Source organism: Manis pentadactyla, chromosome 13 (genome assembly GCF_030020395.1).
Source record: "Manis pentadactyla isolate mManPen7 chromosome 13, mManPen7.hap1, whole genome shotgun sequence".
NCBI classification, from domain to species: Eukaryota; Metazoa; Chordata; class Mammalia; order Pholidota; family Manidae; genus Manis; species Manis pentadactyla.
The window spans coordinates 67,042,710-67,331,067 of NC_080031.1; the positions used below are offsets into that span (position 1 = coordinate 67,042,710).

A 288,358-nucleotide genomic window follows, 5' to 3' on the forward strand; every position below is an offset into this window, starting at 1 on the left:
TCTCCGCCTGGCTTGTTTCACTGAGCATAATACCCTCTAGCTCCATCCATGTTGTTGCAAATGGTAGGATTTGTTTCTTTCTTATGGCTGAATAGTATTCCCTTGTGTATATGTACCACATCTTCTTTATCCATTCATCTACTGATGGACACTTAGGTTGCTTCCATAACTTAGCTATTGTAAATAGTGCTGTGATAAACATAGGGGCGCATATTTCTTTTTGAATCTGAGAAATTATATTCTTTGGGCAAATTCCAAGGAGTGGGATTCCCAGGTCAAATGGTATTTCTATTTTTAGTTTTCTGGGGAACCTCCATACTGCTTTCCACAATGGCTGAACTAGCTTACATTCCCACTAGCAGTGTAGGAGGGTTCCCCTTTCTCCATATCGTTGCCAGCATTTGTTGTTAGTCTTTTCGATACTGGCCATCCTAACTGGTGTGAGGTGATATCTCATGTGGTTTTTATTTGCATTTCCCTGATAATTACTGATGTGGAGCATCTTTTCACGTGCCTGTTGGCCATCTGAATTTCTTCTTTGGAGAATTGTCTCTTCATATTCTCCACCCATTTTTTAATTGGGTTATTTGCTTTTTGGGTGTTGAGGCATGTGAGTTCTTTATATATTTCGGATGTTAACCCCTTGTCGGATATGTGGTTTACAAATATATTCTCCCATACTGTAGGATGCCTTTTTGTTCTGTTGATGGTGTCCTTTGCTGTTCAGCTCTCTGCCCATTTTTTAATTGGATTTTTTTTTGCTATATGAGTTCTTTATGTACTTAAAATATTAACCCCTTATCAGATATATCATTTGCAAATATCTTCTCCTACTCAATAGGTTGCCTTTTCATTTTGTAATGGTTTATTTTGCTGTGCAAAAGCTTTTTAGTTTGGTGTATTCCCACTTGTTTCTGTTTGCTTTTGTTTCCCTTGCCTGAGAAGATGTATCCCGAAAAAAATTACAAATGCTGATGTTCAAGAGTTTACTACCTGTGTTTTCTTATAGGGGTTTTATGGTTTTGGGTTTTATATTTAGGTCTTTAATCTGTGATGAGTTTATTTTTTGTGTGTGGTGTAAGACTGTAATCCAGTTTCATTTTTTTTGCATGTAGTCATACAATTATCCCAACACCATTTTTTGAAGAGACTGTCTTTTCCCCACTGTATATTCTTGTCTCCTTTCTCATATATAACTTGATCATATAAGCATAGGCTTATTTCTGGGTTCTTTATTCTGTACCATTGAGCCATGTGTCTATTTCTATGCTAATACCATACTGTTTTGACTACTGTAGCTTTGCAGTACAGTTTGTGATCAGGGAGCATGATCTGCCCAGCTTTGTTCCATGCAGCTTTGTTCTTCTATCTCAAAATTACTTTGGCTATTTGGAGTCTTTTTGTTCCCTACAAATTTTAGGATTATTTGTTCTAGTTCTGTGAAAAATATTATTGGTATTTTGATAGGGATTGCAGTGAATCTTTAGATTGCTTTGGTTAGTATGGACATTTTAACAAATAAATTCTTCCAACCCATGAACATGATATATCTTTCCATTTATTTTTGTTTTCTTCAATTTTTTAAAAAAGCAATATTTCTTACAGTTTTCAGAGTACAGATCTTTTACCTCTTTGGTTAGATTTATTCCTGGGTATTTTATTCATTTTGATGTAATTGTAAATGAGATGTTCTTAATTTCTCTTTCTGCTACTTCATTTTTAGTGTATAGAAATACAATAGATTTCTGTATATTAATTTTGTATCCTGCCACTTATTTCATTTATTCTAATAGTGTTTTTTGGGGGGGGGTATTTAGGGTTTTCTATTTAGGTTTTTCTATATATGCAGTGTCATGTCATCTACAAGAATTGTCAGTTTTACTTCTTTCTTACCAATATGAATACCTTTTCTTTCTCTTGTCTGATTGTTGTGGCTAGAACTTCCAATACTATGTTGATTAAAAGTGGTGTGAGTGGGCATCCTTGCCCTATTTGTGATCTTTAAGGAAAAGCTTTTAGCTTTTCACCACTGCATATGAGATTAGCTATGGGTTTGTCACGTATGGCCTTAATTATGTTAAGTATATTCCCTCTCAACTCACTTTGTTGAGACTTTTTATAGTGAATGTACTGTATGTTGAATTAGTCAAATGTTTTTTCTATATCTGTTGAGATTATTATATAATTCTTGTCATTCATTTTGTTTATGTGTTGTATCATATCGATTGATTTGTGGATATGGAACCACCTTTGCATCCCTGGAATAAATCACACTTGATCATGGTGAATGATCCTTTTAAGGTATTGTGGAATTCAGTTTGCTAATATTTTCTTGAGAATTTTTACACCTATGTTCATTGGGGATATTGGCCTGCAATTTACCTTTTTTTTCTTTTATCTTTATCTGTTTCAGTATCTGAGGAAAGCTGGCCTTGTAGAACAAATTTGGAAACATTCCTTCCTCTTCTAGTTTTTGAAATAATTCGAGAAGAATAGGTATTAACTCTTCCTTGAATGTTTCACAGAATTCACTTGTGAAGTTATCTATTCCTTGACTTTTGTTTGTTAGGAGTTTTTTGATTACTGACTCAGTTTTGCTACTAGTGATCAGTGTGTTCAGATTTTCTGTTTCTTCCTGATTCAGCCTGGGAAGATTGTATGTTTCTAGGAATTTATCCATTTCTTCTTGGTTGTGCATTTTTGTTGGTATGTAATTTTTCATAGTAGTCTCATAATCATTTGTATTTCTGTGGTGTTGGTTGTAACTTCTCTTTCATTTCTGGCTTTACTTGAGTCCTCTTTCTCTTTTTCTTGATGAGTCTGGTTAAAGGTTTATCAATATTGTTTATCTTTGCAAAGAATGGGCTCTTACTTTAATCAATCTTTCCTATTGCTTTTTAGACTTTATTTCATTTATTTCCTCTCTGATGTTTATTATTTCCTTCCTTCTACTAACTTTGGGCTTTGTGTGTGTGTGTGTGTAGTTCCTTAGGTATAAGGTTAGATCCTTTGAAATTTTTCTTGTTTCCTGAAGTAGGCATGTATTGCTATAAGTGTTTAAGTAAGCAGTTAGTTAGACATAAGCAGGAGAAAGGGGCCAGCCCATCACCAAGGAAGACTCTGCCCTGACCGACCTCTAAGCCCTCCTTAGTTCCCAGTTCCATAGTCAAGGACACCTAGCTTATCAGGAAGCCCGGAAAGTCAGAGACACCTAGACTGTCAAGAAGCCCAGGACCACTGGGGCTCACCTGGTTACAAAGCATGTTCAAGGTCCAAAGACTTTGTCCAAAAGCAGCCCCACCTTATTAAAATAACATCTAAATTTAATTAGCATTGTAATTTTGGCCCCACTATGAGTTTCTCTTAGGTACTTATGGGTAAGGTGCCTGCACACTGAGAAAAAAGTTATATAACCTAGAGCTGTTAATCAACCTGCCAATCAAATGACATAAGACACAGGGCAGGACTTCTGCCTTCTTAAAAAATAAAAGCCAATCCAGCCTTAATAGCTGGGCTGCTCCTAGTTTCCAAACAGTCTGCTCTCTTGTCTTGAGAGTGTACTTTTCACTTTAACCCAATGAATTCTTCGCTGCTTTTTCTTGCTACCTAGTCTCTCAACTGAATTCTTTCCTTAGAGAAGACAAGAATCAGGGAAACACAACACATTCTACTGATAACATAAACTCCTCTCTTAAAGCTGCTTTTGTTGCATCCTAAAGATTTTGAAGCATTGTGTTTCCATTTCCATTAATCTCAAGGAAATTTTTGATTCCCTTCTTGATGTCATTGACCCATTGGTGGGTTAGTAGCATATTGTTTAATATCTATGTGTTTGTATTTTCACATTTTTCACTGTGTTTGGAAAAGATGCTTCATGATTTCAGTCTCATGAAGACTTTATAGAGTTGTTTTGTGGCTTACCATGTGAATTATCTTGGAGAACGTTCCATGTGCATTAGAAAAGAAAGTGTATTCTGCTGTTTTGGTGCTGAATATTCTGTCTGGATGTTCTATCCATTGATGTAAGTGGGATAGTAAAGTTCCTTAATATTATTTTATTGCTGTGACTTTCTCCCTTATTATCTGTTAGTATTTGGTTTATGTATTTAGGTGCTCCTCTGTTGAGTGCATAGATATTTACAATTTTATACCCTCTTGTTGGATTGTTCCCTTTATCATCATGTAATGCACTTGTCTCTTACAGTCTTTGTTTTAAAATGTATTTTGATACAAGTATTGGTACCCCAGCTTTTTTTTTCCCACTTCCGTTTGCATGGAGTATCTTTTCCCATCCCTTCACTTTCAGTCTGTTTGTGTCTTTAGGTCTGAAGTGAGTCTCTTGCAGGCAGCATAAAATGGATCTTGTTTTTTAATTTGTTCAGTCACCCTATATATTTTGATTGAAGCATTTAACCCATTTACATTTATTTTTTTTTTATTTTTTTATTTTTTTTTTTTTTAATAATAATTATTTTTTATTGAAGGGTAGTTGACACACAGTATTACATTACATGAGTTTCAAGTGTACAACACAGTGGTAGAACATTTATATACATAATTCTAGGTTCCAGCTATCACCCTACCAAGCTGTTACAATATCTTGACTATATTCCTTGTGCTATACCTTACATCCCGGTTACTAATTTATTTTACCATTGGAACTCTGTCCTTTTTTTTTTTTTTGTGAGGGCATCTCTCACATTTATTGATCAAATGGTTGTTAACGACAATAAAATTCTGTATAGGGGAGTCAATGCTCAATGCACAATCATTATTCCACCCCAAGCCTAATTTTTGTCAGTCTCCAATCTTCTGAGGCATAACAAACAAGTTTTTACATGTAGAACAAATTCTTACATAATGAATAAGTTACATAGTGAACAGTACAAGGGCAGTCATCACAGAAACTTTCGGTTTTGCTCATGCATTATGAACTATAAACAGTCAGTTCAAATATGAATACTCATTTGGTCTTTATACTTGATTTATATGTGGATACCACATTTCTCTCTTTATTATTATTATTTTTAATAAAATGCTGAAGTGGTAGGTAGATACAAGATAAAGGTAGAAAACATAGTTTAGTGTTGTAAGAGAGCACATGTAGATGATCAGGTGTGTGCCTGTAGACTATGTGTTAATCCAAGCCAGACCAGGGCAATAAAACATCCACGTATGCAGAAGATTTCTCTCAGAACGGGGGGGTGAGGTTCTAAGCCTCACGTCTGTTGATCCCCAATTTCTCACCTGATGGCCCCCCTGCGACTGTGCCTGTCTTAGGTTGTTCCTCCCTTGAGGAATCTTACCCGTCTCTGGCTAACCAGTCATCTTCCGGGGCCATACAGGGAAATGTGAAGTTGGTAAGTGAGAGAGAAGCCTTATTGTTTGAAAAAGTTAGCTTTTTACTTCTTTGCATATTTATGCCCTATGGCTTCTATGCCCAGCATTTGTCTTGAGGTATCTTTACCACTTGGAAGAATTATGATACTCGGTAAATTTGATATGAGGCACGAATTCTATTTAAGGGTTGTAATTACGAAGGAAGAAGAAAAGCTATAGAAGTAGCAGGCGGAAGAAAACATGGGAAGATTGATTATTTCTTTGATATATCTTCTTGTAGAGTAACTTCAGCATGTATAGGTTTTAAGCTACTACTTAAATTGCACACACACATTAACATAATAGGAGTATAGTTACATAACCAAAGCATATCTGTAATTACTAGCCATCTGCAGTGAAACCAAGAAAACCAGTTAGGCACCTTAGGCATTTGTGAAAACTTATCTATGATATGGTGGATATTGTCCAAATGAACTTGAACAGTCTGAGAGAATCAGACAAATTAAAATAACCCATTCCTGGGGACTGTTCACATGCCATATGTTTTTTTAACAATAAATAGTTTGTAGTTGTAAGACTTTGGAGCGCTACAATTTGCACTTCTCCAAATTCTTGGTTGAGTTCCAACAGTATAGATCCAGTCCAATTTTGTTGTTTTACTGTATGTACAGGCCAGCTTAGATATCTCCTTCATTCCCATGGCAAGTCCAGGAACTGGTGGGATGAGTGCATCTACAGCTGTAGCAGTGCGTGGATCTTTGTTGGGGTTTTTTGATGATCATCTTCTGGCATGAGTCTTCCAGAGAGTGCTGATGTTGGAAGTTCTCTTTCATATCGTATCTTAGTTCATTTTCGGGGTAGCCCAATTAGGCTTTGATCCTCTGTATAAACACAAACAGACCCCTTGCCCACACTTTTATATGCCCTTTATACCCTTGTGTAGAACACGTTGGAGGTTACCACACAGGAACTGCCCTTTTTTTTTTTTTTTTATTTTTTTTTTATTTTTGCTATAACTAATCTACACTTACTTGACGAATATTATGTTTACTAGGCTCTCCCCTATACCAGGTCTCCCCTATAAACCCCTTTACAGTCACTGTCCATCAGCATAGCAAAATGTTGTAGAATCACTACTTGCCTTCTCTGTGTTGTACAGCCCTCCCTTTTCTCCTACCCCCCCATGCATGTTAATCTTAATACCCCCCTACTTCTCCCCCCCTTTTCCCTCCCTACCCACCCATCCTCCCCAGTCCCTTTCCCTTTGGTACCTGTTAGTCCATTCTTGAGTTCTGTGATTCTGCTGCTGTTTTGTTCCTTCAGTTTTTCCTTTGTTCTTATATTCCACAGATAAGTGAAATCATTTGGTATTTCTCTTTCTCCGCTTGGCTTGTTTCACTGAGCATAATACCCTCCAGCTCCATCCATGTTGCTGCAAATGATTGGATTTGCCCTTTTCTTATAGCTGAGTAGTATTCCATTGTGTATATGTACCACATCTTCTTTATCCATTCATCTATTGATGGACATTTAGGTTGCTTCCAATTCTTGGCTATTGTAAATAGTGCTGCAATAAACATAGGGGTGCATCTGTCTTTCTCAAACTTGATTGCTGCATTCTTAGGGTAAATTCCTAGGAGTGCAATTCCTGGGTCAAATGGTAAGTCGGTTTTGAGCATTTTGATATACCTCCATACTGCTTTCCACAATGGTTGAACTAACTTACATTCCCACCAGCAGTGTAGGAGGGTTCCCCTTTCTCCACAGCCTCGCCAACATTTGTTGTTGTTTGTCTTTTGGATGGCAGCCATCCTTACTGGTGTGAGGTGATACCTCATTGTAGTTTTAATTTGCATTTCTCTGATAATTAGTGATGTGGAGCATCTTTTCATGTGTCTGTTGGCCATCTGTATTTCTTTTTTGGAGAACTGTCTGTTCAGTTCCTCTGCCCATTTTTTAATTGGGTTATTTGTTTTTTGTTTGTTGAGGCGTGAGAGCTCCTTATATATTCTGGACGTCAAGCCTTTATCGGATGTGTCATTTTCAAATATATTCTCCCATACTGTAGGGATCCTTCTTGTTCTATTGATGGTGTCTTTTGCTGTACAGAAGCTTTTCAGCTTAATATAGTCCCACTTACTCATTTTTGCTGTTGTTTTCCTTGCCCGGGGAGATATGTTCAAGAAGAGGTCACTCATGTTTATGTCTAAGAGGTTTTCGCCTATGTTTTCTTCCAAGAGTTTAATGGTTTCTTGGCTTACATTCAGGTCTTTGATCCATTTTGAGTTTACTTTTGTATATGGGGTTAGACAATGGTCCAGTTTCATTCTCCTACATGTAGCTGTCCAGTTTTGCCAGCACCACCTGTTGAAGAGACTGTCATTTCGCCATTGTATGTCCATGGCTCCTTTATCAAATATTAATTGACCATATATGTCTGGGTTAATGTCTGGATTCTCTAGTCTGTTCCATTGGTCTGTGGCTCTGCTCTTGTGCCAGTACCAAATTGTCTTGATTACTATGGCTTTATAGTAGAGCTTGAAGTTGGGGAGTGAGATCCCCCCTACTTTATTCTTCTTTCTCAGGATTGCTTTGGCTATTCGGGGTCTTTGGTGTTTCCATATGAATTTTTGAATTATTTGTTCCAGTTCATTGAAGAATGTTGCTGGTAGTTTCATAGGGATTGCATCAAATCTGTATATTGCTTTGGGCAGGATGGCCATTTTGACGATATTAATTCTTCCTAGCCACGAGCATGGGATGAGTTTCCATCTGTTAGTGTCCCCTTTAATTTCTCTTAAGAGTGACTTGTAGTTTTCAGAGTATAAGTCTTTCACTTCTTTGGTTAGGTTTATTCCTAGGTATTTTATTTTTTTTGATGCAATTGTGAATGGAGTTGTTTTCCTGATTTCTCTCTCTGTTGGTTCATTGTTAGTATATAGGAAAGCCACAGATTTCTGTGTGTTGATTTTGTATCCTGCAACTTTGCTGTATTCCGATATCAGTTCTAGTAGTTTTGGGGTGGAGTCTTTAGGGTTTTTTATGTACAGTATCATGTCATCTGCAAATAGTGACAGTTTAACTTCTTCTTTACCAATCTGGATTCCTTGTATTTCTTTATTTTGTCTGATTGCCGTGGCTAGGACCTCCAGTACTATGTTAAATAACAGTGGAGAGAGTGGGCATCCCTGTCTAGTTCCCGATCTCAGAGGAAATGCTTTCAGCTTCTCGCTGTTCAATATAATGTTGGCTGTGGGTTTATCATAGATGGCCTTTATTATGTTGAGGTACTTGCCCTCTATTCCCATTTTGCTGAGAGTTTTTAACATGAATGGATGTTGAACTTTGTCAAATGCTTTTTCAGCATCTATGGAGATGATCATGTGGTTTTTGTCTTTCTTTTTGTTGATGTGGTGGATGATGTTGATGGACTTTCGAATGTTGTACCATCCTTGCATCCCTGGGATGAATCCCACTTGGTCATGGTGTATGATCCTTTTGATGTATTTTTGAATTCGGTTTGCTAATATTTTGTTGAGTATTTTTGCATCTACGTTCATCAGGGATATTGGTCTGTAGTTTTCTTTTTTGGTGGGGTCTTTGCCTGGTTTTGGTATTAGGGTGATGTTAGCTTCATAGAATGAGTTTGGGAGTATCCCCTCCTCCTCTATTTTTTGGAAAACTTTAAGGAGAATGGGTATTATGTCTTCCCTGTATGTCTGATAAAATTCCGAGGTAAATCCATCTGGCCCGGGGGTTTTGTTCTTTGGTAGTTTTTTGATTACCTCTTCAATTTCGTTGCTGGTAATTGGTCTGTTTAGATTTTCTGTTTCTTCCTGGGTCAATCTTGGAAGGTTATATTTTTCTAGGAAGTTGTCCATTTCTCCTAGGTTTCCCAGCTTGTTAGCATATAGGTTTTCATAGTATTCTCCAATAATTCTTTGCATTTCCGTGGGGTCCGTCGTGATTTTTCCTTTCTCGTTTCTGATACTGTTGATTTGTGTTGATTCTCTTTTCTTCTTAATAAGTCTGGCTAGAGGCTTATCTATTTTGTTTATTTTCTCGAAGAACCAGCTCTTGGTTTCATTGATTTTTGCTATTGTTTTATTCTTCTCAATTTTATTTATTTCTTCTCTGATCTTTATTATGTCCCTCCTTCTGCTGACCTTAGGCCTCATCTGTTCTTCTTTTTCCAATTTCGATAATTGTGACATTAGACCCTTCATTTGGGATTGCTCTTCCTTTTTTAAATATGCTTGGATTGCTATATACTTTCCTCTTAAGACTGCTTTTGCTGTGTCCCACAGAAGTTGGGGCTTAGTGTTGTTGTTGTCATTTGTTTCCATATATTGCTGGATCTCCATTTTGATTTGGTCATTGATCCATTGATTATTTAGGAGCGTGTTGTTAAGCCTCCATGTGTTTGTGAGCCTCTTTGCTTTCTTTGTACAGTTTATTTCTAGTTTTATGCCTTTGTGGTCTGAAAAGTTGGTTGGTAGGATTTCAATCTTTTGGAATTTTCTGAGGCTCTTTTTGTGGCCTAGTATGTGGTCTATTCTGGAGAATGTTCCATGTGCACTTGAGAAGAATGTATATCCCGCTGCTTTTGGATGTAGAGTTCTATAGATGTCTATTAGGTCCATCTGCTCTACTGTGTTGTTCAGTGCTTCTGTGTCCTTACTTATTTTCTGCCCAGTGGATCTATCCTTTGGGTTGAGTGGTGTGTTGAAGTCTCCTAGAATGAATGCATTGCAGTCTATATCCCCCTTTAGTTCTGTTAGTATTTGTTTCACATATGCTGGTGCTCCTGTGTTGGGTGCATATATATTTAGAATGGTTATATCCTCTTGTTTGATTGAGCCCTTTATCATTATGTAGTGTCCTTCTTTATCTCTTGTTACTTTCTTTGTTTTGAAGTCTATTTTGTCTGATATTAGTACTGCAACCCCTGCTTTCTTCTCACTGTTGTTTGCTTGAAATATGTTTTTCCATCCCTTGACTTTTAGTCTGTACCTGTCTTTGGGTTTGAGGTGAGTTTCTTGTAAGCAGCATATAGATGGGTCTTGCTTTTTTATCCATTCTGTTACTCTGTGTCTTTTGATTGGTGCATTCAACCCATTAACATTTAGGGTGACTATTGAAAGATATGTACTTATTGCCATTGCAGGCTTTAAATTCGTGGTTACCAAAGGTTCAAGGTTAGCCTCTTTAGTATCTTACTGCCTAACTTAGCTCGCTTATTGAGCTGTTATATACACTGTCTGGAGATTCTTTTCTTCTCTCCCTTCTTGTTCCTCCTCCTCGATTCTTCATATGTTGGGTGTTTTGTGCTGTGCTCTTTCTAGGAGTGCTCCCATCTAGAGCAGTCCCTGTAAGATGTTCTGTAGAGGTGGTTTGTGGAAAGCAAATTCCCTCAGCTTTTGTTTGTCTGGGAATTGTTTAATCCCACCGTCATATTTGAATGATAGTCGTGCTGGATACAGTATCCTTGGTTCAAGGCCCTTCTGTTTCATTGTATTAAATATATCATGCCATTCTCTTCTGGCCTGTAGGGTTTCTGTTGAGAAATCTGACGTTAGCCTGATGGGTTTCCCTTTATAGGTGACCTTTTTCTCTCTAGCTGCCTTTAACACTCTTTCCTTGTCCTTGATCTTTGCCATTTTAATTATTATGTGTCTTGGTGTTGCCCTTCTTGGATCCTTTCTGTTGGGGGTTCTGTGTATTTCCGTGGTCTGTTTGATTACTTCCTCCCCCAGTGTGGGGAAGTTTTCAGCAATTATTTCTTCTAAGATACTTTCCATCTCTTTGCCTCTCTCTTCTTCTTCTGGGACCCCTATAATACGGATATTGCTCCTTTTAGATTGGTCACACAGTTCTCTTAATATTGTTTCATTCCTGGAGATCCTTTTGTCTCTCTCTATGTCAGCTTCTATGCGTTCCTGTTCTCTGATTTCAATTCCATCAATGGCCTCTTGCATTCTATCCATTCTGCTTATAAACCCTTCCAGAGTTTGTTTCATTTCTGCGATCTCCTTTCTGGCATCTGTGATCTCTTTCCGGACTTCATCCCATTTTTCTTGCGTATTTCTCTGCATCTCTGTCAGCATGTTTATGATTCTTATTTTGAATTCTTTGTCAGGAAGACTGGTTAGGTCTGTCTCCTTCTCTGGTGTTGTCTCTGTGATCTTTGTCTGCCTGTAGCTTTGCCTTTTCATGGTGATAGGAATAGTCTGCAGAACTGGGACGAGTGACGGCTGGAAGGACTTCCTTTCTTGTTGGTTTGTGGCCCTCCTCTCCTGGGAGAACAGCGGCCTCTAGTGGCTTGTGCTGCGCAGCTGTGCGCAGACAGGGTTTCTGCTTCCTGCCCGGCTGCTATGGAGTTAATCTCCGCTGTTGCTGTGGGCGTGGCCTGGCTCGGGCAGCTACTCCAAAATGGTGGAGTCGCGTTGGAGCAGGAGCTGCTGGGAGGCTATTTATCTCCGTAAGGGGCCTCCCTGCTCCCTGCAGCCCAGGGGTTAGGGTGCCCAGAGATCCCGGATTCCCTACCTCTGGATTAAGTGACCCGCCCTGCCCCTTTAAGACTTCCAAAAAGCACCCGCCAAAACAAAACAACGACCACAAAAAAAAAAAAACAAGAAAAAAAATTTTTTTAATTAAAAAAAAAAAAAATTTTTTTATTTAAAAAAAAAAAAGGTGGTCGTTCGTTTTTCTTTATTTTCCGGTGCCAGCCTCAGGCCTCTGCTCACCGGTCTTTCTGCCCTGTTTCCCTAATATTGGGGTCCCTGTCCCTTTAAGACTTCCAAAAAGCGCTCGCCAAAACAAAGCAGCAAAAAAGCAAAAAAAAAAAAAAAAAAATGGTCGCGTGCTTTTCTTATGTCCTCTGTCGCCCAGCCTCCAGTGCCTGCTCACTGTTCTTGCTGCACTGTTTTCCCAGTATCGAGGGCCCTGCACTCTGGCCCGGATGGCTGGGGCTGGGCGCTCGGCAGCCCTGGGCTCCGTCTCCCTCCCGCTCCGCCTGCCCTTCTCCTGCGGGGAGCTGGGGGGAGGGGCGCTCGCCTCCCGCGGGGCCGGGGCTTGTATCTTACCCCCTTCGCGAGGCGCTGGGTTCTCTCAGGTGTGGATGTGGTCTGGATATTGTCCTGTGTCCTCTGGTCTTTATTCTAGGAAGGGTTGTCTTTGTTATATTTTCATAGATATATGTTGTTTTGGGAGGAGATTTCCGCTGCTCTACTCACGCCGCCATCTTCCGCCCCCTCTCCCCATTTACATTTAAAGTAGTAATTGACAAGTATGTACCTATTGCCATTGTGTTGATAGTATTCTGGTTGTTTTTGTAGTTCTTCTCTGTTCCTTTCTTCTTCTCTTGCTCTCTTCCCTTGTGCTTTGATGACTTTCTTTAGAGTTATGCTTGGATTCCTTTCTCTTTATTGTGTATCTGTTAGCTTTTGGGTTTGTGGTTATCATAGGTTCATATATAAGCATCTAGGTATGTAGCAGTCTATTAAGTTGATGGGCTCTCATTAAAACACATTCTAAAAGCACTACATTTTCACTCCTCCCCTCCACATTTTATGTATATGATGCCATATTTTACTTCTTTTTGAGTTTCCCTTAACTAATTTTTATATCCTTAACTAATTGATTATACTACTTTTGTCTTTAACCTTCATACTAGCTTTATAAGTGATTGATTTACTACCTGTACTATGTGTTTGCTTCTGACAATGAAATTTTTTCCTTTCACAATTTTCTAGTTATGGCCTTTTTTTTTCAGGTTAAAGAAGTCCCTTTAACATTTTCTGTAAGGCTAATTCAGTGGTGATGAACTTCTTTAACTTGTTTGGCAAACTCTTCCTCTCTCCTTCAATTCTGAATGATAACTTTGCCAGGCAGAGTATTCTTGGCTATAGGTATTTTTTTTCCTTTCATCACTTTGAATATGTCATGTCAGTCCCTTCTGGCCTACAAAATTGCTGCTGAAAAATAAGCTGATAGTCTTATGGAGTTTCCCTTGTATGGAAGTATTTGCTTTCTCTTGGTGCTTTTTAGATTTTCTCATTATCTTTTGTTCTTGACATTTTAATTATTGTGTATGTGGACCTCCTTGGATTCATGCTGTTTGAGGATCTCTGTGCTTTCCTGGATCTGAATGTCTGTTTCTTTCCCTAAATTAGGAAAGAGTCAGTTATTATTTCTTCAAATAAGTTTTCAGCCTCTTTCTCTCTTCTTTTGGGACAACTATAATGTGAATGTTAGTATGCTTGATGCTGTCCTAGAGGACTCTTAACCGATTCTTACCTTTAAAATTCTTTCTTCTTTTTGCTGTTCAGCTTGGGGGTTTTCCACTACTCTGTCTTGCAGATTACTGATTGGTTCTTCTGCATCGTCTAATCTGCTGTGATTCTGTCTAGGGAATTTTTCATTTCATTTATTGTATTCCTCAACTCTGATTGGTTCTTTTTTATACTTTGTTTGTTGAATTTCTGAGTTAATCCATTCTTCTCTCAAGTCTGATAAGCATCTTTATGACCATTAATTTGACCTTTTTATCAGGCAAAATGCTCATCTCTGTTTTAATTCTTCTTCTGAGGTTTAATCTTGTTCTTTCCCTTGGAACATACTGATCCATCTCATTTTGTTTGAATTTCTTAGTTTCTATGAATTAGGCAGAACAGTTACCTCTCCCAGCCTTGAAGGAGTGGCATTATGGAGGAATGTCCCTGTGTTGACTGCTTGTCTGGGGGCTTTGGCTGGCCAGCTGGAGCTGGAGTGGGTGTGGGCCGGGGGTCCTGGGTGCTACGCACTGGGTCGCCATGACGGGATGCATGGAGTTGGAGCAGGCTTGGGCCTGAAGTCCTGTGCACGGGGGCCACCAAGCTAAGACAGTGGGAAGGAGCACAGGTGGGGGATGCCCCATGGGGACTCTGCCAAGGCTGCCTGGCAGCCTGGCAGGACAGCTGGAGTTAGAGTGGGTCTGGGGCTACCTTGTTGGGATGGCTGGGGATGAGGCAGGCATGGGTGGGATCTGCTTTGGGGACATGGCTGGAGTTGGTGGGCGGTGGAAGCCCAAGGCTTCTCTGACAGCCCTAGCATGTGGCTAGAGCACCTGGACTCTGCTCCCATATGTGTAATTGTGGTGGAGGGGGAATGTAAACACTGGTGCACGCCAGCACCAATGAACTGAGAGATCCAGCAGTTTCCCCATTTGATGGATGCTTTGAAGTTAAGTTAGTAAATGCTCTAAGGGTGTCTTTATAGTATACTTATCCTTTAAACGGCTACTTTTTTTGCTATCACTAGTGTGAGCAAATATGTACACAGGCCCCTCAGTGATGTCCTTCCCTTCTGCAGGTTGCAGGGTCTGGGTGGGGTCCCTGATGTTACTGTGCCTGTGTTTCTCGTCATTCTGTGTGGTCCTTCTGTCCTTGTGTAGAAGCTGTTCAAGAAGCCCTCAGGTCTTTGGGAGGAATTGCTTTATGTTGGTATAGATTCAGTGTGTCTGTGGGTGGTGTGAGTATGGCAGTCTTCCTACACTGCCATCTTGGACTGCTTCCCTCCAAAGAATATTCCTGTATATAAATCTTTGACTAATCTCTGCTTATTGCTTTGGGATAAATTCCTAGATAGTGTATTACCAATGCAGTGAAATGTGAACCTTTTAAAGGTTCTTTATACAGTTGTAAAATTTCTCTCCAGAGGCGGCTGACACACTCTTGACTTTCTAATGGGTTTTGACTAGAAAGTATCAATAAAGAACTTTTGTAAAACTGAAGTTCAGACATGAAAACCTTAGGATAATCAGTATGACGCCTGACATGAGATGAGATACTACCTGCCTGCCATGGCAATGCGCTTGAGACACTGTCACATTTGATCCTCAAAATGTCACTTTGCACTGGTACTTTTAGCCTTATCAATGAAATGAGAGAAAATGGCCAAGTATCTTTCTTAAAAGTCACAAACTCACAAAATGTGGGCCCAAAAATTAAGCACTGGTTTTGATTTCAGAACTCATTTTCTTTCCCCTATATCATTACAACCCAAGAACTTAAATCATTTTTGTTTTGAAATGAGTACTTGGGAGGAAGGAAGTATGGATGACTTGGAAGTAGTGGAGAGGAGGTGAGTAGAAGTTAGAAAGCATATTGTCTTAGTAAAGATAATTTACAAACTGATAAAACACAGTGTTAAAGGCATTTTTGTCAAGAAGTTATTTATTAAAAGCCAGGGGTGCACCAGGCACAATTCTTATTCTTGTCCAATAGGCTAATACAAATGATGTAACCAATTCACTTATTAGTTCTCTGATTAAACAAAATACATTTCATAGAAATGATTATAAAATGCATTGCAGATAAAAACAGAATATCTTTTATATTATAGATTTTATGGTACCTAAATAATTAAGGAAAAAAAAGCTAGCTAACCTATATGATAAATAGAAGTTAGCAAACCATGATTTTATTCAGCAATGAGGAAAAGCGTGCTTCCGTCATGCTGAAATGGGTTTCAGCATTTAGTATAGGCATCCTGTTTTCAAAACTAACATAGTCCACCCATAATCTTAAAAATTCAGTGTTTTTATCCTGTATCAAATCACTATTATATTTTTGGTTTAAAGATTAGTTTTGGTTTCAAAGTAAAAATTTGATTTAGTACTTCAGTCCCATGTCTCACAGATCCTTGATATGGGGTGGGTGAGAATCAGTCCAATTAAGTATTAGAGGAATAACACAAAACATAAATGGAAAAGTTTAATCTTCTCTGCTCCATATTCTTGCCAATGTAATTGAGAAGTTAAGATACACAGGTGATTTAAACAGCAGCAGCAGCAGAAGACAGACAAATTGCTGGTGTTACTTGTTTGAAGCATGTCTGTCCATTAGAGCTATTTACTGTCTTTTAGGAGAGTCATGGCTCATTATTTAAAGGAACTTACCAATGTTGTTGGCACACAATAAATCCCTTAGTTTGACGGTTGGTTAAGAGGGGTGGTAAAGGAGAGAAGAGGCGGATGGGAAGGACTCAGAAGGCACGGAGTGGAGTGTGTTTGCTGATACAATCGTGAAAACTGTTGAACCACAATCAGCCAGGGCCTGCCCGAGCCCTCCAGAGATGGGTCTGTTTTCTTCAGGCTTAGCACTGAAAGCTTCCTCTGAGTCAAGTCAACTTTTATGGCACAGGAACCAAAACTACTCCCCTTCCTCCCTTTTCTGAGCTTTAGATCTCCAAGCACAAGCGTGGCCGGGCATCGATGCCGCTCCACTCTCTCCTCTGGCCAGCAGGGAGCACCTTCTTCAAAGGGAAGCACGAGGTATCATGGTGGCTCGAGCAGCCTGGTCAGTCAGTCATCATTCTCAAGCAGCTTTTGCAAGTTGTTTTGTATCTTGAAATAGTAAGAGAGAAGCTTCTGTTATTAACTAGAATGGAGTACATTAAGGGTACACTGGCCATAGCCTATATAATCTTTGAGATTATTCTACCTTGAATGAAAAGCTACACATGGGGTAAATTTAGATCAGGCACACAAATGCTTTTTAATGGAACAGGATGTCGACAATCCACTTTAAAATCAGTGGAGACCAAGAGAAATCAGATAGAAGAAAACTAACAAAAGCACTGACCACATGAAGTGTGACCTAAATGCGTTCAGACACAATGGAAAACTGGTCCTCACAGAGCCTAGTAATGGTTTGAATCAGACAGACACCACAGAATAATGTTTAACACTCCCATTAACAATTCCCAGAAGACTGAATTTCACAGGGATAGGAACCTGTATCTTTGGATCTCAAGTCGTACAGTGTTGGACATTAACAATGTGCTCTGTAAATGTTTGTTGAGCAAATGAACTTAGAGGAATTCAGAGTAAGGAATTCTCAGCAATCAATACTGTGATCAGAGTAGCAAATCCTATAGAACCAAAGGAGAAAATCTTCCTTCAGTCTGTGATGTCCTATAAACATATGGAGGGTAAGTAAAGAGGAAAGGATGTAATATGTACATGCCAGGTACTTCATGCATGCTCACTGTATCCAGATGCCACAATTACACAGAGAGGGTTTTCACAAGAGAGTGAGGGCCAGAGAGGCTATGTAACAGGACCCGTTACACAGGTAATAAGTAGCAGAGTAGGGGGAAGAACAGGTGTGACTCCAACGTTTATGCTTTCTTCAATGCTGCTCTACCATCAATGCCATTTCCAGTTCTAAGAAAATAAGCATTTACTTCTTTACCCACAAAAGGCATTGCCTTCATCCCCCATGTTACCACTTCTTGTCTTCCCTGCCTATCCCACCAGACTGAAGATAAATGGAAAAGCAGGGGTGGGAAGGGAGAAAAAGAAATGAAAGGACTGAATCCAAAATACATTACACACACCCAACAAAACACCCAAAAGTAAAACAAAGGAGAAAAATGGGCAATTTAGAGGAGAAAATCAAAATGGCCAATAAATATATGAAAAGATGTTCCAGTAAAATGCGAAGAAAAACCACAGTGAGATCTGATTTCATATTGTCACACTGATGGTAGAGCGCCGGAATGGACGGGGATGGCACGGGTGGGAAGGGAATTTGAGGGCCCATTTGAAGACAGATTGCATAAGACGTGTCAACTAAGTAGCTGATCAGTGGCAAAAGAAAAAAGAGGAAGGAGTTAAAGATTATTCTTAGATGTTTAATGAGGATGACTGAAGTAGCACTGATACCATACGGATATCCGGACATTGTAAGCAGGACAGATTATGAGGCTTAGGTGTGACTAGTTCCTGGAGGAATCGCTACTATTGAGTAAAAAGAGCTGAGACCAGGCTCATGCAGGACTCTGCTATTTCACCACAGTGCTGTGCTGCACTATCAGCAGACTGCCTCAGAGGAGGGCAGCAGGCCACTCAGTAAGAACCTGGGTAAGGGCCGGGAAATGGTTTTATGCTTGGATTCCTTTGAGTGATGTGTGCAACTTGCAACTTATACCTTTTTAGAACTTCAACATACCCACTTTAACCCTAAATCCACTTCTTACTACATCTGCTTTGGGACACAGATTTCTATTTGTCATACTGGCCTCCCAGCCATGTAGCTGGGCTCCATCTGAAGCCCTATGTAAGACGTGGCCAGGTGTCTGCCTTCTGCAGACAAACTCTCCTCATTATAGAATGTGGTGCCCTTGCCAGGCCCTGCCGAAGAATGGCAAGAAATGCAAAAGATGGCAGCAGGATTCTGTGTGCTTCTGGTCCAAAGCTAACCACTGTGTGCCAGAATAAACAAAAGAGAAAATTAATACCACCCCTTCTCTAGGTCAACACAGTAGCCAAACATTTGGAAGCATTTCAGTAAAAAAGAAAAGAAAAGAAATGGTCTTATATTCTCAGCAACTAACATTTTAGAAAGAACAATGCCGGCTGCTACGCCACACCTTCTCTAGGCGGACTCTGGATTTACAAGAGAAAAAGTTTCCAAGTTTGCCCACAGACACAATGATTCAACAGGAATTATCTGCCATGCCTTGGCTTAGAACAGAAGTTTGGAAAACTCCTTTGCTCTAAATACTTCAGTGGTTACATGCTAGGTAACACTTAGTAGAGCAAACTGTAATTCTGACTCCTTTGTATTCCACGTTTCTTCCTGTAAGTGTAACTGCCCTTTGAGGGAAAGCTAGCAACTACTGGATGTTTGTGGTAGCCGTGTGAACTAAACACTTCCCTCTAAACCTTTCCTTGAAGATCAGGGTAAAAACAAGTATCAGAAGGACAGACATACTGAAAGGAGAAAGTTAATTCAGTTTAATTTTGGGGTATTTCTGGCATGCCTTTTCGTTCATCCTTTTACTGACTACTAAGAATGCCACAGTTGTAGGCCTGCCTTACGGCTGGAGCTAAAGGTTTATCAGTGGCCTTATCAGCAAGGCCTAAGGTTGGATTCTGAGCAACAGTAAAGCAGAGGGTTTATAAGTACAACTCTGGAGTCCAACAGACCTCCTTCAAAAGCTAGGTCTGCCAACTCTCTGTAAGTATCTCCTTGAGCAAATTAATTTGAAACTTTGTTTCTTCCTCTTGTCTGACAGGAACAATGACAGGGCTGTATTAGAGCCTGAATGCAGTATTTTATGTGTGGCAACAGTCAGCCTGGGTGGAGATGGGGCTGCCCTCTCTGGTCCAGACACTCCCTACTATGTCCCTCCACTGAGCCCTGTGTCAACGGTCACTTATCACTGGGCCCTATGTACAGAGAAATATTTCTAACCAAGGAGGAATCCAAAAGATAGATTAAACCCGATTTCTTGGTGGAAATAAAAAATAGTCTTTCACATGTACTATGCTATGCAATCCCCTGGCTGGCTTTGGCCACTCAGGCCACCTGCACAACAGGCTTTTGAGCATGTAACCCCTGATCTGTGGCATCTCATAGGCACTATCACTCCTGCCCCTAACATGGCAAAGAAATCAGTCACCTTTTCTAATTTCATTATGTTAGCTGAAAGCTCTTGGCAGAGGATCTCCACATTTAATTGTACTTGTGACCCCAGACCAGATGGTGATGTCTGTCTGTAAGAACAAAGAGAAAGATTATTGTGGAATGGCAAAGAAAGAAGTGGAATGAAGACATTTTCAATGTAATTGAACAGAAAACTAGGTTATAGTAGAGAGTGAGCATTTAACTTGTTAACATCAGAAAGGAGCGGCAGTAATCCACAACTCCAGACCAGATGTTTAGGGGACTGATTCTTAAAAGCTCAGCTGGAATTCCCTTGAACTATTTTTGTTTATGTGGCTATGCTGTGCGTTGGCTTCCAAATAAAAATCAGACAGTTACTCTCAAGCATGTCGTTTCTTAGGCCCCTTTTATTAACCTCTAATGTCCTCTTTATCCCTACTAGAGTGTAAATTTGAAAAAAGTTAGTGCTCATCTCAACCATATACTTATTTTTTTAATGGGAGAAGGAAGCATTTACATCAGAACTTTCAGAATGTTTAGGAATGTCTTTAATCAAATTTCTGCTGTAGTGTGAGACTTTTGTAGTCCCTTCTTTGAGACTTCCCATAACAAATGTAATTGTCCCTGTCTTTTAATTTACTCATTATTTTTCATTCTTCATTGCTTCCCATTTGACTGTGTATGTCACAGGCTCTTACACTGGGGTCCATTAAGTCCTATACTAGCCAAAATCGTAGGAAATTTTAGAGATATATGTACATTTTCTTAGAGAGGTGTTCTAAAGTTGTTTATCATATCTTCATGTCAAGGTTAAGAGCCATGGTCTGTATCTTCTCTATATTTCTTGGTTGCAATTTATTTCTGGCCATTATATTTTTAGATGGCAATGACTGGTTTAAATTATTTTGCATAGGATCCATTTTGAGCTATAGGAACATGGCAAATTTTTATCTAAATATCAGAAAAGCAATCAGATGTTTTTCTGTTTACTGGTTCTCAAATAGTTTTTTATCCGTGATCCATATTATCAAGATCTTAGATCCTAAGAAGGAAACAGAATCTAGATGAGGGATCTGAGACCCAGAGAACTAATTTATCAACGTGAAATCCTGACAATCTGCAGGCTGTTAGTACACTAACAAAGCTAGTACCACATATGGATTCATAAGGATGGCTCTGCAGTGACTGAGCAACCAGGTTACAAGGGTGGATTTAGTGACCCGGGCAGCATGGCTGGACTACCCTAGGAGGAGGAAGGTAACTGGGGAAGCTCAGGTCCTGCAGAAGGATGTCATTAACACACCTTCCCATCACGGGTGTTCTCTGACCTCACGTCGTATGTGATCTTTGTGACTTTTCCTTTAATTGATTATTTTCAGATTGTATTTCCTCCTGAGTTGATATTTAAATAGCAGAATAAATATTCCATTTACCTTTGTTAGTGTAATTTTCCCCTCTTCATGACCAAATTAGTTAAATGATACTAGGATATGAGGTCCATTCTCCGAAAAAAAAAAAATCAACCCTTTATATGATAATGAAATAATAGCCTGCAGTAATCTCCAGCCACCTCCTGGCTGTAAGTGTTTTAACATTTGGAACAAGAGCGGAGATTCAGAGCAGGGTGTAAATCTATTCCAAATGGTTCTTTAGGCTTCTGGATTATTGGTCCAAGTGTATGTTTATGTTTAGGTAATTGTTAGAATGTAATCAAAGGCCCTAGAATGGTATAGCATAAGAGATCTCAAGGTATAGACCCCAGCCCAGTACCACCGTCATCACCTGGGCACTTGACAGAAATGCAGGTTTTCAGGCCCTACCCCAGATCAACTGCATGAGAACCTCTGGGGATGGGCCATGCAATCTGTCTCACTAAGTCCTCCGGTGTCTGGGAAGCACAATGAAGAGAGCCAGACCCAGTTCTAGGCTTTCTCACAACTGAGGAGCCGCTGTAGGCTGGGAAGCCTGTGATCTTTGTAGTCTTAGAGACGTGCATCTGAATCCCATTTCGGACTGTAAGAGTCAACTAATTAGATCTCTGAGTTTCAATTTCTTCATCTGTAAAATGGGAATAGTTATTTTATAAGGTTATGAGGAAGATAACATGAGAGAAGATCGTTTTTATCTGAGTGTGTACGTATCCATTCTAATACAGTCTCTAGCACAGGTGTGGGCTCTGTAAAGGAATCTGTACTTTTGAAGCTTTTAGGCTAAAAGTATGCTCTCTAATATGGAAAGATGTGTTTTTTTAGGCAAAAAAAAAAGTGTCAAAATCCTCATGATAATGGGTTTAATGGAACTCAGTGTCTAAATCAATTTAATTAGGTCAGGTAAGTTGGGGATGGCTGTAATGGAGAATCTTCCTGGATACAGTCAACTAATTAGTAGCCACAGAGATCTTTATAGTGGTCAAGTTTTGTAAATAAATGAGTTAATATAGAGTTACACATGATGAAACTGCTGAGTTACTTATATTCTTTCTTTCCTATGAACGTCTTGACTCACTGCCATTTTACTGAGATAAATTTGTATATTTTAATAAATGGGCCAAGGTCACGAGAGTCTTAGGATAACAGGATAAGATAATGTAAAGTTAGGCTTGTTTCTTCCCTTCTCATTGGCAACATTACAGCAACTCCAGAACATGCAGAGTCCTGTCATTCATTTCTGGGACCCTCCCACCTTTACTTCCCATATAAATACTTCACACAATGTCTCATGCTGAACGTATCCTCTATTAATGTTTGCTAAGAAGGATGCTGAGTTCAGGTCCCTAAGTATATAAGTTAGTATACTAATCCTGACAGCAAACAGATGATAGCCCTGGGGAACTGTCTTACTCAGTATGATGCGTGTCCACACTGGAGGCGAGTGACCCCAGCCGCTCCTCCAGAGTGTTAATTCTGTATCTCATGTAGAAGGTCGAGATGATTAGTGCGCAGACACTGGAAAGGGATAAAAGAGAAATTCTCATTAGGTTAATAGCCAGGACCTGATGTTCATAATACAATAAACTCAGAGCTGACGTTGTACATTTCAGACAAGGTGTTTTCTAAAATAACTTGCCCAAAGGGACTTTAAAAAGGTCTTTTTTGACCAGGCTGATGCTTGTCCTAAAACTTTACAGCTAGATAGGGATTTAAAATCCTCTAGTTCCAGAGGGAGGGAACCAAGATGGCAGTGTGAGTAGAGCAGCGGAAATCTCCTCCCAAAACCATATATATATTTGAAAATACAACAAATACAACTAATCCTAAAAGAGAGACCAGAAGACACAGGACAACAGCCAGACTACATCCACACCTGCGAGAACCCAGCGCCTCGCGAAGGGGGTAAGATACAAGCCGCGGCCTGACGGGACCCGAGCGCCCCTCACCCCAGCTCCTGGCAGGAGGAGAGGAGTTGGAGCGGGAAAGGAGAGGGAGCCCAGGACTGCTAAACACCCAGCCCCAGCCATCCGCACCGGAGCGCAGACACAGTGCGTGTGTGGGGTGCTGGAAACTAGGGAAACAGGACAGTAAGACCTGTGAGTGGGTCCCCGCAGCCAGTGCCCTGGGGACAAAGAAAAGCGAGTGCTTTTTGAAAGTCTTAAAGGGACAGGGACCCCACAGCTGGACGGAAGCGTCCTGGGACACTTAGCCCAGCAGCTGCAAATCCTGGGGAACTCTGGGCGCCTGAACCCCTGCAACGCAGCTCGGAGGCTCTGCACTGCGATAAACAGCCTCCCACCTGTTCCCCCTCTGACGTGGCTCTGCCATATTGGAGTAGCAGCCCGAGGCAGGCCATGCCCACAGCAACTGCAGAGCTAAATAAACTCCATAGCGGCCGGGCAAGATCAGAAGCCCCATCTGCACACAGCTGCCCAGCACAAGCGGCTAGAGGCCGCTGTTCTCCCAGGAGAGGAAGGCCACAAACTGGCAAGAAGGGGCTTTCTCTTACCCAACACACGCGCCAACTCCCCACAAATGTATCTATCGCCATGAAAAGGCAGAAGAAATTGATACAGACCAAGACCACAGAGGCAAACCCTGAGAAGGAGATACACCTAACCAGTCTTCCTGAAAAAGAATTAAAAATAAAGCTCATATCCATGCAGATGGAGCTGCAGAGAAATATGCAAGAGCTAAGGGATGATGTCTGGAGGGAGATTACAGACGTCCGGAGGAAGATTACAGAAATGAAACAATCTCTGGAAGGATTTATAAACAGAATGGATAAGATGCAAGAGGCCATTGATGGAATAGAAACCAGAGAACAGTAAGGCATAGAAGCTGATGCAGAGAGAGACAAAAGGATCTACAGGAATGAAACAATATTAAAAGAACTGTGTGACCAATCCAAAAGGAACAATATCCGCATTATAGGGGTACTAGAAGAAGAAGAAGAGAGAAAAAGGGATAGAAAGTGTCTGAAGAAATAATTACTGAAAACTTCCCCAAACTGGGGGAGGAAATAATCAGTCAGACCATGGAAGTGTACAGAACTCCCAACAGAGAGGACCCAAGGAGGACAACACCAAGACACATAATAATTAAAATGGCAAAGATCAAGGACAAGGACAGAGTTTTAAAGGCAGCTAGAGAGAGGAAAAAGGTCACCTACAAAGGAAAACCCATCAGGCTACCATCAGACTTCTCAACAGAAACCTTACAGGCCAGAAGAGAATGGCATGATATATTTAATGCAATGAAACAGAAGGGCCTTGAACCAAGGACACTGTATCCAGCACGACTATCATTTAAATATGAAGGAGGGATTAAACAATTCCCAGACAAGCAAAAGTTGAGGGAATTTGCCCTTACAGGGTATTTTAGAGGGACTGCTCTAGATGGGAGCACTCCTAAGCCTAAATAGTTGTCACCAGAGAAAATAAAATCACAGCAAAGAAAGCAGACCAACCAAATACTAACTAAAGGCAAAAAATAAAATCAACTACCCACAAAAGCAGTTAAAGGAAGCACAAAAGAGCACAGAATAAAATAACTAACATATAAAGAACAGAGGAGGAGGAATAAGAAGGGAGAAAAATAAAGAATGACCAGACAGTGTTTAAAATAGCTCAATAAGTGAGTTAAGTTAGACAGTAAGATACTAAAGAAGCTAACCTAAAATCCTCTAGTTCCAAATCCAAGTTCCTCAATGTACAAATAATGGGCATTTTAGTAGGATCTCTCAAGGCCATTCCCAAGGTGGGTTCCCAAGCCAGAACGCCTCCTCCCACATGGTGCTGCTCTTGCTAACAGGGCCTGGCCAGTGAGTGTCCAGTCTTGGTCTCAGGGAGAACAAGAATCCCTACATTTTCTGGAAACCAAACTGGGTGCATTCTCCTTGGTTGTAAAGAATAGCCTAGCACCCGGTCAGTCCCTTTTCAGAACAGCAACTGGTAGCAGACTGAAGCTAAGGGATAAGTTAAAAAAGCCAATGCCTCCGGTTTCAGTAAAGGGGATGACATTTTAAAGTTGTTTTGGTCTCTATCCAGAGGACATGGGATAGATGGAAAAATTAAACCTCGGCAGGGACAAAGATGCTTCATAATTCACAGAATAATTTCTCAACAAATAGTTTTTTCCCCACTGAGAACTTAGTCCTCTGCTGGATTTGACATATTTTGCTTTTCTTTCCTCTCTTCTCACTGTTTATTTAAATAAGATGGGGATAAATATGAAAATGCAACCTAAGCCTAAGAAAAGAAGAAGTATTGAGAGACAAAAATTGTCAAAGAAAAGATTTGGGTCACATTAGAGGCAATTGAGATTTACAGTGACTCTTGGCAACATGAAAAGAAGAGATTATTTCTGTAGAGAACTGAATCATTTTCTTAAATCACTCATAGTAAATTCATTTACTTACACAACAGCATAGAATATAAGAATATGGTGGAGAGTCATATATTTCTGAGACTTTACTTTGTGTAAGATTCCAATGGTTTCTGACTGACCTGCTGGGTAGAAAACAAAAGTTAGTTTTCAAACTGTAAGATCCCTCCTTCATCTGGCGAGAGATTTATTTCTAGGTAATTGAAATTGGAGAAAACAATAATTGAAGCCTTCCAGGTGTCATTTTAACTAGTAGTTACAATTCCTTCTAACATGTGTCACTCAAAACTATTTATTGAGAGCCTTCTCTGTGTCAAGCATTGCACTGGAGTGAATGGTAAATGATTTAGACAGCAGCCTTTCTCTCATGTATAAATGGTAACCAGCTTTAGAATAACTGGTAAATAAGAAATAATCCAAGAATTTGAGTTTTAACAGCAACTATTGAATTATATTCTCAGAGTATTCAGAATAATGATGGGACCTCCATGAGGGCTATTCACCTTTGTAGCCCCCAGAGTAAAACACAGAACAGGGTACTGTTTGTTGAAGGAATAAATGAATTATTATGCAAAGACCTACCACAGGAAGGGGAGCGAATATATAAGGTAGCCATAAAGTGAAACAAGAGGGTCCTTTAAAAGTCACAAGCAGATGTCCCCCCCACCGTAGTATAATTTGTTCCTTACCGTGTGCCGGGAGAGACCTGGCTTTTCCTTCAGGCACTCTATTAACATGGGTGTCGGGCCGAGTGGGTTTTGCTTCCCCCTTGGGGACATTCAGAACTCTCTGGGATTCTGCCACATGGAAATCTATCAAGCGGAAAGAGGGCTGGTTAAGTTTTTCTTTTCTCCCCAAGGTGTTCATAAACATAGGCACAACCACAAAGCAAATCAATCTCTTAACACACGTAATGGCTGAGAATATAGATCCATTTTCTCACAAGTTCGCTGACTGGTTGGGGATGGAAATCCAATGCTCAATAGTAAATGATAGAAGGACACAAGTCCCACTGGCCTATGGGAATGATTCAGCCTGAACAATGAGTAATATTACTAAAAGAAGAGGTAAGAAAACATTTTGTTTCTTTCAACAACCCTAATATTATGCTGATTTAGGAGACATTTAATTAAATGTGTATAAAAGGAAATGGATTTTTACCATACAGGCAATTCCTTTTCCTAGAACTTTCGAACTACCCTTTGTCCAGAGTCCCTTCTCAATTGTTAACTAGGAAGACAATGTGTTTTTTGTTTTTTGTCTTCGGTTTTGTTTCTGTTTTTAAGGGGTAAGATGACAACATTTTGTGGCAAATTAAATTTTGGTCAACATAAAACAATTTCCCAGACCTCGAGAGTTTTCAGATTCAGGAGTCTGAGAACCGGAACTGCTGTATCCTTCCATGTCTTGCCTTCTTTGTTGAACCACTCCATCCAGATCTGAGAATTCATCATTGAAATCCTGAAGGGAAATAACGAGATGAAGAGAGGTCCTCTGTAACCCCTAGCCCTTTCACCTGGGCCTGTCCTATCAAATGTGAAGAAGAAGGACGGATCACCCTATACTGTGGGGGTTTTCCCAACAGACCATAGAGGATCTGGTTACTGAAACAGATATTTCTGGACAGTTAAGAGTTCTATCAACAAACTGGCTAACTTGTTTGAAACAACAAATGCCTAGAAAAAAACTCTAGAATGCTGAGGATTGAAAAGCTTCCAGTGTGAAGCTGGAGAAGATTTATTATTTGCACTTTGTGATGAGAAAAAAATGACTGAAATAGACATTTATAAGAGGAAAAAGGAGACAGAAAGCTCTAAGTGCATGTTCTGAATATAGAGAGAAAGGTACTCTTAAATTATAGTTTAATAAAAAGTGTTGGAAACAGAACAGGGAAAATGGCTTTAGCAAGTTAGTCACTGAAAGGGAAGTGTTAGCTTTTTTTCTTCTCTCAACCAAATCAGAATCAGATAGTACATTTAAATTACAGAAGGATGATAGAGCAATGAGGGGTATGGACAAAGTAGGGCTATTTCATGTTGTACCCCACTTGTTCCCCCAAAGTGGTTAAGAACTAAAGAGACAAAAGGTGTCATTAGAACGTCCTGGTGAAGTACAATTAGGCGGAGCTCTTCACAATTTAGTTAGCTGCCAAATGCAGGAGAGACTACTCTTGGTGGCAAATTACCGACCTTTCACCTTAAACTCGCCATCTTTTAGCCATTTTGACACTCATTTCAGTTTCGTGCAAGAATTTATAAGAGAAGAAAAATTGGAATATTCAAGTCTCTTCAACTTAATGATTATTTACTGAATGCCTATCATGGACCAGGCAGAATGCAAAGCTCTTTACACTTGTGACTGTACTTCACCTTCAGAGCCACACCATGAGGCTGGTATTTTACTGGATGAAGAAACTGAGTCACAGCAGCTACAGAGCAGTTAAAGAACTGGTCTGATGGCATAGCTCAGCTGGGTGGAACCCAGACTTGAAACCTGGTTTGTTGGATTCCAAATAATATGTTTCATTCTATTTTGTACTGCTTCCCACTACCTTTTTAAGCATACAATTGAGTGGTTTTTAGAATAAACATAATGGTGTGCAACCATCACCAATACCTCATTTCCAGAACATTTCCATCACCCCCAAAAAGAAACCCTATGCTCATTAGTAGTCACTTGCAATCTCTCCTTTCTCTCCATCTCTTGGCAACCATTAATCCACTTTCTGGCCATATGGATTTGTCTATTCAGGGCATCTCATATAAATAGGATCATATGATGTGTGCTTTTTGGGTCTGGCTTCTATCACTTTGCATGTTTTCAAGGTTCGTCCATGTTGTAGTATGTAGTATCATTACTTCTTCCTTTATAGGTCAAGTAACATTCCATTGTGTGGATATATTACATATATTTTATTGATCCATCTACCAGTTGATGGACATTTGGGTTATTTCTACTTTTTGGCTATTACAACTATGGTCCTTCTTGAACAGGTTTTTGTATGAACATGTTTTTGTATGAACATGTCAATCCCTCTACATTTTAACAGCTGTCCAACAAGATGTCTAGATGTCAAAACCATGACCTCATACCATTTTACCACACTTATTTCAACATTTAACAATAATCAATTTGGGAATAACCATTTGAATAATATAGCTAGGACTCTCAGTCTAGCATTACACCATCATAGGTACAAATCTCCTACAAAGAGAGGGAGCTACTTCTCACTGGAGTTTTTCTCTGTAGTCAAGAAAGTCTAAAGGAATCAAAGAATCTCTGCCTTTCCCTTGGGCATTATAACATTTTTTCTTCTACAGCTATTACTGGGTATTCTCTATCTTCTCTACTAAGCTGTAAAGTCTTTGTAGGAAAGCACTAGTTTTGACTTTTCCTAGCATCCCCACAGTGACCTTAGCACAGTGCCTTGAACATAGAAGACATTCAGTGGTTTGTGGGATGAATCACACTCTGCCCCAAATAGATTTGTGAATCCCTCTAAAACAACACTGACAAACAGGCAGACCAGGATGTTATGACTACTGCCAAGGACTAGTCACTCGCCAAGATGGCCCACTGTCATGTTTCTTGTCTTTCTGCAGGACAAACCTTTGATTACTTGAAAAAAGGTTATGGCCCCCTATCGCTGTCCTCTTCTTCAGCACAGAAATGCCCTATTTCTTCCTTGTCTCAAATATTAGGGTCCTAAGTTCCTCCCACACCCTGGTTATGGCAAAAAGAAGTGTAACTGTGGGACATATTCCCTGTCTTTTGCATTTAGGTAGTTATGTAGGCGACTCACCAGAGGCAGAGATGAAGGGCGGTCTGCCCGGAAACTGTTTTCAAGAGAAGACGGATTGGGACTGTTACCAACACTTGTATTCTGAAATTATTGAAACAGAATGAAAAAAAGCAGATCAACTACAAAACCATTAGAAATAGAGATGAATGATACCAAACTGACACTCAAGGATGTCATACTTACTTCTAAGTGTCCACATACAGATTTTAGTAGTTTGTAAGTTGAATCTCTGGAGAGGAAGGAGACAAATATGTACTGAAAAACAAAACAGTAATAATTATTAACAGATACTGCCTGGTGAGAAGTGAGAGCTCAGAGTTTAGATATGTATACATATATTTTTCATTTTCATTATTTTTAAAAATTATATACACATATATATTTTTCATTTTTAAATTGATGTAGGCTGTCCTCTGATCTATTTTCATTCTGCTCCTCCACAAATGAAGTTTTTATTTCATGCCTGGAATAATGCAAATATATCTCCCTGCAAATTAACAAACCTCTCAAACCCAGTTTAAGTCATAAATGTAGAGCAAAATGAAGACTCTCAGACCCTGACACCAGTGTCTCAAACAAGCACAGGTAGGGAAAGGCCTGGACATTAAAAAAAGGCTAGTGGTATTTGCTAGAGCCTCTTTAAAGTCCCTCCGTCTCCTCTTTTTTTTTTTTTTTTCTTTTAAGGTATTTAACAGTTCCCAAGGGTCCATTTTCTTGGCTCTGACCTAGATTTCCACTTAAAATTTCCCAGCAGCCCTAACAGGCTCATTCTTTTTTCAGCCATTTCCAGATTCTTCCCTGTACAGATATAGAGATTTTCTAGTGGACATTTATAAGTAAGCTAGGGGAAAGAAGTAACAGCAGAGTGGGACAAGCAATTTAGGGGAAAGTGACGTAAGGAGGAATGATTTCACCCCCAACAGCATGTTGAGAAAATAGAAAAACCCACACTTTCTTCATCTATTTGAGCCATAGAATCTTTTCAGACCCCTTTTCCAGAAGTTTGTGATCATCCCTTTCACTCACCAATGAGAACTTGATATGCTTTTCAAGCACATATCGATTTCCAAAGTAGTTAACATTATGGGTTTCTGGCTCCAAATTTTGGCTCTGGCACTAAGTGGTGACATTGGGCAAATTGCTCAACTCCTTTTAGCCTTTTTCTTATTATCTGCCTCTTACTGGGGGGTAGTGTGGAACAGATGTGAAAACATAAGGTAAACATTTAGTGTATGCCTGGCAGGGGGTATCTGGTGCTTGTTAGCCATTGGTATTAAGAAAAAAGCCACTCAAATATTCATGTTTTCCAGCCCATCAACATAGCCTCTCTTATCTTTCTTCCTCCTTCTTCAAGTTATCCAGTGTGATTAGAAATGGAAAGTAGCTTTTATACTTTCACAGAAATAGTATATAAAATATTAAAAAGTAAGTCCAAGTAAAAAATGAGGAGCCCAACTCTTCCACTTCCTCTCTTGCCAAGCTGAAATAAACACCACTCTCAATGCAAATATTTCTGGTTGCATGTCTGGGGTAGCCCAATAGTCGGCAATCGCTCTAGAATTTCTGGAAGCAAACAGGCTAGGAGCCGGTTCTGGAGGTGCACCTGCATAGCAGGCACAAGTTTTATGTATATGGAATGGCTGTGGAGAGGTCATAGGAAGGTAGGACACCCCACCCCAGGGACTACTAAGAATCACAAGGTGGGGGTGGTGATTGTTTTCTGTATTAAAGAAACTGAATGTGTCACTTTGGACCGATCTGACAGATGTGAGTGAAAGGGAAATTGGAAAAGCCCTTGTATTTCTTTCACCTTGGTCAGGCAAGCATAATTAAGTCAGCAGGCAATTAAAAATCAGCAACAATTACATTAGACTAAATCCCTTGTGAGGGGAAAGAGCACTGCACAAATGTCTAAAATCTGTGCTTGTAAAACCTGGTCTTACAGCACATCTCCTGATTCACCGTGAGAGATGCTGGTCTGATGGTTCAGGGTCTTGGTCCTTGGCAAGAGGCCCCAGGACAGTGGAGCCCAGAGCAGGACAATGCGAAGGTGCCCTCACTCTGCTGCATACTCACCCTGTCTGTGACCGTTGCTATAATTAGGGCATTTGGCACCAGAAGGGCAGTTTTGGTTTTCTTGATGAGGGTCACCGAGAAAGCTGGAATAGAAATCTGAAACAGAATCACTGAGTTAATGCTGGTTTCAAAGAAAAATGCATCACGTTACTTTGACTCATGCAAACAGAGTCACATACATCCATGGTAAAAAGGAGGATGACTTGACCCCCTCAGATTTACACACACTCACCAGAAAATCTATTTTTAAAAAAATGCTTCACTTATTCTGAAAAATATCAACAAGGTCAGTGGGAAAGAGGAGGGCCTTATGTTAGTACTGCCAGCCAGAAGGAAGAAAAATGAGCTTTGACTTCTGAAATTTGCATTCACTTTTAGGTTGATGACATGGAGTGCTGCTCTGTTGCCCCCCACAGTTCTAGGTAAGAAGGCTATGGAAGAACGGGGGGCTGATCTAAATTAGGTATTTTCTTTGATTCAGAAAAGGGGTCTGAAAAGATTCTATGGCTCAAATAGATGAAGAAAGTGTGGGTTTTTCTATTTTCTCAACATGCTGTTGAGGGTGAATACACGTATTGATTTCAAATACGTGACTTAAAAAGTCAAATGGGTCAGAACTTACTTTGCCTCAGTGGTTCCTCAGAGGGGACAATGTCAAACAGCTTGTGACAAACAGCTTTGTCAAAGAACTCTACTCACAAAACTTTTGAAGTGTGGGAAATAATAGAAGTTATACTTTGGGATAAATTTGGAAGAAAAGAATTTAAGATCTTCCAAGATAGATGATGATACAGAAATGAGACTTGTTTTCTGAGTAGCAATATACACATGGTTGCGAGGAGCTATATATATTTGGATTTTTTGGTAATTGAGGCATGGAATACCCTTAAGGAGTTTTCAATCAATTGCTTCATGAGTATAAAATGACAACTAGATAACATTTTAGAAATAAAGAATAAATCACTTTTCAGTTTGAGCCTAGTCAGAATGTGATACATGCATTTAATTTTATTAGCATTTGAAAATACCAATGGGCTAAAAGATCATGATTACATTAAGGCTGCACTTTATTAATATCTTTCCAGGGTAGGGTGCTTAGAAAATGCCCCAAGCGAGCAGGTTGCTTGGTTGCCTTTAGCTCATGTTGGATCATGTTGGACCAAGGTTTGTTGGCATTGAGGAAATTCTGCCCCAGATCTGAAGCCTGAGTTGTCCTTAGAAGGGAGGCAATGTACAAATCACTCTCATGGTTCTTATGTTTCCACCTCCTGATAATTTTTAACATCTCATTCTTTAGATTAGATGCAGTAGAAGAAAAAATAATTACAATGTGTTTTATCTTAAAACACCAGGTTGCTCCTTTTACTTTTTTTAGGGTCAATTCTTTCTTAACTGGACTTTGAAACCATTGCTACAATCCTATTAACTTTAAACTGCACTTACTGGCATTGTGAATCTCCCATCCCTTAACAGCGAGAATTCTCTGTTTACTAATGTCTTCAGCCCCTGTTGCTTTTGGTCAGAGGTGCTGGCTGTCTCTGAATTCCTGAGAATGATCTGTATCACACTGAACTGGACACCAGCGCTACCCAGTCCTCTTCCTCACTCCATGAACGAGTTCTTATAATCCAGAAATCTAGAAACATGGTGGGAAACTGTGTAATTTTGCTTTGCTTATTACTAATTCAGATAATACTATGAATCAAAATATAAAGGCACTGTAGTACAAAAATCACACGTGTGACCCAAAGAGCAGTAAGCTAGTTGGCTGATCAACACCAACAAAATAAAGAATTTCCCATATGTTTGTTAAGTGGTCTTTATCTACAAGGTTGCCAGTGGCTTTAGGGAGAATATTTAAATAAAACCTTACTCCCACTCAAAATAAAAGGAGTTTTTAATCAGCTACTTCACAAGTATAAAAGCTGTTTATTCATCATCGTGAGTCAGAATGATTGAAAGCTCACTGAGGTCACGCACACCCAGGGTGTTTCTCTGACTCTTGTTTTGGTGGCCTGGATGAACTGTGATGTGACATCGCAGCTCAAAGGGAAAGAATTTCAGTGGGTTGGAATGATCTTTTCCCTTCTGATGTCACAGTCCCAAGGTCCTCATTTTAGAAGGCAGGGCCTTGGGAAGACTGCCAATTCCTTCAGGCTATCCTCCTTAATGGCTCAGGTGTCACGGGCTGTGCTCCCTGAAATCACTGTTTAATGAGAATGAAAAGATGTCAGCCAGCATCCTCTGGGGACTGTGGCTATGACTCTTCCAGACTAGGCCTTACATGTTCCAATTCCTGCTCATTTTGTGCTGGTAATAGGACAAAGTAGATCTAATAAGTAGCTTATTTATAGACCTGTTTTTCTAGATATCTCTAATGGTAACTAGTATGAATACAGTGCAATATATCAGTATTTGTTAAAGAGTTTTGGATTTAATGCACATCGAAACAAATAATGGCATGCTCTTGATATGAACAATTTTGAGAGTTCTCTGGTGACAACTGGGCAAAAAGGATTTAGGGTAGGGTTGTGGGAGAGAGATATGTATATAAGGAAGCGAATGAGAGTGTTATTTAGGGAAAAGGGAAGTTAGTGTCATCCAAAGGCATTTAGAACATGTAATTTTTAGAACTATAATAAAGGAAACTTGGAATAAGGGTATAATACTGACCCAAATATTGCCACATTTAAAATGATGAATATTCACCATGTACAACAAAGTGAAGGGCTAGCCTTCTTTTTTAAAAGTTATACCAACCTTAGTGTCTTTTCCAAAGACCTTGGAATGAAAACAAATCCAGTTTTCTGATACAAAGAGCTTCCCTTGGTATAATATTTCTTTCTGTAGGGCACAGGTAAAACCTGGGAAAACAGACAGAGGTTTAACATAATTTAGAATCTCCATTTAAAAGAAAAATTGTGTATATATGTTGGTGACTCAGGGATGAGCAGAGAGAACATATTCCTACTCAAAAATCTACTACTTCTTTGGCAGTTCTCTTTCATGGAGACGAGAGTCTACTGTTTAATTCAAAGTCGTATGCACTGTAGTATAAGAATCAAAATGGAAAGGCAAGTCTGTTATTGCCAATGAGAGTTCAAAAATGGTGTTTCAAAAATCCCCATTTAGGAAGGTGTGTCGCCCCTGTGCTAGTATTAGCCCTCCTGCCCTCCCATCCCTGCAGCTGTCACTAATGATGCCTTTTGAAATAGGTGGTCTCACTGCCTGAAGAGTGTGTGACCCACACCCTCCTGTTGGAGATCAGGGCAGGAATTCAGCATCTCGCCTTATCCCTGGTATACTGAGAGGCTGGAGTGGGACCCCGGGTCTGCCATGAACCACGGTGGAACACAGTAGGTGTGATCACGGGGCCTGCAAAGCAAGGGACCGGCGTGCATGGCCACTGAGGTCTGTGTTACCTTTCAGCCTCTCCTAGGGGCCTCTTGCTTTAGTCCTGTTATCCTAACTCCCAGGACAATCCAGTCACAATGCACTTCAGCAGTGACTACGGAAGGTGAGGACACCACCCTGGAATCATCCTGGATGATTCCACAGCATGTGGAGAGGTCAGGTTTCCCGTTCTGCACTCTGAGCTTTCAGGGTGCCTGGTGAAAGCTGAATGAAGCCAGCATGTTTCTTACGTCATGACTTTTGGAAATGGAAATCTGTTCCCTGTGGTGATTCAATCTCTAGAGTGTGCCGCCTCCCCCCGCCCCCCACAAAGATATTGGCATCATTTCAAATACGTGACTTAAAAAGTCAAATGGGTCAGAACTTACTTTGCCTCAGTGGTTCCTCAGAGGGGACAATGTCAAACAGCTTGTGAAAATGCATGTTTGCCTTGTACTACGAGGAGAACAAACACGAGTTACAGCTCTCATTTTTTTCTTTTTTTTGGTCAAGTATCACAAATGTTAACTTCAATTTAAATTACCTAACACATTATCCCTCCTCTAAGATAAATACAGCATCTCTAGGAATTCCTTCTCTCTGATCTTATCATCTCTAACACAGCCCTTCAGAGAAGGCAGGGCACCCAAAGATACCATTTTCCAAGATTTGTGACTTACTAGGTGGACATACATGGGCCACCACAGTGCTGATGGTGGTCAGCCTTCTGCCCCAGTGGCTACACAGAATGCCCTGTGTAAGAAATGAGATGAAATGCTAAGGAATCTCACCAGGGAAGGTCATGGATTCCAAGGCACAAAAGATATGAGCACCCTAAGAAGAGGGCTGCAGTTAAAAGCCTTGCAATCAGATAAACCTGAGGGGAAGTCTTGGACACCTCTTCTTCGGTATGTGATCCTGGCCTAGTCAACCAACCCTTCTGGGCTTCAGTTCCCTCCTCTGAGCCAGGGGGATGCCACAGGCTTATGTGGGAAAACACATCTCAGACCTACTACCTGGTGTTGGCACCACCACTGTCATGTTGTGAAGGCATCTCTGTAGCCAGCGTCAGGGGCGAGGACCGCCGGGACCAGTAGGGTTTCATGCAGAACGCTTAACCCTCCAGGGCGGCAGAAGGCCCAAGAGTCTGAAGTGCTTCAAATCACTTCATTTTCTAGGCATCTGTTTCCATGGCTGTGGCAAACAGCAAAATGTGTAGACAGTGACTTGCACTTTGCTGAATGCTGTCACAGACAGCACGTCCACAGTGGCCTGGAGCTCCCGTCCCCATCCTGTGGGTCAGGAAAGTGTGCCTCAGGGAGCCTGGGTGCCTCCACTGGCCCCACACAGCTGCGCCAGGCAGAACCATGTCCCCCTCCTGCAGGGCCTCTGCCTGCCAGGATGCTGCTGCTGAAAAGGTCTTACGAGGAGAACAGAGGGAGAGCATGGTGGGCCCTGGTGTTTTATTATCCAAATGAGGAGTGATCTCAATGGCAGAACTGCTGCTTCTGCCATAAAGAAGAGCTTCAGACATGTCATGCAGAAGACAGATGGTCCCCACAAGCCAACCACAGAGACACACCTCATGTAAAGTAGGTCCCCTCGCACTGCCTCCCAGGGGTATATTCTGCATCTAGAAAGTTAGCTTGATCAGAGGTAGGTGTTCTATGGGAGCTTTACTGAGATTTTGTTTTTAATGGCTAGTGAGCACTGGTTGCCCACGTGATCCAAAAATATCCTGGGCTATGGAGTCTTCAGAAACTGTGAATGTAATAAAAGGCCAAAAAAAACAAGTGTGCCTGATCTACATTGAAAGTGACATGAGAAGTAAATGCGATACACGGCTCTTGACTGGACACTGGAGAGGGGAAACAAAAAGCCTTTATAAAAGGCATTCAGTACAGGGACGATCGTGGAAACTCGAAAATGGATTTTATATTAGTAACATTTTTCTGTATTTATGATATAGTTAAATTTCTTGGGTATGTGCACATTTTTTTGTTCTAGATCTTCAGAGACACATATTCAAGTATTTAGAGGCAAAGTGTCAAATAAAACAACCCCAAACTGTTGGTCCCACGTAAGAATGCCGCAGCCAGACCCAGACTCAGAACTGGCTTTACTGCCCATCTGGGTATATTTTAGAGCAGAACCAGAATGGCTTCTGGAGGAGGATCATGACCCTGTTCTCGGGTCTTTCCTTTCTGCATGCAGCTCGGGAGCCTTCTATCCATAAAGGTGCCTCATCAGACTCACTGTGATGCAAGGATGCCGTGCCTTTCCTGGTCTCCACTAATTATTGCATGAGCCCAGGTATGCGTCCCTGCTCTCTGGGCACCTGTCAAGAGTTAGGGGTCACAGCATGAGGCTCACTGCCACTCAGTATGTGTTGAAGAGTCAGAAATACAATATTGATGAAAAACTGCCTGAAGGAACTACAGCCGGTCCTTCTTCTAGATTCCCAACGATCTACACCTACATTAGTCCTGACCAGGATGATTGGGCATTTACATAGAAAAGTCAGGAAGATGCATACTTGGGTTCGTGCTTCCCATCGGCTTTAATGCTTCTGTTACCCTCTGAGATAATACACGTGTCATCCCCAGATTACCTGGCTGGAAGATGAGGACTTTTTCCTTTCAATCTTAGAGTCATTTTTGCTTTCTGTTTTACAGTCGCTCTTCTCACTTGCTAAAGAGGCACCATCAAAACTGGATTTTGACCTGAGGAAAGAGAATCCAGGGAGTCCTAAGGTGAATTTTAAGGTGAATTTTTTATGTGACTCTTTAATTGTGATGTGATAAATCTTGATTATTATGCCATCTCACAGGAAAACCTGACATTCATTTTTCTCTTTCGACATCAATAGCCATTCAAAATATTCTAAGGGCATTTACATAGCATAGTGTTGCATGAGACCAGGATGGTTTTGGGAGGCTGTCACTGCAAACTGCAGAAATGATAACTCATAGACAGGAGCAATATCAGTCCAACTATGAAAATAATTATATCATCTCGAAACATTTTAAGTAGTATACAGAGGACCACTGGAGGCAAATTTTTAAACAAAACTGCAGCTATAGCTCCATTAAAGAATACTTTAATGTTTCAGAATTCTATTAATATTTATCAAGTGTTAATTGCATGGGGCATTGCATTAAATGTCTCGGAGCACACAAGATAGTCTATATCCTTAAGGAGCCTGCGTGCGCACCAAACATCTTTTTAAAAAGGCAGTAGATGATTTAGAACCAAAACAAAAACATATCACAGGTGTTAGGAGGAGGTCTATAGAGAGAGGAGAGAAAGTCAAACAGGCGGTAAGAGGAGATCAACAGGACGATGTGCACTTAATACCCTGGGCCTAACAGGGTGAGCAGGCAGTGGGTATGAGAAAAAGAAAAACAAAACACCTCAGAGTGGGAAAATACAGAAGTGAAATCAGGATAAGAAAGAACATGTTTGAAAGTCAAGTCTTCCTTTGTTTTCATGAGGGCAGAGTTCATGGCTTCAGGATCTCTTTCTAAGATGACTCTAGTCCTGGCTGTCCACTTGAGTGGATGTGTGAATTTGCATGTATCTTCAATGCTAAAGTGAACGGTCATTTCCAAGTGGAATGCATGTGTGACCCTTCAACAACGTGGGTTTGAACTCTGTGGTCTACTTATACATCAACGTTTTCCCCAACCAATATACTAGAGAAATTTTTGGAGATATGTGACAATTTGAAAAACTCCCAGATGAACTGTGTAGCCTAGAAATATTGGATGAATTAAGAAAAAGTCAGGTATGTCATGAATATATGTACATACTAGTCTATCATTTATTGCCACAGTATCAACTGTAGGCTAATTAGTAGTTAGGTTTTGAGGGCTTTGAAAATTATACATGGATTTCGTCAGTGCCCCTGACCCCTGCATTGTTCAAGGGTCAACCATATATGACAAAGTTTTATGATACAATTATGTAGTTTTTTTTAATTGGGGAAAAATGGCACATGAAATCCATGATTCCATATAGAATTCCTTAGAAGGAGGCTCAGTTAAAAACAGTATTTGGTTCAAAGCAGACTAAGAAATCTTCAGTAATTTGGGTGGTATTATGAGGGACAGAAATTACCAAAATGAGACTTTATAGACTGTTTTCCTCAGATGTGAAAAGATGGCCTATGTGAGGGCCTGGGCTCCTGCTGGCCCTAACAGTTTGGGTCTGTGATGCTGAAACCATAGGGGAAATACCTCTCATCAATTCAGGTACACAGATTTGATTTCAGCTGCCAGCCATGGAACCTATTCGCAGATATAAATTTCTTTAGAATTCTAGGGATCAGTTCTTTTGAAATTTTGAGGAAGCATTTATACTTGAAAATAACATCATTTTACAAGTCTCAAATTACCTATTACTTATTCGATCCGCTAATTCGATTCAAATGAACAAGTGTTAATAGAACTGCCAAGACAACGATTAGACCTCTTGAAGAACTACGGACTGTAAGTGAGAGAGGCAGGTGGGGCAGCTGTGCCTTGATGATTTCAAGAGCCACAAGCAGAAGGGACCCATATGCACAGTACTGGCCTCTGTGCTGGGGCGGGAAGGGTGCTAATTTACAAAGTATTGATTTCTTGGCGTCTTCTTTACTGTGTGACTCTCACTTTCTCCAACTGACTATGAGCAGGACCAGGAGCTCAGTGCAAAATTACAATGTGGCACCCCTTATTAAAAAATCAAGAATTTCCAGATAGCCAGAGCACAACATTAAACCAGGCCTGGGGATCTTGGCAACTACAGAATCACACGCCCATGAAGTCTAACAAGCATGCTCTGATGGTGGGTGTATTATTCTCATCTGAAGCCTGGGGAAGGCAGAGTAGAACCAGCGGTGTTCCTGTGCCTGCTGCAACCAGTCAAGAGTGGTGAAAGACAAGAAACAACATGTTTTGTGCCTTTGGGAAGAGACTCACTCATTCGGTGAGAGAGGCAGGGTGCTCTGACGGGAAGCAGTTATGGAAAGAATGGTTAAAAGGGAGATGTGTAAAACAGGCACACAGAAAAGATGAACAGATAATTGGGAGTGACAGAAAAGAAAAATCTGGGGAAGAGTGAAGACTTACACTTGGTCCTGAGTGAAGGGAGCCAGGACGGAGGGGAGAATTGGGAGTTATTTGATCACCCTTTAGCAGAGGGCAAAAGATACAGAAGGCAGCAGTATATAATACTGAATCTATGCTAATACTAGTACCAAATAAGTTAGTTCAAACAGTGATGGAGAGTAATCACTCCACATTTACCTGTAACTGGCTACTGGCTTAACTGTTCTCTGTTAAGGGCCAAGAAGCAACTTCCTATTTCTTCCTCTGTTTGAGAGCAAGCACCTAGTTGGTGCCTCTGAGAATGATGGGGACCATCGCCCCACATCTCAGAACTGCCTGTCCCCTCCCAGCCTCACAACCAAGCTGACCGTGGCTCCCAGCACCAGCCCCAGGAGGCAGGTGCGTGCCCCCCTCCCCATGATGGGCACACCCTACATGGGGATCCCGGGCAGCGTTCCCCACAGCTCTTTTTCGTGGCTTCCAGGAAAGTGAGATGGCACATGTTGCCCTCCAGACTGGGCGGGCCTCACCAGCAGCCTGGCCAGCCTTTCCAGGTGCCTTATAAATCTGTGTCCCAGAGGGAGCCCCCCTGGCTTTATCAGCTAGCCAAACCAGCTCTAAGAGAGGGCAGGTATTATGCAGAAGGCCGGGGCAGGAAGGAGAGAAGGTGCTGCTGGAAAGAGCTGAGAGAGGAAGGCTGGCACCTGGACGTCCAGGAAAAGCAAGCCATTTCCTTCTTAGGCTGGCATTTGCCAATCCTCACTCTTCTAACAATCCCGAAAACCAAACACCACCACCTCCTCCCAGCAACTGCCCCTCCCTCCCCAGAAGGCCCACGAGAACAGCATCAAGGGGAGGACTCACCACAGGGAAATGATTCTCTTCTGGTCTGGGGACTCGGCCTCGCTGGACGGGGCAGGGGACTGTGCCGTCGGTGACCGGCAGGCCTTCTTTTTCTCCTCCACGCCATTCTCAGCCTCTGAGCTGAAGAAGAGAGAAAACCACTTCACCTTAGACATCCGGAGGTGGGGGCTGGGTGGAAAAACGATGACGTGACCTCGCTTCCTGGGGGTGGAATGATCTTCACTCCCCACAACAGGCTGAGGTCAATGTGGACAGTGGGGCCCTTTCAGAGTCTCCATTCTACCGCCTCTCAGCTGGCGCCCCAGGCCATGCCTACTTCAGCAGGTACTCGTCCAACTGACTCTGCAGAGACTTGTCGGCTCCCAGGTCTGCGCCCCAGGCCCTGCACTGCCCAGCTCGGCCCTCCTGGTTGCATGCTGCAAATCACCTGCAGGCTGGGAGGGCCTCGCACACGTGCTCTGATGGCCAGGTGTGAGCCTTCCGGCTGGGAACCCCCACCGGCCTTTGTTTGCACTTCTCTTAGGTCACTTACTGCCCTCTCTTGTAGTTATACAGGTCCTGCTTTGCATTGTTATCTTAACCAAGCACTTCTCCAAGCAGTGGACAGATTCCAATCCACACAATGACCAGGCTAGGTGGGAAATATTACCCCCATCTTTCAGATAGGAGGAATCAGAGGCTCTCAGATATTGAGTATCTTGTTTAAGTTCACAGAACTTGAATCTGCCTGAGGTGGGATTCAACTCCAACTGGCCACCTGGGAGACCTCTGTGTACACACCCACTCTCCCAGTCTCTCTCTATCCTGCCTCATCCATCCATCTCCTTATTAGCTCTTCAGTGTGAGAGCTCCAGGGTGGGCTGAGAATCTTACTGATTTTTATACTGCACAGGGTCTATATACATGCTGTTATATAATCATGGTGAGTAGGTTTTTGGAAAACTAGGTCTGACCTTGGTAAAAGGCAGTAGAGGGGTATGTAAGTCAAGTCAAGCTGGTTTGCATAATGAAACCACTTATCAATGGAGGTTGACCCAGTGTGGTGGACACAGAAGTGAGCTTCCTCAGAATAAGGAACAGGGGATACCATTTCTAATGTGGAAGGAGGAGAGGAAGGAACATGGGAAATGGGAAAAGATGGTCCTAGACATGGAGCCAGCCTGCACAGCATGTGACTCACAAAAGATCGTTCTGAGAATGTGAGAGTCTATGGTGGCTGAGTGTAAAGAATACATATTAAGATAGCATTGCTATGACAGTGTGGCTCATTTTAATACTTATCTAGCACCCACTTGGTATTTTTACCTGCAGATGGCCCACAGACAGGAAATGCTGTTGGTCAGCTGTAGTGACGTGGTTGCCTGCTGACCATGTTGAATAGCATCTGAAGAGTCCAGCCCAACTAGGGGACCGACTGTTGGGTCAAAATCAAGACCACGTATATCTGACAAGGTATCCAATCAATAATCCCTGTGCATGGTTGATGCTTTGTAGTGAGCATTTTTCTTTTCCTAAGTAGATGAATGTTCAAGGACAGAGGCCCAGCCTTCTACTTCTTCAATTCTCAAAAGGTCTGAAAGCACTTATGCATGTGAGAAGGGCTCAGTCCATAGCTCAACTATACATGGAAGGCCCTGAAATATTAATAGAAAAATGCTGTTTTGGTTTAAAATAGAAGATTTTATTTAAATTTAGCATCAAGTTGAGCTTATGGACTCAAAGAATTTTAGAACTGTTAAGGAGCCTTAGAGCATGTCTCTGCCTTTTCTCTCCACCCTCAAGACAAACACATTGGTCCTATTCTTCAGAAGCATCAGACAGAAATCCACTTGAGAGTCCCTCTTTCAGTGCGTGTGGAACTTTAATAAGCCCTCTCAGCATTCATTCAAACATGTACTGAATTTTGTACAGGGTCAGATAATGACACAGAGGCAGAGCCCTCGCTGTACTGCCTGGCACCTCTGTGTGCTTAGGAAGAGCCACTCCCGCTAAGCAGCACTCATAAAAAGGTGCTCCTCTGCATGCAGCCCTCCTGATACGCAGCCTGGCAGAGATAAGGTGCCTCTTGCTGTGGGCACAAAAGCCCAGTACCACGGTCTGGAGAAGCAGAGCTTGGCTGGATTTCAGCCCCTCCTGGCCAGGCTGCATGCAGGGTACTAAGTGCTTCTCCACAGATGGTGGTTCTGTTCCAAGGCCCCTGGCTTAGCCCTGAGTAGATGCAGTGCACGCCTCTGTAGCAACCCACCTAAGCCGTGTCTTCTAATGACAGTACATTCAAGTCATCGCACCTAAAAATGGCTTCTTTCTAGACAGTGTCCACACTTTTCTGTACCCAGATACTTGGTCTCCAGTGCCGGCTCTCCCCTTGAAGGCGCTTCCCTTGGGTATGGGGGTGCGGGGGCACACGCTCCGCAAAGCCTTCCAACCCAGTAGGCTTGGCTCTGCTGCTGTCGCCTTTATCACTCACTAGGCCCCCACTCAATTAATGCCTTGTACTGTTAACTTTTTTCTTCCAATGTCTTACTTTTCTAGCTACTAGACTAAGCTCCTTAAAAGCAGGGAGCTTCTATTTTTTCCCACAGCCCTCAGCTCAGCATTACACTCACTGTGGTCGTTTATGCATCGACTGATGTGGGACTAAGTCTGTGTTGTTTCCAGGAGGAAGTGAAATTCACCTATGGGCCTATTCGATTTCAGAGTTTTATTTATTTAGATAGCTACAGAAGCTCAAGCAAGTTAATTCCTAACACAGGAGCAATTATTCCCAGCAAGTCCTTCACCTCTAAGGTCTTGCCAGCAGCTTATTGAGACTATGTAGAATCCAAACAGCAGACCTGGCTGGCCTGTGTTGGAGGGAACAGTGTGGGAGGGGAAAGGGGGCTTCCTCAAGACCCCTCAGTAACTTGAGAGCGGCCGCAGAGAAGCTGGGCTCCGGCTGACAAGGGAGATAAAACTAATAGGTCTCATTTAAATCATGAAAATAAATCAGGTTTTTCTTTTTCTTTTTTTTTTTTTAAACATGAGGCCAGAGTCCTTTCAAGGACGCTGACTAAAACAGTCAAATAACAAAACAAAACAAACCCCAATCCTCCTCTTTAAACAAATGTTTACTGAAAGGGTCAGTAAAGATAGGCAGGATGCTCTGAGCTGGGTGGGTGAGATAGATATGTGAGAGACAGTTTTAAGTATCCATAGGAGCAGCAGACGATGCTGGGAACATGGGATCAACCCTCACTTGGCCATGGCCATGTCATTCCTTCCTTCATCTCCAGCCCAGTTTAAGCATCAGTTATGGTCTCTGAAAGCTTTTCAGTGGGAATTTCTGAGCAGGGAGACACAGTCATGCTTAGGTTAGCCAAGCCGGACTGCACCTCTTAGGGGACAGCATTTTCCTTACTGACTGGTTTCAGTAAGTCACTGCCACACACTGTTACACAATCTATAAATAAAAAACAGGTTGGACCATCAATAGTGTGGTGCTTGTCAATTCTTAGGCCTTATTAGGGTGATAACCTGACATGGATTTCACAATTCTTCATTACTGAATTCTTACACGGGGTCAATTATCATTCCTCCCGGAGGGAATCTCTCTGAGTGGAAGGTACACTCAGCACCCTTTCCCCTGTCCCATCGATCTTTCAGGCCCTCAGTCGCTCCTGCTCAGAATGCGTTGTCTTCAGCCATCATCACCTGCATGTAGCTACTGGGCAGAATGATAATCAAGGGGCATCTCAGGTGAGCAGTTAAGCTGTAACTCTACAGGTAAATGAAAACAAGTGCCTCTCTGTGGTTCAGGCTAGGAAGCTGTGCTCTTTTCTAATTATAGTTGTAAACCCCTGTGTTGGGCTCTAACTTCAAGCTAAAGTAGTCTAAACTAAGGAATACAAAATATCACTGAACTCCCTTACGGTATGGGTGAGGGTCATTTTTATGCACTGTCATTAAAAAAAATCCCTGATCACCATTTCCTATACCACAATCTTGGCCAACAAACTTTTAGAGTGACTTGAAGATATATTTCCCCAGAGGCTCTCCTCAGTGGGATAAGGTCCTAGAAATGGGACTGTCATGATTCAGGCCAGATCTGGGGCAGGGGAGCACTGGGGAAGTCTTGTACTGACACCTAGGGTGCCCCGGGACTGGCCAAGACCTGGGGCCATACAGACCTTTGGTTTTGGCATTCTGCCTGCTTAGTGGCTATATGGCTTGCTGGCAAAAGTGGCAATACTTGGGAAGCAAAGAGATGGGCTATCGGACAGAGGGAGGCTCTGGGAACGGCTGGGCAGCAGCCACAGTACCAAGGGAGACATCACAGTATCCAGAAGAGGAAGCAGAATGTGTGCAGAAGGGGCCGGAGTTGGCAATAGAGACCAGGACCTCTCCAAGATCCTCCGGTTGCAAAATAAATTCAGAATCTCCCCAGCTAGACCTTTTATCAGTCAGGGAGAATAGTCTCTCATTTATAATTCTGATATAGTATATCTTTGTCTAGAAACTTTACATTGCATTTATCTACCTATATTTTCATTTCTGAATAGGTATGAGAAGCACAAATACACAATTCAAAGGTTACAAATGTCCTTTCTATCCTTGAGTCACAGTGGCCCTGTTGCTCTCCACAGAGGCTCTTACTGTTCCCAGCCCTGCATGTCTTTACAGGGGGTCTGTGTGCATAAGAGTGTGTGCATTTTTTTAAGCACAAACAATAGCATGCTATTCTATACTTTGCTGTTCTTTTTACTTGCTCTATCTTGGTGCTCTTTCCCTGTCAGTACACATACAGCTTCTCCATCCTTTCTGATCGCATAGACTTCCACTGTAATGGATGAATTATAATTTAACCAGTTCCTCATTGATGGACATTTAGCTGGATTGCAGTCTTACTACACACAGCAGTGCAACAGAGGCCCGAGTATATTTATTATATGTGTGAACATATCCATAGGATAATTTCCTAGAATCTGAGCTGCTGTGTCAAAACATACATAATTTAAAAAATTTATACTTATTGCCAAATTGCCCTTGTTAGAGGTTTTGTGACCCACGCCCACCATATACAGCAGTGTTTACACATTCTTGCTAGTAAAGGGTTAAATTAAAAAAAAAAAAAGATTCAAAGTACCTAGTAGAGTACCTGGGGCATAAATAACAATAATTTTAAAGATGACCAGTGTTAAAACTTTTTGATCTTTGCAAAATGTGAGAGGTTAAAAAAAAATCCCATTATAGTTTTTACATTTCTCTTCTAATAAGTAAGGATAAATGCATTTTCAAATATTTAAGAGTGTTTTTTTTTTTAATGTTCTGTTCTAGGAAATCAGCTACTTACACAGTCATTTTGCCAATTTTTCTAATGGGCTGTAGGTTGAAACATTTAGGGAAAATGGTTCTTATAACTGCATCACTGATTCTTGGCAATATTTGAAAAGTGACTTTTTAAATAAGTAATCTTAAAAATTTGAAGAGTTATTATTGTTAAGGGGTCAGCATAATGTGAAAATAAAACATTAATAACAACTTTATTTGCCTTGGTAGGCTTACCGACAGATAGAAAAAAAGGAATACCAAAAAAACCACCATTTTTTGGTTTCAGCAGAACCTTTAATAAAACCTGACAGGCTTCCACTTCAATATGGAAAACAGGAGCACAAATGTTTGCCTCTCCCTTCTGAGGCCTGTTAACATGAGCATTTATAAAAGAAGTAATAATCCTGCTTATCATAATGCAGGGAAACTATCAGAGGAGTGACTTCCCCAAATTTCTGGAAAATGGATAGTAGAAAGTACAATATGAACTCACGCAGCAAAGTAGAGGAAGCTGTAGATCAGAATATGGGCATTGATGGAAGATAAGAGAACAGGGCGTCTGTTTGTCAGAGGCCAGTAAGGTACCATAGGAAGAGGATATAAGAGATGATGATACATGATTCAATTAAAGGTGCATGCGTGTGTGTGTGTGTATGTGTGTCAGAATCCTCTGAACCCCTCCCTTTGCTCCCAGCCTCCAGCTCAGACCCAAATGGCAGGCAGACACACCTTGCTTATGAGGGAAAAACATACAAAATAAAACAACTTAGGTGCAGAAAACCAGGGTACCTGGCATGAGGGGTGGAGCCCCGGAGGAAACCCCTTTTCATCCTTCTATTCTGAACATGGTAGTCCCCAGCTAAGTGCCAACTGCTTCTCTATGTTCCTCCGAAGATCCCAGGACAGGTGCTCGAGTCCCCATTCTCTTTCTTCCCCCTTGTTCCTCATTCTTAAATATGAAATGATGACAAAGGATTGCCAGACCCTTGAAGAAAAGCAGAAGTTTTAAAGAAAAGACCAATCTAAACCAACAAGAAAGTAAAACCCTTAGGAAACTGACTTTTAGAAGAAAACTTAGGCAAACAAGAAAATCAAAACCACAAAACCTTCTTAATATCTTCCAAGAGGAGAAAGGCCCAGAACACAGTATTTCACAATATTGTGGAAAAGGAGACCTTCCTTGACTCCTCAGTTTCCAGAGTCCAAACTCCTAACAGCCCACAAGGCACTTTGTGACCTGCCCTGCACCCCATGAAATCTCACTGGCCCCCTCACCCTCTCCACTGCAGGCATACTCCAAGCTTGCACGAGAAAGCCCGTGCACTGGCTGTTTCCTCTGCCTGGCATGCTGTGCCCTCATATAGTCACGTGGCATTCCACCTCCTCTCCTTCCAGTCTTTATTCAGATGTCACCTCAATGAGACCATATATTTAACCAAAGGATTGAAAGATTACATCAAGATACAGAAATTCAAAAAGAGAAAACTGAGATGGAAAAACAAGACACATTTAAGCTAGACTCTTCTGTATCAAATGAATAGGACTTCTAAATAGAAAAGTTATTTTTAAGAAAAACATAAGCAGAAGGGTAAATGAGGGGTGGAGTTTACTTTTACTCATTTCTTCTAAAAAGGGGACAAATCAAATTGATTTAATGAAGATGTAGGTTGATGTATTATTTAAAGAGATAAATGCAAGAAAATAGGAATTAGATATGCCTATTAAAATTAGGAGTAGCTCAACTGTATTTCAATTTTTAAAATGTATAAAATTAAAAAATAAAATTGGGAGTAGGAACAGGTAGGCAGGGAGTTCATGTGAATTGACTTATGTTCCATCAAAACAAGAAGTTGAGAGGTAACATTTAAATTTAATAAGTAAGAGCAGGATACATACATTTTTAAAGATAATGAAGTCACCATTACAACTAAAATTAGGTGCAGTTAAAAAGAAGCTACCAGGGAGGCATATGGAGAAAGGGAGAGGTGTGATTGAGTTTATTATAAATTTTAATGTGCTATATTATTTTGATAAACATTTAAAAACATTCTAACCTTGTAGAGAAGACATAAAATACAACGTAGATCATAAAAATAGTGAATTTACTGTCTTCAAATTCCTACTCTGTGCAGAACATAATGCCAGATGCTATGCTCTCAAGGGATTGAGCCTTAATGGGAATTAAATTAGTGGGTGAATACAGCATACTGTAGGTTCTAAGGGATGTTTGCCATAAACATAGCACCTTAGGAGTTCAGAAATCTGACTGTAAAGAGGAGAATTCAGGGAAGTTTTGCGGAGGAAATAAACGACACTGTGTGGGGGTGGGACAATATGTCTTTTCTAATTTAGATACATAATAAAACTGACAGAAATACATTTTGGCACAAGAAAACGTAAGTGTAAACTAAATTTCTCTCTGTCGTATAAAACAATAAAAATATTGTTGGAAATCCTCTGGTTGGAAAAAATCGAAACCTTCCATTATTACACTGTGGTCATCTGTGCCATCTCTCTGCCCAAAGAGACTTTATATTTGTGCAAATTTATTGGGGAAGGATTGCCATTTGAGCTGAGTACATAGATACCAAAAGGGCATGAGAAATACAAGGAAAGGCAGAGACAACAATGTGCAGACGAGGAAGAGCCACGCACGCACAAGGAGATGGAGCACTTTTTTTTCTGGAGTACGGGCAGCAGAAAGGTTGTTGTGAAGTTTGACTCCAAAAGAGGGAGAGCAGCTTTTAGACTTCATTTGGTGGCCACTGGGGATTAATGCAAGTTTTTTAAACAGAAAGAATGAAATGATGAGGAATTACGTGCCCACTTTTGCCCACACATACATCATGGGCCTAATGAGATACATGCATCTGGAGGATTGTGCTCATATCAGTGTACAAGAGCATGTGGGTATGTGTGTAGGCCACAGGCGGAGGGAGGTTGTCTGGAGGCAAGAAGCAGACTGTGTTAAAAAGATAATCCAGAGATAATACAAGGACAAGTGCAGACAGCAGGCAAAGAGAAGCGTCCACGATAAACCCAGGCCTACCTAGGGAAGGAGAAGATAGCATTGCCACCAACGGTTACAGGGAACATAGGAAGAAATGTAGCTTGGTGAAAGGAATTGGTTTTGGTGGAAGTCTGGTTTTGCAAACCCAGTTTTAGGGGTAGTAGACATATGTTAGCAGGTGGAAAGCTGTACCTAAAAAACCAAAAGAGCCCCAAATAACAACAAAAAGAGTGCCTGACTTTGCTGAGGAAGGACTCTGCCAATTGGGAACCGTTTCTCTTGAGTCCCAAGCATGCGGCCGTAGCAAAGAATAAAACCTACCACTCGGATGCAGTGTGAGGGCCAGAGTGACAGCTTAGCCCGGCCACCACCAGGCCCAGCATGCCTCTCTAAGCTAGTCTTGCATGGCTTCCCCCTGTTCTCTCTAAAATGAACAAGTCATTGCCCCATGAACAAGCATGTGAGTCACTCCCACCTTTATATTTTCTCCTAATTCTGTTTTTCTATATCACAAAGCCTAAAGCAACTCACGTAAGTCCAAAAAGCATGTAATCGTCAGGATTCTGTTCTGAAGGGACAGAATCCCAGCTCCAACTAGCTTTATTATTATTTTTTAAAAACAACCCACAGGGGCTTTTGTCACTGCCTTAAGATGAAGTCAGCAGTAGAGAACGGCTGCAGCTGCAAACAGTTTCCCGTCCACCTCCGGTGCACAGAGCAGCGATCCCCAGGATCTCCCTCTCTAAGTCTTCTGGGACATCAATGCCCGATTCTCCCTGAGACCCCGCCTCCATTATGTCACCCCACTGCTCCAGAATTGACAATGGCTTTCTATTGAGCATCAGAACGCGGCACCTGGATATGGGCCAAGACACTCCAGAGTGTCACAGTCTCCTACTTTTCAAAAAGAACTCTCCGTTCCAGCCATGTTGGTCCTCCCAGCAAGGCCTTGCTTGCCCTGCGTTCTGTCCGCCCTCTGTGTGGTAGGTAGCTCTTGGTCCTTCTAGCCTGGGCCATCCTCTCTGCTCCTCTGCTCCTTCCTAACTTCCCACAGCTATCCACTGTTCCACCCAGGCATACCCAATTCTATGCCCTTTGGATATTGGCTCCCATCTCTTTACTTCCAATGTCTGAATATAAGAAACCGTGCAATTAATATTTGTTAACTGGACAACTTCATGTCTACTTGTAGTTCAGGCTAATAATCAGCATTTAAAAAGAGCTTGCTTAGGGTTCAGTTTTCTCTCAAAACCTACATAGTAAACTCCTTCCCACTTGTGATCTAAAAGATCTCTTGGAAGAGGTTGTGCTGATGGTGGGAAAGGGGAGAAAAAGGCTGTCATTCCACTTTCTCTTTTTCTGAATCAGGGCCGTGTGCAAACTTGTTTTTCAAACGGATCATTAGTTAGATGAGCAACAGTTTGAAACCATATGGAAACTTGAACAGACTTTCTTCATTGTTAGAAGAAACACGTAAGCAAAATCATAATCAAGCTAAATGAACTCTCAGCAGTGTTATTTTGAGGCCAAGCACAATTGGAAAACAACAAAAGAAAATGACAAGAAAATGCATCAAGGAGGCAGCAATTGACTTTCCCAATTTTCGGAAAGGAAGATCAATGCTGGTGATAGTGAGTTCCTTTTAGTTATTGACACCCTCAGGGTCTAAACAGTGTTTTGTATGTTGTATTGCTCAGTGCTAAAATTTCTTTAAAAATGTATTCAATATGTCTCCTTCAAACTAGAATATAATTCTCAGCGTCGGGGTCTTTCAATATCTTTTGTATTTTTACCTCCAGTCCTTTTTAGAAGTTGTTTTTCCACCAGCAATTGTTCAATGTCAGGATAAGCCACTTTTCCTATGCCTCAGATATGTTAGAAGACAACTTCCTTAATTAAGGCTCTTGGCCTAAAGGATATGTTTGGGAAAGAAAGAGATTTTAAAAGGAGAATGGGAAGCTTACTGAAACAGAAAGATAGCAATGCAAGAGAATAGGGGCATGAAATCCAGGAAAAAATATTTAGAGAAAGCACAGTAGTAACACATCTTTAGCTATTATAGCAAATATTCAAGACATCATCAATATCATGAAAAGTACCTCAGGTGTTTTAGATATAACTATAAATTAAAATTTAGGTTATAGAGAGCAACTGGGTCACTGAGAATATTTCTTTGGGAGGTAATATAGAAAAAGAATGTGCCATGTGATAAGTCAAAATAGCTAAATTCACTGGTCAAGCACACCTGTTGCCCAGAGCAGGAACCCTAGAATTTAAGGATAATCAAGTTCTTTCACTTAGCTTTGGGTAGGGTCACAACCTAAAGTTTCAAATGGGAATCTGGCTTATTTTTAAGCACCTCTACAGCAGAAGAGATCCTATACCCATGATAAATAGCCACACACATAGTTTTGAACCTACCACATCCTGAACGTGGTAAGGAAGAAGGAAAAAGCAAACATCTAAGGACTGTCCCTGTTCTCAAAAGATTTATGGTTGAAATAAGGAGATTCAACACATAAGACACGAAAACCCACTGTCAGAACAACCCATTGAGACCTAGAATAAAAAATGTTCACACCCCTACTTTGGATTTTTCAGAAGTCAGTGGGGGATCCATCAGAGAATGTCATTGTGAGACCCCATTTTAAAGGAACAGAGGACCAAGGATAGCACAAAATTGGTAGGATGGGGACTCTAAGCAAAAGTCAGAACGTCAGGGCATCCAAAGGAGAGAGGACGGGGATGAGCAAGAGGCCTGTGTGTGAGGAGTGCCGAAGAGAAGGTGTCTGGGGTACAGAACCTGAGAGGGGAGCAGAAAACCACGGCACCGCCCAGCACAGGCACGTACCCCCAGGTGGAGGGAAACGGGTGCCACTGAGCGACGGAGGTCTGAGTTCATGAGAGGATTGGGGGGCCCTTTATGAAGACGATACTCATGAGAGAATGTGTGCCTGCCGAGAGATGAGCACTAGAGGACAGTCATGTCCGGGAGATGTGATTTAGAGGAATTCTTCCAGGCTGAGCAGCAGATGGTGGGAGAGCAAGGGGACAGGGAGGAGGCGCCCCTCAGAGCGAGAGCTCCCCAGTCACATTCAGGGGCAGGACACTCCTTTATGTTATTACAAACTCCTCTTGAATTTCATTTCTCTTGTTACCATACATATGATAATAACTTTGATTCAGAGAGAGAGAGAGAAGAGAGAAGGAGGGAGGGACCATGCCAGAAATACATGTATTTAATCAGAAGGGAATATTTTACCTATTAATAGCACAGTAATATTTAAGGTTAAAAAAAAACAACAATGAAACACAGCGCAGGCGCTTTAGAAGCTGCCTTGAGAAGAGAGAAGTGTTTACTCTTGTTCTGTGGACCCCCTGACCCCGTGCCCAGGGAGACAGCTGCGGTTCTGTGGCTCTCCGTTGCTGGAGGAGGAGCTGGGAGCTGAAGCGTCAGACAAAGGAGCTGCCTTCCGCCACCCTGGCTGTCATGTGGTGACTACTTTCCTGCCTCTTATACTCTTCATTTCCTGGAACTCTGTCTCTCTGTTTCTATGTAGGAGTAAAAAAAAAAACCAAACAACAGAACATCAAAGCCAGATGGCTAAAGACTAAGATCCTGGCTATTTGCAGCAGTGTTAAAAGTTGCCACAAGGGTCCAAAATAGCATCAGCGAGTGCTTCAGAAACCTGTCTTTCGTTTGTTTCTCTGGACCCACACTCGGCAGTGCTGGTTCCTCACATCCTGTGCACGGGTCTCACGGTTCAGAACTGCATGTGCCTGAGGACAACTCAGGGTGTTCACTGGGCTGTCCCATAGAGAGGTCCCAGAAGTCAGCCTCAGACCTCTGCCACCATCACCCGCCGTGATGAAAACAGGCACGGACGTTACGGATGTCATTAACACACAAGGAAGTTCTCTTTGCTTAATGGCTATTATTAGTAAAACTCAGGATTCCTTTTTAATGAAAAATTAATGGGACACAACTTCTAGAGAAGAAAAGCACTGTCACTTAAAAAAAAAAGGAATCCTGTATGCTTGAGAAAACAGTTTTCTGTAAAAGGTTTTGGTGTTTTAACCAGAACACTTTGAAACTAGATACACTAACTCAAGGAAACAACAGTTCATGCTATCTTATGACAAAAAATAACGAAGAGTATACATTTTAGTCCAAGTTGTAAGGTTCAAAAGTGTTAATGTAATCTACTTATGAAAGTAAACCTAGTAACTGTCTCTTAGCTGTATTTGGTTCTCACTAGAATCTGTCCCTTTGTTTTGTACATGTATGTTTCAAAGATACAGATTTGATATTTAGATCATAATACATAATATGTTTCATAATATTTATATATCACATCATATGTATGGGTATCATATGACAAATATTATATGTATCAAAAAAAACAACTGTAGAACTAATAGCTCCTCACTGCTGTTGGAAAGAAATGTTTATCCCCGTATTTTAAAGACAGTTGCATGAGACAGAGGAATCAGATTTAATGTAATTTATACATGACAATTAGCACCTCTCTGAAGGAAATAAGCAGTTAAGTCTGAATAGATTTTAATAATAAGTCTTACATCCTTATTTCCTCTCTTTAATTTCTCCCACCACAATAGGCGTTTCCTCTTCACGTGCTGAAAATACATTGCTTTGGAAAACACCTTTTCTCTGCCTCTTCCGTCTACCTTGCCACGCCTTCCTGTGGGATTTTCCAGACGGCTTTACCTCTGCATTGCTGTTCCCGAAGAGCATTCACACCCACAGCACGGTACCACACCGGCCCTCGTGCCAACCTGATGAGGCAAGTGTGTGAGACAGGTGTTACCTGTGTTTCACAAAGGAGGAAACGAGGCCGAGAGCCTCGAGGGGCCACTTGACGCTCTGGGTGGCTGCAGCCTCCGTTGCTCTGAGCCTGCCTGCCTGTCTCCCACCAAACCCAGCCAGACACCAACACCTGTGCATTTTACCTCCTCACGATTTTCTTGTTGGGCCCCCTCCTGTTGTCTCCAGTTCTCTTGGCTTAGGTGGGATCCTGAGTGTCTCCTGTCTGCACTCCTTCCTCCTCCTATCTCACGCCTCCTCCCGTCTATATGGAAAAATCAGTTTGCCCAGTGATCTTTGAAAAGCCCAAATATATTATGATATTCGTACCATCTCCCCACCCCACTTAAAGTCCTTTTGGTTCTCTGCTGCCTACAGCATAAAGCTGACGATGAGAACAGGAGGCCTTCTGCGATCAGGAACCTCCCTCACTGGCTACTGACCTCCTGCCCTGTTTCCCCCAGCCCTTGTCTGGGGCCGCGGGGGCAAGCACTGCTCGCCTTCCCAGATTTAGCTCTGGCCAGGGGTCTCCTCCTACAGGAAGGCTTCTCCAAACCCCTCTGTGCCTGAGGACTGACCCTCTGTTTTTTAATGCTCCTCCCCAGTACCCTGGAAGGTATGACTGCCATGGCAGCTGTATGCTTTCAAGTGGTGTTTGTTTTAAACTTAATGAATAGACTACTGTTTTCTTGTCTCTCTCCGTTTTACACCATAAATCCGTGGAGAGCAGGGTCCATGTCATACCAGTCTCTGTATCCCAAGGGAGGTGGGTGCTCCCCTCATTTCCAGTAAGAACTTTGTGCTTCTCCCACCAGCACTAGAGGTCATTCTGATTTCTAGTTGCAAGCCCTTTCTGGCTACACCAGACAGTATAAATAGCAACAGGAAGGCATGTACTTCACTTGGAATTCCTCGACTTGGGAAGACTGGCACGAGAAAGGCCCTGGAGGCTTAATGCTGAGGATTGGATCGTGTTCTGGCAAGCTCAGACTAAACTAGTCAGGGGCAGGTTTAGGGAGACCATGGCCCACCCTCCCAACTTTTCAGACCACGATCCAACTGAAATCAATCCTGCAACGGCTGTGGGTAAAGAAGAAACATTTCTATGAGGAAAGGAGGCCACTTTACCGTTTCTTCCCATGGAACTGTGTGAAAGGTAGCACAGTTTACTCAGCCACAGGAACTCATCGTTACTGCTGGGAGGGGCCACCACATTTTATTGGCTTTGCTTTTATAAGAGTTTAAAGGGCAGTGCTTAGATATTGCAGATTCCCAGAAACTGGAAGAAAACAGGATTGGTTTTCTTCATTTACACCTCTAAAATGGAACAGCTCACGATTGGTGGCTTCCTACGCACGGCAGCCTAATGCCTGGTTTCGGGAGAGGCATCTTCATGAGGGATGTTTATGGTATCTCAGTGTCCTCATAAGGGCCTGGCTTCCTCGCCTCCACCAGGTCCTCCCACGGCATGTGTTACAAAGCTATCCTGCACACAGCTGCTCTCCATCACATCGAACTTGAATTTAGAAAACACATATTTTTTTTTCATTTAAAAAAACTCTGGGGACGGGTAAGATTCCTCAAGGGAGGAACAACCTAAGACAGGCACAGTCGTAGGGGGCCATCTGGTGAGAAAATGGGGAGCAGCAGAGGTGAGGCTTAGAACCTCCCCCCTCATGTTCTGAGAGAAATCTTCTGCATACATGGATGTTTATTGCCCTCGTCTAGCTCGGATTAACACATAGTCTACAGGCACACACCTGATCATCTACATTTGCTCTCTTACAACACTAAACTCTGTTTTCTACCTTTATCTCGTATCTACCTACCACTTCAGCATTTTATTAAAAATAATAATAATAGAGAAATGTGGTATCCACATATAAATCAGGTTTAAAAATCAAATGAATATTCATATTTGAACTGACTGTGTATAGTTCATAATGCATTAACAAAACCGAAAGCTTCTGTGATGACTGCCCTTGCACTGTTCACCATGTAACTTATTCACTATGTAAGAATTTGTACTCCATGTAAGAATTTGTTCGTTATGCATCAGAAGATTGGAGACTGACGAAAATTGGGCTTGGGGTGGATTAATGATTGTGCATTGAGTATTGACCCCCCTATACAGAGATTTGTTGTGGTTAACAACTATTTGATCAATAAATATGAGAGATGCCCTCACAATATATATATATATATATAAACACACTTCCAATTGTAAAATAAATAAGTAACCGGGATGTAATGTATAGCATAAGGAATATAGTCAAAATATTGTAACAACTATGGTGATACCTGGTACCTAGAAATATCATGTATATAAATGTTGAGTCGCTGTGTTGTACACCTGAAACTAATGTAATGCAATGCTGTTGTCAACTACCCTTCAATAAAAAAAAAAAAAAAAAAAAAAACTCTGGGTAAAGGAGCTTAGGGAAGGGTATGCATTTTCTATCTGACCAATCAAGCTAGATGGTACTGACAACAGGAATAGTGACAATATTTGAAGATCAGTCATAGATTTCATTAGAAGAACTCAGACTGGTTTACTTTTTGGGATTAATACTTAATTTACAACTCAGCTGACTGGATAATTAAAGGTAACCACTTATTTTCATAAACGATTAGAAAAATTTCCAACTACTTACTATGAAAATGCTATGACATATACAAAATAGAAGAATGATTATCTGCTTATGGCCAGTTTGTTTCCTCCAAGTCCCTGCCCACTCCTTCCACCTCCTGTTTATTTTGGAGCAAATCCCCACCTTACCTTTGTATCTGTAACTATTGCAGCACATAGTTCCGGAAGATTAAAAAAAAGATAATCACAATACCAAATCGAAAAAAGATGAACAGTTATAATTCATTGAAAAAATAAGTGAGATCTAGCTATTCTTGAGGGAAGGTATTAGCATTATGCATTATTATTTAAGATTGGCAGGGCATGCCACCCCAAAAGATGCCATTTTGATACGTTGATTATTTTGAGCTGTAGACCCTTGAAGAACAGCAAATGCAGGGAGAAGCTCCCTCTGAACTCCCTTCATCTGTCCTTAAGACAGGGCCATTTAAGGAACTCAGCTGTCCTAAGTCTCCTCCCAGGAGGGAGGAATGACTCTTATCACTGGAGAGGGGACCAGAAGCCCACATCACACCCAGACAAACTTGGTCACAAAACAACCTACCTCCTATCTAATTCTTCTAAGGGCTCATTCATCTTCCTAAAAATCATTTACTTTCCCCTGAGAGGCCTTCCTCCTTGCTCCCCTTTCCCTACTAAGTATTCACTCCCAAATTTTAAAGCCATCTGGGAGTTACCATTCTTCCCTGGGTATCTCCCACATGTACATGAGGTATACAGGTGAATTAACTTCTGTTTTTCTCTGGTTAACCTGTCTTTTATCACAGGAGTCTCAGTTATGAACTCTCAGAAAGGTAGAGGGTAACTTATTTCTCCTCTCCAGTGTTGAGGGTTGGAGTGGACTGAAGCATCTCTAGGCACATTGTTAGGTATTCTGAGTGTCCAGGACGGGCCTTGGGAAGTTCACGTTCCCTGCATTAGTCCACCTGGCTTGGCAATGGGAGGGACCCCCTTTGGTATCTTGGGGACTGAGCTGCTCTGGCTACTCTGGGGAGAGGAAGACACAGAAATGACACTCCCTAATCTCAACACCTGGGCCACATAGGGTTTTCTTGGGGATGAAGGAAAATAGATGGGCAACCACACAGTTCAACAATAAGCTAGTTGTACTTGGAACAATGTACCTAGCTTACACATGAGCTCCCATGACTCCGGGTGGGAGGCTGGGCCTGCACCTGTATCCTGCCTAAGCCTTACCCTGCGGCTGCTCCTCTCTGCTCCCTCCCCTCTACCCCATCACCCAAGGGCCAGTCTAGAGAGAAACCTGAGCAGGAGGTGAGGCTGCAGCTCAGCCACCCATTTCCTCTGGCCCTTCAATACTGTGCGTCACCAGGCGTTTGGGCTATGCCCCCACTTGGGATTGTCTGGGCTTCCCCACAGGCCTGCCTGTCACTGAGAATCTGCAGGGAAAGTGACAATTCTGTACCCACCTCAAAAGCAAGCAAAATGTGGGTTTGAAACAGATAGGGGATCCTAGGTGTAAAGATCAGCTCTTTCACAAGCATTAGATTCTCAGAACTTATCAATCATAAACATGCCACAAATGCTACCTACGCCCTTATCTTTGCAAGAGGTTCTTGCCACTTCCTAGGACAGAATCCTATAGAATTACGTTCATGACAAACAGCTTTTATATAAGAATCATTCCCACCCTTTCCTGGAAGGGCTTCAGTGGCCAGACAGACAGATTACCATAGGAAGAACACTGAGAAACAGCTTTTCTAAGCTGGAAAGCCAGCTTGTTTTTAAGGCACTTACATGCATGGTATGATTTGCTTGATAGTGGGAGATAATGGTAAAGGCCCTATTTTGTGGTGTCCCCGAATCCCCTTACCACCACCCTTGTGTGCCCCCCGAGCCGCCACCCTGTGTGCCACCTATAGTTCTTTGGAATAATCTTCGAAAAGGTAAGCCAGGGCTGGGGAGAGGCAGTGTCGGAAGGCATCTCTTACTCTTGTGGACATAATGACAAGAATGCATTAAATCACTGATGGCGTCTTTCCACCGCACCTGAGAGAAAGCTGGTTTTTAAAGCCGGTTTTACGGAATAGAGACAGCAAAGGCACTGTGCAGGGAAGCCATTAACTGCGTCATCACGTCCCAGGGGACAGAAGTAGGCGACTGGGTGAAAGGTCATCACTGGAGACAGACTGAGAGGGTGTGGGCAGGCCCTGCAGCCTCAAGGTTTTGCCTGGAGGGCCTTTCTCTGAACTAATTATTGGGACCCTGGCTTAGTACACAAACACACAGACCAAAACAATACTTAACCAAAACTGGGCCCAAGAAGACAAATGAGGCTGAAGAGCTTTTCTCTCCTCCGTGACAGGTCATTCATTGTCGGGTGCTTGAACCATATAGTTTCTGTTAAGATCAGTCTATGAACTCCATGAATTACTGGTTCTCACAGTGGGGCTTAAGGACCTTTTATGTAGAACCACCTGGGGGTTGGGGGGGGGCAGGGAGGCTTGTAAAAAATGCATATTCTTAGCCCTCCTTCGCACCCTTTTAAGACTGAAGTCTTATACCCACTAAAATCTTGGAACTACTGAGCTGAGCATGATTATGGGCCAAGCAGCAAGTGAACCAATTGCTTTCCTTTCTTTCACCAACAGTCATATAATGCTCGTTGAGAGAGAGGTGAATTTATCAGCACTGACGCATACTTCTGGAAAAAGAATCTCCATTAATGATGAATATGTAATACCACCCTTGGGAATGAAGTTTCTCTGTTAGTTAAATGCACTATTCAAAAGCAAAATAGGAACTACGTTTGAGTGTTCCTTGGGAGATACAATTACTGGTGTTTTTTTATTTTTTTGGTTATGATCTGTGCTTGTCAAGGTTACTACAATGAGCTGCTTATAATCATAAATGTTAATTCGTTTAGAATTCTTTTAAAAGGAGGAGGAGAAGGAACAATGCCGGATTCTGAGACACCAGTTACGTACAGTATCTTAAACCAGAATGGATTTCTAGTGAATATTTAGAGATGTGTTGGGGGGGATTTTAAGCAGGAGGCTCACAGGAAAATCTGAAAGTTTTATAATGCATACATTTGAATACACTTTGGAAAATGCTTTTTAAATAGAGTTTTGAGTGAGTTTGTTTGAAAATTATGACTGATAAAAATATTCAGATATAGAAGGTGGTTGAAGATGAGATCAGGAGTTAACTGGTGAGATGTGAAAAATTTAAATCCCATAGACTGAGATACATCAGGACAAGCCACAAGTCTATTGTATAGATTTAGCTTGGATATTCTTACATGCTATTCTTTCAGAAGAATTGCAGAATAATTGTCATGTTTTCTTAAGAGAGTCATTGAGATTTTGTCTGGCTGCACGGAACATAAAGTTAAGGAACGCAGTTGTCTTTATAGTTTTAAGTTTTCCTTTTTAAAGAACGTAAACCTCTTCATTTAAATTGTCCCCTTTAGTAGGTGTATTGTTTTAAGTCCTCTTACGCTTGTTTCTGGGTATTTTATATTTTTTGTTGCTTATCTGGATTTTTCCCTGCAAGTTGTTTTAATTTGCTATTGTTGGTAAAATGGTAATTGCTTTAAAACTTTTTTCTGATAATCAGTCAACTTAATTTAATACTTGTTTCTTGAGTTTAAAAAAATAAAATCAATTTTCACCTATATTCAGCCTACAGAAAGTCAGCCCTCTGTGGGTTGACCTAGCTGCATTTAATGTTCCGTACTACCTTCATCGTCTAACCTACTAATCATTTTCCTTTTCTGGAGAACTTTGACATCTGGAGCCTTCAATATCCATGTGGACGGCCTCCAGTCACTTGGCATTAACTCCAATGACCTTTAATTTCACTTCATCTGTATCACAGTTGATGCCTCGCTTGATCATTGCTCAGATTGCTCCACACAGAAATCCTGTGTCCATATAACACCTCTAACCTCCCATCCTCTGCCTGGAATCTGTCCTTCTAATTCCCACCCCGTCACTCCCACCACATGCTTTTCGGCATAGAGACACATAACAATCCTTGATATTTCCATGCTCTCCTAGTCCTATCAAATCTTGTTGTTCAAGAGTTTTAATAGCCCTTAATCTCCATGCCCACTCCCTGCCACGAGGTTAGGGGTAGGACTGAAAGCTCCCATCCTCTAACCACTTATGCTTTCTGGTGCCCAGCCCCACCCTGAGGCTCTCTAGTGGCCCTATCCTAAGTCACCTCATTAGTATAAATTGAGGTGTGATTTATGGGGCTCATTGTGAAAAACACAAGACATGCCTTGATATCACTCAGGAAATTCCATGTTGGAGCTCTGTGCCAGGAACTGGAGACAAAGACCTAATATATTTCTTGTTGTATAAAAGACAAGGACCTCTCCCAATCTTGACTTTTATAAAAGAGAACTCATCGTTTTAATACCCCAAGTCTTCTTTTCCTTCTATGTTCTATGGCTTAACTAATGGCATGACAATCCATGCAGCCTTTCTAGAGAGAGAAACTAAGAATAACTAATCTTGACTTTCTTCCTATATTCATCCAATCCATCACCAGGTCCTTCCATTTTATCCCCTTGACATTTCTCCAACCCAGTCTCCCCATATTCTTCTTACTGAAACAGTCTCACTTGGATCGTTTCACAGCCGGCTAATCCCTGCTTTCTGTTTTGTTCTCTAAAAAATCTATCTTAAGCCTTGTTACTAGACTCAATTCTGAAACACTCAAAACCTGACTGTATCTCATCCCTGGCAAGCCCTTCGGTGGCTCCCATGTCTCAGAGGTCAGTCTGAGCACCTCATGGCACCACCTGCCATGGTGACCTTCCTCCTATCTACTGCTCCTACCACATCTATTGGCACTCATTATGATACATTTCACGTTCTAGAAATATTAGTTCTTCATAGCTGTTTTGCAGCATTGTGTCTTCGTTTGGGCTATCCTTTCCAGATAGGATGACCAACCTTTCTCCCTCTTTTTTTTTGGAGTGGGGGAAGGGATAAGATGGGTGGCTAACTCCTATTCCAAAACTTAGGTAGCATCATTTCCTCCAAAAAGCCTTTACTCCATCCCCACACTAGGTTTGTTTCTTATCCACTATTCTCTTTAAAATGCTCGTATATATTCTTACTTATCACAGTAGGTAGAAATTCATATTTACTGTTACATTAAGATATGGCTCAAACTATAGAGAAACTTGTTCTAATGCCCTTGAGGGCAGGATCCACATCTAATACATCCCAATATCCTTACCACACAGCACTATGAAACTGAATAAAATCGAGTCATTTGAAATGGAGATAGAGGCCAGGTGGGGAGCTCTCCCATGCCACCACTTGTCACACCTCTTTGTGGACCCAGCAGGAGGAAGCCTACTTCACTACCCCAGCAGGAGGAGGGAAGATTTTCTTCTTGCTCAGGAACAGCCCAGCCAGTGAGAGGCTGTCACAGCTCAGCCAGAGAAAAGCCACTACACTCCAAACTCCCAGTTTCCTCAATGGGCTTTTGTTTATAACAGCCCCTCCCAACACCCCGATTTTCACTCCTCTCCTTGGTTTTCCAGACTTGCCTGTGGCTTTTGCTATAGCTTGCTTGTCCCGAACTGCAATTCCTCTATTATTTCCAAATAAACCCATTTTACTGATAAAATGAACTGGCTGTTTTACTCCAAAGGTGAACAGTATGATACCTATCAATAGTAGGTCCTCAAAAAATGTGTGTTAAATTCAACTATGGATGTAAAGAAAGTACTTTAATGATAATGAAGTGCTTTAAAAATGCTGTAATGCTTACTAAGTTTAAGTGGGAAGCTAGTATCCCTGACTTCAGTTCTGCAGAAAAGGGCTTCTTAATCTTAAACTGTACTCTATATTCAAGTGCAAAATATGATTATTTTCAGACGTGATGTACGTAGCAAAGTAACTTGCAATTCTACTGGTCAAGTGAGTTTGGTTCCCATTTGTGTTTACGGGTTTTATACTCAGTTACCTGAACAGATGTTGCTACTATGGCTGGTTCAGAATGCATTGTAACCCGTCTGCTACAGCCAAAGGGCGAAGCAGGATTGTATGAATGCAAGGTGAATGAACATTGAGATGCATCTAGTAATGCATAAGAGGACAGTTTAGGTATGTTCCTGTGGCAGTCCTGCCTTGACCAGGTATAAGTTTTCCTAGGGAGAGAAAATAAATAAATAAATAAAAGAGGCCCAACCATGTGAGAAAGCAAGGATTCTATTTATATTCAAAAAGCTTTCCTCAGTTTGTTCTGTCTGATAGAGTTCTTTACACAAAGACTACAGAAAAGTGCAGAGAAGTAGGGCAGTTTCTTTAAAGACTTGTATCGCGGCCTGAAAGGGCTCTAACAAATCAGGTCAGCTGGCACACTTTCTGTACAGAGAAGGACACAAGACCAGAGAGAACATTCCCCCGAAGTTTCAAAGAGTCAGTGGTACAGCCAGAGCTGGACGTGAAGGAGGAGAACAAAGTGCAAAAGAGAATTCCAGATGGGGACTCCACGTCCATCCTTGTCCTGACCCGAGCCCATCCAGCCGCAGGACACCCCTAAGTGTTCATCCAAAACACGAATGTGAGCTTTCAACTATCCTATCCTTGTTCTTCCTTCTGCTGAGAATAATTTTCTTCCTCCAGCAGAGGCTAAATTCTTTCCCATAAACCTCACTTCAAACATCACTGCTTAGCTCACCTCAAGAAAAACAAACTGCTTACATCTCTGTTCCTACCAGCAGTTAATAACTACGGTGGAATTCTTATCACATGGAATTAGTGTGTGTGCACGCATGCACCCACTCTCCTCTCTCTAGACTGGGAGCTTCTAAAGGACCTTGTATGCATCTCATCTAATCTTGCATTCCCAGCACCAAGTAAGCAACAGGGAAATGCTTGTTGAATTCTATTGGATTGGAGAAGAGTGGAGATGTGTCCCATAAAAGTTATGGAACAGTACAGTATTACAATCAGATCTCAGATAAAAGTGCTATGCTAATATAAATCCATTCTGACCAAAAGTCAAGGACATGGAAGGGGAAAATATACTTTTCCTGAAGTAGGCTCTGGGACTTACCAGGTAGTAGGCCAATCAGCCCAGATATTAGCTAGCAGATTAGACACAAATGGAATGGTTCATGCTGAGACTTGATTGCTATCATGTGGGAGAGTCAGGAGTAAGGCCTTACATACAGTGAAAAAGGCCCATGTGGTAGAAAACTATGAAATGGGGATGGGACCTGAAAAAACATGATTTATGTACAAATTCTAAGAATGTTTAATGAGGTAAAAGTATAAGAAGATTTTGACAGCTAAACCTGCACTTCATTGTCTAAACTTGTGGACACTTACTCAAAAATCTTTCTCATAATACATAGGGTATACTCTTAAAGAAGAAAAACACATGTTATTGCATCCTCAAAGTATTGTTTTATGCTTTTGATATACCCAGCACCTTCCTGGGTATATTATAAACACCGAAAAATGATTTTAGGACTGAATAATAGCATTTTACTGTTTTCATAATGAGGCTACAAAGTAATAAACCTAAATTTGTAAGTGTAGAAATCGGCTTATAAATACCAGAAAGTCAGTCTTACTATTTTTATAGTCATATCTTGTTTTTGGATCCAAAGTGATCCTATGCATAGAGTGGTTTAAAGGTATTTAAATTACTGTTATCCACCTTATTCACCAAATTTGGCTTCGGGCTGTTCCCCAGCATTGAATTCATTCTCAAGGAGGATTTGTCAAGGATTTGCCAACCTTATGACTATTCAAAGAATGGGCTCCAGGCTGTGAAAGTAACTCCACAAGAATTTCTAAAAGATGTGCGATTGCAAGATTTTTGTTCAAAGTTCTTGGGTTCCTTTGGTTACTGCTTTTAAAGAGACAACATTTGCATGGGTTTTAAACAAAGCAGCCACTGCACTTTGCAGAAACACTCTGTACTTGTGCAAAGAAGAACCCAAGTGTAGTTTTTAACAGTTGGAATCTATGAGTGAAAGTGTAAAGCTGCACCTCAAACAGTAAAATTCCCTGTGGCCAGGTCTGAGCAGAGATGAACACAGAAGGATCCCGAGAGGTACCTGTGTCTGGCAGTACACAGAGGAAGTGCCAGTGCCCAGATGCCACCGGCAGGGGCTCTCTCTCCCCTGTGCTTCACAGAACCGTGGAATGGAAATGAGCCTTAGTTTTACAGTTGAGAAAAAGTTAAGAGATCTGCTCAGCGATGCTTGGACACTCACGGGAGGCATCGTGCCTTCTGCATCTTTGCTTTTCATTGAGCCGGTGAGGTTGTGTAAGTCCTGATTTCAGGAGGCTGGTTCAGGTTGGACCGTCTGCATTTGGATTCTGGCCCCAGCACTTCAACGGCTGTTAGGACCTTGCCCAAGTCACTGGATCTCTGTTATGCATAAAATGTGACGATAACTGTACCTCTGTCATTACATGTATATTCAGTGTCTGGTGCATAAGAAGGATGTTACCTCATCTCATCGAAGCTTTGATATATTTTCTGGAGCTATCTCATTTCTTCTTTGAAAAATGAGCAAAATCTCAAGACAAACTACCCCTTTCCTCTACTCTGTTTTCCCGGGGGGCAGAGGCCTTATCTTCACCTCGGTGATCACTGTGACACTCACCGTGAGCCCCACACATGGAACTACCAGGTACATGTCGGGAACACGAGGAAATGTCTTTGGCCAGCTGTTAACGGCTGCCTTTCTCCCAGCTCATACGCCATTGATTATTCTCTCATCTCAGATTCTGAGGAGAGGCCTGACATTTTGTGATTTTAGAATTTGAATTCAGAAAAGGTGCAGTGATTCTTTGCGAAGTTCTCAGAAAAGATTCTGACCAAATCAAGAGCAAGTATAATAAACCTACCTACTTCATGTCAAAATGAGTCCAACTTTGTATATTATGGAACTTTATTATCATGCAAGGAAGGGAGAGATGCAGGGAAAGAAATCTATTCTTGACGGTTCAGAGGCTCTCAGAGGACTATGTCTTATGTTATATAACACAACCAGCGTAATAGGTAAGTTGTTAGGATCAAATAAGGGGCTATTTTCCAGGGAATTACAGAAACAGGACAATGATAATAAAACTTGTCATGATCAATCAGTTTTTCATTACTTTTGACCTTCAGCAACTCAATTCACAATACATCTTTTACAGGACTACATACTAGGAGTTTCAAACTGATTTGTAGGATTACGAGATAACTGTTGGCAGATAACAGCCCTTGATTAGTAGAAGATGCACAAATCAGCATATTTCTGAGGTTCTTCCCAGTTTTTAACTCACTGCACAGGATGGAAGACATAATTTGAAAGCTCTAGAAGATAACATCTAGATGGTGATCATAAACCTAGTATGTATAGATGAAGAAAACACCAACACTTATACACAGATCAGTACCTGCATTTGGAAGAGGCATGTTAGCCGCCTATCTGAGTGCCTGAGGCTTCACAGTGCCTGTGACAGGATTCAGAACAGCAAAGGGGGCAAGGGGAGGCGCACCTGCCAGGATACAAGAGGTACAGCATGCAGAGTGATGGTGAATTAACACCTTTTTTCTCTCTTTTCCTATGACTAACAATCCCCTTCTCTTTTCCCAACTCTCTCCTATATCTCTCATCTCCTTACATTGTCTCCAACTTCATATTGCCATCTCCCCTCTTAGGGTCCCTTCTCTTTTAGAACAGGTCTCATTACTATTGTGACACAGGGTGGCCCCGAGAGTGCTACCTCATCTGTGCCAGGGGCCTGTCTTGAATCCTCCAGTAAGATGAGGGGAACAGAAGAGGTAAGATGATGAATCAGACATTTGAGGATGGCTCAGTCAGAAATCGATCTCTCCATTTAACATAAGTCTACTTTGCTAAGGTCACTTAAGAAGGTTGTATTCTGAAGGATTTCTTTATCTACCAACATTAAAACCATGTCAGTCACTTTATTGGTGGATAACTATTCTTCAAAGAAGTCTGGGAAAAAACTGGCTTCTGCGAATATGTACATCAGTCATTGAGCTCTCCTATGTACAGTCCAGCTATTACGTGATCACACTTAATCCTCTTGACAACTGCATGAAAGACTTCATTTTGCTACGTCCAACACACATGCATTCCGGAAGGTGAACCTTCTATGGTAAAAGAAAACAAATCAACAACAAACTAGATTCTGATGTTAAATGACAGTAGCCTCAGAACAAAAAAAACAAAACCAACACTTTGGCAAGTGATTACCTTTGAGACAAGGAACACAAAGGTGGGAGGCAGGAAGAAGGTTCTCACTTTTCATTTTGTATACTTCTATACTGTTTTCATTTTCTAGCTGTATACATTTATGGCTTTAAAGATATATCAACACAGGGGAGCTTATGGCCCAATTAAAAAAAATTTTTATTAAGGTATTATTGATATACACTCTTATGAATGTTTCACATGAAAAATCAATGTGGTTACTACATTTACCTGTACTATCCAGTCCCCACCCATACCCCAATGCAGTCACTGTCCATCAGTGTAGTAAGATGCCACAGATTCACTATTTATTTGGCCCAATTTTTAAACTTATTTGTATTATTCTGTCATTTAAAGAAAGAACAGTAGTAAACGTTAGATGCAAAATATTTAGATGCTCTTAAAAAAAAACTCCAAGCATGACAACCTGAGTTATCTTTGACATGGTAGTCTGGGGGAGTTTTCAGAATCCTAAGTATGAATGTCACTTAGTTAACAATCAACAGATATTTATTATGTTATAAAGTGTAAGGCCCTGACTACCTTTCAGGTGCTTACAGTCTTGCTTCCCTGCTGTGTGAAAACACTTTCTCTTAAAATGACAGCAGTGGCTCTCATACATTGCTGGTGGCAATGCAGAATGGTGTAGCTCCTTTGGAAAACAGTTTGCCAGTTCCTCAAAAAGTTAAACATAGAATTATGTAAGAACCAGAAATCCCATGTCTATGCATATACTCAAGACAAATGAAAGCAAATGCCCATACAAAGACTTGCACACAGACTTTCAGAGCAGCATTATTCATAATCAACAAGTGGAGGTAACCTAAATCTTCATGAATGCTGAACAGACAAAAGGTGGTATATCCTTATAAAGGAATACTATGCAGCAATAAAAAGAAATGAGCTGCTGACAGATGCTACTTCTGGATGTACTTCAAAAATATGATGTGAAGTAAAAGAAGTCAGATACAAGAGACCACGTATTAGATGATTCCATTGACATGAAATGGCCAGAAAAGGCAAATTTATAGAGATAGAAAGTAGATTAGTGACTACCTGGGCTTAGGGGTAAGAATGGGCATTACGTATAAATGGGCCCAAAGGATCTTACTTGGGGTGAAAATGTTCTAAAACTGGGTATGGTGATCATGCTCCACTTGGAAAGTTACTGACTTGTACACTTGAAATTTTGTGATATGTAAAATCCATCTCTGTAAATCTGTTACTAATAATCTGCCTCTTGGGACATGTCCCATTATGAATGTGGGAAACTCTGGCACACAGGGAGTAACTAACAAGAGCATATAATTTAGTTTACCTTAGGGAATATAGTTTAAGTTGGTTCTGCTTCTCTTCTAGGAAAAATACCATCAAATTTAAGTTTAGATTAAAACAAACAAAAACAAAATCTCTCTTTTCTTAAAGGAGAAAAAATAGCCAATGTGGAGGAGTATCTCTCCAGGACCTTTACTTTATGCCTCTTAAAAATGTGTGAAATGCCTAAAGTTGAGCAACTGAAGGTCAGAAGACGTTGAAGGAGAGTTCTGCTGAAGCTTAGCAAATGGAAAAAACTCAGCAGTTTAAGGAGAAGAAAAGCTCTGCGCCAGGAAGTAGGATGCAGAAGCCCATGGATAATAAATGAGTAGTGGGCAACAGATGTGGTAACACCAAATCAGTAAGTAATAGTTAAATAAGCTGGTAGGTCACTAAATAGTTAGGGTATAAGATCCTTTCAGCATACATTAAAAACCAAGATGCCAAGTTGGATTCATGGAAATGCTCAGGTGCTGACACAGATGTCCGCAGGGTCCAGATGATGGAACAGAGGCTCACTTAACAGACACTAGTACATACCATCAGAAGTGGCCTTTTGATTTTTGATGATTTAGTTTAGTTACATGTTACGTCGTCGTCCCCCCCTCCCCTTTAGCATGTCCCAGACCTTCAACGGTGAGGACTAATATAGCCATGGCTTATGAAGAGGCGAGAATATCAAGCAGGGGAACGTGAATTTCTTACATTTCTCATTTAAAATTTAAAGCAAGCTTATATGAAACAGTTGACTTAAGTATTCTGCTTTACAGATGAGAAAAATGATGAAGTGCTAAGTAACTCTTGCCAGGGTCACACTTCTAGGGGAAAGTCAGATTTCAAATCCTAGTTTTCTAGAACCACTGTTCTAACCTCTTTATGCACTGTCTTGATAAATCAGCAGTTTCCTATGATGTTAACCTCAAGCCATCCAGCTGATTTGGTTTATTCAATTTCTTTTTAAAACATTTAAAACCAGAACACTATTTTTCTCCATCTTCTCCAACTCCTCAATTTAGTTGTTTAACAGAATTTCACTATTTTCTAAGATGTTATAATATTTTCTCCCTATCCCAAAGTTTATATTAAAAAGTGCACCAGGTAATCTGGTCAGATTTGGTGACCTGGAAATTAGAATAAAATGGGGAAAAATAACATGGACATACATGTATGGAAAGATAGATAATATAGAGATAATATAAAGAGATTCTTTTGCCAAATGGGCACTTTCAAAGTTTGGAGTTTAATACAAAGAGATCAGGCTATACTCAGGAACTGTCTCAGCTTCTCTCTCTTCCAACACAAGATATTCCCAACTTCAGTCCTTATTCTGTTTTGTCAAGTACCCCCAGCAAGTCACACACAAAGATAGTATAGTTAGATGACAAATGCTTTCACTGTGGGTAATTTATTTTTACCTGAATTCACTATGTAAAGTCAAAATATGTCCCTAAAATCATTATTGATTGATAACACCAGAGTTTCCTTTTAAGGCAAATGTTTATGCTGCCTACATCCACCTTCTCTTTCTCTCTCTATATGGAGTTGAACACATTTCATAGAACATAGAATTCTTATGGCTCAAGTTATCGAAGTTTAAAATTCAAATTGCATTACAAATATGTTACAAGTGATACAATTCATTACTTGAAATACGAATCAAGATAATTTTTGCCCAGAAATACATCAGCCTTAGCTTTAGTTACTTCTTGACATCCATTAAAAGTAATGTAGCGATTACTAAATCAGATCCACAACAGACTTTAAGTAGTAATTGTGTAGCTCATAAAATGTGTCAAAAAAGTTAGGCTATGTTAGAAATAGCTGTGTACGGGAACATAAAATTCAGAATGAGAAAGGTAATGTACATGGGGACAAACTAGGATCTCAAAAGGAAATATGCAGCTAAATGACCAATTCTTAGTAAGAAAAGGGGGATTTTAAAATCAAGTATGCACTTTGGTGAGGAGTCAATCTGCAGCCTCACTTCTAGCACAAAAATGAATAAATATGCCACAGCTTTTGGGCAAGTAAGGTATCTAAAAATTCTAAATGCTTATAGAAAATTTTATTATGAATTTTTAAAAGGGTAGAATTTCCCCTAAGACAGTCAAGCTGAATGTTCCATAAGCATATTATATAGCTTAATTGGGATGACTGGGATCTGAGCCTCTCCTGCTCACCAACAGATAGACGGTTATTGAAAGTGATTATGTGCTGGGTCTTCTGAGAAATTCCGTAAGAACAAATATGATCCCACTTTGCAATCTATTTACGGGAAGTTGATATACAATGGACTAGAGCGTGAGTTAATACACACGAACTTAAAACAGTATTTTGTACATACTACATGTTCAATAAGCATAACCTGTTACATTGCAGCAGCAGCTAGATTCTCTGGGGCTGATCCCATACACACAAGGTGAGTACTGATAAGGAAGAGATGCTACAGCCAGTGATAAGGGAAGGCTTTAAAGGAAGGAAAACTTGAGTTGACTAAATGGGTATATTAAGAAAAAAAAGAGAAGGGCCTGCTTGAGCAGAGCAATAGAGGTGTGAGAAGGGAAAAATGAAGGGAGCTTTATTCAGCACTACGTTTGGCACAATGTGTTCTTCTGCATTACCGCTTCTGAAGTAGAGGGCTGCCAGCATGACTGTCTGGCTATAAAAGATGTGCATGCTAGCTAGTATTAGGAAATGAGGTTGAAATGGTCTGTGTGTGTCCAGAGCATTAAGGGTCTCAAAGTCTTGGCAGAGGAGCCTGTATGCTGGAATAGGTCATGGAAGGCTGCCATAAACTCTGGAGTAGGGGAGGACAGATCAAGTATTGAAGTGCAGGCTCTAGAGTTGGGAATGCTGGACCTGCCTGTGAGCTGCTCTCTCATGCACTATGTTTCTGCCTAGCTGATGACGGCTCCAATCTTCAAGGTTCTCATTTGTCAAATGGGGATAATGATAATCTGAATGAAAATAAATGTGAAGTGTTGAGCACACTGCCCGTCACATAGCAAACATTCTCAATAAATGCCAGCTATTATGATTTAGGAGGCTATTATTAATTAGAATTAATTAACTCTAGGTGATGAGGCCTATGTGCGTGAAGTTATAGATGCAGGGAAATGGGGAGGAGCAAGCCATCCTAACACTCAGAAGAAAATGGCCATTGGGACACTGGATATCAACAGCTTTGAGCGTAGTGATCGTTAATCTGAGTTACAAAGTTCAAAACAGAGAAGTCAGAGTGGGTTTCTAAGCATAAAAATTTTGCTACTCAAAATGATTTCAAATAAGGATAATGCATCTATACTTACTGTGATAATGTATCTACTTCTATCTTAAAATTATTCATATTCTGTTACTAAAGCAAGAGTTTAGGAGCTCAGAAGAAGAGAGTGTCCAAAATCTTGGAATCAGTCAGAAGTGACCTCAGTAGGCCTGGAAATTACCACTTTGTAGGGAAAAACAAACAAAAAAGCCAATAAACCAAGAGAAATTGACCAAAGACCGCCCAGTGTATAAACATACAAACCGTGGAGAAGTTTGTTATAGGCCAGACTTTTTATTGTATCTTGTTTGTGTGTTCAGTGTGGCCAAGGCCACCAAGGTCCCTCGTGCAGTTAAGTCCCTTAACACTGTTCGTGGAGTTCCAGAAGGACAGATTCAAAATCACATTCATTCTTGTATTCCTTGTCATTACTGAACAAACAGTAGGTACTCCAATACTTGCTGAACTGAAATGAATTTCTGAAGTGGCCATTTCAAATGAAGAGCTGGCTTTTTGGGGCCTTGAGCTTCAGAGTGGTTATCACGTGCTACAAAATTATTTTCCCAACATCTAAGGAGTTTCCAAGTTAACAGAATTAGTCTAAATGCTGTAACAGACATTTTCAATCAATCAAAACATTTCTTTAACTGAGTGTCTAGACTACTGGGAATATGAAGATTTAAAACATAGTAGCTATTCGTTGGACCTGAATCATGCTTCTTTGGGTAACTGGAACTAAATAATGCCTTTGTACAGTTCTGGACTAAAAACGTAAAGTACTGGGTTCCAGTCTTGCTAGTGCCTCTTACCACTCCTGTTATCTCAAACATCTGAGATGGGGATAGAACTATCCACAATACCTCTTCTTCAGAGAAGTATATAAAAGAATTGAGTAAGTGCAAAGGAAATAGCTTATCCTTTTCTTGGGTTTGACTGATTAGCAGAGTTGTTTGGGTGAGAAAACAAGCACATTTTGTGAGGGTTAGACCTATAGCAATCTTTTTCTTAATTGTCTTCATCATTGAAGAGGGAAGAACATGAGCTGAAGCTGACAATGCTGAGGTGCAATGGGAAGAGCAGCCAAGGAAACCAGGCTCTGGAAGAGAATATGACCAAGGCCTTTGAAACAACAAATCAAAGCAGCTAATAAAAGCTAGTCTTCTTCCAAAACTTCAGCCGAAACTCTGATACACAGATGGAATATGCTTTTATAAACAGAAGTCTTCATGTGGAACCAGGCTGTTTTAAAAAATGAGTACGCTTTAATAATGAATGATGGAGACTGAATCTTCGCAGTTAAAAATTTTATCATCTTTTCATACTAGGGTCAATAAAGTACCCCCAAATAGCTGGGTACCAAAATAAAATCTGGCTTATTTCAATATTTACCTTAATATCACTTAGTGTTATAGTGATACAGAAAATAACCAAGCACCAAAAGATTCATTTCCTTTTTCAAAGAATGTTTGGGAATAACAATCATGTGAATGGTCATCCTTCTGTATTCAAGGAAAAAAAAAAGGAAAGATAAATGTTTCATTACAGGAAGCTAATTCTTGTGATAAAAATATTTTGAGTTTAAGTTTCTTAAACCAGAAGAGTTTATAGGTCAAACAATATGCAAATCCTATTGCACACATGAATCTTTTAAGATAGTCACAACTCACTACTGAAGTGTTTTAATGTATTACATATTTATTGGCTCCCCACCGCACTCCTAAAACCCTCTCTCCAAAAATACAGTGTCTAACAAGTTGTGTTAAGAATCTCAGCAAAGGCAGGCCTTCTTCCAGAGGGAGGAGAAAGCACGCTTCATGTTTTCCACTGCCCTGCCCCTCTCCTGCGGGCCAGCAGCGAAGGGGATGGGGGAAAAGCACCCTCAAGTTTTGAACCCAAGGACAAGATACACACATCACGGTGAAGCTAACGACCGGTTGGGCCTCCGCGGGACAACTGCATCTTCACACTCACGGCGTTAAGAGGTAGGAAAACTACGTGGTAGCGCTGTTTCTGGACACGGCTCAGATCTGAACGGTTTCCCCGGCCCCCCCCCCCCCCCTGAGAATCAGAAAACAGCAGGCGCGCTTTCGGCTCCCTCGGTTCACATCCCCACCGGGCTGCCAACCACAGTGCCTTCCTGAAACGCGCCGGTGCCCTTTCTCGACTAAAGAACCGGAGACCAAAAAAAAAAAATTAGGCGCCATAGAAGGAGTTCAAGCCACAGGGTTGTCCAAGTTCAACTTCCAGAAAACCGTCTGCACTCGGAACTCGTCCCGGCACCGAAGCTGCGGCAGCGCGCTTCCCGCCGCCCGGCTGCGTCCCGGCGGAGGTACTTACGGGGCTGAGCCAACTTTGTTGTCCCTCTTGGCGAGCACCTTGGCGGGCTTGGCGTCGTCCACATCCGGCGGCAGCTCGGTCATCGGGGCGGCGAGCGGAGGGAACCGTCAGCTTTCGGCGCCGAGCACCGTCCGGGGAGCAGGCCCTGCGAGCCGCGCTGCACTCATCCGGACCGGCCGAGCGCCCGGGCCGCCAACCTGGACACGTTCGCGCGGCCGCGATTGGTCCCCGGGAGCGCGCGGGCCGCGAGGGAGGGAAGGGGCGGGTCGAGGCGAAGTGACAGCCTTGTTGCCCAACCCGGGAGGCCGGAGCTGAGAAAAAGGAAACCTGTTGAACCAGTCTTCCCGGGAAAGGAAGCCCATTGGCCAAGCAGGTGAAGCCTTTGCCTAACAAGGCATCCTGGAGTTAGCCTCCCGGTACCTTGGGACTTTCTCCCTCCCCGGACAGCAAACTGTGGGGGATTAAAAAGGGGCAGCCAGATGCACAGACGGGAAATGGATACGGCGGAGCAAGGCGCTCTCTCAAGATGCGCTGTGCGCGCTGGCCCTGCCCTGCCTAAATTATTCAAACAGGATATTGCCTCATTGAGGACTGCTTCGGGGCTTAGGGAATAGGCTAGTGCAATAACAAAGGTAATGGGGTGAGGTGGTTGGCCCTTCCTAGTTCGGGGGTGGGGGTGGTTTGTCGCGGTGAGGGGTGTGTGAAGCATCTGTCAGCCGCTCCGTAGCAACCTGTGTACTCTGCCCCCAGCCAATTAAATGCAGGCCTCTTCTTCCCGCCTTTGGTGAGGTTTTTCACTGGTTGGTCCTGTCTCAAGTTTTACATTTAAAGCATCCACCGACTCATTTAGCAGATTTTTGAGTATGGTTTGGTGGTTTTTGAATTTGCTACAGAGTAATTGAGAATAAGAATAACTAATATAAAACCTACTGTTGGAAGTCTAACTTTAAAAAGATTTACAAGTGGCAATAGTGGAGCGTGACATGGTCGAGGAAAAATTACTAATTCTATTCTCTGGGGCTTCCAGTTCTTCATTTAAAATTAATTTTAGATTTAGGAATAATTACAAAGACTGCGCAACCATAGTAGTTACGGATATGTAAAAGAAAATACCTGCGCCTCTAAAGAACCTCCAATATTTTGGGAGATGCAAGTTCTTTCTAAAGTTTTCTTACTCCCTCTCCATTTGCTAGCTTACATCATTAGACTGAGAGAACAAAAGCATCTTTTTGTAGCCTACTTGCTGCAAAATTGATTTTCATAACACTTGAAAAATAAGTCAAAGAAAAATATTTACGAAAATTCCCTGAGAGTTGGCCCGGTCAGCTGGTGGGGACAATTCTGGGTGACCTGGATGCTTGGAAGCTGTGTCTTGGATGTCCATAACTGGCTCTCTCTGGGGACATTACTCCTTCAGCCTCTGGGTCTCTTCCCTAGCACCCACCACCCCTCAGGGATGGGGGTGGGCTTGGAAACCTCCAAACCCTGGGGAGGGGCTCTCCATAAATCTCAGGTGCCCTCCAAGCTGCCTGCACTGCAGAGCTCCCACCAGAACTAACTTCTTTGCCCACAAATAATTTTTTTTTATTGCAGTAAAGTACACATAATATTTATCATTTTAACCCTTGGTAAGTGACATTAAATGCATTCACAACGTGTGTACCCTCACCCAAGTTTTTTGATCATCCCCAACATAAACTCAGTAACCATTCCACAATAACGCCTTCTTCCTGCCTCCTCCCATTCTATTTTCTGTCTCTATGAATCATCTTGATTCTGCTCACTGTCTCTACGAATTTGTCTCTTCTGGGTACCTAATATAAGTGGAATCATTCATTATCGTTCCTTCTGTGTCTGGATTGGTTCACTAAGCACAGTGTTTTCAAGGCCCATCCAAGTTTGTAGCATTTGTAGCACGAAGCAGTGCTTCATTCTTTTTTAGGGCTGGATAATAACGCATTGTATATGTAGTCCACAATTGTTTATTCATCATCTGTTGAATGACACTGGCGATGCTTCTACCTTTGGCTGTTGTGAATATGCTGCTGTGAACGCTGAGGTACACATATCTGTTGAGTCCTGCTTTCAGTTCTTTTTGTGTAAATGCCTAGAAGTGGAATGGCTGGGTCACATGGTAGTTTGGTACTTAATGTTTTGAAAACCATGGTCAGGCCTTGTTCCATGCATTAGTAAGGGTGAGTATTTAGAGCCTCCCCAGCATGGGCTTCCAATTCAGTTAACAAGCACTCAGTTTTCCTGAAACTGGTTCTTCCGTGTATGAGGTGAGGCCATCCACAGTATGGTCTTACAAGAGAAAGGAGGGGAGAAGGATCGGAGTAGGGGCAGCTGGGAAAACAGATAGTCCTTTCCTAGAGTGGGAAGGAATTAGAAAGGAACAACTAAACTGCATAATATTACAATTTGCCTAATGCAATTTGCCCAAGTTTAAAAAACATTGTCAAACAGCTTCCTGTTTGTTTATTCTTGGGCTACTGTACAATAAAATGGGATGTAGTGTTTAAAGGCAGCAGCCAAGTGATGGGAAATTTCATTGTAGTGTGACAAAATGGAGACATCAGATTATAACTAAAATATATTTTAGTGTGCTCTTTGATTTTGCTCCAATAAAAGACCCTTTACTTTTCTTCCTCCAAGCCTCTGAAAACATAACTTCTTGTGTCTAATACCAAAGAAGAATTCTAGCTGGCACTTTTTCCAGTTATTAAAGCAGGTCTAGTAGAAAATGTCTAACCCATCACCCTTCAGGAGGGGGGAGCTTCTTGTTCAGCAGCTTAGCCTATGGATCTAATGTTGGTCTCTTTTTAACACTGATCAGATACGTTGTACATTTGTCCATAGTCTCAGGAGCAGAGTTCAAATCCAAGTAAGGTTGCAATGTATGGTGAAGTAGTTATATAATTTATAACATATTGCTAGGCATGTATTTATTAGCTGATCTAAGTGTGGTCACATGCCTGTAGTTTTATCATATCATCCGATGATGTTTTAAAAGACATTGATACTCGTAGCAAGATATAAAGTAGAAGCTCTGTACTAATTTAACTATGTATAATATTTAATAAATCAATGTCATAAGTCAAAGAATTCCAGGAACAGTCACAGACCATTCCTGTTTCCAATTTAAGGTCAATATCCAAAGGACAAAATGGGAAAAAGACAGAGTTCAGAAGGAAGCCATATGGTGACACTGAAGAACTTAATTGTAAGACATTTTTTAAAAAGTAAGAATTAAAGTTGAGAAGCATTATGCAAAGGGGACCTTTATTGAGTGATTTCTGTCAAATATGAAGGGAAGTTGCCTGATGAATACAGCTGTTAAACATTGGAATGGGAGCTGATAATAGGAATTCTCATACTATACAGGCCTTTGAAAATAATATTAAAAAAATCAAACAGAATGGTTCTAAACCACTATTTTCCCCAAGCCAAGTTAGGCTGCAGATGGGGAAATTTGAAATACTCTATTTTTCTCTCTGGGGACGAGGCTAGAATTAAGCTTAGCAGCTGTGCTAATAGGCATAGGCAAGAGATAAGGGCTTACTGGTCGAGAGGCACAGAGTAACTGGGAAACACTAGCATAAATGTGGTTTTGTGAGAAAGCAGAAGTCATAAAAAACCCTTCCAGTTTATTACTCTTCTTAAAAATTGAAATAAATGATGCCACATAAGCAATAAATTAAAATCTACCCTGGAGTTTAAAAATAGATGTCTATGTTTTCTGTATGGTAAATGGTTATAGATGAGAGCGTGTGAAGCTAGTGGGTTTCATGCCAGGATCTGAGGGAGTCCTGGCCTCTTTGAACTAGTGATGGGAGCAGCTGGGGCTTGAACTCAGGCCCTCTGACCCCCGTGCCTCCCCCTTACCACTAGTCCAACATAGAGCCTCTGCTGCATCACTTGGGATTCTCCCACTTGAGTCTCTTTCATCTATTTATGTTTTATATTAGATTCTATTTGAGGGAAGAGGAAAGGCTTGCCTGCTACACACTAAACAACATTTAAAAATCCCTGCCATCATTTTTCAGAGGGAACCCTGAGCTCCAGAGGGTTTAGTGAGTTGGCCAAAATGATCCCATGAGGATGAAGACCCAGCTTTCCTGACTTCCAGCAAGGTGGTTGTAGGGGTGTAGGAGAGTGAAGGGTACAAAACAAAGTTTGTTAATGGCAGAGATACATGCCTTATAGGAAAAAGAGAGAGAGAGAGAGAGACAGAGTGTGTGTGTGTTTGGTGGGGGGGAGCCCCAGGACCCTTAGATGTGTATAATATTTGTGGGGAAGGAAATGTTTGAATCAAGAGCTATCTTCGGTGTCTACACTTTGCAGTTATCTATTGCTGAGTAACCACCTCAAAGCTTGGTGGCTTTAAACAGTAATTAATTTTTCTCTCTAATGGTGTGGTGGATGACAGGGCTCAGCTGATGGTTCTCACTGGGGGTCTCAGGCAGGTGCACTCAGATGGTGTCCAGGGCTGGAGTCATTTGAAGACTCACCTGATGTGGATAAGCACTCCCGCGCCTGGGGCTTCAGCTGGGACGGCCGCAGCAGCTGGGGACTAGCTAGTATTTCAGTCTGTCTGCATGGCCCACCACATGGCTGGCTGGGGCTTCCTTACAGTGTGGTGGTCTCGTTGTGGTTGGACTTTCTACTCGGTGGCTGCCTTCCTCTAGAGCCTGTGTTCCATGAGACCAAGGTGAAATCTGCGAGGCTTCCTGGGAGGTGGCTTTGACGTCAGGCAGCGTTGCCTCTGCCGCACTCTGCTGGCCTAAGGTGAGCCGCAGGGTCAGCCCAGGTTCAGGGCGAAAGAACAATACAAGGTATGAATACTGGAGGCCATCACTGAAGGCCAGCCACCACAGTGCAGATAATAGATGAGGCCTCTGATTATCTGTATACCCTGTCGTGGGACCTGTGAATAAATGGGCATTTAGAACAGCAGATTTTCAATGCATGAGGCACAGACGTGAGCAACACAGGCAAAACCTGTTGTTGTGGCTCTTGCATTGTAGTGGGAGACCTAGAATAAAAAAGTAAACACAAATAACACAGTTTCAATAGATAGGAGATATAAAGAAAATAAAACAGCGATAGAGAATAAGGGAGGCCCATTTTACATGGGATGATGAGATAAGCCTCTCTGAGAGGTGTCATGTCATCTGAGACTTGGAGGAGAGAGAGGAGGAGGTGCATGAAGTCTGGGTGGACAGCTTCCCAGCTAGAGGGAAGAAGGTGTGTAAAGACCTCGAGGCAGGTCTGAGCTTGGCATTTTCTAGGAACAGCAAGGAGGCCTTTATTCTCCACTGTGCCTGGAGTGTGAGGAGGGAAGATCAGGTTGTCAGGACATGATCTTACAGAGGTATTATCTTCACTGTCCATATGTTTATTATTCATCCTCTTCCACAAGAATGGAATCTTCTCTAAAACAAGGAACTTGTCTGTTGTGTTTATCACTCTATTCACAGAGCCTAGTGCATGTTAGACACTCAAATAATATGCATCGAATAAATGAATGAATCACTGGATGGTTGCTTCCAGGCGCTCTAGATGACCTGAGAAATTCTAATGTTGAACGGTATTGACCACCTTTTGCAATTTGCAGGGGGAGAAAAGAATGAATGAAAAAGAAATATACCTTAAACCTCTCTTGCTTTCCCTCTGGCTCATGGTACTTATTGCCTGTGGCTGGTCCACTGCAAGTCTGAGAGCTCTGGGAGGTCCTGTGGCTCCCAGATGGTCTAGCTCCAGAGAGTCCAAGAACCACTGTTTATAACCCACAGGCAACAATTTAAAGTTTTGGAACCTCTCCTATTTTCTTAGAGAAACATTCGCACAGCTCCTTCCTGTCCTTGTTTCGGGGTCGAATGAATGGTCACACCGTCGATGGGAGGACTGGCCTGTTCCTTCCTTGGGGCCTGGTTCGGCAGCTCCCCTTCCTCCCCTTCCCTGTGTATTCCGAGATGCTGCACCACCAGCTGCTGTTCTGAAGCAGCTAATATTTAATTGCTGTTGAGTAGTTTCTCCATGTTACATGTTTTCGTACCACCAACTGCCTTTTGATTGCCTTCTCTGATTTTTTGTTCTTTTTACATACTTTGAATCTGTTTTTCCTTCTTGACAATTCCTGTTAGCATTTTGTTACTTTCTCTTCCAGCCTGTTTTATACGTAGTACTATTTGTTTTAAAACATTGTCTAACAAATAAGCTGGCAAAGAAGGAACAAGGGAAAAGGGAATGCAGAAAGCACCAGGCGACAAAGAAAAGTTTGCTGTTTCTCTCAAGAAACTACAGATTTGCTTTTGCTTTTTGGTTGAATCTTACATATAGACCCTTCACTTGAGGCAGATCGTGCTATCTGCCCTTCCTTTCTTCTAACCAGCCAACATTTTTTGATGTCTTTAGGTACCAGGCTATAAGCTGGGTGATGGAGATTTAAAAAAAAAAGCACCTGCTTATTATAAGTGAATTTGTAGTCTGGTGGGAAAGACAATAAATAGATACATACCAAACAGACACACACAGAACCTTAGTCAAAAATGATTGTGTTCATGTGTCATAACCAGACCCTTGGACCAAGTGACATCGTGATGTCAAGTGATGGGAAGGAGCAGGGCACGGCCATGTGATGCTTCAAATTCCTGTGTTTTGGGTCACATCCAAGTCACCTCCCCCACCACCTCCCCGCACCCCCTATCTGTATAACTTGTCCAAAAGGCCCTAGACTGGAAGTCAGGAGAACTGGGCTCTAGACCAGGCACTGTACCTTGTGCCAGAATGTGAACATATTAATGATACAGCATTGCAGTAAGAATGCTGGCCTCAAGGAAGGGCTCTAGACCTCAGGGTTGCTGGACTATTGCTTTCTACCTTCCATAGCCTATGAAAACAAGGGGAGAAAGAAAACTTTTTTACGCAGCAATGTTGCATCTACCAATTGCAAAATGGCAATTTTAAATAAACTTCATGATGAGGGAGTAATTATTGAAATTTGTTTACTTGGGGCTTTGTGCTCCTCTGTATTAGTTTTGACTTGTAAAACATACCAGATGAAAACAGAATGTTTCCCTGTGTGTTATGATCACAGACGAATTAGAACCAGAATTTAATTCTTACTTTTAATAGTAGTCAGTCAAAGAAATAAAATGAAAATTTCATCTGTCTTCCATATTGAAAAATATATGGTAAGCTCTTTAATATAACACATATTAAAGGTAGAGTCAAAAGTCAGAAATGCTTGGTCCTAGTGAATCTCAAGCCCCCAGATTTCAAAAAAATGTTGTATACATTTGTATCAGACACTACAGAGAAACAGGAGATGAGATCTGGGGGCAATGGTCTTGGCCCCTAGCTTCCCAGTGGTGCCCCCCAGGTAGTCCTGCATCATTTGCGTTTCTGTCCATGGTGTGCAAGATGTTGCCTGTGGTATTCTTTGAGGAAACACTCCCCTGTTTGAGCTAGTTAAGTAGAGTTGTCCTGGCAATAAATGAGCCTCACTGGGGAGGGGTGCTGGGTAGCACAAGGGAATGGTTAAGTCAGACTGGTCTGAGAATCCGAACGTGCATCTTACTACCTTGGACAAGTGACTTACATCCTGAAAGCCTGTTTCCTCATCTGTGGGGAAAAAAATGGGAATAGCAGTAGTATCTGCTTCATAGGGGAATTTAAAGAGCTAATGTCTATAAAGAAATTAGTCCTGTATGCCAGGTACATACTAAGCACTCAATTTATATAAACTATTGATTATCATTATTACATTGTTATTGATCAGAATAATTTTTTAACAAATTGAGGGTATTGCCTCCCTTGGTTCATTAGCCCTCATTATTTAAATATCCTGTGGAGTATTATGTCACATGCTAGAGGGAGTTACTAAAGCTACAGAAGATGTAACCTCTGCTCCCCTCCAAGTCCTCAGCCCTCTTCAGGCTGATTTCCTTGTGTCAGATGCCAAAGCTGCATCCTTGGATTAGTGGCATTGAAAAGGCTAACTTGCTAGATCTCAGCTATCATCTCTCATGTGTCCTGAATTTTTTCCTCTCTCAGATGGCTTTGCCACTGTAAAATCTTTAGCTTAACTATGAAAGAGTCTTTGGAATTGAGAGCTAATCAGTATGGACTCTTACATAGTGGAGGCTTATGATAGCTAGGGTGACTGTATGCCCTGGTTTGTCTGGGACCATCCTGATCTGGTCCTGCTGTTCTGATATAATTATAATAGGGTCTCCTTTCATTCTCAGAAGGTGCCCCTGTTTGGAAAAATTATTGATAGCCAATCTATAGTGTTGACCAAACTAAAATATCATATTAACTCAGGTATTTAGACTAGGCACCTAGCCACCCAAACTCTAGGATCTGATTGCTTTGGTGCCCACCAGGCTGCCCTGTAGCTCATTGTACTCCCAACTTTATTAAAGGACCTGAGAGTTATCAGAATGGTAGCATGGAAACAAATGTATGAAGAAATGTCAAATGATCACAGTTCCTCAAAAAACAACTCAAAGCTCATGCTCCATTGACAACAGATCAGAGGCACATCTAAGCATGGAATTGATAGCTTCATGACCCAGCCAAGATTTGGGTTCTAAGTGACTCATTATTACTATGCACCTTGACTTAGCTAACCACCAGGCAGAATTTACAATTAGTCCTCATTGAGTCACACTTAGGTTGACACTGAGGTTGTCAACAATCTGGTTTAATTCCCTAGATGCTTTCTTTAGTCATTTTCCTCTGAAAGAAAGAAATGGGCCAACTGACTCTTCTACAGTAAGAACTCTAAGGCTGCCGCTCCTAAGCCCCAGACTGTCTTTTCAGTTTTCTACCCAGTGAGCTAATTCCTTAGTGCCTTGGGTATCTAATGGTTACTCTCCTGCCAGTGAGTAAGCTTCCTAATGAAAAAATCCTATCATGCACCAGAAAACATACACAAAAAATCAGGTTTAGGATTCCTTTACTTTTTCATTTATCATTTTCTATTCTATTGCATGCCCTATTTAAAAGTGTGGGTAGCACTTGCCTTACGGGGACGGACTGAGAAGGGAGTAAGGGATTCTGAGGGGTGCAGAAATGTTCTATATATTGACTTGCATAGGGTGGGTACATGGGTGTATGCATATGTAAAAATTCACTGAGTTGACACTTAAGATTTGTGCATTTTAATATATGTAAGTTAAACCTCAGTTAAAGTAAAAAGAAAAGAAAAGCCTCATAACATTTTAGCCAGAAATGGTTAAAAAAAAAAAGTATTCTGAGTGGATGAAGTAACAGAAAGAAGGAAAAAATACCTACTTATATAAAGTTTTATCTTTTCTCTTGGACATCAATATGGTCTTTGTCTCCTTATTTACTCTTTTCTATGGATATATGTCTTACCTCCATTTTTACTTAACCTTTTATAATAAAACTCTAAATTATGAGAAGAGTTTGGATAGGACTTTTCCTGCCCACTTCTATTCACATATTTATTTCAGCATATAACATTGCAAATTAGCTCTTTTAATTATGCACTTTCTGCATAACTCGTGGAATAGCTGTCGAAAGCTTCCTAGGCCATATTAGTCATGGCTTATGAACAGTATGTATCTTCACCCCTTGGTTTCCAGTTTATCATATGACTGATAAGCTAGTTGAACTGTATAATCAAAAGGACCAAGATAAAGAACAAGTATTAACATAAAATAGATGCTTTGCAAATTAGAAAATTAGAAGCTTCCAGATATTTTAGAAAATATTTTATACCTTCAAATATCCTATCTTTTATTTTTCAGTCTACCTCCAGAGGGTACTCTACTAATGTGTAGCCAGTCATATAATGATCTAAGATTTAGGTGAGTTCAAGAATGAGTTTTTATGCATGTGGGTAAAATTTACAATGTTTTCAGAATCTCTCCTCTGGCCTTAGTGCATCTCCATATCAGCAGGTGATTACAAGGGTCAGGGGAGCAAGGATATATCTGGACAGGAGAGGTTTGGTGGGGTCCCTTTTTGCAGCCAGGTCACAACAGACACACAAGTCAGCAGAAGTGGACGACTGCTTGTAAACAATAAACTGGTTTCTCCCACTTTATTTCTCCCTTTGATTTCAGTTTCAAAGGTAATTTGTCCTGGGCTGGGAGAAAGATTCCTGCCCCTCTGCTCCACCCCCCACCCTCCCCGAATTACAATGTAGTTAAAGAAGAGGAAAGTGGGTGGGGAGAGACTTAAATTAATGTAGTGCCATCTGTGTGCTTAGGCACTGTGCCTAGCATGGATTTCTTTAAATCTTTACAACAACCCTGTGAGGATGGTCTCCTTGCATCAGGGAAGAAAGTAAGGTTCAGAAAAGGTGGACAACTCTGCCAGGCTCATACAGCTCATAATTCAGCTGTGTTAATGTCCTGAGCATGCTCTTTTCATGCTTGTCTGTGGTGATCTCACAGAGGTGAAGTCTGAAGGGATTAAAATATTCAAAGGGATTTTAGAGATAATCTCATCAATCCCACTTGTTTGGAGAAAGGCAATGTGGTCTAGGGAGTTTATATTATAGTATCCATCTGGGCAAATGCACAGCTTAATTGCCATTTTCTCCTAGACATTCCTGCTACTTCTCTCCCCACTTATCCACCTCATCCTGCACCCCTAACCTAGCACAGTCAGAATTAAAGTCCTCTGCATACTGTATTGTATGGTGGGCAAGGGTCAATGGCATCTGGAGCCTGGGTTTAAGTCCCTGATCTCTCACTTATGAACTGTGTGACCTTGGGTAAATTGCTTGACCTCTCTGAGCTTCACTTTCCTCACTGTAGAAAAGGAGAGCGTAATAGTACCTGTCTCATATAGTGGTTGTCATAATTAAAAGGATTAAAACGTGGAAAGACCCCTAGAACAGGTGTGATGTGTAATAAGCATCTTATGAGTGTTAGCGATTAACTTTTGTTATTCTGCTGCATAATACGTCTCTCTTGGTTACGTGTGTACAGACCTGTGTTCCCAATGAGATGATGCCTTGCACATCTTTGTAATTCTCCCCTCAGTGCCAAGATCAGTGCTTAACAATTCTAGACACTGAACAAATGCCTTCTGGATTGATTTCATTTTCTTAGTTAATGATTTCCCAAATTTTCCATGTTTTCCAAATGTCTCCAGTTAATGACTCCATCAGGTGCAGAACCCAAGCCTCCTAGACCTTATTCTGTGACTCTAGAGGGTCCTGATTATTGACTTCCCATCTGGTGTTTTCCCTGGATTCCTCATGACTTTTAGAAATGTAAAAGTACAGGGGTAATTGCATATGTCCATGATTCAATCTGGGAATTAATGATTTCTTTGCTGTTCCTCTAGGGGATTAGACTGATTTACTATCCCTGGTATGATGTGGTTGATGCAAACTGGTCTAATATAACAAGTAATAGTAATATGTACTTTCTACCCACAGCTTCCCATTTCTGTTGAAACTGTACGTCAATTCTGCCTCCAAACCACCATGAGGAAAAGTAAGGCATTTAACTCTCTGCTCCCTTTCACATGCTCCTCTCTGTCAGATACTGCCGTCATAGAAAGGCCTAGTATAAGTCCAGGCCTTCATTTCCTTGGGTTTTGCTGAGATTGGAATATTGGGCCTTCCTGATTTCAGGGATGGTAGCTATTGTTTTTTGATTTCCACTCAGTAAATTTAACCATGGCACTGGACAGGTTAAAAATAGCACCAGATAATTGTTTTAAAAAATATGGTAGGTAGAATGTTGTGACAGGCTTTCTAAAAATGTGCACAGCAGCTATCAGATGTTTAGCATTCCATCCTCTTTTGGCAAAGTTGTGGATTTTTTTTCAATGTCAAATTTCAGCTCTGTTGTTTTAAGATTCAAATATTGTTCAATGTCTACTTTTTGAAAAAATGCTGCTGTTATCATTCCATTGTGAACTTATAAATTGTTCTTTCCATGTAGCCTCTACTTATTAGCAGAACTTGGGGGATAAATGTATGCATTTAGAAAGTCTCCCTCTAATCTTTGGGAAGGTTTGGAGACTTTTATGTTACTCAATGTGAATCTTTTAGTCTGTCAAAATCTATAATCAGGAAATAGGAAGCTGTTTTTAAATAAGATGAAAGTCACTGCAGGAAAGTTTTGATGTATAGAATTAACAATGAGAAAAATGTAAATCTATTGAATACTTAATTTTCCATTGAGTTTACTTTCATCTATATTACATTTTTTTTTTTTTTTTTACTGCTCTTTCTCCCTCAGGCCCTCACTGTGTGAGGGCAGGTTAACTGTGCCTTGTTGAGCCCTCTATTCCTAGTACCTATTATAAGCACTCAATAAATACTTCTTGAACCATAAATGATGACAATAAATTAGAAAGACACTACATATTAAAGGCAACATCCAAGTGAGAAATGCATTGTGTTCGAAATGGCATTTTGTATTTCATTATTTGGGGTACAGAATATATTTTCTCAAATAAAGAGTAATGTGAAAAGAATTTAGATTCTTAGGTTCACTTGTAAAAATCAGTTTATATCATATCATAAATTCTGTTGTTTTAGCTACTCCACAAGCAAACTTCTCTGGGTCAGATTGGGAATCAAATCATTTTAAAGCTTGTTTATATAGTGAAGGCACATCTTATCCTATAGTGAGCTTCCCACTGAATTCAAGAATAAGGTTCCCTTTGTCTCATCTCCTTCCTGGGTGAATACGAGTCAAAGGTATCCAGAGAAATGAGACCCTGCCTGCAAAGGGGTAAATACTGTCTTCTCCAAGGCTTTGCAGGAGATGCTACCCAACTCCTGGCTCTATAGGAGTACTCTCCCCGCATTATATTCCCACTAAATTATGAGAACTTATAATAATTTAACCATATATCCTGTATAATTACCTGGGGAATTATGGTTGTTCAGAGTTCTCTTTTATAATGACTGGACTGTCATGTCTCCCTACTCATTTGTCCCATTTTAGCCCTTCAGGCCCTCTAGACTTGTTCTACCACATGATAAACCCTTAAATATCTGAGCTGACACTCATGCCCTCTAAAGAAAATAGTGAAGGAAAACTGAAATAATTTTGAAGCAACTATAGATCCACAGGCCTCTACCTAAAACCCCTGGGGCCAGGTATGTTTTGGAATACAGAGAAATTTTTGGATTTTAGAAAGGTAATGTGACCCATATGTGCATGTAACATAATATCCCCAGCTTGTAGCTGAACACAGCAATATTTCTTCAGCCAAATGTGTAAATATTCCCACTAAGGGAGATAAATACTGCTTATAGGCCCACATCGTTTCAATTCAGGTTCTGCTAATAAAATTATAAAAGTTGGTTGGTTTTCAGAGCTCTATATCAGAATTGCTGGTAGGGGATTGTGAATTTGTAATACCTAAGAGCCTATGTCTCAAAGAATATATAGATGAAGGCTGTCCCAGTCCTAAAACCCTAGATGGGTTCTCGGGCAGCAGGGACCGTCCCCAGACAGAGGAGAACGCCCCCTTGAGGAGGAGGCTGAGCATGTCCTTCAAGGCCGTATTTATCAGTTCTTCCTACCTCAGCCAGCCCTTGGGCTCATTAGCCATAGATTTGTTATTAGTGGGCTGATTGCTTATGACGCCAGGTTTTCTGAGTTGGCTGAAAGAACTGCCACACTTGGAGAGCTTTCTTCCACTTGGGGTAGAGTGACAGGGAGGCACAGGGGTGGCCCAGAGCCCCAGTGGGGTTGGCAGGAGCAGCACAGATACATGAAACTCCAGGATGCTGTTTTAGGCGCTGGAAGGGAGGGCTGTACCAGACCAGGGGCCTGGATCCTGATTCAGGGACCTCCACCTATACTTCTGATGTTCCCTGTGGCTGGCTCAGCAGGCACAAAACAGTGACATTTAGCTAAATATGACCAACCAGTGTGTTTTGTGAGAATTTGAAATTGAACTGGGAACTTTCCAGTTTACTGTTGGCCCCATGGTCCTTCTTCTGTGATTTACACATTGTGTCACCTGCTGGGATTACAGTGTCTGACCCTGGTATATGACCTGGGGTCATAAGGGTTACCTCAGGATTGTCTGAGCTTAACCAGTAGCAGAGACATGGACCCTCGAGATAAAAGTACCATTGTTCTATTTGATAATAAACTTTCCAGTTTAAGTACTAAAAGTACTAAAAGTAAAGCAGATCTGAATCCAGAAGTTTCCATAAAACATTCCCTCTTGTTCTGGAAACTGAAATGGCAGGTTCTCTCCTGCTGCTTTTGACTTTTCAGCCTCTGACATCATTCCTTTTCTTCTCTTTTTAAACTTCTAGCATGGGAGCATTGATTAATACTTAGTTTGCTCATAGATTTTCTTGGATTAGTCTTAGCAATGAAAAAAAAGCTTAAAGAAAACAAAAGGAAATGAAGTGAGCTTTTGTTAGTGCCAGTTTATTTTCCATGAGGACACGTTTGTGAGTTTGATGTGGCCTGGAGCCATGCCAGGAGGGTCAGGGAGGCTAACCTCCTGGCATTTCCCCAGAGCTTCGCTCCTCTGCCTCCTGTCAAGCTACACAAACTCTGAGGTGCCTTTCAGCTGCAACGGGTTGTTTTTCCGAATCATCATGTGATCCAAGTCTAAGATCATAGTTGCTAAATTCAGATTAAGGTAAAGTGAGCATATCTTGATATGTGCCAATTAATGAAAGTGACTAGAGAATGAACTTCACTAATCATAACTAATAAGCGAGGACAGATTGTACTTAACTGGGTTTGTGCACTGAGGAATTTAATTCTGAGACTAAAGGTTGACTGTTAAAAAAAAATCCTTTTTAGTATGTTTCTTTGATATATACCAGCCTGTGTTTCTTTCCTAATTATAAAACTCTTTTATCCCATTTTTCCAAACGGAATGTATTTTCCAGCCATAAAACATACATAACTCTAAGTTACAAGAACTGTAACCATGAGCAACACGATTATTCTAAACAGCTCACTTTAGGACAATGGGTTTGAGGCTTCTTCATCAATCCAGTTTGGAGGTCAACAATTATAACTTTAATGCCTTCAGCCCAGTGGTGTCCCAAATATTCTTTAAGCTAGCTATAAGCTGTTTTATAGCGAAGAGTTATTAGGCTGGCTCAACCTTGGTGAGAAAAATTTTGGAGCTCCTCAAATGTAGAAAAACCATGGTTTTATTTCAAGAATCAGTTTATTGAGATAAGGAAAAACCTCACAAGTCCTACCTGGATGTATGTTTGACTCTCCTCTTTAAATCTAACCACATCACCCCACCAGACTCTAAGCTGGATGAGAGCAGGAACCATGACTATTTCTGTGTTGTCGCCAATGTTGAGCCTCCAGAATAAACATTTAAGGAAGGAATGCAGGATGCTGAATGAACCTTTCAAAGGCTTGAGGATGTCTGGCCTCAGGCAACTCATTAGTGTTCAAGGCAGCTCAGTTCACCCTGGGGAATTATGGTTGTTCAGAGTTCTCTTTTATAATGACTGGACTGTCATGTCTCCCTACTCATTTGTCCCATTTTAGCCCGTCAGGCCCTGTAGACTTGTTCTACCACATGATAAACCCTTAAATATCTGAGCTGACACTCATGCCTGATGCTCTTTACCTGGCTTCTGTACCTCGCTTCTGCAGGCTCACATCGCTCGTTCTTTCCAAGCTGACAGAGCCGAGCGTCCCCTCTTGCTCTCAGATGCTCACCTGTGAGCAGGCTCCAGACGATACCTTTGCATTGAACCCCTGGTGGCTCAGGGAAGGCCTGACCACCTAGGACCATATGCATTCTAGAGTCTATTTGTGTAGTTGATGTCTAATTAACTTTTTCATTGTTTTTTGGAGGAACCAATGTTTTCAGCTTTTCAGAGAGAACTTCTGTGTTAGTTAAAAAAAAAAACCCCGTTTCAATGGAAAGGTAGAAAATTAAATGGGAATAATTATTACCTTGGAGACAGGCTTGGCCTAATGGTTCATCTGTGTGTCTTGTTTCTAAGTTGATTTATCTGGTTCAAGATAATTTGGCTCTTTGTGAAGATTAAACCTTCACAAAGGAGAGTTAGAGGTTCCTTCCCTGGGTGATCTGTGCCGTGCATGTGTCCTCCATGTTAGCCAGGCCAATCACTGGGACTACCAAGTCTGATTCCAAGAAACTAAGGTTTCCCCATACAGCTGCCTGATAGGAAAGGCAGAGCTTGGCAGATTCCGAAAGGCTACTGCTTAATAAAACTTTACTATATATTTCTTCAAAGGGCTGATGGCACAATTTAGCACAAAGAATTTATAGATTTTCATGCACTTTAATACTTCCTGAAGGTAATGTTTAAAACCATTCATGTGGGAGATGCAAATATGTACGTATGCAAACATGTAGGAAGTTTTATTGGAAATCATCTATTAGTGAGATAATAAGCTTACACTTGAGTGGTCAGAAATTAAGTAAAAGAAAACAGTTTTTTGCAGTTATTTGAATCTTTTGAAACTGTGGCCAGTTTATCATTGTCTGGGGAGATGGGATGCTGGGAGGGGAGGAAGCTGGTGGGTGGGAGCAGGGAAGGGATAAAGGAGGAAGGAGGACAGAAAGGAGAGGACCAGAGAAGGTAGGATGTCTCAGACATTCCGAGGAGCCACAGTGTCCTCCACTGTTTCCTTGCACACACTTGAGTCCTACACTATAATGATATATTTTGTAATTGCCTGGTCAAAGTTAAACAATTCTTACGTAACAGAAATTTATTGTTCTGGGAAAAAAGACGCCCCTGCACTTCATTTTTCAAATATATCCTAGTTGATTGGTGTTGGTTTCTGGTTCCAAGAGGAATGGGGACAGCAAATGAATCCCTCTACGTTTCCATGAGACAGCAGGTGATGCTTACCAGGCATCTGCAGTTGAGAAAAGGACTAAATTAGGGGCCCTCTGCCTAAGGTTTATTTCTCAAGGTTTGACCCTCACATCTGGGCTACTAAGAGCAGCGGGGCTGGCAAGTATTTCGAGGTTATGTCCTGAACTCTGTTCACAGTGATAAGCATTTCAGTATCTGTACATCCATGAGGATTCTTTCTTGGATGTCAGGGGTAAAAGGTAAAAGTCAAAGAAACTTTGTACTTCATCTGCCCTTACTCTTACCTCTTCTCTAAAGGGTATGCTGATTACAGGAAATCATCAAGGAGTAGACATGACTTAAGCTAGAAAATCTTGGGACCGCATCAAAGAGACTGGGCAGTCCTAAGGCAGTTCCTTGCACCAGTCCAGCTTGCCGGGGTCGTGGACATCAGTAGTCTTGTGACTCCGGAACAAAACCATACAGTGTCTCCTTGGCTATGACACACTGCTGAGCCCATTCCAGAGGCTCCTAATTCTCGTCCTGTAAGAGGATCTGTTTTCCTTGGATGGTGGGTTTGAGATCATCATTTTCCACCCTATTCAGAATAGACTTCACATAGCAGGCCTGAGACTACTATTTTTAGAAAGGCCTGTTTTCAAGGTTGATTCTTAGCTAGCATATGGAGACTTGGATATTAGGGGTGTTCCCACTGTCCCCTGATAAAAGTGGCTCATTGGACCTAGACTATGCAAGCAATATGATTTATGCCAGACATCTGATTTCTTTCTGGGAGTTTCAGTTTGGAGTATGTGCTAGGCAGGAGGTGCTTATGTGACCAGCCTCCAAAAACACCTGCTGTCCTAAGTCTCTACATGTTACTTCACTGTACACATGTTATTACATTCTTTTTGCTGGGGGAAGAGTGTGTTCTCTGTGACCTTCATGGGAGGGAGAGAGCATCAGGAAGCCAGTACATGGATTCCTCCAGACTCTACCTCTTTTTCCTTTATGACTCAGCTTACTACATCCCTGTAATAAATCTTAGCCATGTGGAAAACCATGTGCTGGGTTCTGGGACTAGTTCTGGGGAATCTCCGAGTGTGGGGTGGGCTTGGGGACCCCAGACACAACCCCCTTTCTTATAGTACTCATCCTCCTACATCCCTATCTTAACCCTACACAATTTCAGTGAAAGGGTAAAAGAGGAGTAATCCTGAAAAATTACATGACAAATAAAGAAAATACTGATCTAGAAGATCTAGTTTAATGCAAGTGTGTCAGTCTTTTTGAAAATTAGGAAACCAGTTTATCTGTCATATCTATATACTTTGTACTTACAGAATATAAACTTTTCAAAAAAAAGGGATTTATTTATTATGGTCTTTCATTAGTGTTTATTTTAAATACAAGCTTTATTGAGATACCATTCATATACCATGAAATTCACTTTTTAAAAGTCTGTAATTCAGTGGTTTTAGTGCCACTAAATGGAGCTGAGCAATTGTCACCACTAATTCCAAAACATTTCTATCACCACAAAAAGGAACCCTATAGTAATTGATAGTTCTCACTGTCTGTTCCCCATAGCCTCTGGGAATCACTGATTTACTGTCTATCTCTATAGATTTGCTATTTTGGACACTTCATATAAATGGGACCATGTGGCCTTTGAGATTAGCTTTTTTCATCCATGTTGTGGCATGTAACAGTACTCTATTCCTTTTTATGGCCAAATAATATTCCTTTTTGTTGACATACCACAGTTTATCAGTAGATGGACATTTGAGTTGGTTCCACTTTTTAGCTATAATGAATATCCATATACAAGTTTTTGTGTGGACATGTTTTCAGTTTTCTTGGATATATACTTAGGAATGGAATTGCTCAGTCATATGGTAACTCTATGTTTAACTTTTTGGGGAACCACTAAATTGTTTCCAAAGTGGTTCCATCATCTTACATTCCCACCAACAATGTATAAGGGTTCCAATTTTTCTACGTGCTCACCAACACTTGTTAATTTCAGTCTTTTTGAGTAGAGTCATTCTAGTAGGTTCAAAGCAGTATTTCAATCTGATTTTAATTTGCATTTTCCTGATGACTAATCATGTTGAGCACCATATTGCATCTTACTGGCCATTTATATATCTTTTTTAGAGAGAAAGCTATTCAAATCCTTTCCCAATTTTAAAACATGTTGTCTTTTATTATGAGTTGTAAGAATGCTTTATATATATTCTGGGTAGTAGACCTTGAACAGATATATGATTTGCAAATCATATATCCTATGGATTATCTTTCACTTTCCTGATGGTGACTTGTATTTAATTTTGATGAGGTCCAATTTATTATTTCTTTTGTAGCTTATGCTTTTGGTGACACATCTAACTCATGTCAGATTTTATCACCCCACTTATTTTAGGAGGTTGATATCCAGCAGCCCAATTCTGTTACTTCATCATGTAAGGAGATTAAGGGTGGATGGAGATGGAGTACAATGAAGTAGGAAAACCCTGAGATTTAGTGTTTTTAGACTGAGTACAACTCTTCTATTGTGGGAATTAAGTACTTACTTTTTCTCAAGCCTCAGTTCTATCTGGAAAATGGGGTAATAACAGTTCCTATTTCATAAGGTTATTGTGAACTTTGAATTAGCTAATTTGTGAAAAGGGTTTAGCACTGTACCCAGCACACAGGAGGCATCTATTAAACAGTAGGTTGTAATTTTTATTAAGAGATTGTGGAACCAAAGATGGACCTAATTAAGAATTACCTGATTCTAGAACTAGAGTTATCATTCTGCTCTTAACCATGCATTTCTGAAAGGCTGCTAAAATTACATAAGACTATAGCTTTGCTGATGGCTAGAAAGCCTTCTGGCACCATAAAAAAACCTGACAGCTACACAGCAGGAGAACTTTATTTCTTTTGAATTCAGGAATAAACACTGCTGTTGCTCTTTGAGAACCAAAGAAGGGCCCTCAACCAAAAAACTGTGGTGTTTGCATAATCGAATGTTTCATTATGATGTGTGCTTCCTATTATTTATCATAAATTAAGGGCTGTTTACATAACTACATTGGAAGTTAACAACAAAACTTTCCTGTCACTGAGATATAAGACCTTAAGGAAGGTCACTTGATATTTCCGTTAAATATTTACTATACTTTACAGCTGTTCCTCAAAACTTTCTTATTAATGACCCAGTCATGTGGTGTTCACAGGGACAGAGTGGTTTTAGGGCCACAATAAAACACACTCTGCTTTTATTATTATAAACACAGATATTGATGAAAGTTCAAAGTCAAATCATCTTAGCCTGCTCTTGCATGCCAATACATGAATAAACAAGGTATCTTCCAATCGACATATACTTATTAATACTTAATACAAAAAAAGACCTTTCTTCTTTTCTTTTGTTTTCACTTTTGTTTAAACAGCTCAACCTAAAATTTTGCCCGTTTATTGATCATCAAAAGTTAAACTCTTGCTTGCTAATGGTATAATTATATTTCCTAATGTGAACAATTCAGCAAATATCAAAAACCCTTTGAGAAAACATGAAGTAATCCTATGCTGTGAAACATTTATTTTAAGCTACATGGTTTTCTTTTTTTACACGCTGTCTACAAGAAACCCATTTTATTTATTAATTGATTAATTTACTCATTTATTTTAGTGGAATAAAGTTGATATACAATATTATATTGGTTTCAGTTGTATAGCATAGTGACTTGATCATTATGTCCATTACTAGATACTTGCTATGATAAGTGTAGTTCCCCCTGTTACCATACCAAGACATTACAATAGTATTGGTTATATTCTCTGTGTTGTACTTCTAGTCCTATCACTAATTTATTGTACAGTTTGCAGTTTATACCTCTGTATACCCTTCACCTATTTCACCATCCCTCCACTGCCCTCCCTATGGTAGCCAACAGTTTGGCATCAGTATTTATGGGTCTATTTCTTGTTTCTTTGTTTTGTTTTTCTAGGTTCCACATGTAAGTGAAATCAAATGGTACTTGTCTTTCTTTGCTTGGCTTATTTTACTGAGAATGATACCCTCTAGGTCCACCCATGTTGTTGCAAATGGCAATATTTCCTTCTTTGTTAGGCCTGAGTGACACAGTGCTCTGTTTTAGTTATTCCTATCTTAACTTGCAATCCGAAAAAAAAAATTCTTAGGGATTACTTCCGTCCTAAGGCTAAACAATACCTAGGTGGATACAAAGATGAGTAACATAGCCTTTTCTACAAAAAAGGTGGCAGTTCAGTAGGTCATCTAGAAGCAACACGTTGTCACTAGTGGGAGAATGGCAGTTGGGTAAAATGGAAACTTTTCAATCATTACCCAGGCTGGTAAAGCAGTTTGTGAGGTGACAGCCCAAGGTAGAAATCAGCCGAAGGTGTTTTAAGAATGTGTAAGTAGTGCTTATTTATATGCTAGGTGGTTTTCTAAGCACCTCACAAATATGGTAACTCATTCACTCCCTACCCGGTGAGGGGGACACTGTCACTCCCCCTTTAACAGGACAGGAAACTGAAGTGCACACATGCCACGCCACTGGATGAGATGGGAACCAGGAAGTCTGGCTGAGGAGTTAGTGTTCTTAGCTACTGTTCAATGCTCTTCTCAACTCAGAGAAGTTACTGTTTTATTGTTTGTAGTACAGCTTTTTGACTTCTGGAATCTCTACTTCAAAATGCCCCAAATGTGGGATCTAATAATATACATAGGTAAAAGATTCAATACTTTTTTTCTCTCATTTAAGAAGGAAAATAAAGATACTCTCACCTTAAACTATGGTTTACTCAAAAATTAAATTCCATGCTATATATACTCCAGTATATGTAATTTATGAATTATATAGCTAATATAATGTGATCATCTTATGTAATGAAAACATAAGTGTTCATAAAAAATTATGTCTGTGTAACAGATAAATTTTATTTCCATATTTTCTAGAAGTCATTCATTTTGGAAATACCCTTTCATACATAATACTAGCATTTTGTATAGATTTGTTAAGCTGTTAGTTAATATATCCCATTTTCTGGTGATGAAATACTGATAATATTTAGAAAACTGTTCTTGGTTGACCAGCACATCTTTATGTTAACAACAGCAACTGGGGCTGATTCAGTTTTGTAGGGCCTGAAGCTTATAACAATATGAGGACTTCTTAAGAAAAAAATACAACATGATGTGCAAACAGTGAATATTGAATTAGAAGAGCTTCAGTCAAATGATAAGCCTCAAAGTTTCAGCTCCATTACCTGTATGCTAAATCCATTATTCCAGATAGCAATTAAAATAAATGTTTTAAAAGTGCTATAAAAATAAAATAATCCCTGAAAAGAATACTTCACTTCCCACCCCAAACCTGAAGGAGCTTTACATTTTAAACTTTCTATATATCATCTCATTTGATTTTTTCCCTTCTTTTAATTTCTCCCTTGCCTGAAAAAGTCCTGTTTACAGTAGCTCTCTCCATTTCGAGAGACGGGGAAAGAGGGGGCCAGTGATTTGCTCCGGGTCCCAGAAGCCTCTCCTGGCCGGGCCTCAGCCCTGTCTGCTTAGATTCTCAGCATATAAATTTGAAGAAATGATACTTTGAGTACAGATATGAAGAAGCTTCTACCCCTAGTGTGTTCATTCTTATTTTACCAGAGAGAACACTTAGAAATTCTCAACCAAGCCAACGCACAGACTCTCTGATTCCTGAGTATAGAACATGGTTTAACCTTGTAAACCAGAAAGTTGTTGGAAAAATGTTTCATTTTGACATGAGACAGAACTTGACCATTTGAACTTTTTTTTTTCTAAAGATATTCACATTTTTTTCCCCAGAAGAACTGTAATTTTGAGAAAACTACTTAGCTCAGTACTTGTGGTTGTTTTTCTTTCCCGCTACCTTACTTCCATGTTTCCTAAAGGTCATCATAATAAAGACTTTAGCCGGTGGGGAGGGATCATAGCCTCATGGCTGTTTGGCCCTCCAGCTTTGGATCTTCCCCGCCCCACAACTCCCCAAGTTTGGATCTTGAAGTCCTCATGGTTTCTGCACATACTCAAACATGTAAAAGAAAAATTTTTTTTAGCCTCATATACCTCTGCCACCCTGTATTTAGTTCTAAGGCACTTGTAAATTATAAAAGAATGCATAAGGATAATAAACAAATAGCAAAAAACCCTTAAGGGTTTGACACAGGTTTTGTGGATAATGACTTCCAACTGTTTCTATAGTAACATTTTGCTTACGTAGTAACTATAATAATAGTTGCAATTCTTGAGTCCTCCTATTTGCCAGCCACCAAATATAATCCATGCCAAGTCCTCAAAACAGCCCTAAAAGGTAGGTGGTGTTTGCTTCATTTTATAAATGAGAAAGCTGAGGTTTAAAAAGATTAGATAACCAGGCTAAGGAGATGCAGTCGGTGCCAGAGACTGAATCAAATACAGGTCTGAGTGACTGCAAGGCTGCTCTGCTCCCACCAATACCGCTTCTTGGATTAGAAATACATAGCGGCTGGGTACCACCCAGAGCTACTGTGGTGACCGGCCTCCAGGCTGACCTCAGATGAGTCGCCTCTCTTGGTGTTCCCACCCTCGTATTGTCCCCACCCTCGTGTTGTCCCCTTCTACACTGAACACACAGGGCTGATGTGTGTAACCAACAGAATATTGCAAAGCTGATGGCGGATGACTTTGGAGACTGGGTCGTGAAAGACGCTGTGGCATTCACAGTGCTATCTCATGAGTCACTTGCTCTTGGGGAAGTCAACTGCCATGTTTAAAGGACAAATGCTCTCTATCCACTTGGAGGGGAACCGAGACCTCCTGCAGGCAACAGGTGCTAATGCCCCAGGTGTGTGAGTGAGTCATCTTGGAGACGCACCTGCCGGCGCCCGTCAAGCCTCCGGGGGACTGCAGCCCGGGAGGACCGCCGACTGCCCCTGCGTGTGAGTCAGAGCTACCCACCTTTCTCACTCCCACATTCAACACCTGCAGGTGCTTAGTGAGATAAATAAATGCCTACTATTTTAAGAGGCGAAGTTTTGGCATAATGTGCTTCGAAACTGTTACTCGTACAGCCTTTGTCAGCTATTCTCACTCAGTGTGGAATGTGCCTCCCGGTGGTTTCGCATTCGTGGCTGATTTAGAGTTCGGACTGGCCGCTGGCTGTTGGGCAGTGTGGAATCATGCGAGGATCCATGCAAGAGCATGGGGAGTCGTGGCGCTGCGCAGCTGCACGGAGGGGAGGAATGTTTTTTGTTCCCGAAAGATGGCCTGTTGAGAGAGTAACTGCTAACTGAGTTCTGCACCAACTGGATGCTAGCTCTGAAAGGAAAACAAATAGGACGGAGATTATTTCTGGAGGGTGTTTTATTTTGTTTGGAACCTGGGACAAGATGAAAACTTTTGAGGTTCCTTTTTACTCTCTGAGGAAGTGTGGGCTTCTCCTCAAGTCCTCCAGCTCTCTCTCTTCCTCTCTCTGCTCCAGAGGCTTAGTGTTCTTTCAGAGATCCGAAATGCGTTTTTCTTTTCCACAGAGAAGAGCAAATGCTATTTCTTCCATGTGAGGTTCTAGCTCATCTTTTTCCTTTCTTCGTCACCCCCTTTGCCGAACGTTCAGCTCTCATCTTCTGTTTCATTCTTTAAAAAAAAATTACTGTTGCTTTTTATGGGGATGTAATTGACATAGAACGTGGTATGAGTTTGAGGTGTACAATGTGGTGGTTTGATACGTTTATGTATTGCAGTGTGATGATTGCAGCGGGTTTGCTAACACCTTCATCATGACGCATAGCAATGATGCCTTTTTTGGGCTGAGATGAGCCTTCCCTCAGGGGCTGCTTTATAACTTGGTGGCTGGGTTCTGGCTCTGTTTTCCTAGGTCCTGTAATCCTCTATGCAAGACTCTCAGAATCCCCATTTAATGCCAGTCTTTCTCTGACCACAGTGACCTGAGAACACGGACCACCTTTGTTTTGTTCCCCACTGGGTCTCTAGTGCCTCATTCCACAATAAATACTCGTTGGTTAAGTACTGTTTGTGGGAAATGTCATCCCTGGTAGAGAGAAAACAAGCGCAGAGGCATGAAGATAGGAAAGCGTGTGGCATGGGTGAGGGATTAGTCATTAAAATGAAAATAGATGTTTCATTAAATTAAAGTCTTCTTTCTTTTGTATCTAGTTTAATCTGATTTTACAGTAATTAAGTTTATTTTGAACATAATGTGAAATTAAGTTAAAATGAATTTTACATGTAAATTTATGGAAACAAATTTCAGCCTTTTAGTTGTGTAATTTGCTCCCTCTCTTTTTTTCAGTTGCAAGGATAAAACATTTGGGACTACACTGAGGCAGATACCAGTTCAGATCTAATAAATGAATCACTGTGGGACGTGAAGAGGTCCCGGTCCATGATCAGAAGTTCTCGTACATCACTTGACTTTGCCACTGGCTCTTCCCCCCATGTTAAGCAGACTCCCGTCTCATGTCCCTGACTGTTCTGCTGAGCGTGGGCCTTCTTGGGGTGAGGTCCGCAGCACCCCAGCCATGGTTGGTCTTGCTTGCCAATGCAGGGGAGCTCTTTAATTATCATCGAACACCACTGTTTATTCATCCCTCTAACATTTGTTGTCTGTTCTGTGCCAGGAACCATGCTGAGTGGTTGGTGGAAATGAGGCAGTGGAGTGGGGAAGAAAGACAAATGAACAAGTGAAATTTAGTGGGCGCTGAATGTTGTAATGGATGCAAGCAAGAGGTATAATGTGAGTGCGGAGAGAGAGGGAGATTGGTGTCAGGTGGGCTTTCTGAAGGCAGGGCTATCTGGGCCAGTTTTGAAGGACAGCTCAGAATTCACTCTGCCAGTGTGTTGCAGGCAGAGAATGTGGTGTAAAGGCAGCACTCGTGTGCATGGCTAGACTGTGGGCTTCCTAGGGCTCAGAGAGGACAAGGGATGCCACCGGGGAAGCTGACCAGGCACAAGGGAGCCTCCTCAGCATCCAAAGGGCAAGTCCCTGAGATACACGAACGCACTTGTAGGACTTCCCCATTCCTGCTCTGGGTTTCCTTTTCCTTTTGCAGGAGCACATTTGGAGGGAAGCTTGTTCATGACACATTGTTCTGCCCCTTTGGGTTTATTGGAAGGAATCAAATAGAAGCTTTCTTTTTCTCCAAGATAGTTCTGGCAGTTGTTAGCTTTTCACATTTGGCAAGGTTTTTTTTTTGCATTATGCATTTGACATGTGACGTTTTTTTCTAGAGCTAAGGTTTGCAACATGGGGATTAATAGTAAGCATGCTATGGGAAATTCTAGTTTAGAGAGTTAGGCTAAGAATTTAATATTCAAAGAGCTATGTGCATTGCCTGCCTTATTTAGTAGCCTCTGTGTGTCTGTCACCAACAGAGACTAGAAGCAGGAGCTGGGTCTTCAGCCATTTATTTACTCCACAAGGGTCTCTTCTCATTGTAGAGTTTCTCCTGTGTACTAGGTGTTGGGATAGAGAGGAAAGGATGTATACCTAGCCTCTCAGAGCTCTAGGTGATGGATGAGTCTTCCTCTGTGACTCTCCCCCACTGCTTTATGATTACCATGGCTAGCATTAGAACATTCACTGTGTGCCTAGCACTTTATATATTATCTGGTTAATACTGTCCACAATCCTATGATTATCCCCATTTTATAATCGAGGAAAGTGAGGCACAGGGAGATTGCACAGCTGGTAAGTGGTGACACCAGATGTACATGCACCAGGCAGTCCTCGCTGTACAGAGCCTCCCTATATGGGGATTCCAGAAAGTATTCCATAACTGCTTGTCAAAGGAAATTACACAGCATACTTGTTCTTTCACCCCTCCTCAAAAGTACATGGGGGCAAATACCCTTGTCTTTTTGTGGATAAATTTAACCCAAGTCCACAGAATTACACAATGAATCATTGTAGAAGGGGGACTCCTTGAGAGGGTCTCCTTAACTTGCTCTTTCAAACAGAGTAGCATGCCTACTTCTAAAACCAATGTCCCCTCTGGAGTTGTAGAACTCACCTGGGGTGAGATGAAGAAATGGAATTAATTGACCCTAAAAGACAGATTTGATTTGTGGAAATAGCCTAAATAACTTGAAGCCAAGCCAGGGGAATAAATTGGCCAGTGAAGTTGTATAAGGCCATTCTGGTTATGTATGTGGCTGTGTATATACCACCTGAGCTAATTCCCTTGGCTTAGTTGTGCCATTCAGCAGCAACAGAAAACTTGTTTTCCTTTTCTGTTACTTGGTTTCCTCATCTAAGCAATGTAGAGAATTACCACCATGATCTATCTACGTAGTGAAAAGCCACTAGGGTTTATAAGGTCACATCTTAAAAAGTTCCCATGAGTAAGCCACTGCACAAATAGAAGAGATTATTGCTAATATTACTGTTGGGTTATATAGAACCACTCATTCATCACTCATGGGCTCCTTAGCAGGACTTCCCAGTTTGTCCTCATGTTACATATGGAGGCGACTCCTAGAATGGTCAGTTCATTTACACTTGCTGTATCTTTGTTCCACATGGGGAAAAATAAAGGAAGTGAGAGGGAGAGAGAGAGGAAGAGGAAGGCATGTAAGAGGGCCTGACTGATTCTTTTATTATCTGTTACGATAAAAGCTTTGAATGAAAGTGGGAACTTAGAGTTGAATTCATCCAAAATAGTCTTCCATGTTTGAAAATTTCATCTAAGAAGTGAGTTGAAGATTAAAACATAGATTACTAAATTGTGTTTTTTAAAAACAATTTTAGGTGTTGTGGAAAATTTAATGAAGTGAACACTGATGAAAAACATTTTTATAAAATTAGTTTTTCCATAAATATTTTCAAAATTGCCCCAAATGAGGGACTTAAAACAGGCAGCCACTTACAGGCCAACATGCATTCTACTCAGGAGTTCATTCCTCCAGAATCACATACATTCCTTCATTCAGCACTACAAACACATATGCTGTACCAACTTCTACAAAGTCAAAAAACTCAGGTATTGGAGATCACAGACACAGAAGCAGTTAGAATCAGGCTGGATCAGGTTTTGTAGGCCTGAAGCTTATACAACATTAGAGTCTTCTTTAAGAAATATTATGTACAAAAAATAAGATATGAAAGTGAATATTTATTAAAAATGTGATAGCAAATTGTAATTTGAAAAGGAGACATATTCCATAAACATCTCCAAATTCCCAAAAGCAATGTAATGCTGTTATGCATTAACTGCCTGACACACTCTGTGATATTTTCTAAAAATTTTTAGCTGATACTCATTGATTTTTGCATGTGGCAACAATTTTGTAGTATTTTCAATAGAGAGATGATTTAGTCTTTTCCCTAGAAAAAGCTTAATTTTTATTGATAGGCTAGATGTTTCTTCGGAATTAAATCCTTTCTTGATAATGTCTTGCTAAGGTGTGATCACACACACCTTATGTGATACACACAAAGGCAATGGCTGTTTTTAGTATTACCTTGGGTTTGTGCCCCATAAACACAGGAATTCTGATAAATTACACAGTTATCATAAAAGTTTTTTTAGAAGTTTGGTGTACTTATAATGATATCAGATGCATTATCAAGTGTATAGTCCTAACAGGGGAGAACTTCTGTTTTTTTTTAGCGTTTTTTTTGATTAACATATCATTGATATACAACTTATGAAGGTTTCACATGAACAACATTGTGATTTCAGCATTCACCCATATTATCAAGTCCTCACCCCGCCTATTGCAGTCACTGTCTATCAGCATAGTAAGATGCTATAGAGTCATTACTCGTCTGAGAGAACTTAACGTTTTTGACTTGGAATTAACAAGAACAGAATGTACCATTTAGAGTTTATACATCTGAGGATTGGAAGAATTTGCCAGTGATTAGCTTCTGGCTGCTACATTTCCAGCCTTGTTTTTCTTACCTTATGCACATACTTTGATGCATGGCCCTTGTTGGACAAATTTGTAGCATGATACCACCCCTGGTCCTTCGTCATCCAGCCTTCCATGTCATTAAGCAGGATGCATTGGCTTAGTGGGTGGTGGGAGTACTCCTGGATGCCAGGATGGCTAGTGTCAACATATGGGCACAGGGCAAATCGCGTAAATATATTCCACTAATCCCAAACTAAACATATCTCCACACAACTTTCCCTTAGCTGAGAATGCCCCAAATGCCCCCACCCACTCTACTGAAGGGGGAGTGTGACAGAGGGAAACTGGAGTGGAGAGAGAGAGCACTCATGATTGTAGTTAAAATATTATCTGAAAGGTCTACAAAAATGTGTGAGTATGTGAGCACCTTGGACCTTGGAAAGGGTGCATATAAGTGAGGGTGCAAGCTTAAGCCTCATTGGCCTTTAATAAATGTGCCCCTGATGGCAACACCTTCTGGTATGTGGTCATTTTGGGACATGGTGCCAACAAATAAGAAAGGCTTCTAGTTCTGAGAGGTGGAGGTCAGAGGCCATGGGGGAGTCTCCCTAGATGGCACACTAGACCTTCCAGGAGGTGCACCTTGAAAGATGAATAGGAATTCTTGAGGCAGTTGGGGGTGGGGGCGGGGTTCCACATGTTCAAAAGCCTGGTGACAACAGTGAACAGGGGCTGAGGCACTGGGCTTCTCTGGTGAAAATGGCCATGATATGATATGTCTTCTATGTCCTTGTCCTTCACGTACCAAATAGCGCACCTGTCTTTTCCCTAAGAACAGGAGAAGTGGGTTTGGCCAAGAGAAAGCAAGGCTCTTGGGAGGGGAGAGCGGGAGGGAAGACAAACATTTCCAGTTCCGCTGAGTGTGGCAGCCAGGAGAGCAGAGGCATAGGCGCAGAGTAATCGGGGTGACTAAGTGCAGCACAGCGGATGTGACGGCAGGGCTGCCTTGCGCCTACCAAGGTCCTTGCCGATCGCCTGGAGTGGCCCCTGCATCTGAGCACAGGAGGGGCCTGAGCAGGCCTGAGCTGGTTGCACCCTGGTCCCATGTTCCGCTTAGTGCTGCCTCCTCTTTGCCCTCCTTTGTTGCCGTCCCGGACCCTGTTTGTGCTCCCAGAACCCACGGCACCCCTTTCTACTCATTGCCTTCACGGGGCAATTCGCCTTTGCCTAAAAGTAAAATAGACTGATGCCCTTAAAAGAAGTATTTTAGGAAAGCAAATTTATTAAAAGAAATATAGCTAATGGCTAATTTGCATAATACATCTCCAAAAGTGGAATAATTTTGATTATTATCCTGAATAATTACTATTCTGAATAATCCTGATTTTCATTCGCTGAATGACTCATTTATGGAACTGTTAATTTACCAGAGTCTTTTTGGGTCAACTACTCCTAAAGCTTAGAGATGAAGAAACCGTAGGCAGTAAAGTCTTTGACATCGGTCTTAGTGACATTTTTCTGGATCTGTCTCCTCAGGCAAGGCAACAAAAGCAAAAATAAACACATGGGACCACATCAAACAAAAAATCTTTTGCACAGCCAAAGAAACCATTAACACAATGAAAAGGCAACCTACTGAGTGGGAGAAGATATTCATAAATGATAACATCTGATAAGGGGTTAACATCCAAAATATATGAAGAACTCATACAGCTCAACAGCAAAACAAATGATCTGACTGAAAAATAGGCAGAGGATCTGAGTAGATATTTTTCCAACAGTCACATGAAAAGATGCTCAGCATCACAATTCATCAGGGAAATGCAAATCAGAACTGCAATTTGATATCTCCTTACACCAGTCAGAATGGCTATTACAAAAAAGACAAGAAATAACCAGTGCTGGAAAGGATGTGGAGCAAAGGGAACCCTCATGCACTATTGGTAAGAATGTAAATTGATGCAGCTGCTATAGAACAGTATAGAGGTTCTTCCAAAAATTAAAAATGGGACTAACGTAGATCCAGAAATTCTCCTCTGGGTATTTATCTAAAGAAAATGAAAATACTAATTCAAAAAGACATATGCTTCCCTATGTTCAGTACAGAATTATTTCTAATAGCCAAGATATGAAAGCAACCTAAGTGTCCATTTATAGATGAATGGATAAGGAAAATAAGATAGAGATATATACACAATGGAATATTACTCAGCCATTAAAAAGAGAAAAACTTGCCATTTGTGACAACATGATGGACTTAGACAGTTTTATGCTAAGTGAAATAAGCCAGGCAGAGAAAGACAAGTGTTTTATGATTTCACTTATATGTGGAATCTAAAAAACTGAACAAATGGGCAAACAAAACAAAAATGGACTCATGGGCACAGAGAACAAACTGATGGTTGCCAGTGGGGAGGTTGGTGGGGGGAATGGATGAAATAGGTGAAGGGGATTAAGAGGTACAATCTTCCAGTTATAAAATAGCCATGGTATGTAATGTACAGCATAGGGAATATAGTCAACAATATTCTAATAGCTTTGGATGGTCACGATGGTAACTACAGTTATCGTGGTGACCATTTTATAACATATATAAGTATTGAATCACTATGGTGTTCACCTGAAACTAATACAATATTGTATGTCAATTATTCCTCAGTAAAAACAAAATAACTAGTCTCTTCATAGGGAAAAAAAAATCTTACAGGAATTCATGTTTTTCAAGGCTGCCCAATGTTCTGTATATTTTGGGAAATGTTGAATTTTTAATATTGAGGTACTGTGCACATTATGAATGTCAAAGATTTTCAAATGAGGATCATCTCAATGGAGGCAAGGAAAGTACTCAGTAGTTTCAACAACCTCTTAGAAAACATCAAGGATAAGGGACCTTTTTAACCTGAGAAATGCTGGTGAAATTGCTCTAAAATGCTAAAAGCATTCTCTTTAAAATTAGGAACAAAACAAAAATGCCTGGAATTACTAGTTGTACTCAACATCATATGCATTGTTTAATAAACATATGTATGCTTTTTTAATAAACTGAAAAAGATTTAAAAGGAGTAAAGATTGGAAAAGTAAAAGCAAAGCTTTTATTATTTCAAATAATATAATTGTCTACCAAGAAAATGTCTTAGAGTCTACAGACTCATTAATAAAATTACTAAGAAGACTTAGCAAGCATGTTCAATATAGATTTAGAAATTTAGAAATTTAATAACATTTCTGTATAACATCAACAAAAAAATGCAATTGAAAATATATTCTATATTGCAACAGAGGTGTAAAATACCTAGGAATAATCTAAAAAATGATATGCAAAATACTATAAAACTTTATCGAAGGATATTAAAGGAGACTTAAATAGATGGAGAGACATACCATTTGCATGAATGAGTATAGTGCCATAAAATGTCAAATTTCCTCAACGTGAGCAATAGATTTAGTATGGTTTTGATTTTAAAAAGGTAAAAATAAAGGTCTTCATTTGATAAGCAGTTTCTAAAGTTGCAATGGAAGAGGCAAGGGTCAAGAGTAGCAGATCAATTCTGAGCGAGGTAAGAAGTCTTGTCTTATGAAATAACAAAGCTTTTATTATAAAGTGTTAGTAGTTAAGATAGTGATGTATGTCAGAGTAAGAAAATATAATTTTAGAAGAAAATACATAAAAATATTCTTATAACCTCAGGGTAGGGAAGAATTTCTTACAGAAGTCACAGAAAGTACAAATTATTAAGAAAATAATAAATTGATAAATTAAAAATAGCTCAGGCAAGATAGACAACATGAACAGATAAGTCATATACTGGAATAAAATATGCAATAAAATAATATATTTGCAACACATAAAACTAAGAAAAGATCAATATTTGGCATGTTTTAAAAGCTATCTAAAAATAAGAATAAGAGAGTAACCCCTCTCCTTAACTCTCCTGCCCCAAAGGATCATGATTCCACAGCAGGCATTTAAAGAAGAGGAAATAAAAATGACCAATAAACATGTTGAAAAGATGCTCCTCCTGTATTAACAAGGGAAAGTGCACATCAAAACGATGCAAGATAGCATTCCGCACCTTCCATATTGGAAAACATGGAAAAGTCAGGCAATGCCAATGTTGTTGAGGCAGTAGAAAAATTGCTGTTAGTAGCATAAATGACCCAGACCTTCTTAACACAATTTGACATGATGAATAAATTAATCATGTCTATAATCTAGGATTCAGCAATACCTCTCCTAGGTAGATAACTTTAGAGATACTGTTGCACAAGCACACTGGAGACATGGACAAGATGTAAGGTTGCTCAACTGAGCACAGAAGAAGAAATAACCCAGCAGGGGCCCAGAATGCCCTTCTAGAGGGAACATGCCATAGTGATACTCCCTTATTCTAAACCCTCCAGTGGTTTCTCCTCGCAATTAGAATAAAATTCGAAACCCCTGCATCCTCTGTGTATCTCCAATTTCATCAGGTGCCACCCTCCCCAGGTTCCTTGAAAACAAGCTCTTCCCCAACTCAGGGCACATTCTCCTTCCCTATCCTTCCTTGGTCGGCCTCTTTTTCCTCCTATCAGTCACCTAAATGTCACTTCCCTAGAGAGTCCTTTACTTGCCATCCATCTAAATTAGTTTCCCTCATCTTACTCAGCCCTTTAATTATATCCTACAATAATACACATTAATACTTGAATTATGTGTATGTATATATATATGCATTTGTTCATAATTTTTTTTGCCTGTCTTTGACATTAAACTAATAATTTCCATGGGGGCAGGGACTGGGTCTCCTTTACTCATGACTATATCTGCTGTGCCTGGTATATAATAGTTACTCAATAAATCTTTGTTGAATTGAATGTTTGAATAAAAACCACATACATTGTATCTGTGCCTATTTGAAATCGTATCTGTGTCATTTATTGATCTGAGGGTACATTTTATTAGCTCTAGTTCATGGGAAGGATAATGGAATACCACAACAGCCACATAAATTCTTAATGTTCATTTAGAAGTTAAAGGGAAGCTTTTACTTGGTCTTATTTTTGACCTCAAATAATTAAACATGTGTCTGATTGCTTCTGCAAATTGTACACAGTATGTTAAATAAATCTTTCAACTAGACTAAAAGTCTGTCAATGCTCAAACTGTTCGGAGATGTGTATGATGTTTTTAGACTGTTTCCAATACACATTAAAAAAAAACTACTTGTAGATACCAATATAGAGATTTGATGTTGAGTAAACAAATATGCAGGTGAAAAGGCCTGGGCTCTTTTTAAAAGAGGCTTGAATTTAGGTTCAGCTTTTTATTTTGTTTTTATTCTATTTATTTAATATACCCATTTAAATCATGTATTATATCTATTTAAATTATACTTTGTGTATTTTATAAACTTTTGATATTTATTTGTTTATGCATTTTAATTTAATTTACTTTTTCCTGATAAGGGCTTGAGCTTGAAGAAGAGTTTGTATTATAGTCTGCTTAAGAGATGGATTGACCAAAGCATTTTGAGAAACATTCAAAGTTCAGCAAAAGAGTTTTACATTTTTCAACCACAGGAATTGTATTGATCAAACAACATACTTCAAGCTAGGTAGATTCATTTTAATGATGGGTGGAGAAATTAAGTTAACTTTATAATGGACTATTAAGCACATTTTGCATAAATGCAGGCTCTTAGGCTCTAAAATTTTAAAAATTATTTCATTTGTTTTTGTAACCTGACATTTTGATATGTGAATACCATGAAATGAAATGGGATTTCTTTGTTCTCTATTTAATTTTTAAAAGCTATGATTTTTAGCACTTTTTGTGTAAATGCTTTATAATGATTAAAAAACAAAGCAAATACTCAACTTTCTGGATATGGTGCTATGTAAAAGTAAAGTTCAGCTCTGGAAGTCATTTCTCTGCCTTTCTTTAAGAAGTTTACATGAAAGTTACATTAAAGTATGCATCAAAGTTGGATAAGAAACTTTTTCTTATTTCTGATTTCCACTGCACTTGTTCTCTACAGTTTATAAGTTTCCAGAGAATTATTATGAGACAAGATGAATAGTCGATAAATGAATTTTCTTTAAAAATATGTAATTGTGACATAGATATTAATATTGATAGCTAAAAAGAATATGTTCTGAATCTGGTCAAAGCTATGAATCACTGTACAGTAAATAGTTGAAGCAGAGCACAGCTAATATTTTGATATTTAATATAGGAATACCCAAAATAGGGCAACTATCCTAATATTTTAATAATACTATTTTGGTGATAATACAGGTAATTTTGACATCAAAGTAAGGTTTTTGGTTCAACTCTCTGGCTTCACTTCTTATGAACCTGAGACTGAGTCAGGAATTGAGGAGCCACATAGTTGGCCAGTTATCTGGGACTAAAGAAGTCCTAATGAAGGCACTAACCATTATTTTCTCTTAATGGTGGTAGGAGTTCAATTTGCTCAGCACATCACACCCCTTGCCATGCACCCCCTTCAAAGCCACTGGCCCAGATGCCTAGGCTGCGCCCTCTCTTTCCCCTTGGCAGATTGCTGCCTCCGGAGAGGAGAAAGGGGCTCTCTAAGGAGCACCTGCTGGGTGGCCGAGGCCATCCGGGAACCAGACGGGATGCACCCACCTGAGAAACACGGAGCCAGGGCTGTCGGTGGAGCTCTGTCGGGCCTCCAGGCTGGCCTGCCTGGGGCTGCCTGTAATCTCAAACCGGAACACTGATGTATCTTGGGAAGAGAGCCTTTTCTTCACCATTGTGCACATGTCCATCGGCAAGTCGAGAAATAAGCTCAGAGGCTCATTTCTGAGTCTCTCCAATCATGTGAAAGTCTCTGCGTGTTAGCTTTGCTCCGCTCTCGCACGGCAGGAAGCTCTTTCTTCACATGACTCTCAATCTAGCTGAGGTTATGTATTTTTTTTTTGAACTCAGTTAATGAGTAACATGTAAGTATGACACAAATGGTTTTCACTCTGCCCACATTCGCTCCAGAGGGAAAATAAACGTTTGGGAAATTCAGTATTCAGGTTACCTGTATGAACACCATGCAGTGTTGTGGGTTTGGGCAGAAGAGGTCGCGGAAAAGCAAAATGAAGCAATGAGGTGCAGAAGCTGGAAGCGTCTAAACAGTAAAAGCAGAGATGCTTTTTCTAACCACCAGCAGGGTGAAAAATGTGGGTGTGCCTTATGCCTTTTCATGTATAGGAAGTCACCGGCCCACCTGCATGTTGCAGCCAATGTTGAGCAAGACACACAAGAGCTTGGAGGTGGCGCTGTTTGGTCAGTGGGACCTGAAAAGTTCTGGAGTTCTTATAGAAGTGAAATGTGCAATGTCAGGGAGCCTGAACAGTCAGGTCATGACATTTGCTTGGTTATAAAGGCCATGAACTGTACCTCAACAACTACGACAGACACACACAGCACTAGGAGGCCAGGGCTCCCGCTCCACCTCTGCAGCTTGCTGGCTGTGTAAGCACAGGTCATCCCAGCCCTCCTGAGCTCGGTACCTGCCATGCCTCTCTCACAGGATTAGAATGAAATACAGAAGCATATGCTGTGGAAATTGACTGTTGCACTATGTATTATTACTGTTGTTATTTGGAGCCCATTTAAGCAGGAAGGTTCAGAAGATGAATTTCCTTGTGTGACAATCTTCAGTCACTTAAAATTCACGCACAAGAAAAATACCAGTGTCCCTCCACCGGCGTGACTAGCAGCAGGGAAGGCTTTGGTCCTAAGTAGCTCTCTCTTTCCTTGTTCCCCTTTGTTAGTCGTGACATTGCAGCACAGCTGGCCTCAGTAAAGTACGCCGATTCTGACGGTGGAAGAGGGCAGAGTTTCCTGGGAAATCCAGCCTTTAGCCTTGATATCATTAGTGCTTTGCTCTGACCAGCTGATAACCAGCCAGGGTCTGGTTTGTGCTGGTCCTGTTGCAGTAGTGCCTCTGGCTACACTTTTGAAATTAGACAAACTGTGTCATTTGGTGGGATTTTATTGGCATCTAATAGGGTCTGCTTATTTCGGTTTGTCCAGGATTGTCCTGTGTTTGGCACTGAATGTCCCACATGCTAGGAACCCTTTAGCACTGGGCAGACTGTGGCAAGTGGGCACAGTGCCTGGTTCCCAGTGCCATCTTGCTACAATTCTGGGGGTGCACTGCACCCAGCTTCCCTCCTTCTCCTCTGATTGTGCAATGTCTGTATTTCTCCCCTCACCCTTATCTCTATGTTGCAGTTATGTTGGAAAGACATTAAATAAGCTAAGTTATGCTAAAATGTTGATTAAAGCAATTTTTATACTTCATAGAATAGCAACAACCTGCAAGGTAGTTTCTGTTCCTTGTAAACAAAAAGGTCTAATCAGCACAGATATGAATAACTTAAGAAACGTAATATGTCACTATCTCCCAGGCAGGTTGGAATTTTTACAGGGGGCAAGGTTTAATTTAGGACAAATTTCTCTAAAGGAGGAAATCCCAGTGTCAACAGCCAGTCTTTGGACGTATTTTTTAATAGAGTAACTTTCTTAGTACTCATTCAGTAGTGTTTTATTTGCACAAAAGAAAAAAAATCAAGAAATGGGTCCTTGTTCCAATACTGTAGCTCCAAAAATGAAAAGACTATATACAAACTTGAAGAGTAACTAATAATAAAAAAGGGTGGAAGACAGTAAATAAAGCTAATATTTCTTGAGTCTTTGCACTATCTAGTAGCTTTAGAGTCTAAGCAGCATCTCTGCTAGATAATTTCATAATAACATCTCATTTAATCCTTGTCCAAATCACATTTTTACAGATGATGAAACCATGTCTTGAAAAGGTTAAGCAACTTGGCCATAATTAATGTTGTCATGCTGGAGCTCACTCATTCAACAAATACTTATTGAGCATTTGCATTTAAAAAGAGGCAAGCTCATTTGAGACTGGAATGATTAAGAAAAGTCTAATGGAAAAGGTGGAGCTTGGGTTAAGTTCTGAAGAATAAGGAGATGTTGGAAAAGCAGAAAGGGAAGGGAGTAGAGTTTGTGTGCAAACGAATAGATACGGGTCAGGTGTATGTGTGAGAGTGGAGTTTTGTTGGTGAGGTAAGGAATAGCTTTGAACATTTAGATGGAGGCTGAGTTATGAAGAATCCTGAATGCCAGTGGGTAGTTCAAACTTTATCTCATAGGAAATGGGAATGAAAAGATGCATGATTAATTCATTAATTTAAACAATTAATTTGATGGCCATGTATGTGATGCCTTGGAAGCAGAAGGAGATGAGTTGGACCATTTCCCCAATCATTTTGTGACATGGTTATTTCATTCAGGCAGCAACTACCAGTCTAGAAGAAGCAGATCTGAAACAGGATTGACTGAATTCTTATATAAGATGTGAATTCCTTATCATGAGAAATTGTGCCAAAGATGAGATTTGCTGAAAGTCTAGAGCAGAGGTCAAGCACTCAAATGCCTTCAAGAACCAGAAAGGTAAGTAAACCCACAAGGTGGGGATAGGAGACCACAGAGAGGAGTAGAAAAGTGCAGGGCTCACGCTCTCCTGAGGGGCGTTCAAATTTTAAACCCAACAGATGCTGGTGGGAGGTGCAGCCTAAGCCTGTCTGAGGGCGGCATCCGGCTGGGGCTTGCTCCCTTAATTCACTTCTTGATATGAACTGCCCATGCTCAATCTTTCGAACTTTGCCAGTCATTACGTTTGGACTTTGTGTTCCAACAGGAATAAGGTTCTGATGGCTCAGGAACCCTGAAAGGGAATGTGAACTCTGACTGCTGTATCTTTAAGATTAATGGCACTTCACTGCTGGGCAGCGGTCCACGTCAGAGCTGCCACCGTTTGACCCCTTTGACCGTTTAGACATGGCCTCTGCTCAAGGCACTGCTGGGCTTTGCCACAGTTTTCATTTCTGTGTGTGAGAATTAAGGGCCAGGTGATCAAAGATAAACAACTGGAATAGGACATTTATGTAAATGTAAAAGGAGCATACATACTGACAAAATATGAATAATCTGTGACAACAATTAGACTACAGCAAAAATAAAGTGCAAAGAGGTCCTTTTATATCCTCCCATGGAAACTGAGATTAAAAAACAAAACGAAACAAGATAAAGAATGACAATTAGTGGGCAGTTTTAAGGAAGACCACTGATTGAAATGTGTCATTTTTCTGATGTCATAATGTTACATCTTTATAAGCAGAGATGGTAAAAGAGGGTCTGACATAGAAAAGAGCAGTGAATTTGGGGTCTTTCACATGGCAAGTTCAGTTCACACCTCTGCATTTTTTCCCCTCTTCTACCAAATGAAGAGTTTTTAGGCTAGATTTTACCCACTCATATGTACTATTTGGCTTGTACCATGTTTTATAACTAGAAATATCTTATGATTTCATATGAAACATAGTTGTCTGACCCTTGCCTAGAAAATCAGGTCTGTCAAGAGGATGGCAATAGTTGACTGGTACTAAGTAACAGTGCCCCCTTGTGACGGGGAGTGAACTCTGCAGTTTGCCTCAGTCTCCAGCCCTCTTCATTACCTTTCACTCTGCCTGCTTTGATTCATGGCTTCTCATAGTCTGCATTTGAGTTTAAAACCTTCAGCCAAGATGATCTTGAAAGTCTTCTTCGTTTTTTTTTCCTAAAGCTGGTTCATTAAACTTTACTGTAAACAAAGAAGGGTTTTTTTCTTTCCTCAGTGAAACTAGGTCCATAGTTTCAAGGACTTAAGATGTGAAGACTTGATTCAAGGACTTAGTCTTGTGCAATGATAATCTTTGATTATTATATCCAGTCATTCTGAAGTCCACAGATAAGGAACTAATATGCTACTGGTGCTAAGCTAGACGGGGGATGGGGACTTTGTGCTTGTATGTGCTCCTCATCTGAGGTATCGAATTGGATGCTGAAGTGCACAAAACTAAACTCAAAACACCAGGTAAATGGAGCTTTGAACATGATCTTTCCAGAGTCATGGGCTATGAACTCCCATTTGTAAATAAAATCAAATTAATCTGTATGCTCTAAGCAGATGCTACTGATATTTGGGCAGAGCAGCATATGGTCTGGTGAAGTTACCTGGGATTCTGACTTTACCATAGAACAGCTATCTATGGAAACCCAGTGTCTGGGTGCCATGTCAATGAACCCACATTCCTAGAGTGGGCTGTGTGATGCTTCAGCCTGTGGGTTTACAGGTCAGGTCGCCTAGATTGGAAAGGTGGCTCCATTATGTCCTTGCTGTGTTCCTTTGGAAAGATACTTAACCTCTCCAAGCCCCTGTAAAAATGCTGAGAATAATAGTACCCATCTCAAAAGGCTATTGTGAGGACTTATGATAATGTCCAGGTCAAGCATGAAGCCTGTGCATAGTAAACATGCAGAAAATACTGATGATGAGGAAGGTTCTGATTTGAGCTGGTCATATTTTCACTAGTTGAGTGGGGTCTTATTATAATGTAATTGAAATCAGTGGTTTCCTTTTGTGAAGGTGACATCAGCTGTGGGCCTGCATGTGGCTTGTAGAAGACATACTCCCAGAGGGAGAGCAAATTTTAAGAACTTAGGCCCATGGAGTGTTGATCTTGGTACTGATGGCCCCACCCAGAGGCATGGAATATTCAGTCCAACTAGTGGACTACGTCCTATTTAAAGTCCCTTTCTGTTTTCTCATCTCCTTTATTCTGTGGTTTCTAGGATAACGATTAGCGAGAAGGTTAGATTCTCCCCTAAAGTCCTGAGCCCTTCTCTGAGAGGATGCAGAGAGATAACTTATGGTGCCCTTGACAGAGAGCTATTACCATCTGCCACAGTTGGTAATACTTTAGATGGGGTTGTGCCCCAGGAAGATTAGAAAGTTGATTTGCAGTTCCAGTAAACACTGCAATATCTGACTTCCGTCTTTCTTTTTGTGCCTCTGGTCTTTGTGATTTAAGGGAAAGAGACTCAAAAACTCACTTTCCCATCCTTACCCCGCCGCTCACTTGGGCAATTCTTTTCACTGTTCTTGATCATATATGCTTAAATTTATAAAATGAGTTGAGATAGCTAATTTTAAACGTTCTCTTAGTGTGACATTCTGTTAGTGTCAATTGATATATTTATTATTTAAACACTGGTATGCTGCTAAGCCAGTTTTCCAGGATGAAAAAAAAAAAGCTCTGATTTGTAGCATTTACAATTTCCAGAGCATAAATAGGCTACAAACATGTTGGCAGATGGCTTTGGGAAGAGATGCTGACAGTGAGCTCATGTGAGTCAGTATGAGCTGTTTCTCTCACACCACTGTAAACATTGAAGCATTCCAGCTCTTGTGTTTGGAAAAACACATGAATTTGGGCCCAAAGTTACCAAATGTAAAGAACTGTTCTTTGATTTAAGTAGCATTATCATCTGGCAAATTGCATAGTATTTGTTGTATATTCTTCCTTGTTTGATTTTATAAAATTGGCAAGTATTTCCAAAGAAATATTTATGAGCATTGCATGATTTTTTTGTGCTCTCAAAATAGATTTGTTAGTATTGTGGTAAAATATATATAATGTTTATTATCCTAATTGTTTTAAGGTTAATTTTTTACAGTTCAGTGGCATTAACTATGCTTATAATATGCCATAGTTTTAAAAAATATACTTTCTTATTTTATAAAACATAATGCACAGATTATAAAGAAGAAAGCAAAAAAAAATCTATAATCCTCAGCCCCCAGAGATAATCACAGTTAACATTTTAGCATTGTCAAAATTATATTTTGTTCCAAAGGATTGTCAAAATAGCGTGGTCATCCTGGAAATATATCCAACATTTACTAAATAGGTTTTTATCATTTTCAAGGGGCCTTACCATTCAAAACGAGGAACAGGCGGGCACATTTTCTCAGATCCCTTCCCACAGCTGGCTTAGTGGGGGTCAGAATAGTTGACATAGAAAAGGCATTTTTGGAGAATTCCATGAAATCAATTCAAGGAAGATTTGTTTGGGAGTAAACATAACAGTGACTAAGATGTTTTTGAGATTTTAGTCTAGAAACTGGATGGTAAATGGTGAGATTTTTAAAACAAATAGGGACCTTAGAAAGCATCTGCTAAAGACACTTGATGTTACACATCTTTGATTTGTGTCTAGAGGGATTAGATGACTTACTCAAGGTCACATGACTAATTATGGCAGAGTTAAGGCTGCCCTCCTGACTGTCTTCACACCTGGCCTAATCTGGCTCCTGTTCACACTCTGCTGCTAGCTGTACAGGATCCTCCTCCTGCCTCTCATGGGTGAGTGAAAACTTACTAGGGACTCCCAGCAACAGCCCACCTGTGTTTAATACTGTTGTTATGCAGGATCACATAATCTATAGCCTTTCACTTTCCACTGCTACTGTGTGAAGTAACAAAAAATATATATATTTCTTACTCTTATGCATCAACTTTCTTAGGCTTAGTCATTAATTATAATTTTAAAAAATTTCCCCAATTCTTTGAATTTCAGGGGTTCCTCCCCACATTTTGCTCTTGGATTCCAGAGCCAGTACATTCATTTAAAAACATAGACTCTCTGTGTTTGAATTCTTATGATGCTACTTAATAGCCTTAATTTTCTAATCTGTAAAATGGGCTCAGTAATAGTATTTACTTAATAATTTTGTCGAGAAAGTAAATTAGTTAATACTTGTACAGACTTTGAAGGTTGCCCAGCACATAATAAGCATTTGGTAAGTTGTTATAATTATTATTACCATTTATAAGAAAATCATTGGGCCTTATTTAAAGTAACACATATCTGTTTTTGAAGGATTTAAAAACAACTTAATATATAATATATATAAAGTCCACCTGTTTAAAGAGTAAATTTAGTGGTTCTTAGTATATTTGCAGAGTTTATGCAACCACCACCCTCCTCTAATTTTAGAACAGTTTCATCACTCCAAAAGAAACTTTGTACCATTAGCAGTTACTTTCCCTCCCCCTTCACCCCCATCCTCTGCTCTAGACAACCACTAATCTCACGGTACTTCCTGTCTCTACTGATGAGAGAGAAAATACCTGTTCTGGAAGTTTCATAGAAATGGGATCATACTATATGTGACTGGCTTCTTTGAGTTAGCATGTTCTTAAGTTTCATTCATGTTGTAGCATGAATCAGTACTTCTTTCCATTTTATGGCCAAATAATATTCCATTGTATAGACATATCCTATTTTATTTATCCATGTTCCAGTCGATGGATATTTGGATTGTTTCCACTTTTTGGCTATTATGAATAATGCTGATATGGAAATATATATACAAGTTTTGTATGGACATATGTTTTCAATTATCTTTCACTGGGAGTGAAATTGCTTTATTTAACATTTTGAGGAACTGCCAAACTTTTCCAAACACACCATTTTTCATTCCAATCAGCAAAGGATGAGGGTTTCAATCCTTCATATGCTTGGCAATGCTTATTATTTTTCTCTCTCTTTGCTTATGGCCATTCTAGTGGATGTGAAATGGTATCTCTTTATGTTTATTATTTGCATTTTCCTAATGACTAATGATGTTGAGCATCTTTTCTATAATTATTGGCTGTTTATGTATCTGTTTTGGAGACAAATCTATTCAAGTCATTTGTCCAATTTCAAATTGGGTTGTTTGCCTTTTTATTATTGACGTGTGTTCTTTATCTATTCTGGTTATAAGTCCCCTATCAGATTTTTAATTTGCAAATTATTTTCTCCCATCATGTAGGCTGTGTTTTACTTTTGTGATGGTGTCTTTTGAAGTACAAAAGTTTTAAATTTTGATAGTGTCCAATTTACCAATCTGTCTTTTATTGCTTGTGCATAAAAGAAATCATTGCCTTATTCAAGGTCATGAAGATTTACTCTTATGTTTTCTCTTAAGATTTTTACAGTTTTAGCATGTATGTAAGTGTGGTGAGGTCTTTGATGCACTCTGAGTTAATTTTTGTGTGTGTTGGGAGGTAAGGTCCAGCTTTATTCTTTTGCCTGTTGTCCTGACACTTCACTCTTTTGTCATTTTCCTGGTGCTATTGTTGAAAAGACTATTCCTTTCCTCCTGGGTTGTCTTGTCTCATTGGTTGAAAACAAACTAACTGTAAGTGTTAGGGCTTATTTCTGACTATTTCTAATAAAATAATTAGAAACTTAATCACAATTGGTGAATTTGATCATCACTGTTCTTTTACAGGACACGTATTTGTTTCTTTTTTATGCATGTCTACATAAGTCCAGGGCCAGGATTTTTGGTATTTTCCTTTTGTCCTTTGTAATCTTGAAATAACAGTTTCTTTTTGGTGGTTATTTCACCTGTTTGAGACAATGAACACTAGGAATGATGATTCCCTACAAAATCTTCAAGCATTTAGAAGCACATGGACTATAATGTCGGAAAGACAGGCAAAGAGAAAGAGCACATGCTAATATCTTTCTGTGCTCTCATTGATTGCATCTTTCCAGAAATTTAGTGTTCTTCCTGCAATTTTTCAAAACAGGGAAGAGCAGTGAGGCTGGGTCACATTCAGAGCAGGTGACTGAGATGGTGTTGTCTATGATAATTTAGTCTTGAGAATTTAGCTCATAGGGTCTCTTAAGATGTGAGGTCATAGCATGCAATTTGTGGAAGAAGAAATGCACATGGCTAGTAAATGAAAAATATTCTCTACTAGTTATCAAAAAATGCAAAAGACGACCCAAGAAGATAATAAATTGGTGGAGGTTTTTACAGGTCACCACATTGCTCATGACGATGGCAATCTTTAAGATGCTTGTGTGCAGTGGTAGAAGAGATTCTGTGCAGGAGTTATCCTCGTTTTGCAGAGGAAAAGACTGAGGCTCCAGCGTTTAGTGAACTCATCCTATGCCTCACAGCTTGTGAATGACAAAGGTGAGACTCAGAAAGGTACAGATGCTTACCGTCTTCTCCAATAACCACAGGGAGCATTTAGCCCAGACAGGTCAGAGTTCATTTGGAGATTTCTGGTTTGAAACCAGAGTTTGAGTTCTACGTCTGCCCCGTGCTCCTGTAAAAACTCTAGAGTGAGGTGGTGTTTGGTGGTTGAGCTGGGCCATCCTGGGGCTGCAGAGACAGGCTGTTTCTCCAAGAAACTGTGTTCCCAGTGTTACGTATAAAGTTCTCAGGGAGGGAGGATCAAGAGCAGAAGGGAATTTAATTATTGTGTGATTTCTATATTCCTGGTACTTTACATACAGAAACTTATTTAATCGTCCTAATAGTGCTAGGAAATGGGTGTATTTCTCACCACTTTGGAAACAAGAAAACCAAACTTGAGAGAAATTGTCTCTTTTCCAAGTCTACCCATTGAGGTAAGCAGCTCTGGGATTCAAATGCAGGTCTCTAGAATTCAAAGCCCTGTGTCTTTCCACTATTACACACGGTCTCCTGAAAGGAAAATAAGGTGTGTATTTTCTAGTCTCTTCAGTCCACTTGGATTTGACATTACGTTTTCTGTTCCCATCATGCCTCCTGGGCAGTGTTTGCCTCCACAGTGTCCACATGTGCCTATGGGGACGCCATGCCTTCAGATGGCTTTCTGGAGGCATTCTCTTTATTGCTCCAGGTCTGCGCTGAGCCTAATAACCTTATCATATAATTCCTTTTCTTTTTAAGATAGGATTCTTTGAGGAATTTTAAAGCAAGTTGGAATTCTAGAGGAATTAAAAAAGTTAAATATGCTCTACACATACTTGGTACTCTTCTAGTAGTGTTACAAAGCTTAAACTAGAAAACAAAGCAACAGGCAAAATCCAAAAGCCTAACCCATCATGCCTGCTTACACGGAAGTCAAAGAAATCTGACCTAAAACCAAACTTATCTTTCTAGATTAAAAGGAACTTAAAACCAAAGCTTACAGAGCCCATACAGCAAGTGTGTCAGGGCCAGTGTGCTATACTCCTTTTCCCCTAACTGGGAAATACTGAGTTCTGCACAAATTGAGTCCTAGATTGCACCCATATCTTCAAGCCTTTCCTAGCATTGCTTATTGTCCCCTTCCACTTGAGTTCTCTCTCTTCAGCTTGAATAACATGAAAAACCTCAAACTCCCCCAGTTCTTCTGTGCAATAGACCTACAAGCGACATATGCTTGTGTTGGAGTTTCCTGAGCACAGAAAAGCATGTGGGCTCCTTTGATTTCACTGAAGCCCTTCATGATAAACAAGGAAAAGGCCCCAGTGGGCAACCAATGATCTTTCTCTCCTTGAGATCCCAAGAAAACCCTTTTATGTAGAGGCAACTCTGTCCTCTCAGCTGTTTTCCCCAGGTCTGTTACCTGTCACTTACAGTTCCAGGCCTGGGTACGCTGGCTTCACTTCCCTCCCCACGAGGGCACTCTTCCAGGGCATGAGCTGTGCCTGGAAGGTCTCCTGGAGGCTCCTCTTAGCTGGTAAGGCCCTCTGTCTTCTCCACATCTTCTGGAGACCAGCTGGTCTTCAAGAAACTCTGGGGAGTACCAGGAAGGAACTGTGAGCTTACCCCTACTCTGGCCAGTGACAGCCCTTTCAGCCAAGTGGCCTGCTTGTTCTCACAAAGGCTGTGCAGGAAGGTTTCTCTTTCCAAGTCTGCTCAGAGTGGCATGATTAGCCCCACCTGAAACCCACATCAGCAAATGACCACAGGGACTTCCGATGTGACTCCTATGATGATATTACCCTTTGCCTCCAGAGCTTCATCGTATCTTGATGCTGGTGTGGGGGTCACTTTTGCTGACCCCTTACTCATGATAACCTAAATCTTCCTCAGTCCTGGTGTCTTTCCTCACTTTAGAAGTATACACTATCTCAGACATATACAGACATGTAACACAGTCATTTCACCCTGATTCCCCTAAATGGTGTTCAGTTTACTCCTATGAGCTCATGACTACACATTAGTTAAATTAAACATACTCAGCATGCCAACTTCGATAATTCATTGTTAGATGATATTACCAGTATCTTGCCACCCATGTCTCATCTGAGCTTTCTATAATCAGAATATATATTATATTTTAGAACATGTTTTATACTGTATTCACATCTAGGGTCTCAATCCATATTTACTGATGATAAACCTGTTGTGCTAGAAGGTGGGTTCACAGGGAAGCTGGTCTTCTTTATTCTTTCCTCTTTTTAGCTGTTCTACCATGTCACTAATGCAAACACTTCAATAGCTCATTAGTTAGGAGAATAATAAATGACATTCAAATTTTTTTTCTTTACATTAAAATGACAAAAAAATCTCATTGCCTGAACTAAGGCAATTCAGTCCTTTTAAGATTTAATTGGTTTTAATCTAAGACCAGTGCAGAGCAACATGTATGTGGGGAGGTGATTTACTTGCACAGGAAGTAAACACCAAAAGGAAGATGTGCAAATAAGAAGGAAGAGCATACCATTTGCTTGAGTTCAAGATTAGATCATGAAACAAGAGATTTCCATGTGTGAGATTATAAAGAATGTGAATAACTTTTATTATCCATCCTCCCTTTCCTACTTTTTCAATCAAAATTGCCCTTCTCTCCTGTGTTACAATGAAGGCATTGCTGACCTCAGTTAAATTAATGGCCCCTATGTATCCACATCTTTGCCCATAACTTTGTAGTCCTTGCCCTCTAACTTGGGCTGCTCTTCTCACTTCCTTTGGCCTGTACAAAGCGGCGTAAGTGGTGATGTAACAGTTCGGAGTCTAACTTCCAGGAGCCGTGCATGTTTCTGCCTCCTTTCTGCTTCTCTGTGAGGCCACATGGAGCAGTGCAGAGTCATTCTGGCTGCCGCAGACCACTCAGCTCCCACATTGACCTGCCATCTAACCACGGACACATGACACATGGCTGAGCCCAGTCAAAATCTAATTGGCCTAGGTCAGTAGAACTACTTATAGATTCATGAAAAATAAGAAGAGTTGTTTTAAACTCTTATTTTTTGAGATGGTTTGCTATGCACCAATAGCTAACTGCTTTAAATCCTATATTCATATTACTAATAGGGTAAGATGATAATAGCTCCTCTCAGGGGCAATTACATTTAACTGTTGTCAACTGCTTGAGCTAAATGAATGTAACTTTGAGAGCGTCTTCAGTTTCAGTAAGTGAATATGGGAACTGAGGGAGTGCAGTGGCATCTCCCTGAGACAATAGCCTAGTAGCCGCAGAGGCTTATCATTAGAAAACAGTAGGAAAACTAGCTTTGAGGTAGGGTAGATGACATCTATTAAAGATCTCAAAATCCTATTTGGTGGACCCATAGACTGTTGCCACTATCCCCACATCGCCCTCCACCCCAGCCTCCCCTTTCTAGCCTGCCTGCTGAGCTGACAGCAGGACCCGCCCCTGCTCACTGTGGGGCTGTCATGGAAACCCTCTTCTCACCTGTCTTTGGATTGCACCCCAGGTTTTTGCATCAGTGGGGCATCACTTCCTCAGTACGTGACCAAGCCGGCTTCTGGGGCTGCTTCACGCCTGATTGCTGGGAACCCTCATACATGCTGAGGGGTTAGAGTCGATGGATTCCAGTTTTCTCATCTGGAAAACGGTGGTGGGAAGATCCTTCCACAAAGCTCTGTTCTCTTGCTCCACTGCTTAACCTTACAGTTCAGGAAAGAAAGTAGGAGAACCCCAGAAGCGATGGCTTTTAAGAAAGTTAGTCCAAGTTCTTTTGATCACTGGTAAAAATACTTTCTGCTGATTTAGAAACTTGGAGTTATGGACCAAAGCTTTAGCAAATATTAACCCTCAGTTTACTGCCCTTATTATTAACAGCCAGATAAATGAAAGTTCAGAGATTTTACATGGTGTGGCTGGATCCAAAGTCACATATGTGATTGAAAACAAAGCCATAAATACAGTTAGTTTATCTAATTTGTACTTAAAAAAAAAATCTATCTCCCACTCCATATAATGGATATGGAACACAGTCATTCTTATTAGACAGCTCCTCACAAGCCACATGGGTGCTGTTTCAGACAAATTAAGGAACTTGAAGCCTTCTGTAGGCATCTCGTCGACCTGAAAGCCTAGTGTGAACAACTCGTAAACTCAGCTTTCAGGAAAAGAGCAGAATAGACTACTCAGAAGGGAGGGCTGGGGGTAAAAGGGGGGTAACTTCAGTAACAATGAGCGGTATCATGGGATGGTGTATTCTATAATAAGGAGCTCCGTGCTAGGCCACTTTATCCCTCTTGTCCTCAGTTTCCTCATCCCTAAAATGTGGGCTAGGAGTAAGTCCATGCTTTCCTAACCTGTGGTCTGGGGACAATTTCTCTACCCTATGTGAAAGTTGGGAAATGCTAAATACAGTTTCTGTCCTTCAGAGACCTTCTTGAAGGTCCGCACTCAAGAAATCCGTCAACTTTATCAACTTAGACTTCACAGAGATCCCAGATACGATCCCCGGAGGTTAACGCCCTATAGGAAGAATCTCATTTTGGAAAGGGGAGACGGGTCGAGACTTCCTTTGGCTGTAAAACATCTGAGCTAATAGGTTTTAGTTCTATTGAAAAATGCTCCAGAGTCCACTTTTACTACGGAGGGAAGGAAGAAATTTTTTTTGTTGTTGTTTACTCTATGTCAGGCACTGTCTTCGATATTTTTATGTATTCATTTATTCCTTGCAGTAACCATCTGGAGTATTATTAGTCCCACCTTACGAATATTGATCATACCCACACCACTTTTTTGATAACCACTACAGCCTTATTGAGAGAGTAACAGTACTGCATCGATGTAGAGTCAATGGGCCCAGTGCTCGATACTGTCCTATACACTGGGTGATATTCTCCAGCCCTGTGGCCTTGAATACTATTTCTATGCTGACGACGATCAACTCTTATAGTTCCCCCCTGACTTTTCCCAGATTAAGTAAACATTTCAAAGTAAGTGTGGCCAAACCAGAATTTTAAACTCACAGTTCTCCGCTAAGCTTTCCTTGTCCATTTCACGATTGTCCTTGGAAATGGCCACCCTATCCGCCTGGTTGAGGAAAAAGCCGTCCAGGTGTTGATTTCTCTCATCTGCTCATTCCTCTTGCGCAGTCCATCCACAGGTCTTACTGGCTCTACTTTCCACGTGTTTGGCCACCTCGCTCCACGCCCGCTCCTCTCTCTCTCCAAGCTACCATCATCTGTTATGTAGACTATTACAGCACCATTTCAATTGTTCTCTCTGCTTCCACTCGTGTCTCCTGTATAGTCACAGGCAAAGATTATCTTATATAATAAAAATAAAAAATTTAGAATGTGTTACTTTACTCCTTAAAATTTTTTGGTGATTTCCCATTTCATTAAAAAAGATATGCACTGCAAATAAGGTCCCAATCAGGTCTTTGCCCATGTCTCCAACCTCATTTGGCTGATGCATCCCTACACTGGCTTTCTTCCTCACCCACAATATACCATGCTTGTTCCTACCCCCGGATCTTTGCACTTGTTCCAACCGCTGCCCAGATAGCAGGCCCCCCAGCTCTTCTTGTCAGCATTCATTCTTGGCTCAAATGTCACCTCCTCAGAGATGCCTTCCCTGACCACTCCATAAAAAATAATCGCACCTTGTGTAGACACTTATCACATCACTCTGCTTTATTTTTTATGAGTTGCCACTCTCTCCTCATTTTGTTAGTTTGTTTCTCCTCCACCCACCCATGTTTCTCTCAACTAGAGTACAAGTCCGTGAGACCTTCTATCTTGTTTATTTGCTTTAACCATGTATCCTATGCTAGTATGTATCAGAGTGCCTGGTACAAAGAGTTGTTCAATACATATTTGTACGATTAATCAAAGAAACATCTTGTTTGTCTTGCTGAGCTTTGTAGCCATTTCTGTTCCCTGCGCAAGTAAAAATAATTAACCACAGGTAAGGCTACATACAATATCCTCAAGCTGATTGCAAACAAATGTACTCTTCAGAAAAAGTTTGAGATGAGATTATCATCTGCACAGGGTTTTTTATTGTGCAAAAACTCTGAGAAAGAGGAAAGGACTAAACCCTTAAACAAGTTGTTGAAAAATACCTTTTTGCTGAGGCAGTGAGAGTTAGGAAGAATAAACCAATGATTCTGATGTATTTTTGAAGTCATAGGTTTGGGAAAGGGTGGGGAATCAAAACTGCAAATGGTTCAGTATGGCTTTCAGGAAGTTGTCACGTGATTTCTTACCCACTCACTCACTGCTGCTGAGGCCACAACTCGAGGTGGATTTCCTTCTTCCAACCATTTCACTCAGAAAGGAAGATGCTAAGGGAGAGGTGAATGCTGAAAACAGCCTTTCTGCAGAGCCCCTCAGAGCAAGACAGTTCATTATCACCAGAATGAATTCAAGGAGAAAGTGCCTCACTAATACTGAGTGAAATATTTATTTTGGTGTGACATACCCCTTCTCTAAAAGCTGGGCGGTGTGGAGGAGAGAGAAGAGGGGATTGTATACTCAAAGGCAAACGGCTCTGTTACTGGAAAATTCCATCTTTGAAATCCTGGCACCACCTAGTGGCTAATGAATACTCTTTTAGAGACCATTTTTTTAAATGGTGGTTCTCAAACTTTGCGGGTGTGTCTCAGAATCACTCAGTGAGTTTGTCCAAATATCCCACTTGTATAGATTTTGATTCTACAGGTTTGATGTAGGGCTTGGGCATCAGCATTTTAAAAACAGGCTTCTCAGGTGATTCTGCTTAGAATTTTGATCACTTGCAGTTATGGAGTTTTGCTGGTTGTTCTTTTAAAAAATAATCACACATAGGTGGCTCTGGAGATGTGTCTGACTGTCTTGTGGTGTGCTGGTCCTAGAAAGGGCACCCTGGCCACAGATGAGTTTAAAAAATTGAGATAATGTTGTATCAAAAGAGAATCTCTGGCAATTCATGGAGATCCAGGGTTTGCATAACCACCTCAGGAATTCCTTACATTTCCCAGGAGACGTTGTTTATAAGGCTTCCTGAGGTTGCCCAAGGAAATGGATCTTCAGACTGAAGACAGAGTGGCAGCTGCAGCTGGCACATGCATTCAGGAGTCCTTGGCTGCCCTCGGATTTGAGCTCTGGCTGTTGGGCAGTTCCGTACAGGCTTCCACTTGTTTGAAGGAGACACTGGCCTCCTTCAAGTGCTCCACTAATGCCCTAGGGTTTCCTTTGGTGCTGCAGACACTGTAAGGAACTATGATAAGCTTTGAAACACGGGGATGTTAATGCCTCTGGAGTGACCATTGGTCAGAGAGAAAGGGGGACAGTGGGTACATGCCCCTGTCTTTCCTATTTCAGGAAAGTCCTCCTTATGCCGGGTTATGAAAGATAAGCTCAGGCTTGTATCCTGCAGGCAGAAGTGTGTGCAAGGGGAAGAGTGGTGGCAGGGAGAATTTTAATTAGGATCCCACGTACTTTGGTGTAACATGGAGGTTGGATTGGTATGAGAAGTAAAAGGGAGTCAGTTATAGTTTCCTGATTAGAAATAAATTGGGTCCCAAATGAGGCAGAAAAGTGCTATTGAAATTTAAAGTTGGAGACTAAAACCCCATCTGCATCTGCCTGATTTCCTTACTAAATTGATATGTTACAGAAATCTGTTGCATTTCTATACACTAAAAATGAACTAGCAGAAAGAGAAATCAGAAAAACAATTCCATTCACAATTGCGTAAAAAAAAAAAATACCTAGGAATAAACCTAACCATGGAAGTGAAAGACCTATACTCTGAAAACTACAAGACACTCTTAAGAGAAATTAAAGAAGAAACCAATAAATGGAAACACATCTCATAATCATGGATAGGAAGAATTAGTATTGTCAAAATGGCCATCCTGCCTAAAGCAATCTACAGATTCAATGCAATCCCCATCAAAACACCAACAGCATTCTTCAACGAACTAGAGCAAATAGTTCTAAAATTCATATGGAAACCACAAAAGACCCCAAATAGCCAAAGCAATCCTGAGAAGGAAGAATAAAGCAGGGGGATTATGCTCCCTGACTTCAAGTTCTACTACAAAGCTATGGTAATCAAGACAATTTGGTACTGGCACAAGAACAGAGCCATAGACTAATGGAACAGACTAGACAGCCGTGATATAAACCCAAGCATATATGGTAAATTAATATATGATAAAGGAACCATGGACATACAATGGGGAAATGACAGCCTCTTCAACAGCTGGTGTTGGCAAAACTGGGCAGTTACAAGCAGGAGAATGAAACTGGATTATTGTTTAACCCCATATACAAAAGTAAACTCAAAATGGATCGAAGACCTGAATGTAAGTCAGGAAACCACAAAACTCTTAGAAGAAAACATAGGCAAAAATCTCTTGAATATAAACATGAGCAACTTTTTCCTGAATACATCTCCTTGGGCAAGGGAAACAAAATAAAAAATGAACAAATGGGACTACATCATGCTAAAAACCTTCTGTACAGCAAAGGACACCATCAGCAGAACAAAAAGGCATCCTACAGTATGGGAGAATATATTTGTAAATGACATATCCGACAAGGGGTTAACATCCAAAATCTATAAAGAACTAATACATCTCAACACCCAAAAAGCAAATAACCCTATTAAAAAATGGGCGGAGGATATGAACAGACACTTCTTCAAAGAAGAAATTCAGATGGCCAACAGCACATACATGAAAAGATGCTCCGCATCGCTAATTATCAGGGAAATGCAAGTTAAAACCACAATGAGATATCACCTCACACCAGTTAGGATGGCCAACACAGAAAAGACTAGAAACAACAAATGCTGGTGAGGATGTGGAGAAAGGGGAATCCTCCTACACTGCTGGTGGGAATGTAAACTAGTTCAACCACTGTGGAAAGCACTATGGAGGTTCCTCAAAAAACTAAAAGTAGAAATACCATTTGAGCCAGGAATTCCACTCCTAGGAATTTACCTTAAGAATGCAGTATCCCAATTTCAAAAAGACATATGCATCCCTATGTTTATCGCAGCACTATTTACAATAGCCAAGAAATAGAAGCAACCTAAGTGTCCATCAGTAGATGAATGGATAAAGAAGATGTGGTACATATACACAATGGAATATTATTCAGCCATAAGAAGAAATCATATCCTACCATTTGCAACAACATGGGTGGAGCTAGAGGGTATTATGCTCAGTGAAATAAGCCAGGCAGAGAGAGACAAGTACCAAATGATTTCACTCATATGTGGAGTGTAAGAACAAAGCAAAAACTGAAGGAACAAAACAGCAGCAGAATCACAGAACCTAAGAATGGACTAACAGTTGCCAAAGGGAAAGGGACTGGTGGGGGTGGGTGGGAAGGGAGGGAGAAGGGGAATTAGGGGCATTATGATTAGCACACTTAATGTAGAGGGGAGCACGGGGAAGGCACTATAGCACAGAGAAGACGACAAGAAGTGACTCTATAGCATCTTACCACGCTGATGGACAGTGACTCTAATGGGGTATGTGTTGGGGACTTGATAATGGGGGGAAATCTAGTAACCAGAATGTTGCTCATGTGATTGTATATTAATGGTACCAAAATTTTAAAAAGTAAAAAAAAAAGAAAAAAAATAAATTGATATGTTACATAATGAAACGGGCTCTTGCTGGGTAACAAAGCTTCCCTTAGTTGAATGGCTCAAACCAACCATTTATTTGTTGGTAAATTTGGGCTGGGCTCAGCTGGGTTGTAATTCTGCTGTTCTCTCCTGGGGGATATTCAGTAGCTGTTTGCTGGGTTTGTTGTTCAGTGTCTCAGTCTGGCTTCTTCAGACCAGAATCAATAGGATACATGTAGATACAAATATAAGAGATTTATTCTAGGAATTGGCTCACACAGTTATGGAGGCTAAGAAGTCCTACAGTCTGCTGTCTGCAAGCTGAAGAACCAGGTAAGCCGGTGGCACAATTCTCTCTGAGTCTGAATCCTGAGAACCAAGAGTTCTGCCCTCGGGCAGGAGCACATGGACATCCCAGCTCTGATTTCTTTCCTCAGCCTAGAATCAAATGCTCATCTCCTCCAGCAACACCCTCCCAGACACACTCAGAAATAATGTTTATCAGCTATCTGGGCATCTGTGAGGCTCATCAAGTTGACACATAAAATGAACCTTCCCAGTTAGGGACTTGGGCAGAGACTGCCTTTGCTTCACACGATGTCCTTCTCCAGCAGGCTGGTGTGAGCGCAGGCCCACCAGGCAGAGGCTCCAGCGGAGAGAGCAAAGTGCAAGGGGCCTCTTGAAGCCTGAGCTCAGTCACACAACATCACTTCTGCCTCTTTCTATTGGCCAAAGCAGTCACACGGTGACTCACAGTGGAGGAAACGGACTCAGTCTCTTGATAGAAGGAACTAAAATAGTTTATGACCACTTTTAACTTACCGTGGTATATTTTAGTGGCTAAGGAAATGAAGTCTGTGTATCTTCTTATATTGGATTTGGTTTTAAAACTAGAATTCGGACAGACTTCCAATGGTAAAATAAGTAAGTAACCAGGATGTAATGTATAGCATAAGGAATATAGTCAAGATATTGTAACAGCTTGGTAGGGTGATAGCTGGAACCTAGAATTATGTATATAAATGTTTTACCACTGTGTTGTACACTTGAAACTAATGTAATATAATACTGTGCGTCAACTACCCTTCAATAAAAAATAATAATTAAAAAACAAAAACAAAAACAAAAACTAGAATTCAAATGACTTGTGGGCTGACAAATCACTGCTACTCTTACTAATACCCTGGCAAATTTTCCAAAAGCCCTATTCTTATTCCTCATAACTATTTGAAACTTGTGATGGGTTTTGTTAACCTTTTGTAAGTAGAAGGATGGTAGGGGAAAGCTTGGATTCTCAGAATAAATATTTTCCAAATTCACAGGAATCAAATGATCAGCTTTTCATAACTATAGTAAATGAACTTCAAATGAATTGTTTTTTCAAACTAGCGAAAAATTTTTTTGCTTGTGTGAATTTGGTTTACTTTTAAAGGGGAAAGAAAAGGATATTTTTATTTTTAGAATATGGCATCAATATTTACAGGACAATTTTGAGAATTGCTCTAATAAACATCCTCATGAAAGAATAAACGTGATCTGTTTTAAATGCAGGTAGTTTTGTGAAGCACTAGGAAAAATTTCAGTATCTTGAATATTAGAACTAGCTATTAACAATAGTTTAGGAACTTAACAACCTTTCATAAAGCAGTAGTTCATCCTAATGCAAATATCAAAAACTTACAAAGAGAGCTTTTGAAAGCCTCTGCTGAGCTATGGTACTAGAATGGAGCAGTGCAGAAAACAGGCAGAGACAATGCAAATGCCGCCTTTACATGTGAGGAACTGTTTGGTCATGTACCATTTTATACATGACGAGTGTGGCACTTGATGATCCTAACGCATTGCTGCCTTCACAACATTTGGAATCTGAAGGCAGAGCTGCATAGGCAGAAAAAGGAAGATACTACTAAAGAGATGAGAGCACAAACAGTCCCAGTCAAAACCACGCCAGAAGGCCACATTTTATTTTCTGTTGAACCAAGACCCCTCACTCAGTTCTGGGTATGTCTCTCCAAGACTGTTTTTCTGGCTTATCTCCTGGAGCCCTTTTTTTTTACTCCACTTCTCTCCTCAAATAACTGCTTCTTACCAGTTGACTCCAGGCTGTTTGAAATGGTCATCTTATTCACTGTTTCCTCTTTTGACTCAAGCTTCTTATTGGTTAACACGGATGTGTCTCCACGTGTTTTCCTCAGATCACTTGTTTGTTTAGGTGCTCCTGAAACAAAATAAAACAACAACAGATAAGGAATTCTATATAAAACAGCAGTGAACAAAGTTGCTACTTGGGAAAATGAATATGAATCTTATCAATATATTTGGAGCAGAGATAATCAGACACAGCCTACATGCTGTAGGAGTCCATTTATGTATACCCCGAAAACAGGCAAAGCTAAAAAAAAACTATGGTTCACTGGGTCAGGGCTACTTAGGGAGGCTGCGGGGTGGTGACAAGTGTGGCTTTTGGGGCGCTCTTATGATCAAGGTACTGCTTACATTGGCAGACTTGCTTAGGGAAAATTGTTTGAAAAATTTTGGGTGCATTTAGGATTTGTGCACACTTCTACTTCTTTGTTACAGTTCTTTAAGAGTTGGAACAATAAAGGAAAAATTATTCTCTTTGACTCTCAAGGGAAATCCGAGATTGCCTATCTCCAGTGGTTTGTTAAGGAAAGTATTGTTAAGTTGGCAACATTTATTTATTTTTTCAGCCCTACTTTATTGCAGTGTTGATTTTTGTTTTGTTGGGTTTTGGTCTCCACATCAACCACACTTAGGTGGTCAAACAGCCGATAAATCAGTGGCAATAGAAACAGAATGAAAACAATACTAAGTCAAGCAAAACACAACACGATCAGTCTTGCAGTTCTGTAGAATTGTATTTTATTGCAAAAAGAATCGTCATGCTTCGCTAAGCCAAGAAACCCTAAGAGGAAACGGAAAACTATACAAACGTTGATAACCAGTGAAGCCAATGTTATCTAGACAACTCCTCTCTCTCTCTTTTCATTATGGAAAAAAACATCAAAGACTATGTCATTTGGTATTTCTTGATTGGTTCTGTTCAGCTGAAAGTTGTGTATTCTTTCTTGGAAGGGGAAGGAAGAAGGAAATCATATAGACTGGTAAAACTAATGAAATACTTCGCATTTGTCAAAGTTCACATTTAAATGCTAGTCGTATGTTGTTGGCATACTTCTGCTGTTTTCTATAATGGCATTGACTGCTCTCATGGTTGGTGCTCTTCTAGGAGGTTTTAAACTGTAATAGAATGTTAGACATAATCCCTGAATTCATCATTCCCTCCTACCAGTATGAAGAATTGAAGGAATATATCTATTGGTGATAATACTGTCCTTAAGACTTCATCCCCTGCATTTCTGGGGTATTACATTCAAGCTGGGAGCTGGAGAAGGAAAAACAGATTAACAATTTCAATTGCTGCAGTTGTATCCAGGACACATCTCTGATGGGTGGAGATGCAGTTTACCCTTTGGACCCAAAATTTAAGCTACATTTAATGCCTTTCCCATCTTGTTGTAAGCTTGGTGCACCAGTTGAGGGATTGAATTCATCTCAACAAACCCTTATTGAGGAGCAGATACTAAACATTAGGGATAAAGCCAGAGTATGTCATAGAGATGACATAAACATGTACATAAAACATTATAACATATTGTACAGAGATGTAGATGGCTGTGCACACTGAGAAAAGCAAGCAGCCCCATCTTCTGGTGGTGTGGAAGGCTCCAGAGGAGGAATGGGAGTTTTCCAGGTAGGCAAGGTGGGGAAGGACGTTAAGGTAGTAGGGGAAACACTGAGGCTTGGATTTCCACTGAGTGATCAGGAAACGGTGGGAAGTCTGGGGGAGCTGGGGAGCTGGGAATGGAGCAGGAGACCTAGGTTACAGCCAGGGTCTTGCATGCCCCAGGAGGGAGTGTGAATTTTCCCCCAAGAGTAGTAACAGCATTGTTACAAGGGCATAGTGGGCTACTCCCTGTATTCTAGGGTGGTAAGGTCAGCAGTGGTGTGGGGCACGGGTTACAGAGGGGAAAGCAGACAAGGAGGTCAGTTAGGAACAGTTGGAATAATCAACACTCTGAACTAGACTAAGGAGGTAGCATCTTGGAAGGTAGAATCCATCTTGGATTTAAATATGTTATTGCATGCAGGTGATAGAATACTATAAAAGCATGAAAACAATGTTCATCTATTTTAATGATATAGAAACATGTCCAAAAGATATTCTTAAATAAAACTGTTTACAAAACATAAGCAGTAAAACTGAATGTATTTATCTACTATCTTCTCATCTATCCATCCATCTACCCATCCATCCATCCATCCATCCATCCATCCATCCATCCATCCATCCATCCCTCTACATAGAAAAAAGGCTGACAAGCGGAGAAAGAGAAATACCAAATGATTTCACTTATCTGTGGAATATAAGAACAAAGGAAAAACTGAAGGAACAAAACAGCAGCAGAATCACAGAACTCAAGAATGGACTAACAGGTACCAAAGGGAAAGGGACTGGGGAGGATGGGTGGGCAGGGAGGGATAAGGGGGGGAAGAAAAAGAGGGGTATTAAGATTAGCATCCATAGCGGGGTGGGAGAAAGGGGAGGGCTGTACAACACAGAGAAGGCAAGTAGTGATTCTACAACATTTTGCTATGCTGATGGACAGTGACTGTAAAGGGGTTTATAGGGGAGACCTGGTATAGGGGAGAGCCTAGTAAACATAATATTCGTCATGTAAGTGTAGATTAGTGATACCAAAAAAAAAAAAAAAAAGAGCAGTTCCTGTGTGGTAACCCCCAATGAGTTTTACACAAGAGTATAAAAGGCATATAAAAGTGTAGGCAAAGGGTCTGTTTGTGTTTATACAGAGGATCAAAGCCTAATTGGGCTACCCCGAAAATGAACTAAGATACAATATGAAAAAGAACTTCCAACATCTGCACTCTCTGGAAGACTCATGCCAGAAGATGCTCATCAAAAAACCCCAACAAAGATCCACGCACTGCTACAGCTGTAGATGCACTCATCCCACCAGTTCCTGGACTTGCCATGGGAATGAGGAAGGAGATATCTAAGCTGGCCTGTGCATACAGTAAAACAACAAATTTGACTGGATCTATACTGTTGGAACTCAATCAAGAATTAGGAGAAGTGCAAATTGTAGTGCTCCAAAATCTTACAACTACAGACTATTTACTGTTAAAAGAACCTAAGGGATGTGAACATTCCCCAGGAATGGGTTGTTTTAATTTGTCTGATTTCTCTCAGACTGTTCAAGTTCAGTTGGACAATATCCACCATATCATAGATAAGTTTTCACAAATGCCTAAGGTGCCTAACTGGTTTTCTTGGTTTCACTGGAGATGGCTGGTAATTACAGGTATGCTTTGGTTATGTAACTATACTCCTATTATGTTAATGTGTGTGTGCAATTTAAGTAGTAGCTTAAAACCTATACATGCTGAAGTTACTCTACCAGAAGATACGTCAAAGAAATAATCAATCTTCCCAGGTTTTCTTCCGCCTGCTACTTCTATAGCTTTTCTTCTTCCTTCCTAATTACAACCCTTAAATAGAATTCGTGCCTCATATCAAATTTACCGAGTATCATAATTCTTCCAAGTGGTAGAGATACCTCAAGACAAATGCTGGGCATAGAAGCTACAGGGCATAAATATGCAAAGAAGTAAAAAGCTAACATTTTCAAACAATAAGGCTTCCCTCTCACTTACCAACTTTACATTTCCCTGTATGGCCCCGGAAGATGACCGGTTAGCCAGAGACGGGTAAGATTCCTCAAGGGAGGAACAACCTAAGACAGGCACAGTCGCAGGGGGGTCATCAGGTGAGAAATTGGGGATCAACAGAGGTGAGGCTTAGAACCTCACCCCCCTGTTCTGAGAGAAATCTTCTGCATACGTGGATGTTTTATTGCCCTGGTCTAGCTTGGATTAACACATAGTCTACAGGCACACACCTGATCATCTACATTTGCTCTCTTACAGCACTAAACTATGTTTTCTACCTTTATCTTGTATCTACCTACCACTTCAGCATTTTATTAAAAATAATAATAATAAAGAGAGAAATGTGGTATCCATATATAAATCAAGTATAAAAATCAAATGAGTATTCATATTTGAACTGACTGTTTATAGTTCATAATGTATGAGCAAAACCGAAAGCTTCTGTGATGACTGCTCTTGTACTGTTCACCATGTAAGAACTTATTCAGTATGTAAGAATTTGTTCACCTTGTAAGAACTTGTTCATTATGCTTCAGAAGATCGGAGACTGATGAGAATTAGGCTTGGGGTGGATTAATGATTGTGCATTGAGCATTGACTCCCCTATACAGAATTTTATTGTTGTTAACAACCATTTGATCAATAAATATGAGAGATGCCCTCACAAAAAAAAAAAAAGTATACACTTCCAATGGTAAAATAATAAGTAACCGGGATGTAATGAATATAGTCAAGATATTGTAACAGCTTGGTATGGTGATAGCTGGTACCTAGAATTGTCATGTATATAAATGTTGAATCACTATGTTGTACACCTGAAACTAATGTAATGTAATACTGTGTGTCAACTACCCTTCAATAAAAAATAATTATCTACAAAAAAAAAGGCTGAGATAATATATTATCACACACTGAAATGTTGACAATAATACTTAGTTGCTGGTAGGCTTTTGGGTAATTTGGGAAAAAGCAACTCAAATGCCCAGTTAAGAATGAGCATGTAGGAGCTTAGAAAAATATTCTTTTTCATATTCAGACCCTTATTGAAACCTAATGGGTAGACTGGCATTTCAAGGTGAGGGGGGATGAGCAGAACCAAGAAGAGTATAGAGAGGGGCCAAAAGACATAAAGAAATAGACAATAAAAAGAAGAAAACAGAATGTAGAATTGGGAGTATAAAACTGAGAAGCAAAGGCAGGGGAACACTTTTATTTAAAGTGTGTGTTAAAGTTTATTTCTGGATGCTTTTCAAATTGTTTCTTTTTGTTAGAGTCTGAAGATGTTGCTCTGTGAAGGTGGTGGTGGTGGTTTGAATGGTCTCCTGAGGTCCCTTCTAGCTGTATGATTCCATGTGTCATCTGGTTCCACTGTTACCAATAAATGAAGGGAACTAACACTCTTCTGTTATCTCTCATATTATTTAAGTATTCTTTACTGAGATTTTTTGCAAAACAAAATTGGCCACAGGTGCAAGATTGAACTGATGCTTTTGGATAATACAGTTTAAATTTACATGCAATTGTGTGGGACCAAATTGCTTTCATTAACTCAGAACAAAACCTAATAGAAGGGTTGGGGTTTGAAGAAGTAGCCAAGGAAAGGAGGAGGTTTTTGGAATTGAAAGACAAGAAAAGGAAAAGAGTCACCAAGGAATTTGCCGAAGGGTAAACATATTTGTGATGAAAGAGATCAGTAGTCATGCTGTCATTGGTTGTTTCACTGTTACAAGAAAATGAGGTTCAAAGGCAGAGGGAACAATATTAAGTCAATCAACAAAGTCCATCTTGGGTTTGGATTAGATGCTTAAGAGAAATCACCTCTTGACAGTGCCCATTCTCCTGGGTCTAAGAATAACCCAAATTCACTTTCTTGTCTTCTTTAGAACCAGGCGTTGTTTGTGTGCTTTACATATTGATTTCCACCACTCATTCTTTGACCAGTACTTCTCTTTGATTATTTAACTTCTCTTTGCTTCTGTTCCATCATTTTTAAAGGAATAGGGTTAGATTGTTTAAAAAAAAAATAAAACAACCTTAAAAATCATGGACCCCTCTAAGCAGATAAACTTAGAACTTTTCTGGTTGAAGCAGGGAAGAAAGACAGTTCCATCTGGCTGTCCTTACTCTTCCAGTAAACCCACTGTACCTGAATATTCTTCCCAGAATCAGAAGAGATGACTGTTGTCTGGAATATCTTAGGAATATAAATGTGCCTGTTGAGATTGTATTTTGCTTTCCCACGTTATACTTTCAGCTGGTTTTCTTAAAGAGAAAAGTTTGTGTTCCTGTGTCTACTATTTGGGTGCTCAGGATCAGATCTTGAGTTAGAGAAAATGAAAGGTAGCTATCAGAAACTGGAAAATGGTTTTCCGTACCTGCCACTATCTTGCTAAGCAGTCTTTTGAAAATCACTCAGGATCTCCCTACCTCATCTCCCCCTCGCTTTTCCCTAAAGGTGCTGGAGACTTCTGACTAGGATGCACACCGCATGAGGGTCTGGGAGAAAAGAGGTTGCCGGTGTCTGTCCTTCAAGCAGTGTCTTTGTTCTGAGTTGAGTGATGGAGGTTTGAATTCTTCTGGACCTTGACGTCTCTCTGAGTAGCTTCCTGCCTGGTAGTACCCACTTAGCCTTCCAAAGGCTCGAGGAAAGAAAGTGGTTATTACAGCTTTTGTGGAAAGCATTTTCTGCTGCCATGTTGCTCTTTCCCTCTGAACACATTACACGAAAGGAGTGTAGAATTATCCTCCTTTAAGAAAATAAAATCATCTCATTGTTCTGTTGCTGTGTCGGAGATGCAAGTCATTTCCAATGGATGGCTCTTCCTTGACCCTCCAAGGCTGCTGGTCAGCACAGACTGAAGGGAGCCTAGAGGGGTGCTTTAAGGGACTCATTCAAGGCCCCAGGAACCTCTTAAGCCTACACCCTACCTCACCTTTGTTGGGATTCACTCAAAAACTCTATCTGGGACCTCTGTTTTGTGGCTTTTTGGAGTAATGTATCTTCATTAGGACTTAGAAGTAAATATTTTTTTAAAGCTTGAAGAAGGAAGCAATTTGTCTGGAACACAGTGGATTTGATCTTTAGAGAAAGGTGAACAGCTAACTTCTTTTTTCAGCAAAAGCTGAGGATGATGAATGAAAGGCCTGGGGCTAAGAAGGCCTCTTCACAGCAGAGAGGGTTATCTTTGGAAGGATTTTAAATCAACACACACAGAGTTACCTGGCTAAGGAGCATTGGCTTGGCTCTGATTTGTGACTTTTTCATAGGAGGTTTCAGAAGAAAAAACCCACAACATTTTATCTGGCAAACCTGAGTCAGTATTCAGAATATCAAAGGAATATATCTTGCAGACTGTAATTGCTTAGGGTCTTTTTAAAAGGGTGAGCCCTCCTCACATTCTTGGTACCCTCCATGTATCATACACATGAGGCTTGCCCTCTGGAGGCGTGCTGTTAGATGAGGGCGTGCACAATTATTTGACTTTCCTTAATATGAGTCTTTATGTTTTTACTCTTGGTATATTTGAACATCGCCAGCTAGTGAGAGTGGGTGTTGGTAAGATTTCATACTATAAAATTTTATTCACCTATAGAAATAGAGGTTTGGTTGGTGTTCTAATATGGAATTTGAGTCTAATAATTACAGTTTTAACTAATTACAGCTGTTTACATTTTTGTAATTAAATTTTGTTTCTATAGAATTTTGTTGGTCTAGCCACTAGTCATCTGATTCTGGTCTTTGTACAAACAAGCACAATGTCCTTCCGCTACAAAAACTAAGAAAACTATGCAAGGGTGTAGCACTCCTGTGGAGTAGTGTGAGAACATGATTCATTTTAGGGCAGTCTGATTCATAGCCTGATTTTGTGGAACTCTTAAAAGTGGCCTATCTGTGTGCTGCATGGTTTTCTATGTGCTTGATATTGTCATCTGAATCCTTTGAACAGCTCTGTGTGACAGGTATTGTAATTACACCATTGTTCGGAAGAGGAAACTACTGCATGGAGAACACAAGGAATTTGCTCAAGATTACCCTGTTACTAAGTGGCAGCTGCTATTCAAATCTAGCACACATAGTTTAGAACCCACACTTTTGACTGTGCTGCTATCATCACAATGGAAATGCAAGATGACCTGCATTTATTAACCACCTACCGCAGCTTGGGTTGATGGGTGAAAGAGGCACAAAATGCCCTACAAAGAACATAGTGTTAACCTTGGGTTGATACATCTGTTTGGGAAGATGGCATACATACCAGTATGACTTAAAGCCGGAGAAGTACCTGTTTAAGCCCAAATTAATTATATTCCAGAGTGTGTCATTTAGAATCATTACAATGTAAAAAAATTGGAAGATTTAAGACAGTCGAATAAAGATGAGTTATAGCTAGCTTTTTGGTACAAAAAGAACTAGGAAAAATACTTGGGTAAAGAAAATGGTAGACACTAGTTGTACAGTCTAGGGAATGATTTTTTTTCCTGTCTAGGGTAGAGAGTCTCTCACTTATTGAATTCATCAGACTTGGATAGACCCCCTGATGTCCGTTTAGAGAAAATAACCACTGACACAATGCTCATGAACTTCCACAAACTTTGACTCACTTGGTTAGGGTTTCCAGGTGGTGTGTTCAACCCACAGCTGTGTGGATCCTCTGTGTCCTTGGGTCAGCTGGGTACAGCCTGGGGGATTCCTTCATGGATGATGATGTGGGAACCCTGGAGCACACCTCATATCTCAGGGTCAAAGGGGGTTTCAGCTGCAGGCAAGGTCATTCTGGACTTGGTGAGACCAAATAATGACAATGGAATGTTGGGGGTAAAAAGGGCGACGTGCCAAGCTTTATTCTCCCAGTGGAAGGTTGAGTGTTAGAATCACATCAGCACCCAGCAGTCTGCAAGTAGCAATCCCGTCTCTGTCTGCCTGTGGCTCAGCCTCTGCCCCAGGCTCTGTCTCTGCTCCCAGCCTTTGCTCTCTTAATCTCTTGTTCTTCTCTGCTCTTAGAATGGGGCAGAGCTCTTTCTATAGCAACACAGGTAATAATGGCTTACTGCTAACATGTAACATGTATGCAAGCACGTGCTTGTGCAGTAGGCTAAGTATTACATCATCACAGGTACACAAGGGGTGACTAGGTTAGGATCAGGCGAGGATCCTGGCCATGGAACTTCCATTTTCCCTACAACCTCTCAGGGCCTTGGCTTTATATAAATTCTCCCAAACTTAGATACAACCAACCAATGAAAAAATAGAAATTAATGCAAATTGAGTTTTTACCACTTTAGCAAAATGAGAGCTCAAAATGTAAGTCAAATTGCTGTACCCATAACTTTGACACTGAGTTTTTGGTCTTTGGTAATACTGTCACAAAAGATAGTCTCTAAGTCATACAGATGAGGAATTCTTAATTTTTTTGAAAAAATGTGTCATTGGTAGGTTTGTGGATTGTCCCTGAGGAGTTTTGTGCTTTAGAGATGGAGACCTAGAGCACGTTAGCCCTTAGCAGAAAAAAAGTCTAGACTAGACTAGAAACAGATTGTAGGAGAAGATGGATTGAGGCCCACAAATCTAAGGGGCCTATTCTGAAATTATAAAATGTGCTGGGTTAAAAGTGCTCAGACTTGCAAAGGAACAAGTTCAAATGTTCTTCTGCGAAACGAAGCCCCTTTTTAAGAAGCACCGTTGGCAGAAAAGCTGGAGCCAGCTATTAATCATCTTTACTGGAAAGGACTCAGTTTTCTCCTCCACACATGTGGCAGTTTTCTCTGGATGAGGGCTGGGATGTGCATTCAAAAAATAAATATTTTCTTTTCTCTAGGCTAAGACTTTGGGAGTCCCTTTTTGTAAAGCTCTAGAAACCTGGATTTGTTTCATTGTCAGCTTAATTTAAGGAGAGTTTATAGATCAAGAATCACATCAGTAGGACAAGAAAATGAGAGATTCAGGTGGGTGTCAATACCACCTCACCTGTTTACCTGTAGCATTTATGGTTGCTAACATGACCTGTGGCCCATGGGATTTCTCCTTCCCTGGGTTGGCCTCTTCCTTTGAACCTGGCTGTGATGGGAAGATATTGCCTTGCTTTCAATCTCCTTGTTGATACTCATGCTTGACAGGTGCCTACCTCTCTTGTTTTCCAAGTTTTCTGTCCCTTTTGGCCACTGACCTTAAAGAACAAGGATCTTCAGACTGTACTTATGTTTGGAACATGCTTATTCATTTTTCTTTATTATACAAGCAATATATATGTATGTGGAAAAATACAGATGAGAAAAAGAGTCAAAGGAAAAAAGGGACAAAATATAAAACTAGCCATCATTCTATAATCCAGAGGCATCTCCACTAGTCATGTTGTATCTGTCACTCCAGGATATATCATCAAAGTAGAGATTATCAAAATAGAATCACACAGCATAGACTATTTTAGAATCTTCTTCTCTCATCAATACATCAAACTTACTTCAAATTATCATTACCATCTATCATACTCATATAAATGGTTGAATATTATTTTGTTTAAAGGATTTACCAAAGTTGGTTTAGACATTTCCAGCATTGTCAGACAGTTTAATTCTAATTTTTCAATTATAAACAATACTGTCATGACTACCCTTTTGGCTACATCACCTGTACAATCATAATTATTTTTTCCTTAGGATAAGTTTCTAGAAGTTGGGTTGCCAGGTTAAGGCATGTACAGAATCTTAAGTCTCTTGGCATATTGCCAAGTTGCCCTGTAGAATGTGTGGCCCACTTGATTAACCCACCAACAAAATCTGGCACGGTGCCGTGGCTCTTCTTCTTGCTCTCCTAGATGTGGTTTTCTGCTCTCAGACCCTACAGATCCCTACAGGCCTTGCATGGAAAGCAAAATAATGCAAAATGAAACACCAAGCAAGCAAGAAACAAACCTGCCTGGGAGGTGGAGATTGATGTCGAGGAGAGAGATCGTCAGTCAACGTCCTGCTTGGCGTCCCATGTTCTGGCATATCTCCTACGTGCACAACTCTCAGAGGCAACAGAGGTCAGAAGCTCCAGCTGTTCTTCCCCTTGGAGCCAAGCATGGGTCCCTGTTCTCCAAGTCCTCTGAAAACATGTCCTCTTTGCTTCAGCTCACTTGAACTTGTTTTTCTGTGGAGAGAGTTCGTAAGTTCCTTTAGGTTTTCTGTAGGTCTTGTAGGGCTGGCAGGTGTCTCTAAGGTAGAATGATTCAATATATTAGCTTCTTATTAAATACAAAGAGAGTAAAAGAGGCAAAGAAAGAGAGATGCATTTTTTTCTTTACCTGAAAATATCGCTAAACTTGTATCAGGGTGCTCTGGCAATTGACTTCGCTATTTTTGAACTCATGGTTACTGGAACCAGGGATAAAAATGGCTGTTCTGACATTGTCAGGAATTTGCTTTTGTGCATCCTTGAAGAAAGGAGATGGGGCAGATTTGTACCCCATTTTGAGAGGGGTTTCTTTGCGGGTGAACCCTTAGACTCCCAAGTCCAGATGGCAGACTTGCCCCAGATGTAATTGTGAGGGGCTGGGAAGCGTAAAAGGCAAGCAAAATTGTTTTGCCTTTTAAAAAATTGAGGACATTTATGAGAGAACTGAAAATGAGAAGACTTTCTGGATGTTTGTTGATAATAAAGAATTATTGTTACTTCCTAGGTAAAAAATGGCATAAAGGATGTCTGTCAACTGTCTATCTTTCTACACACACACACACGAAAAATTTTCTGTGGGATAAAAATACATGTTTTGTTTTGAATTGTGAGGAGTTGGCAGTCTCCTACAGCAGACTGAAAACAAAACTGAGGATGAGTAGGTGACAGTGGGGGATGGGAGAAGAGACTTTAGTTGGCAGGGACCAGTTTTTTATGCATTACAGTTGAGACCCGAATTTGGGTTTCTTTCCAGAGTACATGGAGGTGCGATTCCTGAATTTTAAAAGGATTTATTTGCTTTTATCTAGGCTGTTTCCTGAGCTACTGTATACTTCTGGGATTCCAGAACATGAATCCTAACCATTCAGGATTTCTTACAAAAGGTAGTATTCATCATTCCTAAGATCCTATAACATAGAGATTATAAATAAGCAAGGACACTACTTTAAAAATTATTTTAAAAATTCTCCTTATGCCACTTTGAACCATTTAACCCCAAAGGTATTGGTAACTGAACATTCTGCAAATTTAGGGCCTATTTCCTATTGAATGAAATTACTTTGATAATAGATTTCAAATGATAATAATTGAAAGTAATTTCTAAAGAAATTAATTAGCTAGAAAGAGGTCTAGAAGGCATGTAGATGAATTTGAATCATGCCAAGACAATTTTTAGAAACACTCCAATTTCGAGTTCTGAGTGTCTTTAATGATTTAATACTGCCACCTGGTGTTTATGTTCTTATACTGCAGCGAGATTTGTGGAGTTGACGAGTATGGCTTCAGACAAAGGTTAGGATTTTCCAGGCAGTGATTATCTGTAATTTTATCTGAGAACAAGTTGAATGTATTTCCCAGAAAACACAAATTTTAATGAATCACCAAAACCTTGAATTCCCATTATGCTTGAATTCCCTTTGTGGCCACACAGATGATAAATGAGAGATGGGACATCTGTCAATTGTCACTGGTAAATTTAACTTTTCTCTCTGTTCCAGTTATTAGAAAAACGCCATTTTCACAATCATAGCAGTTCATGGCATGATCTAACGATCAGCATTTTAATGTAAATCATTTTTAGAGCCCAGAGGAGAACTTGGACATAGAAATGTAACCTGAGGAATATATGGGTGTGTGGATGAGGTCAGAAAATTCTGAAGGCGGGGAGGTGGGAGGCCCCTTACACTGAGGGCTCTGTATTTTTAGCTGTGATGTTTCTGATGGAAGCACCCTGTCCATGGAAATACCCTGCCCATGGAAATGAGATTTGCTTAGCTCACAGAGAGTTCCTTAAAAATTCCTTGAGACTCAACAACAACAAAAAGATTTCTGAAGCCTCTTTGAAAATCAGAATCTCTGGATGATGGGCTCACATTCCTCGTTGTGTGATAGGCTGGGGCACGTGTTCAGTTTACCCCAGGTTCCACTGGTTACATTTCACTCATTTATCAGCCTGGACCCTGTAGCCACTCACATTTGCAAGCTCTGTCCTATAGCTTCTAGATTTTAGTGGGAGGAAAATAAAAATTGAGGCTTTTAGTGTTGGAAAGGGGACCTGAAAGCATCTAGTTAGACCCTTTCTTTTCAAAAAGCAAGAGAAAGCTAGGCTTGGCCAAGGTCATTAGCCGAGGGGTACCCAGAGTGAGAGCTCAGGACTTCTGCAGCTTTGTGGTTTTACCTGTGGATTGTGAAGATTTGGGGTGACCTGATGCAAGTCATTTAGCACAAGGTGCCTCACTTGCCACATCTGTATAATGGGTACAGAGTTGCTTTGCCCTTTCCCAGAAAAAATACTTAATTTAGCTTTTAACGTCCCACATTCATGGCACACATGAGGGTTAGTAGGATGTAAAGGCCATTCAGATTCCAAACAAATAGAACAGGGAGTTTCTTGGAAATTATATGTCTATTTTGTACTGTCCAGTATGGCAACTGCTACCCACACTTGGCTACTCAGATTTATATTTAAATTAATTGACATTAAATACAATTCAGATTCTTAGTCTCACGAGTCACATTTCAAGTGCTCAGTAGTCACATGCAGTCATTGGACAGCCTGGATACAGAAGATTTCCATCATGTAGGAAGTACTATTGGGTAGCATTGCTGTGGTTGAAGATGACTTTCTTTTTTCTTGAGACCCGTACCCTCATCATGCTTTTTTCTTTATGATAAACGGAGTTAATCAGAATTGCTTAATGGACAAAAGTGGGGAATTGAAGTCAGGGAATGTTCAGTGTGAATGTCTGAGACTGAAGTCGCTGAGTACTGATCAGGAAACTTTAAAGGACAGGGTCAGATGCACCAACTGCAGGTGGGGAGAAAGCTGTGTTTCACCACGAAATGAAGAACAGTTGGGTGGACTGGTGCTTTTAAGGGCTGAGCCTGGTTTGTGGTTTCTCCGCACCTCATGCCTGTGCTGCCTGAACAAGTACACACAGGCCGTCGGTGCGGGTCCATGGACATGCGGAGGTGGGGGGCATCCTCGGTGATGCCTGCCCCGCGTCCAGTCTGCTGTCCTCTGGTGCGGGCACTGGGGACCTTCCCCTCCCCCGCTTCCCACGGGCTCCACGGGGCATCTCAGCCTAGGACCTTGCACCTTGGGAAGAATGGCAAAAGACCCAAAATAGCTGGATCTCACCCATCCTTTTGGTGATTCTGAGGCGGCGGTCCATTGCTTTCCCAGCATTACCCTGGTTTCATCTTGCCTGAAATCTGCCCTTCCAGTGATGTATTGCCCCATTTCCTTCGGAAAATTTAACTTCTTTTTTCTTTGTTTAAGTTAAACAGGACCTGTTTCTGTTGCATTCAACCAAATAATCCAGATCTCTGTGATGTTGTTACCTGGATGTCATGAGGGGTGGAAATGAATATATAAGGTGGGAGAGAAATAAATCGGTTCTTCCAGGAGCAAGAGCCAAAACAACAACAAAAACAGAGAGAAAAAGAATGAAGGTAACCGTGGTAACACAGGGCCTCTGATTAGGTCAGACAGAATGTGTACCTGATGAGCTGCTGTGAGAGAGGAAAAGTCTTCATCTCAAACCTCAGTATTCATATCTGGTCTCAAGAACAGGGAGGCGATGGCCACCCCCACTTTGCACCCTGGGTTGATAATCCCCCCTCCCGTGGGACCATTCCCTCGATTTTTATTGATCTCACTTTGGTTCGGGAGCTTATCCCCTCACGCCAGAGTGGTCCTGCCTTCTGATTCCCTTCCCTTCGGCCTACCCCTTGTAGAAGCTTTCCTGCATACATCGGCAACTTAACTATAAGTTTGCTTATCGTCTTAAACCATGTTCTCTTCTGTGTGCTCTGGGAAGCCCAGTGTTTATAAGCCTACTTGGGAGCATTAAATGGACCAGATGGTATAAAAGTAGATGCCTACCCTGGGGGTCGGGATAGTTAGATGAAAAGGGTGGAGTCTGGGCCTTCAGTTTTAAACAAAACCTGGACATAAGGACATGGGAAGCTCTTTTAATGAAGGCTGTGGATTTACTAATGGTCAATCCCCCTACTTGTCTGAGAGTGTTTTATTTACTCTGCTGTTGGTCTTCACCAGGTTTTTCTGATTCCTTAAACTCTCCAAGTTTGAATTTACTTCTGTGGACTGCCAGCATATTTCCTAATTAGGGCAGAGGGCATCTGCAGCAGCCTGGGCTGTACATTTCCAAAAGCTGTTAGTGGCTATAGCAGATGTTTCTGCATTTACACCAAGTACATTCGAGTTTCCTGTTAGGAACCAGCACGCAGAGGGGAAACCCTTCAAATTCACAGCACACCAGGGCCAGAGAAGGACACTTACAGAGTTTACTTGAAATGCTGCACAACCAACCTGCAGTGAGTTTTGGGGGGGACACTGACAAATGCAAATACATCGACAGGAAATTTTTGTGGGTTAGAAACTTCGAGTTGTGCCTGGTATCCCATGTTTAGTGACCCTCCAGTTTTATAATTAGCAGCCCCTCCTTGCCCATCATGACTCCCATCAATCACTACCAAGAAAAGAGAAATTGAACAAAATCCAAACAAAAATCCTGCAGATAGGGAAAGAGCCTCACCAATATGACCATTTGTTTTTAGGCCCAAAGTATACACACTGTTATATACTTTTATTGTGTTCATCCTCCTAGATCCTTAACCTATTTTGCTTTACTGATTTTGAGGACTAATGTGTTTTAACTTAGGCTTGGTAAATTGACAGCCAAACTCAAATCAAGGTCATGAACATTAGTGCATATAGAAGTCAATAAAAGTCAGAGGATTATTTGCAATGGGCCACTTTGTGATGAGGAGGATTTACTTATTATCACTGGAGATTTCCAAAATGAGAGTGTACCCCCAAGCAACGTCCGTGGTGATATGATCTTATTTCGAAAGCCCAACGTGTGATTCAGCTCTCATTGCTACTTGACAAAAAGAAGGGATCAACTGGATAAACCTAGTATAAGGTCTCCTGATTCCACGAAATGAGACCCCCTCCACCCCCAAGACAGTATTGTTCATGTTGTCGGATGAAAGCGAGGGGATTCCAAGGCCCAAATCTTTCCCTCTGGTAGGCTGTATTTCTTAGATGTCAAATCTGAGACTAGAAGACAGCTGATCATAGACGGTAGTCATATTAATTCTTGGTGCTGAGAACATGTAATGGCATTGGGCAAGGACAGCTGCTATATAATGTAATGTTCCTGTCCTCCATTTCATGCTGTACCTGATTTTTTTCTCTCCCTGTAACATTGATTGATTCGGTAACGTAGACTGTTTGCTTTCCAGCTGGCAGATCTAATTGTAAATAAACAGCTGCCGGCTGCATTGAGACAGCGGATGATGTCGGCAGGTACAAGAACAGGGTATGCGGGATGATTTAAGGCCCTGGCAGTGGTGTGTAGGGGGAGGCCAGCAAAAGGGACGCAGGCGGGACAGCTTCAGGTACAAGGTCCTCTGTGCCTCAGCATGATCTCCAGGCAAAGTGTTTTAATTTTAATGTAAAACAGGGACTACTACATGCATTGTGAGGGCCTGTGATGTACATATATGTGCGAAAAATGTTGGCCCCCTGTTACCCGGGAGTGTTTTGTTTTTGAAGAATGGAATTCATGGTGGACTCATGCTTGAGGATTGTTTCCCTGGACAAGGTAGATTTGAAAATTCTGAATGAAAACAGCAGGAAGATGAATGTGAGGCAGAGAAGTCTTCCTGGTCTGTGAGATGCTGTGAGGACAACAGCCATAGCCGAAAGGCCGGGACCTCAGCACCTGTCATTGCCTGCTTCTGCCTGACATCCTCAGACGTGGGACACTTGACCTAGGGGACAGACTGCTTCCAGAGATGCTAGTGCTTTAGAGCCTGTGCAACAACCCTTGAGAGATGAGGGAGGGGCATTGCAGGTATCAGTTGTTATCGCTGATGTTAGCCAGAGTGGTGGCTTGCATATCACCTGCACCAAAGATCTACAGTGATGGTCCTTGTCTTTGCTCTCATGTGGCCAGTGCCTGCCCATCATAGTGACACCAGTCTGTGTCCCATTTTCCTTGAGAAGAGATGCCACTTCCCACAGTCAGAGCATTCTTAAGCCTGCCTCATCTTACCCCATCATACCTACAGGGGGAGGACAGTCCCGGACAGTTGGAAGATGGATGTTGGTGTGGGAGAGTAATTCCCTGTGGCTAGCTGACGACCGAAGAGTGACCGACTGGAGCCAGGTCAGGGGTTCCTCTGAGCCAGGCCTGTGGTGAGACATTCTTCCCCATTACAGAACTGAGGGTGAAAATGTGCTTGGAACAAGGAAGATCTCAGCCATGCAACTGGACCAGCAGCAAGAATGAGTGAATGGGACCAGCAGCAAGAATGAGTGAATGCGCGGAGAGGTGGGTGGGTACAAAGTACCTGGGGGCATCAGAAAGGTTTACAGTATCTCCCAGTACCAACCTTCCATGGCCCCAGCCCCGTGTCTGAAGACAGACTCTGGGCAGAGCAGCTCCGCAATCACGGATAACTCTTGAGGAGTGACCTGGAGGCTAGAAGGCACCTACCAGCCCTCCTGTTCTTCCTGGATTCTCCTTGGTCTTTGTCATGGACTGTTCTGGATGCAGTAGCCCTCTGTCTGGCATGTTACATCAGAAATCTGGGTTGTTTTGTATTCTCGTTCCCTTTCTTCTTCCTTCTACTGCTTTTTCTGTTTGTTTATTTATTTTCCCAACCTTTCCTCTAGTTTTGTTTTGTTTTGTTTTTTTCAAATTCTTACCTGTCTCAACAGAGGTAAGAAAAGACAAGTCCTTTTTCCTATTCACAGCTTCTCTCAGCCATTCACAGGACAGAGGGGCATGTTAAAGGTCAACTCACAACTTCCCTGGAGGGAAACTGTTTTTTTTCCCAAAAATGAGTTATAGGGAGGAAGAAGAAGGTGAGGGAGCTCACTGGTCATCTCATCCAATCATCAATACCCTGGTGGGGTATTTAGGTTTACTTGCATCCAACAGCAAGACTATCCGGACTAGGAGACACTTAGGAGGCTGCCAGGAGCTACAGAGCTAATACGGGAACAGCCTGGTTGGATTTCAGTCTGTTGGCCTCCAAAGGCCACATTCATTCTGCTAATTATAGGAGAATGGTTCAGACACCTAGAGGCAGAATATCTTGCACATCCAGCCTTCCCGGGGGCCAGAGAGGCAGCGTACAAAAGCGTGCAGAAAGAGAACAGCTCAAACTATAACCTGTGTGTCATAGTCTCGGTTCTAAAAGGCTGTTGGCCTGGCCTCAATTTATTCCCCTTCTGAAGCAGCCCAATGATCTGTAATGAGGATTTGAATCTATAATCTGAATTTACTTAACAAGATAATTAAATATTTAAAGTCAGTTCATTTAGAGGCTAGAAGGGATTATAGAGAGCACACTCATAGATTTCCATCCCTATATTAGTATGCACAACGGCACATTTCTTAATTTTGGTTATGGCTGTTTTTCACTTCTCATATCTCTGCATTTGCAATGGCAATTAGGACTGGAGGGAGCTTGTGGTGTCCTTGGAACCGAGAGAGAAGAGAAATTATGACACTAAATAATACAAAATGGGCCTAGTCCTCATTGCAGTAGAAACCACTCAGAAAAGTTAATTAAACTCAGGAAATAGGCTGCAAGATAATTAAGTTTAGGCCTAATTTTACACTGCAGGCGTTCTATATTATTTTTGAAAGGGTCCAAAGGAACACGGGGTAGAGAAATCTCCAGGTTGTGGGCTCGATTCATACAGGATCATTATCTATAGTTAAATGACCAGATAAAATGGTAATGTGTAGGCTGCCAATTGTATTTCATGAGGTAAAAGTGGTAATTATGCTATACATCTAAGACATTTATAATCTCTTTTAATTATCTGTAGATATGAGAGTTGTCAGTATATCTAGTGTAGGATATGATAAATGTATAAACCTCAAATCCAACGCATAAGACATTGTTATTTTCTAAAATAATGTTTAATAACTCCTTTTTATATTATGGGTGCTGGGGTATATTTTAAACCCTAAGTCTGGGAGCAGCCTTGATCACAACCATATTACCATGTGTGTGACAGAATAAATCAAGAGCAAGTCAAGAGCAACGCCATTCTCTCTCCTTGGTCAGTCCCCATTGGGGGAGAGGATGTTTGCATTCTAAGTAGTCTTGCTTTTCACAAAGTCTTGCTGGCTGCTACTCAGTTTACAGTTGCTGGCAGTAAATTGACAATCGATTACCTTTTCAGTCATCCAGGGTTTATCCTAGTTTTCTTATGCCTGATGTGAACATGGTCCTCCTTTTGGACAGAGAATTTATTTAAAAACTGACCCAGAATTAATTTGTCCTGTTCTTCCATCTTTTTTTTTTTTTTTCAAAAACATTGTTTTGTAGGACAGGAGGAAAATAAACCAGAATCTATCAGTTGGCTGCCAAAATGAATTGAGTCAATTTTATTTCTTATTTACTCTTTCTGGGAAGTTGTGAGTCAAGACAACTTGCCTTTGGTTAAATTTGATCTGTGACCATTTTTAAAGCCCAGTGCTCTGCGATTCCCCTTGCTGCTTGACCCTGAAAGGGGCTCTTAAGGGTTCTTTCTTTCATTGTGTTTAACTTTACTGACATTTTGCAGGTGACCTGGAGTTTCCAAATGCATTCAGAGGTAAAGAAGTCACCACAGAAAAACAGCTGTAAATATAATGGGTGTCAAATGGTACTTTCCTGTTATCTTATAGTTTTGACCTAAGAGCCCCAAGTTGAGGGCAGTTGGCACTGATGACCCCACACAGAGTGACTGACAAGGAACAGCCATACCTCCACCCTCTTCTGTATTTATTGAGAAGTAGCTTTGATCTTGCTGCCCAGCTAGGCTCTGCAAGTGAAGGGCAGAGGTCACTGAAAGAAGGCATCAGTTTACATCACGGGCTGACTTAGTGGGAGTGTGTGGCGTTGCTTTCCCTCCCCCATCCATCCAACCTGCTGATTGGGGTAGTGGGAGCAAGGAGAGACTGGCAGCCACCGTTAGAAGAGTGGTCAAATTTTCCCCATGTTCAGAAAACCACCCAGAATGGAATTGGAGAAGTTACTAAGAAGGCTGTTGAATCATACCTGGCTTATTGGGGTGGACAGTTACACTCCCTATACCTATAGACCCACTGCCTGTTTTACATGAGGTCCACAGTGTGGGGACCATACCATCCAGTCCAAGAGACTTCATGGCATCACCCCTCAGAATGTCCGGGTGGGTCAGAAAGCTTGTCCCGTCATGGAACTGGACTTTAAAGAACCCAAAGTAAGGTAATAATGGGTAATTGTACCCAATACATTTATTGAGCACTCTCCAGGTGCTGTTCCAAGCACTCTGTATGTACAGACTCATTTAGTGCTCAAAAAGAACTCCTGATTTCAGAATAATCCCCACTTTAATTGAGAAAATGGTGACTCCATCAGGATCACACAGCTGGTGGGCGGCTGAGTTTCTAGCCTGGCCCCGTTCTATCTGTTGTTATGCTAAAAGCATTCCCGGTCGCCTCAGCTGTACACGCTGCTGCCAGAGAGGTTGCCAGTCACAGCATGTGGGACCCCAGCTGCCAGGAGATGCGCTGTCGGTCTCCTGCTGCCTTGCCAGGCTCCTGAGGCAAAGGCAGGGAGTGCCCCCGCCCCAGGCTGACTCCCGGCGACCTTTCCCTTGCCGTCTTTGCTAGGACCCTGCGCCTCATACCCGTGTTTTGATCCACTGGGTGTGAAGCAACAGAGCATGTTCTCCTTTGGAAAATTACTGGATACAGGATTAGAACTACCTGGAAACCGGCTCAATAAATTATGAAGGAAATATCATAGAATATATTTATTTGGGGGTTGGAGGGTGAGGCAATGAGCCCAGGAACGCAGGGACTTTTTAATCCTCTAGGTAGGAAAAACAGAGCTACTAGTCTCCTGACCCAATTATCTTTTCATCTGTTAAAGTCATGGCGTATGCCAGCCACCATACAAGAGTGGGCCTGAGAAGTGTAAGACAGCTATGAGTGGAAATTCTAAAAGGACAGTAGTAGAATTTATACTGTTTACCATTGTTTAGGCAGTCATCTGGAGACGTAATGCGAAATACTAGAGTGCTGGACATAATATGAGACACCGCTTATATCATTAAAGATCTGAAAGATGCCGTGTAGGCGTTTCTTTTGCCCCCATGCCACACAAGACTTGAGAGCATTTCCATTCTGGAAAGGATACACAATATGCCCTGCAGTATTTAGTAATAGATTTGGCCAGTATGTTTATTTCTACATCTGTACATTAAAAAAAATCAATTTGCATCTACCTGCTGGGGACAATAATATATTTTATTATCTTGTTTTAAGGGCGTGTACATTTTCTTGCTTTCTGTCACACTGTTGATAGAAGGGATTGTAAATCACATAGAAACTTGAAAGCTTGGCCTTCCCTTATTATAGAAATGAGGTTTTAATTAGGGGAAACAGGGGAGCTGTTTTCTTCTTCTTTATTGAGTTTCTGATCTTCAGGGGATAGGTGATTAGACATGAGAAAGCTGTGAACCCTCCTAGGTTGTTACCTCCTTGGATAGTCCACTGTTTGGAGCCTAGAGATAAACATCCACTCAGACGAAAACCAAACTTCTCTGGCATAAAACTCCCTTGTATAACTACAAATCTACCTCTTATAAGAGAGTTTTAGTATTAGTAGTGGGCTCGGAAAAGGAGGAACGCATAGAGTTTCTCCTATTTCCGTATTAGAAACAGGCATTACCCTCAGCCCCTCGTGCGGCAAAGTGATCTGAGCGCTGTGTAGACAGTGGGCCATTCCTTCGTTATTGATCGGTAGTTGTTTCCATCTTGCTGTATATTCTTCAATAATGCTTGAAAATGTGCTCGCGGTGCTGCGGTGGCATAAAGGAAGAGAGGTGCCCCCTCCCAGGCTCCCCGTGGTGACCCCTGTAAGGGACAGGAAACCGACTGCGGTGTGCGTGGGTGTATGGCTACAGCAGAGAAGTGGGCTTCCTCGGGATCTGGCTTAGGGGTGGGTGTGAAACAACCCCCGTTCTCTCAAACACATCCAAAATATGGCCTTTGGAAGGGGGAAGAGGAGGGGAGACTTGACTCCATTATGACTTGGGGTGGGCACAGAAGCCATTCGACTTGGCTGTAGGAAAGGGTAAGCCCCAAATGCTGGGATAATTGTGATCATCCGGGGTCATACTGGGTTTGGACTTTGGGAGGAAACTTAGATATGGGAAGTTAAAGTTACGGCAAAGTGGGGCTAGAATCCACTTCTCCTGATTGCTCTTCTAGTGCGTTTCTGGTCACTCCATTTGAATATCATCTGTAAAGTCTCTTAAGATAACGTTACTGAAAAGAATTACTTCTGTTTGATAATTATAGACCATTCAGGAAGACTGAATAATCACAACGGTGTTTTTTATCAAGGTGTTGCTATTATCACCCATTAGTTGTGAGAGGTGGTGTAGCATCTGGCCCAGATCTCCTGGGATAATATTCCAGCCCCACCCCTGACTACTAAGAGGTTTTTGGCCCCTTCTCAGTCTTCCGGGGCTTCAGTGTCCTCACATGTAAAAGGTATGAATTGAATAAAATAATATGTAAAACATGTGTCTAGGATAAGGCAAGTGACAAGTGTTAGCCAGTATCCTTATTCTATACGATCTTACTTTTATTTTAATGAGTAATACATTAATATGGGTCAGAGATCATAAGGTGTAAAAGTGTAAAGTCTGCGCCCTGTCTGCGAGGCATTCAGTTTTGCTCCCCACTGGTGGTTATTTTCTTCTTTTCCTTCTAGTAATTTTATGTATACCTAAGCAAATGGGAATATATATCCTACCCCCATTTTTTAATTTGAGTATCATTGATACACAATCTTATGGTGGCTCTACATACACAACACAGTGGTTCAACATTCACCTGTATTATTAAGTCCTCACCTGCTCCATTGCTGTCACTGTCTGTCCACATAGTAAGATGTTATAGAGTCATTAACTGTGTTCTCCGTGCTGTACTACCATCTCCGTGACCTACCTATATTGTGACTGTGGATAATAGTGCCCCTTGATCTCCTTCTCCCTCCCCAACCACCTTCCCTAAACCTTCCCCTTTAGTAACAACTAGTCCCTTCTCTATGTTTATGAGTTTTGTTCCTTCTGTTTTGCTTTGTTTTTATACTCCACAAATGAGTGAAGTCATTTCCTACCCCCATTTTTATCCAAATGGTAGCATATGATCCATAGTGTTCTGCCTTTGCTTTTTTTTTTTTACTTAATAATATGTCTTTGAGCTTCTATACATATATGTACAGAGATCCTTATTCATTCCAGTAACTATATCACACTACACAGAATGGATTTACCACAATTATTTTACTTGACACCTGTTAATAAACATTTAGGTTAATACCAGTCTTTTGTAATTATTAATTATAATTATTAATTATACTGCAACAAATGGCCTTGAACATATGTTATTTGCATATGTCTGTAGGATGAATTTCTAGAGGTGGAATTGCTGGGTTAAATGGTATATGCATTTAAAATTTTGGTAGATAATTGCCAAATGGCCCTCTACAGGGGTTATATCCATTTACAATCTTAACAGCAAGGAATGAAAGTGACTTCTCCCCCTGCCAAGACAGTGTATTCAAACTTTAGAGTATTTGCCAGTCTGGTAAGTCAAAAGTGGTATCTCAGTGTAGTTTTGATTTACATTTCTCTTATTATAAGTGAGATTAAACATTAAAAAAATGTTTAAATGTTTACTTACTTTTTCTGAGAAATATTTTTTCATGTCCTTTGCTCACTTTTTTATTGAGTTGTTTTTATTTTTATGTTAACTTGCATTTATTTTCTTTAAACATTTACAATAAGTAGTTATAAAAATGAAAACATGTAGACATGAAATTGAAAATTGTAGAAAAGAACAAAAGGATAAAAAAACCCTTCTTTTTTTCTCATCTCCAGTCTGATTAATTCTCCTCAAAGATAACTATTCCTAAGAGTTTCTTTTACAGTCTCACATAAATCTTGTGTGTGTGTGTGTGTGTGTATGTGTGTGTAAGCATACATGTGTATATGCTTTACAAAGATGTGACAACTTGTACATAAAATTTGGCATTTTGCTTTTCTTATTTGAACACCTTTTCTTCATATTTATAGAACTACTTCCTTTTTCAATGACTGCATATGTTTCAGTGATCCCTTATATATTCATCTCAAGGTGTCTCAAGATGATTCATTGGGTTGTAGGAAGAAAATATTAGCTCTTCCACTATATTTATTTTTATCTCATTTAAAAATATTTTTTTTGTGTATTTTGTAACATACTATATTAGTAAAGTATACATGTATACAAGTGGAAAATAAATATAATTCATACTTTCATGTTAGAAGTGTGTGTTTAAATTTTTTTTTTTTAACTGAAGAGCTGTGTTATAAAAAGATGTTTGGAGATATTGGTCATACTTCCATTAACAAGCCTTTCATTAATAGATGCCGAAGATTTTCCTGTAGTGATTTAAAAATATGTCCACAAATTCTTTGACATTCATATTTTCAAAAGACGGAGCCTAATTTTTTTCCCTTGGAGATTCACTTCTAAAGAACAGAATGTGGTGGAAATGGCAATATGACTTCTAGGACAAGAAACTGTGGCTTCCGCTTTGATCATGGATCATATTCTGTGCAGGATGGCAGTTGCCATCTTGCAAGGACACAGCCAGGCCTCTGGAGAGGAAGCCGGTCTCTCACCAAAGCCAGCACCAATGTGCCTACCATGCCAGGGAGCTGTCTTGGATGTAGACCCTTCAGCTCTAGTGAGGCTGTCAGATGCCTGCAGCCACATTTGGTATCTTGACTGTGGCCTCATGAAAAAACCTGAGCCGAATCATCCTGTTAACTTTTCCCAAATTCCTGACCCACAGAAACTTTGCAAGACAGCAAATGTTTACTGTGGCTTTTAAGCAGCTGAATTTTAAGGAATTTTATTATGCAGCAATAGATAAACATTTATTGATGTTTATTGTTATCAATATTACTGTAAAGAAATTTGTGTTTGTGTGTTTGTAAGTGTGTATCTATATATATTTGCACTCTTGTATGAACATATTTATGGAATAAATTTCTGGATGTAAAATTATTGAGCCAGTGGGGTTTGTATCCTAAACATTTTGATAGGTATTGACACATTATTTCCAAAAAGTAAATAAATTTATACCTCCTTTTGCCCACAATTTTGCTAACACTTGGTATTAAGTGTTTTTAATTTTTGCCAGATTGAAAGATATTTGTTTTAGTTTGTATCTCTTTAATTGGAAAGTTGAATACTTATGACTATTTGGTCATTTGTAGATCATATGTTTTGCGGATTTTTCATTATGGTTCTAGACTTTGATTTGTAAGCTTTTTTTTTTGAGTCAGAACATTTGCTTTTCATTATAGTGCTACACATAATTTTTCCAAGTTTTCTTTGTGTTTTGACTTTAAGTGTATATTAAACCTGTTTTCTGTATAGACTTATTTTTTACAAAATACTTAGGTGACCAAATTTTTTAATCTTTATATTTATGGGTTGTACAGTTGTGACATGTTAGGAAAGGCTTTTTCCATTCTAGTATTATATTAAATCCATGGATTTGTCTGGTACTTATATATATTTTTAAAGCATTTCAAATGTGTGATCCATTTGAGATCATCTTGGGGTTAATAATGAGGTAGGTGTTAGCTTTACAATATTTTTTTCTCTTTTAAATAACTAAAAAGTAGTCCCAGCACATTTCATGGTCTAGCATTTTCTAATGGATATATCTCCTTTATCAGATGATAATTGAACAGTAACACTTAGGTCTATTTCTAGATTTAAAAGTTCTGTTCCATTGAGCCAACTTTTCCTTTTCTGAAATGTCACACTGTTTTAATTATTATAGTTTTATTTTATATATATGTATGTGTATGTGTGTATATATATATATATATATGTAATATATGTATTTGTATTATATATTATACATATATTTGGCAGAGCTGTTCCCCTGTCATTAGACTTTGTTGTTCAGACTTTTTCCTGGCCATTTTAAAACATTTTGTCTTTCAAGTAAACTTTAGGATGATTTTTTTTTTGTTAACATGAGAAGGAATAAAAAGAACAAAGGAAGAAAGGCAGGCAGAACAGAAAGCAAAATTCTATAAGAATTTTGGTTTTATGACATTGACTCTTAGGTTAATTTCAGGAGACTTCCTATTTCCCTAATCTCCTCTAGCAATAAATCTTCCCTCTACCCCCAGTTAAACCTTTAAAAAGTTATATTTTCTACCCATTTATTGTTAAATTTCTACTTTCATTTTTTTCTTTTCTGAAAGTTTTCTTTTTCTATTACATTGTGTTTTTCTTACATAGGAAATCTGCTTTTTATGCAGCTGATTTTGTACTCAGGAGTTTACATATTTTCACATGATTTTAATAGCTTCTTCAAGAGTATGTCTTTTGAGTTTTCATATCTATAATTACATGTTTTGCAAATAATTAGATATTCCCTCTTACAGACTTCAAATATTGAACTACCCTTTTATTCATTATAAGAATGTTATTTAGTCATGGTATAATATTCTGTTAATAAAACTTGCATCTCTGTGGTAGTATTTAACTTAGTGCCTGAACATATGTAATCATAAAAAGACTGGTTGGTAGTTTATTTTTTATGTTACATTTATTCAGTAGTATCATTCTTATGATGGCTCTGTAAAAATTTTCTCAGAGCCTGGAAAAGTATAAATAGGATTAAAATATCTATTTATTAAAGGTTTGAATGCATTCATCCATGAAACTATATATTGTTGGAAATCCTTTAATGACTTTTTCAATTGTTTTCTAATGTTTACATTTGTTTTATGTAGATACATGTTTTAATAAGCTTTATGCTGTTGAAAATTTATTTGATAAAACCACATCATATATTAAATATTGATTACTGAGTAGAACTGAAATGCTAGTAATTGGTGTTTATCAAATCTTATGTTCATTGAGGACATCAGAAATAAAAAGGAATTTGGAGTTGGTAGCAATAAAGGAAGAAAGCTTTCTGGCAGGTTCTATTTCCACTGACTGAAAATTAGAGACCATTAATAAATTAAAATATTTGCTGGGCTTCTGAAAAGGTGGGATAATATTTGAGCTAAAAAGGAAAAGGGTCTTTTCTCTTTTTCCCTTCCCTCCCTCCCTCCCTCCCTTCCTTCCTTCCTTCCTTCCTGCTTTCTCTCTCTCTAAGATGAATTAGGGTTTGAAATCAGGTAGATCATGGAAAAAGTCTGCTACTTTAAAAATAAAGAATTACAGAATTTCATTGAAGTTATAAATATAATAATTTTCCTCTCCTAATGTATTTTTAAAGCAAGTTGTTATTGTGTTACAGATGTACCTTACAATGCCAACTGAGAACTCTCTCTGAAGTTCTTACTTGAGAATCTGATGTTGTTCTCAGCTTTTTCCCTAACATAGATAAAATGCCAAAATGAACAAGGTAAATGCATTGACTCTTTCTCTTTGGGGTTAATTTTCTTCATTTCCTTACTCAATGAGCATGTGGATCAGTAACCTGATGTATGGACAGATAACAATGAAAGAATGTGGTTTGATCTTTGTAAGTGCTTTCTGTTATGCCTGGGGAGTCCCTCAAATGATATATATGTGCATATACTTGCAAACCAAAACTTTTCCTTCCTTTTCTTTATTTCCTTAAAATATATTATTTCTTTAGAAAATAGCCCAGTTTCTAAGCTGTTTTTATGTTCCTCATAAGCTCTATTTGGAAAATTAGAAAAACTGGAATCCTATTAATTTATTACGAGTGATAAGAGAACTAATAAAAATTTAAAAAATACCTTTTGTTCTGTGTTCTCTTATTTTGTTCTTTGATTGTAGGTAGCTATATTAACCTTGGGAAATCTTTCTGATACTTTTCCAAAAAGGGATAGAAAGTGTTTTTGAGGAGGTAATTGCTGAAAGCTTCCCCAATCTGGGAAGGAGATAGTCTCTCAGGCAATGGAGGTGCACAGATTTCCCAACAAAAGGGACCCAAGGAAGACAACACCAAGACATATAGTAATAAAATTGGCAAAGATCAAGGATAAGGACAGACTATTAAAAGAAGCCAGAGAGAGAAATAAGATCACATACAAAGGAAAGCCCATCAGGCTAACATCAGACTTCTCAGCAGAAACTTTACAGGCCAGAAGGGAGTGGCATGATGTGTTAAATGCAATGAAGCAGAAGGGCCTGGAATCAAGATTACTTTATCTGGCAAGATTATCATTTAAATTTGAAGGAGGGATCAAACAATTTCCAGATAAGCAAAAGCTGAGAGAATTTACCTCCCACAAACCATCTCTGCAGTCTATTTTGGAGGGAGTGCTATAGATGGAAGTGCTCCTAAGGTTACCTCCTAGCTGTCACCAGAGGTAATAAAACCACAGTAAAGAAAGTAGAACAGTTAATTACTAAGAAAATGCAAAATTTAATCAACTACCCCCAAAGCCAGTCAAGGGGTAGGCAAAGAGTACAGAATATGATACCTAATATATAAAGAATGGAGGAGGAAGAAAAAGGAGGAGAAAAAAAGAACCTTTAGATTTTGTATGTAATAGCATACTAAATGAATTAAGTTAAACTCTTAGATAGTAAGGAAGTTAATCTTGAACCTTTGGTAACCACGAATCTAAAGCCTGCAATGGCAATAAGTACATACTTATCAATAATCATCCTAAATGTAAATGTTCTGAATGCATCAATCAAAAGACATAGAGTCACTGAATGGATAAAAAACAAGACCCATCTATATGCTGCCTACAAGAGACTCACTTTAAACCCAAAGACATACACAGACTAAAAGTGAAGGGACAGAAAAATATATTTCATGTAACTAATAGGGAGAAAAAAGCAGGTGTTGCAGTACTTGTATCAGACAAAATAGACTTCGAAACAAAGAAAGTCACAAGAGACAAAGAAGGACATTACATAATGATAGAAGGGTCAATCCAAAAAGAATATATAACCATTATAAATATCTATGCACCCAACACAGGAGCACCTACATATGTGAAACAGGTACTAACAGAATTAAAAGAGGAAATAGAATGCAATGCATTCATTCTAGGAGACTTCAACACTTTACTCACTCGGAAGGACAGATCAACCAGACAGAAAATGAGTAAGGAAACAGAGGCACTGAACAACACATTAGAACAGATAGACCTAACAGACATCTACAGAACTCTACACCCAAAAACAGCAGAATACACATTCTTCTCAAGTGCGCATGGAACATTTTCATGAATAGATCATATACTAGGCCACAAAAAACCTCAGTAAATTCAAAAGATTGAAATTGTACCAACCACAAAGGTATGAAACTAGAAATAAATTACACAAAGAAAATGAAAAATCCCACAAACTCGTGGAGGCTTCAAAACATACTCCTAAATAACCAATGAATCAATGACCAAATAAAAACAGAGATCAAGCAATATATGGAGATAAATGACAACACTAATTCAACACCGCAAATTCTGCTGGACGCAGTGAAGGCTGTGCTAAGAGGGAAGAATATTGCAATACAGGCCTACCTCAGGAGAGAAGAACTATCCTATTTGAACAGTCTAAACTCACAGTTAACGAAACTAGAAAAAGAAGAACAAATGAGGCCCAAAGTCAGTAGTAGGAGGGACATAATAAAGATTAGAGCATAAATAAATAAAATTGAGAAGAATAAAACAATAGAAAGAATCAGTGAAAGCAAGAGCTGGTTCTTTGAGAAAATAAATAAAGTAGATAACCCCCTAGCCAGACTTATCAAGAAAAAAAGAGAGTCTACACACATTAACAGAATCAGAAATGAGAAAGGAAAAATCACTATGGACACCACAGAAATACAAAGAATTATTAGAGAATACTATGAAAAATTATATGCTAACAAACTGGATAACCTAGAAGAAATGGACAACTTTCTAGAAAAATACAACCTTCCAAGGCTGATGCAGAAAGAAACAGAAAATCTGAACAGATCAATTATCCGCAATGAGATTGAATTGGTAATCAAAAAACTACCTAAGAATAAAACCTCTAGACCAGATGGCTACACTGCTGAATTTTTCAAACATTTAGTGAAGACCTAATACCCATCCTCCTTAAAGTTTTCCAAAAAGTAGAAAAAGAGGGAATACTTCCAAACTCATTCTATGAGGCCAGCATCACTCTAATACCAAAACCAGGCAAAGACACCACAAAAAAGAAAATTACAGACCAATATCCCTGATGAACATAGATGCAAAAATACTCAACAAAATATTAGCAAACTGAATTAAAAAAATACATCAAAAAGACCATCCATCATGATCAAGTAGGATTTATTCCAGGGATGCAAGGATGGTACAACATTCGAAAATCCATCAACATCATCCACCACATCAACAAAAAGAAGGACCAAACCACATGATCATCTCCATAGATGCTGAAAAAGCATTTGAGAAAATAGCATCCATTCATGATAAAAACTCTCAACAAAATGGGTATAGAGGGCAAGTACCTCAACATAATAAAGACCATATATGATAAACCCACAGCCAACATCATACTGAACAGCAAGAAGCTGAAAGCCTTTCCTTTAATATCGGGAACAAGTCAGGGATGCTCACTCTCTCCACTTTTATTCAACATAGTTCTGGAGGTCCTTGCCACAACAATTAGACAACACAAATAAATAAGGGGCGTCCAGATTGGTAAGGAAGAAGTTAAACTGTCACTGTTTGCAGATGACATAATATTATACATACAAAACCCTAAAGAATCCACTCCAAAACTACTAGATCTAATATCTGAATTCAGCAAAGTTGCAGGATACAAAATCAATCCACAGAAATCTGTTGCATTCCTATACACTAATGAACTAGCAGAAAGAGAAATCAGAAAAACAATTCCATTTACAAGTGCATAAAAAAAAAATACCTAGGAATAAACCTAACCGAAGAAGTGAAAGATCTGTACTCTGAAAAGTACAAGACACTCATGAGAGAAATTAAAGAAGATATCAATACATGGAAATATATTCCATGCTCATTGATAGAAAGAATTGATATTGTTAAAATGCCAATCTACCTAATGGAATCTACAGATTCAATGCAATTCTGATCAAAATACCAACAACATTCTTCAACAAACTAGAGCAAATCATTCTAAAATTTGTATGAAACCACAAAAGACCCTAAGTAGCCAAAACAATCCTTAGAAGGAAGAATAAAGCTGGAGGGATTTCGCTCCCTGACTTCAAGCTCTACTACAAAGCCACAGTCATCAAGACAATTAGGTACTGGCACAAGTACAGAACAATAGACCAATGGAACAGACTAGAGAGCCCAGATATAAACCCAGCCATATGTGGTCAATTAATATGCGATAAAGGAGCTGTGGAACTACAATGGGGAAATGACAGCCTCTTCATCAACTTCTATTGGCAAAACTGGACAGCTACATGCAAGAGAATGAAACTGGATCACTGTCTAACTGTATACACAAAAGTAAACTAAAAATGGATCAAAGACCTGAATGTAAGTCATGAAACTATAAAACTCTTAGAAGACAACATATGCAAAAATTTCTTGAATATTAACATGAGTTACTTCTTCCTGAATGCACCTTCTTGAGCAAGGGAAACAAAAGCAAAAATGAACAAAAAGACATCCTACAGTATGGGAGAATATATTTGTAAAAGACATATGTGACAAGGGATTAACATCCAAAGTATATAAAGAACTCGCACATCTCAACACCCAAAAGCAAATAACCCTATTAAAAAATGGGTGGAGATATGAACAGACACTTCTCCAAAGCAGCAATTCAGATGTCCAACAGACACATGAAAAGATGCTCCACATCACTAATCATCAGGGAAATCCAAATTAAAACCACAATGAGATATCACCTCACACCAGTTAGGATGGCCAGCATCCAAAAGACTAAGAACAACAAATGCTGGTGAGGATGTGGAGAAAGGGGAACCCTCCTACACAGCTGGTGGGATTATAAGCTAGTTCAACTGTTGTGGAAAGCAATATAGAGGTTCCTCAAAAAACTATAAATAGAAATACCATTTGACCCAGGAATTCCACTCCTAGGAATTTACCCAAAGAATACAACTTCTCAGATTCAAAAAGACATATGTACCTCTATGTTTATTGCAGCTCTATTTATATTAGCCAAGATATGGAAGCAACCTAAGTGTCCATCAGTAGATGAATGGATAAAGAAGATGTGGTACATATACACAATGGAATACTATTCAGCCATAAGAAAGAAACAAATCCTACCATTTGCAACAATGTGGATGGTGCTGGAGGATTTTATGCTCAGTGAAATAAGCCAGACAGAGAAAGACAAGTACCAAATGATTTCCCTCATTTGTGGAGTATAACAATGAAGCAAAACTGAAGGAACAAAACAGCAGCAGACTCACAGACTCCAAGAAGGGACTAGTGGTTACCAAAGGGGAAGGGGTGTGGGAGGGCAGGTGGGAGGCAGGGAGAAGGGGATTGAGGGGTATTATGTATACTACACATGGTGTGGGGGGTCATGGGGAAAAAGTAGCACAGAGAAGGCAAATAGTGACTCTGTGGCATCTCACTACCCTGATGGACAATGACTGCAATGGTGTATGGGGGGGCACTTGATAATATGGGTGAATGTAGTAACCACAGTGTTATTCATGTGAAACATTCATAAGAGTGTATATCAATAATGCCTTAATAAAAAACAAAATGAAATAAAACAAAAACATTGCTGTATACCCAAAGTTGGAAGGGCACTTCATTTTTCTGTTTCAAACAATTTTAGTTTAAATTAAAATGTATCCTATATATTCTACAGGACTTTGAAATCTCTGTGCACCATTCTGGAGTCCAACATATCAAGACACTTAACATGCAAAAGCCTGGAGCTTCCTTTTGCTATTTGTCTCACCACTACCGAATGTATGTAGGACACAAATCATTTTATTTCTCCTGTATTCACATATCTGTTCCATAGAATGGGAAAATTCACCCCTAGGGAAGAATTCTTCACAGAGAATGGTAATCTTCACAGCTTGAAAGAGCTTTGAATTCTTCCTGTGTACAATGGTTTTTCTGCAGTTGATCATCAGGCAGTCTGTCCTTGAAATTACGAACTTTAGTAAGCTTAGTAAATTTAGTAAGAAAGTAAGTTTAGTAAGAAGGCAAGGATGTGAGGACAGTCATTAAGATAGATTAGTCAGTGGTTTTACATTTTAAGTTGTAGGACCATCATGATAAGTGGGCCTTGGTATAGCTAATTGAGAAAATTTGACTGTATCAGTTAAGATTTTTGTTTTCTTTTCTGTGGCTGTAATGTAATGTACAAATACATTATGCACATTTTCTAAAAGGAAATTCATTATATATATTACTTAAAAGGGGCCTTACCAAAAACCACTCATGACTCATGATTCTCAACAAGAAAAGCATTGAATTGACAATTGAAAGTATCTTAGTAGAGATAAATAAGTCGATCAAAACAATCAAAAGAAATTGAGTTAGCAGGAATACCCCTGGTACCCTTGATATTCTTTTAATGTGAATATTGACAAACTACATTTCATTAAAAAATTAAATAAAACATTTTTATATTTTCAAAATAAGAGATTTGGGGTATGGCCGAGTATAATATTTTACTTTATTCAGAAATACTTTTTAGTCATGATTTTGAATTACTCATAACTGGATAGTGTACTCAGCACATGTAGGAGACATGTGGATTGTCCAAAATATGCTTGAAAATGCTTTTTTTCTGGATGACATGTGGGAGTATTCTTTTTTTTTTCAGTATGACTTTTTCCTCCTTACCTCTTCTATTGTTTTTATTTTAAGTTTGAATCAGTTGATATTAATTTATTTTTTCTTAACGAACTCCAATATTAATGATTATCTCCAGTCCCTGCTGAATGAAATGAAAAAGCTTTTCTTGTCCTCCACAGGCCACTGGATGGCAATGCCATATGGTTGTTGTATAGCAGATAAGTATTTTTAGTTTTTAAAACAATTCCATAGTCTTGTAGTTTTAAAAATCCATACATTTACATTTGCCAATAACTTAATCAATTCCTTTGCTCCCTTTACTCATTCTCCATTCCTACTTCTAAGTTGATTCTCCTTGCTGATAGCAACCCTGTCCAATAAAGGTCTGTAGATACTTTTTTGAGCTCTGCTGAATTTGAAGTCTTACTTTTGCCCTCACTTTAAAATGACAGTTTGTTTATAGTTGTTGTCCTGTATAACCTTGAAAATATTCATCCAGTGACTTCTGTTATTGAAATTTTTTTCAGATGTTGCTACTCAAGATGCCTACTGTCAATCTGATGGTTATTCTTTGGTAGATAGTGCCTTTTCTCTTTGCAAGCTTTTAGGAATTTCACTTTATTTTAGATTTCTGTTTGTTTTTGTCTTACTAACAATATGCCTGGGCATAGATTTTTGAAATAAATTTATCCTTCTTGGCAATCAGGTTTTTCAACCTGAGGTTTCCTGTCTTCAGTTTTATATAATTCTCTGCAATTATTTCTTTGAATATTGTTTCTTATCTTTTTCTTCTTGCAGCATTCTTAGATTCATGTTGGGACTTCTGTATGTATCTTCTGTATATCTTACCTATTTATGTTATGTTTTGGGGGATTTCCCTAATTCCCTTCCAATTCAGCAGTTTTCTCATTGGCTGCACCCAATGCGGTACAATTGGATATTAAAATTTCAATGATTACAATGTTCATTTCTAGATTTCTTTTGCTTCATGACTCTGCTTTTATTTTATGGGCCATAATATCACTTTTATATCTTAAAGATTTAAACACAATTTTAAATTTATCTTAAGTGCTTTAGTAGTATCTTTATTTTACCTTAATAAATTTTCTATACACACACACACACACAAATATATATATATATGTATATATATATATTTGCCTCAAATAAATCTTGTCCTTTGGTGAACAAAATAAAAATGATCTTATCAAAATAACACATCAAAAAGTGGATTGTTTTAGAAGATCTTTGATCAAATTTTTTTTGAAAGTACCAAGCCTACTAACTCTTGTCATACATTTTCCTTGTGGGAAAATTTGTTACAGTTGTTTCTTTTGGGTGCTAATCACACTAAGAAAGATACACACCTTTACCAGAAATAAAATTTTTAAATATTGCAGTAAAAGAAACATGTAGTGAGTTCAGAATTACCCTTAAGAAATCTCTCTTGAAAAATAATTCCAGCTTGCTATTTAATTTTGATCCTATAGGACAGGGAGAGCTGTGCTTACTGAGCATGCTTCATGTGAGGACATGGGTGTCCCTGAACTGTCACAACCCTGGGATGGATCACAGAATGAGTGAGATCACTGGCCCAGTGTGAGCCCATCTCTTGATTGCAGACAAAACTTCTTTGTCAATTGTCTATAAATGTGGGTAGATACAGGGGCCACTTCTACTTGATTATCTAAAGCAAAATACATCTCAAAAAGGGCCAAACTAGTGGGTACCATCTGGTTTTTGCTTAAATATTATTTGATGATAGAGAATAAAGGGCAATAGATTTATGTTTGGATTAGTCTTTCGGTTTCCTTGTTCTGAAACTTCTGCCTCATTTATTTTATTTTATTATTATTTTAAAAGAATCCAAGTTAGGTCTAGATTAATGAACAGAACCATGCTGGATTTTATTAGGTTCCTAAGACCCCTCCATCTCCACCTATAGAATGGATCTCTGTTGGTTACTCAGTGTGGGACCGTACCATGATCAGCTGGGCTGAACAGGGGCTCTGAACTCTACATGGTATAGACCTGGGTTGTGTGCTGTGCAGAAAATTTTGCTTCTTCCCCAATTATAACTGTACACAGGTTGGCAGAGGTGTTTTTATACAAGGAGCTCCCAGCTTTAATAGCAGAGCCTGGTTTGAGCCACCTGTTTTATATGGGGTACATTTGAAAGCAATCCCATTAGACCATTGAGGGCCTGGTCTCAGTTCCCAAACCCAGATCTATGTATTACCGAGTTCCTATTTCTAACCTATGGAAATCTTTTTTTCTCATCTTCACCTTCAAATATATATGTTTACATATCTATATCTATTTCGATTGTATTTAGTCTATCATTTGACGTGGTAGCTGCTGAAAGGGGGAGATTTTAACATGTTCTCAGGAAGTCACCTTGGATTGGGTATTCTCTTTTAATGTGAGTCCCATTTTCCTGTATTGCAGTTTGCTGGGTAGGTTTTTAAAAAGACTTTTCCTGGTTTGAGAGAACTTTGGAGGTGTAGAATTAAAAATTCAGATAATAAAATAAATCCATTTTTCTCTGGGCACAGTTCTGTACCACTTGTTCTTCTACTGCTGAAATTTTAGTTGGTCATAACTGCTGACTTCTGGTAACTATCAGCTGGCTGTTTTCAGGTTTGGTTTGAGAAATTGTACTGGCCCCCAAGCTTCCTGAGTGTGCATGTGTACATCACAGAATACTCAATGGAAAGAGGTAAGCACAAGGACAGAGTGTTTATATTTTTCATTAGAAGGAACTAATTCACTGGGAGTGAGATCGATTTACATTTTACCCATTATGTAGAGTTTCACGTGGAAACAAGTTAATTGGCACCATATTTCTGATGTCTTCCAGCCATGAGGGCCCTTTATAGATTGGATCCCAGACAGCTGCCCTGTGACCCAGCTTTTAAATCTGGCTCTACTTTCTTCTTCTGGTTTTAAGTCATTTTTGCTGTGAAGCCTACAGTTTAATGAAAGGAAAATATCACTAGTAACTTTTGCCAAAATGGATGTGAAGAGTCTTTGAACTGCTGGACTGTCCTTGTAGTTTTTTTCTGGATGGCAGTTGGTGTAATGCTCTCTTTTCATTCTATTAATAATACGTTATGCATGGTCACATCCCTGGTTAATTAGACTTACAGTTTTCAATTAACAGCATTTTTTGATGATACATTATTATCCTTATTAGTGAGGTCATAGACTATATTATAACCAAGACTGAAGACTCTATTGTCAGCATAATCTTGAAAGAACCATTTAACTTTATGAAATGTATCTGGTGAAGGAACTTCATACTTTATTTGATGTATAATTTGACCCCCATAAAGAACCAAATGATTCCCTTTTCCCTTCCCCTTCTTAGAATAAAATGTTCAGCACTTCAGATGGTATGACTATTTTTCTCAGTTAAAATGAATAAACATTGTCAGAAAATGAAATATGAATTTTAAAAAATTGAGTAGATGAGCAGTCAGATATTCTTATTCAGCAATTTATCATGTCTTTAGATGAAATTTATAGTTCTATGTGAAACTGATTAACTCCATTAGATTTTAATTATTGTTCCAAAATCAATACTCTTATGAGCTTGAGGCAATTCCATTCACTCACCTGATTAAGGAGGTAGGTTTGGGGTGGACATATTCTTTTAGTTGACATTAAAACACTCTATTTAGTTTTGACTTGCCCCACCCCCTCCCTACCCCCAGCCCTTTCTACTGTTCAAATACGAAGAAGTTAAAACCTAGAGGGGTCAGAAGAGATTTGTGATAGGTTTTTATCTAAACTGCCCAACAGCTATTGAATGATTTTTTTAATTAGCTTTTTTCATTCTTATGAAGATCTTTATTACAAATAATTTTTTTACATTGAAGTATGGTTGATATGCAGTATTATATTGGTTTCAAGTATACAATATAGTGATACAACAGTTATCTACATTATTAGATGCTCACCCCAACTAGTGTAGTTACTGTCTGTCAACATAGGAAGATGTTATGGATTTACTGACTATATTCCCTATGCTGTATTTTCAGTGATTATATTATGATTGAGATTTGTGCCTCTTTATCCCCTTCATCTATCTCACCCACCCACCCCAACCCCACCCCAGGCACTTCTCTGTGTCTGTGAGTCTATTGCTGTTTTATTTGCTTTATTTTGTTTTTAGATTCCACTTATAAGTGAACTCACATGGTATTTGTTTTTCTCTGCCTCGCTTATTTCACTTAGCATAATACCCTCTGGGTCCAGCCATGTTGTTGCAAATGGCAGGATTTCATTCTTTTTTATGTCTGACCATTTCTAGGAGTTTACCCAAAGAAAACAAAATCCCTGATTTGAAAAGATACATACACCCCTGTGTTTATTGCCTTATTATTTGCAATAGCCAAGATATGGAAGCAACCACAGTGTCCATCAGTAGAGGAATGGATAAAAAAGATGTGGTACACAGACACAATTGAATGATTGATTTTCCTTCCCTTTATTTTCCCAACTCAGGAGGCTGTAGTTTGATCTGGTGCCCTGAGAGATTTGCCAGTGGCCTCCGTGGTGTGGTGGGGACGGTGGTGTCAGGTGTGGGTACTTCTCGATAGTTCTGCTTGCTTCATTCTTTTAAATGACAGTCAAGTTTAGAGAGAGAACAGCTGCACCATTGCTCTTCCAAGGTATTATGTTTCCCAAAATGTAATCACCATTCTGGCTTTTAGCACCACTTCTGTCTGACTTGTATTAATTTTGGTTGTGTTTGAATTTTATAGAAATTGAATTATAATATGCATTCTTTCATGTCTGGCTTTCCCCCACCACTGTGATGTCTCTGGTGTTCGTCCTGTTGTGTATAGCAGTGGTTTATTCTCTGTCATTTGCTGTAGAGGAGAGATTGGCAAACTTTTTGTGTAAAGGTCCAGATAGTAAATATTTTCAGCTCTGTAGGCCATGTGGTCTATGATGCAACTGCTGATGTCTGCTGTTGGAGTACAAATGCAGCCACAGACAATGCTCTAAATGCACAGAGCTGGATTTAACTCACTGTAGTTTGCTGACCCCTACCGTATAGTATTCTATTGAAGACCTTGCCATGATTTATCCATTTTGCTGTTGATGGGTGTTTTGGTTGTTTTTAGCGTTGGGAAGTTATGCATAAGGTGGCTGTGAGCATTCTTGTATGTGTCTATTGTGCATACTTTTATGCTGTTGTGTGTAGAATTGTTGGAAAACAAGGATGCATATATTGAGCTTTGGTAGATACTCATAAAATGTTTTCTGAAGTAGTTTACTAGGTTATACTCCTATTGATAATGTTTCAGATCATGTAAATTTTTACTAACACTTGGCATTGTAATTAAAAAATGTGATTATATAGCGGTATCTCACTTTCCTAATGAATTATACTAAACATCTTTTCATATACTTATTAGGCAATTTGGATATAAATATGTATTTTTTACAAAGTACCTATTCAAGAATTTTTGTCCAGTTTTAGAAAATATGTTGTCCATTTCTTCCTTATGGATTTGTAATATTTCTTTTGTATTCTGAAAATGAGTTGTTTGTTGGAAATGTATCTTGCAAATATCTTTTCCCTCTCAGTGGCTTGCCTCTTTCACTCTAATAATGATATCTTTTGATGTATAGACTTTCTTAATGTAATGAAATCCAATTTGTCAACATTTTTCTTTATTATTTTCTCCCTTTATTTTTCTTTCTGTATTTTCTTAATAGTTCCTTCTGTGTCCTACATAAGAAATTTTCCTTCACACTAAGACCACAAATATATTCTCCTGTGTTAATGTCTAGAAGCTTTATTATTTGCCTTTTATATTCAGACCTATGACTTAACTGGAAGTGATTTTTTTTTATATTGGTATAAGGTAGGGAGAAGTCAACAGTACCTTTTTTTCCATATGAATACCCAATGACCCAACATCATTTATTCAAAAGAGTGTGTAAACTGCATTGCAATGCAATGTCACTTCTGTGACATATGCCTCGGTTTCTGGACTCAGTTCTGTTGATCTGTTGTCTGTCCTTGTGCCAATAGTGCACTACGTTAACTTTTAATTTTAAGCTAGTCTTTATGTCTCCTAGAATAAACCCTCCAACACTGTTCTCTAAAATTGTCTTTGCTGCTCTTTGCCCTTGGTTTTCCCATATGCATTTTAAAACGCCTTATTAAATTTCCATAAAATGCCTTTCTGGAATTTTGATTATGATTGCATTGAATCTTTAGATCAGTCTGGGGACAGATGATATCTTTACAACATTGAGAGTCTAATCTTTTTAAGTGTCTGCAATATCTGTAGGAGTCTCCCCCACTTCATTTCTCATGTTGGTAATTTGTGCCTTCAATACTGCTTCTGTCCCATTCTTTCCCCTCTCCTAAGATTCCAGTTATATATATGTTAGAACATTTAATCACATGCTACTCAGTATCTTATGTACGTTTCTGTATTTTCTCTCCACTTTTCTGTTCATGATTCAATCTGGACAGTTCTACCTGTGTATAGGAAGACAATTTATCAATAATGTTTTTGCTCTTTTTCATATGCCATTAAATTCAACTACGGAATCCTTAAACTTAGTTATCAATCAGCCAATCAATTTCACATGTCCAGTGAGACTGCTGCCAGTTCCGGGCCACTGCTTTTAGTTCGGCTTTTTTCTTGTGTAGCGAGACGGAAAATGGTACGAGTGGAAAAAGTGGAGGCTAATGTCAAGATTACTTCTGATGCATATATACTTGTTGTCTCCCTGGGATTTGGTCCTTGCAGTTCTGGCTGACATATTGGCTCTCTGTTGACTCCAATACCTGTTTTATGTATTTTATCCATCTTTTATGCTTGTTTTCAGTTGGAGGGTTAGTCTGACACAAATGACTTTGACTTATAAATCATAGCCTTAAAACAGATGTTTTTCTCTCAGTTTGTTACCGGATTCGGCCAATTCAATTAGTGGAGTATAAACCAAATCCAATTTACTATATTTAAAAGAAATTTTCTTCTTTTGTGCCCCTTCTGTTGTACTGCTACGCTATCGGCAGATTTTTCGGATGGGTTAGATGTTTTTGGCTTGGTCATTCGTGATGCAGAAGATGTTTGTTTTGGCAGTCCTTTGGCTTTCTTTTCTTATTTTCTATTTGTTTTATCATTTTCAGTCCAAACTTGGGAGTGATAATAATTAATATCATGCAATGCTCATCATTTACAAACCACATTGTAACACATTTCATTTAGTCCCCACAGCAATATCCTGGGAAGTAGGTGGGCTTTTTATTTTATTTTTTTGTTATTACATTTCATTTGCAGTTGAGCAAACCCAGACTCAGATAGGTTGAGGGCTTTCCTCCAAATCAGTCAGTAGGTGACAGATTGAGGGCTGAGACTCTGCCTTCCCCATTGTGATCTTACCTAATAATGAGTCTGACCATTGGCTTGAAAACAAAGCTAAAAATATTACTAAAACAGGGTTTACTCTCAAGAACTCCCATGTTTAGTGCATTATGTCACATTGCTTTCCAAGGAGCAGTGTTGTTATTTTTCAAAATTGTCAATGCTAAAATATCCCCAAGCCTTAAAAGAATCTGGAGAATAAAGATATGAGTAGAATGGAAAGGCATATTAATCAAATTTGGAAAGTTTGGGGCAAGGCAGAGCCAGGATTTGTTCTACTTACATTTTTATAGAATGATTCCTAGTGTGGCTTTAGGGGAAATAAGATCAGTAATGTGCATTTCACACAAGAATCCTCTTCTGCATGTCTCTTAGCAATTCAGAGAAACCTGTGTCATCCTGACATTTTTCAAATTCTTTAATGCTTATGTGTCTTTTTCTGTTAATTTATGTGCCTTGGGAAAAAAATCATAATTAACTGAGAATTAGAGTCTCAGCACTTTCATCAGGTGAAATGCATTCCAGAAAATTATAGACAAGATCAGAAACAGACCCAGGCTTTGGCCACAAGAGACTTGCTCATGTGCATCTGCAGAGTGTCATGAGGCTTGTCTGTGTCTCCTTGGGGACATGCTGTCTCCCATGTGTTTGGAAGTGTGGGGGCATGTTTACAGTTGTCACAATGACCTGAAGTGGGGATACCACTGATATTTAGTCCCCCAGGGACCTTGAAGTGGAGGTACTTAAATGCCATACGAAAGAGTTTTCTATTTGACTGCCAGCAATGGTGAGTAATTGGAGTCTGAAATTATTGTTGGGAGAAGATTAATCAGGTGGTGATTTAGGATGACTTTCCAAGGTCTAGGCTGGAGGCCAGGCACTGGGTAAAAGGTTTTCCAATAACTGACACCGGCAGAAACTAGGAGTTATATGACAATGTGCGAGTGGGGAGGGAGGGTTAGTTGCATCTTTTTCAAATCCATCTGACAGTATCTGTGAGGAGAAAAACGGGATGTGCCCCATATTTTGGGGATGAAAGAGGGAAGGAGTGAGGCACTGAGGCAGAGAGAAATGTAGCTAATAGCAGGCACAGTGCAGAGGGAGGATGTCTTCACTCCAAGTCCACCTTGTCTTGAATAGGCTCTTGTTTTGACTGTAGATTGAAATATTCTGTTCTTTAATCAGGGCCTAAAACTGATCCAAATATTATTCAAATGCCTCTTTTCCTCAGGTCAAAGTAAATCAAATATTCATCTTCAATGAAAGAGCGAAATGTATTAGTGACTTTTCTGTCAGCAGGAGAATAACAGAGCTACTCAGAGAAGACCAAAGGATGATTTGGAGTGTCTTGGGAACTAATTTGAACTTCAGATATTTCAGATTGAAATAGAAAAACACTACATTTTTTTTTGTTACACACATGACTTCTGTGTGAATTCTGACAATTCAGCCAATAGCAGATGATGTGTAATAATGTGGAAACCTTATTTCTTGTCTCAGGGATTTAGATAGGGTAGTGAATAACTCAACTTAGTTTTAAGAACAAGTCCAGCAATATTTTCTAGATAGACTGTTCTCTAGATAGTAAAACTTTTTTTTTCCATTCACACACTTAGCATATGAAATTCTAATATTAATTAACCAAAAGAAAATCTCCAAATGTACAAGTGAAAAAATCCAAACTGTTGATACAGGCTTAGCTACTATCAGCTCTTTTTATGTGTATCTCTGTAAGTTCAAAAAGCTGTCATGTTTGTGTGTGTGTGTGTGTGTGTGTGTGTGTGTGTGTAATAGTTCTTTCTCCAAAGGTCTGTATATAAGGGCCTAGGGCCTATGAATTTATTTCCTCAGAACCCTAGGTGTCACCTCTTGGTGAAGACCCCAACACTTCACCTATTTTATAAAAAAAGAATATTTCCAGGACTAATGACACTGGGCATCCTGTGTTCGGACCATGTAGTCTCCACTCAGTTGGTTGAAATCCTCCAGGCATAATGCAAACCACACCAGTGCCTGGCTTCCCCAAACAGCTTTGCAGAGAGCTCCACAGGAAAAGCCTGTAAACCAGCCTCAGATGAGGAGCAGAGTCCTGCCTAGGGTACCACGGCAATCCAGAATTCGGTGAGTCTTCTGCTCCATTCACTGTTGATATTCCAGGTCACCTATACTCATGATTTTGGTGGGCATGGAGGGCAGGGGCTGCTATAGCACATTTTTTTTCTTTTTCTTTTATTTTTTTACTGACACATGATTGATATACAGTCTTATATTGGTTTCAAGTATACAACACAGTGGTTCAACAGTTACCCATATTATTAAATCCTCACCTCTACTAGTCAGTTACTTTCTGTCAACATAGGAGGATGTTCCAGAATCATTGACTATATCCTCCGTGCTACCATCCTGGTGATCAACCTACATTATGACTGAGAACTTTGTGCCTTTTTATCCCTCTCACCCACCCTATCCCCTCCCCCATGGTGACTATCAGTCACTTCTTAGGATCTATGAGTCTACTGCTATTTTGCTCATTTTGTTTTGTTTTGTTTTTATATTCCATAAGTGAAATCATGTGGTATTTGTCTTTTTCCACCTAGCTTATTTCACTGAGCATAATACCCTCTAGGTCTATCCACGTTGTTGCAAATAGCAGGATTTCTTTCTTTTTTATGGCTGAATAATATTCCTTTATGTATATGTACCATATCTTCTTTATCCATTCATCTAATTGATGGACACCTTGGTTGGTTCCATGTCATGGATTTTTTAAATAATGCAGCAGTAAACATAGGGGTGCATATATCTTTCAATACAGAGATTTTATTTTCTTTGAGTAAATTTCTAGAAGTGGAATTACTGGGTTGAATGGTATTTCTGTTTTTAGTTTTTTGAGGAACCTCCATACTGCTTTCCACAGTGGCTGCACCAACTGACATTCCTACCTACAGTGTAGGAGGGTTCCCATTTCTCCACATCCTTGCCAACACTTGTTATTTCTTGGTTTTGGATAGTGGCCATTCTGACTGGTGTGAGATAATATCTCATTGTGGTTTTGATTTGCATTTTCCTAATGATTAGCAATGTGGAGCATCTTTTCAGGTGCCTTTAGGCCATCTGTATTTCTTCTTTGGGAAAATGTCTGTGTAGGTCCTCTGCCAATTTTTAAATTGGGTTATTTGGTTTTTTTTGGTTTAGAGGTGTTATGAGTGCTTTATATATTTTGGATGTTAACCCCTTATTGGATAACTTGTTTATGACTATATTCTCCCATATTGTAGGTTGCCTTTTTTGTTCTGTTGATGGTACTTTCTGTACAGATACTTTTTAGTTGGATGTAGTCCTACTTGTTCATTTTTTATTTTGTTTCCCTTGGCCAAGGAGATGTGTCCAGGAAAAAATTGCTCATGCTTATTTCAAGAGATCTTTGCCTATGTTTTCTTCTAAGAGTTTTATGGTTTCTGACTTAAATTCAGGTCTTTAATCCATTTCAAGTTTACTTTTGTATATGGAGTTAGACAGTAATCCAGTTTCATTCTCTTGCATGTAGCTGTCCAGTTTTCCCAACACCAGTTATTGAAGAGACTTTTTCCCATTGTATATTCATGGCTCCTTTATTGTATATTAATTGGCCATATATGTGTGGTTTAATTTCTGGTATCCCTATTCTGTTCCATTGATCTATGGGAATGACCTTGTGCCAGTACCAAATTGTTTTGATTACTGGAACTTTGTAGTAGAGCTTGAAGTCAGGGAGCATAATCCCCCAGCTTTGTTCTTCTTTCTCAGGATTGTTTTGGTTTTTCTGGGTCTTTTGTGGGTCCATAAGAATCTTAGGATATTTGCTCTATTCATTGAAAAATGTTGTTGGTATTTTGGTAGGGATTGCATTGTATCTGTAAATTGCTTTGGGCAGGATGGCCATTTTGAACAATATTAATTCTTCCTATCTGTGAGCATGGGATAGATTTCCATTCTTCTTTATTCACTTGCATGTGTGCCTTATAGTTTTCAGAGTATAGGTATTTTACCTCCTTGGTTAGGTTTATTCCTAGGTATTTTATTTTTTTTGATGAAATTGTAATTGTTTTCCTGAATTCTCTTTCTGCTAGTTCATTGTTAGTATATAGGAATGCAACCTAAACCTGTGTACTAATTTTGTATCCTCCAAGTTTGCTGAATCCAATTATTAGGTCTTATAGTTATTTGGTGGAGTCTTTCTTTTAGGGTTTTCTATGTATAATATCATGTCATCTGCAAAAACTGACAGTTTTACTTCTTCCTTAGCAATTTGGATGCCCTTTTTCTCTTGATTTTGTCTGATCGCCATAGCCAGGACTTCCAGTACTGTGTCAAAGAAAAGTGGTGAAAGAGTCGGCATCCTTGTCTTGTTCCTGATCTTAGAGGAAATGCTTTCAGCTTTTTGCCATTGAATGTGATGTTAGCTGTGAGTTTGTCACATATGACCCTAATTATGTCATACCCTCTATAACCATTTTGTTGAGAGTTTTTATCATGAGTGGATGTTGAATTTTGCCAAATGCTTTTTCAGCATCTATTGATATGATCATGTGGTTTTTATTCTTCTTTTTGTTAATGTGGTGTGTCATGTTGGTTGATTTAAAAATATTGTACCATCCTTGCATCTCTGGAATAAATCCCACTTGCTTATGTGTTCATAAGGAATATTGGTCTGTAATTTTCTTTTTTTGAGTGTCTTTGTCTGGTTTTATTATTAGAGAAATACTGGTCTCATAGAATATGTTTGGAAGCATTCACTCCTCTTCTACTTTTTGGAATACTTTAGAAAGGATGGGTATTAACTCTTCTTTAAATGTTTGGTAGAATACAGCTGTGAAACTATTTGGTATGGAGTTTTGTTTTTTGGGAATTTTTTGATTATCAGTTCAATTTCACTGCTGGTAATTGGTCTGTTTAGATTTTGTTTCTTTCTGAGTCAATCTTGGAAGGTTGTATTTTTCTAGGAATATGCCTATTTCTTTTAGCTTGTCTAATTCATTGGCATATAATTTTTCATAGAATTCTCTAATAATTCTTTGTATTTCTGTAGCATCCATTGTGACTGTTCCTTTTTCATTTCTGATTTATTTATGTACTTTTTCTTTTTCCCTTTATAAGTCTGGTTAGGGGTTTGTCTATTTTGTTTATCTTCTCAAATAACCAGCTCTTGGTTTTATTGATTTTTTTGTATTGTTTTATTCTTCCCCATTTTATATTTTTCTGCTCTGATCATTATTATGTCCCTCCTTCTACTAACTTTGGATTTTATTGTTCTTCTTGTTCTAGTTTCTTCATTGTGAGTTTAGACTATTTGGGATTGTTCTTGTTTTTGAGGTAGCCTGTATTGCCATGTACTTCCCTCTTAGAATTGCTTTTACAGTGTCTCACAAATTTTGGACTGATGTATTTTTGTTTTCATTTGTCTCCATGTATTGCTTGATTTCTTCTTCATTATTTGATAGTTTTCTTTAGTGTTGTGATTGGATTTCTCTTTTTTCATTTTTTGAGTATTTATTATAAGTTTCAGGCTTATGGTTGCCATAAGGTTCATGGATAGTTTCCTAACTCTATAAAAGTCTATATTAAGTTGATGACTGCTCTATTTTAAACTCAATCTAAAAGAACTTTTTGTTTTTCTTCTACCTTCACACTTTATGCATTAGATGTCATAATCTGCATTTTTTGACTAATTTTGTGTCTAGTTGTTTTTACTATTTTTGTTTTAATTTTGTACTTGCTTGGTACATAATTGGTCTACTACCTTTACTGTGGTTTTATTTTCACTTGTGAAAGCTATTTAGGCTTCATCTGTAGAAGTCCCTTTAACATATCTTGTAATGCTGCTTTAATGTTTATAATTCATTCTACCTTCATTTACCTGGGAAATTTTTACTCTCACCTTCAAATTTGAATGATAATCTTGCTTGGCAAAGGATTCTTGGGTAAAGATCCTTCTGTTTCAATACATTAAATATTTCATGTCACTCCCTTCTGGACTGTAAAGTTTCTCCTGAGAAGTCTGCTGATAACTGATGGGGTTTTCCTTATAAGTAATCTTTTATTTCTCTCTCTGGCCCCCTTCAAGACCTTCTCCTTATCCTTAATCTTTGTCATTTTCATTATTATATATCCTGGTGTTGTCTTCCTGGGGTTCCTTTTGTTAGGGGCTCTCTTTGCTTTCAGCACCTGGGTGTCTATTTCCTTTCCCACATTGGGGAAATTTTCAGCAATTATTTCCTGAAGGAGACTTACTATCCTTTGTCTCTCTTCTCCATCTGGTACTCCTATTATGCAAATACTGTTGTATTTGGAGTGGTCATATAGCTCTCTTATCACCCTTTTGCTCCTAGAGATTCTTTTTTTCTCTCTGTTCCCCAGGCTCATTGTTTTCCTATTCTCTAATTCCCATCTAACTGATTGTCTCCTCTACTCTATTATTCATTCCCTCCGTTGTACTTTATTTCAGTTACTGTATCGTTCGGCTCTGAATGGTTTTTTTTCAGCTCCTCTTTGTTGAAGTCTTCCCTGAGATCAGCAATGCTTTCCCACAGATCAGTGAGCATATTAATGACTGTTACTTTGAAATCTTTATCAAGAAGATTGGTGATCTCTGTTTCATTTAGCCCTCTTTCTGGTGTCTTATCCTGTAGTTTTGTTTGGAACATATTCTTCTGCCTCTTCATTTTGTCAGGGTTTCTGTGTTTCTTCCTTTGTATTAGGTGGATCTACTATGCTTCCTGGCCTAGTGAGTAATGGCCTTATGAAGAAGGAATATATTAAGACTCTTTACTCTCCAGTGCCTGGCTGTCCTTTGTGGTGGAGCCTCAATTATAGTTGGTGGGAAGCAGGTGAGGCCACCTTTCTGTCCATCTGCAGTGGTCTATCTCAGTCTGCTCTGGATGGCAGGTCACCTCAGCCACCCTTTGTGAGCCTAGCAGTGGTGCTTCTGCAGGGATTGTTGTTTGCGTGGCTGCCCTCTGCCTGCTCTGCAGTGATGGCAGCAGAGCATCTGGGCTAACGGGGTGTGTGGGGCAGTGGTGGAGCTCCAAGGCATGCACCAGTGTGTGGTAGTGGGGCCCACGCATGCAGCACTGGGCTGGGCTGCCTGTGAAGAGAAAGGAGCACTCAGAGCTGGATCCCACGGGCACCTCCCAGTTGGGCTGAGAAATCTGGGAAAGCCTCCCTTACCTGCCAGGCAGCAAAGTCTGATGCTGGTGGGTGTGCAGGTAAGTGCCTTGGTGCTGAATTGCCAGTGAGGGGAATGCAGAATTTGGGGCTCCCACATGTGCCTGATCTGTTGGGCTGAGGGAGGGTTGTGAAAGTGTCCACCTGCCCTTTCTCCAGCAAAGTGAGTTCCATCCAACCCTCGCCCCTTTGGCATCCACTTCCTGCAGCTGGTGAATCTTTCAAACTGCCTCCTCTGTTTTGGGTCTCAGCAGGATGTATGCAGTGTGCCTGCCCTCACAAGTTACAGGAGTCTCAGCCTCCCAGAGTGCTCCAGCTCTCACTGATGTCCAGTCCTGCTAATCGCCAAAGCCTGATGCAGTGTGAACTTGTGCTCCTAGAGTAGATCTCCAGGGCCAAGTGTGGGGAGTTCCTGAGCACTTATCTCCTCCCTGCTGCATTCCTCTTTCTCCCACTTGGGTTCCAGATGATTGTGGCTCTGCCCCTTTGCCCTTCTCTGTGTGGTCTTCTTTTTCACCAGGTATAGGTGGTCTGTTCTGCAGTCTTCAGGTCATTTTCAGGGTTAGCTGTATTTGCTGTAGTTGCTTCCTTGGTGTGTGTGCAGGAGGGGGTTTCTGCCTTGCCTTCCTACTCTGCCAACTTTCTTCTCTGACAGTGCAGCATGTTTCTTTACTATGTTGTATTCCCTATTGTCAATCCTTATGCCTGGCTTGTAGTAGGTATTCAATTAAATACTTATTGATTGAATGGATGGGACTTAAATATTTAGAAGCAATAGTCTTCATTGTAGAATATAGTATATGTTATTTATGAGCTTATATGTTTCTAATTCAGCCATACAAATATCTCTTAATTACATAAAATGATCTCTTATTTTCATCTGGATGTTTTTGTTGTTTTTAACAGGTGTGTTTCAGTGGGGCATAGCTCTAGCAATTTAAATTAGTACCATATTCAGTATTTGTGGTGATGGAAGAAGACTCCACATTCTGACAAAGGCTAAGGCTCATAGTATTTGAGTTTTAAAGTATTTCTTAGAGAAGTAGAATATACACAAATGTCTTGCTTGTATTCTAATAGTGTGGGTGGAATTGGGACCATTGCCATGTGTAACAGAGGCCATCCATGTGCATATTGGTCGATTTCTAATTGTGAAGCTCTCCATTAGCTTAGTGTTAATGTGCATAAGTATATCTGTGTATTCGGTAAGACATATTTGTTTTTACCACAATCTGTACAATTACACAGGTAGTCAACATGGCTTAATTATAATTTTGGAAATTTTTTAGTTGTTTTATTGTTACTAGCTTACACTACTATCACATTTCCTCACTATGTGTACAGTAGAAATTCTAAACACAAACTGAGCTTCAGCATTATTACAAAAAGCATCATTTTGGCTTTCTGTCAATTTCCCTTCCTTGTGGTTAGAAGTTAAGGTCTGCAGCAGGTAGTGTCTGGGATCTAAGCAACCAGGATGTAGTGTGGGGGGTGGGGGTGGGGATGGGGACTCATTTCCTATTCTGGGCTTAGTGTCATTGAGAGGACAATGCATTTTGATGACACCTGGGAATGATTTTTGTGTCAGTGAGGTGGGCTTACTTCTGAAAGTTTTGATTTTTAAGTGATAAGAAGGGCAGAGCTCTGATTTAACTTAGGTCTGCATAATTTTAGCACACTGATTATTCAGCTTCTGGGACATGTATGTCTAAGGTCATGGACTTTAGAGTTTGAGTCTTAACTACCAATGAGAATCCCGTGATACAGGACAGGTTAAATCACTTCTTTAATCTTTAGTTTCCTCACCTGTCAACATGGGGTTAATAACAACAGCTGCCAGAAGGTTCAATGATAGATTATATGCTTGAACAGCACTTAGCTTAGCATCTGACAGTTAGTAATTGCTCAATAAATCCTAGCTATTATTATTATTTCTAGTGAGGCTATTGGCTCTTACATCACTTATCTCCAATGGCAGAGATGCCAGATACTTTTGTAGATAGCATTTTCAAGAGATAAATTACACAGGGTTTGTTCAACCTTAGAAACACTGCAAGACTTGACAGATCTCCCTTTGCAGCCAGCAACTAGTGCAAACAAAGCATGTGACAGGGGGACATGGTGTGTGTGTGTGTGTGTGTACAATGCTGTATTTCTCAATTAGAATTTGAGGCCGTTCTAAAGTGAGCAGAGAAGATAACCTGTGTGCTGATGAAGTGACATTGATTCAGCACAGATTTGTGAACAGCTACTAAATGTAATCAGATCTTATGCAAATCAAACCTCTGGAGCAGCATTTTAATGAAAACTCTCCTGCAAGTAACACTTATTTCAGGATCCTACTTACTCTCATTAAATGAACCCAAGGTTGTTTACATTTATCAAGAAGGAAAACTGTCAATAGGAACTCGGAGTCATGCTTCATACAACAGCTACACCTGTTTCTTTGAGCTGGTTGAAAAAAAAAAATATATATGTTTAAGAATGAAGAGATTATGACTTCCAGATAATGAGTTAAATGTCTCTCCTTAATAATTGCATTGGAATCCCTGTTTAGACTCATTTGGAGAGAGCTTCAGAAGATGTCAAGATGTTAGCGCTAATTTCTATGGAGAACCTAGATTTTCATTTGGCTCTTATTTTACAATCTGAAGGAAAAATATGGCAGTAGGGTTGAAATTGAAAGTCTTTCGATTTTGCTTTGGACAGTGTGAGGTAGTAATTTTCTTATGATTCTTAGAGAACTTGAAAACCTTTAAGTTCTGATCTTTTAGTTTTATTTACTGACCAGAAATTGGAATTTAGATGTAAATGTCTACATTTGACTCAAGAATTTTGAAAGTTATTTACACCATGCCTCTCACTCTCAACTCAAGCAAATTAACATTTGGTAGAATTGGAAATTTGTCTGAGTTCAGCTTTACATCAAGAGACATCAAGTAGTGAAGGCTCAGAGGGCCTCCTTACGTAAACGCGTAGTTTGGAAATCTGTATTATTTTTGGCCACTTGAAATAAAGCCAGTTATTTTGATTAAGATTTTGAAATCTGAGGATTTATACTTTAAGAATCCTTTTTGATATCCTCTTTAATAACCTTACAAACTACTTTGGAAAAATATGAATTTTTCAGTGGGACTACATGAGTATTCTGATTCAGAAGCCATTATTGTTCACTGCCGAAATAATCACTTTAGCAAGAGAAATAGGAATGACACTTTCCATTTCTGGTGTGAAATTAACCAAGGGTCAGTGTAAAAAATTGTTTCTGAGGGGTATTCTCATGGAAAGCAGAACAACTTAGTTTCTGAATATTCAAGGTGATATAGTGCAAAGGAAAAAAAATTCTGCCCTTTCAGAGGAAATGTGTATGAGGTCATTCTCTTAACCTTGGTGAACTCTAGCATATAAGGGGGCATGTAATAATTAAAAACTCATTTCACAGCAGCTGATTAAGCTTTGATTCACAATTACACTGTCTTTCAAAGGTCTCCTCCATCTAAGCATTTTGAAAATATGATGGCTTCATTATTTGTTATATTTCCAAAGTTAGATCTTCAAAGGCGCTGAAAAACTTTTTCAATCATCTAGAAAGTCATGAATAAAACATGCATACCCAGAATTTTAAATTAAAGTAATTAGACCACATTAGAATCTTAAAAAAAAAAGATTTAACATCCATGTCAATGTGGAGAAAGATGCCCTTCATTAAATTATATCTTCCTGTCCGAAATTTTAAATGGACATTTTTACTGTAACATTAGAAAAAGTAATTACTGTGATTAAGATAATTAAAAAAAGTAAATGTTAGAGAATTTAGACCACAACATTTGCAGAGTATCATTCCAATAAAGTTTTTTCTATAAATGATTCAAAATTAACAAAGCAGGATCCTGAAATTTATACCAACTTTCTGTGTCCAAATTAACAAGTGTACATATGCAGGTAACAGAAGATGGGATGGCTGAGGTATATGGAGCAGGTAAGACCTGAACGGAGCACTGTAGACCGCGAGATACAAACATCTAAGGGTGGGGTGTTGAGATAGCACAGCTCTATGAGAGCCAACTCTCCAGATGCAGGTGGGAACCTATGTTTGAGACCTGGCAGTGCTATTGTAGAGGTCTCCAAATTTAGGGAAAATGCAAACTAAGGAAGACTAAGGTTGGTCCAATGAAGGAAGATGGAATAGCTAGAGAGGAAGTCCTGTGGCTTAAGTATCACAAAGTTGCATTTCTATTTTAATGAAGTGTATTCTAATATTAATTGTCATTGTATTAAGGTTTTCCTGCCCCAGATCTGCCTCTTGGGTCATTTCACCCATGGACAGAGACACCTCTATTGTTATAATGAAAGTCAAGGGAAACACAGACTTAATTTTATCCTATAGCATACTTTCACCTGTTAGTATAAAAACAAACTGCTAATTTTGCTGGCCAAGGAAGAGCACTTTTTAATTTTTTTTTTTTTTAAGGAAGAAAGAATTTAATTTTATTTTTTTCACTCTAGATTGTGTTTTTATTTTTATTATGTTTTGATGTGATGTGATTTATTTTTATTGAGATATGTACAATAAAATGCACAAATCTTAGTGTATAGCTCAATGAATTTTGACATGTGTATACACTCCTGTAGCCATCACCCAGTTAGAGATACTGAATATTCTCACCGATTTTTTTCCCCCTTCACCCATTTCATCTATCTCCCCCCTGACCTCTCCCATTAGAAGCCACCAGTCTGTTCTGTCTGTGCATCTATTTCTGAAACACAAACTGCATTTTAGGAGTCATGGGGCTAGAGCAATGGTTTTGAACCCTGGCTGTACATTAGATTCTCCTGTGCTTTACCCTAGACATTCTGATGTAATTGGTCTGGGGAGAGGTCAGGTCATCCTTCAGTAGGTTTAAAATCTCCAGATGTGATTCTAATGAGCAGACAGGATTGTGAACCCCTGAGCCTGGGTCATCACATCATAATTAGGCCCAAGTGAACTGTGGGGAAACCCACACAGTAGACTTGGAGCTCCAGGTCTGCTTCTGCACAAGGACGCTATCAGGATGCTTGCGGGTGATAGTGTTCCTCTGGGGCGGATGGTCTTGGATGGCCAGTTTATGCTAAACGGTTGTTGTTTGCACTTGCTGGATGTAGAGATTGTCAGCATTGGGTCTGTCAGTGTGTCTGGAGTGGTCAGGGGGTCCAGTTAGGCCTTCCCTTAATGTGTCTGAGGAATTAGGTGACCTGGCCAGTCAGGGGCTTGGGGAAGATGTTTTGTTTCTCTACCATCTTCTTGTAACTGCAAAAACCTGCACTTTGGTTTGTTTCTCCTGTGGGGAGTGAGAGGATTGGTACCCATGTTCCCATCAAAATCTTCAAAACCTGGTGGTCAGGCCACTGGGAGAAGCCACCGTAAGTTTAAGGGGAGGATGCTCCCAGGCAGGAGTTGAGAACAGTCTAGAACAGGTCTGAGTTGGGGGTGGGGGGATTTCCTCCAGCCCACACCTTGATCTGGCCTTCCCTCCCTTCCTCAGCAGCTAGCTGTGACCTGGCTTTGCCTGGGTGGGGCAGGGTGGGGTGTGGTGGGGGAGGGAAGGTCCCGACTCCTAGCACCTCTGAGCCTCTGGGTGTGAGGAATGGACTGCCGACGTACCTGAGAGAGCAGAGTCTGTAAGGAGAATGGCCAACCACCGCAGTTTGCTTAGGACTTGCCCGGTTTAGCACAGAGTCCTGTATCTCAGGAACCCCCTCATCCCAGGCATATCAGGATTGTGGCCACACCTAAATCTGAGTCACCAGCCTGTTCTTAGCACTTCTTCATCTATAAAATGGGGATAATAAGATGGGTTGCTATGATGATTAAATGACAGCATGCGGAGAGTGAACAGTTCCTGGCACAGTTACCAGAAAAAGTGGTGTTTTCTTGTTCCACATAACAGGCAGCTGGAACTATTGAAACCATACCTCACCATTTTATATCATATAGTCAAATTAGATCCTCAACAAAGCTTATAGAACATCAAGGAAGTTGAAGGGTGGAAGGGCTTATATCCCTTTGGGAAGATCACGGATGATGTAGCATTTGGGAAGTGTCGTATGGATGGGAATTGCTAAAGCTTTTTGTGTTTTGTTTCTAGTAGTAAGAGAATACAGTAAGGGAAAAAGAATAAGAACACGGGAGGAATAATTTGGAAAGAATTTATAAGTGTTTTTCTTCAAGTCAGTACTGATTCCAAGAACAGGTGCCAACTATTTTCAAAGTGGAAAGTAATGCCCTTGAGAAGCTTACAAATACTGGGAACCAAGGACACTCCATCCTTCTGTCTTTAGTAATCACTAGAAGGGCTTATTCTCCTAAAATAGCTATCAACTTATGAAGTATATCAGTCAATCATTCGAATGGTATTCATTTCATTTCACCTCTGTGCCCAAGAGTACATCAGGCAGGGAAAAGAGAAAATGATGTATAAAAGGTGCATTTCCTGCCCACAAGTAACAGCCTAGTTGGGAAAGAAAGATAGATCCCCACTTAGAAATTATCAAATGGGTCCGAGCAGAACAGTGTGCGACCAACCAAGTGGTTTACTTTCACATCTCTCAAAACTAGGTAAATTCCAGTACTAAGACCTTCTGTTGTTCTGTGTTCTTCATCCTTCTGCCTCACTTGCATAGCTAGCATTTAACTAAGCACATAAAATGGAATGCAAATTGCTCCCACAGTAAAAGGCTGTCTTTATTTTGATCACAAATACATAAATCAGAAGATGCCTCTTCAAGTTCATCTTGGGCAACAATGTAACACAGTCTATGAGCAATTCAGAATGATTTACAATCATCTTCTCATTTAAAAAGCAGATCTACTCCAGGGTAAGTGAAAAATAGCTTTGTTGGGGGGAGGACCGGAGCAAATTATTTGCTTTTTTTTTTATAACAAACTCAAGTGGCTAATTTGTACAGTCTTGAAAGTGGGCTTCTTGCCAATCAACCTAAAAAAATTTAAACAGGAATATAAAATTCAGTTTTACTTAAAACTAATCTAAGAAAGGAGAAAAATCTACTTTTCAACCTAATTTTTGGAATAACTTGATTCAGAGAAAGTTTTTAAAGCTTTTAAAACATTTAAAACAGAAAACTTTAAGGAAACATTTCTAACAGTTTCTGATATTGGGAAAATAAAAGCATGTGCAAAGTGCTTTCAATCAATTATTGATGAATTTCATAAGAACAGCCAAAGTATATGATCCTGTATCTGCCCGCAAGGGGTTTTCAGTAAAGCTTGCGATAACTTATATGCATAAAATTTAAATATACAGCAGCCTCTGGAAGTGCTCAATAATTGGAAAAGCAAGTAAATATATTAAGAATGTTTATGTTTAAAAAAATTATTGATTCCAAATAACACTTTAGATCTGCATATACAAGGGAGTCATCAAAGTTCCATTTGGCATAGAGTGAACTTAATGAAGATGAGATAAAAGAGAAGCCCTTTTACAGTATAGTGAATCTTAGGTATTTTTGTTGAAAGGATTGGGATGCATTTTGGTTAGGAAACTGCTTCACTGTAAACAGAAGTGAGCTTTACTATAGCCATGTGAACATAGCAGGATTTATTATTTTTTTGTACATAATCAGTGGTCCAGGGACAAATGCAACTATGTTGACTCCATGATGTCAACAATATCATCAAGTACTCAGACATCTTTATTGCCCTCTTTCTTCAGTCTTCACTTTTGGATGATGGCTTTTGGATCTGTAGCCATCAAATTTTTTTTCCTTTTTTCTTTTTAAATAAAGATATCATTTTTTTTCTTCCTCCTCCACTCTTTATATGTTAGCTGTCATATTCTGTACTCTTTGTGTAACCCTTCACTGACACTGTGGATAGCTGATTTAATTTTGCATTTGGTTAGTAATTAATTGGTCTACTTCCTTTACTGCGGTTTTATTTTCTCTAGTGACATCTATTTAGCCTTAGGAGCACTTCTATCTAGAGCAGTCCCTTTAAAATACACTGTAATACACTGTAGAGATGGTTTGTGGGAGCTAAATTCCCTCAACTTTTGCTTATCTTGCAATTGTTTAATCCCTGCTTCAAATTTAAATGATAATCTTTCTGGGTAGAGTATTCTTGCTTTGAGTTTCATTGCAGTGAATATATCATGCCACTGCCTTCTGGCCTGTAAGGTTTCTGCTAAGAAATCTGATGATAGCCTGATGGATTTTTCCTTTGTAGGTGATCTTTTTTCTCTTTCTGGTTGCTTTTAATACTTTGCCCTTGTCCTTGATCTTTGCCATTTTAATTATTATATGTCTTGGTGTTGTCTTCCTTGGGTCCCTTTTGTTGGGAGATCTGTGTACTTTGATGGTCTGAGAGACTATTTCCTTCCCCAGATTGAGGAAGTTTTCGGCAATTATTTCTTCAAAGACTCTTTTTATCCCTTTTTCTCTCTTCTTCTTCTTCTGGTGCCCCATAATGCAAATACTGTTCCATTTGAATTGGTCACACAGTTCTCTTAATATTCTTTCATTCCTAGAGATCCTTTTTTCTCTCTCTACCTTAGCTTCTTTGTATTCCTGTTGTCTAATTTTTATTCCATTTACTGTCTCCTCTACCTCATCTCATCTGTTGTTAAATCCTTTCATCATATGTTTCATTTCAGCTTTATATATTTTCAGTTGTCTATCTCCCTCCTGAATTCATCCCTTAGCTCCTGAATATTTTTCAGTAGGTACATTAGCATGCTTCTGACTTTTATTTTGAATTCTTTTTCAGGAAGATTGGTGATTTCAGTTTTACTGAGCCCTCTTTCTGGTTTTTTGAGGGATTTTGGATTGAATAAGGTTCTTCTGCCTTTTCATAATCCTATTGGATAATGAGAAATATTAGGTTTGTGTAGGCAGTGCCCTGTAGTGCCCAGAAGCTCTACTTTTCAGAGCTTCCCAGCACCTGGAGCAATGGTAGTGGTTGCAGGAGAGTGGTGCCAGTGCCTACCCAAAAGAGAGAGCTCTTTCTTGTTTCCCAGCCATAGTACCTGCCTCCACTGTCAGAGCCAGTGAGCCTCTGTGTTAAGCCCCTAACCTGCGGTAGGTGTGGCTGCCCTCTGGCTGTCCTTGGGCGATTGCAGGAGTTGCCAGTGAGCCGTGCCTGTGCCTTCTGGGAAGACAGAGCTCTTTCCTGCTTCCTGGCAGCAGTGCCTGTCTCCACTGTCAGGTCCAGTTGTCACGCATGCAGGGAGCAGTCTCCGCCTTAAATCTGTATAGTTGTCTTAGGCGGAGCTGCCCTCTGGCTGGCCTGGCATCATGGCTGGGGTAGCACGTTTGCGCACAGGTGCTGGCTGGGAGGAAGGGGTGGCAGGCTGCTTATTGCAGTGGGGGGCCTTGGGCCTCATTGCCAGCCAGGGGGATGCAGCACCTAAAGCTCCTGAAAGTTCTCAACCTGCTGGGCTGAGTGGGCTGGGATGATTTTGTCCACCTCTTCCTTCTGAGCAGCAAGCTCTGTGTAATCCTTGCCCCTTTAGCAGCCCTCTCACTGTTGGAAAGTCTTTAAAAGTGCCCACCTTTCTTTTGTCCCAGAGCAGCCAGTGTGGGAACCTGTTCTCTACGAGTGGCTGGAATCTCAGTCTCTGACTTTGCTTTCCAACCCCTTTAATCTCCAGAGCACCATGCAATGTGGGTTTGTGCTTCTGGAGGAGATTATGAGGGCTGGGTATTTAGTAGTCTTGGGCTTCTACTCCCTCCCCACTCTGTTTCTCTTCCTCTCACCAGTGAGCTGGGTGGGGGAAGGGCTTGGGTCCCGCCAGGTCGTGGCTTTGTTACTTTTCCATTTTCTGTGATGTAGATTTTCCATTCTCTTTTCCCAGATATAGACTGGCTGATGCAATCTTATTTCTGGTCACTCTTTTAGGAATAGCTGTATTTGCTATATTTTTCTATTACATATCTTGGGAGGATATTTCTGCCTCACTTCTCATGCTGCCATCTTTTTTCCCCTGTCAGCTTCATTGATTTTTTAACAAATGTGCTACTGTTGTGGGAGATGTGGATCATGGGGGATGGGCTTATGGGAAATTGCTGTACTTTCTGCTCAGTTTTGCTGGGAACCTAAACTGCTCTAAAAAATAAAGTGTATCAAACAAACAAAAAACCCAGAAAAACTGATCTGGTGACAAATCATCAGCAACTACTTAAAAAATTAGTAGTTTTAAAGAGTGTGTCTAAAAAGGCAGAAATTTAACATGTGCAGATATAGAAGGAACATTAACTCTGTGAAGTATGACTTTTCTTTAGATCAAATAGGTCTTCTTGCAAATTAATTGTGCTCATTTTCATTTCCAAGTTTTCTTGTGCACATACAAAAGTGAAGTGATAGTTACTACAGTTTTGGAGTCATTAGCAGGAGAACTTTGCCAACACTTACATATTATGCCATTTGTAAGTGTCAGCAGATGCTGTGAAGAGAAGTCAGTAATTCCAATAGTGATTCAGTTTTTTCTTTTAATATATGGAATTAAAGGGAAGTTACTGAGGCATCATTTTGTTGAATGTGAAGGAATTGACCTTGTTGGGAATGATACTGTCAGGTTCAGTAACAGAGTTCTACATTGAAGAGACAAATATTGTTTGTGCACTGGTAATCTGAATGTAAATGTTAGCAGTGCATAGAGTTGAGATAAAATATTTTTACCAAATTAAGAAATTTAGGAAGCAGGAATGTACTTTGAATTGGTTGTGGTAAACACATAATTCATACTGGGATCTAAAGAGGATGCAGACACACGCACACACATATACACAGCAGGAATTATATACAATTATGTGTACTAAGAGGCAGGTATGTTCTTGTTCATAGCAGTTATGTGTAATAAACGAATACTGGAAAGTAGCCAAATGCTCATCAATGTCAGAATGGATAAATAAATTTTAGTATCTTCACTCAATGGAATTCCAAACAATAATGAGAAAGAAAAAAGTGACAACTACATACAGCATTATAAGGTATCTTACAAGCATAGTGCTGACACACAGGGGTACATATGTTTTGATTCCATTTTTAGAGAGGTCAAAAATAGGTAAAAAGCTTGTCTAAGAAGGTAAAGATTAGGATAGTAGTTATGCTGGTCACAGGGGTGGAGGAGGGGAGTAAGGAATGTACAGCTGACCCTTAAACAACATGAGTTTGAACTGAGAGGGTCTACTTACACGCTGACTTTTTCATTAAATATAGTATAGTACTGTAAATCTATTTTCTCTTCCTTATGAGTTTCTTTGTAATGCTTTCTTCTCTCTAGCTTACTTTTTTGTAAGGAGACAGTATATAATACATACAGCATTCAAAATGTGTTAATTAACTATGTTATCGGTAAGGTTCTGGCCAACAGTATATTAGTAAGTTTTTGGGGAATGCAAATTACATGCAGAGTTTTGACTGCACAGGTTCAGTGCTCCTAACCCCTGCATTGTTCAAGGGTCAACTGCAATTACTAGAAAAGTGTATGGACCTATTCTGGTGTATTGATTCTATCCTATTTCTAGATCCAAGTGCTGGTTACAAGTCTGTTTACTTGGTGAAAATTCATCTAGCTGTACATTTATATGTGTACTCTTATGCACATGTGCTATATTTCAATAAAAGTTTACTTTCAAAACAATACTGATCACAAAACAGAGTCTGCAAACAAATATCACTAAGGAAAAGATTTTAACTAGCACATGTATGAAGAGCTCAACCTCCAGTTTTAAAAATATACCTGTGTTCTCAAGATTGAAGCTTTGCTGTGGTGGAGCATGGTGCTTGAAATTGTGCTTTAAGTTTAAATAATGAAATATTGTTTTTTTTAATTGCAAGGAAGACTAGTATTGAATTTCCTGCATAATTTCCTAAATAAAACAATGCACTTAAAAAACTATTATCACACAAAAAGAGTAAAAAATAACAAAAATTTTGTAACTAAGCTGATGTACACAAAGCAGAACAAGACACCAGACTATCAATAAGCTCTTTCTCTTTTTACTCCTCATCATTAATCAGATTGTGGAAATGTTTGATTCCTTGAACATTTATTTTTAAATCAGCCTCAGCGTCTTACAATGACATTAAGCATTTTTATAAATAAATACTATGAATCTTGTTACATATTATTAAAATCAGTTAAAAATCTTTAAGAAAAAAATTCAACAGACTTAACAAAAACCTCAGCATTTTAGCAAATTTCAATACTGAAAACAACATTATAAACAGGAAGACATTGAAAGGTATCCCTAAAGAGCAAGAAGGTAACTAAACAACTTAATTAGGGGTTTCAAATTTTAATTTAGAAATTTTATAATAGCGATTGGCAGTATCTCAATTTCTTGGAAGAATCTTTTGGTAGAGCTCTTTTTTCAGTAGGATAAATGTATATACTGGACTAGAATGAAATTGAGAAGGCCTAAGGTTTTGCTGCTTTTAAAAGAACCAGAAACGGAAAAAGAAATAATTTGTGCTCTATTTGGAGACAGAAGGACAGAACCTGTGAAAATATTTGGTTAAAATATTTATGCAATGCCTTTCCATAGGAAAAATTAGATTTTAGACTGTCTACCATTTAACAGAGTTTGCTCTGAGCTTACCAGGTATCTCAGCCCCTTTAGGGAAAATACAGTCTCAATTAAAAAATATTATGGTCTGTATAGAGGAGCTTTTTGAAGCCATTAATAAGTTTAAATTTACTACATAACTGCAAATTTAACAAAGTCTTGCAGGTAATTTTATGAAAAATTAAAAACAAAATAAGCTAACTTTAAAAAATACATTATTTAGAAAAAAAAGCAACATGGTATTATAAACAGATATGGCCAAGAAATTGAAAAAGTGAATATACACTAAGTGCTTTAATATACATAGATATATGTTATTTTAAATTTTTTAAAAATAATTTTATTTTTGAGAATAATTTTTGATAAGAATATTTAATAGGATTATTGACATTATAAAGCTGTGTTTTTGGCTATTCCAAAAATTACATGATTATTTTAATACTCTTTTTTTTTTTTTTAGATAATTATTTTTTATTGAAGGGTAGTTGACGCACAGTATTACATTACATTAGTTTCAAGTGTACAACACAGTGATAAAACATTTATATACATAATTCTAGGTTCCAGCTATTACCCTACCAAGCTGTTACAATATCTTGACTATATTCCTTATGCTATACATTACATCCCGGTTACTTATTTATTTTACCATTGGAAGTCTGTCCTTTTTTTTTTTTTTTTTTTTTTTTTTGTGAGGGCATCTCTCATAATTATTGATCAAATGGTTGTTAATGACAATAAAATTCTGTATAGGGGAGTCGATGCTCAATGCACAATCATTAATCCACCCCAAGCCTAATTTTCGTCAGTCTCCAATCTTCTGAGGCATAACAAACAAGTTCTTACATGGAGAACAAATTCTTACATAATGAATAAGTTACATAGTGAACAGTACAAGGGCAGTCATCACAGAAACTTTCGTTTTTGCTCATGCATTATGAACTATAAACAGTTCAAATATGAATACTCATTTGGTTTTTATACTTGATTTATATGTGGATACCACATTTCTCTCTTTATTATTATTATTTTTAATAAAATGCTGAAGTGGTAGGTAGATACAAGATAAAGGTAGAAAACATAGTTTAGTGTTGTAAGAGAGCAAATGTAGATGATCAGGTGTGTGCCTGTAGACTATGTGTTAATCCAAGCAAGACAAGGGCAATAAAACATCCACGTATGCAGAAGATTTCTCTCAGAACAGGGGGGGTGAGGTTCTAAGCCTCTCCTCTGTTGATCCCCAATTTCTCACCTGATGACCCCCCTGCAACTGTGCCTGTCTTAGGTTGTTCCTCCCTTGAGGAATCTTACCCGTCTCTGGCTAACCAGTCATCTTCCGGGGCCATACAGGGAAATGTAAAGTTGGTAAGTGAGAGAGAAGCCTTATTGTTTGAAAATGTTAGCTTTTTATTTCTTTGCATATTTATGCCCTGTGGCTTCTATGCCCAGCATTTGTCTTGAGGTATCTTTACCACTTTGAAGAATTATGATACACGGTAAATTTGATATGAGGCACGAATTCTATTTAAGGGTTGTAATTAGGAAGGAAGAAGAAAAGCTACAGAAGTAGCAGGCGGAAGAAAACATGGGAAGATTGATTATTTCTTTGACATATCTTCTTGTAGAGTAACTTCAGCATGTATAGGTTTTAAGCTACTACTTAAATTGCGCACACACATTAACATAATAGGAGTATAGTTACATAACCAAAGCATATCTGTAATTACCAGCCATCTCCAGTGAAACCAAGAAAACCAGTTAGGCACCTTAGGCATTTGTGAAAACTTATCTATGATATGGTGGATATTGTCCAACTGAACTTGAACAGTCTGAGAGAAATCAGACAAATTAAAACAACCCATTCCTGGGGAATATTCACATCCCTTATGTTCTTTTAACAGTAAATAGTCTGTAGTTGTAGGATTTTGGAGCGCTACAATTTGCACTTTTCCTAATTCTTGGTTGATTTCCAACAGTATAGATCCAGTCAAATTTGTTGTTTTACTGTATGCACAGGCCAGCTTAGATATCTCCTTCATTCCCATGGCAAGTCCAGGAGCTGGTGGGATGAGTGCATCTACAGCTGTAGCAGTGCGTGGATCTTTGTTGGGGTTTTTTGATGATCATCTTCTGGCATGAGTCTTCTAGTGAGTGCAGATGTTGGAAGTTCTCTTTCATATCGTATCTTAGTTCATTTTTGGGGTAGCCCAATGATGCTTTGATCTTCTGTATAAACGCAAACAGACCCTTTGCCTACACTTTTATATGCCCTTTATACCCTTGTGTAGAACTCATTGGCGGTTACCACACAGGAACTGCCCTTTTTTGTTTTGTTTTGTTTTGTTTTGTTTTTGGTATCACTAATCTACACTTACATGATGAATATTATGTTTACTAGGGTCTCCCCTATACCAGGTCCCCCCTATAAACCCCTTTACAGTCACTGTCCATCAGCATAGCAAAATGTTGTAGAATCACTACTTGCCTTCTCTGTGTTGTACAGCCCTCCCTTTTCTCCTACCCGCCCATGCATGCTAATCTTAATACCCCCCTACTTCTCCCCCCCCTTATCCCTCCCTACCCACCCATCCTCCCCAGTCCCTTTCCCTTTGGTACCTGTTAGTCCATTCTTGAGTTCTGTGATTCTGCTGCTGTTTTGTTCCTTCAGTTTTTCCTTTGTTCTTATATTCCACAGATAAGTGAAATCATTTGGTATTTCTCTTTCTCCGCTTGGCTTGTTTCACTGAGCATAATACCCTCCGGCTCCATGCATGTTGCTGCAAATGGTTGGATTTGCCCTTTTCTTATGGCTGAGTAGTATTCCATTGTGTATATGTACCACATCTTCTTTATCCATTCATCTATCGATGGACATTTAGGTTGCTTCCAATTCTTGGCTATTGTAAATAGTGCTGCGATAAACATAGGGGTGCACTGATCTTTCTCATACTTGATTGCTGCATTCTTAGGGTAAATTCCTAGGAGTTCAATTCCTGGGTCAAATGGTAAGTCTGTTTTGAGCATTTTGATGTACCTCCATACTGCTTTCCACAATGGTTGAACTAACTTACATTCCCACCAGCAGTGTAGGAGGGTTCCCTTTTCTCCACAGCCTCGCCAACATTTGTTGTTGTTTGTCTTTTGGATGGCAGCCATCCTTACTGGTGTGAGGTGATACCTCATTGTAGTTTTAATTTGTATTTCTCTGATAATTAGCGATGTGGAGCATCTTTTCATGTGTCTGTTGGCCATCTGTATTTCTTTTTTGGAGAACTGTCTGTTCAGTTCCTCTGCCCATTTTTTATTTAATACTCTTTTTACTATGAACAGTGTCCTAGTTTTGACAGTATACTTCATTGTCCAATCTAATTAAGTTTTTCCCTGAAATGTTTAACATTCACAATATGATTGTAGTATCCTATCCACTCTTTGTAATGATTATGGGTAATACGTTATATACCATTCCATTATATTGCCTCTTTAAGACTGAATTGTTTTTCATACAAGGCAGAAATAAAAATTCTATTTTCTATCATTTTGACAATCTTCTTAAAGTACCTGACTCAGAATTCAAACGTGTGTGCCACCTCTGCATCTGGTTTTATTAATTCCTTTATCTCTTGCTGATGGTCATATTTTCTTGGTTTTTTGTTTGTTGAGTGTATAAGAACAGGACTAAGGTAAATTATGTTTATTTTCTGGAAAGAACACACCTTCTATCAGGGCATTAATGTGGTACACTGGCAAGTCTTGTCCATGTGAGCTGGTTTGGGCTTTGTTGTTATTGGTACACGACCAGCTTCAATGTCCCCCAGTGGTCAATTATTAACTGCTGCCTACTTAGTGTGAGGCCCAAGTCCAGAGGATTTCCTTCAATTTCCCTGCGCTCAGACTCCAACAGGCCCTTGTGCCTGAGCCTCAGTGCTGATTCTCTCTCAGCATTCCTGCCCCTCTCTCAGTAGCAGATACTTGCTGTCTTCTACTCAGGCAAAACCCAAGTGCTGGAAGGTTTCTCTTGATCTCCTGTTCTGCCTTCACACTTAGGCAAGCCATGCATGTCTGTACCATAGAGAAGATCTCTCTCTGCTTATTTGCTTTAAGCTCAATGACCACTTGGTTTAGGACTGTCAAAGAGTAGATGATTAAGTATAGGTGCTCTGTGTTGGGGTCTCCCAGGGGTCCTAAACTGTTATATCAACCATACTTGGCTTCCATGAATTGGTTCAGTTTTCAGCTGTTTTTCTTACTCACATCTAGGCAGTTTCCTCCTGTTCTCACTGCCCTGACAGAATCAAAATAATTAGTGGCTCTTGTCTCTTGCTGGGGTTGCTTGTTACTCTTTGGATTTTAGTTTGTTAGTTTACCTAATGACTGTAGTGTTCTCATGGGCTCTGAAAGGCATTCTTTGTATTTTATTCAGCTTGTTCTCATCGTTTGGGTGACAGTAACATTCACTTGTCACTTTCTACATTAGATGTTGGAAAACTTGGATTTGTGGGCCAGTCCTGCCTATTACCTGTTTCTATAAATATAGGTTTTTTGGAACACTGCCATGCCCATTATGTTTATGTATTTTCTGTGACTACAAATCAAGTAATTGTAGATGGAGACCATACATCCTGTAAAACAAAAATTATTTACTATCTAGCCTTTTACAGGAAAAGTTGGTCAACCTTTGTTCCATATCCTAAGCAGAAGCAGAAGCAGAAGTCCCCTTGATAGTATTAAAATGTTGTATCCTGGAATGAAATTCCATACTTTCAGTAAGACTTACTGTGTTTCTTGTTTAGATGTGTAAAGGAGTATTCTCTGTGTCATGCATTGCTGATTTTCTTTTTTACTGGTGTACATGCACGTTTTTTGTTTGATTAACCAGACTCTCAGATCGTGATATTTGTTTGGCAAATGTTAGGTCTTGTTTTTAAAAAATGGTATGTTTGCTTATGAAAATGATATTGTGGACTAAACTTCGAGTTCTTTTCCTAATGACACGGTTTGGTTTGCATCAGTCCATTTCAGTTTATGTTCCTAGAGACCAGTTCCTCCCTTATGAGGCCTCTGATAGAGTTTATTGGGTTACCGTCATAAGTTTGATAAAGGAAAAAAAAATTTACACACATAATTTATATGACCATGTTATTTGTGACCTCTTTGACTGTATTAGCTAGGTCTTTCAATAAATGTGAATTTGTAACTATTTTAGGCATTGCCAGGGAGATGAGAAATACAGAATCATTATTTTCTTGAGCTTTAGTTTTTCTAATTATAAGCTCATTTGCAAATAAAAAAAATCTATAAGGAAAAGTATGAAAGTAAGTTAATCTTGATCATATTTTAATAGTTTAATTTTCATCTAGTCCTTTTAAAAATACATAATTAATTTTAAATTTAAAGTATAATTAACATTTCTTTCCGTGTTTTTTCTGCATCTATTGAGATGATCATGCATTTTTTATCCTTCATTTGGTAAACGTGGTGCATCACATTGATTGATTTGCAGATGTTGAACCAGTCCTGCATCCCTGGAATAAATCCTACTTAATCATGGGGTATTATCCTCTGAAAGTACTGCTGAATTAGGTTTGCTAATATTTTGCTGAGGATTTTTGCATCTGTGTTCAGGGATGTTGGCCTGTAATTTCCTTTCCTTGTGGCATCCTTTTCTGGTCTTGGAATTGGGGTGGCGTTGGCCTCATCAAATGAGTTGAGAAGTGTATTTACTCCTATCTGCTATTTTTGGAAGAGTTTGAAAAGGACTGGTATTAATACCTTGAATATTTGTTAGAAGAAGCCATCTGGTCCTGGACATTTATTTGTTGGGAGGTTTTTGATTACTAATGAAATCTCCTTACCAGTAGTCAGTCTGCTCAGATTTCCTATTTCACCATGGTTCATTCTTTCTTGGTAGGTTGTATCTTTCTAGGAATCTATCCATTTCTTCTAGGTTGTCCAACTTGTTGGTGTAAATTGTTTATAGTAGTTTCTTATGGCTCTTTGGATTTCTGTGATATCAGTTGTAGCATCTCCTCTTTCATTTTTGATTTTATTTTAATCCTTTCTCTTTTTCTCTTGGTGAGTCTGGCTAACGGTTTTTCAATTTTGTTTACCTTTTCAGAGAAATAGCTCCTATTTCATTGATCTTTTCCCAGTCTTTTTAGTCTATTTCATTTATTTATGCTCTGATCTCCATTATTTCCTGCCTTGTACTAACTTTGAGCCTCATTTGTTCTTCTTTTTCTAGTTCCTTGAGCTGCAAAGTTAGGTTGTTTATTCGAGATCTTTCTTGTTTCTTGATGTAGGCATTTATCACTGTGCACTTCCTACAATTATTCTTAATTCAGTGAATATTTGGACATAGTGGCTGTGTGAAAAGGTGGGTCTGCCTCGTGTTTTGAATGTGGGTTGCCCTGGGCAGAGCGACTTCCCGGGAGCTAAGCTGTTACTTGGCTATCTTGAGGTCACTGGCAAATTCTGTCCATGTCTCAGCACTAGCTGGAGAGCCTAACATATATTGCCAGCACTAGCCCCGTCCAGAGGGCTTGTGACTGGCCCTGTGGGAGATCAGGCACTCGTTCAATGTCCTTAAGGACAAAGAAACTTCGGTCTTGTTCTGGGGGAGTGTTCCTCCACCCTTTGAAGTGCACAGTCATATTTTCAGCAATTGGTTTTTCATTCAGCTTCAAAACTTGCTGCTCAATTCTTAGTGAAGTTCTACTGCCAGCAAGGCGTGTGAGGCAGAATGCTGATTTAGCTCATTGGATGCACTGAGCCCCATTGCCATGGTAACTCATAGACAAACCTGAGAGAAGCAAGGCTGCAGAGGATCCACAGTCATCACCAAACAACAAATCAGAGGCAATTGTCTCAGGAGAGCTGTCTAATTATCACACATTTGTCCTTGCCCAAACCAGAGCGCATGGGAAATGGCACCATCAGTACCCGCCTCTTCAGGTCACAGAATTGTGGAGACTCTCCTGTGCTCCTCTGGGAATTCCCTACAGCCTCCTGCTGCCTGAAGGTATATTGAAATAGATTCTTAGGTTGACCTTTTTCTTGGAGTTATACCAAGTCCTTAGCAGTGATAACTATAATGCTCTATAGCTTAAGGTATTTTACAAGCTGCAAGGCAATTTAAAGAAGTCTCACATCTGTGAGGCTGATAGGTAATAACATCTGAGGTAGTTCTCTGATATCCTGAAGAGATTGCCTCTATGTATTCCTTTTTTTTCTCCCCTTGCATTCTCTTTAATATAAGCAAACTTACTTTACAAATCCTTTATGCAAGCAGAGGACAAATTCATGTTTATATGCAAATACATGCAAATCACGTTACAATAAGACAGGGTTCCTGTAGTAACAACTGGTAGCATCTATGTTTGCTCAGGAAGAAATTGCTCAAGGTTATAAAGCTATCACTAAAGATTTATAATTTTGGGGGGATATAACTGTAGAAATCCTTCCCCTACTTTCAGATATGCAGAGATCAAGGGTATCCAATCCTTGAGGCAGGAAGAGAGGTGATATATGAAGATACAGAACCGCATGAATAAAATTCGAGTTGCTTTTGTTAAGAGAGCAGTTTCAACCTTCTCCTTGCAGTTAGCCCAATCTGCAAAGGTGCCTGCATTAGTAGGGGTCTTTGGTATATCTGTTCTGCATTAATTCATATTTCTGAATGGCATATGCTGGAGGCTGGCCTGAATCACCTTTGTTTTATTAAAGGTGCATTTAAGGTCAACTACCACTAACTGCATTGTTAAATATTGATTTAGCCATTTGAATTAATGTAATTTTCAGTCCTTTCCCTTCTTAATGTACACCAGCACCCCCGTGACCCAGTCAGACAGAAGATCAATATGTGGGCACTCAGCTCATATTGAAGTTGGATGACCGCTTTCTGGACTTGCTTGTTTGTTCATAGAAGCCACGGTGTTCAGGATAATGGGCCTTTGGCTTATCTACTTAGCTCGGGCAGAATGTTTCTGACCTCCTTAGTGGTCAGCATTTCTTAGGGTTGGCAAAGATAGGTTTCCCTTGGTGCAGAGAAAACAGTATCAAGAACGTAAAAAAACCAAAACCTGTAGTATTACCAGACCAAGGTCTGCACTCCATGGATTCATAACATTTCAGAACCCAAGACAAGCCTTTGAATTACTTTGCTCAGCACTCTCATTTGTTGATGATGAAATGGAGAGTTTGCATGACTTTTCAAACAGCTGGGGTCAGAACTAGAAGGGGACTAGAATCCTGGACTTCTGAATGGTCTCTTTTCATTGTACTCATCAACCTCTAGTTGATGTCTATGTAAACTGAGGCTAAGTAAAGGAATTTTGTGACCATATTCACTAGCTACCATTGCATCAGGCCAAAGAAGGCTTGGTATTAAAATCAAATAGTTGGTTTTGGCAGAGACCAAATGGGGGCACTATCCCTAAAGAGCTGCCACCGTGATATGGCCTCCTTTGGGAATTTTCAGCTTGGCTCTCTAACACTGGGTAATACCAACTGGCTTCACTTATTCTATTTTAACCTAAAGATGGAAGGGAAAACTATGATACTGAGGTCATAATCTGTAGTTGATGTATGTTCTTTTCCTGCCTAGTCTCCATTCAAGCCTAGAAGTACTAGTGTGCCGTGTTCGCCACTATATACAAAAATACTGCCTAAGAGGGCAGCAAACATATGGGAAGATGGAGCCAAGAGATGGAAAGAGAGACTAAATCCTGGTGACATGAAGTGTCTGGATACAGCCATGCCTGAGCTTGTGATACGCCTGAAATTTAGGTTCTACAAATCATTAAATTCCCTTATTTGCTTAATTTGATATGTATATATATATATATTTTAAACCGCGACCTAGACCCTCAACTTCCTGGCTAATACATAAGCTGATGTGGGTATTTGAGAAATACCTAGACCTCAATGGGTGTAGTGTCCAGATTCTAAGTCATGAGATGGTTTCACAGAAATTTCTTACAGCATTTCTACCTGTGTTGTAAAAGGATAGGTGATGGGTCTCCAGGAAACTTCCATATTCAAAATCTCCCTCTCTCTCTTCAGTTTCTATTTAAACACACATGGATCTGCAGTATAAGCATTGTAAATTGACATTTTGTTTTCAAAGCTCTTCTGTAATGTCATTGCTTTCCAATGTTTAGTAGTAGCATGTTCATGACTGGAGGGTATCTCCTTCATATAAAAGCCATAGTAAACAAGGTTTTTTTTTCTTTTTTGTCTTTAGACAAAAGTTGTCCTAATCCAAAACTGGAATTGATTCTCCATTAGAAAGGAAAGCACAGAGACTGAATTTATAGACTTTGGTACTGGGAGACTGACTCCGGAGTCGGGTCCTAGACTTTCACTGAAATGCTGAGGGTTTAGGCCACCTGGCCTAGGCTGCACAGCTTGTTTAGCTGTGGAGCTGACGCTAATACTCACGTCTCTATCCCTGCACTTTGCTCTGCTCTGACTTTCTCAGCCTGATGGATTTGCAGGTCTCTCATCTCTTATTTGGTAGGATGCTGGGAGATACTTTCCACTACTGGGCTGCCTGGGGTGAAAAACATCTAATGTTTAGATGGTAGAGGACAGTAGCACTATTTTCAGACAGCCACAGAAATAATTCAGTTTATGTCCACATTCTCTAAGTGTAAGCAAAGGTGTGGTAGCACTCCAGTCTCAGTAGAGCTTCGGAATGTAATTAGAAAATAGAAGTTTAAACCAGGCAAGAAGAATTAAATTAACTGGAACAAACACAATAAACAGAATCAAATCTTTTGTCTCAGCACCTGGTTACACAATGAAGCATAGGGATCAATGACAAAATCCACATGGCTTTCTGATGGCATCTCTACCTGCTAAAGATGGTACGGGTAGGAGACTTGAGCATCCCTTTTCTCTGGCTGGTTTTTATTCACATCACATAGTCCTCCTTGCAAACAATCTGCAGTTATGTGCAATTAAATGAACTCACTCACTGACATAAAAGAGGTTTGATGTATTAAAAAATATTAGATATTGGTGATTTTTACCTCTTTTAATGTATTAGCTGTAGTGTACACAGGGAGCAAATCTGTAAGAACAAAAGCATCAAAATTATAAAACGTCTGGATGTGAAGTCCATAAAGCTGAAACTACTTTTTTTCTTAAACAAAGGCAGATGCTTTGTGTAGATGGATATCTCTTTTCTGTGTTCTAGGCATTTACTTTCATTTTTGAAACCTTTTAAGTGCTACATGAGGCACCTGGCCCTGGAGTGAAAAGAGATTAAAAACACCTTGGGGAATCTTAATTCCCTCTAAATCACTTTTCCCCCCTTAAAAAAAAAAGGAATTGGTCTCAAATGAAATATGGAACCTTATCTACCTTATGAATAATCTCTTTTCTTTTCTGCTCTCCTACTGCCCCAGAGTTGCTGGGCTTGCTGATAGATAGGTGGTGATTAAAAATTCTCATCATGCCCGTGTGCCTTGTGCCCTGTCCTTTGTCATTCTGCAGTTGGGTATCAAAGCTGTAGCATCTATGTTCTTTGAAGACTAAGCAGGTTGGACATGCAATCTAGATGAAAAACAATTACTCTGTGTTAGCTTGCTTTTGGCAAGAGTGTATTAAGGCTCATCTCACTGATGGGAAACAAAAGCTGCACTTCATCTTCATGAATTTCAAATGAGAGAGCAAGAAAGGGAAGGAAACAGTGAGTTTTCTGGCAGGAGCTTTTCTGCATAACCTTTCTCTTGATGAGTGGGTCCCTTTCTTGATAGAATACCCTTCGCATTGGCTGGGATATAATGTGTTTGTCACCCGTGCACAGATGGTGCCGAGGAGCACACGGTTCTACTGGTGGGGAGGCTTTGAAACACACAAAAAGAGGGCTAAACACGAAGCCCACACTGTGGCATTTTTTTGAACTCGTGAAAGGAAGAGGATAAATGGACACGTTGCCCTGATGCCTTTTGTTAAAATGTGTTTGGTTTTGAGGAAACAAGCAAACAAAAGGCAGACCTGTGTCTTAGCTCCGTATGGTTAGGTTGGGCCTTAAGAAACATGATCTTCAAGGACTCAGCTTAAACCTCTTAGGTCTGAGAGTTACAGGGGATCATCAGCTTCTGGGTGAAGTGTCGCTCTTTGCTCAGATGTGGGGACGAGCTCTGAGATTTGCCCGCTGCTGGGGAGCCCACTGAGCCACGTGGGCTGGTGCTGAGTGAGGACCAAATCTGCTCTTTGGAGCCCCATGGTCGCCAACCATATCACCCCATGGAAAAACACAAGGGAAACACCACAGGTGGTATGGGAAGGGAGTAAATGTGCCCTGACGCCTGCAGAGATGGGGTGTGCCTGTAGGAATGTGTGTTAGGGAGAAGCCGAGCTGCTTTCACGGGGACGTTTCCTGTGACCTGTGCAGTCATCCGCGCCCTGTGCCGAGAAGGCTCTATGCTCGGAGAGACGCCATGGTCTCTCTCTTGGAATTCTTAGTCATTTTCAAACAAGGAGTCCTGCATTTTCACCCTGCCCTGGACCCCCATGTATAGCTGGTGCTGAGGAGGACAGAGACTTTATCACGGAAGACGGAGGATGGAAGGGGGTTTCTGGGTGGATGCTGTGCCTGCCTGCTGTCAGAAGTTTCCAGACACGACATGGTACAACTTTCCTCATAAAATCCATGCAGAGAAAATGAAAGTTCCTATGGCTGGGATCCTCCCCTGACCCTGGTTGGCTTGCTCACTGCACACGTGTGGGCAATATGTTATTACCGACTCTATATAAAGAGCTTCTCCCAGTGCTCTGGGCTGCACGGCTGCAGGAGAGCAGAGGCTGGAGTGGTGGTAGTGCTGAGGACAGAGAGTGACGTGGCTGCGGGGGCGGAGAGGCCCAGAGGCAGAGAGGCCCAGAGGCAGAGCCCGGCTTGTTGCAGGCAGACTAGAGCTGAGTGAATGGGATTCTAGCTCTTGACCTGCCACCATGGGAATGAATTTGGGCAAAAATCCTTTCACCCCAAGAATGTTGCATTGTCATTATTTGGTCCCACAAAATCAAGACTGAACATGACAGGGGCTGAAACCCATTGGCAAGTCAAACCAGTGGAGCCAATTGCTCCTGAAGGCCAGGATCAGTGAAGAGTCCTCTTCTGGAGATGGCTCTGAGTGAAGAGTAGCTGGCTCCTGGTGAGGTGTGTGCCTCGTCATGTATTCACCCCAGATGTCATATTCTTAGAGTCAAGACCTGCTGTATCTGGTTGGTATTATGCGAGTGGTTTCAAAATATGATGTGGTTTGTTGACCCATGGCTAATATGTGGAACGTGGTTCTTTCCCCTCTTTTCCAGAGAGCAAGGTTAGAGCAGATTTCCATTTTAGGCTATGAGCAGATTTTCATTTCTGTATAGTATTTTTGGTTTCAAGTTAAATTGCAGTTTTTCCTGAGGGCCTATGGTCAAATTCTCATCCCTAAACAGGTTAGTGTTGGAGGTTTGGTAAAACTCAACAGAATTTCTACAATTTGAATACATTATATAGATGAAAAAGTGACTAGTGACTTGATAAGACATACATTGGGCTATTTTTGAGAAGCACTAGAGCGTAGAGCAAAGGCTTTGCGGTGGGAGAGAACTGGGCTGCAATCTGGCTCTGCTGTGTAGGAGCTGGATGCTTCTGGGGAGGGGATCTCATGGCTCCATGACCCAGCTTCCTCAACAGTAAAATGGGGATAAGAATATTACTTTCAGGGATCATCTGTATTAAATGAAATAATAAATGTAAACTGATTATAACAGTTCATGGCATGGCATGTGGCGAGGTGTTTTTTTTTTAATAACAATTCATTTTTTAATAACTATATTCATTCATTTAATAACTATATTCAGTCATTTAGAGAAACCGGCCCTTATTTTTTCTTTCTAATGTTAACCCTTCTATATGGACTAAACTTATTATTCAAAGTCCACATTCAAAAGAGATTTCCTAAATGAATTTAGGAAAGAAAAGAAAACCATCAAGAAAGTATGAACTAGCTTTATTTAATTTTTAAGGATATTTTAATAAAATATTTATAACTTTCCTATATAAAGCCTATGACTGCCTATCAGTTGGCTTAGGGTTAGATCTATATAGGCTGTACATCCAAATTTTTCTGACTCTGAATCTGAGTACTTCTGTTTATATGATACAGCCTCCCAGAGGTCTATGTCAATAGTCGCAGCTGCGGGCACAAATAGAAGAACATATTACTATTGAAAAAGATAAAAAGAAAGTGTAAAGCTAATCTAAACCTGTGATTACATAATAATTTAAAAATAGCTTCCATGTATCAAGCATTTTGTTCACTCCCAAGCAGCAGGCCCATCAGCTGCGATCTGCTGCCCTGTGTCGCCCTTGGAGGTCGTCCTGCTGCATGTTAGCATCGCAGCTCTGAAGCCGACCCCTCTGGTGCTCATCCTGTGAGTGAGCCCTTCTGGGTGTTCGATGGGTTCTTCCAAACACAGGATGTTTATAAATTCCTTATGCATTATAACGCTTGATGACTTGTTGTACATAGAAGCAAACTGTAAACATCTCGTGCAAACCAGTTTTGTGGGCTTTTTAACATCACCCAATTCAATTATCTAGACTTTTGTGCTATCCAGACCCCCATCTCTCCAAACATATACACGTTTCACATGGCTGCGTAGATTTACTAAGTGTATTTTTTCCTCCCAAGGCACATGAATTTTTTAAATGGATAAACCATTTAAATGAGTCAAGTGATTGGTTATGCTGACTGCATTAACGCAGGGGAACTTTTATCACTTTTAGAAAATACATCCACTTCTCTTTCATACAGCTCTCTTTATGGAAATTTCCAGTGCAACCGAGTAAAAGGACTCCAAAATAAATGAAATTTTTGCTAGGATAGATCTACTTTTAATATGGTAGTCGGCTGTAGTGGTAAGAGGGAGCAACTAGGGTAATGCTTTGCTTTCTGTTCCATATTTCTTTATTTTTGCTAGGAATTTTAGATTAGCTGTGACAATTTAATTGTTTTGAATATCTAATAAATAAAAACATTATATTACTTTCAGGTGTCCAACTTAGTAATTCGATATTTGTAAATATTGCAAAATGATCGGTCTAGTAAGTCTAGTTAACATCCTCATCACAACATTTTGTGGCTTTTAGAAATGAAGACTGAGCTATATTGAGTGATTTGCATTAGGACGGCCACTGTTGATGAACACTTGGGACAGAGATGATTTAGAAAAGGTCAGCTTCACAGTGAAAAAGATCTAGGTTTTGGACCTACCAACATTCTTCAGAATAGTGCGGCTCTGGGGCAAGTGTATAATACTCTTTGCCCTAGTTTCTTTGTCTGAAAGAAAAGTTTAGAAGCAAAACCCAGAGCACTCAGTGAGCTAGAGTGACCCGGGAGACAGGGCTGACGGTACTAATTACAGACTGGCTTGCGCCACACAGACTAGATTTCTGCTGCTCCAAGCTGGCCTCACGTCAGAGTACCCAAAGGTGTATGAATTATGCCTTAACTCCTTTCTAGAAAGTGGATTTTGAAGTTCCACAGTAACATAAATTCTTAACTCACAGAGTAAAGCTGTGGTCAGTGTAGTCTTTTGACCTTTCTTTGGTCAACAGAAAATAATGGATCTTTCTTTTCAGCTTTGGAAATGTCCTCTAGGGTTTCTGGACCCAATTCCAATGTGTGTGTACAGGGGAGGGCGTTTCTGCATGCAGGACACCAAGAGGTTCTCAAATACCAGCAAGGCATCCAAGAGTTCAACTCAGTTTTGACACTATCTGCTCAGAAATGGCACACGATTCCCCATGTTAAAGGCTTCGCCCTACACTGCCTCCCACCCCCGACTCCAGACACCAGCTGCAGGCACCAGGCTGTTTCCTGTGCTTCTGCCCCCCACTACAGATTGGAGGTTCCCACCATCTATCTCTTAGGTTCGATGAATTTGCTGGAGCGACTCACAGAACTCAGAAAAACACTCATATTTAACGGTTTAGTAAAGGATATGGTAAAGGATGCAAGTTAATAGGTAGGTACACAGGGCAAGGTCCCAAATAAAGGAGCTTCTATCCTTGTGGAGTCTGGGCCGTGACTGGTGGCATGTGGAGGTGTTCTGGTTTACCCAAGCATGGAAGCTCTCTCTCCAACAGAGAGGCAGGATGCAAAAGTGGAAAAACGCTCTTCTCTTGGGTTTGTGTAAGGGCTTTATTGCACAGTCATGAGTGACTAAATCATTGGCTATTGGCAGATTCAGCCTCCAGCACCTCCCCCACAATGTTGGATGGGTCCAAAAGTCTGTCATTAACATAACAAGACACCCATTTCACCTTTATGGCTCTGAAGCATTTTCAAGACCTGTGGATGAAGGCCAAATATACCCAAGAGATATATTTTGGCTGTCTGAATGACAAATACATATTTCTTATAACTCATTCTATTGCAGCATGCTACTAAAATTATTGTCTTTACCAATCAGTGTGGATATTGAGTTGCCTCTTTTTTTTTTTTTATGATTGCCTTATTTAAAGAAGACTGTTGTCCACTTAGATTTATGCAATGTATAAGTAAAATGCTTGAAATCAAGACTTTGGTTAGCCTAAATGAGCAGAACTTGCAATGTGGTTGCTCTTAAATGCTATGCTTCCTTCTTGTGTATAAAGAGAGCATATAGCAAATGCAAATAATTTCTCTGTATTTAGAAATTAGAACACCATGACAGAGATCTCTCCTCTTCTGGATTATCCCCAATTTCTACTTAGAAACTATGAATTGTGATCGAGATCAGACTTTTCTACATGCATTAGGTTGTCGGCTACAATTAAACAAAATGCCTGGAGCTTTCCAGTTGAACACACGTGACAATGAATCAGTGATCAAAAAATTGCTGTCAAAGGAAACAGTACCAGTAAAGTGACATCTGCATTTGCTCAGAACCTCATATGTTTCTGGCGTGGATCTAGTTTTCTGTAAATCTTGAGCTTCAAAGAGGCTGAGAATTTTTTTTGTATTGATTTTTCCTGGTTGATTCTGTGTAATAAATGTGCCATTGTTGAGAATGAACACAGAAAGGGGCATGGGAAACATGTGGTATTTGTCTAATTTCCAGGACAAAATGCTAAGACCTCTGAAAAGAAAATTGATTCAGAATATGATATGGAACATATGTTAGGGTAAATCTCAGAGTCTTTAATTCATCTTGAACGTGACATGTTAGAACCTCTGAGTGCATTCGCGGGAAATCCAGAAACACTGTCTGGTTCTGACACATTTCTTCTTCTTTCAATAAAAAACAGATCTGGGCTGATGCTCGCCTTAAGCCCTGGGGCAGCTGAAATGAAGCTGACATCAGGTGAAATTCCCAATTTATCTTAGTAGCATCACTGGTAATTTAAATGCTCCTCCCCGAACAGTTTGACACAACGCAATTATTTTACTTTTTGACAGACGGCATTTGTTTGTTTGCAAAAGTTGTTGCTAAAAGTACCATCTTCAGATACATGTACTCAGATTTGTATTTTAGATATATTTCTCAGCTACACTTTTATAAATAGGTTGGAAAATAGCTGGATACTGTTGTATGGCTGACAGCTAGTTTTAGTGGTATTCAGAATTTCTGCAAAGGCTCCTTTGACTTGTTCTCTTGAGTCTTCACAGCTCATGAAAACTCCAAACAGCATTAAAGACAAGAGGAAAAAAAAAATCTTTTAACACAATATGTTCAAACCTCAGTGGATTATCTTGCTTCAGGTTTTCCAAACTTATTTCAGTTTGAAACATTTTTTTTTTCCAGCTGTTTGTTTGAACAATTATTGCAATTGTTTCAATGTGGTCAGGGAAAAAAAAAAGGCTTGCTCAGTACTTCATGGAGACATGCAAATGCCCAGGTGGAAATACTAAGCCTGTGGATAGATGGGCATTTGTTATGTGTGTATTTTTCCTGCTTCTTAAGAACATGGATCCTGGAGTTTAACTGATTGTCTTTGAAGTGGGGTTTTGTAGGAAATGTTGCATGAATTACTAAACCTCTTTTGTTTCAGGGTCCTTGTTTGTATAAATATGATGCTAATAGTTTCTACTTCATGGGGAGTTAAGAGGATACAAAAAGTACATTTAAAGAATTTAGAAATGTTTGGCTTATAGGGGATCTGTGATTAAAAAACAGCTTCTTTTATATGTATGTGTGTATGTATATATATGGTATATGTACGTGTATGTGTACGTGTGTATATGTTACTGAGCCAAGGTGGGCCTGTGTGCATTGTAAAACCAGTCACAGAGTCACCCATCTTTTGCAGAGATGGCTTTACTGTCAGGCAGGCAAACAAAGAGAAGGGAATCTGGTTCAAACCTGTCTCTAGGAGCAATGCATAAGGGGAGCTTTTATGGGTCAGGGTAAAACTGTACTTATTAAGGAAACGGGAGTGTTCAGGGTGTTCTGCACAATTTGAGCAGTGCTAGTTAGCAAGCAGGCTTCACGTGTTTAAAATGGTGGATAAGCCCCTCGCTGTTGGGTCCTAGCATGCTAATGAAGCAAAGGTTACTCTAGGTCTTGGAGAGTTAGTTCTGCACTTGGCTGGGGGAAACTGGTTCCAGCCGGCTCCTCCATGCAAGTCCTTCCTCACCCCAATTCAGGCTCTGCAATTCCAGACAAGCCTCCTGCCAAACAGCCCAAGAAAAATGGTTACTTAAGTTAACCACTGATGGTGGTGCTCTGTATGTGTATATATGCCTACTCTAAACAATATGTGGTAGAGACAGACATGGATCAACCCAAAATACATTTAATGTTCCTTTTCTACCTTATCCCTGTTCCCATCCTAGCTTATATGAAAGTTGCTGTATTATCAAATATGTGTTGAATAATTTATATTAGACTATTAAAGATACAAAGAAAGTACATGGAACTAAATGCTTTTTTTCCCCAATTATCCCTTTTCTCTCATTTTATCCACAGATATCTTCAAATACTTTGTAAGTCTAGAGTGCACTTACGTGGCTGGAATGATCCTTCCAGAATCTTCCAGATATGTGTATGTAATCGATGGTATACGGGCATTTCTGGGTGGTGATTCCATGGGTATCAGGGAGACCAGAGACACAGTCAAGGACTTAACGCAGCATGTCTGTTCTTCCCTCTTCTGGGGAAAAGTAGTTTCTTTCCTATCTGATACTTTTTGCCTATTCTGAGCTTCTTGGTGACTCCGATAAATGATTCGCTTTCATCATTCTTTCACATGCCAAGCTGTTTACCATTTCCTGAAGCTTCTTCTTTCTCTGTTTGTTGGCCCTTGCCTTGGACCATGGCAACAGACCCCCTGCAGGTAAAGGGCAAGAAGTTTGGTGCAGGAAAATCCAGGAGCTCTTTCCTCACAAAGATGAAAAACGCCTTGGACTTCGCCCCCGCCAGATGTTTGCGTTGAGTCTTCTTGTTTGGGACTGTGCGTTTTACTCTGTTTCCTCTGTGAGTGCTCAGCCAGAGCAGTGTCTACCGTTCCTATTTTACGTTTTCATCTAGAAGATCCAATTACATTCTGGAATATTGCATGGGGCCTGCTGACCTAGTAATTCTCTCCTCTCTGGTTTCCATCATTATCTGTGCTTGAAGTTATCTCCCACGCACACCCGGGCCAGTGTGCCAGTTAAGGCCAGAGACAGTCCCCTCTTTCAGGGAAGGCCCATACCATCTGCAGGCTGAGTCCCAGGTGCATGAGGAATGCTCTGTCCACATGTCTGGGGACATTTGTCAGGTATGTCGTTTTAGATTTAGTAGTGGTTTCACCCACTAGAGTAACAGGGCCGTCTGCTCTTCAGAGCTGCTGACACTGGTACAGCCTAGAGAGGCCAGAAAAGCTCGTGACTCAGTGAGTCTCCAGTTCAACAGTCCTGAGCCAGTTCTCTGGAGGTCCATTCCTTTGTCACTGTCTGGGACTGCCAACTTCTTCACATAGTACTATTAAATCTCTGCTAACTGTACAATTCCTTATTCTTCAGGATTCAGCAGTGGGGAAAAGTATCAATTTTCCTGATGATGTTTGAAAGGACAACTTTCTGAACTCCACTCTTGGAAATTGTAATGCTGGTAAAATAAAGATATTCTTAAACTACTTCTATTAATAACAGCTATCACTGTTGAGAATCCACTTTGTTCCAGACACCATTAAAAGTGTTTCGTGCCATACATCTGGTGAGCTAGAAGATAGCACAGTAGCCCTGCCTGTAGGTGATATTTCTCCCTCATACAATACACAGGCTGAAGCTCAGGGTGGAAGATTCTTGCTCAAAATGGCATGCATCTAAAGAGGGAGGTAAAGTCTCTCAGTGACTAAACCGTCTTTTCCACCTGCAGAGAAGCTTACCTGCTGAGATACTCCAGCGGGTTTTGATCTGGTCCATTTTGTTCTCAGGAGGAATTGCCTCCTGATGGAGATGCCAAAGGACATGTCGGCCCACTGGGAGGTAGTGTTATGACTTCGGCCTCTCAGCCGGCCTGGTCATCTGTGAGCGTTCGTTCAGTCCCGGGCAGGACACGAGGTGGGTGCCAAGCCAGCCTTACAGGGCTTCTTGCATTCTCCACAGTCTGCTTGGGGCTTCCTTTTGTTTTAAGTAGTAAAATATCCAGAACATAGTAGTCATCATTTTAACCATTCGTAAGTGTACAATTCTGTGGCATTAAATACATTCACAGTGTTGTGTAACCATCTGTCTGTGCCCATTAAACAGTAACCCCTTTCCTCCCTGCCTCCTGCCTCTGGCAACTTCTGCTTTCTGACTATGAATTTGCCTCTTCTGAGTATCTCATATATGTGGTATCATACAATATTTGTCCTTCTGTAGCTGCTTATTTCACTAAGCGTGTTTCAAGTTTCATCCATATTCTACCATGTATCAAAATTTAACTCTTTTTATGGCTGAGTAATGAGCCCTAAACCTGAACATCAACCTGTTGATAGAGCCTGGGTTATTTTTTGGGGGGAATTTCCTTTCCCAATTCCTCAAGGAACCTCCTGCCACATGAAGTCCCCCCAGGGTGATGTTTTGGAGAAATGTAATGGCTTGTGGTGTCTTAGTTGGTTAGGGCTGCTAGAGCAGAGCACCAAAGACTGGGTGATTTGTAAAGAACAGAAATTTATTTCTCATGGTTCTGGAGGCTGGAGGTCTGTGATCAGGGTGCCAGCATGGTTCAGGGGCTGGTAAGGGCCCTCTTCCAGGCTGTAGACTGCTGACTTCTCATTGTATCCCTGCTTGGTGGGGAGCAGAGAGAGAGAGAGATGGGAGGGACGGAGCTGTATTGCGTCTCTTCTTGTAAGCGCAATAATCCTACATGTGACGTCTCCGTCTTCACAACCAAAGGCCCACCAACTAATGCCGTGTCTTTGGGGGTTAGGATTTCAACATATGAATTTGGTGTGTGTGTGGGGGGGGGGGCACACAAACATTCAGTCCATTACATTGGGATCCTTCAGGATGCAGCACATAGAGGAAAGGTTGCATGTTTAGAATCTGTTTCCTTCAAGTGTTTATTGGGCCCCAAATAGATCTGTTGCTCTATTTGACAATGGAAGATTCCATAAGCAGTTAATGAGTACATCACCTTCTAGGGAAACTCACCACAGGCCCGCATGTATGCACACACTTACACCCGCTTCACATCCCTGGACACCATTCCCACAATATACACACACTCTGCTACCCCTCCCGGGGCCCTCTGCATAGGAAAGAAACCACTGGAGTAACTTGCATCCAAATGAGTTAATAGAGAAGACTTGATGGAAAGTATGAGCAGGGCAAGATGGCTATTCTTTTGAGTGGTCAGGCATGTCTTTGCGAAGGGATAGAATTTGATCCAGATGATAGAGGACTAGCATGGTTTGTATAGACATGACATGATAAGGGGTCAGGGAGTACAGGACAAAGAAACTACTTGAGCAAAGTCTCCGAGTCCACAAATGGAACAGTGAGGGGTGTGGTGGGATTCTGGGGAAGGCTGGTGTTGGAGAAGAGAGACGGGGAGGTCTACAGAAGGGAGGAACTGATGGTAGGGAGTTTTTAATTCTAGGCAGAGGAGGTTGAACTTTACCCTGCAAGCAGTGGGGAAATTTGGGACAGATAAATAACACAGTTGGTCTGAGAAAAAACTCTGTAAATCAATAACCTGTGTTATTAAGGGGCTCTTATGTGCTAGGGGCAGAATTGGGTTCAACCCTGGGGATAGAAAGATGAAACTGTCACCCAAGGGGGAACCCGGAGAACACTCGAGGTCAAGGGATAGGAGAGCAGCTGGGACAGAAGGCAGAAAATGAAAATTTGAGAAGAGGCTGATCTCAAAAGCTGGCAGCGGGGAGCTTCCAGGAGACCTTGGGTATCAGTGCTGAAAGTTGCACCAAGATCTGAAAGGGGAAGAGTGGGGTCTCTGTTACGGTTTGGACAAGCGGAAGGGTGTGGGTGGATTTGGGGGGCAGAGCCTCAGTGGGGCAGGTAGAAGGGAAGACCCTGGGTGAAGACCATGATTTCCAAATATATGCTGGAGAAGAAGAGAGATAGGTACGGTGGTAGCTGGAGAGGACAACATGCTCAGGAGAATAGACGGTGGTGATTATTTTTTGAATAAAGGGGAATCAAAGCATGTTTTACACTAGTGGGAATAAATTAAAGGACAGGGAGTTTAATTAACCAGCCAGAAGAATAATGCGTGGAACACGTTGTTTTACAAACGGTGGCTTAGGCAGATGGCTCTGGTGATGGGATGCAGAGTGGACTAAGCCTGGAGGAGACCAGGGGCCAGGAGACCATGTGGGGCGTTGTTGCAGGGGGCCGGGGAGACGTCAGGGAACTGCAGCCTGGACAGAAATTGAGTAAAGGGTAAAGATAGTTACCAACGAGGCTTCAGGAAAAGAAAGAACGACACCATACATTGGATGAAAGACTGAAATGTCTGTAACACCCCTCAAGTCCCCTTGTTCGGCTCGGGTCATCTGGTGCATCTAACTTACCGGGGCCATTTCTGCCACACTCCTGAAAACAGCCCAGCTTGCTAGGACACACCTGCCTGGGGCCTCTGACGGTGACCTTGCAGAAACACCAGACTTGCAGGTTTTTTTTTTGAACTGTGTCCTTTTGTATTAGGATCAGTATTACGTGATCATCCAAAACTAATTGCTCTGATTACTGTGCATGTCCTCGGTCATTTTTCTTCCCACGAGTGTGCAGCCACTGAAAGCAGGCTGAGTCATTAGGGGAAGAAGGAGACACAAAGGCCTCATCCACAGGGCTTAGATGACCTGTCAGGATAAGAGCCTTGGGCCACTGCACGATGTACCTGTTCACATCATCATTTTGTTGTCAAAGTTGCTTTTTTTTGCTTTCTTCCTTTTGCTCTGGCCTCAAACTTATTTTTGGAGCATGTTAGTGACTTTGAACATGAAATGAAATGGTGATGCCATCTCTCAAGGGAAATGTGTTTAAGATGTGCTGGTTCATGAAAGAATCATCAGTCAGAGTTTCCCCCAAGGGTTTCACCTTCATCTGCTTTTCAAAGAGAAAAGCTCCTTCCTTCCATGCGCAGAGAGCTCTCCCAGCTTCTCGCCCTCTCCTCTTCCATCGCTTCCCTGCATCACAGTACATTTTTAATCTTTGGAGTCTTGTGGTGTGGCTGGACCACCTATAGTTCAATAACGTGGTGGCTTTTACTTTTTTTTTCACTTCTCTGTATTTCCCTGTCACCTCACTAATTTCTATCATTGTTTTGCTGTGATGAAGAGCATGAATGTTGAAATTGTTCAAACAAAATGTGAATTCGACTGCTGTTTACCAGTTTGGTTCATGTTTGGGAAATCTAGCTTCCATGGCAGCATGTGAATGTTGGAGGTAGTTTGATGGTAATAGTACTTTTTTCCCCTTTCTGTATGACTCTGTACTTCAAGAGTGGGTTTAGGGGAATGGCATCATGTGATTATTATATTTTCTGACAACAGAACCATGCAAAGCTATCGTTTTCTTCCCCACTCCCTGGTCCTCCATGGATCAGGCTTTTATTGGTTATGACTGCAATCTTATTTTATGAATATTTGAAGCTCTTCTTGAATAGTCATTGAGGGTATCATGAAAGGAAATGAAAGAGGGCTTTTGGTGCAACTGGATAAAGAGAGCCCAGATGGGAAGCGGTGATAAGGGAGAAGGAGGCTGAATGCTGGGGGCCCGGAGCTGGGATAACAACAGGGTACCCCCCCAGGCGGAGCAGACATCAGAGGCAGGCCTGGCTCTTGGTTAGGTGCCTAATAGCTGAGCAGGATTTAGGACTGTTTTACTTGGCATTCAGTCTTCACATGAGTGGGAATTTTGCTCTGGTTCCTCCAGGGCATCTCATTTGCCGCTCCCCCAGAAGTAATTTAGGGACCTGACTTGGGCTTCTAAATTAGTGCCCATTCTTTGGAGACCCAGTGATGACACTCCCAGTAGTGCCCCAGGAAGAGCCAGGAGACCTCACAGAGCCCTGTGTCTCTGGTGTGTGGTGCAAAGGAGCGTCAGCACCTGCAGTGAGGGGGTTGGTTATTTCGGTCCCTGTCTGTGGGGAGTGGATATTATGGGGTACACATACGAAGTGTGGGGCTTCCCCCTTTGGATCTACTCTCACAATGTCCTTTTTGTTCTTTTGTTCTGGGTGAACCTTACCCAGTATGAGGGGGCTACCTTTTCTGGCAGCACGCTTTCCTTTCTCTGTTTCTACCTTGGCTTATCATCCCCTTATATTGTACGTTATATGTACACACATACGACCCCTGACAAATTCTAAAGACAGAACGGACCACATCCTTGTTTGCTAAAGGAAAGAACCCAAATCTCATTTCAGTGAGCACCCTTATCTCATGCAAAAAATAAAACAAAACCTGTTTTTGGTGAATTGACAAAAATCTCACTCCTTCAAGTACTTATTTAATTCAATATTTTCCTTGCTGTGGAAGCAGTTCCCTGGAAATACCTGAGACACCCAGAATGGGGGGGCCCCTTACTTGTGATTGTTCAGATATGCCAGTGTCTACATGTAATAAATTTTGAAGTTGTTTGATTTCACAAAATAAATTATTCTTGCTTCCATATTTGAAGACTCAGAAAGAAGCTTCATCTTAACATTGATGTAAAATTGTTCTCTATTAGCATGTCTAATCTTCGCTTCAAATCTAAGAAGTAGGGCAAGACAATAAAAACAGCTCTTATTGGGAAATGGAAATCAATAATTTTGAAAGATGTAAAAAAGTTTGAAAGATGTGTAGCTGGTTTTTCCTGTTGACTTTAAGTGAAAATTGAATTTACTTTTCTATTATGATAAGTTTTTCAGGGGTGACATTAGAAAAGAATAACTGTTAAAAACAGAGTTGCTGTCTCAGAAAATTCCTTCTTCCTCTTGAAATTCTAAGAAGATAAATTTCTTTCCGAAGCATTAAATAGCAGCTTCTTTTAGAACAGATTCTTTCTCCAACAGCAAGCTCCAAATGATTCAGCATAAATTAGTTTTTCAAGAATATAATCATGGGTAGATCGCACCATGAGAGAAGCTGATCAAGCGCCACCTCTCTCTCTCTCAGTATGTATCTCAAGAATAACCATGATATAAATAACACGAAGTACCCAAAGAACACAAACAATAAGAACACTAGCAAATGTGTTAATTTATTTTATGTTGCCAGCGTGAGGGTAATGGAGCTGCTATGATTGACAGTTATTGTGTGATATTGGTAAAATTCATTATCTGTGGGATGTTTCCTATATTGCAGATAGATTTACTATGAGCTGATCCTGTAAGGCAGGCATGTGGAGAAAATGCAGCAGCAATTTAGAAAGGCAAATGGCCTGGGATGATAGCCCAGCTGGAAGTAAGGATGTTCCTGCGTTGAAGATCTGTGCAGTTAAAAGGATTTAGCAGCCAGATTATCAAGGTAATAGCTGGAGGGCTTAATCACTGGCCTGGACATTTCTTCTGCTGCAGTGATTTAAATAGAAGGATGATGTAACAATCAAAGCCCCCTGAGTAAGGGAAGCTTGAATTCCCCAGGCAATTCTAGGCAATGCAAGACCTCTTGTTTGGGTAGAAATGCGCAAGGTTCTAGGAGGCAAGGACGGTGTGCAGAGGGCAGGTGGTGATTATGGGGGTATTTGCTTCTGTCTTACAGTTCTAGTTATTTGTTCTAGTGTATTTCTCTGGGGCACTGAAGTTTAACTGCAAATTTCTAATCAACTTAAATCCTAGGATCTTAGTACTTAAGGTATTACACTTGCTAGACAATCCTAAAAGCATATTGTTAGTCACACCTACATTGCACTTTTAAATTGCTTTTTGTAATCTCAAGGTGGCATGGTGGAAAAGAATGAATTTTGGGCCTGCAATCAGATGATGTAATTTTCCGACCTGGATCTGCCCCTTGAAACTCTCTGGACTGGGACAAATCATCTAACCTCTGTACATCTGGGTTATTTTATCTGTAAAATGGCAATATTTGCCATGGCTACTGCCTTCTCCAGGGGAGGATATGAGTATCAAGAGATGCTGTAGGTGAGAGAGTTTTGAAATAATAACAATCATAAACAAAGGGGAGATTTTCCTTTGTTATCTTGTTTTTGTCCTCTCATCCTTGATTTTGATGATTTGTGTCCTTTGATGATGATGTGTCATTGATCTAACCCATCTAATTCCTCTAATGGAAGTGCATATAATATATTTAAAAATGAGCTACTTTCATTATTATCTACCTCTTAGAAGTTCTAAAGTCTGTAATTTTAGCATCTAGAAATATTTGGAAGAAAATGTTTCTCTAAGTGGGGATTTAATAACATAGTTAAATTTATCTATTAATAGCTTATATTTTGCCTCTAAATGTTAAAAGTACTTAGAATCTGATTTATGTACACTCTGTATACTATTATGGAGAAAAAATGACGTTACTTGTGTGGTTTGCTTGTGGATAAGGAGCGCATGCATTTTACCATTGCTTCTTTCCATCCACCTTTGTGGTGGATGAGCTGTCTCTAGGAATTTGATCTGGAGCATGTTAAGGAAAATTACAATTTCAAAGCCCTTTCAAAGAAGGCTGGTTCTTTCCCTGGATGGAAATCCTGGATAGATGGCTGAGCTATTTAGAGACATGTGATGTTGGCTTTTTAGATTATGAAACCCAGGTCCCCTGACCATCACCACTTTGACCTTCACTGGAGAAAATACTTGAAAGATAGGGCTGAAGGGTTCTGTCAAAGTTTAGTCTACTTCTGTTGGGGTATGTGTCCCCAACAAGAGTGGGGATCCCTGGAACTAAGGGAACAGCAATAGAAGAACGGTCATCAATGAAGATAGAGAAGAGATGGACAAGAACGCAGCAACTAGGTGATATCTATGGAGTAAGCAGCCAGGGAGAAATTCCCGAGAGTGGAGATAGCCAAATAAACTTTAAGAATGTTAAGATGTTTTAGCTGTGTTGTAATTTCCTCTCTGTTATTCCTGCAATCCCTTGGGAGGAATCTGTTAAATCCTACAGCCTTCTGTTAGGGGGAACTGTTAATTACATCTGGAAGGGTGCAGGATTTCCTATAGTTTAGGGGCCAGGGCTTGGCTATTAAATTGCATAGTAAAATGTAAAATGTTAAGTAAAATGTAAACACAGAAGAGTGGACTTGGGGACATCCAGATTATACTAGTGTTAGGAAGAATTATGAAGTACTTAGAAACACGCGCAAAGATTACCGGGTGATGGAGAGGTTTGATATTCGCAGTAAAAGAATGGTCTCTGTTCAAAGAGATGCAAATAAATTCTGCCAGTGGGTGGCAGTGTAATTGATGCTCCCCACCAATATGATTCCAAATATTATATTTTATTACCCGTGGATACTGAGCGTTTTGCATCTATTAGCAAATTCATGTCAGCATTGCCCATGTATGAGTCTTTGAAACACTCATCTGAATTGTTTTTGACGTCTTACTAATTCCCTCATTAATTAAGGAGCTAAATAAAATCTTGACCTGTATTCCTTTCATATTTGTATGAGAATTATGATTTTACCCTTTTAAAAACCATCTTTGAACACAAGTGTCCACAGTGGTGAGGTGATCACACTTACCTTTCAAATGGCTAAGTTCCTGACCCCTTCTCTTCTTCAGTACCACATTCCTCTGTTTTGTGGGAGGCATTGCATGAATTCAACCTCTGACCCTTGCTCATGAATGAGTACTAGCCGACCGCATCTTTAATCTCTCAGACCTCAGACAGAAACGTCAAAGCAATGAGGATCAGCCACCCAAAGCACCACGCTGAGAGGGTATGCTCAGGAAAAAAAAATGATTAGTGCAATGGTGTGGGGCTACATGTAAAAATATAGTATCCCTGATTTTCACTTCCTTCCTCTGTTTTATGAAGTTATTGCATGTAAGCAATGATGTAGATGAATGATTAAAATTATAAATAAATTATATAATCACTATGATGATCATAACTGATAGAAATTTCAATCAGTGATAAAATCAAGCAGTTAAAAGATTATAGAGGTTTCAGGAGGATAGCATGAAATTGACAGGTTTGTGGAACCATGGAGATTTATTCTTGGAGTCACAAAGAGTTTCTTACCAGAGATAGTAAGTCTTTCCCTCTTTCCAACGGTTTGATTTAATGCTATCCGGAGACACAGGAATTGGGAACATGTAATTTCCTTCCAGTGGGAGGTGAGAAATCCGAGTCAAATCGTATGATTGTTCTTGCTCAGGAATGTTAATTTCTTGTTAAAATGAATGAACTCTTAGCATGGCTAGTACAATAGTATTTCTTGTCTTTCATTTGTAGATTGTAAAGAAGTTGATTCATAACATGCTCCTTAGAAAAAACTGGGTTCCCCAATTGGTATGTTTAACTACTTCAAATGTTACTGCAAGACCTTTCTAGGCTGACCTTTATTAATGCATACCTATTGCACAGTCTTTTAATTTTCATGCAGACCTTCAGTTTTTCTCTTTTTATTAAAGTCATCATTAAAATATGTCTATTCTATATTGCCACCTCTGATAATGTAAACTCTGGCTTGTTATTTTTTAATCAAAAGAACTTTGTTCTTTTTGTTATCAAAACAATATATCAAAAACAATACAAGTCACTGTAGAAAAACTAGAAAATACAGATAAAAAAGAATGAATTCTCTGTTGATTCCATCCCTCAGAAATAAGGACTTATTGATGCCCCTGATTTGTCATTTCAGATATTTTTAAATGGATAAATGTGGGTGTATTTTATGCATGCATATTTTAAAAATATATAATCTTGCTGTTAAAATTTTTTTCACCAAAGGAAATTAAATGAGAATTTCCCACATTACTCATACTTGTTCTAGAGCATATATTCTTAACCATGGAATCTGGAGTTGGGCTGGTTCATATTCTAGTTCTGGTTGTCTGAATTTGGGGAATTAATCTTTCTAAGCCTCAGTTATTTCATCTGTTAAAAAAAAAAGGATTTTAATATTAACTGCCTACTTAATAGGTATGTTGTGATGACTAAATAAAATAGTATCTGTAAAGCATCCAGTGCATAAAAACACTACATAAATGCTAACGATTATAATTTCCTTGTCATCAGATATGACTGTAGTTGAAATAGTCTCACAGGTTGACTCAAAAAATTGAATTGGGGTTGAGGTATAATGTCAACAGGGGGGATTTATTGTTTTTCTTTCATTGACTGTCAAGATTACCAACATGTTTGATAATCTGATGCTGTAACAAAAAAATGGTGAGTGGTTTTCTTGGCGTCATTGTGCTCGGTTAGTGGATTCTGATCCATGTACCTACAGGGTTGAGGGTTCCACTCTCTGAGTGATTATTTATAATCGAAGGTGAGCTGTCATGTTCATTCTTGCACCAGACTCCAGTCCTAGCATCCCAGAAACAACTGGGCTTTTGTGGCCGGCAGCTGTGGAGATTTCATTCTGGTGGAATTGGGCCATTAATGATTAACCAAAGAAATGTATGCTTGAGTTCATCTTAACAGCTAAACTCCTACTGAGTTTCTGGAGATGCAGAAGTCATGGCAAATTAAATCACATCTAATTCAAAGCAATATTTATTGCCAACTGGTCATACAATTGATTCTAAGTCCCATGGCATTCCTCTCTTTCAGTAAGGAGATGTCTAAGCATGGCAGGTAGCACATTTTTGGAATTGGAGCAATTTTTTTTGGTCATAAAATCAGTCCAGTTCTTTGATTCTGATGCCAGAATGACTTACTAGCCCCTTTAAAATACAGATTAGTTTATGCTAATATTTTCTTTTCTTTTATATTTATAATAATCTTACCAAGATTTAAATGTAACTTGATGGTTAAGGTATAGGGAATTCTATTTTCTGTCTAATTGAATATGCCAGTGCGCCTTGTTTTGACTGGTAACTGTTCTCTTAAATGTGTAATTTCTGACCATGCCCTCCCAATCCTCAACTTTTTTAAAGCAAAGATACTACTAATTAAAGAAAAGATATTTTAAAATAGTGAAATTGCGCTGAACAGTATAAAGCATAAGGGTTGGAATAAAAATACAAATTGGAAAGACAAAGTTCAGAGGGCTAAGTGACTGTTCAGGTTCACATATCTGGTCCATGGTAGACTTTACCTTGGATCTTAGGGCTATTTATGCCCAAGTTTATGCCTTTTCTATGGCACCACATAGCTTCTTCTATAAATGTCCTATGAAGTGAACAGATAGTCATAAAAATTTTATGTACGTATTGTAGATAGAACATATGGTTCTTTTAGGCCTTTTTGAAATGAAAACATTTGCTAGAATCAACATTAATCCAAAATACTCTTATCTTTTTACAAATTAAGAATAAACCCTGGGGATGATTTGGGAGGGTTGTATCACTTAAGGGGGTCTTGTAGACTTGAACAAACACTTTATATTCACTGTAACTGGGCAACCAGAGGCACTGGTTGTTTCCTGCATGATTTAGCCGGAGCAGAACTTGAACATGTGAAGGTCTGATGAGAGCTTTAGTTGTGAAGGCTGAACCTCTGCTGCCTCCTGATTGGCCTGTGGCTTCTCTTTTTCTTTGCTCCACTTCCTTGTTCAAGCCCCACTCCCCACCCCTTTCCCTGCTCAGATTAATGCCCTTTCTAGTATTCCCCATAGCTTCTTTTATGAATTATGGAGGACCGGCCTGTGTAAATTTTGAACTAAGATAACATTATGCATAAAATGTAATAAAGTAAAATTATATTTTATTAAAAATCCTTCAAGTTTAGCATTTTTATGGACCCCATTGGTGATCTCAAGCCCACTGTCCTTGCACCTTGCCTGGAAAATGACAAGCTGTAGTCATCAGGACATCCAACGTTTTGAGATGCTTGGTTTTATTTTTCTAACTTTATTGAGGAATAATTGATGAAAAATATATATGTGAAGTGTACAGCATGATGATTTGATATACATATACATTATGGAATGATTACCAAGATTAAGATAATTAACGCATTGAGATGCTCTCTTTTAGAAAAAATGAAATTGCTTTTTTCAACAGTAACTGCAGAAGATTTTTCTAATGCTTATGGAGTTGTTCAAAAGCTGTTTCACATCTTACCTGTTATATTATAAATTACTAATTGATTTCATATAAGAGGATCTTTTTATCAGTTTTCATTTTTATGCCCATTATATATATTATAAATATATAGCACGTATAAATATATACATTATTTATAGTATATCATAAATATATAAATATGCTACATTTTTTAGGGAAAAAATCATGGCATAGTGTCAGTTCATATATTTATAACAAGTTTTCTGTTGCAAAACGCCATAATAAAAATGCTATCCTATAGATTCAGAGTAAACATGAATAAGTATACTAGTTGTAGGACCTTAAAATTTTACTTTAAATCTACCTTAAAGTCAAATTTGAAGGTAAGTTTTTACTTTAGTGTTGCTCTACTTGTGATTATCTCTTACCAGATGATAAACGTTAATTTGTCACTACTTTATTCTATTTCTAAAACACATTACAACATGCAATACAACTTTACATGCTCAGAGAGCATATTTTCCTTTGAGACTTGCAATTACATGTTGCATTTTGATTTTATCAAAAAGTGTTCGCAGTGCCATGTGAAGCCGTAGCGTCAGAGAAACTTGTATTTGTCCTCACATTCAAACTTGGTCTTTCCGAATGCTTACCACCAAACAAGGTACCTGCTCTATTTGAGTCTCAGTGTCCTTAGTGGTGAAAAAGGGGTGTGTGGGGACTGGAGTGTCAAGCACAGCTGGAGGACAGAGAAAATGTCAGTACGTGCTAGGTGTCCTCCCTCCCTGTGATGAGAAGCGTAGATGGAAGAATAGATCCTATAATGGGTTGAATTCTTACCCCCCAGAAAGATATGTTGAAGTCCTAATCCTGGGACCTCAGGATGGGACCTTATTCGGAAGTAAGGCCATCGCAGGTACAATTAGTCAAGATGAGGTCACACTGGAGTAGGGGGGACCCCAACACAGTCTGACTGGCGACCTTATAAGAAGAGGGAAATGTGGTGTGGAGACTCTTAAGCAGTGGAGACAGGCAGAGACTGGCATCGTGCTGTCACAGGCAAGGAGGGCCTGAGGCCCCCAGAGGCTGGCAGAGACCGGAAGGATCCTCTCCCAGATGCCTCGGAGGGAGCAGGGCCCTGCAACACCTTGATTTCAGACCTCTGGCCTCCAGATCTGTGAGGGACAAGTGTCTGTTGATTTGAGCCACCCCGTTTGTGGCACATTGTCTTGGCAGCCCGGGACACCCGTATGGAGCACGAGCAGACCTGGGAGCTCAGGGCCTTCTGGCTCAGATCCCTGCTCGTCCTTTGTCACCTAGCACCTGGGGCACGTGGGACTGAGATCCTGCCCTGCGTTCACAGCTTGGAATGGATGTGCACCACACCCATGGTTTATAATGAAAATAGATGTTCTGGGTCATGAATCCACTTGAAAATCTTAGGGGTGCTGTTGGTCCCTTCCAAGGAAAGGGAGGGCACCCACAGACACTCGAATTTGATGGCATTCATGATCTCTCTAGGGGACTCATCACGCAAGTTTACAAATTCCTGCTCCAGACGTTTTCACTCTCAACGTGCTACTTGAGTAAACATAGCTAAACAGACACTGAACAAGTGATGCAATCAAATTCACATTTAACAAAACAATGGTTATTAGGCGTTGGTGGATGGCGAGATCTCCTTGGGACTTTAATGTATGAACACTGGAGTTCTGACGGTTCCTTAATTTACATATTTGCCGTGTAGCATTGTAGGAAGTGAATAGGAACTAATTATAATTACAGCCAGCATTTATTATGTTCCGGGTGCTGTGATAGGAACTTTCTGTTCATTATCTCTAAGTACAGGCCTGAGGTGGGACTGGGGTGGCAGGAAAGTCAGTTCTCACTCTCATTCATTGGCCCTCAGATTCAGACTTCTGAGGTCATCACCAAATTAAGTTATACTTACAAGCACAGCGACACAGTGAGAGAATCTAAGAACATACTCAAAATGCAATTTTATTTATTTATTTATTGGAATGAAGTTGATACACAGTATAATAGGTGTTTTCAGATGTATAACATAGTGAGACATTATATACATTACTAGATGCTGGGCATGGTAAGTGTAGTTACTCCATATTACATATTACAATATCATTGATTATATTCTCTATATTATACTTCTGTTCCTATGACTAACTTATTTTACAGTTCACAGTTTGCACCCTTTCTCTCCTTCACCAGATTCACCCAGTCCACCACCTGCCTCCCTTTGGTAACCACCAGTCTGTTGTCTATACTTGTGGGTCTATTACTTTTTTGTTTGTTTGTTTGTTGTGTTTTAGATTCCACATATAAGTCAAATCATATGGTACTTATCTTTCTCTGCCTGGCTTATCAAAATGCAGTTTTAAATGTTTGGCTCATTAATAGGCCAGACTGCCTGCAGTGCAATTTGAAGGGTTTTTAAAAAAACACATCCTGAAATTTTCATATGAATAGTTGATTTTATAAATGTGTTATGCATACATGTATATATACAATATGTACATTTGACAGTATGTGCAAATATAGACACATATATATTTTGTAGATATTAGTACATCAGGTATAGTTAAAAAAATATCTCACCATTTTTGAAATCTCATTTTCACATTTCCCCCTATTTAGTGTACTTAGAACCTCAGTAACTAGCTGTGGTCTGGGCCTTTCTTGACCTTGGAGAGGCCCTCCAAACCACAGTTCTTCAGGATGCCCCATCCCACTGACAAAGGAGAGGAGATTTTAACCACCGCTCACCTTGCTTATAGAGAAAATGGAATTTCCTGAGGTCTGGATTCTCACCTGGCCCTGGTTTTCTCACTACACACGTGTGGGCAATACGCTATTATTGACTCTATATAAAGAGCTCCGCCCAGTGCTCTGGGCTGCACAGCTGCAGGAGAGCAGAGACTGGAGTGGTGGCAGTGCCAAGGACAGAGACTGAGTCCACTGTGGGGGCAGAGAGGCCCAGAGGCAGAGACCAGACTTGCTCTGAGTGGACAGGATTCTAGTGATTGACCTGCCACCGTGGGAATAAACTTGGGCATAAACTCTTTTACCTCCAAGAATGTTCCACTGTCATTTTTCAGCCTCACCGAATCCAGAGTGAGTTTGCCGGGGGCTGAAACCCACTGGCAAGACATTGCTTCAGTGGGCAGACTGATTTTTTTTTTAACAGTTTCTTGGGTGATTGTAATGCACCAAAAGTCTGAGAACCACTAGGCCCAGGAGAAGCTACAGAGAGCCTGAGGACTCCATAGGGAAGGGCTTGGATGTCCCCAGTCACCAGACCTCAGCCTCATCACCTCTGAGAGATGATTTTGCACCCTGCTGTGCCCTTCCCTCACATTTGAGAGTCAGCTGCCTTCAATGAACACCTGAAATACACCTGGTTTTGTGAGGCAGCCAGGTAGTGATGCTCGGATGACGGGCTCTCAAATCGAGAATAGAATGTGTTTCCGATTCTGCATCCCCCTGTCAGAGCAAATTGCTCCTTGGCTCGTGCTCAGTGAGCACATATGAAAAGGAAAACCACTGTGACTGTTCTTCCATTGTTCTAACAGAAGAAAATGCAAATGAGTGAGCAAAGGATCCGAAGGTGCTAGACGAGACTGCCCGTGGATTAAAGCAGCAGCACGGCCCCACACACGGAGGCCATCGAAACCGCCAGAACTCTGAAGTTCCTTGTTCCGCAGCCCAGGCCACCTCAGTAAGGCAGGTAACATTAAATGCTGGCCTCCAAGCCATTGTCATTGTCCGATGTGGTCATTCTTAGACGGGAACTGTCAAATCTTGACTATCCTCCTGGAGAGTAAACAGATCTAGGAAAATGCTTAAGGCAACATCCTTGTCCTCTGCTTAACATTAACAATTCAAAGGCCAACCAGAAGGTTGGACACAATGAAACCTAATGTCTATTAAGTCTGACAGCTTCAAGCACACAAGAAATAGTCTCATAGTTAGAAATTAAAACTGAAATGTTCTTTCCTTTAAGTTTTTGTTTTGTTTTGTTTTTGTTTTTAGGGATGTTCTAGTTCGTTTGGGTAGGTTAGGTGTACTGTAACCTTTTCTCACCAAGAAAAGACCTCACAAAATTGTCATAATAGGGAGCAGGTTGTTTGGGAAATGTTTACTTGGGAGCTGTACTAGTTAGTGAACTGTAAGCTGTTCTTCGTTCTCCTTTCTAGAGGTAACAAGACCTCTTTCCGCCTTCACTCTTTCATAACTCTTTGACTCTGTGCTTTGCTTTCCCATTGAAATGCTCAATAAATATTCTGGTGTGTGGGAGTTTTAGAAAAATTATTTACATAATAATAAAGATAATCTTTCCTTTGAAATATTATTCCCTTTTCTGCCCCACAGAAGGTCTGGTAGCTGTGATTTTTGTCTTTGTGTTATGTCTATTTTCCTTTCCTCACTTACCATCTTCATTTGAAGAGGACTGGTCCCATTATTCCTTTTAATAAAGGCAATATTAAAAAAAAGTGTTGTGGAAAGATTAAATGTACAGAAGACTACTTAAGCTAAAAGGAGAATAAAACATATAATTTATACCACCTAGTGAACACTGTTTCACTTTTGTTGTATTATTACAAAAATATTAATATGTATATATACCACATAGAACATACAAAATCGATTATACTTAACTTTTTTATTCCTGCTGTGTGACACAACTTTTTATGTTAAGAAATATACCTCTAGTATCAGTTTTAATATCTGGAGCACATTTTATGGTATGGGTAGGCTATAATTTATCCAATCAGTCCCTTACTGTCCAATGTCTAGTTTGTTTTGTCTTCATTTCAAACAAAGCTAAATCATTTCTATAGCTAAATTTTGCCATAAACCAATCTGTTTTTGGATCTTTCATAAATTTCTATCACTTTTATAATAGTACTCATTTTTAATTTGTTGTTTTCAAATGGCTTGTAAATTTTAAGATTCAACAAACATATTTGTTTTTATTCTATGCAAGTGTTTTAGCTTTCTTCCCAGAAGAAAATACAAGGTTTAATTCTTGAGTAAAGCCCAGGGTCTAGCTCCTGGGTATCATTTAACTGATTAGTAATACATCGAATATATAAAGGAGATTCAAACACATGTACTCTTTATTGCTTGAACCCACTGGTTCTAAATAATGATCCTCAATGATTATGTGGGAGGTTTTAGTTCAAGGCACAACATGCTTTCACCTACTCATCTGTGTAGCAGGTGGAGAGAAAGAGAGGAGAGGGTCTGGTCAGTAGTGGGCTCACCTGCTTCTAGCTTGGGGGACCTTAGCTCCCCCCTGGTAGTAGTTCTCCCGTAGCAGACAGGCAAGCCTCCTGTGACTCTCTCCGTGTGACTGCTCCTTTCTGTTGTGATAAAGAAGCTCCTCCCGTGACAGCATTAGGACTTTGGCTGATGTCTTATTAATTAGGGAAATGTTCCTGGTGGGTTTAAAAAAAATTTTAATGTACTTACAGTCAATGTATCAGTACCAAGCCTTCAGAACTTCAAATCCTCCTAACCTGTAAAAGGGAGGAAAAACTTCCTTCTACCCTCTTAGGTTCTGTGACTGGGCCTGAGAATTAAACTGACATTGACAGATAAATATCAGAAAATCATGCATATTTTATTTATTATTTGTCGTGACTCAAGAGTCCTCATAAGAAAGAATGAAGCCTGAAGAAGCAGGTAGGACCAATCTTTTTAAAACCAAGAAATGATAAATTTGTGGAGAAGTGGTAAAGCAAAGGGATTTGGGCTAGGGGTGGTAAATTGTGGGACAGTAACTAGAGAATATATGGGGGAAACTAATGGAAGATAAGGGTTATTTCAGTATTTTTGTTTCTATAGATCCATTCTGGCATACATGCTCAGTCTCCTGTGATAAGAAAGTTCTTTTCCTGATACAGGGATGGCACTTTTCTCATGGGAAATTTTATGACCCACTTATAGGCAGAGGGTAGAGGTCATGGAACCCTTCCTGCATATCTGTTGTTTCTCAGGTGCCTTCACCTCAAATTAATCAGCATTCCAGGCTGCTTATTTTTGGGGTGACATGTTCTAAACACCTTTACCTGTTTGCACTTTTAATTATTGCTTTGCTTTCAAAAACATCATATGTTCTTAGGAGCCACTGAAATAAACACCCTCCAAAATCCAATTTATGCCAATGGACAATTTAATTTCTCTAAAATAATTTGTCTACAATAAAATAACTTAAGATCAATCACTTGGAAAATACTTTTGCAAGAGAAATATGGCCCCTTAAGAGGGAATCTGGGATTTCAAGGCACTGTGCTCAAGTTTTCCAAGTGGGTAAGACACACTTCTCATTCTTAAAGGCTTTGTAAGAGGAAGGTACCTCTGGAACACAAATATTATGACATCAAGCCAGTACAGAGACTATGAGAGGTGAAAGACTACAAGAGATACCATTTATTTGGGGCATCACAAAACAGTTTCCACAGTGGAGGAGGCATGTATAGCATACTTGGAAACAGGGATAAAATTTAGCTGGCCTGGAGTGAATGGGAAGGATGGAGGGGTCGGTTTGTGTGGGACCAAGGAAGGAAGCAGAGAACTCCAGATGTGTTGAGGAATCATGCAGTTTTTCCCGGGTGGGGGGGAGGCAATGTCAAGGTGTTCTGGAGAGCCACACTGGAGCTTTTGTGTTTGCTTTTGAGGCAGTGGGAAGGAGGAATGACAGATGAAGGTAATGGTGCATGGAGTGGATGACAGCAAGGAGGCAAGTTGAAATGGTTTGGGAGTAAGTGTTCAGGAGAAGCTGAATGGCGTCTTTGGCGTGGGAGTCTTCCCTGGAGGGGACCTAAGGTGTGGATTAAATGAATGTCTGGGAGTGACAGCTTTAAGCCTTGGTGACTGGGAGAACGACAGGAATCATGAACAGAAAAAAGGAGGTCAGAAGGAAAGGTTGAAATGGGAAGGGAGGTCATCTTGAGGGAGTGTCCACAGAGGGAGATGGGAGAGAGAAGGAGAGAGAGATCCAGAAAGAGACAGGGAGGGAGAAAACAAGGGAAGGCCGCCGGTCATTAACAGCTGTTCAAGGGAAATGTGCGGATGAAGCCTGAAGTGGCCGCTGAATCTGTTCATTAGGACAAGGTTACTGGCAAACCTTGGGAGGTTGGGTTCAGGAGAGATGTGGAGGGAGACTGGGAAAAGCGGAAAGGAATGGGTGTAGACAGCAGGGTTCAGCTCTTTGGAGAGGTGTGATTGATTGTGTGTGTGTGTGTGTGTGTGTGTGTGTGTAATAAAGTTTTACTGACAAAGTAAAAGAGAAAAATAGTGAAGAACATTGAGAGAGGGTAGGGTTCACTTATTCACTTGGTAAACCTTTTCTCGGCCCAGTATCTGCTCTGCATGGCACCAAGAAAGGGAATAAAGTCATTAGTACAACAGACTTAGTCTTTCCTCATGAAGTCTGGAACAGGTAAGACAGGTATTCATCAAATAAGCCCAGTTATTTAAATGCAAGCTCTGGACAAGCGCTATGAAGGAAAAATACAGGTGGTTATGAGAGAGGATGCAAGAGACCTAGTTTGGGGGTGCATTGGTGAAGAAATGGGCTGAGAGCTGAAAGGAAAGGACTGGCCTGGGGCAGAGAGCATGGCAATGTGAAGAGCCTTGAATTAGGCATGGCTGGACATGCCTGGCCTATTGTAGGAGCCAAAAAGAGCCTACCTAGAGTTAAGGAGAGGATTTCCCTTTTTGTTTTCTAGGCTAGATTAAAAAGACAGATTATGGGTGTGGATGGCAGGGAGCAGCTATTGCATGCAGAAAGAAAACTGAAGATTTCGGGAGTTGTCTTGCCTATATGCCAGGTTAATAATACAAGCCAGTGGTTATTAACTCTAAAGGCCATTCTGTTTTACTGAAGAGCCTGGAATGCATGTTTCCTGGGGACTACTATTCAGACCTGCAGTTTTCAGTAGGTGTGTCCTGTTTTAGGCAGCAAATGTATTTCTGGAGGACTGTGGCTAATTTACATCTTTGTAAATTGACTGATTTTAAACACAGCAGGGAGTGTGCATTTTAAAGGAAACCTAGGGTGCGTTCTTTTGTAAATTGCAGAATCGTTTTGGAAAGCAGATAACGTTTTGTACATCTCTCCTTTAGTGGATGGGATGAGGATGCAAAGCTGCTGAGAAACATGTATATTTGTGTATCCTTAAGTTTCAACAATAAGCGAAGAAGGTCTTCTGAAAACCAGCAGCTACCTTCAACTTCATTGGCCTGTAAATATTTTAGTAGGAAGGCCCTATCTCTTCATCATCTTCCTTATTTTTGAAAATCCCACTGATAGAAACAATCTTTTGTTTCATTTTAATTGGAGGTTGTGACTACTTGAGAATTCGAAGGATGTATTTTCAGAAGAATGGCGTAGTTATCTGTGTTTTTCAAGACAGGCTCTTTTCTTCCTTCATGTTCTTGAATAGCTGCTCTGGAAAAAAAAGAAATCTTTGTCTCTGATCTCCTTGATTACTTATTCTGAGAGAGTTGATAGAATGGCACTCCCAAAACACAATTCCATGTGGGATTTCATTGGAGTGGCTTCCGTGGTGATTCTTGGCTGACATTCCCCTGGAGATTGATTGTAATGTTTTTTTTCTTTTAGTGTTAGTTTTTAGGCCTACTTGATATGGAATTTATCTAAAGAAGAGGAACTTTCTCCAGTCGGTCATCTTCCTCTGAGAGTCATAGATTTCTAAGAGAGTTTTTATGTCTTCTCTAGGGTTTGGTATGACAGATATTTATGTTTGATGCAGAATAAAACACAAAGTATACTTAACCTTTATTCAGTCTGCAGTATAAATGTGTTCTACATGCTTTCAACTGCAGTGAATTATATTAATAACCTGTTATTGTAAAAATGTCAAGAGTATTTTCTGGCTCTTGGAATGATTATTTATCTGCTAAAAGCATAGGGTTTATTTTAACACTCTTGACAAGAAGAAGTACCTTTTAGTGAAATGCTACTCTTCAAGCAGTTTTTTCTGAGATTAGTTCAAAAAAATAGCTATGGAGATGACGCAGGGAAAATGACTAAATAGTACATAGGCTCTGGAATAACCCCTCCCTCCATTTGATTGTACAGATAATATATAAAGTTTATCAATTTTAGCTGCACTAGCACATTCATTTCACTTTCTGTAAGCGGGTATGTCATATAAAAAGAATGAATGAAACGATCTACACATGTATGGAAAAAAAGTCAATTTCCTCATCACCTGGGTCCATCTGAGAAGACTTTTACATGGGCACAATGTGGTAATACACCGGATTAGAGATTCTGGGAGCATGTACTGGGTTCTTCACCTGGGCACAAATGCTACAAAGAATTAACATGAGAAGCTGCATTTATGTCTGAGTTTAGTGTGCCAGCAAACTTCTATGAGCCCCACTTGGGGATGTTTGCTGGGCGTGGGTGAGATGTGCAGTGCCGGTCATTCGTCTGGTGTTCTAGGTTTAAATCATCAGAATAATCTTTGATTTTTTTTCTTATAGAGAGTTGAACATTGTACAGTTATTTATTTGTAATATTAAAAAAAATCACAACATTTATTCCTGCCGTCAGGGGCCCGGGATCTGAATTATTGCAACAGCTCTGGAGTTGTTGATCTCCTACTTCAGGCACACTCCTTCCCAACCTTTCCTGTTCATTGTTGCTAGATTCCTGATCCTAAATAGTAGCTTGTTGATTCTTTTCTCAGGAGCTCACAACTGGTTCCCACCACCTGTGATGATGGAGTATACATCCAGTCTAGCTTTCAAGCTTCCATGACCTCAGTTTGTCTCGGTAATCCAACACAATCTCCACTTATTAAGAAATGAATGCCCTTGACCAGTTGGGAGGTCTCGCTAGTACACCGGTCTCCCTCTGCCCACACCCTACATGCGTTCCCCGGTTCTTATTGTTGCTCATTCTGTCCTTCGATTTCCCCACAATGCTGACTGGTTCCTCTGTCCATACAACTTCTCACCAGGGAACACACACCAGGGAACATGATTGTACCAGGGAACATGATTGACTTTCTCCACAATGAGATCCCCATGCTGGCTCCTTAGCTGTGTTATATTAAATAGCTGTTGGTTTCTTAGCTATGTTATATTAAATAGCTGTTGGATTATATCAGAGTACATTTATATCTAATGACCAGATCAATTATCCTTAAATCCAAGTAGAAAAATGAACAAAAGGGAAATCAGGATAGAAGCTTTAGTAAAACTGAAGAAAGACAAGTGGGCATTCTTTGAGAATGGTTGCTCTGGGGAAAAGGAGATGGAAACCAGGTGCACACCTCTTCCTGAACGTCAGGGCTGATGGAGGTCTATGATTTGTGACAAAGGATTCCCAGGGAAAGTTCACCTGAGCATTACAACAGAGAGCTCTAAGACCTCTGTGAGTATTAATATTGATCTTCAGGCCTTTACCTTCTTTTAGTTCTTCCCTCTACCTCCCAACATTAGGGAAGTGTACAGGTGTATGTAGAGCTGCTGGCTGGAGTGTACTACAAGGGAAGTAGAGGGAAGTTGTGTGTTGGCTGGTAATTACATCTGAGCTCTGACTCCAGCTCTGACTTCCAGACATCTGGAAGCTGATAGTTTTCCAGATACTAACTCACACTCTACAAACCCACATGAGGCAGGTGTGTAAGTCAGAGTGGCAGCTTATCGATTGACTGGATATTCCTTTCCAGGGCTCAGAAAATGGCCGTTTCTGGACAACCCAGAAACTAGGAAATCTGGAGACAGGACTAGGTGGGCATGGTGTCAGAACAAAGGGCAATCAGCCTTTTGAGGAGTACTTCCCTCAGTCCCGAGAAGGGTGTCTGGTGAACTCTCTCTACCCTACAAAAGAGAAATTCAAAGTGTTAATGTGGAAAGATGAGCTGAAACTTGCATTCCCTCCCTTACAAGAATCAGAGAAAATTTTTTTGTTTGGCATGTTGAATGCTTGATGATGAAACACAGGGAGAGGTCAGGGGAAGACATAAAAAGGATAAAAAGAATTGCCTTTCAAAGAAGACAGGACAACTTATGTTAATAGAAGTAATAGTAATAGGATTTCCCAATGGAAACAGATGGGCTTATGTTTTTTATTTTTGTGAGTTAAAATGTTTTTAGAGTTCAGATTGTCTGGGAGAAGGAGCTGCAGCTTCTCTTCTCAGTGAATCATAAATGAGATGGTCCTTTCTGGAGGGTTTCACCAACTCAGCAAAGCACCAAATGCCACCGACATTCAAATCCTGAAGTGGTAGAATTGCTAGACAGAGGAAGGGAGGGAAGATGACAACAGGAGGGGTGGGTTCTGGGATAGAAGGAGGGGGTGGGTGCTCCTGGAGACACCACTGGGAGGCAGGGAGAGGTGTGGGATGCGAGGAAGCAAGAGGTGAGGGAGAGGAGGAGGGTGGGATGTGTGGTGTGCCTTTGAACGTTCGGAGAGCATCTGTGTTGGGTGGAAAAGCCCAGTCCTGGAGGTCTGCCTGGTCGGTATTAAGAGGGGAAAGAGTTGATCAGAGTCAAATACCTCATTTCCCCTACTACCCGATTGTTTCCCCCTGAACTTTGCCTGACTTTGGAACAGCCACTGCAAGTCTTTGAGAACTGTTTAAGCTTTCATCCAAGTGCAGACCATGTTTGCTGTAGGAAGATTTGATAGGACCGTAGCTAAACAGATAAAAAGATATACTCTTTCAGTCTCAACTGAAACTCTAGTTCAAATGCAAGCTGGCTTAAATAAAAAGGGAATTTATTGGTCTATACAATAAAAATACTCATTCGCTTCAAGTGTGATGTTAGAGGGCCCAGATCTGTCACCGGGACCCAGTCCCCTGCTCTCTTCTGGCTCTTCCTCTGTGTTGTCTGAGCAAGGAGCTCCTCACAGGTCCAAGTGCACATTTGCCCTATGCCAAGTCCAGCAGAAAAATGTACCGCTTCCTGACATCCACAAGCAAGTTCTGGGGTCCTGTCTATGCAGCCATGCTTGGTCAGCGTGCTTACCCCTGAACAATCACAGAAGTAGGGAGACTGGCTCTCGGATCAGATTTGCTTCACTGGAAATAAATGGGCTGAGTGTGGAGAAGCATGGTTTCTCAAGGGACAGTCAGAATGAGGAGTGGGTGCAGGGCAGGAGGAACCATCGATGTCAATACCCACTGTACTTCTCTCCAGAGATGTGGATGGTTAGCAGCCTTGCCCTTTGTGTGCATTATTGGTGCAAGACTCATCTAGCTGCAGAATAAATAAAACTAGAGAGGCAGTGAAATCTAGCTCTCCCAACTTCTTCCTCCCCACAGATTTTTGGGACACACCCTGTCGAGAGGGCAGGAAAAGAGTGGATGGTAAACATTACATAACAACCTTAGTAATTACTTGAGCAACTACATTGTGCCAGGTACTGTGCAAATACTTTATATTGTCTAATTTAATTTCTCAAATAACATTATGTTTTAGGGATTATTATAATACTCGTTTTAGAGATAAGAAACCTGAAGATAAAAGAGGCTAAAAACATTTAAGATAACACAGCTGGGAAATGGCTTTATTTTCCTGGAGTGCAGTTTGCACTAATTTGTATTTATTTATTTGTGTTCTGTGTCTTCACTAAAATGTAAATTCTTTGAGGGCAAAGACTTTGTCTATTTTCTTCACCATTGAGTTCTCAGTGTCCAGAAAAGTGCCTGCAAAATAGGAGGTATTTAATAAACACTCCTTAAACAACTGGCTAAATAATGACTTTTATAGCGTCCAAAACCTTCTCAGAAAATAAGTGTGAAAACCAAATGCATTAGACATTTGTAACTTTTATTGCTCATTTCACCAGTTTTCAAACTATTCTTGAGTTTTACATTCTCCTCAATATCTATCCCAATTGTACCCAACAACCTGCATTTCATTTACTCTATAGGGCAGGCTCTCTGCTCAAGCCAAGTAAACCTGCTAGTCTCTATCTGACATGCACGTACATGTCTCTGCCTGTTCATGACTCACCTGGAAACTTCTGCTTAGTTCTCTTATCCTCACCTATCTGACTATGTCTGATAGAGAAGCACACATTGTTACAGCTCTTAGTATTGAAGACCCTGATTCCTTTAAAAACATCCCTGGGGCTGACAAAGGTGGGCCATCCTTTGAAACACTCAAGTAAACTTTCTCTCTGTTGGCAATAGCAAAACTTTGAAGAATCCCCAGCCAGATTTTGTTGAGTTTTGGTGAGGCAGATAATTGCTATTAGCTATTTAAAGAGCTGAAATGAAGGCAAGAGATTCGAACTAAACAGGGATAAAAAGTTATTGGGAAGCAGATTTTAGATCAATACCCAAAACAACTCTCAAATAATTAGAACTTCAGAAGTAGAACAGGCTTCGTGTAAGGTGAGTTTATCATCCCTGCAGGCCTTTGAGCATGTTGCAGAGGGGATTCAAGCATTCAAGGGGGATTGCACCAAATCATCACATATTCATAATCTGTAGGTTTATAGTTCCTTTTTGTGATGGGCCGTTCCCAGATAGTAGAAACTTTGGAAAGGGCTGAAATGTGTTATACTATGCATCAATGTGATATTCATTTATTTAAGATTAAAGTTGAGAAGCTATAGTTAAGAATAAGTATGTGCAAAAGAAAGAATCAGAAAACAAGAATGAGAAAGATATCATGGGAGGAGGGGTGGAGAAGGGATGGAGAGAGAGAGAGAGAGAGAGAGGCAGTCTGTATGTAAGAAACAGAAGAACATTCAGCTTTTGTTTATCATTCATGAAGGATGTACAATCTTTGTATCCACTTGGGTACCAATATTACAGCCATTGTAGGAAGATAGAATTTTTCCAAAATATGGGATTAAAGCCTGATTTCTAGGCTTTTTCTTTTGCAGTCAGTAACACCTGGCGAGTGACATGATTTGTGACATGAGCAGTATGGAGCCCATGTCAGCTGTGTAGGCCAGATTTTAGCTTGTGTTCTATCTTGTAATATTTAATACTTAGCTCCAGAGCACTTTATAATCATTACCTGATCTTCCCAGCATCCCTGACAGGTAAGCAGTGCCATTCCCAATTTCCAGATGAAGCAATGGAAGTGATTTAGGACTCCCGGAGTGAGTTTCAGGGCTACACACATCACAAAAGCTTAAATGCCTCGGCTGTCAGTTTTATGCTTAACTTCCTTGATTAACACTTTCCAACTTGTGGGCTTTAGTCAGTGGCCTGGGTGTGTGTGGCACTACACTGGAACTGCTGATACGGTCCTGGCAGCTGGAGTATGCCCACATATCTTTGAAGGTCATGAGGGCTGCCGTCTCTCACTTTGTCCAAATGCTATTTGCTCATTCAGAATGTTAATCCTGTGGTCGCTGGTTCATGGTTCTTTTCCTTAGAATTCTGGTCTAAGCCTGAGTATGTTGGTGGGTGTATGTTTGTGTGCGTGTGTATGTGTATACATATATATATGTGTGTGTGCATATTATCATACTCTCCTTGTTTTACTTTGTTTACTACTTTCAAAGACAGACTGAACTTTTTTCATTGTATCATTCTGCTAGCAACTTTCTGCATACTAATAAGAGAAAGTTATTTTGCCTGGGAAAAATATTGCTGTGCATCCTGACATTTTTGGCAACTCGTTTTCTACTCATAATGGGAAGTTTTGCTAAAGTGAATTATCTTTTGTGCAGAGTTGTTTTCCTTTTGTATTTCTCTGTGCCTACCATTCTCCCAGTTTTCTATTAAATTATTATTTTCTCAGTATTACTTTACAAGTTGTAATTGCTTTGTTATCAGAAAGAAAGAGGTAGGTTCGTTTTATCCTTTTATCCTTACCTAGTATTTTGGTAAATGGATTATAGTCATCCTCATTACCACAGCTTTGTTCTGCTCAGTTTTTAATGATAATTGTCCATGTCATTTCTTATAAGCTATAGAAAGCTTCTTGTTAAAGAAGAGAGAGATTAACAAGTCAGAATGTATTTTCAAAATAAATTGATAAGGAAATTTCATGTTTCATTTAAAAGCATTAATTAAGTGACAAGGAGCTCATGAAGCGAAATACACAAAAGGTGGACAAATGACATTGTCATAGCAAGTCCAGGAAAGAAGCACAGGAGCATGTGGTTAACTGAGGCAGAACACTGTGTGGGTCTGGGGGTTTATTCTACCACCGCTAAATTTATAATCCTTTCCAGTGTTCTTTTCTTTCTTCTTCCTTTTTCACATCAGTGCTCCCCATTTTTCGCTTCTTTGAACACCAGAGTGCTTTCTGATTTTGTACTTCTTGACAAGAGAACACACATCTGTATTTTCGGAGTTAGAATTGTTACACAAGTGAGTAAGGGTTTGAACTTGTACCTGCCAAAATCCCCACACTGCCCTCTTCTGTCAAGTAGGAGTATTGCCTGTCAAACCAAACATCAAATAAAGCGAAACCAATGGATAAGTAAGCAACTGTGTGATGGAGGTACTCTGTAGAATGGAAAAGAGATCCAGGAGCAGTTGAACAAGGAGTTTCTTGCTCAAGAGAGTCACAGGGTGCTTTCTAAGGAAACTGTGTACTTTGGAAGCAGAGTCCTACTTTATCCCTCTTTGATTTAAATATGCTTACATAAGCTCTGTCACTCTTGCCGGATTCTGAGCTAGTCCAAGTCTAGGACCTTACATTGGAGAAGAAGTAGGCACTCTTTCCTACATTCTTTTTTGCCATTTTGGCCAAAATGAGAGCAATTTATAGTTGCCCAGTCCAACTGCAACAAAGTTGTAGTTCAAAAAAAAAAAAAGTGTTTTCCCAGAAAACTAAGAGAATTTGCAAGAGATACAAACTTGAGCACATTTGTAATTGTCTGATCCGTACTCTACTCTGTTTAGCCACAGAGGAGATTTGGCAGTCCTCCTAGCCTGAAGTAGATCAGTGTTTTACCTCCTCCCAGATCTAAATCCTATTCAGGGTCTCTTGCCAGGTCCAGTGGACGTCCTTTTCTACTAATAATGGGCAGTTTTGATAAAGTGAATGATATCTTTTGTGCAACTGTTTTCCTATGTATTTCTCTGTGCCCACCATTCTCTCAGTTTTCTATTAAATCATTATTTTCTCTGTATTACTTTACAAGTTGCAATTCCTTTGTAATTGCTTTCTACTAGAAACTGCTTCCTGGCTTTCTCCCAAGGTGTGGGAAAATAGATCAGCTGCTTCTGAGTCAAAAGTATAGCTGTTGGCTCAACGATTCTTCTCCCAAGCTCCAGTTGGTACTCCTCACCTTTAAGTAAAGCCTTGCAGTCAAAACTATTTATGCTATTCTGAGTGGTTGTGCTAATATGGAGAATAACATTCACTCTTCCATCTCTAACACCTAGCATGGGGTCTCATGCACACTAGGGCCTAATAAATGTGTGTTGAATAAATGAATTCAAATATACTTCTGTTTTCAAGGTGTTTGGAGTCAGATGGAAGAGCTTACAGTGTAGAGTTGTGGGCCCCTGGAATTCCTGTTCTCACACTTGACCTTTTCCCTTAAACTTGCCTCAGCTTATTCGCTAGATGTTTCAGGCTTGTTCAACATTTTGATGATGCTCAGCAGTTCTAGCTAACATCTGGAGGCAGTTCATGGTAAGGGACATGTGGACCAAGTCAATGCCAACTTTCCCTGTAGCCCTACTGTAATAAATTACTTCCATGCAGTAACTAGAGGCAGACTCACTCACACTCCAGTCTGTGTCTGGTTACGTGTTTCTGTCTCTGGATCCCTCCAACTCTCTGCTCATTTACAAAGCAGAGATGATGGTTGCATCCTGAACGCACTGGTTCACAGGACTTTGCATGTCACTCCTCTAGCTCGCCTTTCCCTGCCCAGATCCTTTCCACTTTGTAGGTGCTTTGTAGCAAGGATGATCCTAAATAAATTTCCTACAGCTTTACAGCTTCAAAACTACTTTTTTTTTCCACCAGTGGATATGCTCTCAGAGTTAATGTTTCATTAGAATTTAGATTTTCTGATTCCTAAACTAGCGCCATTTCCATATTAGATGACTTTTGAAGATTTAGTGACTTTCAGAAATACTTGATTGACCTAGTGATGCTTACTATGGTACTTAATTATTAATCATTGTGATGCTTACTTGTATTCTAAATTGGATTACCCTCTTTTCCTTGGTGGCCTAAAACCTTGTAAGAATTGTCTCTCTATATTTTTGCTGTTTCATCCTTGACCACTTCTTTCAGACCTTTGTAGTCTGGCTTTATATCTATTACCTTTACTCAGACTGGAATTGTCCTAGAAATCGACAAACCCAGTGGTTTTATTGAGTCCTCTCTTCCTGGATCTTTCCGTAATACTGGAGCCTGATGCTCAATTTTCCTTCCTCTTAGCATCCAAGAAGTGGCATTCTCCAGATGGTACTGTTATATCTCAGGTAATTCCTTACAAATTTTTTTTTTCAACTTGGAAAAATTTCAAACATATATAGGAGTAGAAATTGTAGCATAATGAATCCCTATTTACCTATCAGCCAGTTTCAATAATGGTCAACACTTTGCTCTTCTGATTTTATCCATCTCCATACTTTTTCAGGATATCAAAGCAAATCTCAGACTGCACATCATTTGAACTATAAATGATTCAGTATGTATCTCTGACACATAAAGACTTAAAAATAACTCTGATGGCATCAGCACACCTGAGCATTAATGATAATTCCTTAGAATCATTATCAGTCTTGAATTCAGTTCCCCTGTTAATGCCGTCTATTTTGGAATATGAATCGTTTGTCTGTGAGAATCTTCCTCATCCTGTATCTGGCTGATGGAACCCTTGGGAGTCTTCCATATGTCCTTCTCTCCAGATTTTTTGTAAACTTGTCATTAAATCTAGGGCAACAGTGTCCAAAAGAACTATAATGCCAGCCACTTTTGTAGTTTAAAGTATTCTCGATATTGCTCACTTCCCCTCTGCAGGCATTGTACTGTTTTGCGTTCCCTCCAGCAGTGCAGGAGTGCTCATTCCCAGAGGGCTTTGCAAACGGTAATCCGAGCTGTCAAGCTTAAGAGTTTTTGTCAGTCTGATTTGTGAGAAATTGTATCTCTGTATAGTTTTAACATACACTTCTCTTATCAAGAGCCAGGTTAAGCATCTTTTCATATGTTTCAGGGCTATTTCCATTTCCTGTGCAGTGAACCATCCATATCATTTGCCCATTTTTCTATTGGATTATTGATTCTTTTAGTCTCAATCTCTACAAATTCTTTATATTTGAGGAGTATTAGATCTTTGCCTTTGATATAAATTGCCAATATTTTTCCGCAAGTCCTTCGTTTTGCTCTTCCTCCCTCCCCATCCCATCAGCGGTGTTGCTCCATGGTTCTGCCATCTTTCCTCTTATTGCTGCTCTTCCATCCTCTTCCTCATGAGCTTATCCCTATTATGCATGCCACACACTTATATCCAAACTTTGAGCTCTTCAAGGGAGGGCTCATGTTATATTAATTTTTGTATTTCCAGCACCTGATGCAGTGGCAACTCATGTGCGATGGTCAGTATGTTGTCTGAACATGTAGTGGCACTCAGTCCTCACATGCTAACCTCTGCTTGTATGTCCTTGTTTATGTTGTTCTTGCCACCTGGAATTTCCCTGTTCTTCTCTCTAGATCTGAAAATTTTACCTGTTGTTCAAGACTCATCTGTGCCACATCCCCTTTGAAAGCTGTCCTGATTTCTTTTTTTTTTTTTTTTTTTTTTTTTAATAATTATTTTTTATTGAAGGGTAGTTGACACACAGTATTACATTACATGAGTTTCAAGTGTACAACACAGTGGTAGAACATTTATATACATAATTCTAGGTTCCAGCTATCACCCTACCAAGCTGTTACAATATCTTGACTATATTCCTTATGCTATACATTACATCCTGGTTAATAATTTATTTTACCATTGGAAGTCTGTCCTTTTTTTTTTTTTTTGTGAGGGCATCTCTCATATTTATTGATCAAATGGTTGTTAACGACAATAAAATTCTGTATAGGGGAGTCAATGCTCAATGCACAATCATTATTCCACCCCAAGCCTAATTTTTGTCAGTCTCCAATCTTCTGAGGCATAACAAACAAGTTTTTACATGTAGAACAAATTCTTACATAATGAATAAGTTACATAGTGAACAGTACAAGGGCAGTCATCACAGAAACTTTCGGTTTTGCTCATGCATTATGAACTATAAACAGTCAGTTCAAATATGAATACTGATTTGGTTTTTATACTTGATTTATATGTGGATACCACATTTCTCTCTTTATTATTATTATTTTTAATAAAATGCTGAAGTGGTAGGTAGATACAAGATAAAGGTAGAAAACATAGTTTAGTGTTGTAAGAGAGCACATGTAGATGATCAGGTGTGTGCCTGTAGACTATGTGTTAATCCAAGCTAGACCAGGGCAATAAAACATCCACGTATGCAGAAGATTTCTCTCAGAACGGGGGGGTGAGGTTCTAAGCCTCACCTCTGTTGATCCCCAATTTCTCACCTGATGGCCCCCCTGCGACTGTGCCTGTCTTAGGTTGTTCCTCCCTTGAGGAATCTTACCCGTCTCTGGCTAACCAGTCATCTTCCGGGGCCATACAGGGAAATGTGAAGTTGGTAAGTGAGAGAGAAGCCTTATTGTTTGAAAAAGTTAGCTTTTTACTTCTTTGCATATTTATGCCCTGTGGCTTCTATGCCCAGCATTTGTCTTGAGGTATCTTTACCACTTGGAAGAATTATGATACTCGGTAAATTTGATATGAGGCACGAATTCTATTTAAGGGTTGTAATTAGGAAGGAAGAAGAAAAGCTATAGAAGTAGCAGGCGGAAGAAAACATGGGAAGATTGATTATTTCTTTGATATATCTTCTTGTAGAGTAACTTCAGCATGTATAGGTTTTAAGCTACTACTTAAATTGCACACACACATTAACATAATAGGAGTATAGTTACATAACCAAGGCATATCTGTAATTACCAGCCATCTGCAGTGAAACCAAGAAAACCAGTTAGGCACCTTAGGCATTTGTGAAAACTTATCTATGATATGGTGGATATTGTCCAAATGAACTTGAACAGTCTGAGAGAAATCAGACAAATTAAAACAACCCATTCCTGGGGACTGTTCACATGCCATATGTTCTTTTAACAATAAATAGTTTGTAGTTGTAAGACTTTGGAGCGCTACAATTTGCACTTCTCCAAATTCTTGGTTGAGTTCCAACAGTATAGATCCAGTCCAATTTTGTTGTTTTACTGTATGCACAGGCCAGCTTAGATATCTCCTTCCTCATTCCCATGGCAAGTCCAGGAACTGGTGGGATGAGTGCATCTACAGCTGTAGCAGTGCGTGGATCTTTGTTGGGGTTTTTTGATGATCATCTTCTGGCATGAGTCTTCCAGAGAGTGCAGATGTTGGAAGTTCTTTTTCATATCGTATCTTAGTTCATTTTCGGGGTAGCCGAATTAGGCTTTGATCCTCTGTGTAAACACAAACAGACCCTTTGCCTACACTTTTATATGCCCTTTATACCCTTGTGTAGAACTCGTTGGAGGTTACCACACAGGAACTGCCCTTTTTTTTTTTTTTTTTTTTTTTTGCTATCACTAATCTACACTTACATGACGAATATTATGTTTACTAGGCTCTCCCCTATACCAGGTCTCCCCTATAAACCCCTTTACAGTCACTGTCCATCAGCATAGCAAAATGTTGTAGAATCACTACTTGCCTTCTCTGTGTTGTACAGCCCTCCCTTTTCTCCTACCCCCCCATGCATGTTAATCTTAATACCCCCCTACTTCTCCCCCCCTTATCCCTCCCTACCCACCCATCCTCCCCAGTCCCTTTCCCTTTGGTACCTGTTAGTCCATTCTTGAGTTCTGTGATTCTGCTGCTGTTTTGTTCCTTCAGTTTTTCCTTTGTTCTTATATTCCACAGATAAGTGAAATCATTTGGTATTTCTCTTTCTCCGCTTGGCTTGTTTCACTGAGCATAATACCCTCCAGCTCCATCCATGTTGCTGCAAATGATTGGATTTGCCCTTTTCTTATAGCTGAGTAGTATTCCATTGTGTATATGTACCACATCTTCTTTATCCATTCATCTATTGATGGACATTTAGGTTGCTTCCAATTCTTGGCTATTGTAAATAGTGCTGCAATAAACATAGGGGTGCATCTGTCTTTCTCAAACTTGATTGCTGCATTCTTAGGGTAAATTCCTAGGAGTGGAATTCCTGGGTCAAATGGTAAGTCTGTTTTGAGCATTTTGATGTACCTCCATACTGCTTTCCACAATGGTTGAACTAACTTACATTCCCACCAGCAGTGTAGGAGGGTTCCCCTTTCTCCACAGCCTCGCCAACATTTGTTGTTGTTTGTCTTTTGGATGGCAGCCATCCTTACTGGTGTGAGGTGATACCTCATTGTAGTTTTAATTTGCATTTCTCTGATAATTAGCGATGTGGAGCATCTTTTCATGTGTCTGTTGGCCATCTGTATTTCTTTTTTGGAGAACTGTCTGTTCAGTTCCTCTGCCCATTTTTTAATTGGGTTATTTGTTTTTTGTTTGTTGAGGCGTGTGAGCTCCTTATATATTCTGGACGTCAAGCCTTTATCGGATGTGTCATTTTCAAATATATTCTCCCATACTGTAGGGATCCTTCTTGTTCTACTGATGGTGTCTTTTGCTGTACAGAAGCTTTTCAGCTTAATATAGTCCCACTTACTCATTTTTGCTGTTGTTTTCCTTGCCCGGGGAGATATGTTCAAGAAGAGGTCACTCATGTTTATGTCTAAGAGGTTTGTGCCTATGTTTTCTTCCAAGAGTTTAATGGTTTCATGGCTTACATTCAGGTCTTTGATCCATTTTGAGTTTACTTTTGTATATGGGGTTAGACAATGGTCCAGTTTCATTCTCCTACATGTAGCTGTCCAGTTTTGCCAGCACCACCTGTTGAAGAGACTGTCATTTCGCCATTGTATGTCCATGGCTCCTTTATCAAATATTAATTGACCATATATGTCTGGGTTAATGTCTGGATTCTCTAGTCTGTTCCATTGGTCTGTGGCTCTGCTCTTGTGCCAGTACCAAATTGTCTTGATTACTATGGCTTTATAGTAGAGCTTGAAGTTGGGGAGTGAGATCCCCCCTACTTTATTCTTCTTTCTCAGGATTGCTTTGGCTATTCGGGGTCTTTGGTGTTTCCATATAAATTTTTGAATTGTTTGTTCCAGTTCATTGAAGAATGTTGCTGGTAGTTTCATAGGGATTGCATCAAATCTGTATATTGCTTTGGGCAGGATGGCCATTTTAACGATATTAATTCTTCCTAGCCACGAGCATGGGATGAGTTTCCATCTGTTAGTGTCCCCTTTAATTTCTCTTAAGAGTGACTTGTAGTTTTCAGAGTATAAGTCTTTCACTTCTTTGGTTAGGTTTATTCCTAGGTATTTTATTTTTTTTGATGCAATTGTGAATGGAGTTGTTTTCCTGATTTCTCTTTCTGTTGGTTCATTGTTAGTATATAGGAAAGCCACAGATTTCTGTGTGTTGATTTTGTATCCTGCAACTTTGCTGTATTCCGATATCAGTTCTAGTAGTTTTGGGGTGGAGTCTTTAGGGTTTTTTATGTACAGTATCATGTCATCTGCAAATAGTGACAGTTTAACTTCTTCTTTACCAATCTGGATTCCTTGAATTTCTTTATTTTGTCTGATTGCCGTGGCTAGGACCTCCAGTACTATGTTAAATAACAGTGGAGAGAGTGGGCATCCCTGTCTAGTTCCCGATCTCAGAGGAAATGCTTTCAGCTTCTCGCTGTTCAATATAATGTTGGCTGTGGGTTTATCATAGATGACCTTTATTATGTTGAGGTACTTGCCCTCTATTCCCATTTTGCTGAGAGTTTTTAACATGAATGGATGTTGAACTTTGTCAAATGCTTTTTCAGCATCTATGGAGATGATCATGTGGTTTTTGTCTTTCTTTTTGTTGATGTGGTGGATGATGTTGATGGACTTTCGAATGTTGTACCATCCTTGCATCCCTGGGATGAATCCCACTTGGTCATGGTGTATGATCCTTTTGATGTATTTTTGAATTCGGTTTGCTAATATTTTGTTGAGTATTTTTGCATCTACGTTCATCAGGGATATTGGTCTGTAGTTTTCTTTTTTGGTGGGGTCTTTGCTTGGTTTTGGTATTAGGGTGATGTTAGCTTCATAGAATGAGTTTGGGAGTATCCCCTCCTCCTCTATTTTTTGGAAAACTTTAAGGAGAATGGGTATTATGTCTTCCCTGTATGTCTGATAAAATTCCGAGGTAAATCCATCTGGCCCGGGGGTTTTGTTCTTTGGTAGTTTTTTGATTACCTCTTCAATTTCGTTGCTGGTAATTGGTCTGTTTAGATTTTCTGTTTCTTCCTGGGTCAATCTTGGAAGGTTATATTTTTCTAGGAAGTTGTCCATTTCTCCTAGGTTTCCCAGCTTGTTAGCATATAGGTTTTCATAGTATTCTCCAATAATTCTTTGCATTTCTGTGGGGTCCGTCGTGATTTTTCCTTTCTCGTTTCTGATACTGTTGATTTGTGTTGACTCTCTTTTCTTCTTAATAAGTCTGGCTAGAGGCTTATCTATTTTGTTTATTTTCTCGAAGAACCAGCTCTTGGTTTCATTGATTTTTGCTATTGTTTTATTCTTCTCAATTTTATTTATTTCTTCTCTGATCTTTATTATGTCCCTCCTTCTGCTGACCTTAGGCCTCATCTGTTCTTCTTTTTCCAATTTCGATAATTGTGACATTAGACCATTCATTTGGGATTGCTCTTCCTTTTTTAAATATGCTTGGATTGCTATATACTTTCCTCTTAAGACTGCTTTTGCTGTGTCCCACAGAAGTTGGGGCTTAGTGTTGTTGTTGTCATTTGTTTCCATATATTGCTGGATCTCCATTTTGATTTGGTCATTGATCCATTGATTATTTAGGAGCGTGTTGTTAAGCCTCCATGTGTTTGTGAGCCTCTTTGCTTTCTTTGTACAGTTTATTTCTAGTTTTATGCCTTTGTGGTCTGAAAAGTTGGTTGGTAGGATTTCAATCTTTTGGAATTTTCTGAGGCTCTTTTTGTGGCCTAGTATGTGGTCTATTCTGGAGAATGTTCCATGTGCACTTGAGAAGAATGTATATCCCGCTGCTTTTGGATGTAGAGTTCTATAGATGTCTATTAGGTCCATCTGCTCTACTGTGTTGTTCAGTGCTTCCGTGTCCTTACTTATTTTCTGCCCAGTGGATCTATCCTTTGGGGTGAGTGGTGTGTTGAAGTCTCCTAGAATGAATGCATTGCAGTCTATATCCCCCTTTAGTTCTGTTAGTATTTGTTTCACATATGCTGGTGCTCCTGTGTTGGGTGCATATATATTTAGAATGGTTATATCCTCTTGTTTGACTGAGCCCTTTATCATTATGTAGTGTCCTTCTTTATCTCTTGTTACTTTCTTTGTTTTGAAGTCTATTTTGTCTGATATTAGTACTGCAACCCCTGCTTTCTTCTCACTGTTGTTTGCTTGAAATATGTTTTTCCATCCCTTGACTTTTAGTCTGTACATGTCTTTGGGTTTGAGGTGAGTTTCTTGTAAGCAGCATATAGATGGGTCTTGCTTTTTTATCCATTCTGTTACTCTGTGTCTTTTGATTGGTGCATTCAACCCATTAACATTTAGGGTGACTATTGAAAGATATGTACTTATTGCCATTGCAGGCTTTAAATTCGTGGTTACCAAAGGTTCAAGGTTAGCCTCTTTAGTATCTTACTGCCTAACTTAGCTCGCTTATTGAGCTGTTATATACACTATCTGGAGATTCTTTTCTTCTCTCCCTTCTTGTTCCTCCTCCTCGATTCTTCATATGTTGGGTGTTTTGTGCTGTGCTCTTTCTAGGAGTGCTCCCATCTAGAGCAGTCCCTGTAAGATGTTCTGTAGAGGTGGTTTGTGGAAAGCAAATTCCCTCAGCTTTTGTTTGTCTGGGAATTGTTTAATCCCACCGTCATATTTGAATGATAGTCGTGCTGGATACAGTATCCTTGGTTCAAGGCCCTTCTGTTTCATTGTATTAAATCTATCATGCCATTCTCTTCTGGCCTGTAGGGTTTCTGTTGAGAAATCTGACGTTAGCCTGATGGGTTTCCCTTTATAGGTGACCTTTTTCTCTCTAGCCGCCTTTAACACTCTTTCCTTGTCCTTGATCTTTGCCATTTTAATTATTATGTGTCTTGGTGTTGCCCTTCTTGGATCCTTTCTGTTGGGGGTTCTGTGTATTTCCGTGGTCTGTTTGATTACTTCCTCCCCCAGTGTGGGGAAGTTTTCAGCAATTATTTCTTCTAAGATACTTTCCATCTCTTTGCCTCTCTCTTCTTCTTCTGGGACCCCTATAATACGGATATTGCTCCTTTTAGATTGGTCACACAGTTCTCTTAATATTGTTTCATTCCTGGAGATCCTTTTGTCTCTCTCTATGTCAGCTTCTATGCGTTCCTGTTCTCTGATTTCAATTCCATCAATGGCCTCTTGCATTCTATCCATTCTGCTTATAAACCCTTCCAGAGTTTGTTTCATTTCTGCGATCTCCTTTCTGGCATCTGTGATCTCTTTCCGGACTTCATCCCATTTTTCTTGCGTATTTCTCTGCATCTCTGTCAGCATGTTTATGATTCTTATTTTGAATTCTTTGTCAGGAAGACTGGTTAGGTCTGTCTCCTTCTCTGGTGTTGTCTCTGTGATCTTTGTCTGCCTGTAGCTTTGCCTTTTCATGGTGATAGGAATAGTCTGCAGCACTGGGACGAGTGACGGCTGGAAGGACTTCCCTTCTTGTTGGTTTGTAGCCCTCCTCTCCTGGGAGAACAGCGGCCTCTAGTGGCTTGTGCTGCGCAGCTGCGTGCAGACAGGGTTTCTGCTTCCTGCCCGGCTGCTATGGAGTTAATCTCCGCTGTTGCTGTGGGCGTGGCCTGGCTCGGGCAGCTACTCCAAAATGGTGGAGTCGCGTTGGAGCAGGAGCTGCTGGGAGGCTATTTATCTCCGTAAGGGGCCTCCCTGCTCCCTGCAGCCCAGGGGTTAGGGTGCCCAGAGACCCCGGATTCCCTACCTCTGGATTAAGTGGCCTGCCCTGCCCCTTTAAGACTTCCAAAAAGCACCCGCCCAAACAAAACAACGACCACAAAAAAAAACAAGAAAAAAAAATTTTTTTAATTAAAAAAAAAAAAATTTTTAATTAAAAAAAAAAAAAGGTGGTCGTTCGTTTTTCTTTATTCTCCGGTGCCAGCCTCAGGCCTCTGCTCACCGGTCTTTCTGCCCTGTTTCCCTAATATTGGGGTCCCTGTCCCTTTAAGACTTCCAAAAAGCGCTCGCCAAAACAAAGCAGCAAAAAAGCAAAAAAAAAAAATGGTCGCGCGCTTTTCTTATGTCCTCTGTCGCCCAGCCTCCAGTGCCTGCTCACTGTTGTTGCTGCCCTGTTTTCCCAGTATCGAGGGCCCTGCACTCTGGCCCGGATGGCTGGGGCTGGGTGTTCGGCAGCCCTGGGCTCCGTCTCCCTCCCGCTCTGCCTGCTCTTCTCCCGCCGGGAGCTGGGGGGAGGGGCGCTCGGCTCCCGCGGGGCCGGGGCTTGTATCTTACCCCCTTCGCGAGGCGCTGGGTTCTCTCAGGTGCGGATGTGGTCTGGATATTGTCCTGTGTCCTCTGGTCTTTATTCTAGGAAGGGTTGTCTTTGTTATATTTTCATAGATATATGTTGTTTTGGGAGGAGATTTCCGCTGCTCTACTCACGCCGCCATCTTCCGCCCCCTGTCCTGATTTCTTTAATGTGATCGTTCCTTCCTTTGAAATCTTTTATACTTTGATCTGTCTTTTGGTCCTTCCTGTGTGACCTCTTCCCTTTACTCCTGTCCTTTCCAGATCCTGGTACACAAGCTGCAAAGAAAGAATAGTTGTTGAGTTAAATTAAATATGAATGATATGTTCTTTATCCATTTTATGTATTTGTCTTATCTTTTCTACCTAAGTTCCCATCGTAAGCTTCTTCAAGGGGCATCAGATAAAAGATTAGAAATATTTCAAGCATGGAATTAAACCTTATTAAATAAAAACTAACTTGGTTTAATGATAGATGATAATTTTAGTGTTAGTTGCAGGGCTGATGGGTATTATTTTAGAGAGAGAATCCATATGGTATAGTTGGAAGAGGAACAGTTTCTAGCCCAAGCTTATCCATAATTAGCAGACCAGTAACATAACTTAGAGAAGTCAGTCACCTGGGTAAGTTACATCAGCAGTTTGAAGGTATTTCTTTTCTCTTTTCCTTTCTTTGTGGAGTGGATGCAGAATAAATTTGCAAAATATTGATACATGTACTACTGGGTTTCTAGAACATTCTTTTCACCAACTTGTGCAAGGCAGGGCAAGGCATCCTTTTTTGTTTTAATTACTCATTTAATTATTCTTCATCTCATAACAGTGCCCCCATTGCTGCCTATCACGTCAACACTTACTCGAATGTATTTAAAACATGTCTTCAGATTTGCATCATTATAAAATACATAGTGTTGTTCTGTGTGACTTTGGGTTTGGCCATATGGCTCTTTTAATGAATAAAATGAGGCAGAAGTGGCAATCTACCAGGTTTGAGTCTAGGCTTTAGGAGGACTAGAATGTTTTCATTTGCTGTCACCCAAAGGAGCAGCCTCTTGGTGGTCTCAGCAGGGGATGACTATTGGTTTCAGATTGTTGATAAGAAAGTCTTATTGCAGAAGATATTTTGCTTGCTGCCATGGTGTTGGACATTAGTAAGCAAGATATGACCAGAAGCAATATAACATGGGATTCTGTGGAAATACTGCCATTAAAATCATTTAGGGAATCTATTAAAAGTGAAGATCCTTTCGCTCCTCCAGAAATTCTGACCCAGAAATTCGATGGTGGGGCTCAAGCATGTGTACTTTAAAAGGCAGTGCCAGTGATTCAGATGTGGGTGGTTCTTGGATCACATTTTGAGGAATACTAGTTCTGTTTTCTTCTCTGTGATATGTGATAAATATATAGGCATATGAAATTTATCATCTATCCATCAGCAATCTATTTATATTGCTCATATATCTCAAATGTATTAACTTGTAAACATTGAGTTACGAGGTTTTAGAGGCAGGCACGCATAGCCTCCTGGAGATTTAAAAGTGAACTTTAAGCTGACACTTTATCAGAGATGGCTTGCTTCACGCCGCCAGTTCACCAATGATCCCAACCATACTCTCTGTGGATTGAGTTTATCTGCCTTGGATTTTTCTCTGTCATAGAGAAATCCCTTCTCTGGCCTTTAATCGTGAACTTACTTTTTTTTTGTTATGGGACAATGACATTTATTAAATGAAGAATAACAGAGAAGGATTTAATATGAAATGCCATTAATGACAGTATCATACATTTGTTCTGTCTGCCAGTATCGTATGTCTTACCGGATTGTTTTTGGTTGTCTTACTTTTGTATATGAAAATATTTTCAAATTTCCTAATCATGAACTTTTAATTCACTAAACAAAGTCAACATTTTCTGATGATCTCATTCAAATGGACATTGCTGGTGTACGTGTAGGTAAAGTAGAAGGCTGACGAGATGATGTGACTCTGCAGATGCCAGTGGCCCCATTACCCTGCACTATTTCTCTCATCTACTCAGTCTGAGGATCCAGAATTCCTACCAGCCCATGGCAAGTAAGGATCCTGATAAAATGCATTTCTTATTTGGGAAGGGTTAACACCCTCTCCTTTAATGCTCATTGTTACCTGTGGTTGAAATAGTTTCTCAGATTTTTATCCAGTCACCAAACTGGGGCTTAGACTGTGGGCAGTTTTGATCACAAAATAGGGGACAAGAAATATCAGGAGTGTGGCTCCTTTTCTATGACAGGCCTGGCAGTATGTGTACCTGGACAAACTGGGCAGAGTCAGGACTGATAGGAAGGGGACTGGATGGTCCTTTAGACCTTCCACTTTGCATTTTTTTTCCACAGCAAAAGAGGCTTTCATTTATAATTGTGGTTTTTTCCTATTTTGTATAATGAGTGTTTATGTTCAGCAAAACAGAACTCATACAGTTTTTAAAATGTTGAAAGTTCTTGGGCTAAGAGATAGTCTTTAGGTGCCAATTATTATTCTAATGCTAAAATTAAATAAGGGACCAAAAATTTTGCAGGGAAGCAAGCCTCATTTGCATGTTGATTAAGAACTATCTGTGAAGATTGGGATTGTGTGTGGATCACATTTATTTTTCCAGTTAGAATATGGAAATATTCTTTGCCTAGTAAGAATTTGGAGTGGCTAAAGGGAGAACTGATGAAGATCTTAGTGAATTTCAATTAGCTTCCTTCCCTGTGTTTGTGTTCATGTTAGTGTGTATCTGTGTGTGTATTTAGTAGGTGTATTTATTATTTAGTAGGTTATTGTGTATGTACATGTGTATTTAGTAGCTGCATGAGCTTGTATTTTTCTATAAAGCTGCAGAAACGAAACAAAACAATATCCTTTCCCCAAACCTGTCTTTTACTGTTGCACAACATTCATTTTTGTTAGAATTAAATTCTTTGCACATGTGCCAGGGTTTATTGTTGTCAATCTCCTTCAAAATCTTGGATATAGTGGGATTTGTTAGGTTTGGGTTTTTTATTCCCTTTGCGCCTGGGCACTGGAATTATATTGATGTAGTACCTGATAGGAACTGCCCAGATCAATCCTAAGGATTTCTTGGTGTAGTTGGAAGGTGTCCTTTTTATTACGCTTTTTTGGTCATGTATGGAATGCTTTTCCTTGTCACTTGTGATCATTTCATCCTTTTTGGTCATATCATTAATGCTATCTAAGATTTTATTTAGGACTATGTTTTGCTCACAAATATCATAATATATAAGTAGGATTTTGATGGAAGCTGATTTGATTTTTGAATTTTACTTTTTGTCCACCCTGCCAATTCAGTTGGAAGGAAGGAAGAGAGGGAGGGAAAAAATCTGCATAGAGCATTGGTCCTGGAGGCACCAAGTTGCTTAAGAAATATGATTTGGTAGTGATTAAGGTGACTTTTTCAGCAAGCCATCCATTCCCTTGCCAAGTGCTAATCTTTATGTTTACACAATGTTGCTTGCTTGAAGCACTAAATATCTTTATTTTATTTTATTTTATTTTGGTATCATTAATATAAAATCACATGAACAACATTGTGGTTACTAGATTCCCCCCATTATCAAGTCCCCACCACACACCCCATTGCAGTCACTGTCCATCAGTGTAGTAAGATGCTATAGAGTCACTACTTGTCTTCTCTGTGCTATCCTGCCTTCCCCGCGCCTCCACCCCCATTGTGTGTGCTAATCGTAATGCCCCTTATTCCCCTTCTCCCTCCCATCCCCCCACTCCCCCTAGTCCCTCTCCCTTTGGTAACTGTTAGTCCATTCTTGTGTTCTGTGAGTCTGCTGCTGTTTTGTTCCTTCAGTTTTTGCTTTGTTCTTAAGCACTAAACATCTTTTATGACTCATCTCTTAAGGCTAAAGTCAGTGTCAATGGCTGTTGAGACAGTGCCATGAATTTGTCCCTTGACATAATTTTAAAAATGTAACAAAAGAATATATAGTTGAAGCTATTGGGCATCTCATTTTGTGGAGAATAGGAGATCAAATATGTTAGCTGTGTAGAAGGGGCCCTTACCAGGGATGGCTGACTTTATCATCCTTTCCATTGTATTGTTGTCTGTATGATGGGAAGGAAAGAAGAATGGAATGGGTATGCCATAGCGCTTACTGGACCAGATCTTATTTGAAAGGCATTTGCACATCAGAAATTACGTATAGCACTAATTGATAGGATATTATTTGATATTATACAATTAGCATGAGTGACTAAAGTTATGAAGTGTGTGCTATCTTTTTAATCATTGGAAAATATCTAAATGTCCTTGATCCTTTAGTTCATGGGTGCACAAACTATAGCTCATGGGCAAAATACTGCTCACAGCCTTTTTTTTGTAATAAATTCTGTTGGAACGTAGCCATGCCCATTCATTTGCATATTGTTTATGGTAGTTTTTGTGCTACAGAGCCAGAATTGAGTATAATCAGCAAAGCCTGAAATATTTACTGCCTGGCCCTTTAGGAAAACAGTTTGCTAACGCACATTTTGGTTGAATCAAGAGACCTAGCAGGGTAGCCTTATTGGGATATTTGCCTATTTTAATAATCATATTTGGGAAGGCTGATAAAAAGATGTTTACCATTTCATTTCACATATTCTTTGAACACACAATTTATTTCCAGAATGAATTAATTTTCCTCCAGGGATTTATTATTTGAATTTGGGAAGTAGTGGCTGTTTTGTGTTGTGTGTCAGTATCTGAGTGTCCTCGGCAGACTGCAGAGGGACAGTCATGTGTGCAAATTCTGTTGGCTGTGTGTGCATGAGAGGGAAAAAGGGAGAGAATACAACATGTTTATTTTGTTTGAGCTCATATACATTTCTTTTGAGTTATTTACATTGGTCAGTTTCTTACTACAGAAACTTACTACAGCTCTTCAGTCAATTTCTTACTACATTAAAATCTGCTTTCCATGCTTCAATCAGCATTTGGAAATGGAGACAGTTGGCATTTGCTTAATACTTAACTTTTGGTGTGTTCATTCTTATTTACTTGTTTTGTCTGTAATACATGCTTAAGGTAAGAAATCCAGAATACAGAAGAGTTTATGCTGAGAAGTGAAACTGCCCCCTTCCCACCAGCTGCTATTCTGAGGCTCATTTCCACCAGCATCTCTTTTGACCATTCAAAAAAACAAATGTCTGGTAGTTATCTGAATAAATGCATCCACCACCCTTTCTCGATTTAATGACACTGGACAATTTCTACCTACTCCCTACTGTGAAAAATTTAGCTCCCTTACTTTCCGTGCTCATCTGGGTCTCCTAAACTTTGATAGCTACATTATTATTTTTAGCTTCTCTTTGGTTCTCTTTATCACTTTAGAAAATATATCAATAATTCCATTTTTTTGTTCCCTTTATTTCAGTCAATTGACTTGATTTTTCTCCAAGATGAAATTGTTAGTGCCTCTACCCTTCGCTCTGCTCCTTCTGTATGTTTTCCTCTACCCACCTTCCTTCAGCTCAATTTTTGCTCTTATTTTGTCAAGGCTGATAACATTTACATTCCATTCGGCACTAGCAACCACACTTTCTGTACTTTCTGCCTTTGTTGCCTTTCAGGCTAAATATAATCAATCTTTAGTATTCCTATAAGTATGTAATTATTTTTTACTGCCGAGACATGGGGCATGCTAGGATTCCATTTCTTTTCTTCTGGATTCTATACATGCCCCCAGGCCACTCATCAGGGTAAAATGGGATCCTTTCTTTTGTACTTCTCTTTTCCTTTTATAGGATTTCTGTTAATCAGATGCTTGCCAATCTGGATTGATTTTTTTACATCTCTTATCTTTTTTGCTTCTATTTCCAATTTCTCTGTCCTTTCTGGTCTCTGTTCTGAAGGTTCCTCAACTTAATTTTATGTCCATTTTATCACATTTAAAAATGTTGGCAATTGGTCCTCCTGCTCTTTTTCCTTGCTCTTTCTGGAGAATTCTATGATTAACTTCCTGCGTCAGCCCTCCCTTCAGATCACGGTTTGAGTGATGGCTCCCTCCGTTTTCGTGTGTATGTAGTACCATCCGATTCCTACTCTGTCTTCCAGAAATCTGCAAGAATATCTGGTCCATTGATGTCCCATATGTTCTCAGAGCTTTTATGAACTTACTTCCCTGGGCCTTTTTTAACTGTCATTTTAATGAGTTTCAAAGGAGACAAAGCAGAGGCATATGCAGAATCCACCATCTTGAACTTTATTACTTTAAATTCATGTCTCACTGTGATTTTTCTCCCTTTAAGAAGCCCAGGCTATTTCACAGTGTATAATAAATAACCAACACATTTACCTAGTGTCTTTAAATTTTCTTTTATTCTTTTAAGCAAGCCAACAAACTTTCCTCAAATATTTGGTTATAACTCAGGTCCTTATAAATGAAATAAATGTACCCACATGCTTCACAGCAATTAAAAAAAAAAGCCAGCTTAGTTCAATCTCAAACCTCAAATTTTCATCCAATTAAAAGATTTTGACTGCCTCTCCTGCTCAGGTTGGAGCTATACCTCCAGCACATAGAAGAGGAGAAGGGATTTGGTGTCTTTCTTTGCATCCCCTTTTCTCTAAGCCTCTCCTATTTGTTCTGCTCCTGGTTCCTGCTGGTGTTGTGGGGAGGGTGGGTTGAGAGCCGAGGATAAAGACTGATGTGATGGATGGTGCCATGGCCTGACCGTGGATGCCCACTGTTACAGTGTGTTCAAACCGTGGCTCCCTGTCCTCTCTTCCACCCTCTACCCTTCCCTCATATGAATTAATGCACACTGTGGCCCTTCCTCCAAGATTCCTGACCCCAACGGTATAACCCACAGATTAATCCTGCTGGGAAACCCTTTCCTATAGTCAGCTTTCTTAGGTGAGGCCCTTTCAGGCATTTTATGCCTTGCTAATTCCAAGGCGTCCCTTGGCCACAGAAACCTCAAACATGTTTCCAGTGACGTTTGACCAAATGCTGTGTTCCCTTCTTGCTTTGTAGTTTTTGTTTCTGTCATTGTCGTTTGTCTTAGATGGTCTTCTATCTTGAAATTTCTACAGAGCTGCCACCAATCTTTGCTTACTGAATTTCCCCCAAATCTAGGAATTTGTGTTCCTGTCTCCCAAGAATGATCTGTGCTCCATTTCAGTAGTGGCGCAGGGCTGGCCTCTGATATACATGCACATCAAGGAGCCATCTACTAGTGAGAAGCCCCTTCCCTTCCTACAGAAACCCCCAGGATCTCTGACTCACTCTCCTGAGAGCCTTCCTTACCTGGCTTGGAGGAGGCACACCTCTGGGTGCTCCTGCTCTACTTTTATAAATTCCCTTTAAATAAATTCCTTAATGAAACTCTAGCCTTCTTTTATGGTGGCTGGAAGGGAAGACAGACACTGATAGATTAGTTCTGCCACCTTGAATAAGTCTTACAAGAATACTCTAACATCTCTCCTTAGGAAGAGGAGTTTCTCGTCACCTAGTGTCCTCAGTTTTGATGCTTCAGCTGAAATGCCACAGTTGCAGGAAAAGCCCCACTTTGTAGCATCAGTGTGGCTTTGGCTTTGCAGATTCAAGCAGAAGTACACGTTGGTGCTCAGGAAATAAGGTGTTATCTACATTCAACTATTTGGAGGAGGTGCAATCTCAATAGAGACCACTGCATTCTATAGAGGATGTTGGTGTTTTCAGCCGGCTCCAGCTCAGAAAGTCTCGGTGTGGACAAACCAGGTTCAAACAGTCTGATGGGAGAAAGGATCAGAGAAAGAACAAGGGGAGAGACTGAGAGGGTCTCTGTTAGTGGTGCTGGGGGGCGGGAATGAGCTCTGAAGAAAACTGACGCTGTGATCTCCACCCACTCCCCCCTCTGACCCCCACAGTATCAGAAGGACAGCGGCACAGCAATCTGCTGTTTATGTAAATAAAAAAGTGTCAGCTGAGGAAAGACGTGCACTCAGCATGCTCTGAAAACATCTGTTCTAGTAAAACACTTGAAAATAATCATGCAGTAACAGGAGAAAAACAGCTGTGCGTGAATCAATAGGCTCTACCATATGCACGCCTGGAATATATACATACAATAAAATCTTCAAAAATGGGCCCCTGGGGCATTTGGATCAGTGGACAGACTATTGATTATGTATAATTTTACTGTGAGCTATTTTATTTAGCTGTGTGGAATATACTGGTACCAGAGTGCAAAGGAAAGCTCTTACTCACGTATGTGTTACTTAAAGCCTTCTGCACCGACTCAAAGCAATATGTAAGCAAAAATTTCCCTCCAGGGAAGCTTCTGAAGCACCAAGAGGTGATGTGTCTGCAACTAAGTAGTCCCGGAAGTGAGTCGGTGCTCATCCCAGTGCCTCCCTCCTCCCCTTTGCATGGTACTGTATCCCATGGTTTGATCCTGTTCCTGATCCCTTTCTCCTGCCAACTCCTTCAAGTATGATCGGCTTTTCTCATGTGCAAGGCAGAGTGGCGACCTGGGCTCCAAAGGCAGAGCCCGGAGGGATCTCACTGCTGTCTCCCTTTTCTCATTCTGTCCCAGGAACATTGGAGTACAGCAAGGGGGACTTCTCTTTCCCCAGGCAGTAGAACATGTGATATAAAGAAAGAGCAAACTCTAACTGTTCCTTCCTCATGGTGTCTTTAAAATTTTTGTTCCTGGAAATGTTCACTATTAGAATTACTTGGTTCTGCAATTAATAACCTATTGCTTACATACTGTAATTGCAGTCAACCCTTCAGAAAAATCACTTGAAGTTTAAAAACTGTGGGTCAGCTCTTGTCTTCCAGATGTTGGTGATCACAGGCAGCGTGTGCGACATGCCTTTTAGCTTTTCCCTCTTCCAAGTCCAGTGGTAGAAAAGCACTGATTTCTAGGGTTCTCTCCTAAGGTGCAAAGTGCCGTAGCACAGTGTGCCATCGCGATGCTATTTTTCTTGTGTTGAAAGAGCATTCCAAAATTTATCAGCCTTTACTGGATTCAGTCAGGCAGCCACTCAAAGCTGCTCAAGGCAGAGTTGTGCTTTTCACCACCGACATGTGGAAAAGCAATCAGATACTGAATTATACGGCTGGCTTTCTTTGTCTTCATCTGTTTAAAGTACTCACTGAACCCCAGTGAAATAACAAGTGCTGTGTGTAAAAGCCCTTGGAAAACCTCATTCATCATGAAGTTGGTTGGGAAACCTGAACAAATAGCCGTAGGGCCGACTTCACAAAAGGCAAGAACAGACAATGTTTTGATGTTTTCAGGGATCCTGCTGTGAACATGATTTTGCCTCCCCTGCCCCCACTCCCACCTTCTAGACTTTAAACATTTGGACCCTTAGACTTCAGTCAAAAGCAGACAGCAAGTGAAACTACTCGTAGAGGGTTAGTGTTGCAGCTGTTAAAATAATAGCATTTCCAGACCTCAATTGTCTACTTTGAGAGCCTCAAATATGTCATTAAAAGCAGTTTATGTGCCCCCATGTATCAAGGACTATGCCACCAGCAGGGCCAGCTAGGATCATCTAGGCTGAGGTGGGAGGAACAGACCCGCGGACCATCTAGGGGGTGGAACAAGTGCTGGCTGGAAGCGGGCCTCCCTTCTGCAGATTAACTGCTCTGTAGCTTATTGTTAGTGGTTTAAACTCTAAGTTTGGCTTTCTCTGGGGGGGTAGCTTGATTCTAGCTTATACTAAGTCTTTTCATTCACTATTTGGGCTTAGGGCATGTAGAGAAATGTTAATATTTGCTGAAGTCAAATATAACTAATGCTGTAATTTGGTTTCAGAGAGGTAATGCATTACAAAATGGAGGATCTGTCATTTTTTTAGATTATTTATAGTTTGGATAACCCATATAAGGGGTCCTGTATAGTGTAGGTAATTTGGAGTAATTTTAAAGTATGTTAGAAATGAACCTACCATTCAGCTTTGTTTTGGGAGAGAAGGGGGTAGTCATGAAAACTGGATTTCTTAAGGCGTTATGACTACATACCTTCTGCTTAGGGAAAAGATAGAGTTTCAAGAGAGTCTGGGGATACAGTGTGTGGCAGTCCAATAGGCTCCATTTTTTTTGGCTTGGCAAGCCACTTGCTACTCGATGGAGACTGGGATGTGTGTGTGCACGGGCACATGCATGTGTACACCCTCATGTCCACTATGGTGGGACTGGGGATAGGCATGTTCACAAAGTCCACATTTCTGCACAATGGTGCCTTTAATTTCAACTTGGAACCTAACAAAAAAGGTAGGCTGCTTGTCAGAAGGATGATCAGAATGAAAGACTTCCCATTTTTATATCATGCCAGAAAATGAAAAATAAAAAATTTAAGGTATAGGTTAGTTACAGCACAAAATGCTCAAGTTATTGAAGCCATTCTCATGAAGGCAGGTGGTATATTAATGCCAGGCATTTATGTTGAGGAGAAGAAAATCTTCCGAGGAATCCTGTTGAGATACCAGCATTTATGAAGAATTTTGGTGACTGGGTTTAGAGAGGAACAGTTTATTTTCCAAAAAAAGTATGGCCCTGATCTATGAGGGCAACACAAAGCCAAAGTAGCATAGGACAAGAGTGTTTTCAAATCTAGATGAACACCTGCAGCACTTGGACAGGTCAAGAAGAGAAGGATTTCAGACTGATCCAAATAGAGGCTGAGCTATAAGCTGCTACGAAGCATGAAGGAATCAGAAATTGACACTTGGACATGATAAAAACTTTGCTGTGTATTATTGTGTTTGTGTATGTACATGCTCATTCTAAACTGTGAGTTCAGTTCTTTTCAACACACCCTTTTGTTTTCTTCACATAGTCCATGATTGAAGAAATATTCTAACTTTCATAGATGCATATCTGTGAGCTAAGGTCCATTAAAATGCTGGGGTGCAGGCAGCAAAACTAGCTAAGCAGCACCACTCCAGAGGATGTAGCTTCAGTTCAGTGTGTTCTCCAAACGAGAGAGTGTTACACTGTAAACCAAATGCAGATAACTCAAATCTGACCAAACATGAACTTAATGATCTCTCTTGTTATGATTTCTCATGATCTTAAATATCTCTCATGTTATTATGTCAAAAATAACACCCCTAGCAATCAAGGTACTATCAGCATGGTGTGGTGGAATTTCATATATGTATGTATGCATGCATGAATGTATCTATCTGAAATTACATGCTCTATCAGTCTGGCTGATTTAAGCAGAAAGGTAATTTCATAAAAGAATATAGGATGGGTCACTGAATCAATCGAAGGGTTTGAAAACCAGTCTGGGGCCCTGCAGCAAGAAAAACATTCCCAAGAGGATGTCATGGACCGTCCTGGTGAGGGAAGTGCTGGAGAAGATGTCCACGGCCACCTCTGAGGCAGACCTGCAGTTTGTCCCACAGCCATCACCCAAGGAGCAGATCTTGTGCCCTCAACCCCCTCCCTCATGGGAGATCCCCAGAGTTCCTGCATCTTTGCATGCTGCCTACCATTTTAAAGGCTGCAGTCCTGGCACATGCTTCTGGAAAGCCCTACTGGAAAAGCCCCAGCTGTGAGTTTCTGGAACTTTCAGCATCTGTCTGAATTTGGTCTTGTCTCCCACAGGAACTTATACTGTGAGGAATTTGTTTTCCCACATGTAAACAAGCCTTCTGGAATATGATGAGTATCCGTTACATCATCTTTACACAGTTGACTAGACAAATGTTCTGTCCTGTGATAGAGGTTTTCTCTGTTGAAGTGCTTGAATTCAGCCTATCCCTGGTGGAAACTCAGAGATCTGTGTGTCTCCTGCTTGTTAATATGGCCTTCCTCTTCCCACTGATTAAATCCATTTCTTTTTGTCTTCTCTAAATTGTACTGAAACGATCTCTTCCTCCCTTCTTCCTTCTTTTTCATTAGACTTTAGAATAAACAAATCATAAAATGATTTCTCTTTGGCCAGCTACCAATTGACTTGTAATGTTTAAGCCATTTAAGACTTAATTTAAAAAAGGTTATTTGTGATTTATCTGCATAAGGATGTATTCAGGCATCTACAGTGACTTAAGAACATTTTATAGTAAAGACCACATGGAGACAATTCTGAGGTGGGAATGGAATGCTTAGACAAGGGAATGTTGAAAAAAGTTGTCCAGATGTACACTGCATAGGATTTGAACTTATGATCGCCATGGGAACCAGGAGGGATGTTTGCATAGTCTGTTGAGGGGAGGCTCTTTGCAAAAGAGGATAAAGATTCATTTCTGTTCTGGTAGACTCTCAGAGAATATTGCTGTCTTGTCCAGTAATTGGTTGGGACAATAGTCCAGTGTGACGTTGAGTCCTTTAATGCATGGAATCCGCAAGAAGCTATTGTTAAACTTTGTGTGACAAATTGTGGCGCTTACACAAAAAAATGCAGCTCTCTAGCTCAAATTGGAAAATGCTGTAAAGATACAATAAAACAAAACATGAGCCACCCCATGATAAGCCTGCAGAACAGTAGTAAGTGATGATGACTGCTAATAGCCTATTGTCAGAGATATAATGTTGCTGCCTTTTGGATGTCAGAACTGGACCTTTTCTGAATTTATTATAATACAGGGGGAAATGCATGTTCATTACTAGTACTTAGAGCATCTGGTGAGGTAGCCTCTAATTCTGCTTAAATGGAAATCGGCAAAGCAGATACATGTTACCCTTTTTTTCAGAATAAGTCCCCTGGGATGGCTCTTCTGATTCAGGATTTCTCAATTACGTGCCCTCCTCACAATAAGGCTTGAACATCAAATGACCCTCAATGGTTCAGTCTGTGGAAATAAATCTAAGCCATATGAATCTGACACAAATTGCTTCATTCAAGGAACTGAGTGATTGCAAGGGACTGCCATGCTCTGAACACTGCTTTATATATTGACTTTATAGATCTAAATCCCCTGCCTACACAAGGAGGTAAAAGTTAGTATTGTCAGAGGTTCAGATTACATTTTGAACAGATAAATACTATCTGGTCGGACTGCAGACCTTGAGAGAATATGAATGCTAAAGCAGGAAACAATTCCTTCCTTTAAGTCACTAATTTTTATACAGGTGTAAAGTCCTGTGTTTTAGCATCCCAGGGAAGAGGGATTATTTTGTAGGGAATGTTTCATATGCACAATGGCTAGGCTAGACTGTTAGGAAAATTGCTTTCTTTCTCCATCAGCAAAGATATCCAGAAAACTTCATAAAAATAAACTAAATTATTTTACTTCTTTATATCCTATTTCTTTCATCACCCTTGAGGTGGATGCAGTATTGTTAAAACCTATTCAGATTGCTGATAGCAACCCAGCTGTGTTCAGGGACTGAATTTTAAAATAATTTGGATGGAGGCGAGTCCTAGAACAGTCCCACCTTTGTTGAGCCCCAGGTCCTTGCGAAGCTTGCAATTTGTCATTTTGTAAGCTCTGGAGGAATAGCTCAGTTGCTACTGACAGAAGTTATCAGGTGGATTCAGAGGAGATGGAGTGGAAAGAAGAAAGGAATGGGAATTGTTTCATGCAAATAACACAGTAATGAAGAAAAGACAAGTGGAAGTGACTAAGTGGAGTACTGAGGGTTCAGATGCAGTGTTACAAGCAAATCCCCTATAAAGTAAACACAGGGAAGTTCTGACCTTTACATTTGTGTGTGAAAGGCGGCAGAGGTGTGGTGTGGGGAGGTTGGCTGGGTTTTCTGAGAGGTGGCATTTTATGCCGTGGAGGGTTCAGACGCGGGCTTGATTCTCCTCTTCTTATGCCCCTCTTGTCACTGTCACCCAGCTCTTATTTATGCAGCATTTATTCTTCTCAAGTATCATGTTGAAGTGTTGGTGTATGTTATCTCATTTACCAGTTCTAGTATTTCTTCAGACTGCAGTGGCATCTTAAGAGTTGCATGTCCTAGGGGCGAGGAAACTGATCTCTTACTGAATATGGCATCTAGCCATCCTTCAAGGGTGACTCATAGAACTTTCTAACTGCAAGATGGAAATAGCAAGACTTAGTTCAGAGATCTGTTGTTAGGAATAAATGGTATAATTCCAGTACACGACTAGCCCCATGTCAGGCAGATAGCACACGATCATGTCAAGTTTCTCTTTATCCTTTTCTAGTTAAAGTAGTTTCTTGATGTATGATAATTAAATTTAAAAGTACCTGTCAGATGGAATATTTAATATAAATTTTGCCTTAACCTGAATTGTATAATTTTGGAGCTCTTCAACAGAAGTTGCATTTGATTTATTGCTATATCCTTGTTATTTATTATTTATTATGTTTAATGTAATAAGTACCTTGAACATAGTGAGAATTCAGAATTTTTATTGAGTTCATGGTGGGGATACCAAGACACAAACTGCCTCATTGGAAATGGAAAACTTTCGATGAAGCAAAATATTATAGGCAACAAAAACATTATGAATGAAATATTTTAAAGCCATAGTTTCTCAGGAACAAATGGGCCCAGGAAATACAGTCAAAAGGCAGCCTTACCAGGCATGTTCTCAAGTCTGATAAAAGGTTTCTTTTCTGGAGCACAAAAAAATCAATTTGGTTTTTGCTCAGAACATCAAGAACATTGCAGTGAGAGTCTGTCTATGGACATTCCTTACTCTGAAAGAATCCAATTTATCCAAAGCAAATCAATGCTCAACTTGGACATCATCTTTCTAAGGTGGACTGAAACACAGATGGACTGAACTGAGCAAGCTCGTTCTTTCCTTCTAGAGTAACATTTTCTTAAAAATAATATTTTCAAATCATTGACAGCAGACATTTTCTATTATCATCTTTTATATCTGAGTTCTGTAGGCATGTAAATTTTCCAAAGAAAAACATAAAATCGACTGAGTGGACACAGATGGAAAGGAGACAGATTTTTGTATCTTTTTTGTCTTTAGTACATTTTTATAGTGTGGGAAGAGGTCATAATTCACTGTCCAATCCAGGGGGTGCTGCTGGTAATTGAAAGCTAAGCTAGAGGGTGCGTAATTTGGAATACCACAGACCACTTCATCAGGACGATAGTTGACATATTAGTGGTATTATTCCTGTATGTTAGTCATAAAAATTGGCTGACATCACAAGTTCTAGGTTATATTTGTACTAATGGGTGAGAAAGGAAGGAAATTATAGAAACAACAGAAATATACTAACTCTGGAGCTGGACCTCCGAAGTTTGGGTCTGGTTTCTGTATTTACTGCATGTGGTCTTGTGCTAATTACTTCATCTGTTTCCTCATCCATAAAATAGGGAAAATAATAGGAACTATCTTGTTGGATTTTGTGAGAATTAAGTGAATTAATATATGGAAAGCCCCTGGAAGAGTATCAGGACGATAGTTGACACATTAGTGGTATTATTCCTGTATGTTGGTGGTAAGTTTGGCTTCTGAATTTACAATTTTGCAACTTTTTTCTTGTTCATGATAATATCAGGACATGGGTACAAAAATTGGGGAATTTATGAGTGTGTGTGCATGTGCATACATGCATGACTTTTCCTTTTAGCTGACTGAGCAGGTTTTATTTCAGAAAGTTAGCATCACTAACTTTGATATATCCTTCAACAATCTGATTTGAAGAAGAGCCAAACAATAAAGAGCTATATTCTTCATTGAATGGAAAAATATGCAGGGAGTATGTGTAAAAAGTGATCATTTTATGGAGGGAGGATATAAAATTAAATGTGTGTTGGTAGAGAAGAAAGTTCACCCGAAAGGATAATGAGTTGGGAATTCTAGAAATTTATAGAAGAGGTTTTGTATGTCATTAAATACAGTGGGTGGAATTCTTTCCTGCTGAGATCTTCTTAGATCTACTTATGCTCCAATGAAAATCTGAATATTCCAAGTGTTGTTTTCAGAACTACAGTGGAACACTGAGCAGAATAAAATTCTCAAATTTGATTTGTAGGATCAGTATGGCAAGAAAAATAATGCTGGCTCGTCCTCATCAACAGTTTGATAATGTAGAAAAAGATGATCTATCCCTAAGGAGATTGGTAGAATTTAGGTACAATTGGGGCATAAAAATATTCCTGAAAGGGGTATAGTTTTTTTTAAGGTGTTCTCACTGCAATAAACCAATCTTATTTTTCTATGTAAAAATCGACAATGTGTTAGAATGTTTCAATTCAATACACCGTAATATGTTTTTTTCTCACATAAAATAACATGTGCTTCCTTCATAAAGACCTGGCTTTCATTCATGACTCAGTCACTGACTAATAGCAGGGCTGTGAGCAAGTAGCTTGACCTTACTGAACCCCAATCTTGGTGTCTGTTAAATGGTGAGAACAGAAATGCCAACTGCAGGGAGAAGGGCAGTGTTACCTGGGAATTCGAGGCATTCTGTAAGTGTCAGCCGTTGTCATTGTAAGTCTGTTTCTTAAAGTACAGCTATTTCATAAAAATAAGCAAAAATTGCCCACAATGTTTCCTGTGCTATGTTCTTTCCATTTCCCTTTGGCTTTGGAAGACTCAAGACTCAAGACATGATCCTGTTCTAATGTGGATGGCACCTAGTGATTCCCCAGGAGATTCTGGCAGAAACACTAAAGGCAAAGCACCTCAGTAGCAAACTTCACCCTGCAGAGCTGGACCAAGAGATGCCAAACCAAACTATTCCAAGAGAGGCTTTATAAGCATCTCTCCTCCACTCTTTGGATCCTTCCCTCATTCCATATTTTACATTTCAAAGCCTGCAAAAATAATCTCATGGAGAAATAGGAAGTTAAGGATTTTAGCAAATAATCTTAATTTCTTATTATCCAAACCACTATAAGGAACTGTGTGCAAAAAAGAGAAGGAATACATTTCTTTTTGGGATTTTCATACCCCCACCCCTCTTTGTATTCTTGAGTGTTTCTGACAATGGCAATCCTTGAAAGGTAAATGGCAAGGAGGGCTGAGCGTGCCTTGGCACCTGGAAGTGGATGGTTAGCAACAGAGGTTTATCTATCCTTACATGTATTCACATTTTACATCAGTTTCTTGATAACTGTACATTTTTTAAAAAGGAACTTTTAAATTTGCTGTGGATGTTTCATAAAAACCATTATTAAAGAGAAAATGCATTGGGAAGCAATTGTACAAAGGTTTAATTTTTATTTCTGAGGGAAAATGTGTGCATGCAGTAAAAGTAATAAAGGAAAGCTGGATTTCCCTTGAGGTATACTAGGCCGAATAAGATCTGCTACATTATCCTTCAATCAGCCACTTAACAATTTTAATTCTGTAGACTCTTAATCACAAGGAAAGTAACCTTTGTGTGCGCTTTCCTTTGTGGGCGAGAGTTGGGGAGGGCGACCATTCTTTACCAGCTCCTTTGGAAGGATCCTCTGTATTTCAACATCTCTATGTATCACCTATGCTCCTCCAGGCTGCAAGCATTGACCTTCAGGCTCATTATACTGTATTAAATAGGAAAAAAGCAGAGAGCAGTGATGAACAGGGTTTAAATAAGCAGATCCTTGGTTACTGTGTAATGCCCCTAAGCTAACCCTACTCCAAATCACTGTAGTAGGTACTGACACAGCCCAGAACACGTGCTGTTCAGCAGCCCCTGACTCGGCAAATCTAAGCCTGCGCGAGTCCCTCTCTGTGGCTCATTCTTCCAGCTTTTTCTTTTAAGTGTCAGAGTGACACAGCATATGCCATTTTGGAAACACACAGTCAACTGGTATAAGATGTAGATCTCTGATTTTCTATTTATGCATTCAGTGACAACCAAGGGAGCTATATAACATGTTAACATTAGAAGATGATGATTTTTATGCCTCTTAAGTTTTGGCTCATGAAGGAGCTTGCACTTAATTGAGATTCATAGGGTTTTCTAGGTTTGGGATTTAGTGGGAACAGAGAAGAAGAGAATCAATGAAGCCACGCTTCTATAGTCTGAAGAAAGCAGGGGCAAAGCAATTTATCCAGGTAATCCCAGCAAAGCATCTCTTGGAATAATTGGATTTAATGTCAGTACTATAGTCCCACGCCATTGTCTCTGCTTCCAGCTCTGTGGGGTGAAGTTTGCTATTGAGGTGCTGTGCCCTTAGAGTTCCTGCCAGAGTCTCTTGGAGGGTCACTAGGTGCCAGCCACATTAGAACAGGGTCATGTCTCTTATCCCGAGTCCTCCAAACCCAAAGCAAAAGGGAAACAGGAAGAGCACAGCACAAGAAACATTACATGGCAGGTTTGCTTATTAAGAAATAGTTTTATTGGAGTTTAACACACATACAATAAATTACTCACATTATAGTGTACAATTTGATGTTATGATCCTATGAAACATCACTATAATCAAGATAATGAACATACTCATCACTTACAAACTTTTCTTTAGGTCTTTCGCAATCCTTCTTTCATTAGCAGTCAACATGGTCTGCTTTTTATCAGTGTATACAGTTGGCATTTCCTAAAATTTTATATAAATAGCATCATGTACAATGTACTCCTCTTTGGTTTGGCCTCTTACATGCAGCATATTTACCTTATTTTGAGATTCATCCATGTGGTTCATAAGATTAGTCATTCATGACTTTTTACTGCTGAGTAGTATTTCAATATATATGTATACCAAGTATGTTAAGTGTTTTCCTGTTGACACTTGGATTGTTTCCAGCTTTTTGCAAATGCAAATCTGCTGTGAACATTTGTATATGTGTTTTGGTGTGCACATGTATTCATTTTTCTTGGGTAATTATTTAGGAGTGGAATGCTGGACCATCTGGTAAGGTCCTTCACCACTGTCTAATTCTATAACATTTTTATCACCTACCCCCAAAACCCCTTGTGCTATTTTCCCCTCGAGCCCTTGGAAGCCACTTATCTACTCTGTCTCTATGGCTTTGCTTATTCTGCACAGTTAATATAAATAGAACTATATAATATGTGGTCTGATTTTTTGACTTAGCAGAATTAAAATATTTTCACCAGTATTATAGCATGTATCAGTATCAAATTCCTTTTATGGCTGAATCATATTCCCTTGTAAGGATACATCATATTTGTTTATTCATCAGTTGATGGACATTGGGATTATTTCCACTTCTTAGTGATTATGAATAATGCTGCTATGAACATTCTTATGGAATATATACTCTATGAAAATGTATTTTTAATTATCAGGAATGGAATTGCTGAATCATATGGCAACTCTGTTTAACCTTGTGAGGAACTGCCAAACTGTTTTCTAAAGTGGCTGCACTATTTGACGTCCTGACCAGCAGTGTATGGGATTCCAAATTCTCTACATCTTTACTAAGACTTTTCATTGTCTGTTTCTTTGATTATAACCACTCTAGTGAGAGAAAAATGGTATATTTTTGCGTTTTGGATTTGTATTTCCCTAATGAGTTAAAATGTTGAACACCTTTTCACATGCTTACTGACCATTTGTATACCTTTTTTTGAGAAATGCCTATTCAAATTTGCTGCCCTTTTAAAATTGGATTATCTTTCCAATTCTGAATTGGAAGGGTTCTTTATATGTGCTGGATACTAGACTCTTATCAGATATATTATTTTAAAATATTTTCTTCATTCTGTGGGTTATCTTTTCACTTTCTTCATAGTGTCCTTTGAAAAAAAAGTTTCCCATTAGATGGAGTCTAGTTTATCTATTTCTTCTTTGGTCTGTTGTGCATTAGGTATCATGTTGAACATTCAAAGAAACTGCCAAACTGTTTTCCAAATTGTTTGTACCATTTTACATGCCTACCATCAGTATATTTTAGTTTCTCTACATTCTCACCGACACTTGGTATGGTCAATCTTTAATATTAGACATTCTAACAGGTATATTGTGTTATCTTATTTTGCTCTTAATTTAATTTTTTATTTTTAATGATACTGTGCATCTTTTCATGTACTTTTTTTGTCAACAATTTGTTAAGTTATTGAAACACTTTTCCCATTCTGAAAATGGAATGTTTTGTTAAAATTTGTGGGATATAGCAAAAGCAGTTCTAAGGGGAAATTTTATAGTGATAAATGTCTACATTAAGAAAAACAAAGATCTCAGATATCTAACTTTACATTTCAAGAAAGCAGAAAAGAACAAACTAAGCCTAAGATTAGTAGAAGGAAGGAAAGAAAGGTCAGAACAGAAATAAATGAAATGGAGACAAAAAAGACAATAGAAAAGGTCAACAAAACTAAGAGCTGATTTTTCAAAAGGTAAACAAAATTGACAAACTTTTATGTAGTTTAAGAAAAAAAGAAGACTCAAATACAATAAAAACTTGAATAGGAGACATTACAACTGATAACACAAAATACAAAGGATCATAAGAAACTGTTATGAACAATGATACACCAATAAATTGAATAACCCAGAAGAAATGGATATATTCCTAGCAGCATACAACTTACCAAGACTAAACTATGAAGAAACAGAAAATTGGAACAGATCAATTATGAGTAAGAAGGTTGAATCAATAATAAAAAACCTCCCCAAAAATAGAAGTCCAGCTTCTCTAGTCAATTCTATCAAACATTTAAAGAATTAATACCAGTACTTCTCAAACTCTTCCAAAAAAATTGAAGGGAAAGGAACACTTCCAAACTCATTTTACAAGACTAGCATTTCCCTGAAACCAAGGTCAGACAAGGACTCTATAAGAAAATAAAATTGCAGGCCAATATCTCTGATGAACATACATATAAAAATCTGCATGAAAATATTAGTAGACTGAATTCAACAGCATATTAAAAGAATCATATACTATGATCAACTGGAATTTATCCCTGGGATGCCAGGATAGTACAAGATCTGCAAATCAATAATTGTGATATACCATGTTAGCAAAATAAAGGATAAAAATCATATGATCATCTCAATAGATGCAGAAAAAGCATTTGACAAAATCCAACCTCTTTCATGATAAAACTTTCAACAAACTGGCTATAGAGGCAACGTACTTCAACATAAGAAAGGCCATATACCACAAGCCCACACCTAATATCATACTCAATGATGAAAGCTTAAAGTGTTTCTTCTAAGATCAGGAACAAGACAAGGATGCATATTCTTGCCACTTCTATTGAACACAATATTGGAAATTCTAGACAGAGCAATTAGTCAAGGGAAAAAAAGGCTTCCAAATCAGAAAGTAAGAATTAAAATTGTCTCTGTTTGCAGATGACATCATTTTATATATATAGAAAAGACCACCCAAAAATGGTTTCAACCAATAAATTAACTCAGTAGGGTTTCAGGATACAATATATAATAATCAGCTGTGTGTCTATACACTAACAATGAAATATCAGAAAGCGAGATTAAGAAGACAATACAAATTTGCAATAGCATCAGAAACAGTAAAATCCTTTATAATAAATTTAACCAAGAATGTGAAAGATCTGTTCATCAAAAACTGTAACACATTTATGAAGGAAACTGATGAAGACATAAGTCAGTAGAAGGATATTTCCTGCTCATGGATTGGAAAAATTAATATTGTTAAACTGTCCATATTTATCCAAAGTAAGCTACAGATTCAATGTAATCCCTATGAAAATTCCAATGCCATTTTTCACAGAAATAGAGAAAACTATCCTAAAATTTGTATGGAAACATAAAAGACCCTGAATAACCAAAACGATTTTAAGAAAGAAGAACAAAGCTGGAGGCATCATGCTTCTGACTTCAAACTGTATTACAAAGCTATAGTAATTAAAACAGCATGATATTGCCAAAACACATAGGTCAGCAGACTAGAATAGAGAGCAAATAAATAAACCCATGCATATACGGTCAATTAATTTATGACAAAGGAGCCAAGAATATACATTTGGTCTCTTCAATTGAAGAATAGTCTCTTCAATAAATTGTGTTGGGAAAACTGTATATTCACCTACAAAAGAATGAAACTGGACACCTATCTTTTAAAAAATTTTTTATTAAAGTATCATTGATATACAATCTTAGGATGGTTTCACATAAACAACACTGTGGTTTCAATATTCACCTATGTTATCAAGTCCTCTCTCTCTATTGTGGTTACTGTCTGTCAGTGTAGTTAGATGCTATGGAGTCATTACATTGGACCCCTATCTTACACCATACACAAGCATCAACAAAGAATGGATTAAAGACTTGAATGGAAGATCTGAAACTGTAAATCTAGAAGAGAACATAGTAAGTAACTTCTTTGACAATGGTCTTGGCAATGGTGTTTTTTATTTGACCAAAAGCACAGGCAACAAAAGGAAAAATGAACAAGTGGGAATTCATCAAACTTAAAAGCTTATTCACATCAAAGGACACTATCAACAAAATGAAAGGTGACCTACAGAGTGGGAGGAAATATTTGCAAACTACATTCTGATAAGGGATGAATATCCAAAGTATGTGAGCAACTCAAAGAAAAATAGCAAAACTCAGTAGCAAAAAGTCAAATAACCCAAATAAAAATTGGCAAAGGACCCAAATAGATGTATTTCCAAAGAAGACATACACATAGACAATAGGTACTTAAAATGGTATTTAGCATCACTAACCATCAGGGACATGAAGAACATCAAAACCACATGAGCTATTATCTTACACCTGTTAGGTTGGCTTTTATAAAAAAGACAAGACATAATAAATGCTGGCAAGGATGTGGAGAAAAGGAAGCTCTTCCACTGTTGTTGGGAATGTAAACTGTTATAGCTGCTAGGGAAAACAGTATGGAAGTTCCTTGAGAAGTTAAAAATGGGCTACCATATGATCCAGTAATCCCTCTTCTTGGTATATACCCAGTGGAAACTAAATCTATAGCTCAAAGAGATGTCAGTATTCGTAAGTTCGTTCACAAGAGCCAGGATATGGAAACAATCTAAGTGTCTGTTGATGGGTGAGTGGATAAAGAAAATGTGATACACACACACACACACACACACACACACAGACACACACATGCACACACACGTTGGAATATTATTTCAACCTTTAAAAGGGAGGAAATCCTGATATTTGGGACACATGGATGAACCTAGAGGACATTAGGTTAAGTGAAATCAGCTGGACAGAGAAGAATAAATACTGCATGGTACTACTTTTATGTGTAATCTAAAATAAAGTTGAACTCATAGAAACAGAGAGTAGAAAAGTGTTTGCCAGGGGTTGGAGCTGGGTCTGGTGGATATGGGAAATAGGGAGAGGCTGGTAAAGGGGTACAAATTCTCATTTCTAAGATGAAGTCTGAAGATCCAATGAGTAACATGGTACCTATAGTTGATAACACTGTTTTATAATAGAAATTTGTTAAAAGAGTAGAATTTGTATCTCCTTACCAAAAAAGAAAAATAAAAAAAAAAGAAGGTAAATATTTTAGTTGGTGGTTGTGTTAATTAACTTGTGGGGGAATCCCTTCACAATATACATGTATATATACAATCATACATTGTATACTTTAAATATATTACAATTTTGTCAGTTCTATCTTAATAAGCTGAAAAAATAAAGTTAACAACAAAAAAGAAAAGAACAAGAAAAAAAGAACTTGTCTTTTTACCCTAAACCCTTACGGAGTGTTAGAATCCTGCTCAAGTACCAGGCAGCTACTGCCTTTATCTTGGTCGTGGTTTCTGAGATGAAATTTATTTGCCATTTTGCCTCTATTGTAGGGTCTATAGTTGCATTAAGTAAGTGACCTCTTTTATTTGCGGGAGCTAGTGGAATATTGGACTTGTTTACTCAATAGTCATGCTTCCTATGTGTCAGGCTCATGTAAACTACTGGGGATAGAAAAATGGGTAGGATGCATTCCTAGCCTTCAAGAGTCCCCCAGGTCCCAGGGGGATATGTGCAATTTCTGTGGGAATTGGCTTGTTCATGTATTTGTGATTAGATGAATATAAACATTATAGTGATGATGAAATATTCCACTCATAAATGGTGACATGGGGTAACAAAAAGCGCTGATTATTAGGTGCAGCAAACCATTTTCCATGATTTCTTAAAATGCCTGTTTTTCTCCTTTATAATCAATTTGAACTCTACTGGTAAAGGGAATAGAGTAAAACCATAAGTGGTCAATCCACTATTTGCTATCCTGCCACTTTCCCTTTTTTCCCTCCCAGTTTGCTTCCTTTCCTTCAAAACAATAGGTCCACACTTCAGATATCTGTGTCTCCTTTCCTATATCCTGTTTTTTTTGTAAAATAGGGAAAATAATTGTACCTATATCATAAGACTGAAGTGAAGACTGAGTGAGATAATGTATAATAAAATGTTTGGTAAAGTGTCTGGGTGAATAATTAACAAATTTCAAGCATTATTATCATTATCGTTACTGTTTATTTATAACATCTGCTTAGTTTTTGCCCTGCTTGCATTTGGTTTCCACTCATTCTGTGCCAAGTAGAACCTTTCAAAGCATGTATGACACTAAGGCAGAAATGTGTGACTCACAGGTGCCATTACAGTTTGTGAACAGTCACATTGAAAATGGATATTATCTTAAATCTGGGCAAGAAGTTATTGGCAAAATAACCCCCAAATTGTGAATTCTGTAATTAATTTCATCAGCTATGAAAAATGTTAGAATTATTTGGTCCTTGGTATCAACAAAATTGAAGCAATTCTTAATAAATTGAGAGAGAGCAGAAGCCATTTTGCCAAGAGAGGCCCAGCTGTGTGTTGACAGGAGGCCTGGCAAGGAGCGAGTATGATGGCTTGGGAAGGCACGCGGTTCGCTTACAGCATTTCCACCGCTGGCAGCCAGTCCCGTCATAAGCTTTGCTGACAGGCAGTAATCTAATCTGGGATCAAATTTATTCTGTTTTTCTCTTCACACAGCTCCAGCTTCCTTTTGGTTCAGCCTTTTGGCATTTGTAACCAGTACATCACATTCCATCTCGTTGACTTTTATGGCCTTGGAATAATTAACATTGTGAATCTTCACAGTGAGTTTGACTATTGTATATTTGCCTATCTGATCATTATCTCAGTCAACAAGCATTTAGCAGCTCTCCCCCTTATCCCCAGTGGTTCATAGATGCTATTACCCTCTTGCATACACATCAGGGTAACTGACACTTCAGTTTGTTTCTCGGTATGTGTATGATAGCATTTGTAAGCTCTAAGGGCTTATTTGGAATGGATGGTATAAGCCAAACTTCCTAGTGTTTTTTTGGCATTTAGTTCTTGTCTAAATCCCAAGAAAGAGAAAATATGCTGAACAGATGTCCAGTGAGCTCCTTTCATAGAAGAATATTCTTCTTTTGACATACTATTTGTTTAGTCTCTATATTCCCCTCAGAGGGTAAATTCAATGAAGACAGTGACTCCAGTTCTTTTATTTACTACTGCATCTCCAGTGCCTGGAATGCTTCCTTCTAAGACCTCAATAAATATTTGTTGAGTGAATAAATGAAATCACTCAGTGAATTTTTTGATCATTAATTAAGAACTAACATTGTGCTTGGACCTAGAAATACCAACTAACTCTCAAGACTTGTTAATTGTCCTGATAGACCATCAGTTGGGGAGTAACATTAAATGAAAAATAATTGTAGATTACAATGATTACAGGTTGGGTTATAAATTAAAATTAATTATGAATTATGATGAACTGTTGTAAAGGACTATATAATTACATCATGAAACATTGGTGGGATGGGCAAAGCCAATCTGCGGAGATGTAAATGTGGCCCAGTCAAGTTGACACACAAAATTAACCATCACCAAGGGACAGATTATGTGTGGATTTCACTAGCTTTGTATTATACATATTCAGTTTGAGATGTCTATAATGTACAAGTATGGAGAATATAAATAACACATTTGATATGTGTCAAGAGATCAAAGAGGAGGTCTGAGCAGGAGACATAAACATGGAAGTATGGTAGAAATGGCTGGTTTGCCTGCCTAATGCCAATCTTTCCTTCTATACAAATATGATTCTTATTTATTTTGATAGTGGAAATAGGTCCAGCTATAAAAACTGTATTACCCAGTTTCCCTTGTACACAGGATCGTTATATGACACAGTTCTGGCCAATAAAATGTATGTTGCAATTGTCATGAAGTACTTAGGAGAAAACTATTTAAAAGAGTAGGGAACTCTTTGACCTTTTGTTATTGGCTTTTCTTTTCTTCTTGATTGAAATACAGATGCAGCTAACTTCTGCATCTGTATTTGCTGCAGATGGTGACAGGTATATGTTAAAGAAGGCTGAGCAAAATGATGGAGGAAAATTTAGAGTTTAGTCACTGTCTTAATCTGGGACAATCTATCTCCAGATGTTGTATTTCCAGAGAAAAGCCAAACCTCTAATGTGTTTCAGCCACTATTATTCAGATTTCTGTTCCTTGAAGCTGACTGCAATTCCTACCTGATACAGGGTGTCTGTCATTAGCATAGAGATACCAACCATATTAGGCAGTGTGTTTTTGGCTGTAAGTAAGAAAAATCTGACTTAATAACATTTCTAATCTTCTATAACTGGAAATCCAGAGGAAGCATATGCTTCAGGATTAGTTGTTCTAGGGTTCAACAAGGGCTGATGTACTTTTTTATTTCTACTCTATCATCTTCTGTGTTGGCTTCATCCCACTGACTTCCTATTCATGTCCAATGGGAGAGAAAACAACTTTCCACCAAAAATTCAACATAAATCCTTATCTTCACTCTGATGGAGACAATGTAGGTCACATCCTCATCCATGGATAAATCACTGGCATAAGAGTAATTTGCTGCTTGGCTTGACTTTGTGTTTTGAACTAAATCACCAACAAGGGAGAAGAGATTATCCTCATTGGCATGGACAATTCAGGAACTATTCCCAAAACAGGGGTCAATATTCAAACTTTACTGCTATTATATAATGGGGAAAGTTTGGGATGGATGTTGAGGATTTAGCCTTTAACTGTTCAACATCTAAACTTGGTTCCTTCTTAAAAAAATTCAAACCCTTAAATTGCTCAGACAAAATGAAAGACTTTCACTCTTTCCCATAACAGGACAGCTCAAAGTCTTTACTCTACTGATTCCAGGTCTTGGTTGAGTTGCTGTTTTTCCCATCACATCTATATGTAGCTTCCCATTGTATTAAGGCTAATATACAGTTATTATCTACCTTCAACATATTTTGTATAAAGTAGTGGAGAAAGAACAGGATAAGCACAGTGAAAATTCTACTTGGAAAAGGATAGCAGCAAACATGGTTCACTGCTTCATAGCATAAGCCATAGCCTGTTGACTGATAATAGTGAGAACTTTCTGATCTGGTAGTGTAGTGAATTCTCACATTACATACAGTAGCATTGAATTCTGCTATCTGGAAGGAAAACCCTTGTCAGTTGTCCTCTATCACCCCATGTTCTGCCCTCTGGGAAGATCACACTTCTCCATTGTCTTTCATATGAGATGGACAATGAATTTAGTGCCCTTTCTGGGGCTACATAGCTTTAGTAGCTCACTCTTTGTAAGTGTGTGTCCAAGGGATTTAAGATTTAAGCCATAGTTCTTTATGGTGAAGGTCAGTCCATATGTATCTGTAATTTTTACTGTGTAGTACATACCAGGAGAATTTAGATTTTACCATATTAATGGTTTTTGAGTTTGGGACTTTGGTATCCTAGCAACAAATATTCTATTTCCTAGAATATTACTTCAGTGGCCTCTATCTACATTTGGCCTGCACCTGGAAGAGGTTTGAAGCAAGAGCCTTGGGTTGGTGGACATCGATATGTTGTGTCCTTTTTCAGGTAGAGAATACTTCATAGTAGTTGCCTGAGTTTCATGTTTTTCTTGTGCCTTCATCTTGTCTCTTCCAAATCACCTACCTCCCAATCTGTACCAGTATTAATATTTAAGGAAGAAAACTCAATTTTTCTAACCAATAAGATTCCATAATTTTGCATTACAGGAAAGGCCCTTCTCTTACAAGTGACACCACAGAAATACGAGTTATTAGAGAATTCTATGAAAAATTATATGTCACTGAATTGGACAACCTAGAAAAAATGACAAATTTTTTAAAAAGTATGACCTTCCAGGACTAACCCAGGAAGAAATGAAAAATCTGAACAGACCAATTGCCAGTAACAAAATTGAATCAGCAATCAAAAAAATTCCAGCAAACAGAAATCCAGGACCACATGGCTTCACAGGTGAATTCTACCAAATATTTAAAGAAGAACTAATACCTATTCTTCTTAAAGTATTCCAAAAAATAGAAGAGGAAAAAATACTTCCAAGCTCATTCCATGAGGCCAGCATTGCTTTAACACCAAAACCAAAGACACTACTAAAAAGAAAATTATAGACCAATATCCCTGGTGAACATACATGCAAAATATTATCAAACTGAATTCAAAAACACATCAAGAGGATCATTCATCATGACCAAGTGGATTTATTCAAGGGATGCAAGGATGGTACAATAAATCAATCAATGTGATATACCACATTAACAAAAGAAGGTATAAAAACCATATGACCTGTACCCTGAAAACTAAAAGACATTCTTGGGAGAAATTAAAGAAGACACCAGTAAATGGAAATACACCCCATGCTCATGGGTAGGAAGAATTAATATCGTCAAAATGGCCATCCTGCCTAAAGCAATCTACAGATTCAGTGCAATCCCTATCAAAATACCAACAGCATTTTTCAACGAACTAGAACAAATAGTTCTAAAATTCATATGGAACCACAAAGACCCTGAATAGCCAAAGCAATCCTTAGAAGGAAGAATAAAGCAGGGGGGATTATGCTCTCCAACTTCAAGCTCTCCTACAAAGCCACAGTAATCAAGACAATTTGCTATCAGCCCAAGGACAGACCCATAGATCAATGGAATAGAATAGAAAGTCCAGATATAAACTCACACATAGATGGCTAATTAATAATACGATAAAGGAGCCCTGGATATACACTGGGGAAATGACAGCCTCTTCAACAACTGGTGTTAGCAAAACCAGACAGCTACATGTAAGAGAATGAAACTGGATTACTGTCTAACTCCATACACAGAAGTAAACTTGAAATGGATCAAAGACCTGAATGTAAGTCATGAAACCATAAAACTCTTAGAAGAAAACATAGGCAAAAAGCTCTTGAATATAAACATGAGCAACTTTTTCCTGAATGCATCTCCTTGGGCAAGGGAAACAAAAGCAAAAATGAACACATGGGACTACATCAAGCTAAAAATATTCTGTATAGCAAAGGACACCATCAACAAAACAAAAAAGGCATCCTGCAGTATGGGAGAATATGTTTGTAAATGACATATCCAACAAGGGGTTAACATCCAAAATGAATAAAGAGATCACATACCTCAACCCAAAAAGCAAATAACCCAATTAAAAAAATGGGTGGAGAATCTGAACAGACACTTCTCTGAAGAAGAAATTCAGATGGCCAACAGGCACATGAAAAGATGCTCCACATCACTAATCATCAGGAGAATGCAAATTAAAACCACAATGAGATATGACCTCACACCACTTAGGATGGCCAGCATTGAAAAGACTAAGAATAACAAATGCTGGCAAGGATGCAGAGAAAGGGGAACCCTCATATACTGCTGGTAGGAATGTAAGCTAGTTCAACCATTGTGGAAAGCAATATAGAGGTTCCTCAAAAAACTTAAAATAGAAATACCATTTGACCCAGTAATTTGACTCCCAGGAATTTACCCAAAGGAAACAAAATCACAAATTCAAAAAGACATATGCACCCCTACGTTTATCACAGCACTATTGACAATAGCCAAGACCTGGAAGCAACCTGTGTCCATCAGTAGATGAATGGATAAAGATGTGGTACATACACACAATGGAATACTATTCAGCCATAAGAAGAAAATAAATCCTGCCATTTGCAACAACACAGATGGAGCTAGAGGGTATTATGCTCGGTGAAACAAGCCAGGCAGAGAAAGACAAGTACCAAATAATTTCACTCATTTGTGGAGTATGACAACAAAGCAAAAACTGAAGGAACAAAACAGTATCAGACTCACAGACCCCAAGAAGGGAGTAGTGGTTACTGTTGGGAAGGGTGGGTGGGGAGGGAGGGAGAAGGGAATTAAGGGGTATTATGATTAGCATACATAATGCAGGGGGGCACGGGGAAGGCAGTATAGCATAAAGAAGACAAGTAATGCCTCTATAGCATCTTACTATGCTGAAGGACAGTGACTGTAATGGGGAATGTGGGGCAGCCTTGATAATACTGGTGAATGTAGTAACCACAATGTTGCCCATGTGAAACCTTCATAAGATTGGATATCAGTGATACCTTAATAATAAAAAAAACCATGATTATCTCAATAGATCCTGAGAAAATTCAACATCCATTCATGAAAAATACTCTCAACAAAATGGGTATAGAGGGAAAATACCTCAACATAATAAAGGCCATACATGACAAACTCACAGGTAACACATATTCAATGGTAAAAGCTGAAAGCTTTTCCTCTAAGATTAGGAACAAGATGAGGATGCCCACTTTCATCACTTGTATTCAACATAGTACTGGAAGTCCTAGCCAAAACAATCAAAAAAGATAAGAGATAAAAGGCATCCAAAATGGTAAGGAAGAAGTAAAACTGTCACTATTTGCAGATTACATGATCCTATATATACAAAACCCTAAAGACTCCATGAAAAACCTATTGGAACTAATAACTGGATTCAGCAAAGTTGCAGGACACAAAATCAATATACAAAAATCTGTTGCATTCCTATATATCAGTAGTGAACTAGCAGAAAGAGGAATCAGGAAAACAATTCCATTTACAATTTCATCAAAAGAATAAAATACCTAGGAATAAACCTAACCTAGGAGGTGAACAACATATACTCTGAAAACTATATGACACTGAATAAAGAAATTAAATAAGACACAAATAAATGGAAATCTATCCCATGCTCATTGATAGGAAGAATTAATATTGTCAAAATGGCCATCCTGCCCAAAGCAATTTACTGATTCATTGCAATTCCTATCAAAATACCAATGGCATTTTTCAATGGACTAGAGCAAATAATCCTAAAATTCATATGGAACCAAAAAAGACCCCAAATAGCCAAAGCAATCTTGAGAAAGAACACAGCTGGGGGTATTATGCTCCCTGACTTCAAGCCATACTACAGTTACATTAATCAAAACAGCATGGTACTGGCACAAGAACAGACCCATAGATTAATGGAATGGAGTAGACAGCCCAGATATAAACTCATGCATATATGGTCAATTAATATATGATAAAGGAGGCATTTATATATAATGGAGAAAAGACAGTCTCTTCAATAACTGGTATTGGGAATAGTGGACAGCTACATGCAAGAGAATGAAACTGGAGTACTGTCTAATTTCATACACAAATTTGAAATGGATTAAAGACCTGAATGTAAGACATGAAACCATAAGAGTCTTAAAAGAAAACATGGGCAAAAATGTCTTGAACATAAATATTAGCAATATTTTTGCTCTCCCCTAGGAAGGAAACAAAAGCAAAAATGAACACATCAGACTACATTAAGTTGAAGAGCTTCTGTACAGCAAAGGACACCATTATCAGAAAAAAAAGGCAGCCTACTACAGTATGGAATAATATATTCATAAATAATTTATCCGATAAGGGGTTAACATCCAAACTATATAAAGAACTCTTATGAGTCAACTCAAAAAACAACAACCCAATTAAAAAATGGGTGGACGACCTGAACAGATGTTTTTCCAAAGAAGAAATACAGATGGCCAACAGATACCCGAAAAGATGCTCCACATTGTTAATCATCAGGGAAACACAAATCAATACCACAATGAAATATTACCTCACACCAGAATGGTCACTATCCAAAAGACAAGAAATAACAAGTGTTGGCAAGGATGCTGAGAAAAGGAAACCCTCCTGTGCTGTTGGTGGGAATGTCAGTTGGCACAGCCACTATGGAAAGCACTATAGAGGTTCCTCATAAGCTAAAAATGTGATCATACAACCCAGTAGCTCCACTTGTAGGAATTCTTGTCCACTTCTAAGAGAATAAAATTTCTGATTCAAAAATAGCAACCCTATGTTTATTGCTACATTATTTACAGTAACCAAGACATGGAAGCAAACAACCAAAGTGTCTATCAATAGGTGAATGGATAAAGATGTGGTACATACACACAATGGAATATTATTCAGCCAACTGCACTAGTTGGGGTAAGGATTTAATAATGTGTGTAACTGTTGAATCACTGTGTTGTATACTTGAAACCAATGTAACTATTGTATATCAACTATATTTCAATAAAAAAGAAAGAGAAACAATGAGAGAACCTTTCTTAGTGAAGCTATTTTTTATTCCCTCTGTGTTTACAGTATGCCACATTCTGCTTATTTGTCTCTTTCTTGTAAGACTTCATTGATGACCTCAAGAAAGTGTTACAAATACTCTAAACACATTTCTTACTAAGTCCCTAATTGCTATAACCTTGGTAAGCACAATGACTGAGTTTCGGCATAATAGATGCCACAGTTTAACTGACACCTTCATTATGAAATAATAAGACTGCCAGAAAGAAATAGTAGAGGAAATAGGATGGTCCTCTTTGTTCTGTATCCTTCATCTTCTATTAAAGCAGTAGGTTTTCTGTAGTGCCTCATTTCCTGGTACCAAAATCTGTAGTAGTTGCAACACATTCAGTTGAAAATAACAGAAATTTTGTGGTGGGGGTACAAGCCACAATTCAAGCAGGGCTGAGTATGAGCCTCAGGCTACAGTGATTCAAGGTTGTGTGTGTCAGCCAACATAGTCCAGCTGGAGATAATCTTGGGAGATTATGATTCTGGAGCTGTCAGGGGCCATTATGTGAAGCCAGAGAAAGAAGCCAGCTCAGTGGAAGACAGAGGCAAGAGCTGGAGGGAAACCAGGTTCTGCTGGTTATCATTAGGCATTTGAATCCAGTCATGTGTGGAGCCCGCATTATTCTGGACTTCTCAGTTAAGTGAATCAGTCATTTTTTTCTTCTTGAGCTTGCTTGAACTAGAGTTTCTGTCCAACAGTTTGGGCTTCTGGGTTGATCACACAAGTTGGACAATAAAAATTCACTTAAATGCATCTAATTAATACTTTTGAACATTAATTTATATTAATAATTTGTCCTAATTATTAAATAATTACATTCTAATTAATCAAATTATTTAATTATTCTAATTAAATTAAATAATTTTTAGAGATGAAAGGAACATTTAAGATTATTTAATCATTGCTGAGTTTTTATAATATGAACTCACATAATCCAGCCATGTCTAGTCACATTTCTATCTGGCTATATTTTTGGGGGGCAACACACATTTCCATCTGGCAGTATTTTTGGGGCCCCCAACCTGCCAAGTCAAGTTCTTAGGACACAAACAAGAAACAAACAAGAAGGCAATAGTTGACCACAGGAAAGAAAGGATAAAAAAAAACAATGGGTCTGGATTGGAGAGGAAGGAACATTGTGAAATTTTACCTTCCTTTCTTAACTGGGCACTTAACAGACACTGATCTGACTGATAAGAACCCTCATCCTTCCCCAGGTTCCTATCTGCAGGGTTCTGAGCAAGTGGGGTATAAAGTAGACTGTAATTCTGGTATATACCAGAATTTACTTACCAATGTTTTCCATTAATTTTGATTTCACTTTGGCTGTGAATAACTGTGAATAGCTTACTGGAGAATCCCTCAAGAGTCCCATCAGTCCTAGAGGGGGTCATATGGGGGCATCTGTAAAGCCACTACTTGGTGGATTTTATTTATGGTCCTATAATCTCCTCAGAGTGGCAATTCAGATAGAAGATGAGCAGACTGTGAGTACTCAGGGCAAGGAGGATAGAGGAGAGTGGCAGGAGTCACATCTGTCTTAGAGTCTTTTGTGTTTGGTACCTCTTGTGTCTTTAATTTTTCATTAGCTTTTTGCAATGAATATTTTAATGATGTTATTTTTGAATCTTGAAGCTCTTTGGAGGCTTCTGCATACCAATTAAAATAGGTACCCCATTCTGTTTGCTTGATTTGGGAACCCTTACTTTCAAGAGCCCTTCTTGAATGATATTGTCTAACTGGAACATTCACCATAATGGCTATGTAATTCTAGGTTGTCTTAGAGTGATTTTGCCTTTTTGTAGATATCTATAAATATCTACAGCTTCTGGGACTATAATTCTTGGACATAAAATAAGATGTGCTGGAAGGCAGCACAATTAGTTCTTTGAAACTTGAGGATTCCAGTTGTTTAGCTAAGCTTTGGGTGTCTCAGAGCCAAATTAATACCTCAGAGGGATTGCTTACTCTGTCAGGGATTTTGTAGTATTTTATAATGTGCCTCATTGCACAAATTTTCTTAAGGTGGTGGGTGACCTAGTGCAATCTAACCCATGCCGTGACCCACTTATCCTAGCACAGGACCCTTAGAATTGGGTGGTAAGCACGCTATCATGCTCACCATGGACACTCTTAACCATGCCCACCAATTTTGCAACTCTGGCTTCTGAGACTTTGATAAGCCATAGATCTATTACTCCTTTCATGAGACAATTTTTTTCTGGTGGCAGACACCCTAATGGCTTTTAATAGTCCAACTTGTGTCTCCTTAGATTTTGTTGTGCTGTTGTCAAAGAAGTCCACATTTTTTTTTGTTTTGTTTCCCCAATCTCCCAGGGATTTATGCTGTGGCCTTGTTACCAGACTGGATTATGGAATTCCTTGGTTATGTCTTCTCAAAGGAAAGAATTCAGTTGAGACCGACACCCGATAGAGAGTTAAAGCCTCAGGAGATTTTTATTTTAGCAAAGCAAAAGGAAAGTAAGCTCCAGAGACAGAGGAGTGGGCTGACCCTGGGGGTGCCGAGCCACCTGCTGGGTTTTGCCTGGTGTCTCTGATGGGGGTGCACTTGGTTTCCTCCCTCCCATTTGTCATTCTCACACTATCTTTTGGGTCATCCTGCTCCCTCCCCTTTAGCTTCTGTGTGCAAATTTGTGTTCCTCATTTTTCTCATGAGCACCTAAGAGAAACTAACAGTGGGGCCAAAAACATAATGTGTATCATGATGGCCTCAGAGTCCTTAGTGATAAGGTTGGTCTTAAGTGCATATACTCTAAAATTGGGAAGGTCCTGGTGCTCTGTATCATTTGATTATCAGTTTGTGCTGAACCACAGAAGGGGTTGGTCTAAGGCAGACAGGCGGTCTCTGAGTGGAGTCTGGGTGGCCTGCCACCCTCCTTTCTCCTCTCCTGCTCATGTCTATCTAACTGCCACTCTAACAGCATTACCTCGAGGCTAAAAGGCCCCTAACAGTTGCCATCTTGTTTTAGATTGAGGAGTACCTGTTATTTTCCCTTGTTGAAATAATCTTCCCTAATTTAACCAAATTTACTGTTTCTAGTTGCCTGTGCACAGTTCTGAGACCTGCCAGGACTTCCCAAAGGTGCATACCTTGTAGGTAACGTTGGCCACATACACAAATGTTGTGGCCCATTAAGTCTCACTCTGAAAAATCTGGAGTCTCTCATACCTTGATTTTCTACACGGAAGGATTAGGGCAAAAAAACGAGAAGACCTCAGAGTGTAAATAATCAGAGGTCAATTTGAGAGAAGCTTCCTGGAGATCTGGGACAGCAGGCAGAGGCAGCCACCTAAAGAGCTCTGGTACCTTCACCTGCATGGGAGAGCCATTCCTGGAATTTTCAGCAGCTGTCTTTGGGCCCCATTGGGTGGTGCAGACTGTCAAATGACAAAACTAAAACAATTTAGTAATGAATTTGACGTCTTTTTATTCAGGGAAAAGCAACCCATGAGTGGGGGTAGTACAGGACTTCACAAGCAATGGGCACTCTGCCTGACGGATTATCTCCAAGAGCGAGTTTTATAGAATGTTACAAGAGGCAATGTGGAAATGGCATGATTGGCTAGGAGGTTGGGGATTTCCTGATAAGGCTGGCACATCCTATTTCCTGGGGTAAGATAGTAAAGCTGAATGGAGGATTGTGATTGGTGTGTTAGGTTTCCTTGCCAGGGATTTCCCGTGCATGCAGGCAGATTTAAGTATAGATTTGTGATGGCGGCTGGGCCCTGGGGCAGCCTCCATTCTGGGGTTGAAGCTATATGAACTTTCTCATTCCTATCTTAGTTTTTCTCTTAGTTCTTTTCGTCTGTTGTTTTGTTTACTTCCATCAAGGAGTTTCCTTCATATACGTAGTCTTTTCTTTTCCATCAATCTTAATTTCAAGAGTCTAAAAAGCCTCATAAGTGTGGTTGGCTGTTCTTGCTGGAGGGAAATGGGGTAGCTAACTGTTTTTGTTGAGGACACAAAAATGTATTTTCTGCAGATGTTTTCTCCAATAGGATTACTTTTCTCCAGATAAAAATCCTTCAGTATCCAAATTTCTCACTGGGATCTGTATTGTTTTCTGTAGAATAACATTTCTAAAAAAGATATATTAACATTTTTGTTCGGGTGTTACACAAGTCTCAGATCTCAGGTGAATGAAGGGTTATATATAAATTTATTTTAATGCAAAAAATTTTTTGAATATATCTTACAAAATGAAAAATCCTTTACTAAAGATTTTGAATTAGAGTCCTGAGAGATTTGAAAAGACAAATACCTCTTCTGATATGGTAAAACTCACACATAATGAGGGTAATAGTTCACAAGTAAGCAATAGTGAAATTAGGAAAATGCTTCTTATGTCGTATGTTGATAGCAAACTTGGAAGTGTTGGGGGGGTGGTCGTTTATTTTCCTCGGTTCTTGTCCCCACTGCAACAAAGAATTGAAGGGCAGAGACACAGTAGTGAAGCAGAGTAAGAATTTTATTTAAAGTTAGAGAGAAAGTATGGGCTACCTCAGAGAGGAGGCTCCCTGAAAGGTTGAGAAAAAGTACGGGCGACCTCAGAGAAGAGGTGAGCTGAAAGATTGGGGGTTCCCCCTATTAAGGGTTTTACAGGAATGTGACAAAGGGCTAGGGGGTGTCAAGGTGTTTATCTTTGGTGAGAGACATTAAGTCTCTTCTCTTATCAGTCCTCCAAGTAATTCTGCAAAATTAACTAACACAAGAAAGGTACTGATCTGATTCCTCCTCAGGATAGCAGCTTCCCTCTGGGAATACATCAATCAAGACTGCCTGCCTTGCCTCCAAGGTGGGCTGAGTTATTGTCTGTTTGCTGAAGACTATGTTAAGAATCTTACTTCTTAACTTTCTGGGTTTTAAAATGCAATCTTAGCTTTAAGTTGGGATCTGTTCTGTTTTTACTCTGCTGTTTATATCTGGGCTTGTTTGGAAAATTAATCATGATGCTTGTCTCCTGCCCAGGTTGCAGATTACTTGATTAGGGGCTGGAGGAAGAGGAAAAAACAGCATATAGGTCAAGTTAAAGAATAAACTGGGCCTTTTAGCAGGCTAAAGTAAATCTTACAATGTGGCACTATCTAATTGACACAGTGAAGACATGGGCTGTGCTCAGATACTTTTCTTTATCTGGGGATTATCTGGATATTCCAAGTTACTCCTGGCCTTTGGAGCTTCAGCTGATTAATTTACTAACTTTGTGAGTCTTTTCTGGCTCTCTAGTTTTATCTGGTTAACCTGTTGAGTCCTTTTTAGTGGGCTTTATTGGCCTTATTTTCTCTCCACCCCACTCATATGTATTTTACTAACAAAAGGAGCTGTTTCTTCCAAATTTTCGTCTAAGTATGAGAGACAAAAAATACTATGGAATCAATGAAAAAATGTTGACTAAACCTTAAAGGGGATCATGTTAGTCTGTGTGTAGTTGTCTTAGAATGATTCTCATAAGGTAGGAAGTTAATATCCTGCAGTGGGGCTGTGTTTCCTTTGCGTTACCCAACATAAATTAATTTATTGTGTTGGATCAGTTGTTTGTCTTTTGTACAGCTGCCTTGGTCTTGATCAGTACATCTTTAAATAATACTACAATTTTTACTTCTCTTTCATTTTGTATACTTTCTTACTGGATGGAGAATCAAAATATTGGAACCATCACCTACATTTTTCAAATAATTAAGGTCCAGACCAGTAAAGAGAAAATTATACCAGTGGTCTATTTTTATTGATGTTTTAATGCTCATTTAATACTGAACTTGGCTATTATTTCTTCGGTGTATCACGTAAGGTAAGGAGGCAGCAAATGCTCCATCTATTCTGTCATTAGGTGAGCTGTTTGTTTCTTTGTGAACTGCTATTTTGAGTTAGGAAAAATAAGAGCTTGTGCAGAAGACAATTGCCTTTACTTAGCATACAAATGTTTATGGTACTTTGGATTGGTTGGAATTCTTTGAATTTCATTTACTTAAAAAAGTTTGGAATTCTAATTCAATTGCGTGGGGATTCAATGGAACAGTAGATAAACAATTTAGAGAGATGTGAAAAAATTCTTCCTAATTAATATAGTTTATTATTACATATAGTACCCAGAATTTGAAATTGATTGTTACATGTTCCAAAAATTAAAGCTTGAGTATTTGGATTGATAACTTTTTGTGAAAGCTGGGGCCTGGAATACGTAAATGAATTTAAATCCATTGTTACCTGGTAGCAGAGTTGGAAAACACTATGTAAAGCTTTCATAAAGTAAGACAAAAGTCGAGAAAATCCAATGGGCTACTTATTTCAACTACTATGAGCCCACACATAAAGCATTTGCTCAACTTAAAAAAGCCTTTCTGCTTTTTCAAACCTCCAATTTAAAAATCCCCAGTGACCTCTATGTGCTTCTTCAATGTGAAATTGTCTAAGAGTAAACTTAATAAAAAAAAATCGAAATATTAATGTAGCATTTTACATTGGGCGAGTAAGCTGAACTCTAGGCATGCAATCAATGGTTGTTGAAAGAATGAGTATTATCAGATCATCAAACCAGAAGCAGAACAATTCAACTGTTGGGGAGACAAAACAGGGCAGTTGCCTGAGGATCTAAGCTGTGATTCTTGCTTCCCGCCACCCCCCCCCCCCACCCCGCCCCATCTTCTGGCCACAGGCAATAATATCAAAGAGGCTGCTGGTTGGGCAGAGGGCAATAGCTCTGACAGCAGGTAAAAAAGTAAGGAAAAGGAGAAAGACTTGCACTCTCTCTCTCTGTCATACACGAGTAACAGTAAAGCCTCTCTGCCCCCCTCCCAAGTCACACCGCCTAAAGTGAAGGAGCTCGGTCCACCTTCCCAGGGTCTTTCAGGCTTCTCTTCAGTTCATTTAAATCTATTTGATAATGTTGATCATAATAAGAGAGGAAGTAGAGATTACCACTTACCCTAGTCTTTCCACATTTAACTCAGGGGGGAAAAATCCCAGGTAAACACCTTTGAAACTGCAATCAGTCAAAGGGAGAAATAAAGTCTCTCCCTTTCTGCTCCCCAGTGTCTCTGCTCCCTGGTGTCTCTCCTGACTAGGCTACAGAAGATCAGAACCCCAGCCAACCTCTCTGTTCCAGATAAGCTCATCTTTGTGATTACCTGTGCATATGGTGATGGACTACTCCTCTCCACCCCTGAAAACACCTAGTGTATGGAGATGCCCTAAAGCCAGACAAGAGATTCTGGAAATAATTGCAATTTTACTCACACCGCACTCCCTAGTTAAATGGTTTTCAGTATGTTGTTGGTAGAGCCCCTACATCAAAAATGGGAGGTTTGGTAAAAATGCAGATTTTTTTTACATAACATTTCTAAATTACTGAATCAAAACTTCTGGGGGTGGCTTCTAGACACCTGTATTTTAAACAAGTTTCCAAGTTGATTGAGATGTGCCCCAGAGTCTCAGACTCATGCTTTCTGTGTGGCCCTGCTTTCAGGTACTTATTAACTTCTTTCATGTGCACAACGTAATTTATGGCCCTTATCTCCAATAAATTTATGATGTAGTAGAGACACACAAATGAATAGGGAAAAAAATAGCAATCTGTCAGACATAGGAGGAGGCATGTAATGTAAGGGAGAAGCTGAGCCATGCATGCATACATTCCTTCATTCTACATAATGTGCCAGAGACTGTGGGGTGCCTCATTAACACCTCGTGGCTACCTCCTTCTTCTCCTTCATCTGTAGACTCTACCTACTTTATCTATGTCTAATATGTTTTACAAGGTACTTCTATATTCAGCTTCATTTATCTTCCTTGTCTTACTATAGCAGAACTGAATATTCCTAGATGACACAGCAAACACATGTGACTATACAAGAGGCACTCCTACAGTGTTAACATAGAAAAAGGATGAGTACTTGTAGCTCCAGGGA

The 288,358-nt window shown here is 39.8% G+C and overlaps 1 protein-coding gene and 2 long non-coding RNA genes across 7 annotated transcripts; 2 read left to right on the forward strand and 1 right to left on the reverse strand.

Annotated features, from left to right (window-relative positions):
* Window positions 1–15,527: 15,527 nt before the first annotated feature.
* On the reverse strand, window positions 15,528–73,965 carry GRAMD2B (GRAM domain containing 2B). Of its 4 annotated transcripts, XM_036903198.2 has the most exons (16): window positions 73,744–73,873; window positions 50,927–51,042; window positions 46,913–47,072; window positions 40,817–40,936; window positions 37,474–37,585; window positions 35,252–35,318; window positions 34,230–34,333; window positions 31,470–31,565; window positions 29,577–29,648; window positions 29,394–29,474; window positions 26,941–27,052; window positions 26,281–26,403; window positions 25,626–25,716; window positions 22,616–22,720; window positions 19,792–19,885; window positions 15,528–16,726 (listed from the first exon to the last, which is right to left on the reverse strand). In XM_036903198.2, exons 3-16 carry the CDS (start codon window positions 46,951–46,953, stop codon window positions 16,685–16,687), a joined length of 1,260 nt encoding a protein of 419 aa, XP_036759093.2. In that variant the 5' UTR covers window positions 46,954–47,072; window positions 50,927–51,042; window positions 73,744–73,873; the 3' UTR covers window positions 15,528–16,684. The 4 variants fall into 4 exon arrangements, with proteins under 4 accessions (XP_036759093.2, XP_036759092.2, XP_036759091.2 ...); XM_036903197.2 differs by lacking the exon at window positions 50,927–51,042; XM_036903196.2 differs by lacking the exons at window positions 46,913–47,072; window positions 50,927–51,042 and having other exon boundaries at window positions 25,626–25,713; window positions 73,744–73,965.
* A 197-nt stretch (window positions 73,966–74,162) lies between these two features.
* Window positions 74,163–225,068, forward strand: LOC130680483 (uncharacterized). The gene is made up of 3 exons (XR_008993505.1): window positions 74,163–74,375; window positions 85,172–85,229; window positions 225,027–225,068. It is a non-coding gene; the product is annotated as an uncharacterized LOC130680483 (long non-coding RNA).
* On the forward strand, window positions 95,681–99,275 carry LOC118921424 (uncharacterized). 2 transcript variants are annotated; one of them, XR_008993504.1, is made up of 2 exons: window positions 95,681–97,504; window positions 98,875–99,275. It is a non-coding gene; the product is annotated as an uncharacterized LOC118921424 (long non-coding RNA). The 2 variants fall into 2 exon arrangements; XR_005028331.2 differs by lacking the exon at window positions 95,681–97,504 and adding an exon at window positions 97,515–97,843.
* Window positions 225,069–288,358: the final 63,290 nt, after the last annotated feature.

Coding starts and splice junctions, on each gene's coding strand:
- GRAMD2B (XM_036903194.2), bottom strand. CDS start 73,826: ATGACCGAGCTGCCGCCGGATGTGGACGACGCCAAGCCCGCCAAGGTG. Junction 35,319..37,473: donor AGTCCTCATCTTCCAGCCAG/GTAATCTGGGGA, acceptor TTCTCCTCGTAG/TACAAGGCAAACATGCATTT. Junction 22,721..25,625: donor CTTATATTCTATGCTGTTGT/GTAAGTAAATGA, acceptor ATCCCTTTCCAG/TGTCTGCGCACTAATCATCT.